Source organism: Panthera pardus, unplaced genomic scaffold, assembly GCF_024362965.1.
Source record: "Panthera pardus isolate Hobbes unplaced genomic scaffold, ASM2436296v1 HiC_scaffold_27, whole genome shotgun sequence".
NCBI lineage: Eukaryota > Metazoa > Chordata > Mammalia > Carnivora > Felidae > Panthera > Panthera pardus.
The window spans coordinates 111,971,498-112,236,241 of NW_026526843.1; the positions used below are offsets into that span (position 1 = coordinate 111,971,498).

The following is a 264,744-nucleotide window of genomic DNA, read 5'->3' on the forward strand; positions in this document are numbered from 1 at the left end:
CAGTTGGTTAAGCATCTGACTCGTGATTTCGGCTCATGTCATGATCTCACGGTTCGTGGGGGCCAGCCCCACGTGGGGCTCTGCGATGACAGTGCAGAGCCTACTTGGGATTCTCTCTCTCCCTCTCTCTCTGCCCTTCCCCCTACTTGTGCACACACTCTCTCTCTCTCAAATAAATAAACATTTTTTAAAATTCCATTTGGGAGGGATGGGAGATGGGCAAAAGGAGTGAAGGGGAGTGAGAGGTACAGGCTTTCAGTCGTGGAATGAATTAAGTCACAGGAATGAAAGGTACAGCATAGGAATATAGTCATTGGTATTGTAACAGCACTGTATGGTGACTTGTGGTGAGCATAGCATAAATGTATAGACTTGTCAAATCATTCTATTGTACACCTGAAACTAATATAACATTGTGTGTCAGTGATACTTCAATAAAAAAATCCATTTGTGTAGAATTGCCTGTATGTTTATAAACAGATATTTAGAAGGATATTGACCGAAATGTTAATAATGTGTTTCCCTGGGTGGTGAGATTTGGGAGTATTTTTACCTCATGGTTTTCCGTATCATTTGAGTATAAGTATGTATGGGGGGAAAGTCAGTAATTATCTTTGTTAAGAAAACAAGGGGCGCCTGGGTGGCTCAGTCAGTTAGGTGTCTGACCTCGGCTCAGGTCATGATCTCACAGTTCGGGAGTTCGAGCCCTACATCAGGTTCTCTGCTGTCAGCACAGAGCCTGCTGGGAATCTTCAGTCTCCCCCTCTCTGCCCCTCCCTGCCCCTCCCTCTCTCTCTCTCTCTCTCTTTCAAAAATAAATAAACATTAAAAAGAAAGAAAGAAAACAAAAGAACTAACTTACCTCAAGTCTTAAAAGATGAAAAATACTGTATTTATTTTATTTATACATGTTCTTATTTCAAAAGGGATTTAGGTTGCTTGTAAACATATACACCATATGCCACAACACACGTGTGTATGTAGATGTATAGATCTATATCATGTTATTCATTCATTCGTAAGTATAAAAGGGGGGGAGGGAAATGAGAGTGAAAGTAGGAAAGGAAAAAGAAGATGAAGTCATGGGTGACTTGAATCCATAGAACACATGCCTTGAGGTCTTGTACACAAGCTGGAGGTGAGCCAAATTTTTATTCTGAGCTTCTTGACAGCTGAAAAAAGAGGAAAACACAATTTACAGAGTGATTCACAACACTGTAACATAAAAACAAAGTGGTTGCTCAAGAGAAACATAGCTATTACTGCTCCTGAGAGAAATGTGAATTTTAGAGGACCTATAACATCTTTAATGTAGGCAATGGTGGTTTTTAAATCTGTTCACAGTTCTTTGATGCTCCTTTCTTCAAAAGGTGGAGTTTGATTCCCCTCCTCTTGGGTGTGGGCCAGGCTTAGTAAGTGGCTTCTAAGGAATATAGCATAGCAGAGGTGATGCATAGCTTTCAACACTGGTGAGACAAATAGCTTCTGCCTGGCCCTTTTGGTCTTGGATCGTTCTCATATTCCTTGGGTCAGACTAACCTGATTGTTTTTCATATACCCTTTCTTTGTTTTGATTTTTATCTTAAATGTCTTCCAAAGGGTCACTGGCAAGCCTTAGTCGAAAGCTCTATAAAGCACTTTGCTGGGATCCATTGTTGGGGTTATATTTTAGGTTTTCAGGGGCCATCATTTTTTTCTTTCTGAGTCTTAAAAAGATACCCCGTAGTCTGTCTTCATTAATTATTTTCACATTTGCTCAAGGAATTGTCATCTGTTAAGAATTGTGCCTACCTTTGGGCACCTGGGTGGCTCAGTCAGTTGGGTGTCCGACTTCAGCTCAGGTCGTGGTCTCACAGCTCACGAGTTCGAGCCCTGCATCGGGCTCTGTGCTGACAGCTCAGAGCCTATAGCCTTCTTCGGATTCTGTCTCTCTCTCTCTCTCTCTCTCTCTCTCTCTCCCCTCCTGCACTCATGCTCTGTCTCTCTCTGTCTCAAAAATAAATAAACATTAAAAAAATTATTTTAAAAGAATTGTGCCTACCTTGGAGCACCTAGGTGGCTCAGTTAAGCATCTAACTTCAGCTCAGGTCATGATCTCATGATTCATGAGCTCAAGCCCCTCATCGGGCTCACTGCTGTCAGCTCAGAGCCTGCTTCAGATCCTCTGTCCTCCTCTCTCTCTGCCCCTTCCTCCATGCATGCGCTCTCTCAAAAATAGCTAAACATTAAAAAAACAAAACAAAACTGTGCCTGCCAGGAAAGTGAAGGTCACAAGTCCCTCCTTGGTTAGGGGGTATTCTCCCCAGGTGCCCTAAGGGCTATGTATATAACTTAAATATGGGCCCATTTATTCAGATGTTTATGAAACAGCCATGATTCTGTGGCACAAAACAGTTTTTATGAATAGTAAGTTCAGTAATGCCCCAGCTCTCTGTTGTTTCACGTACTCTGATAACCGTGCAAGGCACTCAAGACAGACTCACCACTATTACAGAGCAGGGATTCTGTTGGCCTCATAGACATTATCAGGGAACTGGAACCCTTAGAATTCATAGCTGGACACAGGGCCATTTGGAGGTTTAGCCTATAGTATTATCCCTAAGGAAACAGGCTTCCAACTTGTTAGGTTCTCATACCCTGTCATTGCAATGTTGAGGACAGTCTCACATATTCTAAACAATACACATGTCTTCAATATCATTGATTTTGCCAATTCGAGTCCATCTCTCTCACCTGTTATACTAGCTAATAAACTACTAATTCCACCAATGAAAACCAATTTCTAACCTTCATTTTGCTACCTAGCAAAGCTGTTGGCTTGAGCTGTGGCTGACAGAAGCATCTGTAGGTGTAATATGGCATATGGACTCTCTGATTGATATAGCTGACCACCTGTGGTGTGTAAAGTCCTGAGCAGAGTCATTGGTAGCCCATAATTTAATGCAACACACACACACACACACACACACACACACACACACACACACACGCTACTAAGACCACACTTCTTGATGACAGTAAATTACAGACCTCATCATACTGTAAGGGCCAAGGCCAGACTGCCCCAAAATGTGCCACTTTAGTATGCAGATTATTTCAAGCTAAAAATAACCAAAGCCCAAAAATACTCAGGAAGAAACTTTGAACTTCCCCTAACTGCCTAAGAGAACATAGAGGGCCTGCTCCAGAAAGAGAGCTGGCACAGTAGGTAACTATATTATACTGTGGACTACGTATGGTAGACAAGAATGAACCCAGTAAGCCTGTTTGACCAATTTCCTCTTTGTGTCCCATTGTTTGAGTGGCCCAGCAAACATTCGTTTACCAAACATTTACTCTTTCATCTTTGGGTAAGTTGCTTTCCTTCCCTTTGTGGTCCCAGACCCCTACCCACTTCTCCTTAGTTCTGGAGGACCTTTACACTTCATTTTGCCTCTCATGTCTGTGTGGATTCCATGTACATACATAATTAAATATTATTTTCTCCTGTTAATCTGTCTTTTGTCAGTTTGATTCTTAGACTACCTAGAACAATGTTGAAGGATAGAGGGAAATTTTTCTTCCCCAACAATACCCTATAACATAATCAAAAGTATTGACAAATCTAGAGAAGCAGTGTGTCTATTAGAAGAATAGAAACCTAGGAGCACCTGGGTGGCTCAGTCCTTTAAGCTTCCAGCTTCGGCTTAGGTCATGATCTTACGGTTCAGTTCGTGAGTTTAAGCCCCGCGTCAGGCTCTGTGCTGACAGCTCAGAGCCTGGAGCCTGTTTTGGATTCTGTATCTGCCTCTCTCTCTGCCCCTCCCCTGTTTGTGCTCTCTCTCTCTCTCTCTCTCTCTCTCTCTCTCAAAAATAAATAAACATTAAAAAAGAGAAGAAGAAGAATAGAAACCTAGAAAAGGGAGAGTCAGGAAAGCCTGGCTCATAAAACCATCTAGGCAATGTTTGGGGGGGAGAGAGAATCCTAGTCAAAAAAGAAAAGAGAACTTCAAAAATAATGGCCCTATTCACAAGCCTAACTCCTAGTGTGGGGATGGTGGCCCCATCATCCAAATGTCTTTGAACAGGGAAAACTGTGTTGATGTCTTGCCAAACAACTTTACCATTAGAATCTGGCTCCCTCTGTGGATCTGACTACAGAGAGTGAATGTAAACATGTGTGCATTTCCATTCACTGAACCACTTCCCTTGCTTATTGTTAATAAAGGGACATTTTGACTTTGTAAATCAGGCCCAAGAGCTGTGTTCTGGAAAGAACGTATTGCGAGTGGTCCCTCCGGGAAGCCTCTCTGGTGCCCAGAGTGTCTTAGATGCACCACGTTATCCATCCCTATCAGGCTGTACTACTCATCCCGAGTCAGCCCCACTCTGCAGTATAAAGGCTTAATTGACTCTTTCCCGCAACCAGGTGATAAATGAAGTGAGGGTGAGGACTGTGCCCATCAAACTCCTGTATTACCAGTGCCCAGTAGAATGTCACACTGAGAGAAAGCTCCCATTACATACTTGAGAAAAAGAGCCTCTGAATAGATAAAATGTCCTGATCCCTCATTTTTCTGAACCTGTACAGATGAAGACCAAACCCTCAATCCCCCAAAGTGGTATTCCTTTGTGCAACCTCTTGGGGAGTCTCCTGGTAGCAACACTTCCCCCACCGCCCACCACTACACTGAGAAGACGTCAGCAAGCCACAGGACCAAGATCGGCCCAGAATAAACTTGGTGGCAATAGAAAGTTTTCATTCATCGAGTAAACATTTGAGCACCTACCACATTCTGAGCTCTTTATTAGACACTGGGCATACCACAGTTTAGGATAAGGGCTCCCAGGCCAATACTAGACAGTGACATACACAAATGATGTAATTCATAAGATACAGGTATTGCAAAGGAACTTCTTGAGGGTTATTTTCTACTGCTGGTGAAAAGATCTAAGGAAGGTTTAAGGTAACATCTAAGCTGTGTCTTAAAGGGTCAACGGGAGTTAAATTAACCATGCCAGTTTAACTAGTCCACCTCAGTATTTTCAGAGAAAGAAAAGCTCCTAGTAGCCTATAAAGCCACCAAGAGTATTACTTCATCAACAGTTAAATTTCTTGTGGCACCTGGGTGGCTCAGTTGGTTAAGCGTCCAACTTGGGCTCAGGTCATGATCTCATGGTTTGTGAGTTCGAGCCCCGCGTCGAGCTCTGTGCTGAGAGCTCAGAGCCTGGAGCCTGCTGTGGATTCTGTGTCTCCCTCTCTGTTCCTTCCCCGCTCACAGTCTGTCTGTCTCTCTCTCAAAAATAAAGATTAAAAAAAAAAAAAGAGTTAAATTTCATGTTTGTTGGATACTACTGGGGCTGGAGGCAGTGGAAGGAGTATCTGCCTTGTCATAGAACAGAGAGCTTATTGTTTAATTCGATTACCCAATAGCATCCTTGCGAGCTAACCCTGATTTTGGTGCTTATAGGAATTTGGCCAATTGCAGGATTTGCTATACACTTCCACATTGCTGGCAGACGCTAAAAGATTTAGGCAATGATTTTACTTTATACCCGGATTGCTCAAGCATATTGATGGCAGGTCACGGAGTGTACTATCAGACCGGCACACACTGGGGAGCCAGCTCCAGCAGGAGGTGGATACTTCCAAAATTCTTATCATGTCTGGAATATTGGGAGAGTACATGCGTTTCAAGAACTCAAATACGTATATTGCACATTTGAGTATAGGCATTCATGAATTTTTGTTCTGATTTCCCCAAGTCTGAGCTTTAATTATATACTTTCAAAGAAATGGAAACTATGTATATAAAGACAATAAAGAGCACAAAACATTCATGGGTTAGGCTCTATTAAAAGTCACCATATAGAGGAGCCTGCTGGCTCGGTCAGTGGAGCATGTGACTTTTGATCTCAGGATAGTAAGTTCAAGCCCCACATTGGGTATAGAGATTACTTAAAGACAAAATCTTTTTAAAAATCCCTGTATAAATATCAACTTTTCCTTGAGAAAATATTCTACCTGAAATATTATCTCTTTTCAATGTTTTCCAGAGTTGGTCTAAGAGCCCCAATTTAAAATTTTCCTTGGATGATAAATTACATATTCCAGGTCTCCCTCCAAGATCTAATTTGGAGAAGAGTGGCATCTTTAGGAATATTTGTCTTTCCATGCATGAATACAGTATATCTTCCCATTTATTTAAGTGTTCTTTAATATCTCTTTACATCCCATGTACGTCTTTTGTCAGATTTTTTCCTAGCTTCCTTATATTGTTTGTTGCTAAGTGGTAAAATAAAAGTAAATGAAATATTTCAGACATAACAACAAACTGTAAAGCAAATATCACTGTCTGCAGGTGATGCATGAGTCCTCTTTTGCCAAAAGAATGTAACAATGTAACCAAACCCAAGTTCACCTGCCGGATGCACAAAGAGTCACTGAGATATGGCGTGTGCAGCAAGGAAAGGGTTTGAGAGGTAGCCAAATGAGACAGGAGAGCAAGACTCAAATACACCTCCCTAAAGGAGAGTCAGGGGAATTTAAAGGGCAATGAAAAAGTTGCAGCTGTACTTTATTAAAAAAAACTTTTTAGTGTTCATTTAAGTAATCTCTACACCCAACATGGGGCTTGAACTTACAACCCAGAGATCAAGAGTCGCACGCTCCAGCAACTGAGCCAGCCAAGTGACCCTCGATTGATGTCTTCAGAGCAGCTCTCCTGAATAGTAGTTTCAGGTTTGTCAGAGCCTTGCTGGTCCAAGCAGTGTTCTTTTTGGTGCTCTCCTTGCTGAGGGTGGAGGGAACCTGCGTGAGGAAGCCACAGCTTAATTCCCTTTAGTGTCACTCAAGAATGGGTGGTCAGCAGCACCTCATAAGGTCCTATCTAACGAGGTTGGAGCCGGTCCTCTGGGCACTTTCTCTTCCAGGTTTTTAATAGCACCAAGTCTCCAGGATTCAGGCAGTACAAGGGCCCATATGCGGGGCTCATCGACCTGCTGGAAGCAAACCTATTGAACATATCTGATATATATATATATATATATTTTTTTTTTGTTTTTAGAGACAGAGAGTATGAGTGAGGAAGGGGGCAGAGGGAGAGAGAGAGAATCTTAAGCAGGCTGCATGCTCAGCACCGAGCCTGACACGGGGCTCAATCCCACAAGCCTGGGATCACAACCTGAGCCGGAATCAAGAGTCTGATGCTCAACTGACTGAGCCACCCAGGTGCTCCAGGATATATCTGATAGTATCCGATTCCCTAAGGTGAGCCCCATCGGGAACTCCTAAGTCACGAAAGGGGTGTAGAAACAGTCTTCTATGTAACATTTCAGGGGAGCTTAAACCAAGCCGACTTCTACAGGCCACTCTTAGCTGGAGCAGAGCAGTGGGCAAGGCTTTTTCCCAATTTGAGTTGGTGTCCTGGCATCTTGACCAAAGTTCATTTTTGTTTTATTTTGTTTTTCCAGTTGGTTGGGGTTTTTAGGAAGGATGTAATATCCACTGGGTGCCCCAGGCATTGGACATTGCTTGTGTGACTTGGGCCACAATTGCCACTCCATTGTCCCTCTCAACTATTAGCAGCAATCCAAACCTGGGAATGATTCTGCTTAACAGTGTTTGACAACTTCTGAGGCCTTCTCTGAACAGCAGCGAAAAGCTTTAACCCAACTTGTAAAGTTGTCTACAAACTCTAACAAATATAAAAATTACCTGTTTTGGGTGTGCCTGGCTGGCTCAGTCACTAGAACATGCAACTTGATCTCGGGGTCATGAGTTCAAGCCCCATGTTGGGCATAGAGTTTACTTTTAAACAAAATTACCTGTTTTTGGCATCATGGTCTAGTCTGTCAGTCTTCTCCAGGTTTGGTGCCTCTAAGTTATATACCTTTTAGAACTGGTGGGGGCCCAGTCTCAGGATTACTTTTAACATAAATGTCTTATTTCAGAATTGTTCTTTGAAGATTGGGACCCACCAAATACTTCTGGATCCACTGAAGAGTAGCATCTCACCCATGATGGGTTTTGGTGAATATGGCAACCAGGATAAGGATTCATTATATTTCCAGCTGTCTTTAGTGCCAGCATCGTATCCAAATCCCCATTCTTTAGCTCTCCTGAGATTCTCCCAGGAATATTGGGGCGGATACTTAATTAAGTCTCTGTCCAGCACTAACGCCATTATAGATGGTTTTGGAGTCTTTGTACAGACTGCCAGGTTGGCGCATTGGTCTCCCTGATTATTCCCTTGAGCAGTCAAACAATTTGGGGTGTCCTTGGCATTGGACCATAGCTGATGGGTCACCACTCCATCTAGCTCTTTGTTGTCCCTAATCCATAAAACTGCTCCCATCCATGATTATCTCAAGGTCTGGAATTTCCAGTGGCGGACCCATCAAATCAGGACACGGAATAAACTTGTTCCAGCGATCTGAGTGGCCCACGCAGCAACAGGCAAACATGGGCTAGTGTGGCCATTTTCTCTGAAGTTTACTTCAAGTTTTCTAGCCTCAGTTTGCAGGTCTTCTGGAAAAAAGGGCTAGCTTAGTTCTCAATGATTTCAAGACAATGGGAGAAAATTAGAAACCTCAGTTTAATCAGAGACCTAATAAAGACAACACATACAAATTTTGTTTTTCTAGACAGATTAAAGATAATGGCCTTGGCTTACAATTCAGACAAATAATCTCAAAAAACTGTCATTTTAACAGAGAAGAAAACCAAATCCCAATCTCGTACAGTGTACCGGATATTAAAACTCTTATTCCAAGACGAATTTTTAACGACTTTCTGCCATCTCTTTTTTCCCTCCGTGTCTCCTCCCATGTTGACACACAGTTACTTTGACGAGAATGTCCAGGGCACTGCATGGATCTGAGTTGTGGATGCTACGATATGGAGGCCTCTCAGCTGTGGGGAGACTGCTAACCATCCTCAACTCTCCGAGGCTGTCAGGGACTGCCTTGGCTGAAGACTGCTGCCTCATGAAGGCCATGCCCTCTTCCCAGGTGGTCACATCCAATGACTGGAAGGCCATGGCTTCTTCGCAGGTGGTCACATCCAATGACTGGAAGCCCAACCCTTTTGCCCCCATTTTGGATGGTTCTGAAGGGTAGTCCAACTTTTGCAACTGCTGAGAATCAGCTAAGCCTTCTGTTAATGTTTCATCACTGCTCAACTTTCACCTCATCTTGCCCTTTTACTCTCCCTTCTCTTCCCCAGGTGTTGATCACTCCCTAAGAAACTTTCCTCCATGCTCATTCTCTATAAGCTTAGTCCAAGCGGTGTACAAAATTCCTTGCCAAAGATTCCCTTCTCACAAGCCTTCTACAACTTTCCTTTTTTATGTTTAGATTTTGCTCTAAGTTTTCCCTCTTTAACCAGTCTCACTTTCCTTTCATACAGAGTTGTTTCCCTTACTACTTCGTCTTAGATGACCCAAAAAACTTCATGAAGCAGTAGACAAAGCTCTAAGTTTTTTTTTTTCCTTTTCTGACAAATTTTGCAATAGAGATAACATGAACTTTTACATTGATTTAAAATTTTTTTTCTTATTTTAGAGAGAGAGGGATAGAGAGGGCAAGTAGGGGAGAGGGGCAGAGGGGAAAACAGAGAGAATTTTAAGCAGGCTCCATGCTCAGTGAGGAGCCAGAGGTGGGGCTCTATCCAACAATCCTGGGATCATGACCTGAACCAAAATCAAGAGTTGGACGCTCAAACGACTGAGCCACCCAGGCACCCCATGAACTTTTACATTTAATGCTGATAATTCTAAATATATGTCCATTTTAATTAAACTAACAACCTTAAATTAGCTTTAATGCCAAGTGTTTCCCAAGATCATGTGAACTTGAAAACTATCTGAGTTTTAAAATTCCCAATTCTTGGGGTGCCTGGGTGGCTCAGTCGGTTGAGCATCTGACTTTGACTCAGGTCATGATCTCATGGTCCATGGGTTTGAGCCCCACATCAGGCTCTGTGCTGATAGCCCAGAGCCTGGAGCCTGCTTCAGATTCTGTGTCTCCCTCTCTCTCTCTGCCCCTCCCCTGCTCATGCTCACTCACACGTGCTCTCTCTCTCCTTCAAAAAATAAACATTAAAAAAAGTTTTTAAATTCCCAATACTTACAAGTATTTGCCTTTAAACCAACTAAATAGAGCTCTTTTACAAATTAATTTTAGCGATACCATCAGGAGGTAGAGAAAAAGATCTCACATTTACGATATACATGGACACATATACGGATACACAAGATGCAAACAAAATCTTAAAGGCCCAATTTCTCAGTATCTCTCTCTTCCAAAACAAATCTAGTTGCAAGATGGTATTATAATTTATGGATCTGTTAATTGGTCATTTTTCTCCAGAGTCTAGCAAATATCTAGCCAAGCAGCATTGCAAAAAAAACAAAAAAACAAAAAACAAAACAAAACAAAGCAAAACGGTTGCCCAATTTTGGAGAATGCAGCCCAAAGGGCTGCATGCAGGGATCAAATTGTCATTTCCCATTTTCCAATTACACCATGGCCAGTTTTATGCAAAGACACCAAAAGATGCAGCAAGAAACAAACCAAATAAAGTCCAGAGTAGCTCTATGAGCATTGGTTCCTCCCTGAAAAGTTGGCATGTCACTGAACCAAATGGCTTCCTCTCTAGCCTTAAAAAAATTTTTTTAATAAATGTTTATTTTTGAGAGTGAGAATGAGTTGGGGGGGGGGGTGTGGGAGGGGCAGAGAGAGAGAGAGGGAAGCAGGTTCTGAGCTGTCAGCGTGGGGCCGGAACTCATGAACTGGGAGGTCATGACCGGAACTCATGAACTGCGAGATCATGACCCGAGCCCAAGTCAGATGCTTAACCGATTGAGCCACCCAGGCGCCCCTCTAGCCTTTTTTTTAAGCATACAAGAAAAGGAGGCTAGGAGAATCAAACCCCTTATGTGGAGGCAAGCAAATGAGAGGAAGAAGACTGAGAGAGCCAAGCCAAACGGGAGGAAGAAGCTCCTGTCACACAAGGTACTCACCAAGAGAAGTCTGTCCAGACCAAACCTCAAAACCATTTCCAAACCGCAAGACTTAGATTAGGTGCTTCGGGTCAGCCGTGCTCAATCGGGGTGGGGCCCTGGGGACAGTCCCGAGGACAAAGATCTAGGCAGCTGCTGAGACTCTTCACCAGACTCCTGTTACCGGCGGGGGGCCCCGAGGAACCATGGGCACGGAACTCCCCACTGGCTTGCCAAATTTGTAACCAAACCCAAGCTCCTTTGCCTGACGCACAGCAAAGCCGATCAGAGACATTGAGTATGCAGCAGGAAAGGGGCTTATTCGAGAGCCGACCAAAGGACAAGAGAGTTAGCCTCAAATCCGCCTCCCTGACGGAGGAGACTCGGAAATTTAAAAGCAAAAGAGGGGTACAGTGGGTTAAGCGGCTGACTCTTGATTTTGGCTTGGGTCATGGTCTCGCAGTGAATTCGAGCCCCGGTCAGGCTCTGCGCTGGGATTCTCTCTCTCTCTCTGCCCCTCCCCTGCTCTCATGTGTGCCCACGCTCTCTCAGAAATAAATAAACTTAAAAAAAAATAAAGGCAAAGGAAAAAGTTCTGGGTAAAAAGCTGCACCTGTGCTTATTAGTCTGCAGCTGCGGTGCGTCCCATTAGCCACATTCGGTTACCAATTTCAACAAGACAGTTATGTCACAGATCAAATTTAATGTGAAGATGATTCATCCACATATTGGAGAGGGAAAAGGGAACCCTGAGGTCGCACTTGCCGGAAACAGCTATTGCTCCTAGGACTGGAGGAAACAGAGAAGTGGGAAGTACTGGGGTGACCAGCGTGGAGGGGGGTCCGCACCTCCGATGAGGGGGGCACTGTCGATACCGGGGTCTCTCAGGGAAAAGCTGCAAATGGGAATTAGCTGCTCCCGTTGAAACTAACGGCAGCCAGGTGAAATCGATGGGGACAAAGCTAGAAACAGGGCCTCTCTCCAGCACGTCCCATTGGCAGGGCCTAATGGAGAGCAGCTGGCCCAGGAGAACCAAGGCACCTGGAGGGGCGGGTGTGAAGTTCTGAGAGGGGAGCTTAAGGCTCAGCACAGGTCGTCAACTTCTGGCTGCCCGGGGTCCTGGAGGCCCTCGGCTCAAGGTGGCTATAGTGGTGTCAGTGGCCGGATCATGGGGAAGACTAGGGAGGGGAGTCCTGGCAGAGGGGTCTGAGTGACCCAAAGGGCAGAGGGACATATTCACAGTGTCATTATCAATGCTAAATTTCTTTTTTTTTTTTAAATTTTTTAATGTTTATGTATTTTTGAGAGGAGAGAGCGAGTGAGCAGGGGAGGGGCAGAGAGAGAGGAAGACACAGAATTCGAAGCAGGCTCCAGGCTCCAGCTGTCAGCACAGAGCCCGATGTGGGGTTTGAACTCGCAAACCGCGAGATCATGACCTGAAGTCAGATGCTTAACCGACTGAGCCACCCAGGCGCCCCATCAATGCTAAATTTCTAACAATTTTTCATCTAATCCAATGTCCAGTCCGTTTTCAAATTTACTGTCTCATTTTTTTTTAAATTTTTTTAACGTTTATTTTTTATTTTTGAGACAGAGAGAGACAGAGCATGAACGGGGGAGGGTCATAGAGAGGGAGACACAGAATCTGAAACGGGCTCCAGGCTCTGAGCTGTCAGCACAGAGCCCGACACGGGGCTCGAACTCACACTGTCTCATTTTAGATATATGATACACAATTAATATCTAATACACATATTAGATATAAAATACATACATAATGTATCTGCTATATATTTTTAAATTTATTGAGGTGAAATTTGTATAAAAGTAGCCATTTTATTATGATTTTTTTGTTTAAATTCAACTTAGTTAACATACAGTAGTCTTGGGTTTAGGAGTAGAACAAAAGTAGCCATTTTACAGTGAACAATTCAGTGGCATTTGATACATACACAACGTCATGTCACCACCACCTCTATCTAGTTCCAAAACATTCCCATCATCCCTGTAGTCATTAAGCAATTTCTCCCCATTCCCTCCCCCAATGAGCAATCCTTGTTCTGTCTCTATGGATTTACCTATTCTGAATATTTCATATAAATGCAATCACACATGGGGTGCCTAGTGGTCTCACTCAGTTAAGCATCTGACTCTTGATTTTGGCTCAGGTCATGATCTCACGGTTTGTGGGTTTGAGCCCCGCATTGGTCTCCGTGCTGAGCAGCGCCCGCTTGGGATTCTCTGTCTGCCTCTCTCTCTCTCTCTCTCAAAAATAAATGGATAAACATTAAAAATAAATAAATAAATAAATAAATAAATAAATGCAATCATACGTGACCTTTTGTCTGACTTCTTTTACTTAGCATGATGTTATATAGATATCTATACATCTATATATATCTCAATACCTTTAATACCCTGAAAGAAAATTTTTTCCCACCAAGAATCATATACCCAGCCAAAGCATAGATAGGGAATGAACTCAAGAGTGGCTATGTAACCTGCTTTGGCTATTGGAAAGTAGGTAGAATAGACAATATCACTTCTGAGCAGAAGCTTAAGGGTCATCTCTGGTTAGCTACATTGTCTTTTCCTCCAGTTTGACATTGATGTCCCAGCCAGGGGCCTCTCCATCCCCTTGGTCCTGGGAAGGAGAGGCACAGACCTACAGCCAACCCATGAGGGACACATAACACACCTGAGAAAGGTTTGTTGTTGAAGACCAGACAGGTGTTGGGATCATTTGTTACCAAAGTGTAACTTAACCTTGGGTAACATACAAAGGGGTAACTCAGAAAAAAGAAAAATATGAAATCCAGAAAAAGGGACTCAATCGAGCAAACGGGAGAAAGGAGGCCTTGACTGGAAAGAGTGAACAGTCCAGATCAGAACAGAAGGGAGTAGGTTTCCTGGAGGGATGTCTCCTGAATCAGATAAAATGACTCAATTACCTGAGGTGTTAGAATGTATTGAAAAGAGACTGCATTGAATGTATTCGTAGCAGAGACTCTAGAAGAGAACTGGGTCATAGAGGTATAGAAAATTAAGCACATAGGGGCGCCTGGGTGGCTCAGTCGGTTAAGCGTCCGACTTCGGCTCAGGTCACGATCTCGCGGTATGTGAGTTCGAGCCCCGCGTCGGGCTCTGTGCTGACTGCTCAGAGCCTGGAGCCTGTTTCAGATTCTGTGTCTCCCTCTCTCTCTGACCCTCCCCTGTTCATGCTCTGTCTCTCTCTGTCTCAAAAATAAATAAATGTTATGGATGGAACTGGAGAGTGTGATGCTAAGTGAAATAAGCCATACAGAGAAAGACAGATACCATATGGTTTCACTCTTATGTGGATCCTGAGAAACATAACAGAAACCCATGGGGGAGGGGAAGGGAAAAAAAAAAAAAAAAAAAAAAAAAGAGGTTAGAGTGGGAGAGAGCCAAAGCATTAGAGACTGTTAAAAAACTGAGAACAAACTGAGGGTTGATGGGGGGTGGGAGGGAGGGCAGGGTGGGAGGGAGGACAGGGTGGGTGATGGGTATTGAGGAGGGCACCTTTTGGGATGAGCACTGGGTGTTGTATGGAAACCAATTTGACAGTAAATTTCATATATTAAAAAATAAAAAAAATAAAAATAAATAAAAATAAAAAATAAATAAATAAATAAATAAATAAATGTTAAAAAAAAAATTAAAAAAAAAAAGAAAATTAAGCACATAAAAACATAAGGCAATAGTTAACTCAGACAAAAAAAGTTGAACAAGAAAACTACTATATTCATAGGGCACTATATGACTAAGTTGTAAATAATATTCACATGGAAATAATGTAAAAAGGAGATTAACAAAATTAAAACACAGTTAGGTTTTTATGGGGAAGTGCGTGTGCATGTGTGTGCTTCAAGTTTCTTTAATTGTTTCATAATCTCTCCATTTTGTTTTCTCTTTCTGGACTTCCTCAAGCTAGAGGTTGTACATTCTGGAATGATCCCCTAATTTTTACCTTTTCTCTTCTATTTTTCTGCCACTTATTTTGCTCTGCTTTCTAGAAGATCATCTCAACTTTGTTTTCTAATACTTTAGTGAAGTTTTGACCTATGCCATCATATTTTAATTCTCTAGACCTATTTCCTGCTCTCTGAATGCTCTTTTTCTATAGCATACTGTTATTTTTTCATGGATGCAATACTTTCTAATATCTCATTTAAGATATGAGAGTTTCTGTTTGTTTTAGGTTCATTATAGTTTCCCATCAACCTTTCTTCTAATGGTTTCAGCATCATTGGTGATTATTAACTAAACCCTTACTTCATTTGGCACCTTTTGTATTTGTTAGCTGGAGGGTTTTTTTTTGTTTTTTTTTTTTTATAGAAAAGAACTTTCCCTCAGCAATTCTTTGGGTCACTGACTCTTCTTCAAAACTCCATCTATGTCCTGAATATAGTAACCAAAGGGCAAAGAATAGCCAAGACAATTCTTGAAGAATAAATAGTTTGTCTAATCAAAAGAAACCTGGGCTCTTGGAGAATTGCCTGATTCTATATCTGAGTCAGGACATATAAAAGACGAGTATGAAACATCTTGTGTACGTGTGCGTGTGTGTGAGTGTGTGTATCCAGCAAAACAATGAAGCTATATCAAAAGCTACTAACTTGAGTCAAAAGGGCTCTGGGGCCTACTCGTAGAAGCACCTATTGAACTAAGATAAGAATTTACAAATCAGCGAAGAGAAAAACTGTAATGAATAGACACACATCAAATATATTTAAACCCATAAGTTCATACGGATACTTACCTGACCCCTGGTCTAGAACCTCAATTATCCAAGTTGAGGTTTTTGTAATTCTTTGACTTTTCTTTCTTGGTCTCAAGGAGGTACCTGTAGCACCAGCCATCACATACAGGTTCCAGGGAGCAAGAAGGAAGAAAGAAGGAGGTTGATTCAACTTTTCTGAGGATTCCCCTAAAGACTTTTACTTGCTTCTCATTGGCCACTCTCACTGGCTAGGAATGCTGTTCTCCCATTTCTTTCTTTCTTTCTTTCTTTCTTTCTTTCTTTCTTTCTTTCTTTCTTTTCCCCAAAGCTTATTTATTTATTTTTGAGGGGGCGGGGTAGGGGCAGAGAGAGAGAGAGGGAGACAGAGAATCCCAAGCAGGCTCCACACTGATGTGGGGTTCAAACTCACCAACTGTGAGATCATGACTTAAGCCAAATCAAGAGTCTAACTGACTGAGCCACCCAGGCATGCCCCTATCCCATTTCTAATTCCTAATATTATTTGTGCCTCCTTTTTCATCTTGATCAAGTCTTTCAAAAAAATCGTTTAGCTTCTCTGATTCTTTGTCTTGTGCTCCTGCTGCTTATTATTCTTCCCTTCTAATTTCTTTGTCTTCGCTTATTATGAAATCATTTTATTTTTCTATTTTGTCTTACTATGCCCAACACAGACATTTCTGAAAATATAGACAAAAACAGAGAGTTTTTAAAAAGGCACAACCAGCCTTAACATTTTGGTGTAAGAATCATTTTGGTGTAAGCATTTTTCTATGCACATACATGCGCAATGCACACATACACGTGCGTTTTGGGGGAAGAAAAAAATGTAACCTTATTAAATATATTTTTGTTATTTGCCTTTTATATTTCATCTAACATACTGTGAACATTCTTTCCTGTCAAATACAGACCTCCGACACCATTTTCTTAGGCAGTGAACAAAACGCTTTATCCCAGAGAAATCACACCCAGAGCCTCCATGAACAAACAGATGCAATAGGGTCTGGGCCGACTAGGGAGGGGGCCTTTCTCTGCCAAGCAGGCATCAGCCAATCTGGGGAGCGTTAATCTCCAGGGCGATGACTCAGCTTTGATTTGCATCACCATAGTGCACCGCAGGCAATATATTTTCCAGTTAAAAGCCAAAGGTTTCCTTTAAACCTATTATTTCAAAGAATGAGACTTTTCTTTACCCAAATGGCTGGAAGAGCTGCTGCGGGCTCTCGAGCTGGTTTTAACTTCACCCTCAGAGCACCAGGAGTGACAGCACCTGGCAATCCTCTCTCTAATGGTGCCGCTCTACTCCTGCTTCTCTTCCGATAGTACAAATCTTTTGACTTTCGTTAAATATCTCTGTGGATTGGAAACAAGCTTGAGTATCGATCTTTTTTGAGCCCTTGTACGTGCTGGGCTGATATTTGTGTATAATGGTCGATCTTGTAGCCACGTACTTTTTGCGCGGTTGTGATTTCCTATCTTTCTTTTTCTGTCTCTCCTAAATTGTGAGAGGGCCCTCATTTTTCTAGTTCTGTAGTATCTGATTTTCATGGTGGTTGTCTTTGTTGTTGTTTTTTACTGTTTACTGTGTTTCAAGATTATGCAGACGAAGTCATTCTGCTCTTTTGGGTCTTGCTTTTTCTGCTCAAACATTTTGAGATTCATGGATTCGTTCACATTCCCGGGTGTAGCTGTTATTTATTCATGTTCTTTGCTGTGGACTCTGGTGTATATTTCCATTCTGTGTTGATGGTCCTATGGGTTGAGGGCAGCCTGAGGCTCCTAGAACAAACAGTATTATGGGTATTTTGGCACATGTCACGTTGGATATATCCTGCCATTTATCTTCCATTTTACTAAGTAATGGTAACTTTCTTCATAAGTAGTTATATCATTTTATACTCCCCGGGAGGGGACTTGCTGGTCAAAGAGAAGTGCGTATTCAACTTTGCATTTAAGTAATGCCAAGTTTTGCTTTCCCTCAAAGAGATTGTACCAGTGGACACGCTCGCCAGCAGTATATCGACCGTCCAGTTGTTCGACACGCTCCCCAACTTGCTATTTTAAGACTTATACATTTTTGAGCATCTGGTGGGTGTGAAATCCATCACTTAAAATGTTTGCACATCGTTCCATTATATGGATGAGCCGTCACTTGTTCAAACGAAGATTCTGATGTAGAACATATAGGTAGTTTCCAATTTTCCTCTTTTATAGCCAAAGCAGCACTTGTCCAATTTGTCAGGATAAATTCCAAGAGTGAAAATGCTGGACTAAATGTTCTGCACTTTTAACATTTTGATCCATATCATCCAACTGCCATTCTGACGGATTTTACAATTTTGCATTCTCATCTACAGTATTTGCATTCCTTTCTCCCCATACCCTGGTCAAAAGTGGCTTTAAAAAAAAGATCAGGGGGGCCTGCGTGACTCAGTCCGTTGAGCGTCCAACTCCGGCTCAGGTCACGATCTCACGATCTCACAGTTCGTGAGTTCGAGCCCCCGCATCGAGCCCTGCACTGACAGCTCAGAGCCTGGAGCCTGCTTCAGGTTCTGTGTCTCCCACTCTCTCTGCCCCTCCCCCCGCTTACGCTCTGTTTCTCAAAAACAACTAAAACATTGAAAAAAAACTTCTCTTTATAATCTAATCTTAATTTTAGAAGTCAAATGATAAAGGCTTTCAGGACAGCAGACCCCTGACTTGCCCTTCCCTATCCCCACTTCCCAGGAGTCATCATTTTTTTTTTCCATTTATTTGTTTTCCCCCAGGGGCCATCATTTTAAACCCTTAGCAGTTTCATCTGTTTGCTTCTGTAGCTCATAATATGCTCATACCACCCTTTCTTGATTTTTCAGTTGTAAATTGTGGGAAAGGTCTCTCTAGTCGCCTATGCCGATACCAATTTTCCCTGTCTTTAGAGGGGGCACACCTTTGGGAATTCTGAGCCTTTCAGGGTTCTGAAACATCAGAATGTCTTCCTCATCATCTGGTTACTGTTGCCTGCTTTCCTGTTTTTGTTACTATGAATTTATACCTTTTCTTTTTACTGCGTTACTGTCATTTAGTGGGATTTGTGGATGGGGTGGAGCTAAACGCATATACTTAGTCTACCATATTCAATCTCAAAGCCCAAGATATCGTACATTTCAGAAAACTAAAAACCACTTTGAAAACAGAAATTAAAATCGTATCTATTTTACAAAGGGTAAAAATAGGGTAACATTTAGGACACGGGATGGACTTTGAAAACCATCCCATGGCTGGCTCTGTCAGTAGAGCATGTGACTCTTGATCTCAGGGTTGTTAAGTTTGAGCCCCACACTGGGTGCAGAGATTTCTTTAAAAAATGAGAAAACAAAAACCAAACAAAAACAGGAAACAGGCAATTCTACCCTTTCATTTTTCTAAGGAAGTAACTCAGCGCCCCCCTGGTTATTTTGCCCGAGCAAATCTTTTTATCCCAGGCCTCTTCCCCCTAGGCCCAGAGCTTTGCAAATCGGGCTGCTCATCGGAAAGACTCAGGGAGTTCATTAAAACAAAACAAAACAAAACAAAACAAAACAAAACAAAACAAAACAAAACAAAACACCTACGCCCAGGCTACATCCGGAACCAGTTAGTCTCTCTGGGGGTGGAGGTTGGGCATCAGCATTTTTCAAGCTCCCAGGTAGTTCTCAAGTTCAGGGTCACTGCCCTAGGCCAATAAATCTACTGGCTCAGCCGGTTCTAAAAGTGTGGTACTTCGGACTCTTAAGACGTGCATCCCAGGTTCTTGTTAGGAAATTACTTTGTGTGTTGTCAGATTTAATAGTGTCTCTTTTCATGCCTTAATTTCACAAGCACGTGTTCTGTTAGTTCAATTACCAAAGGACACTAATCTTTCTGGTGGCATTTTTTTTTTTTTTTTTTTTTAAGTAAACTCTACACCCAATGTGGGGCTTGAACTCACGATGCCGAGATCAAGGGCCACATGCTCCAACTGAGCCAGCCAGGCAGGTGCCCTAATGTATCTTCTGCCACACTCTTTCGGTAGTGGGGTACGCAGTTCTCACATCACATTTATAGCCTACAGTGTCTTCATGAAAGAGTTAATATTGTTGAATGATGTGGCCATTTTGCTGCATCTGGATTTTTGCACTAAGTGATGGCAGAGAATAATATTATGTTCTTAATGGCTATTTTCATGATTATCATGTGGATGCATCAGTAGTAGTCACCAAAATCCTCTATTACGTTGAACTGATCTGTTCTATTAGGTCACAGGCTTTTTTATTTTCTTTTTTAAGTAAGCTCTAGGGCCAAAGTGGGAAGCGAACTCATGACCCCAAGAGTCGCACGCTCTCCCCGACTGAGCCCGCTGGATGCCCCTGTTAGGTCACGGGCTTAATTTTTTCCCTCAGTTTTTTTTTTTTTTTTTTACTTTTTTTTTAACGTTTATTTATTTTTGAGACAGAGAGAGACAGAGCATGAACAGGGGAGGGGCAGAGAGAGAGGGAGACACAGAATCTGAAACAGGCTCCAGGCTCTGAGCTGTCAGCACAGAGCCCGACGCGGGGCTCGAACTCACGGACTGTGAGATCATGACCTGAGCCGAAGTCAGACACTCAACCGACCAAGCCACCCAGGCACCCCAAGATCTGAGTGGGTTAGAATGATTTTTTATTATGAAGGACAACCCACTGCACTTGAGTAGAAGTCTACAGTGAAAGCAAAATGTGTTCTTAAAACTCAGTACTTTCTCAAGGAAGTTTTAATTTTTTTTCCTAATGTTTATTTTGGAGAGGGAGATGAGGGCGAGCGGCAGAGAGGGAGGGAGACACAGAATCCAAAGCAGGCTCCAGGCTGTTGGCACAGAGCTTGATGCTGGGCTTGAACTCACGAACCATGAGATCATGACCTGAGCTGAAGTCGGACTTTTAACCGACTGAGGCACCCAGGCGCCCCGTAGCAGTTTTAATCCTAACACAAGCTTACATACCAGATAACTTTGAAATAACCGCATGTGATTAAAGCTTCATGAATATATATTTGTCATCTGTCATGACTCATTAGTTTTCTAAGCACCATCTTTTTCGGGTATTGTAACATGCATTTTGTAATTTTATTTTCCTATCAACATAGTCTGGAGATAATCATTTATTAAAAAGGACTGTTTCCCCCTCAATAAAACTGATTATATAAACGGTACCCAAATTTCTGCCACTTATATTTTTAAAAGCTGAAAAATAAATTTGCTAAAATTAAATGCACCTAATTTTCACAGGTGAAAAAGGTTTATCTTTACTTTAAAATGGAGGGAAAAATCTCACTATTACTGGAAAGAACTCCATAAAATTATTTAAATTATATTGGGGCACCTGGGTGGCTCAGTCGGTTGGGCGGCCGACTTCGGCTCAGGTCATGATCTCGCGGTCCGTGAGTTCCAGCCCTGCATTGGGCTCTGTGCTGACAGCTCAGAGCCTGGAGCCTGTTTCAGATTCTGTGTCTCCCTCTCTCTGACCCTCCCCCGTTCATGCTCTGTCTCTCCCTGTCTCAAAAATAAATAAACGTAAAAAAAAAAAATTAAAAAAAAAAATTATAGAAGCACATTCACAGTCCTGATTTTTATACCAAAGCTGTCAAGGAGGGAAATGAAATATTGCAAGGTAGATGTGATCATGAGGGGTTTTTGTTGTTGTTGTTTTGTAAACCTTTAAAATGTCCTAAAAATCCTATTTGTAATAGTTTGAGCATGAAAAACCATCTTGGTTACTGCAGGGCATCTGAAAGCACTGTGAGTCACAAGCATAATTGCTGCTTTATTTCCTAAAAGATAAGATTCTTTGGTTTAACTTTTCAAAAATTACAAATGGAGATTTCCCACTTTGTAGAAGTTACCACTCTTGCACAAATGGAGTTCCGACCTTGTAACTGAGTTGGCTGCGGCAACGGTTTTCACCCGCTTGCCATAAACTGCTGGGACTACAAATAAACACAGTGCAAATTTCTGCACAGTAACACTCATGTACCGAAAATTGGCTTTAAAGACATAGGTTGATACTCTACTACTCTTTCGACTATTTTTACTTGATTTCATGTGCGTAAACATGCCATACACGGCGCCACCCATCATCCTTTTTAGCCTTCAGGGGCCATGAGCCCTCTGATATCGCTCAAGAACCTCAGAGAAAACTCATCAACGTGTGAAGCAGTTCGCAGAGAGCCCGATCTCTGCACTTTGTAGTGTTGTCATTTTCCTCTGGAATGTGTGATATTAGAGATATCTGACTGGACAGGAGTAGTCCTGGTCCCCCTGGAAACCTGGAACAGCAGAGGGGTCTGTAACACCAGCTAGAAAGATACCATCATCCAAGGACGCTAGTGGAAAGGGAAAAGTAAAAAGCACCAACAACCTTGGCTGCCCTGAGTGCCTTAGTACGTTAGTCCAATGTGCCTCAAACTGTAAAGTTCATCCTTTTTCCCCCCAAAGACTTATTTTTAAGTAATCTCTACACTCAGTGTGGGGCTGGAACTCACAACCCTGAGATCAAGAGTCGCACGCCCCACTGACTGAAATAGCCAGGCGCCCCTGTAAAGCCCATTCTAATCCCTGAGGATCTTGGTAACGTGCAACCTGGGGCAGCAAATCTGTGGCCGGGCCCGAGACCCTGCAATCCTAGCAAACTCCCAGGGCAGGCCACTGCTGGCTCCTGAGCCGCACTCTGAGTAGTGAGGTATAATCCCCACGAAGAAGTAGGTTTCCATGTCAGCGTTCTAAGAAGCTTGCGTGTTCTTATGCTCAGTATGGCTTGTTGGCTACCCCCAAGGCATGTAATAAATACAAATCTTTCACTAAACACAGTTACAAATTATTTCTCCCTTTAAAAGAATACACTTCAGGGGCACCTGGGTGGCTCAGTCGGTTGAGCGTCCGACTTCAGCTCAGATCATGATCTCACGGTTCCTGAGTTCGAGCCCCACATCAGGCTCGCTGCTGTCAGCACAGAGCCTGCTTGGGATCCTCTCTCCCCCTCTCTCTGCTCCTCCCCCGCAAGCACTCTCTCAAAAATATTCAAAAAAAAAAAAAAAAAGGAATACACTTCAGTTACCTGTGTCATTTATAAAAGCATAAGTTTACTCCTATTTGAATCATAAAAATAGAGCATAACTGTATTTTTATGCTGTGTATAAAATCATTTTATCCTTTTATTTTCATAGAGTAGTGGTAGTTAGGTTGTTTTTAAATGCAATAAGAGTATAATGTAAAGTTGACAGTAATAACTGTAACATGTCTATTGTCATTTTAAGTTTTTTTTACTTTCTCTGAAAGCTTTTTTTCTGTTTATTCAACAATATGAATTCTAGTGCATATAAGAGCTGAGTGCTATCATATTCTGATCTGCTTACATCCAGGATTTTTAGCTACTTAAAGGCATTTTACATGTTTCTTGCCCTCCAGAAAACTTGATTAAAAACAAACAAACCAAATTTTCCCCTCAATAGGGTTATTTTAGAAGTTGCCAATCACAGTCTCTGAACCCGAACTCAGTAATCAGCAACTGTGACACCGCAGTGGAAATCCCTCGATAGTGGGGTCAGTGGTTTCGTAGAGTACATGCGTCTATTGCTATAATCCAAGGGATCCTACCGAGACAGTCTGGTTCACTCACAAGCGTGTACACCAAGCTCCAAACAAGAGCAAAGCTCTTGGACCCAGTTCTCTCATTGACTATATCTTTGCCAGAGGACCAGGGACTAATTTTTATGGTGTCCACAATATAAATATGTACATTTTTCCTATAAAGGATTGTCATAATCCTCTTCCCTTGTATGAAATAAAGGTTCCTTGCAAAATATAAAAGTTTCAGGAAGTAAATGCCTTGGAAGTGTTGTGACATTAAGCCACCTTGTTCTTTTAAAATAACCATATTCTATGAACACGGGCCTGCTGGTGTGCTGGGATTGAGCAGTGAAGTTCCCTAAGTTGTACTCAGAGGAACACACTTTTATGAAGACTGACAGTTTAATTAAGACAAACAAAGCTGAAACATTTATATGTGGTGATGATTTTCACAAAAACAAGAGACTGTAAGGTGAATGGGCTTCTTGAAGATCATTAATATAAAAAGAACAAAATGCCCCGCTTTCTACAAAAACCGTGATGTGAAATTTAGGAAAGCAAAAATATTAAGTGTGGTATAGTTAAACAAACAAACAAACAATACAATAAGAAAGAAAGAAAAGGCCCCAGAGGGGAAAAAAAAAATGTTTTTGCACAGTATTTCTCAATGTCAAATTGTGTGATGTTTATACCATTAAAATTAACAATTATCTTATCCTTAGGTTTCTAGATGGAATTTTAGAAAATATCTAGCAAGAAAATAGTCTTGAAAGTGCTTCTTTTTAAGTTCTTTGGTACAATTTGGTCATTTTGATAGTTATCAATCCGTTAAGTACTGTAACATACATGTAGCAATGAAAATGCAACAAGAAGTACAAATGTTTAGAAAACCACAATTGAAGAATAAATTATAATTCTGACCTCACGGAAAAGCGTTTCTGTGGCAAAGATACCATCCTGACTACATGAACATCTCTAACTAGATTTATATTAAAGAAATATTACATAAAACATCTTTTTGAATATTAGAATAACTGTCCTATGTTTTTTTTTAAAAGCAGAAAAGGCAAGTTTCAGCTTGAAAAAAGAATAATTTTGAATTTCATAAAGTTATACCAATCTTCTCTGCCTTCTAATTCAGCGAGCGTCATCATCTAGAATTTAATGTCAGTTACAGAATGTTAAGGATTATTCTTTTATTTCAGGAAAGAGCTAATTTTCCTCCTGCAGCATTTTCTCTATTTCCTTATCCCAGTTTTCATCTCGTTTCTCTGATTCTGTCACCACTTCATATTCTTGCAATTCCTGTTGTAGTTCTTTTTCCCAATCTGCAGACTCCTCTGAAAGAAACAATTGAGAAGGTAAAGATTCATAAGGCCAGTTTTAACAATTCGGTCGCGTATAATTACCTGTGGAAGTCCCTGCCATGGTAACGTTTAACGTCTCAGGTTTCCTCACTGCGTGTGCTCAGAAAAGTGGACCAAATTTTAACAATAACCAAAGGGAAATAGGATTAGAAAGATAAACTTGTTAAGAGCCCTAAGTTCAGGTGTTATTTTGCTTTACTAAAACCTCTGCTTTTCCTTATATTTAAGTGGATAATTGATAATTAATATGCGGTTGCAAATTGAGTTTTACTGCTATCAATGACGACGATGGCAGAAAAAACAGCTAATGTTTCTTGAGCACTCAGGGCCAGGCACTGTACTAACTGCTTTCTACATACCACTTTTTTTCTTTCACCCTGAGAACAATCCAGGGACTAGATATACTGCTGCACATTTTACATGGTGGAAAACAGAGGCTTAGAGAGGTTAAGTGGCTTGCCTAAGAACACACAGTTTGATAGCAACAGACATACAGACGGAGGCAGATCCGGAGGCTTCAGTCTCTGTGAAAGCACGTTAGCAGTGGTCTCCCTAGATGGGCAACAATTACCAGAACCTGAAGTCAGGAGGTCTCCTGCTGAAGCCTGGCCCCTCACACTGGGTTTATTCCTCTTCTGAGCCAACATTCAGAACTGCAACTTTCTGCTTGGACATTCAATATAGGTGTGTGTGTGTGTGTGTGTGTGTGTGTGTGTGTGTGTGTACGTACATGCATGTATGTATGTAGACGAGAAGGCATCTGCTATGTTGTGTTAAAAAACAGAAAACAAACAAACCAGCTATTTAAAAAACAAGGCTAGGTGCGCCTGGGTGGCTCAGTCGGTTAAGCGGCCGACTTCGGCTCAGGTCATGATCTCGCGGTCCGTGAGTTCGAGCCCCGCGTCGGGCTCTGTGCTGACAGCTCAGAGCCTGGAGCCTGTTTCAGATTCTGTGTCTCCCTCTCTCTGACCCTCCCCTGTTCATGCTCTGTCTCTCCCTCTCTCAAAAATAAATAAAACATTAAAAAAAAAATTAAAAAAAAAAAAAAAAACAAGGCTAAAATTGATTTCATTTTTAAGTGATCTCCTATGGCCAACATGGAGCTTGAACTCACAACCCTGAGATCAAGGGTCACATGCTCCAGTGACTGAGCCAGCCAGGTGCCTCCCATTTTTATTTTTTAAAAACCAACCTTAAACTTAGTAGCTATAGGGAAAAGAAAAACCAAAACCAAATTTTTAATTTTTTTGGCAGCAGGACCTCAAGGGAAAGGACACAGTATGCTGCTTACCGGGTGCCAGACTCCATGTTGGTGGGGTACCGTGGGGATAACAAGAACAAGGTGTAATTCCCTTGAAGAACTTACAGTTTAGGTGCGGGGGCAAGATAATGAATATGTATAAGAATATTACGTGGTCCAAATTAAAAGTCGGGCAGGAATTCAGTGAAAGAACAGATTGCTCACAGCAGCCAGCCAGCACCTAATGAATCCTGCTGCAGGGAGACTTCCAGTTTCCTGTGGGGCCTCTGCTACCAGCCATCGCCGGCAAAAAGGGAAGCGGTGCACAGCCTGCCCTGGGACTGCCTACAACACGCGGGGCTCGTGGGGCTCTTGCGCGCTGTCCTTGTGAGGGGTCCGGCAGCCAGCTTTATCAGAAAACAGATGGGGGTGGGAGGGGTCTGAGGCACCTAGTGAGCCCGAGTTTTCACTTCCCCTCTGGCCTTCTCTTTCCCCCAGAAGCTCTTCCCTCCTCCTCCCTTCCCAAGCCTCTCCCCCAGAGTCCCTCCGTGGTGCGCAAACAGGGTTCCAGTTCACCTCTGGGAGGCTACTTTTCTCACGGGTGCTCTCTGTACAACCGGGTGAATAGCTGACTCTCTGGGTGCATTTGAAACCTCAGAAGGCTTCATAAACACTCTTAATGTGATGATGATTAACCTGAGCCTTTGCTTTTCATCCAGTAGAAAGCCAGTCGTTCGCCCTGATGTGCCAAAGAAAGCAGCCTCCCCTCCTTCCACTTGTACTTTGTCTCGAAATTCTTTTTGTTTTTTTGAAAGCAGCCTGCTCCTTCCCAGAAGCAATGCTCTTGTGGCACACAGCAGTGAGGAAAAGAATCTTCTATATGTAAGTATAAGCCCAAGCAGAAGGCTGAAGGGCAGTGTCTCTAAGTGAAAGGGCATGCACTGTCGCCTGTTGCTGTCCCCATGTTCTTGGGGCTCAGGTGCCTTGGACCAATCATATAACCTCTCTGGGCTCAGTTTCTCCTCTCTACGCTCCGGTGCATGCTTCAGGCAGGGGAATGTGAGGTCTGGTCACACTTGCCAGAAGCTACCTTCTAACGGCAAACAGAGAAGCAATTCTGATGCAGAAGTTACAGTATGTCTGTAGATCTGCTTCAGAATGACATTTTCTACAACCAGCTTTGGAACTGGAAAAGAGCACAGCTATTTGCTTTGTTTGGTACCTTCTACTACGGCTGTCTCCTCCTCTTTTTTGTCAAGAACCAGTTGCTCCATTTCCTTCCTTAGATCCTCCTGATTTAAGTTACAGCTATCAAAGGCATCGCTGACAAACTCAGAAACCCCTGGGCTGGTAGAAATCTCCTCTTCATCCTGAAATGCAACAAACGAGCTTAGAATGGTTTTCTACGTGGCATTTAGCACAACATCACTTTCATGTCCTTCCTCCACTAGTCGGATGCTCGCTGTTCTCCGGCCTTCTACCCTACACGGCTGCGTGGGCACCAGATGAGCTACCACCTGAATCCACTGTGCTCTCCCTCAGTTCGGGCCACTCCAGTCATTAGGTCCAATTCCTGAGAGCACATCTAGAATGACCGATGCCAAGGAACCGCCTTAGGTCTCAGCTACATGTCCCTAACTGTACAACTGCTGGAACCCTCTTCAAAACAGCTAAGACCCGTATTCATAAGTAGTTTCAAATGGGATCTGAGACAGTTAACACAGAGTTACTTCACTTCCAGACATCAACTACTAGGTACAATGTAAAACTGTATTACCTCTTGAGTTTTAAGCTGAGATTTGATTACGACAGGCGGTGTTTTGGGCCGTACTGCCTCTAAGAAGTGAGAATAAAAGAGATAAAAATGGCTTGATTCAATTCTGAATACATATTATAGTAACAACTAAAGTAGCCACAAATATGACGATACTAAATAATTTTCATAAATGAGCTTTTATGTTATGCTTTTAAGAAAAAGCTAGGTGACACCATCTCAACCTCTTTCTTTTGGGGATATTTTTACAGGTCATCCTATTTGATGCACCTCTTTTAAGATTTCCAAGCAAGAAATAAATTTTGACCTCAGTGTTAGCCGAAGTCAAATTCAGGAAGAGTTATACTCCTTCTTTTAGGATAATGAGAATTCAGTTATTTATCAGATTTTCCTTTTGTCATGAATGCTAGAAAGCACAAAGCAAAGTGCAATGCTCAGTCACAGCATTTTCTACCTTGTGAACCTTACTAGGTGTATAGTCTTTATCGAACCCTGTCTTAAGCCTGTTTTGTTACACAGGCAGTATTTGGTTACATGGCATTTCCCAATAAAATTAGTGAAAACAAAAAGCAAAGAATAATACACAACTGGGATTCTTTATATGCAAAATGCCAAATTGTGCTGTGTAGAGCAACCTCATTCCATTTCCCTGACCCTAAATGCAGTGTCAAGTTCTTTTCTAGTGGTCTGTACAGCCTGTGCCTTAGGATACATGGTTTTGCTTAATTATTTAAAATTCTATGAACAGGTAAGTCTCTAGTTGTAATTAGCACCTATACACAGGTGTTCATTAAACGTGACAAATGTGACATAAAATACCATTCTTATTTTAATTGCTATTACAGATCTTCAATTGTTGCTAATATTTTAAAACACTTCCCCAGCAATGAGGGGTCAATTGTCCCAAGAGTGCAATGTGCAACGGGATGGTTCCTCGGTCTGAGTCAGACACTGGCAACCTGGAGTGGAATGGAGCTCTACAGATTACAGTACTAGGAGAACACCAGCTTGAACAGAAGGCAGAAAAACCAAGAAAAGCGATGGCCTGAATCGGTGGAGGACACAGGGTATGAAATGCTATGCGGTAAAGGGCCAAGAAAGAGATGGAAAGAGGACTAGTGACTAAGGGAGAAATAAAAAGGAAGAGATAAAAAACCCGAAGAACAAGAAAAAGAAAGCGAAGGAAAGGAGAGCTTGGGGGAAGACGTAGGAGCAGGGTCAGAGAGAGGGCAAGGAGAATGACTCTTTCCTCGGGAAAGGAAAGAATTTTCCAGAAGATGACAATGACATTTTTGGTATACACAAGATGACAAGCTCATGAGAGCCTCTGAGTTAAAAATATTTTTACAGTAACTCTTTGTTTTACACCGAGTCAAGTCTTCTCCCAGCATACCTGTCATTGGCAAGTCTTCGTCTCTGCCGTGGCTCTTCTCCTCCTTCCCGGCAGCCTGCTGCTGGGCGGCCAGGGCGGTGAGCTGGGCTGACTGCTTTATCAGGGAGACGCGGTAAAAGTAGTTCCTCCAAAACACTTCTTCCCTCACGCTTTTCAAGACAGACAATGACACATTTGAGAATGCACGCAACACATACAAACACATGCAGGGGATATTTGTTTCAGCAGAGGTGGGAAGAGATGTTTAGGGGCGTTACTTGTCTGCATGTGAAAATCACCTGGCAGGGGGTGCTGGTGACCAAGTCTTGTAAGGTAAGGGTCCACGTGGGGGTGGCGTGGAATGGAGAGTGACAGCCTGAGCTGGGAGAGGAGTATGTCTGAGCAGGGAAGGGGGTGGTGGTGAAAATGGAAGACTGGTTACACGCAGGGGGTTGATCAATTAAGTAAAAATATTAAGGATAGTCGGAACCAAGTTTCTCACAGTCAGGAAAGGGAATGAGAAACATTGAAAGAGAAAGTTCTAGAGTGATCCCTGTTGTGAGGTAGCACTATGAATAGTTTTCATTTAGTAGAGATGCAAATGAGTATATGTGTATATACATGAGCACACAAATATTCCCCAGCTCTGTCCACTGAGTGAACCAAGGAGTAGTGACACCTCAATAGAAATGAGCATGCCTAAGTGCTCAGATCTTGGTGTCTATACACCATTTTCCACTAAAATGAATCAGAGTTTTTTGGGTAAATAGCCAATTCCAGGGTTACAGCAGGGAAAGAACAAGATGAGCCTAGACTACTTCATACCAGAAAGTAAGAAAGCACTCAAAAAATGAGGATGAGTCAAAAAGACACAGAAACCAACTTGAATGGGCTCCCACTGGCCAAGTTGGTGATAATTTGAGCATCAAAATAAATAATGATAGCAACAGATTATATCCATTGCATAAAACAGGACCATGAGTCTATACAGATACAAATAAATACATGAATACATTCAAAGTCTGATGAGGAATGCAGTATTTTTAAAGAGTTTCAAAGTACCTCCCCAGAAAATACTTACTGATTTCAAAGAGGAAAGAAATAACTTTATAGTCAAGAAGTCTGGCAGAAACCACCTTCATCTAGTGACCAAAGTGTAGACAGTAATGGGACAAAATGGCAGCGTGCACCACTTGATAGGATGCAATAGATTGAAGGAGACCAATGAGACATGAAAACTAAATGCAACAAGTGAGCCTGTACTAGATCCTTTTGCTAGTACAGAGGACACTGGGACAAATGGTAAAACTTGAATGCAGTTGGGTGCCTGGCTGGCTCAGTCGGTAGAGCATGTGACTCTTGGTCTCGGGGCTGTGAGTCCGAGCCCCATGCTGGGTGTGGAAATTACTTAAAAAAAAAGAAAAGAAAAGAAAAGAAAAAGGTAGATGGTGCCTGGGTGGCTCAGTTGGTTAAGCACCCGAATCTTGATTTTGGCTCAGGTTGCTGTCTCACGGTTGTGGGATGGAGCCCCGCGTTGGGCTGTGCACTAGGCATGGAGCCTGCTTGGGATTCTCTCTCTCCCTCTCCCCCTTCCCTGCTCACTCTTTCTCTCAAAAAATACCCCCCAAAGCAAAAAAAAACAACCCCATGAAACTTGAAAGGGGTCTGAGAATCAGAAGGTAATAATGCATAAGTGACCATTTTCTGATTCAGGTGGTTACAAGGTGTTTATGCAGGAGAAGCCTTATTCGTAGGAAACAGACATTAAAGCATTCAGGAGTGATGGAGCATTAGGTCTCAAATGAGTGAGAAAAAAGTTTTCATGTTATACATCCAACCTTTCTATATAAAGGTGTGATTGTTTAAATAAAATAATAATAAACATTGATGAGTATGCTTATCTCAGAGCAATTAAAGATCTCGAGGGTGGAAGGCAGAACAAAACTCAACAAAAAAACATAAAAGGCACTCCCCTCCCCACCAGGTCACTGAACCAGCAACGGCTTTGGTGACCCGCGGAGTTGTGCAGGGGCACACGTACTGGAGGAGTCACGCATTTTGTGTTCCCAGAACATGTTGCTACAAGTCATAAAAGGGTGGGAGAATGTGTCTCTATCTCCCGGTTTACTAGAAGGGATGGATGCAGGGTCTTAGAATGGGGAGAAACCTGAGGAAGAAAGTATAACTGAAAAAGATTTTGAAGGAGGAGAAGAGTATCAATGAGAACTAAGAAAATTCTGAGACCCAGGCTTACGGATGAGGACAGGACCTGCCTTAGGGTTGCCACATCTGTGACTGGTGAAGCTGGGCCAGGAGACGAGCTTTTTCAGTGACTGGGGCAAAATACAAGATTAGCGACACGAGCTGGGCTAGATAAGAAGCTGACGTGCTGCTAGACGCAGCCCATCTTTTCTTTCATTAATTCCACCAACGTTCACCGAGTGCCACAGGCATCAGACCCCGTGCCAGGTGATTCAGGGACGAATAAGCCAGATTATCTGCCAACACAGATGGTCACAGGAATAATGACCTCTTACTTGTTAAGTTCCTACTCGATGCCAAGTTAGCATGTCCCAACCTCGTGTGGTCTCACAACTCTCTTTTTCTTAGAACATCTCCTGGAAGTAGTTTGGCGGGAGGGAGACCCAGCTTAACAGCAGTTGGCGCGGGGTTACAGTCAAGCACAAGTTTACCTGAGCAAACAACAGTACGCTGCAGCCGTGAGAATAGCTAACAGAACCTTAGGTGGCACTACAGAGCGACCCAAGGTACACTCTAGTGTGCTCTACTGCAGGCAGACAGCACTTTACATTCCTTTCGGAGGACTCACTTTTGGACCCTGCATGTTGCGGGGATACAGAGATGAAGACACCTGGGGAACAAAGAAAACAACTGGGGCTCTTTACCCAGTTAAGTTAAAAAATCCTCAACTGTTAACATCACGTTGAGACAGAAGGGAGCTTAGCTACCCAGGAGGTAGTGAGCTCCCTGAATATCTTCAAGGTCACTCTTAATTCTGACCTCTATGAAAAGTCCAAAATGAAACAGGTATGCCGGCAATCTACAACAGATTACGGGCAATCTTCGTTCTCTCAATAAAGCTAAGCATCTGGACTGTTTTCTTTCCCAGACCCTCTCCCTCTTGATGGACGAGGAAGTGGTCACGGAGGCACACTATAGAAACACTACGTGACCCTCTGGAGAGTCACAATGCAGATGACATATAAAGGTTCTGAGAAGCTCTGTGATAAACAAAACCACGGGAGTTAGCAACTCCCAAATGTCTACTATCTGATCACTTAGGCTTTCATGAACTATTTTCAGGCACTAGTATGCTGTGAATACCCTCTGGGAAACAATGAGCATAGGTCACAGTCCAAGGCCGGAAAGGACTTGTGATTTCTCTGCTTTGTCAGAGTAAAGACCTCAGAGGGCGTCTGTGATGCAAGAGCAGGGCCCGTCTCATGCCAGCCCTGCTGTCACAGGGAAGCGTTAACACACTAGGAGGCATTTTGAAATACAGAGCAAGTTTGTTTTGGTTTGTTTTCTAAATTGTTCCCCGGTTAGTGATGGCTTCTGCTTAGAAAAAGTGTCTCAAAGGACCAAAGCAGGAGTCCTAGATTTGTGTGTGATGGCTCATGTGTTTTATTATGGAAATTTCAACAAAAACAAAAGTGGAGAGACTAGGACAAAGAAGGCCCCTGTACCTGTGACCTAACCAGCAATCACCAGCATTTTGCCAATCACACTTCATGTCTGTCCCTCTCTTTTCCACGCATGCCCTTCTCTGGGTATGGGTTGGAATATTTTAAGGCAATGCCAGATATCACATCCTTCCATCCACAAATATTTCAGTAAGCATTTCTAACGGGTAAAGACTTATAAAAAATGATAACCCTAATTTCTAAATGATCCCTAACAGAATTAGCAATAGGAAACTGGAATTATATTACTCAATAGACCATTTAACTAGCTAGCAACAAACCAGAAATACTACTTGCCAAATACCAATTCTCCCAATCTTTTCAAGACTCTAAAATTACTGTCAGCAGTAAGAAGGCATCCAGAATTGTCACTAACCAACGCTGTGGACACCTAGCTACATGCCTGCCATGCGTAACCCTGGGCCACATGCCCCACTGCCTCAGGGTCTCGGGACCGTCCTGAGAGCATTGGCAGAGAGCCCGCTGTGTGACCTAAGGTGATTTGAATGGTCTTCAAGTTGATGGAGCCTTCAGGTACAAAGCCCACCCAAACCCCAGAGCTTTGCTACTCTTCTCTCAGAAAGAGGCAGTTATTCAGAATAGGTACAACCTCAAATTCCAAGATGAAAGAGCTTCTATCAGATATATACACATGAACTGTTCAAAAGCCAACTCTCAGGGTTTTGTGAGCATAATAGTGAAAAAAAGGTCAGTTGATAATTTTTTTTATATATTCTTCACTAAAAATAGCTACTTTATCTATCCACCTATCTACCTATTTATTTTTAAGTCATCTCTACACCCAACATGGGGCTTGAACTCACAACCCAGAGATTAAGAGTCATGCCAGCCAGGTGCCCCCAAAATAGCTATTTTGGACACAGTCTAAGGATTAGATTTGTAATGAGATTTGAACCATTCTAAAATAATAGAAAAGGAATTAAGTAAATCAAACCCCCCAGGACAGAGAGAACTGGCGAGGAAAGCACAGTGGAAGGGGAAAGGCTGATGGGCCAGCAGCAATCTACTCTGTAGACCGGAGAAAGCTGTGGTAAGCCGCCTGCAGGAAGGGCGGCTGGCGAGAACGGGCCGGTTCACCCGGGGTGCACTCGGACAGAGCCAGGGACGGGAGGCACAGGCATCTCTGAAGGCCGGGTGCAGGTCGGGCTCGAGACAGGAGGCATGGTGGTGAGGCCCCAGAGGAGCAGCGAGCTGGCTGACACCCTCACCGCCCCTTCCAGCTGGGGACTGTGCTTCCATGTGACAGAGAGCCACAGTTCACTGTGAGCTGAGCCACTCCACACTAAGGCAGCTGGCGTGGCTGAGACTGGTCAGGCAGGAGGTGGAGTCCTCTCAGGGAAGCCACCCTGCCCGAAAGGCCTGTGGGAACACACAGCTCTAAGTGCCCTTTCCGCAGGGTGCCTTCAGATACGAAGAAGGACGGATAAGGAAAGCCTGCAACATGAATCACAGAGCCCAAAACAAACACAAAAATTCAAGAAAAGCACCGAGACAAAAGGGTATTTCAAGAAAACTAGGTTCTCAGAGACCAGGAAGATACTGTACCCATCCAAAAAGAATAGAGTGCTATAATAATGGAAAGCTCACGGAGTAAGAAAGACCATGGACTAAAAATGCAATAGATTCAAAACAAAGAATTGGAATTAAAAAAGGTGAGCAAGAGCCCATGATGGCAGAGGGGAAGGGAGGAGACCCACCCACCGTGGGGGGCCTCTGCTGATCCCGGTCAGGGCTGTGTCCCTGAAGACATTATGCTTGCATGGGAACTGAAGGACAAGCAAGACTTTCGGAGGAGAACAAGGCCTGCGGGCAGAGGAAAACTTTGGGTGGGAAGGAGAACAAGAACACTGTTGCTAGAGAGCAGAGCCAGAGTGTAAAAAGGTGGTGGGCCAGGTCCTAATGAGCCCCGGGGACCTTAATTTTATTTGGAAGACACGGCACGTTGGTTGTTTCTATCGGAAACTGTGTTTTAGCTTCTAACTGGGGATAAAACAGCGCATCTTATCTCCACCCCAAATTTCCTGTTAGGCCCACTCTCAGTTTCGATTCTATGGCTGTGTGTGTGTGAGAAAGAGAGGGAGAGAGAGAGAGAGAGAGAGAGAGAGAGAGAGAGAGAGAGAGAGAGAGAGAAAGAGAGAAAAAGAGAGAAAGAAAGAGTCAGAGAGCGCATGCACACCAGCTGAAGGGCCACAGAGCCTATTTTCATGAAGACGGAACAGGAAACTGCTCTGGCCCCCACTCCAGGATTCTGCCCCGACACTCTGCATATGACCAAGGCCACTAGAAAATGCCAATATGTGCTGTGTGAGCAGCGTAGCTCTGGCTCAGGAACACACTGCTTACTTACAGTTTAGGAACAAGGGCAAATCTCATCCTACTCAGCAGCTCGTCCTCTTGGAGCATGATCAGGGCAACAGGGTACATCTGATCAAAGTCAAAATTAAACTGCACTCCAGCTGGAGGGTCACGAAGGAAATTCCTCTTGTCCTTTGATGAAAAGGGGAAAAACATGGGGAAAAATGTAGACAGCAATTAATATGTAACAGTGCATCACCAGTTTGACAAATATTCAATTCTCCTAAAGATTTCAGCCACAAAATCCACTGAAGTATCATTAACCTGTCTGCTTAAGAGAGAGTGGAGAATGACCAATCCTGTCATGTATTTATTATTTATTTTTTAAAGTTTATTTGAGAGAGCAGGTGCACACACAGGTGCACACATGCGCACAAGAGGGAGGAGGGGTAGAGAGAGAAGGAGAGAGAATCCCAAGCAGGCTCTGCCCTGTCAGCATGGAGCCCCTGAGATCACGACCTGACCTGAAACCAGGAGTGGGACACTTAACTGAGCCACCCAGGTGTCCCCTGTCATGTATTTTTTTAACAGTCTCCACTGAAGAGAGCCTTGTGGGAGGCCAGGAAGTTCAATCATGCAGTTAGTTGAAATTACAGAGTTTCAAATCATATGAATGTACATTTGTTCCAGTGAGTATCTTTATGTGAAAACTACTGTAAAATAATCTTAGAAAATTGGCTGCTTAAATAATCTTAGAAACTGGCTACTATAAGCATCAGTTTCATCATATCTTGCCCGTGTTAGATTTTAACCATATTTTTGGTTTTTGAGATGCCTACATCAATAAAGAACAAATCTGAACCTAAATAGGCTTTAGTTATTTTACCTTCTCATGTAAAAATTTCAAAGTCTAAAAAAATTGCCGTATCACGTTTCACCTGGATTTCTACAGCAGCCGCTGAAGGGGCAAGTATCTCCAGTCCCATTTCTCCCACCCAGAGCAAGCAACTTTCTACCCTGTCCCAAGGAAAACGTGTTTTACTGGTCACTAAAACCCTTAAATGACTCGTTTGTCGCCTTTGAGATGAAACCTAAACTTACCAGAATGGTACAGAAAGGTCTTCGTGATCTGGCTCCAAATCCACACCTCCACCTGCACCGTGCAGTCCAGTCATATCCGAATGCTTACAAAACCCCCTACCTGAATGTCAAGCCCTGCCCCACATCCCCCAAACATCCTCACACCCTCCTCCCAAGACTCATGACTCCACTCCAACGTCATCACTTCTGGGAAGCTGCCCTGAGATCATCCTCTTCCCTCTTCAAAATCAGGGACATGCCGCTTTCCTTGGTGCTTGGGTGGGTGTCCTGCACGACAGTGTTCAGCATGGGGGCGATGCTATGTGTGACTCCACTAGCAGATGTCCAGTAAGCCTTCGGGCTCTGGAGGGCAGGTCTCAGCCACCTCCAGGCCCAGGACTAGGCTGGCCCAGGGGAGGTTCTAAACACAATTTTCTGAATTGCATTCTCACAACTACCTAATGACAGCTGTACTATCAATTTCTTTTTTATGCATGATGCCCTGAGGGGTGCCCCAGCACGAGAAACTTAAAGGTCTACTCTGCTATAGGCTCTGAATTGTCCCAACTAGTGCTTGGCAAGTAGGAGAATGTAGCAACTCTGATGGAGAGATTGCTAGTCATCTCCCAGTATCCCTTCCTCCCTCCCTTCCAGGATCACAACTCTTGAGTTCCAGCTGGGCATGTGGCCACCCAGCCAGAGACTGGATTTCCCAGGCTCCCCAGCATTAGAAGTGGCCATGTGTCTAAGTTACCAAAGGGATGTAGGCCTGAGGGATAGGTGCAATTTCTGAGTCTCATCTTCCAAACGGTCTGGTGTACCCACCATCCTCTTTCCCATTTCCCACAGGCTGGAACACAGGCACGGTCATGAGAGCTGACTTAACCGCAGAGAAGGCAGACAACAGTCTAGGGGCTGGCATAGGATAAGATTAAGACAGGAAATACTTGGGTCTATAGATGAGTTCATGGGAAAAGCACACCTACGTGGACCATCTACCTCTAGACTCTTACATGAGGGGGGAAGAGGGAGGGAAAGTCACAGCTTGTTTAACCTACTGTATTTTTTTATTTCTTCACTATAGCAATTTAGTCTATCTCTTAAAACATTCAGAAGCCACCATAAAGGATGTACTGAAGATGGTTCAAAGCCTCTGGGTCATGCTGGTATCTTGAGTGCTCTCTTGCAGGCATGTCTGTGTGCAATGTTCACTGCATCATCCATTCAGCAGATGCCCACTGGGTACCTGCTGTGCCCCAGGCACCGTGCCACCTGCTCAGCAGGGCACAGCACAAATGGAGTCCCTCCCTGCCTGCACAGCGTTTCCATTCCACTTGTGGGGTGGGGGAGTGGGAAGAGACAGACAAGGGTTTAGACTGCTAAGGCTATGAGATGGGGTGACTAGTAGAGGGCTGAAAGGGTGGTGAGGGAGGTGACCTTTGAGATGAGATCTTGTGGAATGGTGTAGGGTGGGCTTCTAGGAAGAGTGGACAGCAAGCACCAGGCACTGAAGCAGGACAAAGCTTGGCTCACTTGTGTTCCAGAAAAAAACAGTGGCTGGAACACTGGGACGCAGGGCAGTGGGGCACGAGGGAGGTGAGGGATGCAAAGCCAAGGGCCTTCGAAGCCAGTGGAAGGGGTTTAGATCCTAGCCCACGCGAGACGAGATGCCATTAGAAGGCTCTATGTGGGAGAGTGACACGAAGGGATTTACATCATAAATGGGACCCCTGTGGCTACTGTGAGCTTGTAGGGAAAGGGGTAAGGATAGGACGGCGGCTGGGACGCTGAAGGCAGGAGATGATGGCATTGGGAGCACTGTGGTGGCAGCAGCAGTGGAGAAGTGGTGTAGAGGTATATCAGGAACATAGCGTTGTCAGGTTGCAGCAGGCCCAGGCGGGGTGGGGGTGGGGTGTGACTGAAGGAAGACTCTTGGGTTAGTGACTAGAACAAACTGGTGGATGACTGGAGTCTTATTTTGAGATGGAGAAGATGAGGACAGGAACAGGTCTGGGGGACAGAGGAGCTATGAGGACTTACTTGACTGTGAGTATCTGATGTCTGCCCTCAAATGACAGTCTCACTGTCCCAATTCTCTTCTGGAGATAAGCATTATGTGATGTCAGCATCAAGTTTGGCCATAACACAGTAAACAAAACACATGGTGTTCATGCTGAACTTGTAATGGATGCTCAGGCCTTTAAAGGGCTTACTAATGGAGGGGCACCTGGGTGGCTCGGTAGGTTAAGCATCTGACTCTTGGTTTCCGCTCAGGTCATGATCTCACAGTTCATGGGATCAAGCCCCATGTGAGGCTCTGTGCTGACAGCGTGGAGCCTGCTTGGAGTCTCTGTCTCTATCTCTCTCTCTGCCCCTCCCCTGCTTGCACTTGCTCTCTCTCTCTCAAAATAAATAAACAAACTTAAAAAAAATCTTTTAAGGGGTTTACTAATGAAAAAGAAAAAATCTTAAAAATGCCCTGGGGGAGGACAATGGAAGCAAAGTAAAGCCCAGCTCTATGTCTGTTTTCTAGACTGAAGTTCCATCTATGACTTTGGTTAAAAAAAAAAAAAAAAAAAAAAAAGAGTAGATTAAAAACAAAGCTTGAAAACCACTGATACAGTCAAAGCCCTATTTGCTGAGTCCCCTGCCAGGCAGGCTGCTAGGTGCTGAGGACAGAGATCAAAGCCAGTCTCTCCACCCACTAAGAATCCACAGCCCAGTGGAGACACATGTAAGGAGTGAGTGTCACATTTGGGAGTCACAGTCATCACGCCTGCACGACGGCAATAAAAGGCCCTACCTACCTCATAAACGTACAGTGAGGCTTAAAGGAGATAATGGGTAAGAAAGTTCTTTCTGAAAGTGTCAGGTACTGTACAACTGTTAACTGGTATCACTATGTTCCCTCTGAAATCCCAAGAGAAATCTTTGTAGGCCAGCAAAGAAAAGTTTATTTCTTTCAATTTCATTTTAAAATACATATGATAGTTAAGGAGAAAATTTAGAATACAATCTTTTCACTCAGATGAACTAGAATGATATCTAGAAACTTTGTATGATAGCATATCTCAAAAGATTATCTTAATAACATAAAAGAATCCTTTTAAGGCTGAAATAATTATTTTGTGTAACAGATCATACTTTTCTGTTAAGAAAAAAGAACTTAAGGAGAAGTTAAAACTTGGCGGGAGGGGGAACTTAGGGGGAAAAACCAGCAAAAGTTGATGTGTACAGTTCTAGTATCTCAAAACATTTTAAATACTATATAGAAGAAAAACATTCTATGGACAAAGTCATGATAGGAAGAAAGTATCTCTATACAGGGAATCACGAGGTACTTACAGCAGATAAGGCCAAGATTTGCTGTTGAATTGTTTCTTCATCATTACTATCAACCCATGGTGGCACTGCTGCTTCTAAAGGTTTTAATAATAAAGAAAAAAAGAGAAAAACATGTTACAAAGGTTACACTGCAATCGTGGTTTGAAAGAATAAGTTGCCACATAATCAATGTGGCAATTTATTAGTGAGCTCCAAGTATGAACATTCATCATAATTCCTAGACTTAAGATATGAATCTAAAGCATGTACTCATTTGGTAAAAAATTACTTGAATTATATGGTAGAGAAATTGGACAACACCTTGACCAAGTGACCCAAATGATCATCACCAATGAAAAAGAGATGGTCATCGTAGGCCTCCAGATGGGCTATCCTGAGAAGGACACAACATCATCTATGTAGTATTCTGGCCAAGAATGCATAATTTGAATCTAATCATGAGGAAATATCAGCCAAAGCCCAACTAGGAAAGGTCTATTTAAAAAAAAAAAAAGGAGGCCAAGGGGGCGGGGGCAGAATATCCTTTGAAAACATTAATGTCCTAAAAGACAAAGGTCCTGGATTGGTGCAGATTAAAAGAGGCTAAGACACATGAGGAAAGCTATGCTGCATGCTGTATTGAGGGGGAAAACATACAAAGGACATTACTGGGTCAATGGACAAAATTAGAATATGCACATCGTATCAGTGTTCTTTTCCTAAAGCTGGTAACTGTCTGGTCGGTGATTATGTAAGAGAATACCCCTAATTCTTAGGAAACACACATTGAGTGGAACAAAAAGACACACACAGAGGGAGAAAGGGTGTAAAGGACAAGGCAGTTGGACTAAAACCAACAATCTAGGGAGAGGGGGTATGGGTGTTCTCAGTACTCCCTTTTTTTTTTTTTTTTTTTTAATATATGAAATTTATTGTCAAATTGGTTTCCATACAACACCCAGTGCTCATCCCAAAAGGTGCCCTCCTCAATACCCATCACCCACCCTCCCCTCCCTCCCACCCCCCATCAACCCTCAGTTTGTTCTCAGTTTTTAACAGTCTCTTATGCTTTGGCTCTCTCCCACTCTAACCTCTTTTTTTTTTTTTTCCTTCCCCTCCCCCATGGGTTTCTGTTAAGTTTCTCAGGATCCACATAAGAGTGAAACCATATGGTATCTGTCTTTCTCTGTATGGCTTATTTCACTTAGCATCACACTCTCCAGTTCCATCCACATTGCTACAAAAGGCCAGATTTCATTCTTTCTCATTGCCACGTACTCAGTACTCCCTTTATACTCGCAACTGCTCTGTAAATTGAAATTATTTTCAAATAAAAAGTTCTTTTGAAAAAGTCACTGTACTTGATTCATGACAAAAGGTGATAAGCAGTTAGGAACTGAGAAGAGGGTTGTCAGGAGTGAAAGCAAATAAACGGGCAAATCGGGAAGTAAACAACAGGGCTGGGATCTACAACAGACATGTTGTCTTTGGTGCTCACAAGAAGAAGGGGATTACAACTCATCAGGCTTATACTGTTGGGTGACAAATGCAGCCACTGAGAGGTGAGTCCCAGGGGTCTTCTGCAGAGACCTGGGAGGTGATCTTGGTCTAGGAGGAGTTTAGTGCTGGGTGTGTGTAGGGGGTGTTCAGAGGGAGCAGCAAGTAGGAAATAGTGGAGACAAAGCCAGTGAGCATCCGAACTGGGGCTACCATCTGAGCTGGGGCTGTGGAGGTGGGAGGTCAGCACAAAAGATACATGCAGGGGGTCCTAGTATTTTCAACAAAACGCCCCTGCCCTTTTCTGTCATGTGGCAAAAGTCCAATGGAAGGGACATCCTATTGTGTACCAACTGATAGAAAAGTTATGTGTATGTGTGGATAGACATATGGACAGACAGACACCTGGCTCATTCTTAGGCTCATCTTAAACAAGCAAATGGTGGCAATTATAATCCAAACCCTGTTAAATATAAGATAAAATAAGCATATTTTCATACTTAAAAAAATTGGGGTAAAGCCCCTTGAAAACACTATTTGCTTTAATATTCTGGCCTCCAATTTAAGTCTATTCACCTTGGGTGGCCTCTCCTGGTACTACTTAACCCTCAGATGAGGTCCTCTCAAGGCTCAACCTACCGGTATGGATGAGACACTCCCTGCCTCCCTGTTCCTCTGAAACTGCTCTTTTTAGGGTGACCAGTAACCTCCTGGTTGTCCAACCCACGGACAGTGCTTAGTTCTTTTCTCTCTAGGCCCAGTTTCCTTCTTTGTGAAATGGAGATAAGAGTAAGTACTTCTGAGTTTCTGTGACCGTTAAATGAACAAATGCACAAGGAACACTCACATGGTGCCTTTCCTCATGGTCCTTGTAAATGGACTTCTTAGCCGACCTAACTCTCCTTGAAATTCTCCCCTCTCTGGGCTTCTATTGCTTCTCTCTCCTAGCTGTTGTTTCTTGGTAAGTAAACGGGCACTGGTTTTGATGGCAGATTTGTTTCATCACTTACCAGCTGAGCAACCTGCAGCGAATTAACCTTGTTGATCCTACCTTTTAGTAAAGAAGATGTTGCATGTAAACATCAGGCACTCAGGAACTGTCAATTTCTCCCATTCCTTCCTTCCTGCCAACACTGTTAGATCTCTGCTCAGCTCTCTTCATGCTCGACACACTTCTCACTGAGCTCACCTACTCTCATGGTTTTTACACAAATTGACTTCTAATCTGTATCAGTAGATGGAATTCTTCATGCATGCTTCACACAGGAATCAACTGCTCCTGTTGGACCCCGTTCAGTTAATTTAGAGCAGTGCCAACCAACAGAACTTTCTGCACTGATGGAAATGTTCTAGGTTTGCACTGTCCAATATGGAAGCCACTAGCCCCTTGTGGCTATTGGGCCTTTGAAATATGACTTGTGCAACCGAGGAATGGAATTTTCCTGCATTCCCTTCCCTGCCTTTGTACATGTTCCTCTCACCTGGGGTCTAATGGGTGTCTCAAAACTGAAAGTGCCTCTGAGCCTTTCCCCTGCTCACTCAAAGTTCCTATCTCAGAGGCCCTGACCAGCTCCTACCCCAAGTCTCCAAGCCAGGATCACTTTCTCTGCTATCCTAAGGTAGGCTAATTTGTATAGATTTTTTGTCCCCAAAGCTGCTTTCCACTTTGAGTTGCCTGACCCGCCACAGGACTAACTAGCTCTTTTTGAATTTGTGGCACTGCTCAAACTGATGGAATTGTTTTACCCTTTTGCCAAATTCAAAGACAAGAGGCCGGTTTTGTGTTTGAGTACATCCAAACAGTAAAAGTAGACATTTTGAGATCCTGTAACTGCAAACATTTAAACAAGCATTTGTCAGTAATGAAATGCACTAACTTCCTCAAACACTCCATGACTTTTCATGGCCCTCTGTCACTCCTCTAGAAAGCTCTTTCGTTTTTATCTCCTGAAGAGAATGGGAAGGGAGCCAACTTCTGCTAAGTGCCAATTATGTGTATATCACACAGTGTGTTGGCCATGTTATAAAATGAGAAATGAATGCTCACTCTGTCACAGCCAGCTCCCCAGAGGGGCTGTCACCAGTTCCGTGGGAACAATTTCCTCCCTTCCTTTAAACCCCAAAGGTTTATGAGCTTGACTTCCCCACTAGTCTTTGTGCTACCTGAAGGATGGGGGCTGTTACACATTTTTGTATTCTCAGCGCCTCAGTGTGGTGTCTGGCACATTAATAGGTGCTCAATAAAATTTGGTAGGTGAGTCATGTATAAAAACCGATATCATACCTGACTTTTTGGTATGCTGTTCCTCAACAAATTTTTTCTGTTCCTTCTGAAAATCTCCTATAATGGTCTGTTAAAAAATATATAAAGAGTCAAATTACTTCGAGAAGCTTATTACATGTAAGATTTGTGAAGTCATTTGAGACATTAATTTTATTCAAATAAAAAGGTTAAAAAAGTGATACTTCACCCTTTCTCCACCAAAAGGGAAAATCAATTCAATAGTTTTGAATTTTAAGTATACAACCTTTTTTATGATGGATTATCTTTTCAAATGCAAAGATAAAATGAGTTAAAAATTGAATTTTTGTTTTATCCCAAAAAACAATAAAAGCCAGGTCAAATCTCATTCTAACGTGTAGTACACACAGCAAAGCAGCTAAATAACAAGCTATCTGAAGTTTAATTGATGGCCTCCTTAGTTCAAATAATTACAAACATAAATGAAATTCCCCAGGCCTACACCCTACCACTGCAGGAAATGAACAAACTCATTCCTTAGAGTCTGAAAATGTAATTCCTAATGGGACTTTAAAAACTTAACTGAATGATGCAAAGGCATAAATATTTGGAAACAGTTACAGTTTAAAATTAAACTCACAATATAAAAAGTTCAGTATTATGCAAAAGTATCAGTGTATTTCAGAATATATTAAAATTAAAACCAAGGTTATTTAAATCATTGCTACTTCTTATACAAAAAGAAGAAAAAAACCTCCAAGAGTCTCAACAATTAATATTTTTATCAGAATATGATATCCTACTTGGATTAATGACGTTCATAAAAAAGGATAATTATATTTAGCTGCTAATCAATTTGAAAAGATGTTGAAATGTACCTTATCAATGATGTCATCTATCTTTCCTTCTTCTACTGATTTCTTTATTGTTTGTGCTGTTTCAGCAACTGATTCAGTTATCTTTTTTGTAGCAGCAGTTGCAAAGCTAAACAGATAGTCTGTAAAGAATAAAAGACAGTCTATGCTCCATTCAAGTACAATGGTTATTACATTTGTGATTTTTCCCTTAAAGAGCTCTCATGCAAATCTTCAACCATAGGTCATGTTTCTTGTTAACTAGGACGTGAAACGAGAAGCACTGACAGTACCCCACCTTCTGGGTGGACCCGCCGGCCATCCATACCCGGCCTTTAATTCATCTCTTGCAAAGAGCGTTAAGCATACGCCTCCCTTCTCCCCCAGTAGTCTCTTGTTCTAACTTATCTCAGCAAGTAACCTCCCTTCCAACTTCACAAATAAGATCAAGGCTCCTTTTCACTTTCCTTCCTTTCTAGACCCTAAATATCCTATTTTATTTTCTCCTTCCCTCTTGTTCAAAGAAAAAATGTCCCTCCCTCCCTAGATTAACCCATCTCGTGATAAATCTGGGGGAATTTTTAATAAATAGAAATCTTGGCAAGCCCTAATATAAATATAAGTCCTTCTTAACTAATAATAATGAGCAAATATGTAGAATAAAATTAAAACCGCAACATATAAACTTTCACCTTTACAAAAGCACAAAGTTAATGTTTCTAAAGACCCGAAAAGACATTATGTATCAAAGCTCTATTGCAACCGCAACATAAAGGCCTGTATGTAAACAAATATCATTTCGAAGTCCACAATGTATACAACATAGGCTGCGGGAAGCAACCTCAGGCAGGTCCTGAAGCTGGACCCGCTGGGGGATGCTCCTGGGCCACTGCCTTCCAATCTCATCTAGTGGGAGATACTCTCTAAGTTAGGGCACTCTTGCCTCTGCTACTTGCACGTGCTGAGGGGCAGGTGGGTTGACTCTTACAACACTCAGGGAGAAAACCCAGATAAGAATGGCAAAGGGAGCTTGGCACACCAGATTAAATCCTCACTGGTGGCTGGTATCACTTCCAGAGAATCAGGTAACTTGTACCACTACCTGGGAGCAGCAGTACTATCTCCCCATCTGAATGACCTTCTCTTCCACTTTCCATAGCCTTTACCATAAAGAGTCTACTTTCTCCCATTACGTCTGGTGGCATTCACCTGTCCATGATGTCAACACCCCATTGTGACTATAAAATGGGACACTACTTGCCTATGGTCTCCTTCTCACCATTCTTCCCCCTCCTATTCTACATTCATATGATCCCAAGAAATTCTTGAGTATCTCCAAGGAGGTTTCAGATACATTATTCCTAGGTTTGAACCACCTTTATCTTCCCTCCTTTTATCTGACTTAACTCTGCATATACTGTGCATCTCCACTTACATATCGCTTCTCAGGAAATGTTCCCTGGCTCCTTGACTGGAGTAGGAGCTCCTGAGATGTGTTCCCTCAGCACCTGTGTTGCCCAACCAACAATATTCATGACACTCTATTGATTACTTGGTGGATCTGTCTTCCCAGACAGACTCAGGGCCCATCCTAAGTTCCACCGGGGCAGGGACCAAGGCTGTCTGATTCACCACTGTATCCCCAGTGAGTGACCAATAAGTCCTTGTTGAATGGACAAATGGGGGGCAACATAGTAAGTTTTAGGGAAGGGTTTTAGGGAAGTCCCTCATTTCTGTTTGGTTATGATTAGTCTATTTACAATAAATTGGGTAGACAGCCAGATTATTTTGTAATAATATTCTTTGCAGAGAGTCAAAGAAATCTGAAGTTCTAAAAGAGCAGGGTTCCTTTTAAGATTTTCTCTCAGGAAAATGTTAAAAAAATTTTTTTGATGTTTATTTTGGAGAGAGAAATAGACAAAGCGCAAAGCGGGAGGGGCAGAGATAGAGGGAGACCAGAATCTGAAGCAGACTCCAGGCTCTGAGCTGTCAGCACAGAGACCAACACGGGGCTCGAACCTGTGAACCTCAAGATCGTGACCCGAACCGAAGTTGGACACTCAACCGACTGAGCCACTTAGGCGGCCCTGAGCCACCTAGGCAGCCCTCAGGAAAATGTTTTTAATTAGAATCATCATTTTTATGGGGCGCCTGGGTGGCTCAGTCAGTTGAGCTTTCAATTCTTGGTTTCGACTTAGGTCATGATCTCATGATTCATGAGTTTGAGCCCAACATCCCGGCATCAGGCTCTGCATTGACAGTGCAGAGACTGCTTTGGATTCTCCCTCCCTCTCTCTCTGCCCCTCTCCAACACAGACATTCTCTTGCTCTCTCTCTCAAAATAAATAAAACTTAAAAAAAAAAAAAAAGAATCATCATTTCTACTCCAAGGAGTACTGCCATTTAAAAACTGGTATTTTAGGGGCGCCTGGGTGGCTCAGTCGGTTAAGTGTCCAACTTCGGCGCCGGTCATGATCTCATGGTCCGTGAGTTCAAGCCCCACGTCAGGCACTGTGCTAACTGCTCAGAGCCTGGAGCCTGCTTTGGATTCTGTGTCTCCCTCTCTCTGACCCTTCCCCAGTCAGGCTTTGTCTCAAAAAATAAATCAACACTAAAAAAAAAAAAAAAAAAAAAAAAAAAAAAATTAAAAATAAATAAATAAATAAATAAAAACTGGTATTTTAGGGGCACCTGGGTGGCTCAGTCGGTTGAGTGTTTGACTTCGGCTCGGGTTGTGACCTTGTGGTTCGCGAGTTTTGAGGCCTGCATTGGGCTCGCTGCTGTCAGTGCAGAGCCTGCTTCAGATCCTCTCTCGCCTTCTCTCTGTTCCTCCCCTGCTTGCTCTTTCCAAAATAAACATTTAAAATACATAAATAAATAAAATCTGGTATTTTAGCATAAATATCTCAATTCTCAGATTTTAATGAGGTACAGTACACTGAACACAGAGAACACTGGAGAAAGTATAGTTCTCGCCCTCAAGGAATGCCCATTTCCAACCAAATAAAAGACTCAAAGACAAGAGGAGCAAGAATAATCATTAAACAGAAGCACTCAGAGAAGGGAGTAATTAGAGAGTGGTCTGGATTGTGAAGTCAGAGGGAGGGGGGGCATGGGAAAGCATGATAGGAGATTTTCAGGTAAGAAAGCTCATGAAGATGAGAAGTGGCTTATTAGTTTTGCAAATTAACATATCGGCTGACACCAAGTTAAAGGCAGTTTTAACTACATGGTTAGAAAAAGTTGAGACTAAGATAAGAGTTAACAGGAAGTAATAGGAGTACAATGTCCATTTCGAGAACACAGGCATAAAGAGAAGGTCTCAAGTGAAGCAGCAACCAAAGAAAAGGAAGACTAAATAAAATGTGTCCAGTGAGCAAGACTAAGCAACCTTATGAAAGGAGGGGGCAAATTTCAAACACTGAAAGCAGTCATTTTACCTTCATTTTAGACTCATAATCATCCTGGGAAGAATAGGTGTAATCTGCCCAGTTTACAGATAGGTAAGCCAAGGCTCACAGAGGATAAATGATTTGCCCATTAAGATAGTGGCAGACTCTGCTGATGGCCTAGCCAATGCCTATTCCCTTCCTCCTTGGCAAAACAACCCCAGTTTGGTGGGAGCTTATCAAAGCTGGGGGTGGTCCTGGGGACTTCCGACACAATCAAGGTGGTTTTATTAAGCCTCTGTTAGATTTTCCGTAATTTGCAGCTGACTTTTCTGTAATTTGCAACTGATATCACAATAAAGACAATAGTACAGAAAACTCAAACACAGGCTATCTGCTTCTAACTGGCAAGCTTGTGCCCCAAATCCCACACTGCCTCATGTCAGATGAGCAAGTGACAAGGGCTTGAAGAACTAAATGGAATGATAAAGTGGGGGGCGCGGAGTGGCTCAATTGGTTAAACGTCCAACTTTGGCTCAGGTCATGATCTCATAATTTGTGAGTTCAAGCCCCACATCAGGCTCTATGCTGATAGCTCAGAGCCTGGAGCCTTCTTCAGATTTGTGTCTCCCTCTCTCTCTGCCCCTCCCCTGCTCGCATTCTGTCTCTCCCTCTCAAAAATAAATAAACATAAAAAAAAAAAAAGATAAAGTGGGAAGGTTCTCAAAGGTTAGAAAAAGCATTAAAATTATCAGAAGAAAGAGAAGAAGGTAGAGTTTGCTTGCTGCTAGAACAGGAAAGAAAATGAGCAGATAGTGATTTCTAAGGCAAAGCTTTAGAAAATTAATATTCTTAAGGCGCAAAATACTGTATTTCATAAAATTTTAGAACCTTCATGTTGGAGGACTTTAGAGGTTACCTAATTGAACCTCTTATCCATGTAGCCCCACTTCTAGGGATAGGGAGCATGTGACTTCAACGGGTAGCCAATTATTACTGTTATCCCCTCTAATTAGGAAATCTTTTCATTTGCCTTGTCATTCCTACCTCTCAGATTTAGATCTGTCCTTTTAACTAACATAAAATGACTTTTCTATGAAAAAAAACTTTCAGAATTTTGAGCAATGCCCCTAAGTTTCTTCTTCAAGCCAAAATCCCCAGTTCTGTTTAGTATTGATCATAAGCCATGGGATCCAAGCTCTTGACCATTTGTACTGTCCTCTTCATGGTAAGCCAGAGTTTGTCATCAGCACTGAATTGGTTATTTTACTTCTGTATCAAAGCAGACGTATATTTTCCTATATACACACTAATTTTTGGAGCCCTTTTAGTCGTACACTAAGCAAGTTAGGCACCTAGAACTTGAAATGCACTTTCCCTACAGAAAAAGAGGATAGCCTAATTAACATAGTTCCACTGCAAATATTAATAGCATTTTTCTTTTTTTAAAAAAAATTTATTTACTTTTGAGAGAGAGAGAGAGAGAGAGAGAGATTGAGAACAGGGGAGGGGTGGAGAAAGAATCCCAAGCAGGCTCTGCGCTGTCAGTGCAGAGCCTAATGCAGGGCTCAAACTCACCAACTGAACCATGACATCATGACCTGAGCCAAAATGGAGTCAGACGCTTAACTGACTGAGCCACCCAGGCACCCCCTACTAATAGTACTTTTCAAAGGAGAAGAGATGATGGCCCTTCCTCCATTTCTGGGCATGGACTGACCTTAGGGATGGTTTTGAAAAAGCCAAAGCTCATTTTTGGCCACTCTCCCACTTGTTTAAACTATGCAAACGACTCACGTATTGAACGTTCTCAATAGAAACGTTCTCAAAGAAAAACGTTTTTTTTCTTAAAAAAAAAAAAAAAAAGTACAGGGGCGCCGGGGTGGCTCAGTCGGTTGGGCTTCCGACTTCGGTTCAGGTCATGATCTCATGGTTCGTGAGTTCGGGCCCCACGTCGGGCTCTGTGCTGACAGCTCGGAGCCTAGAGGCTGCTTCTGATTCTATCTCCTTCTCTCTCTGCCCTTCCCCTGCTCTCACTGTGTCTCTTTCTCAAAAATAAAATAAAAACATAAAAAAAATTTCTTAAAAAAAAAAAGTACAGATAAACCTTCAATTTGGTCGACTTCAACAAAAACCAAACAACCAGTTTGTACTGAATAATAAGTTACTTTGAGGCATGAGGCCTTCAGGGAGGTTGGGAGGCGCTTTTCAGTGAGTTCCCTTATCAACTGTCTCCTTCTGAAGCAGGTGATCCTAGGAGGCTGGAGTTTATCAGGAGGGAGGACCAAGGATGGGAACGTTTGGTTTTAGGTGACGGAATGGAATGTAGGCCTGGGTGTCCACCACTTGTAACTGGTGAGTTGCCTACATTTACAAATAGATCACCATGAACCAGAAGTATTTAGAGTCCAGCCCTGAAGGCAGGCACTCAACAAATGTTTACAGAACAAATGGGGCTCCCAGAAGAGTCCGTGTAGATTTTAAAAGGCTAAAGAAATGAATCTATTCAGTGGTTGTCAGGCTGAGAGGTGTTTAACTTCAGGTTTTTTAAATTTTATTTTATTTTATTTTATTTATTTTTAAAAATACTTTTATTTTATTTTTGAGAGACAGAGCACAAGTGGGGGAGGAACAGATAGAAAGGGAGACACAGAATCCAAAGCAGGCTCCAGGCTCTGAGCTGTCAGCACGGAGCCCGATGCGGGGCTTGAACCCACGAACCATGAGATCATGACCAGAGCCGAAGTCGGATGCTCAACCGACTGAGCCACCCAGCCGCCCCATAACTTCAGGTTTTTTTTTTTTTAAAGTTTATTTATTTGAGAGAGAAAGACAGAAGGAGAGAGTGGGAGAGGGGCAGAGAGAGGGAGAGAAAATCCCAAGCAGACTCTTCGCTGGATCCCATGAACCTGGAGATCATGACCTGAGCTGAAATAAAGAATCTGACACTTAATGGACTGAGCCACCCAGGTGCCCCTCATTTCAGTTTTTAAAAAATGAGTCTTTTTAAAGACAACATACCTTTTAGGATCAGTACGTAGAAATAAGAAAATATCTGATCATCTCTCTTATCTTTCTGAAGGTTTGTGTGTAAACAAGAACCTTTACATCTTTTTAAAATCACATAAATTTCAGAACCAAAAGAGCTCTCTTATTTGGAAACGACATTTGCAATGTGCCTGTGGGTGGGGAAGTTGGGATTCTCTGTCTTCCTCGTTCTCTGCCCCTCCCCTACTCTTTCCCTCTCAAAATAAATAAACTTAAAAAAAAACCAAACAAACATGAAATTAAAACATCTCTGAGCCTGACTCCCACTTGGGTAGATTCATGGTAGTACTTCCAGCTAACCTTAGCTTCCCCAAACACCAAGAGTCTGGTGAGGAAAGAAAGAGGTGGGAGCATTAGGCTCCAAAGTAGACATCCATATTGAAAATAAATCTATTTTAGAATATTCAGGACTTTGTTACTAAATACAAACATGAAGTTTCAAGTTGATGATAAAGTCCTCACTGTTTTTAATATAATTGATTGTCAAATTGACTTCCATACAACAGCCAGTGCTCATCCCAACAAGTGCCCTCCTCAACGCCCATCACCCATTTTCCCCTCTCCCCCGCTTCCCATCATTCCTGTTTGTTCTCTGTATTTCAGAGTCTCTTATGGTTTGCCTCCCTCCCTCTCTGATTGTAACTATTTTTTCCCCTTCCCCTCCCCCACAGTCTTAAGTTTCTCAAGATCCACATATGAGTGAAAACATATGGTATCTGTCTTTCTCTGTATGACTTACTTCACTTCGCATAACACTCTCCAGTTCCATCCACGTTGCTACAAAGGGCCAGATTCCATTCTTTTTCATTGCCACGTAGTATTGCATTGTGTATGTAAACCACAATTTCTTTATCCATTCATCAGTTGATGGACATTTAGGCTCTTTCCATCATTCGGCTATTGTTGAAAGTGCTGCTATAAACATTGGGGTACATGTGCCCCTATGCATCAGCATTCCTGTATCCCTTGGGTACAAGAGTCAGACGCTTAACCAACTGAACCACCCAGGCGCTCCCAGCATGTGACTCTTGATCTCAGAGTTGAGAGTTCAAGCCCCAAGTTGGGTGTAGAGATTACTTAAAAAAAAAAAAAAAAGTGACTTTTAAAAAAATGTTTATTTATTTTTGAGAGAGAGCATGTGGGGGAAGAGCAGAGAGAGAGGGAGACAGGATTCAAAGCTAGCTCTGCGCTGCAGCAGAGAACTCGATGTGGGGCTCGAACTCACAAACCATGAGATCATGACCTGAGCCCAAGTCGGAGGCTTAACCAACTGAGCCACCCAGACACCCCAGAAGCGACTTTTGCTAGTTCCCTGAAGATCAACGAAAATGGCTCTCTATGTTGTATGAAATGGAGTAAACACCCATACCCTGCTTTTCCTAACATGGTCCCACTTGTATCCATCTCAACTACCTAACATAGCCTTTCTAGTTCTAGTCCAATTCATCTGACATCTTTTGAAAATGGCAAGTTTGTTTCTCCTCAATTTTCTACACAGGAAACAGTTATTCCCTCTTTAGAGATTTTGTTGTACAGCACTTGGTTTTATTTCTTTTGTGCACTGTTTGGGGGCCTTGAGCTGAGGTTCTGTACTGCCATGATTTTACATTAGATCTATTTTCCCTGCCCCTTCCCCCAAACTTTTTGAATGTTACAGCCTTTCTTTCTTCTTTTAATGTTCATGTATTAATTTATGAGAAAGAAAGAGAGAGAACAAGAGAGGGTAAGCATGAGCCGGGGAAGGGGAGGGGGGGAGGGAGGGAGGGAGGGAGAGAGGGAGAGAGAGGGAGAGAGAGAGAGAGAGAGAGAGAGAGAGAGAGAGAGAGAGAGAATCCCAAGTAGGCTCCTTCCTGTCAGCAAAGAGCCTGACTCGGGGCTTGAACTCACAAACTATGAGGTCAGGACCTGAGCTGAAATCAAGACGCTTACCCAGGTGGCCGGTTTAGCGCCTTTCTTATTCTAACATGTGTTTCTCCACTTTCAGACTCCAGCCTCCCCTATGCTCTTCTTGCCTTTTAGCAGATTCTTTAAAAATGCTTGCTAAATTTACTATCTACCTTTGCCACAGTTCTCTCGCTTGTAGTGCCACCTGCTTTAGGACTCACCTTCTCAAGGATGTTTTCTTTGATCATTTAAGCCCGCCAAGGTCTCCAGAATCAGAATTACCAGAGTGATGTGTTTATTTTTCAAGCCTACTACTTTCACTGTCCTCCCTAACTAGACTGTGGCTCGCAAAGGGTACGGCCTTTCAAATGAGACAGACCTGGGTTCAAATTCCACTTCTACCATTTGCCATAGCTTTGAGCCAGTAACTGTAGGCTTGTTCTCCCAACTCACAGAGGTGTTTAACAGATTAAATGAGAAATCGTCCACAAGCCATCCGGTACTGAAACCTGCATCCCAGACAATAATCGACAAGTACTTTTCCGCCTTAAAAAAAAATTCCGCTGCACCTAAACCAGCCTGAGGGACGCCTTCGGTAACTCTTCCCGCAATTTACTTCAGACAACACACTCGGCGCTACAGACGCAAAAGGGCACTTTTCCAACCGACTTAAGCTCCCCAACGCCCCCCGTCCTGGGGGTGGGGGGTGTGGAGGTGAAAGCTCAAGAAATGAATAAAAAAGATTCCCTGTCAAACCTAAAGACGTCGAGCCACACCGCTTTGCGGAGGCCCTGGCTCCCAATGTTTACACACCTCGTAAGGCGGTGACCTGTCACCAGGAACTTGCCCACAATCTGACTGCTGGATGAAGCTCCAGCCTTGCCCAGATCCTCACCAACCTTTCCCGTCCCAAGAGGACCCACAGACACACCTTCCTCCCATTCCACCCGCTCCACACCCCCCCAAGCAGTCGGGCCTGCGCCCCGGGCGTCAAGAGGAGGGAGCGGGCATCCCCCTACACTCTCTGGTCCCGAGGGCTGGAAGAGACTCACTGCCGAGGCCTTTCGCCTGGTGAAGGAGCTCCTGGTCCCCCGCTTGCTGCGGCTCCCCCTCCACCGACTCGGTCACCGCTTCGGAGCAGTTCTGGGGTGGAGCGTCTCCCTCCAGCTGCCTGTCTCCCTCAGATTGCCGGCCACCCGCCGCCGGCTGCTCCAAGCCAAACCAACTGCTCAAACTCCGGAACATCCCGCCCGCGGTGCCGCTACCGCGGTCCGGGTCACCGGAGACCCTAACTAGCACCGCCGGCTAGCGACTCCACAACGCTTGTCTCCCGGGGAGATGGCCAGAAATGCGACCCGCGAGCAGCCTGTCTATCCGTCTCCCAGTCTCTATGGCAGCTCCGCCGCCGGCCGCGCGTGCGTCACTTCCACCAAAGGCCCCGCCCCCGTGGGCTGTTTATTTCAGTAACTTTATGACGTGCGTGGAAAGCGGACAAAGGTTTTTCCCAGCGTAGTCCCGCCCTGTCGTCTCTCCTCCTTCCCCAGCGTTTCTAGGTGACTGACCCTGCCGTGTAAACGGGTCTTTGTCACTCTAAGCAGCTTGGCTGCTGGCTCAGCCTCGCTTTGTCAGGCCACGCTGGGCCGTCCACGCAGAAATGGAGGTCTTTAGCCCCTTTCTGAGTCCGAATCAAAATTGGCCCCGGGCCTCTAGGTCCAACGACCAATTTACAGGGAATACAGCAGACTAAGGAAAGCGTTAGAGGACCCCATGGGATGCGGGCAGCAGAATCTAAGCTGTGAGAAACCACAGGACAAACGACCTTGTTTCTTCAAATAAATTGCAACAGAGGGGAAGGGGAAGCTATAGGTTAGAAATGAATTTAGAGACATAACCCATGACAACCAGTGGATTTTATTTGGATACTAATTCAAGCAAACATTGGGAGAAAAAGTATGACGTTTATAAGAATTGGAAATTTGAGCAATGGATAGTTGATGAAAGTAACGAATCGTCACATTAAAATTTTAATTGTAGAATACACATAAAATGTATCATCTTCACCATTTTTAAGTGTACAGTTTAGTAGCGTTAAGTGCATTCACATTGTTGTGCAACTATCTCCAGAGCTCTGTGAGTTGCAAAATGCATTAAACAACTCCCCATTCTTTCCTCCCACCAGCCCCTGGCACTCACCAATTTGTCTCTTATGAGTGTGACTACTCCAGGAACTTCATGTAAGTAGAATTATACCGTATTTGTCTTTTTTGTGACTGCCTTATTTCAGTTAGCGAATACCCTTGAGGTCATCCATGTTGTGGCATGTGTCAGAATTGTCTTAAAATTCTGCCTTAACAAAAGGCTGTGTTAAAAAAGGCTGAATATTTCTTTGAGAAAGAGAGGGAGAAAGAGAAAAAGAATCCCAAGCAGGCTCTGCATTGTCAGCATGGAGCCCGATGTGGGGCTCCAACCCATGAACCATAAGATCATGACCTGAGCAGAAATCAAGAGTCCGATGCTTAACTGACTGAGCCACCCAGGTGCCCCATACCACTGTTTGTTTATCCATTTATGTGTTGATGGACATAGGGATTGTTAATCTTTAAATTGTGGTGGTAGTATTGTGTGTATTTAAAGGAGTTCTTATATTTTAGAGAGTTGTACTGAGATATTTACCAACGAAATGATAGGATGTCTGGCATTTGCTTCAAATTAATACAGGATGGGGGGAAATGGGTAGGGATATAGGTGAAACAAGCCTGTCCAGGGGTTGACAGTTGTCCAAGCTGGTGGTTATACTTTATGTCTGCTGCTCTATACTTTTATTTTTTCCCATAATAACATGTAAATAAACAAAAAAATGAGTCAAGTAAACAACTACCCCTCCAAACAATTCATGAACATATTTCACAAGCACAGTCTCAAGCAATCCGTTGGCAAAGGACACCCATGATTCCTCCTCCCACCATTTTGAAAAGAGTAACTTAGTTCCAGTGACTTGTGTGAATACTTGGGGACAGATTGTGATAGATTATGATTCTGATTTCCCTGCTCTCCAGTTTTCCAGCCTGAGGTATATTTACAATTCAGGTCCAGGACTTTAGCTTAATAAACCCAAACAGCTTTATTGAGATATAATTCACATACTACGTAATTAATGTGTTTAAAGTGTACAATTCAATGGTTTTTGGTATATTACTCTTAATTTTTTAAATAGTAATAAAATATATATTAAAAAATCTGCCCTTTTAACTATTTTCAAAGGTACAATTCAGTGGCATTAATGACATTCCTGCCTGTTTTTAGAGTCAGACCTCTTAGGACCAATGTTTTCTAGGATTTGTGTCAGTGAGAACCTGAAGGTGGTCAACACTTTATTGAGAAGGGATATTTGGTTCAAGTATGATAGAAATGAGCCTAGAATTTCAGTCAGGAGCTTACAGGAATGAAGATTCTAACTTCACCATCTACTAAATGAATAACCTTGACTTGTTATTTGTCCTTTCTGCCCTTCAAGTTTCTTCACCTGCAAAAATATACAGCCAGGGGCGGGGGGGGGGGGGGGGGGGGGGGGTTGGGCTTTCAGTAAGCAGAGGTAGGGCCCAGCCTATTCCACTTTACTTTTGCTTTATCTCCAGGAGCACCCAAAACCACAGTGAAGGCTGTGTTTCCCAGGGAACAGACAGTTTTACAATTGTTCTGAAAGGTAGAATTCTTCAAAATAAAAAGACTGTAAAAGAGCATGAGCCATCTACTTAATGGCAGACTTCTTTATCATCTCTTTTTTATCCTTATTGCTATGCTGGTAGTAGGCCATTAATAAACACTTGTTGAATGAGGATATTCTTGTCCCACCCAAATCAGTCAATCTGAATCCTCTTATCAAATCTGTTTTTCTGCTAGATCCACTCCCCCCCCCAACAATTTTGGATTAATAATACAATAGTTATCATAGTAATCCCTTTGTATTCACAAAATATCTTTTATCTGTTAGCTACATAGATGAATAGACTAAGATAAGGATAAGACCCCACATCTTGTGGTGAAGAATCTGGCTTTGGGGGTAAATGTTTTACAGTGACTTTGCCACTCATATTAACTAATGTACCTTTGGTCAGGAAACTTCACATCTCTAAGCCTCAGGTTATTCATTATAGAAAGGGGATCATAGTAATTGTCCTGGTTATAAAAAGGGAATGAAGTATTGAAATGTGGAAGGAAGTCTTACATATGTGGCAGGTAAGTATCACCATTGATGTCAACCCATTTCATAAATGTTCTTTCCACAGGATCCTCTGGGAGACTTGTTTCATAACAAACCTCTCCATGCCTCCAGCCTTCAAAGGTGTTTCCTCCTTTTCAAAAAATGTATTTATTGGCTTTCATGAAGACTTCAGGCTTCCATACAGTTCCTACTGAGTGGAGCCTCTGTTTATTTTTCCAGAAGGTGACATCACCGTCCCTAGCTCCTTCCTGCTTCTTCCTTGACACTACTCTGTCATCCTTGGTGGAGAGAAACTCCCCTTTGCTTTGAAACTCATCTAATTTTTGCCATACAACCCTCCAACCATCCTTGTTGCTGTCATCTATTAGCTTTGGGATCACTCATCCACATTCGCTGAAGATTTGGTTTCTTGGCCTCCATTGGCTCATCCAAGTTCAAAGCCCTCACTGTCCCGCGCACCAGCCTGGTGGGTGCTAGGTCCAATTTCAGTGGTGCCCATCTCATTTGACTCTGTTTTAGCTGTCAGACCCTAAACTGTATCATCTCCTGGAATTACTTACCCTTTGAAGTCTCCAATGCCAACCCCACACTCTGGTGACAATGTGCCAGCTCCCTTATTCCCATAGTCCCTTTGTCTTTAGTTCTCTTTTCTTTCTTCTAGTCTGTCAGCTCCACATTGCTGTCAGTCCTTCCCTGCGTGGACTAGACTCTTAGTGCATTACCATAATCAGATTCTCTCAGGCCCTTAACTGCCTCACTCTTTTTCCCTCTACTCAGCCCACAAACTGCTTTAATCATAAATATCCATATTTATAGATCTACCTATATAGCTGGCAAAATCATAGCTGGCCACCGTTATGCAACAGTGGTTATGACTCCTCTAGGTCTTCAATGACACTTGTCTCACTTGGCACTCTAGTGACTCTCGCTGATTATTCACAATTTTCACCACTTTCCTAACTCTTCTATCTCAATTCCCATCCCTTCTATTGTCTAGTTAGATCCTTTCTCCTTCAGCGGTTTGTGTTCCTCCCTTTGCCTTAAAAACGTGTGTCCTCTCCCAGCCCCAGCCAGCCTCCAAACACTTTTTAAAAAATATTTTTTATGTTTATTTTTGAGAGAGAGAGAGAGAGAGCGAGAGAGCGCGAGCACAAGTGGGGGAGGGGCAGACAGAGAGGGAGACATAGAATCCAAAGCAGGATCCAGGCTCTGAGCTGTCAGCACAGAGCCTGATGCAGAGCTCGAACCCATGGACCTCGAGACCATGACCTGAGCCCAAGTCTGAAGCTCAACCGACTGAGCCACTCAGGCGCCAGAAATCCTCCAAATACTCTTAAACAGTCTGGAAGCCCTGATTGTCCTTTCCCAACCCAGCTTCGCCCCCTCTCCCCTTCACTAGTAGTGTTTGAGGAACTTTACTGATTTGTTTTATTAAATATTTTATTTAAAACTTTAAAAAATGTTTATTATTTTTGAGAGAGAGAGACCGAGGGCGAGTGGGGGTGGGGCAGAGAGAGTGATACTCAGAATCCCAACCAGGCTCCAGGCTCTGAGCAGTCAGCCCAGAGCCTTGTGCAGGGCTCGAACTCAGGATTGTGAGTTCATGACCTGAGCGGAAGTCCCACGCTTAACCACTGAGACACTCAGGAGTCCCCAAAATTGTATTCTTAAGTAATCGCAACACGCAACATGGGGCTGGGACCTACAATCCCCAGATCGGGAGTCGCAGGCTCCACCCAGCCTGGCGCCCCAAGGAACTTTAATGATTTCAATAGACGTGTCGAGCTGCCTCCAGACTGCAAGCCCCTCAAAGGCAGGAATCGAGTTTTATTTGCGTCCTCTTCTTAGCGTTCCTGCAGTTCCTGGAGTGCAGTAAGGGTTCCACAAACGTTTGTGACAGCGTGAAGCTCTTTACAGTGGTGAGAACTGGACGGGAGGACCCAAGCCAGGGTGTCGCCTTGCCTAGAGGCAGGGGCTCGCCGGGAACGTGGCGTTCACCCGCGCTTCCGAAGTGCCTCTGCTAAGTGAGCCACGGAGGGGAGGAGCAGTCCCCGGGCTGAACGAGGCCTGGGGCCAAGTGCATCCAGGGCGGAGGGTGGCGGGAAGCTGTCTGTGCCTGAGGAGTCACTTTTTAGGTGCTTGTTTTGGAACATTGCACAAACGCGGGTGCAAACCCCAAGCTCACCAGCGTGAGTCAGCGGGGCCGGCAGCAGCAGGAGAGGGAAAGGTGGGCGAGGAGGGCGCCGCGCACCCCGAGGCCCGCGCGGGCAGCGGGAAGGACCCGGTGGCTACAAGCGACACCCCTAGCGGCGGCCCCTTCCCCAGCCCTACAGGTGAGCGCGGGCCCGCCGCGGGGCGGAGCGCGCCGTCCCTACTGGCCACCCTCCCGGCGCCACCACCACCGCCGCAGGTAACCCCCCTCCCGGACCTTCCCCGGACCCCCAGGGCCTCCGAGCCCCCAGCCCCGGCGCGCACGTGGGGCCGGGCGCCTTTGTCCGCTCGCCGATGGCGCCCGCGCCGAGTCGAGAGGGGCCGGCAGCCGGGCGCGTCCCCGCACCCCGCGCGCGCAGACTGCCGGCGGACGGCGGACGGGCGGGGGCCGGGGCTGCCCTGCCCGCGCCCAGTGCCGTCGGAACCTGCCGTGCGGCGGCCCCGCGATCCGGCCTCCCGAGCGTCGCGTCCCCTGGGTGCGCTTCTCCCCGCACGGGCCTCGGAAGGGGGCGCAGGGGCAGGCTGCGCCCCGGGCTCCATTTCTCCCTGGCCTCGGGAGCCGGGAGAGACCCGAGATGGCGTTGGCGGAAGTGAAGCCCCGCGTGGAGTGAAATGGCCTTTCTGTCCCCTCCCCCGCCTGGTGCACTCCTTAAACAACGACCCTAGCATTTTCCCCAGAATAGCTGCTAAGGGCGCTCTGTGGCTAAGTACGCAGCTGTTAAAAAATAGCTTTCTTTTTGCAGCAGTTTTTACGGATTTGATGTGTAATTTACATGCAACGAAATGCACCCATTTTAAGGGTGCAGATCAGGGATTTGACAAATTATACACCCGTGTGATCGCTACCCCAACTTTGACGTAAACCATTTACATCACCCCGGAAAGTTCCCTCGTGCCCCTTTCCAGTCAATCCACCCCTCCCCAACCTGCCTGATTTCTATAATAGCTTAGTTTTGCCTGCTTTAGAACTTAATAAAATGGGATCATTCAGGAAGTACTCTTGTTTGTGACTAATACGTTTTAAATGGCTGTCACTGAGAAGGTGTGTCTTGGTGCTTCTGACATTTTTAATTGCTCAAGGCCCGCAGCTGTCCAGTGTGGCAGCCACTGGCCACGTGTGGCTCTTGAGCGTTGGAAATATGGCGAGTCTGAATTGAGATGTGCTCGAAGTACCAAATTTTGAAGACTAGTACAAAAAAAAAAAAAGGGTTGTAAAATACCTCACTAATGAATTCTGATATTGATTATATGTTAAAATGATACTATTTTGGATACATTGGGTTAAGTAAGATATTGTTAAATTAACTTCATCTATTTCTTTTACTTTTTAAATCGGCTACTACTACTAAATTTAAAGTTACACCGGTGGTTCCTGTAATGTTTTTATTGGACAGCAGACAGAGCAGCTCTACACACTCCTGTTTTACAAACAGTTCCGTTCACTGCATATTAAAAAAAAAAGAGTAAATGAAAACTTTAGTCTTCAAATGGGGAAGAACATATAGATTCAGGGAAGTAGCCTAAAGAGCCTGATTTTTCTTACAGTTTTAAAACTTTGCTTCAAACTTACTGCCTTGCTTACAAGTCGAAAGGAGTAGGTGTCTCTTCGATATTAAGTTACATTTTCAAGAACATTGTAAAATATCTGATGTGCTTAAAAAAGGTTATCTTGTGCCTTTGAAAATATAAAAAAGTAGTAATTGCCTACAGCCCAACCACCTAAGTATTAAAATTTAGCTTTTTGAGGTACTTTTGATAAGTTTTCATTAAAAAATATAATTGAGATCATGTATTCGATTTTATATCCTTGTATATAAGGGAATTTTTTATGAAAAATTCTTAGGCTTTTTGACAACCACATAATGAGACTTCACATGAATGCACTCTTGTTTTCAATGGCATTTTTTGATTTTGCTAACTTTCACAAATAGGAAGTCATTTATTTTTATTTTTATTTAAAAATATTTTAATGTTTATTTAGTTTTGAGAGAGAGCGCAAGCGGGGGAGGGGCAGACAGAGAGGGAGACACAGAGTCTGAAGCAGGCTCCAAGCTGTCAGCACAGAGCCCGACACGGGGCTGGAACCCAGGAACCACCAGTTCATGACCTGAGCCCTGAACTACAGAGGGACCCCAGGAAGTCATTTTAATAATGTCACAGTGCAAGTATAAGTTACAGTTACAGCAGTGCTCATTTTGTACCGGAACCAAATGAGACTTTGTTCAACCCATGCCCAGCAAGCCAATAAAAACTGACACTGAGCTTTTTGCAGTAAAGGAAGATAGGCTATTTATTGGTGTGATGCTACCTAGGAGAACAGGGAGCTAATCCTCTAAAGTTCCTAACTCCCTAATGGTTTGCAAGTGAGGGATTTTAAGGGCAAGATTTGGGGCAGGGATCTCCTGAGAAGGTGGATGCCATGAGATCATGCTAACAGGTGCTCGGGTGCTCCTTCCTCTGACTTTGTGTTTATGTTGGAGATTTCATTAGGTACACTTGGTAATTACGTCTTTACTTGTAAGCGAATGGAGTTGCAATCCTACAGGTTCCTTGGATTGCTGTTCCTAGTCCAGCTGCGGCTCGGGGCGATATGACCTCTAGTATTCATTCTTTCCTCTCAACTGACAAAACGCACGCTGGCTTCAATTTGCCCCTTAATCCCATAGGAAAGGTGAAGTCCAAGAGGGCAGGGGTCTTGCCTTTTTGTTCATCCCCATAGCCCCAGGACCTGGGAGCATGTCAAGCATAATAGACATTTAATAAACACTTGTGAGCTGATTGAATGGTGAGCAGAGTGCTGTGAAAAATGCTAACAGCTAACTTTCATTGAGCACTTGGGCACTCTCTTTGTAAATGCCCACATGCCCGTATACCGCGGGCACTATTATTATGTCTGTGGACTGCACAGGTAGGGAAATTCAAGGTTTAGAAAAGCTGAAAAAGTTGCCCAGGGTCAGAGTTGTAAATAACAGAGTGAACATTTGAACCCAGGCTGTCTGACTCTAGAGGAGGGGCACTTATCAAAACAGAAGAAATCAACAGAGGAGTGGGTAAGGGAGAGCTGTGAAGAAATTACCCCTATAATGACCACCTGGGCCAGTGGGAGTGGAAAGAGGCGAATATTCAGATGTATTGTGGATCCACAGGAGGACCATTCTGGGTTTGGACTGATTGTGAATCTTTTATGCTAAATTTAGCTGCAGTCAATGGAATGCCAGCTGGCTAGGGAAGGGGAACAATGGCACTGGATGTGATCACCTGTAGTGTGTAGACAAAGGTAGGTCCAGGGACTTAGGGAAGCCATTTGGGATGGGACATATGTGTATAAAAGTATATACTTATATGTATGTGTATATCTATATATCTATATCTGTATACTTTTTTAAAGTTTATTTATTTATTTGGGGCAGGGAAGGAGAAGTGGGGGAGGGAGAGAGAGAATCCCAAGCAGGCTCCACACCATCAGCACAGACTCTGATGCAGGGCTCCAACTCATGAACCGTGAGATCATGACCTGAGCCAAAATCAAGAGTCAGATGCTTAACCGACTGAGCCACCTGGGCTCAGTGTATTTTGTATGGCTTCATGTGTATTTTGGATGGCTTCAGTTTACTTGCCTTGACCATGGTCGACTAGTTTAAATTGAACTCAGAGCTCTGAAGTGAGGTACAACCTTATACACCTTCAAATCATGATAGTTTGTTTTGAAAGTAAATTACAAAATCAGAATGGGCATCAGCTGACCTCTAATCTATAGCTCATTCAATCCTCACAACCACCTATGAGATTTTTTAAAATGTTGGCTTATTTGAATATTGATTTTTTTTAAGAAAACAGACTTCGTGTTTTTGAGCAATTTTAGGTTCATAGCAAAACTGAGCGGTGAGCACTGAGTTCTCATATATCCCCTGCCCCCACAGGCACAGCCTTCCCCACTGTCAACATCTGGAACCAGAGTGGTTCATTTGTTACAACTGACGAACCTACATTGATACATTATTATCATCCAAAGTCCATTAGACTACATTGGCGTTTGCTTTTGGTGTTTTACATTCTGTGGGTTTGGACAAATGCATAATGATGTGTATCCACCATTAGAATATCACACAGAACAGTTTCACTGCCCTAAAGATCCTCTGTGCTCTGCTTATTCATCCTTCCCTCCCCCTAAACTCTGGCAACCACTGATATTTTTATTGTCTCCATAGTTTTGCCCTTTCCAGAATGTCAAATAGTTGGAATCATACAGGATGCATGTAACGTTTTCAGATTGGCTTCTTTCGCTTGGTAATATGCATGGCAGTTTCCCCCATGTGTTTTCATGGCATGATAGTTCATTCCTTTTTAGTGCTGAATAATGCTCCAAGGAACTGCTATTTTTTTTTAAGTTTATTTATTTATTTGTGGGGGTGGGGGGAGTGGAGAGAGAGGGAGAGAGCATCCCAAGCAGCCTCCATGCTGTCAGTGCAGAGCCTGATGTGGGGCTCGATCTCACGAAAACGTGAGATCATGACTTGAGCTGAAGCCAAGAATTGGATGCTTAACTGACTGAGCCACTCGGGCGCCCTGGGACTGGTATCTTTTATCCTATTTCACAGATAAAGAAACAGGCACAGAGGGGATTAGTAACTTGCCCAGATACAATCAGTACAGATCAGTTTGATTATAGGTCCTTGTCTCTTCTGGGGCAGGTGGGTGGCTCAGTTGGTTAATTGTCCGACTTCGGCTCAGGTCATGATCTCGTGGTTCATGAGCTTGAGCCCTGCGTCAGGCTGTGTGCTGACAGCTCAAGGCCTGGAACCTGCTTTGGATTCTGTGTCTCCCTCTCTTTGCTTTCCCCTCCCCCTCCCACTCCGTGTCTCTCTCTCTCTCTCTCTCTCTGAAAAATAAATAAACATTAAGCAAAAATTTTACCATGCCTCTGAATTCCATGAAAATTTGGTTTCTCGTGATGAAAAGCAAGAGTTTTTCACGTGACAGAGTTGGGGTAAATGGAAAATCGGGGCAATGGAGCCAGCCACTTTGCTTGCAGAAAGTTTCCACAGCTTCCTGCATATCGACGAAAATGGAAAACCTAGAAAATAAGATTTTGTTTCAAAAATTTACTTTATATGGAAAAATGCTGTCTGCTTTTGAAATTCTGGTTTAACCCCCTCCTGCTTCACTGGTTTGAGAATATGTTTCTCTTCCCTGACCCTTAATTTTATTATCTTTCAGATTATATCTGGGTGCTGGCACCTAGCCACTCCTCTCCCAATGAAGTACATTCTGGTCACTGGAGGGGTCATCTCAGGCATTGGTAAAGGGATCATCGCGAGCAGCATTGGAACGATTCTCAAATCATGTGGACTCCGAGTCACTGCCATCAAAATTGACCCTTATATTAACATCGATGCAGGCACTTTTTCACCTTATGAGCACGGTATGAGAGAATAATTTCCCCGTCTTATAAAGCATGGGGTTAAATTGCAGTTCTTTCTTGTATTTTGGGTAATTTCTTTAGGATAGAGTTCCAGAAGTAGAGTTGCTGGATCATACATTATGAACATGTGTATGAGGATACCATTTTGATTGTACCTTTTGCAGTACAAATTATGTTTTTTATTTTACAATAAAGGTAATATACTTCTCTTAACATTTCATTGTTAAGAGAAGTCAGACAATATAGATCATATTGACAGTTATATTGACAATATAGACTGTCATGAAGAAAATAAAAATCATCCATTTCCCACCACTTGGGGCAACTATTAGTAATGTTGACTTTTTTTTTTTTTTAATTTTTTTTTAATGTTTATTTGTTTTTGAGACAGAGAGAGAGCATGAACGGGGGAGGGGCAGAGAGAGAGGGAGACACAGAATCGGAAGCAGGCTCCAGGCTCTGAGCCATCAGCCCAGAGCCCGACGCGGGGCTCGAACTTATGGACCGCGAGATCATGACCTGAGCTGAAGTCGGACGCTTAACCGACTGAGCCACCCAGGCGCCCCAGTAATGTTGACATTTGAGTATATATGCCAATTACTTTTTAAAAGATATTAGCACTTACATACTTTCTTTTTTTTTACTATTTATTTTTGGGAGATAGCACACACGAGCAGGGGAGGGGCAGAGAGGGCGACAGGGGATCCAAAGTGGGCTCTGTGCTGACAGCAGAGAGCCCTATGTGGGGCTCAAACTCACAAACTGGGAGATCATGACCTGGGCCAAAGTCGGCTGCTTAACCGACTGAGCCACCCAGGAGCCTCTAGATACTTTCTTTTTAAACTTTTTACATGCAAGCAGGAAAGTGCATAGATCGTAAGTGTACCACTTGATAAGATGAACATACTGTGTAGCTGGCCCCCAGATCAAGAAACAGAAACCCCTCTTTGCTCCTTCCATCTTTCCCCACCAGAAACCACCAAGGTGACTGCTATCCTGTCTTCTAACACCATAGATTACTTTTGCTTATTCTTTTTAGCTTTATTCTTTTTTTACTTTTTCATCTTATTTTTATTACGTATTACATAATACACTGTGTGCTGCGTAACCTACTAGTAGGGATGAGCATTAACAGAGTTATTTTTCAACAATTAGGAAAATGCTTCCGTAATGTTCTCTAAACTTTTTGACACATCGTAAAGATTAACTCCAGACATTACTTTTGCTTTTTTTTTTGAACTTTAAATGAATTGGATCTTATAGTCACACTAGTTTTTAATCTAATTTTTACAACAATGTAATGTGGACATTTATATATATTTTATACTCTTAAAGGCTGCACACAATCTGTACAATAATAGGAAATAATTTCCAGTGTATCGATATTATAAATAACACTGTGATGGAAATCTTGAAGTCTTATTTTTTTAAACATAAATGCCTGTGTGCAGAATTTTTGATGTCACATATGCTTTTCAGGCTTTTGGCGTATGATGTATATTACCAAAGGTTTTTAGGCTCATGATCCCTTATCTATAACTCTAAAATCAAAAAAGTTCTGAAAACTTAGAATTCTTCATAAGTTTGTGGTTATTTATAGTCTTTTTTCAAAAGTTTTGAAAATTGAAAAATCTTCATAAAGGTGTGGCTATTTCTAGTCTTTATTCTACTTGGAATATGTTTTGATTCTTTTTTTAAAAAAATAAGGTTTATTTATTTATTTTGAGAGAGAGAGAGAGAGAGAGAGAATGAATCACAAGCAGGTTCCACGCTGTTAGCATAAAGCCTGATGCAGGGCTCGAACTCATGAACTGTAAGATCATGACCTGACCTGAAATCAAGGGTCAGATGCTTAACTGGCTGAGCCATCCAGGTGCCCCTGGAATGTGTTTGATTCTTTATTTCACTTGGAATGTGTTTGCATTTGAAGTGTTTTCTAATATATGGAGAGTTTTCTATAGTACCTTTCCATAATCTGAAAAACTTCAAATTTCAACTTCCATCTTGTTTCCAAGAATTTTCTGATAAAGGCTGTGTATCTGCACCAATTTATATACACATCAACTGCATAAGAAGACCTGTATTTTTATATCCCTGCTGAATATTATTCTTTTTAAACTTTACTAACCAGAGAGAAAACCAAAACACAAAACAAAACAAAAAGTATCTCATTGTTCTAATTTGGATTTCTTTGATTTTCATTTTGTCTGTGGAATGACTTATTGAAGTCAATGGTAGATTATATTTTTGTTTGAAACCATTACACAACTTCCTTCTGTGGAGTAAATTTCCTTGTCCCATTGACTTTGGACTTTGGTCATGTACAGTGTTTCAATCGTCCAGGTCTGTTTGGAATTTTCATGGTTTTGAAACTGAAAGTCCAAACCCTGGGAACCCTATTAGTCCTGGGTAAACCCGAGAGATTGGTCACCTTATTTGGCCACGTGATTAGTTTTTCCCTAGGAGACATTAGTGAATGTGACATCTGCCTTGTTGAAGCAGAAATTTTCGGTACCGTGGCATGATCTGGCTCTGTCTCTTTGGTGCTTCTGCTCTCCTCCCTGAGAACTGCCTGCCCCGTGTAGGTCTGGGTCCTGGAATGAGATGGAGTAGACACACAACTGCCCCACAGCCCCCATGTAACTCAAGGGAGAAATCAATAAGCATTTTGTAAGTCACTAAAATTTTAGGGTTGTTTGGTGTGCAGCAAAATTGGCTAATGCCATGTGCTATGCCAATTTTCCTTTGGATTTTTTAAAATGATTTTCAAGAATACTTTACGTAAAGTGTATTAACATATATATATATATATATATATATATATATATATATATATATATGGTTTTACTCTATTTGAAATTTGCTTTAACATTACCTCTGTTTGTCACTGATGAATTTCAACTTGCCATTTATGTGATTAAATATATCAACTGTTTCCTTTATGGTTTCTGCCTTTGATGTCACTTTAGGCTTCTCTGCCACAGGAATATTTAAATACTCATCTATATTTTCTTATGGATCTATATTTATAGTTTCATTTCCTTTTGCTTTAACATTGATAACACATCTGGAATGTATGAAGATGTAACATAATTTTTTTTCTTTTTTCTTTTTCTTTTTTTTTTTTTTGTTTTGATTAGCCAACTATTCCTTTTTTTTTTATTTTTTTTTATTTTTTTTATTTTTTAATATATGAAATTTACTGTCAAATTGGTTTCCATATAACACCCAGTGCTCATCCCAAAAGGTGCCCTCCTCAATCCCCATCACCCACCCTGCCCTCCCTCCCACCCTGCCCTCCCTCCCACCCCCCATCAACCCTCAGTTTGTTCTCAGTTTTTAACAGTCTCTTATGCTTTTAGCCAACTATTCCTAATGGCATTTCTCAAAGATTTCATCCTTTTTGTGCTGCCTGGAAATGCCACCTTTTATTATATACTACATTTTTGTCTCTACTTAGGTCTATCTTTGTCCTCTGTTCTGTTCTGGATTTCTGTGTTTATTCCTGCCTATCATTTTAATAGCTGCAGCTTTTTATTATCAAGTAGGTCAGAGCTCTCCATATTCCTTTCTTCTTCCTTTGTTTTTTTTTCTGAACTCCAAAATGTTTGTTGTGTACAGAATTAACTTGGGAACCATTGTGTTCAACTTTACAAGAAGTTGCGTCGGAGTTTTTGACAAAAAGTTCTTTAAATTTATGCATTAATTTGGGGAAGAATTGAACACCGAAAATATTGACTGACCCATTCAGGAGCTTTAGAAGCAGCTTTCCTTATTTTTATGCCTTCTTTATTTGTCTCTGAAGTAAGGTTTTTAAGTTTCCTAAATATAGACCCTGTGTTTCTTTGAAGTTTATTTCTGAGTGGTTTATTTACTTTGATTTTGTGATGCTGCTCTTAGGTTTTTTATTATTATTATTTTCAGGTCCTATATTAAATTCTTTTATGTAGTAGGGATCTTTTGGATATTTTGATTCTGTACATTTGTGGATGCTATCTTATTCCATCTTTATATATATTGGAATATAGGTATGCATATGTATTTCGATCTTCCTTTACTCGCTGTTATTCATTACAAGGGCTTTTTATTATTTTTTGTGTGCTTTGTTTTGGTGATCACCTGTTTTTCTTTTTTTTTTTTTTTAATTTTTTTTTTAACATTTATTTATTTTTGAGACAGGGAGAGACAGCATGAACGGGGGAGGGTCAGAGAGAGAGGGAGACACAGAATCTGAAACAGGTTCCAGGCTCTGAGCTGTCAGCACAGAGCCTGACGCGGGGCTCGAACTCACGGACCGCGAGATCATGACCTGAGCCGAAGTCGGATGCTTAACCGACTGAGCCACTCAGGCGCCCCAATCACCTGTTTTTCTAGCAAATTAACTTCAGGGTCACCCTCAAGTTGAAAAAATATGTTGGAATTTTTATTATAACTACACTAAATCTAAGAACCTGTTTTGTTTATTTATTTTTAAATCATTATTTTTTAATGTTTATTTATTTTTGAGAGAGACACAGACAGAGCACAAGCTGGGGAGAGGCAGAAAGAGAGGGAGACACAGAATCCGAAGCAGGCTCCAGGCTCTGAGCTGTCAGCACAGAGCCAGACTCAGGGCTTGAACTCACCAACTGTGAGATCATGACCTGAGCCAGAGTTGGATGCTCAACCAACTGAGCCACCCAGGCTCCCCAGAACCTGTTTTAAAGACTTGTCATTCACATTTTCTCTTTCTCTCCTAGGAATATAATGCGTATGTACTTTTAAATTTTTAGGAATTTAAAATTTCAGGACTTTAAAAATTCAACTGGGTTTGGCCTGAATCAACTAAAGAGATTTCAGAGATCTTCCCTTATGTGTCAGAAGTTAAGATGATCAAAGTAAAAAGACTCCTATAGATTGGTGATTCCTCATTAACATGAGACAGTGGAATTTGGAGTGGAAATGAAATCTGGGGAATGTGAAAATAGTGCTATTTCATTAGTTTGGTCTTTTGTTCTTTAAGTTAGAGATCTTCCTGACCTCACGTAGGTACTTTCTAAGGTAGACATGAATGAAGGTATAAAAGGTTTCTGAGGAGTGCCTGGGTGGCTCAGTCGGTTAAGCATCCGACTCTTGACTTCGGCTCAGGTCATGAGCTCACAGTTCGTGAGTTCGAGCCCCGCATACGGCTCTGCAGTGCAGAGCCTGCTTGGGATTCTTTTTCTCTCTCTGCTATTCCTCTGCTTGTGCACTATCTCTCTCTCAAATTAAATAAACTTAAAAAAAAAAAGGTTTCTGTTTATAAGCTAACCAACCTTCTTTTTTTGGTGTGAACATCTTGAAATCGGAGTAAATGATACAATTTCCTTGATCAGGGAGAGGTTCAATTCTTACAAGGTGGTTTTTGAACACTGGACTCCCAATCAGTGCCCTCAAGCAACAGCGGAGACCTGGAGACATGCGCAATAGTTAGCACAATCATCCTTGTGTGATTAAGTCTTTATCTCTGTCCTTTTTCAGGTGCCGTTGTGCAGGTGGCTGGTTGCACACACTGGCTTTTTTGCCTCACTTTAACTAAGTTGCCCTGTTGGCCTGCTGGGGCCCTGCTTTCCATGTATTGTCTGTTTAATTGTGGCTTAAGATTCCGGAGATGGGAATTAAAACGTTCTTGTGCCAATTCCAGAATCCAGGACACTCATGCTTTGAAGTAAATTGCTATTTACCTAATGTGGGGCTCGAAGTCACCACCCTGAGATCAAGAGTCACACGTTCCACCAACTGAGCCAGCCCGCCGCCCCGAAAGCAAATTTGTAATATTTACATTGCCTTTTTTTTTTTTTTTTTTTTAATCTTAGGTGAGGTATTTGTCTTAAATGATGGTGGAGAAGTTGATTTAGACCTTGGAAATTATGAACGGTTCTTGGATATTAACCTTTATAGAGACAACAACATCACCACTGGGAAGATATATCAGCATGTGATCAATAAAGAGAGGCGTGGTGATTACCTGGGGAAAACAGTACAAGGTATTCTTTTCCATAAAGGTTAGCGAGACCTGTGTGCTGAGCACCTGCTCAAAATAGATGTGAAGATGAGAAGGTCCCTGAACTCTACAAGTTCCAATCCTTTTCATATCTCTGCTTTCTTTTCCTCTTTGTTTTATTCAGAGGTGTCTACTTCACCCTCCATGTTCTTGATTGTATTTTCATCAGTCTTTTTGTTTATTACTAATGTCATTGTTTTTCCTAGTCCATATATCTGTCTTTAGCTTTTATGTATAAAATCCGTGGAGAACCATATTCATCACTTTTACCTGATTGAGATGCGGATTTTTTTGGTTTGTTTTTATTTTGTCTGTCTCCTTTGTTCTTGTATCTTTGCATGGATCATACTTACTCCACTTTGAAGGACAGCGTTGGGGATGCACTGGGGGATTGAACTGGAGTTCAATGGCTGGTTGGAGTGGCTGGTAGTATGGTCTGACCCTTTTTTCACCAAGCCTTTTCCTGAGTAGTAGGATTCTCTTTTGTCTTAAGAGATACACCCTGTCCTTCCTTCTCTCCCTCCCATCCCCACCAACTCTAGTACTCATACGTTCCCACATGGTAAAGGTGATAGTTCCCCATCTCCTTTAAATCACTTACACGTTGGAACCAGCTGAGAAGTAGACATGGGGGTTGGATGGATGGACATCAAAAGATCAGCCGTGTTATTACTGAAACTGGATGGTGTGGCTTAGGTGTCAGCTACGCTTGTGGTTTCTAAGTTTTCCCCCTGAGTGTAGATCTTGGGAGGACCCATGGGAGGGAGCGTTGCTGCACGTATGTGGGTTATTCCAGATGTACCGGTTGGTGACGACTTCCTGCCACCTCGAGGGAGCAGCGGGTGTGAGGTAGAGCAGGCAGCAGATCCTTCCTTGCCTCAGCTTCCCAGAGGGCGACGTTCCTGCTTCGTGTAGCGCATTAAGTTAGTTGGCTGTACCCGAGAGGATGTCGCCTTTCTGTCTCTTCAGCAGAGATCACTAGCTGCAGGCCTGCTCACCACCTAAGGGACCTCTGGGCCTCAAATCCTTGCTGGGCCGTCACCTTTTGGCCTCTTCACCTGACGTGAGCAGCCACAGGCCCCTGGTCAACATGAAGGTCTCATCTACACCCTGAGCAGACCCGTCCCCACTGGCTGGTGGGCTGTGGGGCCGGACCACTCTGTGTCTTTCTTCCCCGTGGGGTCCAGCATACAGTACCCTTGACAGCCCTCCCTGCAGGTTTTAGTTGACATTATGGATGTTTCTAGTTGAATCAAACACGGCATTTCTCTTTTCTGTTTCTTGTTCTCCGTGGTCGGTCAGTTTCAATAGAAATGACATACATTTAAGTGATTAAATCTATATTGTGCCTATAATATTCATTTCAGTGAGATGGATAATAACATGAGAAATGTAATTTGTCTCATTTGCCAAGTGGCTTTCAGGTTATTTGGGAGGTCTAAAGACACAAATACGTTCCTTTCTCCTTGATAACCATGAAATAAGCTTTTGTGCTAATTATTCCTTCTTTCTACAGTTGTCCCTCACATTACTGATGCTGTCCAGGAGTGGGTTATGAATCAAGCTATGGTGCCTGTGGATGGTCATAAGGAAGAGCCCCAAATATGCGTTATTGAGGCAAGCATAGAAATTTTTGTTTTGTAAACTTATATCCTGCTGGGTTTTTAAGCATCTAGCCTTCATTCATTCAGCACATATGTATAGACGGCCTCCCATGTGCTAGACACTGTGCTAGGAGGTGGGATTACAGCAGGGAATGACATGGATGGTCCCTGCCCTGGTGGTCTCAGATCAGTGGGCAAGATGAGCACTGAACACGGTGAGTACTCTTGGGATCGGTGCGCAGCCACCTGCATGTGGAGAGAAGTCAGTTGCATGATGCATTCTGGTGAGTGCTCTTTGAGTACCGTCGACTCTTGAACAACTTGGGGATTAAGGTCGCTGACTTCTCCCCTCACCCCCAGTTGAAAATATCCCTGTATATCCATGTGTAACTTTGACTTCCCCCAAACTTAACCACTAACAGTCTACTGTTGACCAGAAGCCTTACCAATAACATACACAGTCAATTAACGCATACTTCGTATATGTATTATGTACTATGTTCTTATAATAAAGTAAGCTAGAGAGAAGAAAATGTTATTAAGAAAATCACAAGGAAGAGAAAATGTGTTTACAGTACTCTGCTGTATTTATTTTAAAAAGCCATGTATCAGTGAACCCACACCATCCAAACCCATGTTGTTCAAAGGTCATCTGTATTTACAAAGTGCTCTGGAAGTAGAGAGAGACGGAGTTAGGGAAATCTGATGGTGGTGGCGATCTGGAAGTGAGAAGTGAGTATTAGCTGCTTAAAGAAAGAACACAGTATTTGAAACCTATTATTTGTTTACTGTTTCCCTTCCTCTCCCATCCAAGTACTAACCAGGCCCGACCCTGCTTAGCTTCTGAGATCAGACGAGATCGGGCGCGTTCAGGGTGGTATGGCTGTAGACTCCCTTCCTCTCAATGAATGGGAACGTGCATGTACTCCTTATCTAAACGTCAGTTGACCCAATTGCTAGGCAGGACAGCAGAATAATGAACCATTTAGTTCCTATGGACCGCCTGCACAAATTCAGATTTCTGTTGTGACTTCCAAGTAGTATATAGCTCAGTGGTTAAGAATCTGGACCCAGGTGGCTTGGGTTCATAGCCAAGCAGCGCCACTTACCAGCTGGATGACCTTGGACAAGTGTGCTTCTGTGTGCCTCAGTTTACTCATCTGCTAAATAGGGATAATGTTTTGAGGCTTAAATAAGACACTTAGTAGTTAGAATGGTGTCAGATCTATAGTACGTACTCAAAAATTACTGGCCACTATTAAGATGCCTGTGTGACTTTTGGCAAATTATTTCTCAAAGCTTCAATGTACTCATCTATAACATGATAATTATGTAATATTGTAATACAAACCAGATGATATTAACAGGGTTGTTGGGAGGATTAAGTGCAATTATATAAAACACTTGGCATGTCAGGCGTTCACATTTTGTTAACAGAGCTGATAAACTTAACATAAATGTGCCGTGCTATCATTTATTAACCATAGATCATACTACCGTAGTAGCATACGATTAAGTATGTTAAACTTCATATAAATGTATAAGTGTGCTATGCAAAAGTTTCTCTCCCTTGCTATTTCTTCCTTCACAATTGATGAGGAAAAGAGAGGGTGCTTTCTTTAGAATTTTTTTAAAATTGGAGTATCAGACACAGACACAGGAAAGTGCAGATATCATAGGAATATAGCTTGATGAAGTTGTATAAACTGAACATACCTGCATAACTAGGCTGGCTTCTCTTAAAACGTATTTCTTTTTTTTTTTTAATTTTTTTAAATTTACATTTATTTATTTTTGAAAGACAGAATGAGACAGAGCATGAGCAGAGGAGGGACAGGGACAGGAGACACAGAATCTGAAGCAGGCTCCGAGCTGTCAGCACAGAGCCTGATGTGGGGCTCGAACCCACAAACTATGAGATCGTGACCTGAGCCGAAGTCGGACACGTAACTGACTGAGCCATCCAGGCGCCCCAAAACATATTTCATATCTAATACAGTGAATAGTTTGCAAACAGATTGAGGCAATGATAAAGGCAGAGTGTAAGACAAGGGAAAGGCAGATAAAAGCTCCAGGAAGAATAGCATCTGATATGAGAACTGGGACATAGCGTGACTCTTCAGTGAAGGAGACTTACGCAGTCAGTCTGTTATATGAATTTTCAGGTTTTAGAATCGATCCCCATGATGCATCAGAGAAGGCTTCAAAGCAGGGATGTAAATGTCATCAGCTTTGAAAAGAGGATTTGTGAGGTGGAGACGTGGCGGGTGCTGGAGAGGGAGGGAGGGAGAGAGGGAGATAAGAACCTCATTTTCCATTGTGAGGCAGCTGCAGATAACTGGTAGTGGTTGGCAAAAAAAAAAAAAAAAAAATAGACGCAAAAGTGTCTCAGGTTAGGAAAGTAGCCAATAGAAGTAACGATTGAGATTGCCGCCTGGGGATGGGGCGGCAGAGAGCTTCGGCCTCATCCGTCACAGGAGGAAGTCGATTTGTGTTTTTATAGAAGGTGTCTGAAATGGGCAAGTTAAGAAAGAGTCAAGCGAGATGGTGTTTAGAGATGTGGAAGAAACCAGCAGAAGAAATCGTGAACGAAGGAGTTAAAGCGCTTGCCTTGGAGAATCTGGATTTGGGAGAGGAAGAGGTGGGGCACAGGACTCCTGCTTTTTATTGTATGCTCTTTCGAACAATTTGATTTTGTTGGGGCACAAGAATTCCTGTTCCCTTCGAGGTCCTTGTGGCTGAACTAAGAATCAAATTGGCATGAGACAGAAGAAAACCAAATTTAATAGCGTACACGTGGGCAATCCGCATAGACATGGCAATTCCAAGAGGAGTCCGACACAATGAAGTATATATGTCATCCTGAACTGAGGAGAAGGGGGTAGGTGTCTGGGTCTGCAAAGGAAAGGAATGTAACCTTCAAGAAGATGGAAAAGAGAAAATGCTGGGTTAACAAATGTTTACATTTGTTACACTCAGAAACAGCGAGACACAGAGAGGAATTTGATCAGACTTTGCTGAGTTCCTCCCTGTCTACCATAGTTCGTATCAGGATATAGTTATCTATGGTGATAGCTCTCTTCCTGGAGCAGGTCCTCTATCACAGTTCTACTTAGGGTTGGTAAGGTAGGGTTGTAGGGTAGGTAAAGAGCTTTTTCTGAATCTACTGGGTCTTGATTGCTTTTAACTTAAAATAATCTTTATGTCAGACTGGCCCATCTTGGGGTGGCCTGCCTTTGGCCCCTACAATTTTTTTTAAGTAATCTCTTTGACCAACATGGGGCTTGAAGTCACAACCCCTAGATCAAGAGTTGCATGCTCTACTGACTGAGCCAGCCATGCACCCCAGGCCCCTACAATTTTTAACCACGTGCATGACTTTTGACTTTTAAAAAACTACTTATTAATGTCAGCTTGAAGATGCCATTTAGCAATTTCAGTATCTTAAAGTTCAGCCCAAGGATGATTTCATTCAAGCCTGGAAGAAGGTAGGACAAGTCCTCACACCTCTGGTTTATGCAGGTTACCTCGTTGTCTCCAATATGGTAGCTGCTCGCCCCATGAGGCTGTTCAGCATGTGAAATGTGGCCCATCCTAATTGAGATGTGCTGTGAGTTTTAAATACACACTGAGCTTCAAAGACAGCATAAAAAGAAGAATGTAAAATACCTAATAACTTGGGGGTGCCTGGATGAGTCAGTTGGTTGAGTGTTTGCCTCTTGATTTTGGCTTGGGTCATGATCCTGGGGTTGTGGGATCGAACCCTACCTCGGGCTCCATGCTGAGCATGGAGCCTGCTTAAGATTCTCTCTCTCTCAGGGTGCCTGGGTGGCTCAGTCAGCTAAGCGTCTGATTTCAGCTCAGGTCATGACCTCATGGCTTGTGGATTCAAGCCCTGCATCAGGCTCACTGCTGTCAGCCCAAGAGCCCGCTTTGGATCCTCTGTCCCCCCCTCTCTCTCTGCCCCTCCACTGCTCATGCTCTCTGTCTCTCAAAAATAAATAAACATTAAAAACAAAAGAAAAAGAAAAATGTTGACCACGAGTCAGTGATCAGGATCAATACTTTCCCCCTCCATCACTTATACTGGACATGCTACACATCCCTCCCATTTTGTTCACTCCCAGAGATGCACAGCTTCCACTTTGGTAGTAGCTGCTGTTCGCTGCTGCTTGGCTGCCTATGCAATGCTTGATTGGAAATCACTGGAATTTTCCAGTAAAACTTGGTCATATCCAGTCATGTTGCTCTGGCCACCATGGCCACCTCCACAACCACCACTTAGCCACTGACTGGCCAGGCCACCGTAACTGGACTGGTTTGACAAGCCCATGCCTCCCATCGTTTGGCTACCATAAGCCCCCACCGCTTGCTCCCGCTGTAGAATTCAAGAAGAGTTCTACATATCTGTGTTGTGTATTTGCTTTGTCTTTTGACGTAGCTGCCACAGCATCTTCACGAGTTGCAAACTCGACACCTGCTTCACCAGCGACTCTGCCATCAGAACCAGCTTCAGTACGTACTCTCACAGGGTTGAGTGGTGAAAAACAATCATAAATGTCGTTCTCAGTAGCTGTGTAAGATAATCCCTGCGTGTGTACACAATGTCCCGTTGTGCTCTGGAAAGTAGAGCCACCCCTCCATTATCTCTGATCAGACATTCCTGAAAAACAATAATTGAGGTCTCTTCCAAATCCGTCTGACCCAAATCCATAGCCATCATTATAGCCATTATTTAAAAAAAAATTTTTTTATGTTTATTTACTTTTGAGAGTGAGAGAGAGCACAAGCAGGGGAGGGACAGAGAGAGAGGGAGACACAGAATCCGAAGCAGGCTCCAAGCTCTGACCTGTCAGCACAGAACCCGAAGTGGGCCTCAAATCCACGGACCGTGAGACCATGACCTGAGCCGAAGTCGGACACTTAACCGACTTGAGCCACCCAGCTGCCCCCATCATTATGGCCATTATAATCATCATAGCCTCCGCAGCGTCCACCGTAAGCCCCTCACCTCATCTGTTTACAGCCAGCTCCCCTGCCAATGCCGTGATAGCCTCTGCCAGCTCCAGGTCTGTGGTAGGGATCTGGCTGCTGCATGGCCACAAGCCTTTGTGGTGGGTCATAGTGAGTTCTAACTTCAGCTCGACTGCTCTTTAAGATTTTGATACACCTGTGCCCCATTCTTTCCTTATGTTTCTTTAGAGCCTTTTCAGCTATGAAATAACATTTTGGATATATTGGGCTACATAAAATATAATGTTAAAATTAATTTCTCCTGCTTACTTTTGTTTGCTCTTTTGAATGTGGCAGCTAAAAACGTTAAAACATTGGGTGCCTGGGTGGTTCAGTTGGTTAAGCTTCTGACTTCGGCTCAGGTCATGATTCACGGTTTGTGAGCTCGAGCCCTGCTTCGGGTGAACTCGAGCCCCACTTTAGGTAAAAACGTGAGCCCCTCCTCTTCGGGTGAGCCCTGCTTCTCTTTCTCTCTCTCTCTAGCTCTTTCTGCCTCATCCCTCGCTTGCACCCTCTCTCTCTCAAAAAATAAAAATAAAAAAACCAAATTTTAAATATTTTAATTTTTATTGGAGAGTGCTGGTCTAGCAGTTTCACTAGATTCTGCTGTTCTAGCAACAGGAAAGGCAAAAAATAGCCTTTTTTTTTTTTTTTAAGACTATTAACCTTAATCACAGGAAAATTTCCAAATGGTCATGTGTATGCATGTTTTTGCCTCTGCTCTTTTTTAAAAAATAATCATCACAGAAAAGGAGAAGGGGTAAATCTATTTTTTTAATGTAATTGAACTGCCTTTGAACATCATTAACATATAAGCCCAATTTGACCTTGAGAAGAGCCTTCTTAACCCTTCTTTTTCATTTTGTCTGTTTTTTAGCTATTGCTTAAGAACAATTTTTTTTAAATTTTTTAATGTTTATTTATTTTTGAGAGAGAGAGTCGGAGTGCAAGTGGGGAGGGTCAGAGAGAGGGAGACACAGAATCTGAAGCAGGCTTCAGGCTCTTGTCAGCTAGGAGCCTGACGTGGGGCTTGAACTCACGAACCACGAGATCATGACCCGAACCGAAGTCAGACGCCCAACAGACTGAGCCACTCGGGCGCCCCTAAAAAATTTTTTTTTAATGTTTATTTATTATTTTTGAGAGAGAGAGACAGAGTGCGAGTGGGGGAGGGGCAGAAAGAGAGGGAGACACAGAATCCGAAGCAGGCTCCAGGCTCTGAGCTGTCAGCACAGAGCCCAACACAGGGCTCAAACTCACAAACCGTGAGATCATGACCTGAGCTAAAGTCGGACTAAGCCACGCAGACGCCCCTTAGCTATTGTTTTTTGAGAATCATCCTTGAAGAAAGCTTTTATGTTTCCTTCTGGGGCCAGCACACCTGATTCTCTTTGTCATCATTTTACAAAGTTGCATACTACAGATTTAGACTCTAACTGTTGAAGATTCCACTTGTACAGTAAAATCAAGAATTCTCAATGACATCTCAAATTAAACTGAAATTTCCATCCCATCAAACAACAAGCAAACATTTTAGGCCTGTACTTGCATATTGTTCTTTTTTTATGCCTTTGTTCTTTATATTAATTTTTATCCTGTTCTTGAATTGATTGGTTTGGCTTAAAAAACATTAATTTGGCACTTAATGGGCACTGGTCCCAATGCTAGCTGCTAGCCATAGGAAGGCAAATATGACCTGAGCCCTGCTCTTCAGGACTCCTCGTCTTCGTTTTTAATTTCTGGGAAACAGAGAAACTGTGACAAGTTGTCCCCAGCAAAGCTCCTTCTTCATATAACCCTGACATTCATATATTTGCTTAATGGACACTAGATCAGGCAGCCTTTTGGGCTCGTTTTAAGTTGTGCTCAACATTTGTGTTTGTGCACTATTTAAGCTTTTGAAAAAAAGACCACCAGGCTGATTTTCAGTTTTAAGCGTGTAGAAGCTGTTGAAATGTCTCCAACGCCTTTTGGTGAGGCTCTTACTTCTCAGACCCGTGGAGCTGACAAGCTTTATTTGTATTAGTCCAGGTTATCTCCACATACACCTGAAATAATTTATGCCTGGCTTAAAGGAATAAAAGGCTTCTTTCTTTCTCTCTCTCTTTCTTTCAAAAAAGAAAATCCTTTCCTTAAAGGCAAAACAGACATTGCACATCTCATAAATTTGCTGTTGCTTTGATTTCAACTTTGGATAAGTCTTAAAACATTGTTATGGGTGATATTTTCCTTGTTGTGTGGGGGAAATAATGAACTTAGGAGTATTCTAGTAATAATACAGAAGGTTTCTGATGACAATGATGGTAATCGGGAGCCAGAGGAGTGGTCATGGGATCTTCCAAATTGGCTGAGACTGTGCAGTACCACTGTAAGCCATGTGAGGGCAGAAGTGGATAATGTTTAAAGCTTTTTGCCTCCGTTTTCAGATTGCCCTTAAATTACCAGAGTACACCTATGAAAAAACAGATGTCCCTATATGGTTTAGTTTCAGTGCAGACCTTTTTTTTCCCTAAAATATTTTCCCATTAGATTCTGGTACCTTGCAGTTGGTGAGCACTTAAACCCCTCACCCCCTGCCAATTTCCTGATTGCATGTGATATTTCCAGGATTTTCATAATTAAGTTTGTCATTCTCCTACAGAAAGGTCGTATATTTCTATCTGTGCCACACCCAGAAAGCTTGAATTTTAATTGTGTTTTGTTATCTGACTTAAAATTAATAAAGAATCATTTTCTTTTCTGTAACAATGTAGTCTCGAGATTTCTTAGTTTGATTCCATTGCAGTTATGGTAACAGGTACTAGAATGCTGTTACCTAGGGCTTATATTGAATTTTGAGACCCTTCTGCCCTGAGATGACTGCTAAGCTAAACCCTGTTGGAGAGGGAAAATTTTACTGTTCCCCTTCAATGTTCTTCCGGTTGGTCTAAGAATCCAATTGACATGAAACAGATTAACTGGAGAAAATCAAAGGCTGTATTACATACGTACAGAAAATCCATATAAACATGAGAGATTCCCAAGCAATCAGGCAAAATGAGGCTTATATGACACCCTGAACCAAGGAGAGGAGTAGAGGCCTAGGGGATACAAAGGGAGGAAGGCCATTTGCAGGGAGACAGAGAGGATGTTTGGAAAACGGACTTCCCTGTTATGCAGCTAAGTTTCTCAGGTAAAGGGGATCTCTGGGAATAACTTTCTTCCCGGTACAGGGATCCCGCACTACCCAATGTAAATTTAGGCAGTTGAGGGGGAGGTAAAGAACTTTTCCTGAATCTGCTGGGTTTTGATTGCTTTTAATTCAAAATAATCATGGCAAGGTGGCATATTTCTGGGAGACCTGTCCTGAACCCCTTCAACCCCAGTGCTGTGTGCAGGGAGCTGGGCTTATGCCAGAGATAGGGTAGGGAGCAGGGCAGGTATGTTCCTACTCTCCTGGGGCTTATAGCTAGTGGCAGGAAACAAGTGCGCACGCGAAATAACAGCACCTGGTGCTGGGTTAGTAGGAAGGGCACAGACAGTGCTATGACAGGGAGCAGTGGGAGGGAGGCTACTCTAGGTGGGTGACAAGGTCTGGCTTTCTGAGGAAGACATAGCCTTTCAGGCTGAAGGATAAAGAAGAGATAGGTGTAGATAAATAAAGAAGGAGGGTAAGAGAGCTTAAGGGGCAGGAAGGAAGAGAGCGGCCCATGTGAGGACCTGAGAAGCCAGTGGGGCTGATGCTCAGGCAGGGTGTGTGGGGAGTGGGGGGGCGGGGGGGAGGGCGGCGAGCAGGGACGTGAGATGAGATTAGAACCCTAAGCAAAGGCCAGATCATGTAGGGTTTTTGTTGGCTGCCTAAAGGAATTTAGATTTTATTTTTAGTGAAGCAGTGAGCTACTGAGGGTATAAGCACAAAAGAGATATATTGTGAGGTTTTGTTTTGTTTTAATATTCTGAGTTTTTATAAGGTCACTCTGCTGGTGTGTGACAGATGATTTAATTGTAGGATAGGAGAGGGGAGAAGCTAGGAGACCATTTGGAGGGGGAGGGGGGGCAGTCAGCCAACTTTTTCTATAAAGGGCCAGATAGTAGATATGTTTACCTTTGAGGGTCAGAGAGTCAACTCTGCCATTGTAGTGTGAAAGCAGCTACAGACAGTATATAAATAAATGGGCATACCTTTGGCCAATCAATAAAACTTTATATATAAAAGCAAGCAGTGGGGCTGTAGTTTACCACCCCCTAGTTTAGATTATTGCAATAATCCTGGCAAAAGGTGGTGTTGGCATGAGTGTCTAAGGTGGTAACAGTGGGCATAGAGAGCAGGGGAGAGATTTTCAAGAGGTTTTACAGGTATGACCCACTGGACTCAGTTGGATGAGGAAAAGTGGAGATCAAGGATGATTTCCAGACAGCTGGCTTGAACCAGTTAGTGGGAAGAGACGCTTTTGCTGAGATGAGGAGACACGCGGAGAAACAGGCCAAGGGGTGGGGGGAGTTCGGTTTGGGACACGGTAAGTTTGAGTAATTGTTGAGCCATCCGGGATGTCAAGGACTGTTGGCTCCAAAACCCAGTTGCGCTGGGAAGACAGGCCAGGGCTCGTAGTAGATTTCAGACCTAGTCAGGTAGCTGAAGCCAGACAAGATGGTGGGTTCTGGGACTGGGCCCACCATGATCTCTTTCCTCCTCAGCGTCCGGATCATTCCAGTTAGTGTCTAAGTGTTACTCTTGATTATTGTTCTTTACCTCTGCTAGATTTTTGTCGCTAAATTCTGAGCTCCTGAAGAGCACATTGTCTTAAATTCTTCTCAGCACCTCATTTATAGTGTTGAGCATGCAGTGGATTGTCACATGCTAAAGAAATAATTTTAAAATCCGGGTGATCTCTTTAAGTATTTAAATATGGTGAGGATGCGTAGGTTAAGGCAAATTTTATCCTAAAGTAAATGCTTACTTTAAAATGCCTTACTTGTTGGAAGCACATTGTAAATTAAGCTAACATTTATCAAAGGATTACACTGTCAGGAATATTCTTTCGGCACTACCTGATTCAGAAAGCCAGCATGTTTTAATAGCAGTTGTTTAATTCTAGTAATATCACCATCGCAAAAAGAAATGTTCAGCTGCATGCAGGGGTGTGTGTGTGTGTGTGCGTGTGTGTGCGCGCGCGCGCGCGTGTGTGTATACACATGAAAAGGGGGAGAGAGAGTGAGAGAGAAAGAGAGAGAGAGCACAAGGTATTTCACCCCTAGGAACTAGCTGATCTCACTCTTCAGTGGCCTATATTGTGGATCTTTTTATCTGCTTATGCATTCCCTTTTCTTAAAGCCTTCTTTTTTTTTTTTTTTTGTAACCATTTAAAAAAAATTTTAAACTTTTTTTTCAGTCTTGGTGAGATGAAGCGTTGACAGCTTTATAATGGTTCCCCATTTTTTTGAATGGGGGGATTTACTATCTGTAAAGTGAATCAGTAATAGCAGAATTCATTTACTTAACTTAGTCCCTGTCTCCGCACAACAGGATCTTATAACATGGGAATCAGGTCATTCTTTATTCTTTTACATGTTTTATTTTTTTATTTTTGAGAGAGAGCACATGAGCAGGGGAGGGGCAGAGAGAAGGGGACAGAGGATCTGAAGCAGTGATCTGTCTACGCTGTCTACGCTGACAGCAGTGAGTCTGATGTGGGGCTCAAACCCACGAACTGGGAGATCATGACCTGACCTGAAGTCGGATGCTCAACTGACTGAGCCACCTAGGCACCCCAGGAGTCAGTCAGTTCATTCTTAGAGCCCTCCTTGACCTCGCTTTCTTCCTCCCCCCTTCCTTTTTTTAATTTGAGAGAGAGAGAGGCGGGGGGAGAGAGAGAGAGAGAGCAAGCCTGGGCAAGGGACAGAGGGAGAGAGAGAATCTCAGGCAGGCTCCACACCTAGTGCAGAATGGGATGCGGGGATCGATCATGAACTGAACTGAAACCAATAGTTGGGTGCTCAACCAACTAAGCCACTCAGGCGCTCCGTTTTCTTTTCCCTTCGTGATGTTCTCTGCTTATTCTCTTACCTGTTTACCTGGTTATGTTACACTGTATCCTTTCTTCTTAGTTTACCTTCTAGTTTCCATTTTCTCTTTCCTTTGTTTCATCTCCTTAAATGTACGGTGCTTTTCCTTTTCATATCAAACAGTTTTAGTGAGGCTTAATTTATATATCATACATTTCACTTGCTTTAAGTATACAATTCAATGATTTTTGGTATGTGTATAAACCTCTGTTTTTGTGCTGTTTATTTTTTTAAGTTTATTTATTTATTTTGAGAGAGAGCGCCCGTGAGTGAGGGGGGGATAGGGGCAGAGAGAGAGAGAGAGAGAGAGAGAGAGAGAATCCTAAGCAGGCTCCATGCTGTCATCACAGAGCTCAACCCAGGGCTCAAACCCACGAACCATGAAATCATGACCTGAGCCAAAATCAAGAGTCGGATGCTTAACCGAGTGAGCCACCTTGGCGTGCCCTGTCTTGTGCTCTGTTTATTAATAATGTTTCTGTTAGTCTATATACTGTGGAAGATCACATGTGTTTTTGGTTTTTTTTTCCCATTCCTAGTTGGGTGGCACCATTGGAGACATTGAAGGGATGCCGTTTGTGGAAGCATTCAGACAATTCCAGTTTAAAGCAAAAAGAGAGAATTTCTGCAATATCCATGTTAGCCTAGTTCCACAGGTGAGCTTTCCAGATAAGTATATAGACAGCAAATTCTTTCTTTTTTCTTTCTTTCTTTCATCTTTTTTTTTTTTTTTTTTTTAATTTTCTGATAGAGAAAGAGAGCATGCACATGTGTGGGGCAGGAGCAGAGAGAGAGGGACAGAGAGAATCCCAGACAGGCTCCACGCTGCCAGCACAAAGCCTGCCTCCGGGCTCAATCTCACAGTTTGTGAGATCATGACTTGAGCTGAAATCAAGAGTTGGACGCTTAACCAACTGAGCCACCCAGGCAGCCCTGTGGACAGCAACTTCTAAAAGTCTTCCTATGATATTCTATTTGTTCCACATTTTTAAAAAGGAGATAGAAGTTTATTGAATACACTGCAAGGGAGCAGTGGGCAGGACAGCAAAAGAGAAACTCTCTGCCTATTTATTCCATATTTTAAGCTAGGGAGCCATTCATTATCCAGAAGAGCTAAATATCCAATATACTGACAGTGACCCATCTCTTTTCAGCCCAGTGCTACTGGAGAACAAAAAACCAAACCCACACAAAACAGTGTCCGTGCGCTGAGAGGGTTAGGCCTGTCTCCTGATCTGGTGAGTTAAGGAGAGTGAGTAAATTTCTTGGAATAGGACCTCCGTTTCTTGATCTGTAGCATCATCTAAGTCCTTTCTATCTCTCAAATGGTTCCTTCGACATTGAACTTCGTGTCTCTGGGGGCCAGGGGAGGGACAGTCCCATATCCTCGAGGGTAGCTTCACACATTTCTAAACTGGCGCTCTGTTCTCCTCAGGGTCCTCATGCGATTGGCCACATTGACAGCTGGGCAAATGCAACATCTTGTCATTTTTATGGTCCTTAGGTCTTTTAGAGTGAGGTGGGACCTTTGAGATTTTCCTGAGGCCCACTAGGGTGGGCTGTCACTGCTCTTACTTATAACAGGTCATCCAGTTATCACCAGAATAGTCTAGATCAGAGGTTAGCAAATAAGGGCCTGCAGGCCTCCTGCCCATAAATAAAGTTTTATTGGAACATGGTATCATCTGTTGCTTACATTTGTCCACAGCTGCCTTCGTACTGCACTGCTACAACTGAGTAGTCAGGACAGTCACTTCTTGACTTGCAAAACCTAAAATGTTTACTCTCTAGCCGTTTAGAGAAAAAGTTTGCCAACCCCTGGTCAAGCTCTGTTCTTATATCTAAAGAAGCAACATTTGTGAGCCTTCCCTCTTGTTTACTAGAGACGCCTGGACGTTTTGAGTTCTTACTGGTAGATTTGTGTTGAGTTTGATTATACTGGCTTATATCAGTGCTCAGGTGTTTCTACGAGTCCGGTGGAATACCCAGAATGAACAGGTACATACTTGGTCAGGTCTCTGGTTGAAAGAAGAGATTAATATAGCATCCTCCTGAAAACTAATGGTGGGACGAACAGCTGGGTTCCTGCTTGCTGACCTGCGCAAAACTGACTTTGACAGATTGTCTGCCGGAGTTCAACGCCTATCGAAATGGCCGTGAAGGAAAAGATTTCAATGTTTTGTCATGTGAACCCTGAACAGGTTAGTGCTGCTCTTTCGATTTTATTGCTTTGCAGGCACTTCTGCTGATGCTAATGTTTTGCATCTCTTCAATTATCATATTACTTTTCATGGCATTTATGAAAGCTTTGGGAGATTCATATCCGGCCACAGCTCCCTTGCCCTGAAGTGAACAATGTGAGAGACTCCTGATTCCTTAGGTAGATCACATGTTTCTTTGCATAATCACTCCTCAAGTTACAGGTACAAAGCCAGGTGGGCTTTTTAACTTACAGTCAAACCTCTGGAGAGAGAACCATGTGAAGCCTGCTTATTGTCTGTTTATCTTGTCTTTCCGGGACACTTATTGCTTTCACTGCGATTTCTCCTTTGTATGTGTTACAGCTCGCTCCGTCCAGACCACACGTTACATTGACATTCACACTATCACTTCTGATTACATCAGTGGACTCAGTTCAATTCATTGCTACAGAAACTGTACGGTGATTTGGGCTCACGTCCTCTGTCCTGCAGGACTTTCCATTTGGGTATCTGAGAGCTTTTTCTTTTTTCTTTCATTCTCTTATCTGTCTCTTGTTTGCAACGAGGCTTAGGTGTAAGGGATCAGAGTTGGCTATAGTTTACAAAGCGATATGAATGGCACTCAGGAAAAAGGTGAGGTTTGGCAGGAACCTTTTGTTTTCTTCAGATTAGCTCTGGGTTCTTTGAAGCCTAAAACCCTCTAATTGGATTTCTGTATCTCTGGAGGCAGTCTCGTGCACAGCCTCCTGTCTAATGCTTCAGGGTCAGCACACATGTCTGAACTATTTTGAAAAATGTGATGGCAGGTTTGAAGGACTCTCCTGTATTTGTATGTCATCAAGCCACTTTGGTTTTGTTCTGTTGTTTTTTGTATCCTTCCTACTGGTACATAGTACTTTGTGTCTGTGTTGTATAAATACAACTTGGTTACTGAAATGGAAGGAGGATACAGTTTTCAGAGTTGGGTTACTGAGAGCTTTGAGAACAGAAGAATGCAAATTTCTGACCACACAGAGCCTGTTTTCTACAGGACTATAGATTCTGAAGAATGCCCTATCCTATCAGTCCACAGGCTAGTTTATTAGCCATTTTTCAGCACGTTATTTTTTTCTGATGTGAGTTAACGCTCCCATTTCTTTGTTCCAAGTGAGGCCCAAAAGTCCTCTAAGTACCAAGTTGGTGATGTCCAAACAGCTTAGGAACCCTTGGGTGGATTTGGCAATGGATTTGGGGAGACTGAACACACAGAGTTAGAAGAACATTTCTTTGGCATTGACTTAGAATGTGGCAGACCCTTAAATGCCTGCCAGCAGCCCCTCACATGTACTTAAGAGGGGGATGAAAGTTCGTTAGGATAGATGTGAAAAACAACCATAGCACCTGACATCTAAAGGAGCCATTCTCCTCTAACAGGTGTAATTAATTTGACTGGGTTCAATATGTACTTGGAAATGTATCCAAATGAAGGGAGTAGACAAAAGCACTACACCAGCAGCAACAGCAACAAATGAATGCACAAGCGAACCACATACCCACATTTAGAAGACACAGTGTACGTGTTCAGTGTTACTGCTTTAGCCTAGACTTAGAAGGTGATACCTTGGGCCAGATGTCTTAGATATTGACACATAAAGCATCCGTGTTCCAACACCAATTCTCTGACACCATCAGCTGGGGTCCTGCACTTCAACTCTGATACTAACTACCTGGAGTGAGCATCAGACTCCACAGATTTGAGGGCTGAGGTTTTGTTTGTTTGTTTGTTTTTAAATTTTTTAATGTTTATTTTTGAGAGACAGAGCACAAGCAGGGAAGGGGCAGAGAGAGAGAGGGAGACACAGAAACAGAAGCAGGCTCCAGGCTCTGAGCTGTCAGCACAGAGCCCGAAGCGGGGCTCGAACTCACGAGCTGTGAGATCATGACCTGAACTAAAGTCAGACGCTTAACCGACTGAGCCATCCAGGTGCCCCAGGGGCTGAATTCTTTACAAGACTTCCCCCCCCCCCCGCCCCCCCGACTTCAGACACCAAAGTTTCCAGTGTCCCCAAGCCACCTCCACTCCTGCCTGGTTGACTGCTAATTTGGGGCTTTCCATAACCCCTTCAGGTTCGATAATTCTCTAGAACAATTCATGGAACTCAGGAAAATGCTATACTTACTATTGTCATTTTATTATAAAGAGTGCAAATGAACGGCCAGATGAAGAGATATGTAGGGCAAGGCCTAGGAGGATCCCAAGTGCAGAAACTTTTGTCCCCATGGAGTCAGGCTGTGCCACCATCCTGGTACATCTGTACGTGTACCAACCGGGACAGTCCCCTGAGTCTTGGTGCCCAGAATTTTTTTAATAGGGGTTTCACGATATAGGCTTGGTTTAGTAAACCATTGGTCACATGACTGAACTCATGCTCCAGCCCCCTTGCTGTCCTCGGAAGTCAAGTGGCTGAAAGTTCTAGCCTAACTTGGTTGGGTTTTCTGGTGACCAACTCCCATCCTGAAGCCATCTAGGGGCCACCAGGAGTCACTTCATTAGCATAACAAAGATAACCCTACCCCTGTCAGGAAATTCCAAAGGTTTTTAAAGCTTTGTGCCAGAAATTGACTTGTATACAATAGACTTGTATATATATATATATATATATATATACACTACCACAGCATCTATGTTTCCCAATTTAGAATAAGGAGTTCAAAGAGTTTTATGATTAGATCAAAGTAAGCTTGTATTAATTCTGCCTCTTGTTTGGGTCACTGGGCTCTTGCTTTTCCTCAATCAATATAAATGAACTACCATGTCTCTTGAGTTTTGGCTCATTCTTGAGGCATATTTGAGGTGTTCCATTTAAATATGGTGTTTTATCATCATTAATCAGGTCATATGTATCCATGATGTTTCTTCTACATATCGAGTACCTGTGCTTTTGGAGGAACAAGGCATTGTCAAATATTTTAAAGAGAGATTGGATCTGCCCATTGGTGATTCTGCAAGTAATTTGCTTTTCAAGTGGAGAAATATGGCTGACAGGTACGTGAAAGGAATTACTAATGTAATCTTGAATAATTCTTGGGTTTCGGGGTAGGACTGAGACATAGCTTGAAGGATATCTATGTCACATTCCGCTTTCTGTCTGTATATGTTTTGGTCTGGATTTATCTAAAGCTTCAACACATTGTTAGAGTGTTTTGCTATATTCTTTGAAGATTTCTGGGGCTTTTGATTTTTTTCTACTTAAATGAAAGTGAATTGAAAGAATTTGGATTCTGGAATGATTTTTTGTTGTTGTTGTTAATTCTGGAAGTATTTGGATTTATTAGTTTATTTCTTAGTTTTCTGAATACATATTTTATATTTTTAAACTTTTTTCCTTTTTTTTTTTTAATTTTTTTTTTTCAACGTTTTTTATTTATTTTTGGGACAGAGAGAGACAGAGCATGAACGGGGGAGGGACAGAGAGAGAGGGAGACACAGAATGGGAAACAGGCTCCAGGCCCCGAGCCATCAGCCCAGAGCCCGACGCGGGGCCCGAACTCACGGACCGCGAGATCGTGACCTGGCTGAAGTCGGACGCCCAACCGACTGCGCCACCCAGGCGCCCCCTTTTTTCCTTTTTTAAAAATTTATTTATTTTAAGAGAGAGAGAGCATGAGCAGGGGGGCAGAGAGAGGGAGAGAGAGAATCCCAAGCAGGCTCCATGCTGCCAGCACAGAGCCCAACATGGGGCACGAACTCACGAACCACGAGATCATGACCTGAGCCAAAATCAAGAGTCAGACATTTAACCTCTGAGCCACCCAGGCACTCAGTTTCTGAATATATATATTTTTTCATCCCTGCTGCCCCATTTCTGAATATTTTAAACAGGTTTAAATGTCACAGGTTTTTGTTATTGTTGTTTGTTTTGCTTTGTTTTTTAAGTTTATTTATTTTTTAGTAATCTCTACCCCCACTGTGGGCCTCGAACTTAGAGCCCCGAGATCAAGAATTGCATGCTCTTCTGACTGAGCCAGCGAGGCACCCCAAAAATCCCTTTGAATGAGAAGTTTAGGCTATATCATTATTGTTCCCTCCTGCAGTTATTAACTATCAGCATTGTTATCAAAACCTCAGATAGATAGGTTCTAGCTTTAAGACAACGGTATTCATTTCAGCAAGGTTTGTCTCATTTGAAGCCATATGGAAATTAAATCCCTATCACCTGTTTGTTTTACTAGATGTAGACAAGGCCTAACTCTGTGAAGTCCTGACTGCTGGATTTTTGTGCAACTTAGGTAGAGGCAACAGGTGCAACAGTGACAAACACACATACACAAATATTGAATCATTATGTTGTATACCTGAAACCAATATAATGTTATATGTCACTTATATCTCAATAAGAAAATGTAAGCTCTGGCATCAGGCACTCTGCATTCAGGCCCCAACTTTTCCTCTCACTAGCTGCGTGAGTTTGGGTGGATTACTCAACCTCTCTGGACCTGCTTTCGCATCCATATATAACAGGGGGATACTAGTACCCACATTGAGATAATTATGAGAGAAAACACATTAGACCTTAATCTTGCATTGGGCCCTGGGTATTGGTTCCTCGGTGTTACTGAGGTTGGTAACAATAACTAAAATGGTTTGATGGTGACAAAATGACTGCCTTTGGTACATGACCAGTAGTTTGAAGTTCTCTTGCCCTCTCACTTTAAAAAGAGTTTTAGAATTGCTGGGGCAAGTAAAATCAGGAATAAAGTGCAGTTTCGGAACTCAGGTGCTCTACTGAATGACGATACAGTTAAGGAATCAGTCGCTTTACAGGAATTTTCTGAGTAGCTTGGGGCTGATCCTCTTTAAGCACTAGAAATTTGAATGTTTAACTCTTTTTATTGGAAATAACTCTAAATTACTCTATGCTGCTGTGCTTTTTAAAGCCAAGGTTTGGTTTTCCTATTAGTTTCCTGTGGCTGCTGAAACAAATTACCACAAACTGGGCCGCATAAAATATGAGAAATTCATTCTCTCACAGTTGTGGAAGTCAGAAATTCACAATCAAGGCTTCAGCAGGGTTGGTTTCTTTTGGAGGCACTGAGGGAGAAACTGTTCCAGCTTCTGGGGCTGCCGGGAATCCCTGGTGTCCCTTGGCTCATGGCCACGTCACCCCAGTTTCCGGCTCTGTCATCGCATGGCCTTCTCTGTGTCTCTCCTCTCCTTCTCCACTTCCTCCTCTTCCTCTTCCTCCTCCTTCTTTTTCCCCTCCTCCTCTCTGCTTGCATAAGGATGCTTGTCTTTGGATTTAGGGCCCATCCTAATCCAGGATGATCTCATCTCGAGATCCTTGACGTAATTGTATCCATAAAGACCCTTCTTCCAAACATGGACACTTCCACAGGTTCTGGGGGACATATGTCTTTGGAGGCCACCATTCAGCTCACTGCGGTCTTTAAGCAAAAGGGATACTGAGCATCGGTCCCTTGTGGTGCTGTTGGTTTATTGGTAATGGTGGTATGTAGACAGCTATAAGAAAGCAAATAGAGGTCACAGGGCAGGCTCATTCATGGAAGTCCAGTGCTGCTCAGAGGCCAGGGGTCCCTGGCTGAACTGGATGGCAGAGTTCGCCTGGGACCTCCGCCCAAATTGGAGGTGGCTTCGCCTCCCCGGGGACCTGCCTGTGGGGTGAGCCTACAGACTGGCTCATGGCAGCCTCTGTGGCTGGCCTCTCACACCTAGTTAATGGCCGAGTGGAGAGCATGTGGGAGCTGGGCTGGTCTGGACAGGGCTCCGGGAGCCTCGTCTGCAGCCCCAAGAGGGAAAGAGTACGAGGGGAGTGGGCTCAGGATACATATCCTTTCCCAATGGCAGCCCTTCTCCCTGGGACGGGTGGCCCAGTGGACTTCCCTGTCTCACCCAGCTGCCGAGTGACTCCTCCTCCCCCGGATAGACCAGACTGAGTGACTAGAAGGAGGAGCTGGTAGTGTTGACCCCAGTCCTGCTTCCTTCCCGGGACGGGAGCCAACGTCCCTCCTTCAATAGAGGGGTGAGACCCAAGGGTAAGGGCTCAGCCCGGCCGCTGTGCTCTGATGGGGTCACGATCGCCAGTTCCCTGGGGCCAAATCTGGCGCGGGAAGCGCTTTCCTCTGACTTGGTATCGGAATCTTGCCTCGATGCCACTTGCTTTGTCACCTGTGTCCTTTCTGCAGCGATGGGGTGAAGCCCGGGCAGCCACGCAATCTCCAGAGTGACATAAAATTCAGGAGCGAGCTAAAGATTTAGTAGGCTTTTCCCAGGTGCTTCAGTCACCTTCCCAGAAAGCCACCTTTACTGTCAGTTTTGACTCCTTAGCTTCTTAGGCATTTTTCTCCTCCTCACCTGCCTGCGATCACATTTCTCTGGCACACTTAGCAGATGTTGGTAGGAAAGAGGGCTACTCCCGCTCATGGCAACCTTTCTCTTCTAAGGTGTTTGGGGATCACCCTAATCATCTTCAGCCCCTAGATGACATTTCTACGTACGTAGTACCAGACCAAACAATTTTCAGGTTCGTTGAACAGATTTTGTAACAAAAGCAACAGTAAACGTCGTGTCTTTAATGGTAAAATGTGATTGAGCATCTTATGTAGAATGGCATTTTCTCATAAAACTGATCTAAATGGCTTGTAATATTTTAAAGAGTTCTCTTAGTGCCATTCTTCAGGCATGCCACCAATAACCTGGCTTTTGTGGGCCAGCTGGGACTGTAACCATTTTTAACATTAGACAGTTTGAACGCATTTTCTTATATAATGTCACCTTACAAAGTTAATATTGAAATGTTTCCTGTTGACATTCACAACGCATTTTCTTATACAGTGTCACCTTATAAACGAATTTAAGGACAGCTCATGTTTATGAGATGGGGAGAGCTTTTTTATTTTTAATGCTTTTAGCTTTTTCTCTGATACTCTTTCCTTGGATTTATATCTGTGCCAGCTTATGTGGGCCAATATTGGGGTTTCTTATGATTTTGCAATCTGTTGGCACACAGATTTTCATTCATTGGGGGTGGGGTGGGGATTTGAGTCAAGTACATCCAGTTCGAGGCTCATCTGCCCTTAAGGTTTTTAAAAAGTGCCTTGGGGGGCGCCTGGGTGGCGCAGTCGGTTGGGCGTCCAACTTCAGCCAGGTCACGATCTCGCGGTCCGTGAGTTCGAGCCCCGCGTCAGGCTCTGGGCTGATGGCTCAGAGCCTGGAGCCTGTTTCCGATTCTGTGTCTCCCTCTCTCTCTGCCCCTCCCCCGTTCATGCTCTGTCTCTCTCTGTCCCAAAAATAAATAAATGTTGAAAAAAAAAAAAATTCTTTAAAAAGTGCCTTGGGAAAAGAACAGTGGCTGTCATTGTGTTTGTGATGTTATATTACATGCATATAACCTTTAAACTTGTCTTTCATCTCAGGTATGAACGATTGCAGAAAACGTGCTCCATAGCCCTGGTTGGCAAATACACCAAGCTCAGGGACTGCTATGCCTCTGTGTTCAAAGCCCTAGAACATTCTGCTTTGGCCATCAACCACAAGTTGAATCTGATGGTGAGCCCCAGCTGGTCTTCCATATATTTCAGTCATTCGCTGTGACATCTCGTGTTTCAGAGGCCCGTTGTGTCGAAGGATCCCCAAGACAGCCTCCAGGATTGATGTCACCAGGAGGACTCACAGTACTCAGCACATAGCTGGACTTGTGGCTAAGATTTAATACAGTGGAAGGAGAGAGAGCAAAGTCAGCAAAGGGAAAAGATGTATGGGAGGTCTGGGGGAATTCATATTGCAGCTTGAGTATATTCTTTGTCTTTGTTAGATATGGAAGTTGTACATGCTTAGTGTAGGAAATTTAAATAAAGCGTCGTATGAAAGGCAGAAAGTAGAAGGTCCTTCCTTCCTGAAATCCTACTTCTCTCTTGTACCTGTCATTACCAGTTTAATGCATATCTTTCTAGACAAATACACACATATGGGTATATTTTTCTAGATAAATACACACATACATATATATGCATATATATGTATGTATGTGTATATATCTATCTATATATATGTTATACTTAATGATATTCTATACAGTTATACTGTGGTTTAAGCAAGCATTATCTTGATTTAAATGGTGAACCTTTATATAATGACCAAAAAGATACATTTATACATCTGAGAAATTTCATAACTTCCAACTAAGGACCTATGTGACTTTTCTCTCACCTGTCTAGCCCCTTCCTTTCATGATCACTTTTGATTTGTGGTTTTCCAAGGAATACTTACTTCTCTTCTTGCTCTTCCTGCTCATCCAAGTCCCTCACCCCCTTGTAGAAAAAAGAAAACAGCAAGAGAAAAATTGTTAGACAGCAAACTTTATAAAGCCTTTAAAATTTTGTATGTTAAGATATATTCAGATAGTAATTTTTACAGAATAAATACTAGAATAGTATAGGTCTCTAGGGACTGTTATGTACCTAGGAGTAGTTTGTACGTGATTTCTCGGTTGACAGAATTTGTTGACATTCGCTTCTGCGAAGTACCGTTTGAATCATGGTCTTGCCATGTTCTTTTCAGACCACTTTGCTTCTGTGTTTACCTTGCCTGGCTTCCCGACGGGTTTGCCGTTTTCCCTCCATTTTCCACATTGTAGCACAGTGATCCTTCTAAAATCCCTCTCTGTTCTCTGTGTTCCTTAAGACCTTCCAATGGCTTCAAGTGTCAACTTCTCCTCTCCCTCAGTGCAGTGTCTTTTGAGGGCCCCAGAGTGACCACCCCTTTCTGTCTTTACTCTGAGGTTTCATACAAGCTGTTCCACCCCCACCCCACCTCCCCGTGTCTCCCACACACCTTCCTGATGGCCTCCCAAATTGTCTGCGCATGCTCATCCTCCAGGGCTGAGCTTCTTGGACATCAGCCCCCTAGAGACTTTCCCGATGGTGCTCCTTCCCATCTTTCCTGCAGTGTCTGGGTCTAGATTAAGTGCGGCTTCCAGTTATTTCCACAGCATTCTCTTTTGCATAAAAAGTAGTTATTGAATAATTGGGTCACAATGTTAGATGCCTCTAGTATTTTTGAGTATCACTTTCCTTAAATGTTCTTTTAATCTGTTGGATGTTTTTTAGTACATAGATTCCTTTGATCTGGAGCAGACCACCGAAACCGAGGACCCGGTGAAATTCCATGAAGCTTGGCAGAAGCTATGCAAAGCTGAGTGAGTGCTGAGGACTGTCCAGGACCAGTTAGCAGAATGCCATTGTGCTTTTTCCATAATGATTGGATTTACCTCAATTCCTAATTTTGGTGCAGTTTTTTAATTAAAAAAAAATTTGTTAATGTTTATTTTTGAGAGAGAGAGAGAGAGACAGAGGGAGCAGGGGAGGGGCAGAGAGAGAGGGAGACACAGAATCTGAAGCAGGCTCCAGACTCCGAGCTGTCAGCACAAAGCCCGATGTGGGGCTCGAACTCACGAACCCCGAGATCACGACCTGAGCTGAAGTCAGATGCTTAACCAGCTGAGCCACCCAGACGCCCCTAGATTTTATTTTATAAGTAATCAACAGAACTTTGGGGGGCAGCACTGTATTGTGAGGGTAGCATGACCGTCCCAACTATCTCTTGAATTCTTGTCTCCTCAAATGAGTGTTTGCCTAGAAGGTTTCTAAAATATCTCCTGGCCAGGAAATTTTCATGTGCCACTATTTAATTAGCAGTTGAAATCTTGAGCTGATTTTACCAGTTTAGCGGTAAAAGATGCAAGAGATCTTCACATTTTTATAATAGTACTTTTTTTTTTTAATTTTTTTTTAACGTTTTATTTATTTTTGAGACAGGGAGAGACAGAGCATGAACAGGGGAGGGTCGGAGGGTCAGAGAGAGGGAGACACAGAATCCGAAACAGGCTCCAGGCTCTGAGCTGTCAGCACAGAGCCCGACGTGGGGCTCGAACTCACGGACCACGAGATCATGACCTGAGCCGAAGTCGGCCGCTTAACCGACTGAGCCACCCAGGCGCCCCTATAATAGTACTTTTAAAAGAACCTTAACCTATTTTTATTCAGACAATTCTCTCAGTGGCATTTTAAAGCGAATTGAGTTTTCTCAGTCACTATGTATGCTCACAGACCACCAAGACCTATCAGAAAATATAGATTGAAGTCAGTTGTGAAAAGTTATTACATCTTCTTCATAACATTGGGAGGATTTCAAGAAGAAAGTTCAGGACATGATGAAATCATGTCATCAATTCTGAAAATAGACCTCAAGCATATTCTCTAGCAACCATGGCAAGTGTTGGACTTGGGATCAGTAAACACGAGCAGCTGAGAATAAGAGTTTTAAAAATAAAGACAACGTCAAATTCACCCTCGTCTTGTATCGATTGCAGTGGCGTTCTTGTGCCAGGAGGCTTCGGAATCCGAGGAACATTGGGAAAACTCCAGGCAATCTCTTGGGCACGGACAAAGAAGATCCCTTTCCTGGGTAAAACTCATGTTTATGGATCCTAACTACGAGTTTATTAAATTGTTGATATCTAGTAGGGCTAACATTTCGTAGGGTTTGTTCACGTGAAGGGTGTGAACTCAGATTTGAACATTCAAGTAGCAAATAGTTGGCCACAGGGCCCAAATCCGTGTTTTCACTGCTTGAAATTAGAAAAGATAATACAGTCAGACCATCCAACGTCACAGGAAGAGCTCTGCTAAAATTTGGTAGAGCGAGCGAGGTCTTTTTAATGCCTTTGCTCAAATTGCAAAGCGTGGCTTCTGGACCGGTGAACCCAGATGAATTGGCCCCTCGATGGGGTAATGGCAGCCGTGCAGCTGGGAAATCAAATCGGGCAGGGGCTGGGGGGTGTGGGAAGGAAAGTGGGGACAGGCTGTGTTTCACCCCGTGCTTGGCTGTACTGATGGGTTTGTGACCGTGTGGACTGGCTTCGGTGCCTTTTATATCAGCACATTGTTCATTTTCCCCACTGCCTCCTGTCCTTTGAGTGGCTTCCTAGATGCTCTCCACTTGCAATCCGTTTTCAAAAGAGAAGCCAGGAGTAGTCAGATACCCTGATACCTTGCTCTGTTGGCCCAGTCTGAGCTCATGTGGGCCACTGTTTTCTTCTGAAGTCATCTTGTTTGGTTTTTGTCCAAACGTGTTTAGTGTTATTCAGATTTCACTGCATAGAATAGTTTGCAACTCTTTAGCTTTCTCTTTACCACAGTGTCTCTTTATGTCTTAGCCATATGGAACTTTCTGAAGTCCCCCCCGCCCCCCATGCACCCAGCTGTTTTATGCCCACCAACTTTCATTCTGGTGTGCCAAGTATGTGGATTGCTCTTCTCTGATGAGTCCCTTGTATACCTTAGATGTGTCTATAATGACATCTGGAGTGTTCCTTGGCATTCGTTTAGCGGACAGAATTGGTGGATGCGGAGACGGGTGAAGGGCCCATCCATGTGACAGCTTGGAGCTACACAGGTGTCCGTTTTTCTCCTCATCGAGCTCTCTTGGCTTCCATTGTGGATCTCCCTTCCCTGCTCTCCACTATGTTCCAGCGCGCCTGGAGATGCCGGTGTTCGGCGGGGAGGTTATAGGGCTGTTCTGGGCCCAGCAGCCTGACACAGGCTTCCCACTCCTCAGATCCCTGCCCGCTGGCCAGCCTGAGGCTGCCCTCCAAGAAGAGGGAGTGTGAAGTCTCCCTCTTGAGTCGGGGTGTTGTTAGATATTCTCGGAAGGAATCAGGTGCTCTGGCACAGCTGTGCAGCCCACACCTATGCCTCTATTTAGAGGCCTCTGGAAGGAGGCAGATTTGCCTTTGGACCTTGCCCTGTCTTCCCTTGCCCTTTTCTGACCTTGAATTCCTTCTTCCTCAAGTCCAAGTCGTCTAATCCCCCTTCCTGCCTCTGCCACAGTTGTTCTGAGTGCCGAGGGTACAGTAGTGAACCCGTCAGGCAGTCTTGCTCTCTCGACCCTGCATTCTAGATGGAGGAGACTGACAGTAAGCAAATGAATGGGAAATATGAAGCAATACAAAATATGTTCATCCGTTTTATATATATGCTTTTTCAAATAGGGATTTGCCTCGGGATGCAACTAGCAGTGATAGAGTTTGCAAGAAACTGCCTTAACTTGAAAGGTAAGCCTGCTGTTTGCTAATCACCGTAAAAATTTTTTTTAGTGTTTATTTATTTTTGACAGAGAGACAGAGCGTGAGTGGGGGAGGGGCAGAGAGAGATAGAGACACAGAATCTGAAGCAGGCTCCAGGCTCTGAGCTGTCAGCACAGAGCCGGACTTGGGGCTTGAACCCACGGATTGCAAGATCATGACCTCAGCAGAAGTCGGACGCTTAACCGACCGAACTACCCAAGTGCCCTGCTAATAACTTTTATTAAAAAAAAAATCTTACTACTAAAACTGTTTTTCAGCAATATTAGTGAATTATTGAACTCATTTCTTAATCTTCAGATGCTGATTCCACAGAATTTGAGCCAAATGCCCGTGTTCCTGTGGTAAGTGCCTTGTTTATCTTTCTGGGTTGGGTCACTGTCATTTTGTTTCCAGCTCTGACCTAAATTCACAAGGGGCTATTATTATTATTTCTTCCTTACAACATCAGGACATTTTAAGTTAGATACGATTTTATTATTATTATTACTACTGCTACTATTATTTTTGTATCAACCTGCTTTGTTCTCAATAGTCCCTCTTGTCAGCTGTGCCTTGAAGAAAGACACAGTCCTGGACTGATCTCTCTTTGCGTCTGTTTTCAAGCTTAATGTTTAGGAAACGATGAAATCGACTGTGACAACAATTTATAACAGCTAATATAAATAAATGGGCTGTCCTGTCTCTGGACTCCTCGCCCGTCTGTCTAGTCTCCACATTGGCAGTCATCGGTCTTTCTGAGGCAAACGTGACAATGTTTTTGCACTGCTCCTCATCTTCCACGGATTCCTTTTCCTAGGAAATATTCAGTCCAAGGTTCTTGGCTGGGACTGAAGGCCACTGCGCTGTGTCTCCTGCGGCTTTGCTATAGCAGTCCCCCCTTATCTATGGGGGACACGTGCCACGGCCGCCAGGGGCTGCCTGAAACTGCGGACAGTCCCAGCCCTGTATATGCTTTATGTTTTCCTATCCATCCATACCTGTGATAGTTTATAAATTGGGCGCAATAAGAGATGAACAACAACAATAATAAAATGGAACGATGACAACAAGGTACCGTAATGAAAGTTATGCAAATGTAGTTTCTCTGGCTCTCAAAATGTCTTACTGTGCCGTACTCACCCTCCTTCCTGTGAGGATGTGAGCTGCTAAAATGTGTATGTGAGGTGATGAGGTTAGGTGACTGACGCAGGTGCTGCGATGTAGCTATACTGACCCCTGACAATACGAAACCATGGATAAGGGGGTGCTGTAATTCACGTCTGGTGTCCCCATCCCTTCTGCACTTGGGGGTTTATGTTTGGACAATCTAAATGATTTTTTTTAGATGTATTCCCTATACCTGAGATGTCCCCCTTCCTGCAACCTCCCTTCCCATGGGATCTCACTAAAACCAATGAAAAATTTAATTAGAAAAGTAAACCAAACCTGATGACTGACAACTTCCTATTCATCCTGGGAAGTGTATCCTGACCTCCTTTCTTTCCTTGCCTCTGCCTTCTGTGCCTCGTACCCACCTCTGTGAGAGTGCATACCTGACCATTGTGATCGCTTTTTTTTTTTAAGTTGATTTATTATTTATTTTTAGTAATCTCTACATCCAACATGGGGCTTGAACTGATGACCCTGAGATCAAGAGTTGCATACTCTTCCTACCGAGCCAGCCAGGTGCCCGTGATTGCTGTTTTCAACAGTGTTGCTGAGATACAGTTTATATACCGTAAAATTTAGCCGTTTGAAGTGTATGACTCAGTGGCTTTTATCATATGCACAGATCTGTGCAACCATCACCACAGTCAATTTTGGACCATTCTCATTACCTCACAAGAAACCTCATACCACTTAGCTGACACCCCCAGGCTACTATCACCCCTAGCCCTTGGCAGCCATTAATCTCTTTTCTGTCTCTATGGATTTGCCTCTTCTGGATACTTCATGTGAATGGAATCATACAATATGTGGCGTTTTGTGACTGGCTTCTTCCACTTAGTATAATGTTGTCAAGGTCTGTCTGTGTTATAGCATCTATCAGTACTTTGTTTCTTTTTAGTGCAGAATAATATTCCATTATATGGACATAACACATTTTATTAATCCATTCACTCATTGATGGCCGTTTGGGTTGTTTCTACTTTTTGACTATTGTGAGTAATGTTGCTATGACCATCGGTGTACAAGTTATTGTGTGGATGCATGTTTTCATTTCACTTGGGTATATACACGTAGGAGTGGAATTGTAGGTCATACGGTGACTATATGTTGAAGCTTTTTTTTTTTTTAATGTTTATTTATTTTTGAGAGAGACAGAGACAGAATGAGAGTGGGTTAGGCAGAGAGAGAGGGAGACAAAGACTCCGAAGCAGGCTCCAGGCTCTGAGCTGTCAGCACAGAGCCCGACGTGGGGCTCGAACTCTTGAACCATGAGATCATGACCTGAGCCAAAGTCAGACGCTCAACTGACTGAGCCACCCAGGCGCCCCAATATATGTTGAAGCTTTTGAGGAACTGTCCCACTGTTTTCTTTTTTTTTTTTTTTTTAAATTTTTTTTTTTTTCAACGTTTTTTTTTTTATTTATTTTTGGGACAGAGAGAGACAGAGCATGAACCGGGGAGGGGCAGAGAGAGAGGGAGACACAGAATCGGAAACAGGCTCCAGGCTCCGAGCCATCAGCCCAGAGCCTGACGCGGGGCTCGAACTCACGGACCGCGAGATCGTGACCTGGCTGAAGTCGGACGCTTAACCGACTGCGCCACCCAGGCGCCCCTGTCCCACTGTTTTCTAAAGTGGCTGCAACAATTTACATTCCCACCAGCAGTGTCTAAGGGTTCCAATTTCTTCACAGCCTCAACACTTGTTATTGTCTGTCTTTTTTTAAAAAAAGATTTTATTTTTAAGTAATTTCTACACCTCACATGGGGCTTAAACTTACAACCCAAGATAAAGAGTTGCATGCTACCAATTGAGCCAGCCAAGCACCCCATTACTATCTGTCTTTTTGATTATAACCATCCTGTGAGTGTAAAGTTGTATCTTGTGGCTTTGATTTGCATTTCCCTGATGGCTAAGGATATTGAGCATCTTTTCAGGTGCTTATTGGCCACTTGTATATCATCTTTGGAGAAACGTGTATTGAAGTCCTTTGCTTGTTTTCAAGTTGGGTTATTTGTCTTTGTATTATTATTATTAAAAAATTTTTTTTAATGTTTATTTCTGAGAGAGAGACAGACAGAGTGTGAGTGGGGGAGGGGCAGAGAGAGAGGGAGACACAGAATCCGAAGCAGGCTCCAGGCTCTGAGCTGTCAGCACAAAGCCCGATGCAGGGTTTGAACTTACGAACCGTGAGATCATGACCTGAGCCCAAGTCAGACGCTTAACTGACTGAGCCACCCAGGCACCCCTTGTCTTTGTATTATTAAGTTGTGAGAGTTCTTTATGTATTTTAAATACAAGTTCCTTATTAGATATATAATTTGCACTATTGACATTTTGGGCTGGGTTATGCTTTGTTGTGGCGACGGGGGGGTGGGGGGTGGGGGGGGGGGGGCGCTGTCCTGTGCACTGTAGGATGTTCAGGGGCATTCAGGGCCTGTACCCACTAGATGTCAGTACTACACTCCTCCCAACCCCCAACTGAGACACTAAAAATTCCTCCAGACCTTGCCAAACATCTCCTGGGGACATAGGCAAAATAGCCCCCATTGAGAACCACTGATTTTGAGAAATCCACTTCTGTTCCTCTCTCCTCCATCCCATTCCTTCCCTTCCTTTATGGTAGTCATTAATTTTTTTTAAACATGTTTTCTTTTCATTTACAAAATACAAGCAAACCTATATGTCTACTTGTAACCCCCTCTCCTTCTTGGATCAATGGTAGCATACTCTGCCCAATTTTTTGTATCTTGCGTTTTTCACTTAACGCTATATGCCAGAGATCACTCCACGGAAGGATATAGAGATATTCTTCACTCCTTTTTATAGCTTGCAATTCAGACCATAATGAACCATAACTTCCCAGCCAGATGGTACTTTTAAGTCTTATGCTCAGAAGACCTAATACTAGCGAAGAGTTCCTTATGAAGCTTTATTACAAACATATTTCCTGGCTAATGGCTGAAATGGCTGTGCAGGCAAATCATGGGTTTTCTTTCCTAAGGTAATACTTTGGGACAGGAAGTGATCTTACCAGTAGGTGCCACTATTACATAGCTTTGGCAAGGTTAATTCTTTGTGGACTATTCTTTGCACCGTGTGTGTGTGTGTGTGTGTGTGAGTGTGTGTGTGAGCACATATCCCCATATACCCACACACATATATGGTTATGTGCTTCCTTTTCAGCAAATCCATTGGCTAGCATGCTTGAGCCACTGTTCCCCCTTGCTTTTTGTACTGATCACTCCACATCAGTGCACAGGGAACTTCCACATGCTTGCCCTGTTATATGCGTCTTTTATTTAACCAGTCTCATATTGATGAATATTTAGGTTGTGTCCATTATTTTGCTACCCTAAATCATATTGCAAATTAGGATCCGTGTACATACGTCCTTGCACCACACATGCACACTTCTATGGGATGAGTTCCTAGAAGGAGAATTACTAAGTCTGACGATCTGTGCATTTTGCATTTTGATAGCTTCTATACTCATAAGTGAGATGGGAACAATAAAACCTAATTGCTACTGAACATCTTTACGGCCAGCAATCAGTTTGTTGGAGAAAAATAGCCTTAAGAGCCAGCATTTGTGATGATGGTGAGAAGTCCTATTAAAGAAAAAGGCTAGGGTAATAGAATCACCAGGCGGCAGACACCAGGAAGCCTGGGGAAATCACTGAAACTTGAACAAATAACAATGACTTACAGTGGGTAATGGTCATTCTGGCCCTTCTGGCTGAAAAAGTAAATAATTTGGAAGCCAGGAGCCTCCTCTGGGGTGTATTTGCTGCTAAAATCTGTTTCATAGGTGTGGAGGAGGAAAAATAATTTTTACTCCTCTCTTCTAGGTTCTTGGCTGAGGCCTCCCTGTAATAAAAGATTAACAGGACAAAAGCAAAGAAAGCTTCAGAACATGTATGCTTCCTGTATACATGGGAGAGACCCAGGAAAACTGAGTAACTCCCCCAAATGGCCCAAGCCATCATATTAAATAACTTCTCCAGCTAAAGACAGATGTTGGGAGTGGGAAGCCGGTAATGGGGGGTTACCCAGAAAAACACAGTAAACAAGAGCATGATTGTTATGCAGATTTAAATCCATGCTTTCTCCATTCATATGAGTTTCTGGAGATTTAGTCGTCCTCTTCCTGGTGTGGAGTGGAAGACACCCTTACAGATGGAGATTTCCCTTATGCATGTAAATGTCTCTTACCTAGTAGAGACACTGGCACCCGGGAGAGATATTTAAGAGGAGGTATCTGTTACACACATAAAAGGAGAAGTAGATTTTTCTCTAAGAACGAAGGTAGACTCTGAGAGTACCAGGAGAGAGCGGATAAAATTTATTTTATTGTGTCATCTCTCTGCTTAATCCACAAGGTAAGCCCGAAGGCTATGTGAATTTGCAGAATATTTAGGATTCTATAGCAAGTCTGATTTTTGGCTGCTTGCTGACACCCTTGACCTTGAATTTGGCTTCGGATCTCTCCAGTTCACGGCATTGTGTACTTTTTATATTTAGAATATTTTTGGTTTTTGAGACATATATGAGAAGAAGGATCTCATTCCAATATTTAGGTATGTGGATATGCTTACGTTTTAGCATTTCTTTTCTGTTTATTGAAAATAGTAACTAAAACAAACCTGAATTTACAGAAGATGTAACATTCTGAAAACAAATCCATGTTCCTCCTTCGAACGTATCAGTGAACATATGTACACCTGGACAATGGTATTGGTAAGGGAAAGGGAGAAATTTGAAGCATTTGAAGCAGATGCAAATAGACGTTTGCGACTGTGGTGTCTGATATATTTCAATTTTAGTTATCATGTATACGACCTATTTTACCCTTGTTTGATCCAAGGATTTTCAAAGTCGAAATGAATTTCACATCTGACACAGTGGATTTGTGGAATAGTTACACATAATTAAAAGTCGATTCAGGTGAAGGGTCGTTTGTGTTGTACATTAAGCATAATTAATGCATAACATTTTCCTACCTCTAGATGAAGCCCTCCCTGTTCGAGATATTTTTTTTTCTTCCATGTTATTTTTCAACAACTTTACATGGAAAGCAAATTAAGAAACATTAAAAAAAAAAAAAATCCAGCCAGCCACCGAGAGAAACCTTTCAGGCCACTTTTTATTACTTCGAAGACTGCTTGGCATTTAGAACACTGCGTGAGTGTCTCCCAGCTAACAAAATCGCCTTACAGAAGTCATTTGGAGCTTAGTTTGGGCTAACGAACTTTTCTTGCCATCAAAGCAGCTGTCAAGAAGGCAGCTATACTGTGGGTAAAATAGCCCTTTATGGACCAGTCTGATAGCCTAATAGTCATTTAATCCAGTCTCTGTGGGGGCAGTAGGTTCAGAGTTGATATTAGGCTGTTAGCCATAGAAACTGCTTTCTATTGGGAAAGAAAAATTCTTCTAGGCATGATGGCTGCCGTCCAATGGCAAGGGCATCTTCTTCACCCGACCCTCCCCCGTACTCGGGCCTATTTCCTGAAAGGAGACAGTGTGGGTGCTTGGAATGAGCCCCCATTTGTGAATCACCAGGTTAGTCTATAATTTTAACAATAAATGGCTAAATCAGTACTTCAAAGCTAATGCGTTTGAGAGCTTTTGTACGTTGAGCTCAATGGGAAATGCTTTAGGAATAAGTATTTCAACCACTTAAAAGATTTTTCTGCAGTAGAAATAACTGGATGCTAGTGGAAAGAGATTATTAAAAAGAAAAAAAGTCATTGTGCATTTGGAGCTTGTCCGCTGAAGTGCAGTCCCAAATATAGTGTATTGCAAGCTTAGCTGGGGCTTCAAGACAGATAACCAAACATACGGGCAGTGTGTGCGTTAATGCTAGCAAATGCTGTCGACTAGAACTTTCTGCCATGGTAGAATGCTCTGGGTTTGTGCCATCCAATATGATAGATGGCCACTAGCCACGTGGGGGCTATGGAGCACTTGAAATGTTGCTAGTGTGGCCCAGGAACTGAACTTTAAACTTCATTGAATTTTAATTGATTTAAATGTCCGTGGCCACGTGATCTAATTGTTACAGTATTGCACAGCACAGGTAGACCTTAGATACTTAAGAATTCAGAGTCAGGGGAAAAATACTGTGGGTTATAGTAAGAAGAGATGGTTGTCAAAGGCTTGGAGACTTTATAGAGAGGAGGGGAAGGTTAGGCTAGGCCGGAATGTCCAAGATTTGCCTATAAAATACCGAGTGGGTTGGCTGAAGCATATGGCTCCCATAGGGAAGTTGTGGGAAGTAGGGGAGATTGGTGCGGATTTGTGGGGGTCCTTGAGTATCAGTGTCAAAATTAATCCTGAAGGCAATAGGGAACCAGTAACATAATACCTGTCAACTTTGACATAGTATGCAAATACCGTACTCGTAGCTGAAGGCTTTCCAATAGAACGAGTGCTTGAGAAAGATTCAACTGTTGAGAGAGAGAGACAGACAGACAGACAGACAGACAGATAGACAGATATGAGAGGGGAGAGAAGACTCCAGACACAGTACCTGGTTGAATGTTAAGGCAGCCTCAGTCTGCGATCCAAGGAGCTGGGTTGGAGCAGGAGTTAGAGTAGAAAGGTCTGGCTGGCAGAGCAGCTTTATGGAATGAATCAATGGGATTTAGTGACTGGATACTCAGGAATCATTCATTCAGCAAATAGCTATTGAACCTGTCCCACATGCCAGGCTCTGAGCTAGACTTGGGGATACCTCAGTGAAAGATGAAAATCCTTGCCCTGGTAGAGCCTACAGTCTAGTGAAGATTGATGTTTTGTGGTTGACAAGCTGGTACTGTTGATTCAAGAGGAAATTCAGGGACACCTGGGTGGCTCAGTTGGTTAGGCGTCTGACTTTGGCCCAGGTTATGATCCTGTGCTTCATGGGTTCAAGCTCCGCATAGGGCTCTGTGCTGACAGCTCAGGGCCTGGAACCTGCTTCCGATTCTGTGTCTCCCTCTCTCTCTGCCCCTCCCCTGCTTGCACTTTGTCTCTCTGTCTCCCCAAAATAAATAAATATTTAAAAAAAAAAAAAAAAAAGAGGAAATTCAGGTGAATCCTGTTGGATGTGGGAGATGAGCTCACTGTTGGAAACCGGGCCAAGGAAGCCAATGAAATAGACATGTACACCCATGCTACATACAACCCTTCATGCTTTTTCACCCTTCTTGAAGACTGTCAGACGATAATTTGTCCAAGTCAGTAAATCTTAGCCAGGTAGAGAAGGTATCTCTACCTTGCGTTTCCTGTGCATTGCCACCGGGAGGCCTTCCCAGCTTGCCCCATCTGCCCTGGAGGCCTCCTGCCCAGCCCCAGCTTCCACCCTGCTGACACCCCCCCACCCCTTGCAACCTCTTTCTTGCTGCCACCTCATCTTCCTAAAGCACATTCACATCACTTTATGCCTCCTACACCCTTCCTCTCCCTTTCTTCTGACCTTAGTTTATCATGGCAACCAAGGACTCTCATGATCTAAAGCCCTCGTGTCCTCTAATTCCTCGTAGCTGGCTTTGCACCCAAAATGTAGTATGTGTGTTTCTGAAACTGCCTTGAACTTGCACATGATGTGTTTACTTGGGGTGTTTTCTCTCTTTTTGAAGCCCAGTGCTGCCGCTTCCCCTCAAGGCTCTTCCTGCAAATTCCAGCTGGAAATACTACCTTCTCGATTAAGCCTTTCCCTGACCTGATCCCAGACTTACGGACTTAGGATCTCAGAGGGCTAGAAGTTTATTTCTCTGGCATCTTGTGTAATGTCCTGTCCGTAGTAGTTGCTTTATATATGTTGGAGTTGAAAGAGATTACGTACATATATTCTGTGAGGGACAGATTGAGAGCCACAATTCAGGCTAAAATGGGAAGCTGGCATGACCTTGATATTAGAAGTCAACAAAGCACCGCTAACAAAAAATAAAACCCCGAACTATAGACTAATGTTGGCTATTAATAAAGATGTGAAAATCTGAAATAAAATACGAGAGTGCCCAATTTAACAGTATTACAGAATAATTGAGCATGTTTAACCTGGGGGTTGAATTGGTTAATGTATTATATTGATCAGACAAAACAGAGAACCCCCATGTCTCCATAGATGCTCGGTAGGCAATCTGTAGAACCCAAACCTTCCTGCTCACAATCTCTTAACAAACTAGGAAGAGAAGGGGACTTTTTTTTTTTTTTTTTTTTTAAGTAGGCTTCATGCCCAGCACAGAGCCCAATGTGGGGCTTGAACTCACAATCCTGAGATCAAGCAAGAGCTGAGCTGAGATCAAGAGTCGGATGCCACCCAGGCGAGCCACCCACTGTACTCTCCAGGGTGGCACCCTACTGAGCCACCCAGGCGTCCTGAGAAGGGGACTTCTTAAACAAGAGAAAGATTATCTTTTACAAACCCATATCCAGCAGTAAAGTCAATGGGGATCCCTCTGAAAACTAGAAATGAGTAGAAGATGTGCACTATGGTGACTAATGAAGTTGTTAAAATGAGACCAACTAATGCTGTCTGGAGATTGAAGCTGGCGTTCTCCTACCTGTTTGTAGATTTCCGAATCAATACAACCTTTTGGAAAATCAATTAAGTGGTCTATTTCACAAACCATAAAAATATTCATACGCTGTAACTCAGACATTTACTTCTCAGAAATTCTCCTAAGGAGGGAAATATGGTGTGTTGACAGAGGTATGAACAGTTACTCATTAGTATAGCATTGTTTAGAAGAATCAGAAATGACAACAGTCGAAGTGTCCCACAATGGGGAAATAGGTGAGACTATTATGGGGTATCCCTGCAGTGGAATGTAATTAGTCATTAGAAATGTTTGAAGTTTTTGGTGCAATGAGAGTGCTCTTGTATTGAATTAGAATGATACAAATTGTATTTAAACATTTCCTCACTGTGTATAAAAATCTGCCTTGTTTCTTGGTAAGGTTAGAAGTCATTTTTCTTTTCTTTGGTTAAATTCCCCAGCAACACTCCCCCCCCACCCCCCACCTCCACCGCCTTCCCCCAAGCTGTTTCTCAGATCCTGAGAGTCCCGGCAGCACGGGATGCCAGAGCTGGGAGGGCCCTCTGTCTTCCTGTGCCTTTTATTTTACACATTACATACCAGAACCAAGGCCGCCCCCTCGGTGATGGAGCAGAACTGACTCTTGGTCCTGTAATGCTTCTGCTCCCGGAGAGGGTCATTGATTCAAAAACCACAGCAAGCGCCAGAGGTGACTTTAAGACAAGTATGTGTTTTTTGAAGTCTGCTCCGCACTAGCTATTGACTAGAGTGAAATAGGGGTTGGAACTGGAAATGATGTGAGCCCTGAGTGGCTGGGGAGGGAGAGCAGGAAAAGGGTCCTTCTGGTGGAAGACTGGAGTAAGGGCCCTGGTTTGGCACGTCAGAGTTCTTTCCAAGCCTCCGATGCCATGTTTGTAGTCTTCGTGAAGATCGTGGAACTCTTCTCAGCCTTTAAAAAAAAATCTATATAATTATATGCATTAGACTAAGGTTATTTCAAATCTATTAAGCCATGGGGGTCAGGACTTGACAAGGAGAGACATGTGTAAGAATTTCTTTATTAACAGTAATTGGCCTTCACAGCCAAACCGTTATAATTGCAAAGAATTGACCAGAGACATTAGTGATTCCATATAGAATAGGGCCACATCCCAGGCGCTCTTCTTTTGGAATGATACATTGTCTTGTTTTTTTTTCCTTCACTGGGATATCTTCTTGACTAACACCTGGAATTCTTCAAAACTAACTTCTCCGTCTCCATTCTTGTCCAGTTCTTGAAACAGGTCATCTAGGGTGCTGGGGCCCTGGTTTTAGACAAGAAGGATGGGATAGGGAGAGGAGAGAAAATAAATCAGTTACTGCTACACATTTTCTGAAATGAGAGACACTGGGTCTGTGTCTCAAGAAGGCAGCTAAAGTTTCAATTACACGGTTGGAGGTGGAAAGACCAACTTTAGCTGCAGTCATGCTCCCTGTCACTGAACTGGCTATCTTTTTATTTTTTTTCTTATATCACACATTTATTATTTTAATATTGATAATGTGCATTTTAATATACAGTTGACCCTTGAACAATGCAGGGGTTGGGGCACCAACCCCCCACACAGTCGAAAATCTGAGGATAACTTTTGCCTCCCCGCAAGACTGAATTACTAATAGCCTACTGTTGCCTGGAATCCTTACTGATAACATATACAGTTGATTAACACATATTTTGTATGTTACATGTATTAAATACTGTATCTTACAATAAAGGAAGCTAGAGAAAAGAAAAGTGTTATTAAGGAAGTCACAAGGGAGAAAAAATACATTTATAGTACTGTACTGTAAAAAATCCTCGCAGTTTGTACCCATGTTGTACAAGGATCCACTGTAATTGGTTTTCTGTGCGATCTATTTTTCTTTCTGCCTCTAAAAACATTCCTTTGAGAAGGAATCTGCGGCTTCACTGGACTGCCAAGGAGCCCACGGCCCACAAACACTGGAGGGTTCGTGCCCCAAGTTTTCCTGGGAGCCAGTTCTGTGTCTGGCTCCCAGGGCTGGGCCAGCATATAACCTAGACAGCACTGTGCCGGGTCTTTCTGTAGCTTGTTAAGTGCTCCCCAACCGCCCCCTGGAGGAGATCCACTTTACAGATGAGGAAACTGGCGCTCTGAGACAGTTGCTGATTTGTTCTGCAGCTTGTAAGTAAAGAGAGGGCTTGAGGCTCAAACACTGACCCTAGAGCTTAACCTCTTAACTGCGAATCACACCAGTTTTTCCCAAGCCCTGGGCTGCGGCCCACCTCTACGCTGTGCAGGATGACTGGAGCCGTGGTTCTCGCACTTTGGCGTGCATCAGAGTCGCCAGATGGGCTTGCTGACCTTAGTAAACACAGATGGACAAGTTCCCACTCCCAGAATTTCTGATTCACTAGGCCTGGGGTGGGGCCTGAGAATCTGTACTTCCAACAGGCTCCCAGGTGATATTGATGCTGCTGGTCCAGGACCCACCACGTTTGGAGAACCACTGCTTGAGATGTTACAAGAGATCATGTTAAGCCTGACTCCTTTTTGACTACTGGCTCTGTAGTGTCTTCTTTTTTTTTTAATATTTTAAAAATATTCGTTTATTTATTTATTTAAAAAAAATTTTTTTTTTTAACGTTTATTTATTTTTGAGACAGAGAGAGACAGAGCATGAATGGGGGAGGGGCAGAGAGAGAGGGAGGCACAGAATCGGAAGCAGGCTCCAGGCTCTGAACCGTCAGCCCAGAGCCCGACGCGGGACTCGAACTCACGGACCGCGAGATCGTGACCTGAGCTGAAGTCGGACGCTCAACCGACTGAGCCACCCAGGCGCCCAAAAATATTCGTTTATTTTTGAGAGAGAGAGAGACAGAGTGTGAGCGGGGGAGGGGCAGAGAGAGGGAGACACAGAATCCAAAGCAGGTTCCTGGCTCTGAGCTGTCAGCACAGAACCCGATGCGGGGCTCAAACCCACAAACTGTGAGATCATGACCTGGGCTGAAGGCAGAAGCTCAACCGACTGAGCCACCCTGGTGCCCCCTGACTCTGAAGTGTCTTATGCAGACTTAATTTTTGTCTCTGCCCTAAAACTCCAATCTTAAAGCCATTATATTTCTGCCTTTCAGGTAGGAGTTTATCTGTGGCAAAATAGTACCAAGGAAACTCATTGAAATAACAGTTTAGTTTATAAATCAGCTTCAAAAAAATTTTTTTATGTTTTTTTTGAGGGAGAGAGAGAGACAGAGAAAGAGAGAGAATGGATGGATGCACACGGGGAAGAGGCAGAGAGAGAGAGAGAGGGACAGAAGATCTGAAGTGGGCTCTGTGCTGACAGCAGAGAGCCCAACGCGGGCCTTGGACTCATGAATTGTGAGATCATGACCTGAACCAAAGTCAGGCGCTTAACCGACTCAGCCACCCAGGCGACCCCCGTCCCCTCAATTTTTTTTAAATTGTGGTAAAAAACACACAACATTTACCATCTTAACTATTTTTTTTAATGTTTATTTATTTTTGAGAGAGAGAGCACCAGCAGGGTAGGAGCAGAGAAAAAGAGAGGGAGACACAGAATCCAGAGCAGGCTCCAGGTTCTGGTTCTGAGCTGTCAGCACAGAGCCTGACATGGTGCTTGAACTCACGGACCGTGAGATCATGACCTGAGCTGAAATCAAGAATTGGACGCTTAACCAACTAAGCCACCCAGGCACCCCTATCTTAACTTTTTTTTTTTAAATTTTTAAATGTTTATTTATTTTAGAGAGAGAGACCGAATGTGAGCAGGGGAGGGGCAGAGAGAGAGGGAGACACAGAATCCGAAGCAGGCTCCAGGCTCCGAGCTGTCAGCAGAGAACCCGATGCAGGGCTTGAACCCATGAACCGTGAGATCATGACCTGAGCTGAAGCCAGATGCTTAACTGACTGAGCCACCCAGCCGCCCCCCTATCTTAACTATTTTTAAGTGAACAGTTCACTACTCTTAAGTATGTTGACATTGTTGTACAACTGATCGCCACATCAAAATATGTTTTAACCCCTAAGATTCCTATAGGCATTTGGTACTTTGCTGCCATCAGAAGACTAAACTAAGTTAGTTACTCAGCATTTGTTGTATAAATACCAAACGCTTTTCCTGAGGCATTTACTAGATTCTAAACCATGCAAGGTGATGATGGAAAGACTGTAGCTTGGAAAACCTTAGTAATCGCTATGAAAATATAATCAGGTACATGACTTGGTAAGCAGATTCCTACCTTTATCAAAATTGTAAGTCATGTGCTTTTTGTAGTAAAAACATAAACCATAGGAAAATATAGAAAAATCCCCTGCTCTTACCTTTTATTTTTTTATAACTGTTTATTCATTTTTGAGAGAGAGAGAGAGTGAGCGAGTGGGGCAGAAGCAGAGAGGGGGACAGAGAACCCAAAACAGTCTCTGCTGACAGCAGAGACCCTGACACAGGGCTTGAACTCAGAAACCGTGAGATCATGACCTGAGCTGAAGGTGGACACAAAACCGACTGAGCCACCTGGGCATCTCCCTCCTCAGTCTTAACTTTTAAAACCACTTATTTGAGTAGGTTGCCTAGGCTTTCCTGATTATTATTTTTCTTTTATTATTATTCCTTCCTATTACAATTTTTCTTCCTTTTGGAAAAACTTCAGAGTGTTTTTTAGAATTTAGTCTTTCTCAGGGCGCCTGTGTGGCTCAGTCAGTTGAGCATCTGTCTTCAGCTCACGTCATGATTTCAAAGTTCATAATCTCCGGGTTCGTGAGTTCAAGGTGGGCGTTGGGCTCGTTGCTGACAGCTAGGAGCCTGGAGCCTGCTTCAGATTCTATGTCTCCCTTTCTCTCTGCTCCTCCCCCGCTCTCTCTCTCTCTCTCTCTCAAAAATAAATAAACATTAGAAAAAGGATTTTAATCTTTCTCAAAGACCTTTGTTTTATTTTTTTAAGGTTTATTTTTATTTTTGAGAGAGAGAGATCTTGAGAAGGGGAGTTGGAGAAAGAGGGAGACAGAGAATCTGAAGCAGCCTCCAGGCTCTGAGCTGTCAGCACGGGGCCCGACATGGGGCTCGAACCCATGAACCATGAGATCATGAGATCATGGCCTGAGCTGAAGTCGGACGCTTAACCAGCTGAGCCACCCAAGCGCCCCTGTTTTAATTTTTAATTAAAAAGTCTCCTTTACTGGGGCACCTGGCTGACTTGGTAGAGCATCTGACTCTGGATCTCAGGGTTGTGAATTCAAGGCCTGCGTTGGGCATAGAGCCTACTTAAAAATAAATAAATAAAATAAAAATCCAGAAAGTTAAAAAAAAATCCCCTTTTCTGCTAACACTTTTAACTGTTTCTGAAAGTTACTTTATATTTTAACTGTAAGAAAATGAGGCAAGATTGGATTATAAGGTCATTGAATTCAGCCACTCTTTAGTACTAAAAACAGAAACCTCGGCAACTACAGTGAGAACCTTCTCACACGTCATACTGGCAGAAGGGACAAAATCTGGGCAGCAAATGGTTTCTTCTGAAGTTACAGCTAAATAGTAACCAAGTCAGATGAAACAGTTGTGCTTCCATTTTGAAGATCCCTTTTAGTTGTGAAGGAAAGAAAGTATTTTGGAGCAATGAGAATCAGCCTGCCTCTCTTCTTTATTGCCCCAAGATGCACTTTGATTTTGACAACTCTGCAACAGTTTTGACAAGAAACTGTAGGGCTAAAGAGATTTAATCCCTTCCTGGAAGTTGTTTAGCAATGCATGGCTGCCTCATTAACACAGATTTAGGTGCTTAACACAAATTAACACAAATTTAAATGCTTTTGAAATATAAATGGGTGTCGCCAGATGGCAATTTGTCAGCGCAAAGTGGGTTTTCTTTTCAGATTGCCAAATAAGCATTGGTCTTCTTGACAGATCCTACCTATAACAATGAAGCACGTCCAAGGCCAACCAATGATGTTTTTGCAGACCTCTTTGTTTTCCTGAAGCCTGGCACAGAGGTGCTGAACCCAGGGTGACATGGGGGTCCTGTAGGTCTAACTTCATGAAAATGCGATTATTGCTTCCTTTTACTCTGGCTGGTCATGGAGAGTTCTGTGCCAGGCTGTGGGGCATAGAAGGCTTGGAACCTGCTTTCCAGGTACTTGCCTTCTGAAATGTGGTCTGCCATCAGGGAGGGAAACACGTTCAAGTGCCCTTGCTCAACAGATGCCCGCACCTTGTCTGCTGTGTGCTCTGGCCTAGACCCAGCTCGGATGGGTATTGCATTCCTCAGCCTCTCCCCTCCCCTGTCCTCCCTTGTCACCATCAGAGTCCCCGTTCATGGGCTCTGTGGTTGTGCACTCACTTTCAGCAAACTGGGGAATTCAGTCTGAATCAATAGCTTCAACTCCTCCTTCGACAGCTGGTCTGGATCACCTTCTTTGGCTGCGTATTTTGCAAAAATGCTCTTCAGTTCTTCAGGAGACTTTTTTGCACTCATTTTGGTGTCCTGTAAATCGGGAAAGGAATGAGCTCACCAGAAAGCTGAGCTGGAGTTTTATACCGATGATTGCCAACACTTCAGTGCCTTTGGGCTCTTTCCTTGGTGTAGTAAAAATAATCATCTTAGTATGTTCAGTGTGTATTCTTAGAGTACATCTGTTACGAGATAGTCCCTGGAGCCTTACACTTTGATTAGTAGTTGTGACATTCTCCACATTTTATGTACCTGGTCTGTGCTCTGTAGGCTGTGGCCTTGAAGAAACCTGACCACAGCTTTTAGCCTCTAAGTTACTGGTAATATCTTTAGATGGCACAAACCCACTTTCTCTCCTGACCTGTATCTTTGACAACCATTCTGAAAAGAAGCAGAAAGAGCTCCAGGAAGTACTAAAATCACACTTACCTGGTTGCCCAGCAGCAAGGCAGCTAGAAGAATCAAATAGGAGTGCGAAGAGTTGAGCAGGATCGTGACTTTTATAGTCTTTACGGACTCACCACCCTGATTATGAAATTTTCCTTTTGTTTGCCATTTAAGGGTAATTATTAATGGTTTTTGAAACCCAAGCTTGAGACTGCATGAACCTCATAATTAAGGGCAAGATCCAATAAATGGCCACCTTAACAGTTGCTTCATGGTTCAGAGTCCCAAGAGTAAACTTGGATTTTTTCCCCCCTTACATTGTATTTTCCCTCCAATGTGGCATTACTGTATTTGCTGAGTGTTCACATTTTGGAAAGCTTAACTATGGAGAGTTGTATATTTTTCAATTTGGCTGCATATTTAGGCTCGAAAAAGTAACTTTCTTCATATGCAGAAAAAAATGCTATCGTGGGTGGTCAATACTATATAGTCTAAGAAATTGCAGCGTTGCTGTGGAAGTCCCTGTGGTGTTTTGTACAGATTAGGTCCTTAAATACTTGAACAACTGAATGAATGAATGGACAGAAGTATCACTGAGAAGCAGACTTCAGAAACAAGGAGAAGATACACAGTAACTTGTGGTTTTATTTGGCAAAGCAAGGTTACCAAGTCGCATGATCATTTTTCAACTCTTCTATTATTTATTGGTCTCGTATCTGCTTTTTTTCTCATTACTTCTTTCCTTACCATATATACAAAGTTTTTTTTTTAATCGAAGCACAGTTGACACGCAATTTTACATTAGTTTCAGGTGAATAACTATTTTTCCCCCAATATATTTTGTTAATCATTCTAAAAACTTGTGAAAATACTTGACTTACTTTTATTCAGTTGGAAATACTTCAAACTTGTGGAACTGCCAGGATTTAAAATTGGAGACTAAATTTATTTCTACTGGAAAGAGTTCTATGAAAGAACAAGGACGTTTCCAAAGGGCATTAATCTAATACTGATTATAACTCGCAATACAGGGTTTCAGATTGACTTTAAGAGTCCTCATCAGGTTTTAAATACTTGCACACTTCCACGCTTGTATAATTTTCTCTGACCCTTCATTATATCATGTATAAATTGAGCATTGAGCTATTGGACTGTATTTTTCTCTGACACTTTTCAGTTCTAAACTTCTAGGGCCTTATTTACCTTGGAGAACAAATGTGAAATCTTACAGTTTCTTAAGAACTTCCCAGCAGTCCTGAGCATTTATCACTCTATGTGCCTTCACTGTCCTTGTAGATGTTATTCTTGTTTTTATTACAGATTCTTTGACTTTGGTACCCACTGGTATTGAATATATATGAACTCGCTTCTTGGAGTAAAGATAAGCATTTTGGTTTTAGTTGTAAGATTTTATGCAAAAATATTCTGATTTTGGCAATGCATTTTAATGAAGATTTTAGAGAATTTCTAGTGTTTTATGCTTATGCTCTGTTTTACTTGGGAGGAAGTCAGCTTTTGTTGAACAATCACAGCAAAAAAAAAATATCTTTTTCTTCCAATAACTTAAAAAAAAATTTCAAATCTACAGAAAAGTTGCAAGAGTGGTCAGTGAACACCCAACCTACCTTTTGCCCAGATTCATTTGAGAATCAGTTGCAGACCGATTTCTCCTCTAAATACTTCAGCAATCTTGTCTTGTAAGGACAAGGAGATTCTTCTACACAACCACAATGCCATTATCACAGGCCAAATTCAAATCTCTCCAAATGTGGTAAAGACATCTTAAATCATCGGTTTTCTTAAATTACCGCCTGTGAGCTAAAATCAACGTGGCGATTGTCATATTTCTTGAGTCCATATCAAAGAAATGATTTTAATAACTATATGATATACAACTATATAATTTTAATAACTGCATATTGTATGACAGATATATGTTATGTATAGCACATGGCATATGTTGTATATATAGGGTGTGTGCATATGAAATTAACCCTAAGAGAGACATTTGGAACAGTGTTGGTTAACAGTCTTTCAGGCTACGCATCTATAGTTTCAAGGGAGGATTTCTGATTAACAGAGGCCCAGTGCTGGGATGCCTGGCTGGCTCAGTCGGTAGAGCATGCAACTCTTGATCTCAGGGTTATGGGTTTGAGCCCCACGTTGGGTGTGGAGATTACTTAAAAATAAAATCTTTAAAAAAATAATAAGCAAGGCCCAATGCTGTTTGTTGTCAGAACTTATGCTTGTAGTAAACACTAACAGAACTTGAAAAACAACCCATAGGTCTGAAATGTTCACTTGTTCCGCTCTGCCAGGCCCATCTCTCGTCTCTTATGTTTCTCTTTACCTGTGTTCTCAAGTGTGAGGATAAACTCGCAGTGAGAAACATGAAATCCGCCACTAGATATTCTCATGAAACATTAACTAAAAATACATGGAGACGGGCGATAAACACAGGGTGTGTTCAAAAGAGTGCATTTTGAAACTAGAGAAGGGGAAAAAATGACAAGGCACAAGATTGGTAATGGAAAAATGGAGAGGCAAAGGTTATTTATCACCTCACCATTCAATTGCTTGATCTTTGGACAGACTTAAGTGTTTCCTAGGGATGCCAAGAGTAACTTATTTTAAAAGCCCCCGTACCATAGGCTTCCTTAGCTGTGTTATTCGACTCGAAGCCCACAGCAGGTAGTGCCTCGAAAAGCACCTCTGGGAGGAGAGTCAGTGTCGGGCCCTGCAAAACAAAATGGGCAGGCAGTGCTATCCTGGGTTCGTGTTGTCTTTGATCCTGAGGGTTTGGAAAGAGTCTGACCAGCAAAGCACAGCTTTGCCTCGCCAGCCTACTTGGTGCACTGCCGCAGAGTTCACGTTCTTTTCCACTTCCGACCTTTGCCTGGGCCCTGCGTCTCCCCGGTTTGGGGCCCGCCTGTGCTGAGGTCACAGAGGCCTCCTGATCACATAGCCCACGCTTAGCGAGGGCTGGTCCTTCCTGTGGCTGAGTGCTGCCCTTGGCCGACCCTGGCCCTTTACCTTGATCAATCCTCACAGCACCCCCGTGAACTGGATACCACTGTTACCTGCAGTCTCCAGAGACGTTCAAGGACCAGCTAAAGGTCGCAGCACTGGGCAGTACTAGAGCTGGGATTCTGGCCCAGGCCGAGGCTGCCCCCTCAGCCGCCGTGCTGCCTGCCCCCCTCAGGAGGAGGGCTTCTGTGAGGAGAGCTGGTCGACGTTAGCGTGAGGCCCAGAGGCAGGACTTATGTGTTATGTTCACACCTGAAGGTATAAGAATGTTTTCTTTCTGATGGAAGTAACACAGGTCTTCTTTTACTGGTGGAAAATGAGTTGAAAACACTGGAAAATATAAACGTACTTATGGGACTGCTCCGTGCCTTCACCCTGGTGGATTCCATCGTCCCGCTGCTGGTGATGAGGCAGGCTAGGGAGACAGACAGGGCAATGTAACAGTCCTGCATTGGGTAAGAGGTGTGCTTGGGCTCAGGGGTGCCCTGCTTCAGAGCGGGGCACTGTTCCTCCCCTCCCTATGCTGAAACCATCCATCTGCGGCTCAGGACCGAGACCCTTCCGTTGCTCTTAGGCTGCCCACTAGCCCCTTCGTCTGCTCTGCTCGTTTCTGATAGAAATCCAGGGAGATTTCACTGTGGAGCCATCAGTTGGAATCTGACACTGTGTCGGACTCTGCTGGAGACAGAGAAGAAGCTCCAGTCCTTGTGCTTGATGAGCCTACCCTTTAGCCTATGAGAGGAGGCAGGTAAGGAAATGATGGAGGAGGCTAAGGTTGTATACAACGAAGGACCGTATTAGTATCCTATGGCTTCTGTAACAAATTACTGCAAACTTAGTGGCTTAAAACAACACAATTAAAAAAAAACACCCCCCCAAAAGCCCCCACAGGTTGTTTTCTTACAGGTCTGGAGAAGTATAAAGTGGGTAGGCAGGCAGGGCTGCCATTCCTTCTGGAAACTCTAGGGGAGGATCTGTTTCTTTGCCTTTCCAGCTTCTAGAGGTTGCCCGCTCATGGTGCCTTCTTCCATCTTCAAAGCCGGCAGTGTAGCGTCTTCCAGCCTCTCTCTCTCTCTCTCTTTTCTGTCTGACTGCCATTGTCATCTATCTCCTTCTCTGATTCTGACCCTCCTGCCTCTCTTTTATAAAGACCCTGTTGTTACATCGAACCCACCCAGATAATCCAGGACAGCCTTGCCGTCTCAAGAGGCTTAATATACGCATGTCTGCAAAGTCTCTTTTGCCACGTATTATTTATTTGGTAGGGTTAGCATAATAACATGGCGTTAATCATGGGTCAGTGAGGAGAACTGGAGGGTGCCCGAAAGCATGGGCCCATGTGGAATGGGGGGGGCAAGGCATTTTAGGAAAAGTAATGAAGAGGTGATATAGGTGTAGAGCAGTGGTGGGGAGGGGAGCAGAGGAGCCATCAGCAATGGACCTGTCCATCCAAGGTAGAAACCACAGGTTAGGACGCTTTGGGAGAGCTTAGCCAGACTGGGTTCCCGAGTGAGGTGGGACCTGAGTGCCACGTGCAGAAGAGTATAGATTTGAACATCACTTTGTTCGTACTTTGTGCACAACTTGAACATGAGTCATCAAGAATCGAAATCAGAAGCAGGCTTGAAAAAAAAATGATCAGGAAAAACTAATGGACGGGAGGAAGGGAATGGGTTGGGGAAATCCTTGTAAAGAATACTTGCGGAATATAGTAGAAAGTCTGAGAAAAATCACTGTGTGTTGCCTGAGAGACTGGAAACGGCTGGCTTGGGAGAGTAGGCTCCTTCAGCGTCCCCAAATGAAATGTCCAAAGGCAAGGGACGTGAGGGAAACTGACCTAACCAGGGCTCTGTTGGGTCAGTCAGTGTGTACTACCTCGTATGCTGGAATTTCATCTTTGATAAGAGACCATAACTTCCCTAGACTCTGTTGTTAAGGCATCCGGGACGCATGAACCCAGTCTTGAACCCATTACACTTTTATCGTGGGCTGCGGAAACTTCGGTAAAGGTTAATCAGGGCTGTATTTATCCTTATGTGGTACTTTTACATCTAAAGCTTTATCACCACCGATATTCGTTACTTATTGATCCTTTTTTATTTTTCTTATGCTATGTGGCTGGCTCAGTTCCAAGAAAGGACAGCTCTGTAGTGGGGATCAGACAACAGCCAGTATTTCGGCAAAATCAGAGCAGGCCAAGGCAGTCCTTTTGCAGTGGAAGAGGCATTTTCCTCTTAGATGCAAATGTAGGGTATTTTGGAAATGTTGGGATTAAAACTAACGCATATTTGAGTTTTTTTTTTAACTACTCCAGTCACGATAAAGGATATGTTTTGAAACTGATGTCTCTCAGGCTTTTTGTGGAGGGAAATACCAGGCACAGAGACGTTTTCCCGAATTTTGTTGCTGAATCAGGCTGCTTATAACCCAAGAGGCAGTCCTACTGGCAACTTTCGAGCTCATCGGAGGCGACTGTAACTGAAGGCAGCTGGTTGGGCCTGGCTTGTCCAGAACTGCCGTGTATTCTCTACCCTCCCCAACCTTCCCCTTGGTGTGTTTGGATTCCACTGGCTTGTGCCTGGCTTCCATCAGAAGACTGAGTGTCTGATGAGAATCCCCAGATGTGGCCTTCTGAGCCAGCCCAGAGACAACAGCGACTCCCCTGTCAGTTCTTGCTGTGCTTTTCTCCTTTCACTGACGTTCGGGGCATCGTTCGCCATTGGAAAGCTACTTCCACCTGCACCCCCATCTTTTCTCTAACCTTTTCTGTGCCTTCTCCTCTGGTTTCTGTGCTAGCGTGTTTTAATCAGAGGATCACTGTGGCTGCTGTACCTTGGGATTTCTTTCTGTGCTATCATGTTCGGAGACGGTTGTAGTTATTGCTTCTGAAAACAGCAGGGATAATGTGAACTAACACCCTAGTGGAAGGTCTAAATGATAGATTGCACTGTTTGGGCTTTAAATTTGTGTTTTCATTAAAAATAATACTACGTACAAAGTTTTAAAAGCCAACTCGTTCCAAAAGGCCTGTAATGAAAATATTCAGTAATCCTTACCCCCTCTCTGCCACCCTCAAGTCTTCCAGCTGGTTCTCCTGATATTTACCTCCAAACTTTTATTATTTTATTATTTTTATGTATGTATGTACTTAAGTAAACTCTACCCCCAACGTGGGGCTCAAACTCAAGACCTCAAGATCAAGAGTCATGTGCTCTACCAACTGAGCCACCCGGGTGCCCCTACCCCCATGTTTTTAAATAATATTCTTATATTGCTCTGTTAGGGATTTCCAGACTTCCCTTTACGTTGGAGGAATATTTAACACCCTTAGGCAGCCCCTGTGCCCACTGTATTTTTCTTCTGGAGATATGATGTGGTCTTGTGTCTGTCAAGATCATCTCAAGTAAGCAGTAAGGCAGGTTTCCTGTTCTCAGGTGGGTCATTTGACTTTTCTCAGTGGTTCATAGCGGAACATTTCTTGAAAACCAAACATGCCAATAACTACACAAACTACGTTAAAACACTCTTCCTGGGCTGAAGAACCCAATACAGGAAGTAAGAGTGGATCGAACAACCAGAATACACCTCTAAGAAGCGGGGGTGGGGGGCGTTAGGGGGGTCATCGCTGTGCTCTTCCTACATGGTTCAGGTTGTCTTGAACTGCAGTGAAAATTGAGGCTGTGGTGGATAGCGCAATCTTATCTGCCTTTTCCTAGAAAATACATAAGGGGCTGGGCATTTATAAGCAGCTCAGCTTTGAGAACTGGAACCTAATGCCCTCTCTCACCTCACTCCAGTAATACTTAATCTAGCCATAATTAGCCAACCAGAGAAGATAGGAAAGAGATGTCAAGGTCTAGAGCACTTCAGAACTGAGCACTCCATCCAACAAGGGGAGTAATCAAGTTTTTTCTCCACCCCTTCCCCTCGGTGACTCTTGGAGTGCACTTGGGACGCAGGGTTCAGATGGCTCGGAAAGTTCTGGGGCGCTGATAAGATCATACAAGTTCTGGGAAAATTTTTACCTCAGGAAATTCTAGTTGTCCAGGTTTTCTATAGAGCACTACATGGCATTTAATGTGTGGGGGGAAAAACTGAAAGGTTTTATGAGAGGGAAACCTGAGCAGTTTCATGAGAACACGTTAACTTGCCCGACTGTAGTCTGTTCTAACAGCTTAACAAAACAATAGATGAAACAAAACCACGAGATCGTAGCAAACAGAACGGAAAAAACAGAGCAATGACTAACAAGAACAGTCTTTTCATAAAAATCATGTTTTGGAATTTCTATGAAGTAATCATAAAGATAAATCTGAAATTATTTGGTCTGAGTTCATTCATTTATTCATTCATTCATGCATGCATTCATTTAGTATATACCATGCGCCAGTCCCATATACGCAAGGGGCTGGGAATGCAATGTAAGGAGAGATAGCACTGCCCCAGCCCTCAAGGCTGTATAGTCTCACAGGCAAAGCACTCTACAGACATGAACAAGGGAAGTGCAGGGGTGGGGAGGGCAGAGATGGGGGTCCTCACTAGGCTATGGTGCCTGAGAATATAAACTCCTGTAGGAGTTCATGTTGGATAGTTGACCTAAGGTCTCAAGGTTGAGGATGGTTTCATTTAGGAAAAGAGGGTAGGGGAATGGGAGATGTTCTGGGCAGAGGAAACAGCATGTGCAGAGTTCTCATGGCAGGAGGGGAAAAGATGCACTGGAGGAAACGGAGGAAGGCCACCATGACCAGAGCTCAGGGTGTGAGGGGAAGGTCATGGGACATGGGGCTGGAGGGCGAGGCTGCACTGATATCATGCAGTCAAGGATTTCAAGCAGGAGAAATACCACAACTGCTTTGCCTGTAGTGTGCAGGGTGGACTGGGGTCACGTGAATGTGGAGCTCTGGCTATAGCCTGGGTTGAGGGGCTGTGGTTTGGGTGATGGTTGGAGCCATGGATGGATGCAGGAAGTCTGGAAGGGGTTAAATTGATAGGACTTGACAAATGAGAGATGAGGCATGAGGAAGAGGGAGAGATCCAGGGTGGTGCTCAAGTTTATGGCACAGAGAATGTGCTAGAATGGATAACGTTACCTTTTTTTTTTTTATTTTTTTAAAATTTTTTTTTTTTTCAATTTTTTTTATTTATTTTTTGGGACAGAGAGAGACAGAGCATGAACGGGGGAGGGGCAGAGAGAGAGGGAGACACAGAATCGGAAACAGGCTCCAGGCTCCGAGCCATCAGCCCAGAGCCTGACGCGGGGCTCGAACTCACAGACCGCGAGATCGTGACCTGGCTGAAGTCGGACGCTTAACCGACTGCGCCACCCAGGCGCCCCACCTTTTTTTTTTTTTTAAAGGAATCCTAAGGTTTTCTAGAAAAAAGTCTTTTTGGTGTACTTCTCCGTAAGGATGGACAGATTTGCTTATGGAGAATCTTTAGGGAATGAAATGGGCGGTAGGGGAGGGATGCAAATACCAAAGTGAGTGGCCCTAGAAGTCCAGAACTTGAAGTGTGAACATTGCTTGGAATTGACATCTTGAGTAATGACAGGTGGAAGGTCATAAAGACGGTCCTGACACATTTTGTACAAGTGATTTGAATGAAAGATTAGAACAGAGACGAAAAGGAAGCCTACTGTGAGGAGTGTGTAAAGCATGGCTGTATTTGAATAAGAAAATTGGAAGGAATTATCAGGTTTTATTGTCTAGGGAACATCCTTACCCAACCAACGATCGTTACTTTAAAAGTAAAGCTTGAAATTTGGGAAATTACATTTGTATAAATGGCAAAACCGGACTTGTTTTGTTTTCTAAGGTGATTGATATGCCCGAACACAACCCTGGCAATTTGGGAGGAACAATGAGACTGGGAATCAGAAGAACTGTTTTCAAAACTGAAAATTCAATATTAAGTAAGTGTCTACGATCGTTTATTCTCTCAGAGGTCGGGGCGGGTGGTTCGCGTGGCTCTGTGCAGACACAGCCGCAGTCAGAGTCCTCTGGAGCCCACGCCGCCCCTTCCACCTCTCCAGCTTCCTTTCCAGTAGCTCCAGGTGCTGTGACTCTTTATCCCACTGTCCCATTTGCCTTTGCTGCTCCTCCTGCTTTCCCCCTAGTCTCCCCGGAAGGCTTGGTAGAAAGCCTGTGAAGGCCCCTTCTTATTTGACCGCCACGACACCGGGCCCAGCGGGCTGCTCTGTGATTTACCGATGCTCCTGGAGATGACCTTGCACGGGGAGAGCCCTGATTCACCCACTTCTTTCCAAGCCACAGTTTTCTCCACTACAATGAAACCAGCTCCCTGTTTACTTCTTTGATGTCTGACTGGTGTCAGCTACTAATTTACAAACTTCTTAAGGAGTAGAGCAATTAAGTCTGAGAAGTATATTTCTCTGTTCCCCCAGCAGCTTTAGGTCGGGGAGAGGAAAATATGATGTGGCTTGCCATCTGATATTTGCTCATCTTTCACTCCCGATAAGGTTACTCTAATTTCTGTGGAACTTATTTTCATAGATTAACACATTATATAAGACTAACATAAAGCAAGAAAAACCCCAGAGCCCTGAATTCAGTTTAATAAAGACATCTTGAGTGCCTACTCTGTGCCATATGCACTGTGCTAGATTCTGCAGATACAGTAGTGCCCAGGACAAATATCAGCCCTGTCCTCCCTCCCCCAGGGCCTCAAAACAAGTGGAAGGAGTGTCATGAAAGGGAACATGAAAGGTGCTGAAAGGGCCGGAAGCAGGGGAAGGGAACCCAGGTATCTTGGGTGTCCAGCATCATTCCCATGAAGTTATAAGCATATCTTAGAAAAATGACTTCTTAACGAAGAATAAGACCAGAAATAGGAGTTCCTCCTTTATGGATGATAAACAGCTTCTTTTAATTTTTTTAAGTTTATTTTTTTTATAAAAAATTTTTTTTTCAACGTTTTTTATTTAGTTTTGGGACAGAGAGAGACATAGCATGAACGGGGGAGGGGCAGAGAGAGAGGGAGACACAGAATCGGAAACAGGCTTCAGGCTCCGAGCCATCAGCCCAGAGCCTGACACGGGGCTCGAACTCACGGACCGCGAGATCGTGACCTGGCTGAAGTCGGACGCTTAACCGACTGCGCCACCCAGGCGCCCCTAAGTTTATTTTTTTATTTGGGGGGGGAGGGGCACGGAGAGAGGGAGAGAGAGACTCCTAATCTGCACCGACACAGGACTTGATCCCATGAACCCGTGAGATCATGATCTGAGCCGAAATTAAGAGTCCCGCACTTAACCGACTGAGCCACCCAGGTGCCCCAGTGATAAACAGCTTCTAAGGAATATAAAGCTTCTTAGTAAGAATGAAATTTAAAAAAGAAAAGTTTCAAGGCACATTTCTTTACTCTCTCTGGATAAGAAACCATTGTTCTCTAAGTGACTTTTTTCTTTAAGAATATAAGAATTTTTTCTCTCTGTGGATATTAGTAGTGATTCTTCAGCTTTCAAATGTTTTCAAATACTTTGAAACTTTGTTCAAATAATTGCCTAAGAGACAAACAATGGTTAGTGAGAAAGTTAATGTTTTAGAATTGTATCTGTTTTATGTAAAAGATTCACTGCTAATTGTACTAAGCTTCTAAAAGAGAGCATTGTCTTCAAAATATTTTAAATTTTGATCTGTCTTGATAGAAATAAGACTGATTTAGGATTTGTTTTTCTTTACAGTAGGCATAAAAGTAATGTCGATGATTTTTATGAATCTTGAATACAACAAAGCTTTACAAAAGTAATGGGCTGACTAGAGAACAAAAATCCTTGCTTTTAATTAATATCTTTTGCCTACTTTGAAAAAAAATTGTAATAGCTTTATTGAGATATAATTTACATACCATACAATTCAACTACTAAAAGTATGTAGTTCACTGTTTTTTATTATATTCACAGAGTTGTACAACTACCACGACAGTCAATTTCTGAACATCTTTGTCACTTCAAAAAGAATCCCTGTTTCCTTTTAGCTATGGACCGGCCCCCCTCAGTCCTAAGCAACCATTAATCTACTGTCTCTACAGATTTGCCTGTTAGGAACACTTCATATAAGTGGAACCATATGACATATGACATTTTGTGTTTGGCTTATTTCATTTAGCATAATGTTTTAAGGTATATGTACATTGTAGCACGTATCAGCACTTCATTCCTTTTTAGGGCTGAACACTATTTCATTGTATGGTTAGACTACATTTTGTTGATATGTTCATCAGTTGATGGACATTTGGGTTGTTTCCGTGCCTGCCTTAATTTTTTTTTAAAAGTCTATTTTATTTATTTTGGAAGAGGGAGAGAGAGAGTGCAAGAGCAGGGGAGGGGCACAGAGAGAAAGGGAGAGAGAATCCCAGGGAGGCTTCTCGCTGTCAGCGCAGAGCTGGACGCAGGGCTCAAACTCATCAACCATGAGATCATGACCTGAGCCGAAATCAAGAGTCCAACGCTTAACTGACTGAGCCACCCAGGCGCCCCAGGCCTGCCCTTAAATTTAAACTGTGCTTCATAGTTTGCAAATGTCATATGAGTGTGTGAACCTGTGAGCCTCAGGATGCATAAGGTTTTGCCCTTGCACTTGTGTCGTGTTGGAGATGAGAGATACGAATACGACCACTGGCCATGGCTGTATTGAGTGTCATAAAAATATAAAAACAAATAGCACCATAGTATCTTGTGGATTTCTTCCCCCTAATTGGCATATTTCTTTTGCAGCATTTTTTCTCTAGTCAGCCCATTACTTTTGTAAGGCTCCCCCCACAGCCCCCTCATCAGCATATTTCTGCAAAATGGAACAAAATACATTTGCTTACATTGCTTCTGAAAATAATTTATAGTTTTGATGGAAAGCATTTGATGCTATTCATTCATTATTTAAATTTGATTTATGGGCCTGTGATTGCAGTGCTCTGGGTCGAATGGAAAAACAGAAAAGTAAAGGTTTATTTTTGTTGTTGTTGTTTTGTTTTGTTTTGTTTTGTTTTTTAGTAAAAGAGAATACTTTGGAATAGGACCAGAGCCTAAAGATATTGGTGGACACAAAGGCTGGATTACTAAAGTGATTCTGATTTTTATATTCATCAGGAACAAATTCCTTTTTTTTCTTAGAGTCCTTAGTTCCCTAAGGTTCATGAAAACTAGGAATTTGATTTTTCTTTTTTCTTTTTTTTAACCACTTTATTGAGGCATGATTGACATACAAACAGCCATACATATTTCATGTATGCAGCGAGATGAGTTGAATTTGAGTTTTTGGAAGTGGAGACTATAGGTATAAATTGATTTGGACCAAAGTACTACTAATCATCATTTGCTCTATTTGTAAGAATTGTGTTCCCAGAGGTTCACTCCTGTCCTGCGTTCTGTATGTGTGTGTTGTCCTTGTCTACAAAGGCTTTTGCTTATTAAAGGACTAATGACAGTGTGGGGGGAAATTATCAAAGCTGGTTCAAAGGTCTTCACAAACAAGATATTTTTCTAGACTGCATTTCTCTAACACTTCACCTAAGTATTAATTGCATATTCATGATCTTTTCTTTTCTTTAAATGTTTATTTATCTTGAGAGAGAGAGAGCACGTGCAAGCAGGGGAGGAACAGAGGGAGAGGGAGAGAGAGAGTCCTAAGCAGGCTCTATGCTGTCAGCACTGAGCCCGATGTGGAGATCGAACCCATGAACCGTGAGATGATGATCTGAGCTGAAATCAAGAGTCAGATGCTTAACTGACTGAGCCACCCAGGTGCCCCTACTGATTCATTTCTTATTTCTAAACACTTCAGGATGTTTCCAGCATTTTGTTAGAAAAAATGGTAATGTGTACATCTTGACACAGTGTTTATGTTCTTTTGATTGTTTCCTTAGAATAGATTTCCAGGACTCGGACTATTAGGTCAAAGGGTGTGAACACATTTATGACTGATAATTCTGCCAGATTGTTTGATGGAAGAGGTGAACCAGTTCATAATGATGTGAACTACACTGTACTGTTCTTGCTTTCTCTAATCGCTTTGCTAGTGTTTTTATCATTTGTCTTTTTGCTTTATTAGCAGAACAAAAAGGACCCTTTATTATTGTACTTTATGTTGCATTTCTTTTCATTACTACATTTCTTTTTCATTTTCTTTCCATTACTACATTACTGCATTTCTTTCCACTACAAAGTGGAAAGTTCCCCCACCCCAAAATGTTGGTTTATTTGTGTATATGCTGTCCGTGTTCCCATCAACACTTAAACATGGGAAGGGAGAGATCTACGAGCCCAAAGTCTATTACCTAAATGGTCTAAACCAGAGGTTAATAAACTTTTTCTGTTAAAGCCCAGAGAGTAAATATTTTCAGCTTTGGGGTCACACGATCTTTGATGTAACTGCTCAACTCTGCCATTGTAGTGTAAAAGCAGCCAGAGGCACATATGTAAAGGAACAAGTGTGGCTGTGTGCCAGCATACCTTTATTTATGGGGGCTGAAATGTGAATTTCATGTAATTTTAATGCATCATGAAATATTCTTTCGATTTTTTTCTTCCACGCATTTGAAAATGTAAAAACCATTCTTCATTCGAGGGTTGAACATAGTCAGGGGATTCCTGGTTTGCCTCGGAGTTGCCATGGCTTGCCAAATCCTAGTCTATACCAAGAAGCACAGGCCGAACGTGGTGTAAGGCCCAGGCAGTAAGGCTGTTACCCTCCTGGAAAGTACTCAGGGTATCTCCCCACTTGTCTGCTTGCCTGCCTAAATATACCACGTAGTGACAGGATAAGGCTCATGGTCAGTGGGTGGTCAGAACAGGCCTGGACCACTCTTCTCACATAGTTTCTAGTCTTCTACTGGAATGGGTGGCCCTGACCTCACAGCCCACCACTATAATCACTCTCCAAAATGCAACTCCTAAAGCACGCATTTTAGGGTGCCCGGGTGGCTCAGTCACTTGAGCGTTGGACTCTTGATTTGGGCTCAGATCATGATCTCACAGTTTGTGAGATTGAGCCCTGCGTCCGGCTCTGCGCTGACAGCTCGAAGCCTGCTTGGGATTCTCTCTCTCCCTCTTTCTCTGCTCCTCACTCACTCACTCTCTCTCTCTCTCTCTCTAAATAAATAAGTAAACTTAAAAAAATGTTAAAAAAAACATGCATCTTACCACTGGTGAATTCATTAAACAGCTCTACTTACCCTTCAGATCTGTAGATTTCATTGCATGTAAATTACATACCCTCAATTTTTCTTTTTTTTAAATTTTTTTAACGTTTATTTATTATTGAGAGACAGAGAGACACAGAGTGTGAGCAGGGGAGGGGTAGAGAGAGGGGGAGACACGGAATCCGAAGTGGGCTCCAGGCTTCAAGCTGTCAGCACAGAGCCCGACGCGGGGCTCGAACTCACAAACCACGACCCGAGCCGAAGTCGGACGCTTAGCCAACTGAGCCACCCAGGCGCCTCACACCCTCAATTTTTCAAAACCACATTTTGTCTCAATACATAGATGGCAGGACTTGTCTCACAGTGACATGCTTACTTGGTTGATTAACTCATTAGATGACACCTGAAAAGCAGGGCGAGATGGTGCAGAGCAGGTTAAGTATTAAGTGGAGTGCTTTGAAGAGTGAGAAATCAAAAATGAGGCATGACTGGAGATGGAGTGGGTCAGGCTCAGGTGAGAGAGGAACCAGGGAAAGCACCAGGGAACTTTTTTATGAGAGGGTTTTAAGACTCCAAAAATAAACTTTATCGTTTTGCTTGTGGCTCTCAACTGAGTGTGAGAGATGGGGACGTAGTAAAATACAAAGCAATTCAGACAAGGTTCAGAGCTCATTAAGGGGACGGCTGACAACTTGTTTGATGGTTATAGTTTCCAAAATATTACCGTCCCCAGGCTTCATTTTTTTAGCCAGGTCCCAGATATGTTGCTGAGGCATCCAGGAAAGGGAGCATGTCTTTGTGCTAAGTGTGTTCTTCAAACCAAACTGCCACCTACCAGAAAGAACGTGCTTTTTGGACCGTGCAGGTAGCATGTTTTAATACTGCACAATCTGGGGGGCGTCCGGGTGGCTCAATCCGTTGAGCATCCAACTCTTGGTTTCAGCTCAGGTCAGGCTCTCACAGTTCGTGGGATGGAGCCCCGCATCGGGCTCCGAGCTGACAAGGAGCCTGCTTGGGATTCTATCACCCCACCCCACCCCTCACTCTCTGTCCCCCTCCCCCACTCTCTCTCAAAATAAATAAATAAACTTTAAAAACTACTGCACAATCTGGTGTGTGTATGCACTGGTGGGGATGCTAGAGTAGACTCAGTTTAAAGCAATCCCGTATTTGATGTGCAATTTGAGAAACTCTGTTCTCCAAACCAACACCCAAATGGTCAGGGAGCCCTTGGTTTTAGAAACAGGAATGCTGTAGGAGTGGAAGGGTGCAGAGCAGACCTGAGCACTTGAGGTGGGGTGGGGGGTGCGGGCAGAGGAGGGAAAGGGCCACCCCATGAGCACAGTGCTGGTCGTTGGGGTCGTTAAAAGCAAGTGGATGATGGGATGCCTGGGTGGCTCAGTCGTTTAAGCGTCCGACTTCTGCTTAGGTCATGATCTCACAGTTCGTGGGTTCGAGCCCCACATCGGGCTGTGTGCTGACAGCTCAGAGCCTGGAGCCTGCTCAGATTGTGTCTCCCTCTCTCTCCGCTCCTCCCCCACTCACGCTCTGTCTCTCTTTCTCTCTCTCTCTCTCTCAAAAATAAATAAACATTAAAAAAGTTTTTTAAAAAGCCAGTGGCTGCCATTTTGCCCTGTAGGGGTGTCCAGTGCAGTGGAGAATGTGGCACATTTTGAGAGGAATTAGAAGCCCTCTGCAGTGCAGTCTATCCAGCTGGAGACCAGGTCCTGGTGATTTCCCATCACAATTCTGAGAAGATGACCCTCATCGTCAGGGCAGATGACAAGGGACGGTGAGACTTGACACAGCTGTGTCAAGCTCCTGAGCATGATGTTGGCAGCAAGTGGAAATTGAGTGCTTTAGGAACAGACTCACTTCCTTTTGGGGATCTTCTTTGCATTTCGTCAGGATGAGGAGGAGGGCTTGACTAAAATGCTTGGCCCTGCTTCACTCTAAGGGAAAAAAAGGTTTTGTTCGGAGAGAACAGGCAACAGGCCAACCAGGAAGTGTTGAGTGAGTGCCCGCATTAAGGATCTGGGCTAAATACGTGGCCTTGAAGATACAGAGTGGTCAATCTCCAATTTGAAAGCACTGAAAGGCAAGGGGATAAGGTGGAACAAATTTTCACCGGCTAGACAAATTGCTTTTGCTTTCTTATCTCTTATCAAGGCATTGATAGAGAAAAACAGCTTCTAGTTCCTGGTGTGGTTAGATTGTTAGGAGGTTTAGGAAAATAATCACGCCATACAAAAAGCTTTGGCTCGGTTAATGAGGTGATTTACAAAACAATCTAAAAGAAGTCACCCGGGATTTAGGGACGTTGCAAGTCCATGGCACGGTAATTTGTCGTGCTGAGACCAATGGGAGCATGCCAGCTGGCGAGCCTCGCTGCCTCCCTGCTGGTGGTCCACGCTGCCGGGTAGCTCTCTCCCCTGCTCCTTCCTGCCTTTTGCTGGGGAAACCATTCGCTAGCGTGTTTGTGGATATGGGGACTCACAGGTCTGGGACACAACAACAGAAGGCATTTATGTGACCCTTACTGGACTGGCTCTGTGCCCAGCACTTCACCCATGGGAACCAGTGGAGAGGCTAACAGCCCCGCTGCAGGAGCCACACTGCCCCATCGGAGGCCCCCCCAGCCCCAGCTCTCAGTACCTGGCTGTGTAGGTGCTTACACTACAGTTTCTGCATCTGCAAAACGGACATCAGAATGCCTCCTGCCTCAGGGGGTTCTTCTGAGGGTTAAATCAGTTATGCATGTGGGTCCTTCAGTGCCCGGCACAGAAAAGGCGCTATTTCAGTGTGGCTGTTAGGATCGTTAACGTGAAGGGGGTATTGTCAATATAAGACCTGCATGTCTCTCAAAGTTCTGGATATGACCTAATATATATTTTTTAATGTTTATTTATTTTGAGAGGAGGGGACAGAAAGAGAGAGAGAGACAGAGAGACAGAGAGACAGTGTGATTGGGGGAAGGGCAGAGAGAGACACACACACAGAATCCGAAGCAGGCTGCAGGCTCTGAGCTGTCAGCTGAGAGTCAGAGGCTTAACCGACTGAGCCACCCAGGCACCCCTGGGTATGACCCAGTATTAAGAATGGGGGGCCCCACTACTGGTATAGCCACTGTGGGAAACAGTATGGACGTTCCTCAAAAAAAATTAAAAATAGAAATACTATATGATCTAGTAATTCCACTACTGGGAATTTACCCAAGGAAAATGAAAACACTAATTCAAAAAAATATATATACACCCCTATGTTTCTTGCAGCATTATTTACAATAGCCAAGATATGGAAGCAACCTAAGTGTCCATCAACGGATGAATGCCGAAAGAAGCTGTGGTACATTTACACAGTGGAATATTACTCAGCCGTAAAAAGGATGAGATCTTGTCGTTTGCAGCAATATGGATGGACCTAGAGGGCATTATGCTAAGTGAGATAAGTCAGACTGAAAAAGACAAATACCATATGATTTCACTCACAATGTGGAATCTAAAAAAACCCAAAACAAATGAATAAACAAATGAAAAGCAGAATCCAGACCTATAAATACAGAGAACAAACTGATGGTTGCCAGAGAGGATGGGGTGAGGGGTTGGGGAAAATGGGTGAAGGGGAGTGGGAGATACTGGCTTCCAGTTATGGAGTAAGTAAGTTATGGGAATAAAAAGTATAGGGCATATATATATAGTCAATGGTGAGTGAGTCAATGTGGTGAGCACAGCATAACATAGAGATACTGAATCATTATGTTGTACACCTGAAACGAATATAACATCGTATTTCAACTATACTCCAATTAAAAAAAATTTTTAATGAATATACAAAAAAAAAAAAAAAAAAGAATGGGGTCCCGCGATGGCAGTGGGAGGGGAGAAGCAGTGAGCCTAGGGTGAGGACGAGCAGACCTCCCCGTCGTTCTAGTCTCTCTGCTTCCCACCTGCTAATATGGACTAGCAGAAGCATAAAGAAAAATCTAAGAAAAGAGATGTTAAAAATAGGATAAGAATACTAAGTCGGGTGGAGGGGAAGAGATTCGAGCAAGGAAAAAACTGTAGAGTTAAAGGCAAGGAATCACATTTCAAAAATAGAAAATTAGCATTTTTATAGTAGCAAATTGAGGTAAAAGATCATGAAAAACAAAACTAGGGAAAGAGGAGGAGTTTAGATACTTAAAAGAAATGAGATGTTTTATAAAAACTAAGGAAGCGGTGTAGTAAAATCTAAAAGTAATAAGTAAAGAAGGACAAAGATAGTAGCTGGCCCTAACTGCACACTTTCTAAGCATCAGTAATTAGGACGTCATGCGCATGATTTCAGTTATTTGTTTCAACACCCCTAGGACCCAGGCGAATTTTGCACGAGAGAGAAAGGCATCTTAGCCAGGTTATTTGTTAGAAAGTCACTCAGCTGATTTCTGAGCCTGAGCTCTTGACCACCTCACTATACCAAATGGCTGGACCTTAATTAAAGGGGGAATAGAAACACCCAAACAGCTTGCGGAGCTGAAAGCTGCCTTGTGCTGAGAGACCCAGGACAGGATTCCACAGCTTTCCGGAGTGTCTTGTGAAAGGAGAGCAGGGAGAGCAGGAAATGTAGACCCCACTCTGGCTTCTGAAAGCCAGTCTGAAACCACACGCTTGGCTTGAGGAGGGACACACACACTGAATCAACATAGGGCTGAGCAGCTGGGCCAGTAGAACTGGGCTGGGAATGTAAATGAGTCAAACAGCCAGGTATAAGAGATGCCACAGCTTAAGCTCAACAATCAGTGGCAGCTAAATCAGGCCTTAGAGTCAGAGAGGCAGTAGGGAGTGGTGGGGACTGGGGCAAATTGACAAGGACTTGATCCATCAAAGGAGTAACTGCTAAAACTGATAGTCACATGAAGGACTGTGCATTCACTGTTGCCAGTCGTCTAAATTTTCAACAGAATCTGGAAATCTGGAGTTTCATGAGAAATCTCATGGTTTCTAAATGTTGGCAACGTATTTAAAGTTTTAAAACACCGTGTGTCCGCCAACACTATGCAAGCCAAACACACCACATATCCACACCCTGAACAACCTCTTCGTTGGACAAATACCAGCAAACACTTGCACGTACACAGAGAGTTCTAGCTCCTGGTAGTGCCTAATTAGCACAGGGCATGGTTCTGGGCAGTCTTCGAAGTGACTCCAATTAAGACACTCGTGCAGCAGTTAAAAGCTATTTGTGCAAAGGCAAGGCAGTACTGTCAAGAGGAAAGAGGTAACAAAACCCATCAGGTAGCGATTTTACCTTTTGTCCATGCCATGGGTGATTTCCTCTAGCCCCCTGGAAATAGGAGCTGTGGAGCCCAGGTGAAAGGGAAGGATCAGAAGGTACAGAATGCGGGTCAACAGCATATGGGTGATGGCTTTTAGGAGTGAAAGTGGGGGAAGAAGGGAGGGTACAGCTCTGGGCAGGTGTCTCCAGTTGAGGATAAACAGCTAGTAAACGGGGCCAGCAGAAGGCACAGAAGAACAGAGGTCACAGATGGGGAAAGGGGGAGTTACTGTGGTCCCAACTGAAGACAGATCTGCTGGGTTTTTGAGAGCAGTTCAGTAAGATAGGTTGCAAACAATGCGGATGGGAGGTTTGGATAAAGGGGAAGTTAGGGGAAGAGGGAATGGTGGGGGCAAGAATGGGGCTGTATAAATTTCAGTTTTAAAAATTTTAATTGTGGGGGTACCTGGGTGGCTCAGTCAGTTAAGCGTCCGAGTCTTGATTTTGGCTCAGGTCACGGTCTCGAGGTTCCTGGGATCGAGCCCCAAGTTGGGCTCTGCTCTGACAATGTGGAACCTGCTTGGGAATCTCTCCCTCTGTCTCCTTCCCCTGCTTGTGATCCCTCTGTCCCTCTTGCTCTGTCTCAAAATAAAGAAATAAACTTAAAAAATACTTTAATTGTGGTAAAATACGTGTAACATAAAATTTACCATCTTAACATTTTTACGTGTGCAGTTCAATAGTATTAAGGATATTTACATTACTGTGCATCCAATCTCCAGAACTTTTTTATCTTGCAAAACTGAAACTCTGTACCCATTTAACAACTTCCTATTCCCCCTGCCTGCAGCCCTTAGCAACCACGGTTCTACTTTCTGTCTCCATGAATTTGACTACTCTAGGGACCTCGTACAAGTGGAATCATCCAGAATTTGTCTTTCTGTGGCTGGCTTATTTCACTTGGTGTAATAGCCTCAAGGTTTATCCATGTTGTAGCATGGTCAGAAATTCCTTCCTATTTAAGGCTGAATGATATTGCATTGTATGTATGGACCGTTTTTGTGTATCCATTTTTCTGGCCATAGACATTTGGTTTCCTTCACCTTTTGGCTTTATATAGCTTTTTGGAAGGGGGAAATTTTGGCTCTGAAAAGGAGCGAAAAATAACTCAGGTTCAGTTGCTAGGATTACTAACACGAGAGCGGGAGTGGGCAGGATCATGCATAGATTAAGAATATATTTTGGGGGCACCTGGATGGCTCAGTTGGTTAAGCCACTGACTTTAGCTCAGGTCATGATCTCGCGGTTTGTGAGTTTGAGCCCCACGTCGGGCTCTGTGCTGACAGATTGGAGCCTGGAGCCTGCTTCGAGTTCTGTGTCTCCCTCTCTCTCTGCCCCTCCCCTGCTCACACTCTGTCTCTGTCTCTGTCTCTCTCTCAAAAATAAATAAACATTTTAAAAAATTAAAAAAAAAAAAAAGAATATATTATGTATCGGGGCGCCTGGGTGGCTCAGTCACTTAAGCGTCGGACTGTTGGTTTTGGCTCAGGTCATGATCTCAATGTTTGTGAGTTTGAGGGCAGAGACTGCTTGGGATTTTCTCTCTCCCTGTCTCACTGTCTCTCCCCTGCTCGTGCACCCTCTCTCTCTCAAGAAAGAAGGGAAGAAAGAGGGAAAAAATAATATGTATGAGACAGAATTTACCCAGTAGCTAATTAGAGAAGGAGATGGTGTAAATTGGCAAAGTGTTTTTGTTTCTGAGAAACCTATTGTACTTATTATTGGTGTCTTGCTGCCTATGTTGGGAGCATTTTATGGGTTTTAAGACTTTTATCAGTTGCTTTTCTCTAAAGCTTTGCTGGCACTTGGTTCTTTAAAAAAATTTTTTTTAATGTTTATTTTTGAGAGAGAGACAGACAGAGCATGAGTGGGGGATGGGCAGAGTGAGAGGGGGTACCCAGAATCAGGCTCCAGGCTCTGAACTGTCAGCACAGAGCCCGACATGGGGCTCGGACTCAAGAGCCACAAGATCATGACCTGAGCCGAAGTTGGACGCTCAACAGACTGAGCCACCCAGGCGCCTAACTTCTTAAGTGAACCTTAACCTTATGTGCACTTAATCTCTGTTGCATTTGATTTTTTTAATGTGTATGTTATTTTTGAGAGAGCGAGAGCGAGCATGAGCTGGGGAGGGGCAGAGAGGAGACAGAGGGTCCAAAGCAGGCTCTGCACTGACAGCACAGAGCCCAATGTGGGGCCCGAACACATGAACCACAAGACCATGACCTCAGGTCAAGTCAGATGCTTAACCGACTGAGCCACCCAGGTGCTCCTGTGTTGCATTTGATTTTGTCTCCAGAAAGACTAGAATTGAAAGGAAGGCTGTTGTTTTGTGGAGGGTTTCCCCTGTGGCCAAGATCATGCCATGGTGTGTGTGCGCTTGATAAATCCATCTGGAGAACCGCTCTTCATAACATGGTGTCTCTACCCCTCAGTCTTTTCACTCCACACCTAGATACCCTCCACATTCAGCAGCAGCTAGCATCTTGCCTTGTCATTGACTGTCCTCCTACAGCACTTTCAGTGACAGTGTGGATCAGTGGTTCCTAGCCCGGAACGCACAGGGAGGAGGCACTTTGTAAAAACCCATATGCCCAGGCACTCTCCTGAGAGTAACCAAATCAGAATCCCTGGGGCGGGGCCCCAGAATGAGCATTCTTGGTTTGATTTTGTTTTTAAGGTGTTTTCTTTTTCTTTCTTTCTTTCTTTCTTTCTTTCTTTCTTTCTTTCTTTCTTTCTTTCTTTCAAGATTTTATGTTAAGTAATCTCTACACCCAATGTGGGGCTGGAACTCACAACCCAGAGATCAAGAGTCCTATGCTCCACTGACTGAGTCAGCCTGTGCCCTGTAAGGTTTCAAATAGAATTGGACTGCTAAGATCCTGAGCTGATTCTCAACATATAGTTTTAAAGGAAATTTTAATTTTTTTCATGGATATGGCAAAGGATTAGTTTTGTTAATTCGTTCTTGACAGATTTGTAAGCCACTGGGAAAGAATTTGAATGCAAAAAACAGTATTTCCAAAGTTCTGAAACCATATTTCATCATATCGCCTGTATATATATTTCTCCCCTATATATATACATATATATATACACACATATATATATATACACATATATATATATATACACATGTACATATATACACATGTATATATATACACATGTATATATATACACATATATATATATATATATATATATGAGAGAGAAAGAATGCTTCATTCATTAAACAAATATTTATTGGTTACCTGCTTATGTGCTAGACACTGGTTATAAGAATTGAAGGGACAAGTCCCCATCATGTCCATCATCTTCCTGCTTGGATTTCCTAGTCTAGAGATAACAATAGCAATCACATGATTTACTTACAACAGCCCTATGAAATAGGACTATTGTAATTCCCATTTTACAGATGAGGAAGCTGGGGCAGAGAGGTGAAATAATTTGCCCAAGCCACACATTACGCATTAAATGGCATAGAGGACTGGTGCAGTCTCTGTTGCAACTATTCCACGCTGCCATTCTAGAGGGAGAGCAAGCCTAGACAATACATAAATGAAGGGGCGTGGCTTTCCCAATAAAACTTTATTTATAAAAGCATATATATAAATATATATAATGCCTTATATCGTAATGTGGAGATTTTTGCCATTTTCCTCACCATCTGTCAACATTGGCAGGCTCTGTTATTGGATTTCTAGGTCATCTGTTGTAATGGAGAAAGCAGAGAGGAAATTTTGGCCCACAGGAGGAAAAGATCGATCACAAAGTCAGAGGTCATAAGGGAATCAGGATCCTTTCAAAGTTAGGTCCAGAGCATTCAAATGGTTTCTCTTGTAACTTCACAATGATACATACGCTTCTTCTTCTTTTTTTTCCCCCCCAACTGGGCATTATTGTGCTATTAGTTTCCATTTTTCGTTTCATTTTTATGAACCGATAGTTTGAGTACAAAGGCTCTGTCGTGAACGAGCCCCCTCTCGGTGGCATGTTGGAGCTCTCTCAAAGTAGCACCCTGTGCGCACCTATTTCCGATTTTTCTAAAACACATGTGGTAAATATTCACTATCATTAACATCATCACCAGGGAGCTGCATCTATAGGGACAAAATCGCAAATAGAAGTTCAGTCGTGATAAATGATCATATATCAGTCATGCGAGAATACAACTGATGTGCGCTTTATCTGAGTCAAAAATCTCAAAGGAGGCACGAGGCATTTGGTCTGTCTTGGTGGGGACACCCTGCCCGCAGCCTCGTGACGTCTTGGAGAGTCTGGTGACCCCCTGCCTGTTGAACTGAGCACTGCCGGCCATTCTGTTGTAGTTGCACGATGTGCTCCAGCACCATTGGCGGGTCTTCTCTGTGTGCCGGGGGTCTGCGTCATGATGGCTGGCGCTGAGGGGGTGGCTCTTGGCCTCTCCCGCTGCTCCAGTGTTAAAACCCGCTTGGTGCCAGTGCCGTCCTGCTTCTGCACATGATCCACGGGGGCCCGTTCTTGAGAGGGGTCTGGTGACGGATGCCACTGCTATCCGCCTGACACTGCCGTCACTGGGCATCCCCCCGGTCACTGTGACCATTGCCAGATTGGTCATGCCCCACATGCTGCCCTGGGCTGCAGCACCTGCAGTGACATGGGCATGTTTTAGCAGCCCCACATGTGATCGTGAGCCATGCACTCCTGGTTAAGAATTGTTGACTCTTGGTTTCAGCTCACGTCATGATCTCTCCGTTCATGAGTTCCAGCCCCGTGATGGGCTCCACGCTGACAGTGAGGAGCCTGTTTGTGATTCTCTCTCCCTCTCCCTGTCTCTCTGCCCCTCACCTGCTTGGGCTCTCTCTCTCAAAATAATAAATAAATAAATTCTTTAAAAAACTTAAAAAAACCCAGAATTGTTGGTATAGATGTGCTCTCATTTAATCCAGCAGTCCTCTATTCCTGACTCTGGGCTTGTTTCCAATTGTCCGCTGGTAAATAATGAAGCAGTGCACATCTTCATGGTGAACTCTCTTTGTTTCTATTTTCCGGGGTAAATTCTTACAGGTCAAATGTTAGAGTCGAAGGACAGGCTTATTTTTAAGGCAGAGTGCAAACCAATTTGGCCACTACACTGAGGTGGCTGGTGTGGTGGAGAAAGCATGGACCAGGTGCGGGGGGGCCTGGGCTCAAGGCAGAACTGTGCTGCCAGCGGGGTGGGGCCTTGGGCAAGTCCTTCAGTTTCATTTCCGTTCCTTTGGTTTTGTTTTGTTCTTTTGTAAAATGAGCCCTGTTATGAATCTGCACAGGAGGGATGGTGCAGACGTTACTCCCCCTCTCAGTACTGCAGGTAGGTGTATAAAAGGAGGGCACATCTCTTGGACTCCACGGTGAACTTGTCTAACAGAGAGCTTCCCTTTATGCAATGGTGATGGCGTACTTGAGAATTGTTTTAGGGTTTTGAAGCTATTCCTATTCTGTACTGTAAGAGAAGAAAATCTAGATTACTATCTGGAGTCCAGTTAATTCTTGGGCCTCTAACCTATGGATAGAGATCAAAGAGATGTCCCCCATACATATGCTATCGATGTGATTCCAAAACTGATTACTTTGATTTTAATTTCATTCTTGTATCTTTATAGGGAAACTTTATGGTGATGTTCCTTTTATAGAAGAAAGGCACAGACATCGGTATGAGGTATGGCCCACACACTAAATTACTATGGAATGTAGATGCTTAGTTAAAGGAACTCCGGTGATTACAAGCAGACCTCTGGAAAAGGTGTCCAGCTCTGTGGTATCCATTGGGCTCAGCCCTTCTTGGCTTTTCAAAGTCAAAATCTTTAAGTATCTGCACAAGGGACATTATCAGGGTTCTATGTTGCCCTAACTTTTGTCTCCTAGACCAAGGTAAGGTCATCATCTTTATCCTTAACCTCCTGCCCTTTATTTTGGAAGGTTTGGGTAAAGGGAACTTACATCTTCTGAACCGTATGTCTCTCAGGTTAGGGTTGCATCTCTGGGTATCACATAATGAGTTCTTGGTTTGGGAACCTCTTTGGAAATCTACATTGAGCAAGAGCCTTAGTGTCACATGATTACTAAGAGTGACTGTTGAGATTGTCCCATGAGAAGCATAGGTTCCCCAAGATGCAGACTATCTATACCAGGATTAATTGGTATATCAATTGTGATGCTTTTGGCTGGGAAGAATCAAAATCCCTGCTTGTTATTTACTCAAACCAACCTCAACAGTAAAGAAACTAGTTATATCAGATAATAGGTAGTTCAGAGGCTGGGCAGGCTCCAGGCATGGTATAATCAGGGCTTCTACTATCCCTGGGATTCTCTTGGCCTTACCCTTTTCTGGGTGTTTACCTTGTCCTAGGCTGGTTTCCCTCATAGGTGCAAGATGGCTACCAGCTGCAGCTGAGGCAACACACATCTCTCCTAGACATGGAAGTTTTTCTTCAGTCTGATTGGATCAATACAGATCACTTGCCCACCTCTGAACTAGTAACCATTCCAAAGGCAAAGCTAAACCAGGTTTAAACCTGAGTTCTTGGATCATTCATTAGCCAAGAGGGATAGGCTTATCATGTTGGCTTAGACCAGTCAGGACCAACTTTTAGAATGGGGGAGATGGAATCCCATGGGTCATGTGGGGGTAGAGTAGATGCCAGGACAAGTCCACGGTTCTGTTTTGAGGGAAGACCGCTGGGAATCGATGCCGGGTAGGCTATCAACAGTGTCACTACGATTAGGGAACACTTTGCTGAGTATAGGCCATTTTTGGTCTTATTTCCATTGGGAACTGGCCTAACTGGTGGGACAAAAACTATTGAGCTGCTTTGCCTAAGTGGTAGCTAGAAGGTGTGAGAATTACTGTGCACACAATACTGTGGCCATCCATTCCTCCATTCTTCTTGTGCCTCTGATATGCACTGGAGATGGGAGGGGGAAGCACACACACGGTCTCTCTCCTGATAGGGAGCTTACATTCCAATGGACAGGATTAAAAAAAGATAACAGAAAATATATATCAGACAAGGTCCTTATATCTAGAATATATAAAGGATTCTTAGAACTGGATAATAAATAATGGCAAGGATTCTGATTAGATATTTCTCCAAAACAGATATACTAATGGCCAATAAGCAAATGAAAAGATGTTCAACATCATTAATCATCAGGGAAGTGCAAATCAAAACCACAAAGAAATACCACTAGGTATGGCTATAGTCAAAAAAGATGGATAATAACAAGTGGTGGTGAGGAGACACTGTTGGTAGGAATGTAAAATGGTGCAGCCACTTTGGAAAATCATCAGGCAGTTCCTCAAAAAGTTAAATGCAGAGTTACCATATGACCCGGTAATTCCATCCTTAGATATATAACCCAAGAGAAATGAAAACATACATGCACAAAACTCATATACAAATGCTCAAAGCAGCATTATCCATAAGAGCTAAAAAAAAAAAAAAAAAGGAACAACCAACATCCACCAACTGATGAATGGATAAGTAAGACGTGGTATATCCATACAATGGAATTATTTGACAATGAAAAGAAATGAAATATTGATGCATGCTACTACCTAGACGAATCTAAAAATGTTATGCTAAGGAAAGAAGCCAAGAAGCCAGTCACAAAAGACTACATACTGTATGGTTCCATTAACATGACAAATCTAAAGAGACAATATGGATCAGTGGTTGCCTAGGGCTGGTGGGGAGGTGATGAGGGTATTAGGGGATGATGGTTAGAGGGGATAAGGTATATTCTTGAATCAATTGTGGTCATAGCTGAAATCCTCTGTGAATATGTTAAAAATCATTGAATTGTACACTTTTAGTGGGTGAATTGTATGGTATGTGGATCGTATGTCAATAAAGCTGTTAGAAAAAGGAAAAATAATTACAAATTATGAGAACTAACCTAATGTTAGAAAAATAACATAAAAGCCTATGGGGTTAAGATTGAGGACGATAGGTGGGACCCCACTTTGATTTTAGGTGAGCAAGTGCTTTCTGTGGAGAGGCTGAAAAGTTTCGGGAAGGACTAGGGATGAGATGAACGAGGAAAGGGGCTGTGTGCGCCAGGTCATCAACCTGTCATCTGTAACCAAAATTCTAGCAGAAAAATTGCTCTAAGCTTCTCCTTAGAGTTTTTATGTAACTATACGTAGAGAAAGCATTGGGGTGAGTCTCAAGGGAAATAAGATAGTTTTAATCTTCAAGCAGATTTGTGATTTGAGGAGAGATACTTAATTACACATAACTCGAAGAAGCAAATATGGTGACAGCTATAAATAGCTAATCTCAAGGCTCCAAGTCAGAAATCTGCATCACAGTCCTTTTTGAATCTCGTCTTTGAGCAACAGAAGGTGGGCTTCTCAGATTTAGGGGCTATGATTAGCCTGTTTCTCAGGTTCATCATGAGTTTAAAAATAGGCTTTGGGAGCTGGGTATAGAAATGAGCTACTAGTTAAGAGCATCACTGAAATGGATGGACATTTTCATAAGCTGATACTTCTGTATGGCCCTGCTGCCCAAAGACACTTAATTTCTTGTTTTTCCAGGTGAACCCAAGCCTGATCAGTCAGTTTGAGCAGAAGGACTTAAGTTTTGTAGGTCAGGATGTCGATGGGGAGAGGATGGAAATCATTGAACTGGCAAGTAAGTGGGCTTTTTGTTTTTAAAAATTCTCATGGTAAACTAATGTCTATTTGTTGTTATATAGGAAGATACAATTTGATGTTGTATGTGAAGATATAAGTTGAGATTTATTTTCTTTGCTGTCCTTCTTTTCCCCTCTCCTTGGAAATAAATACACAGCTAAGCATAAATAATATGACTAAATATAAATTACATGAGAAAACAGACCATGTATAGTCCTAATCATTTTGGGGCCCAGTAGTCTGAATCGACCATAAAATGATACATTGTTCTGAGTCTACCAGTTCCACTAGCAGTATGCTTCCTTAACCATCCCTGCCCCCTTTCTGGGCCTTCTCCGGTTGCTAGCCTCTAGGTCAGTTGCTCTGGGAAAGGCAGGCAGCTTGTTATTGAGTAACACTTTGCTTTCTTCCTCCTTTGAGGAAGAATGACCCAGCGCCCTCCTCACTACTGGTGACTGGTGTTGACGTCTGTTGTGTTTGGGACGTGGGCCCCTCGTTGTACCTGGAGTCTGCCTTTCTATATTGCTCTCTGTGGTCAAGTGTGGGCCAGTCATTTGACTTTTGAACACTAGTCGCTGTATCCACGGAAGTTCTTAGTAAGACCAAACAGCACAGAGGGATTAGACTTTCGTTGAGGGAGATCACTGAAGAAGTTGTTTGTGTGTGGCCTGGGACACCCTCGAGAGCATAGGCACAAACCATACACCATTAATGGTGAGACAGAGGACAGTGTTCTCATTCAGAGCTGCAAAGATATAGTAAGCCCATGCTTACAGCTGATCCCTACTCTTTCTCTAAGGTTACTTACTACCTGGCCCTTTACAGAAATGTTTGCCAACCCCTGTTCGGGACTCACACGTATATACTTCATTTAACTAACTTGAACCTAACATGTTCAGTTGCCTGCTTGGCCTGTTTATCTATCTGGATATTCTCCTAGGACTTCTAATTCAACTTATTTAAAATTAACTTTACATGCTTCCAAACTAGTTCTTCCTCCTGACTATTTCTGTTATCATCAATCTCCTTGTCCAGTGTTTCTCTCCCTTGCCACCATTGACATTGGGAGTGGGATCGTTCTTTGTGGTGGGGGCCATCCTGTGCACTCTATGATATGTGGCAGCATCCCTAGCCTCTACCCACTGGCTGCCAGCAGTATCATCCTCACCTCCGAAAGTTGCAACACCCCAAACCATCTGCAGACATTGCCAAATGTCCCTGAGGGACACACCCGCCCCGATTGGGAACCACTGTCCTAGACTATCAGGCTTAAAATTGGATGCATTTAGTTTTTCTTCCCTTTTATACTCCCAACTTGTAATCAGCTATCAAGTCCTGTAGATTGCGTCTCGAGAAAGAAAGACCGAGTTTGGGATTTCATTCCCATCCCTCCCACCCTGGGCCCAGTGCGTGGTGACTCCAACCCAGAGTGGTCCTAAAGCTTCTCCCTGCCTCCAGGCTCTTCCCTCTGCAACACCTCCTACCGAGGACAGGGCTGTGACTGTGCAGTGCGTGTGACACTAATTTGTTGGATAAACCAGTCTCATTTATCAAATGCTTAGTTGGTACAGGATACTCTGAAAATGGTAACATGACATTCTAGAACCTATCGTTTCAACCTATCAACTTAAAAAAAATATTTTTTATGTTTATTTATTTCTGAGACAGAGAGAGACAGAGCATGAGTGGGGGAGGGGCAGAGAGCGAGGGAGACACAGACTCCGAAGCAGGCTCCAGGCTCCCAGCTGTCAGCACAGAGCCCGACTCGGGGCTCGAGCTCACAAACCGTGAGATCATGACCTGAGCTGAAGTCGGTCGCTCAACCGACTGAGCCGCCCAGGCGCCCCCCAACCTATCTACTTTAGGCTACAAATATTCGGGACTACTTACTCTTCTAAATGTCCTACTTCTTTTAGCATCTTAGCCCACGTCACATTCCTCTATTTCAAATTCCTTCTCTCTCTCCCTTTCCTTTTCTGTCTCTAATCTGTTCAGGTATTTCAGGAGTCCTGGGCAGGGAGGAGAATTAAAGTTGGCGAAGGCTTCTTTGAATACAGTAACATGTTACCTGGACCTCAAAGAGGGAAAGCAGCGGACACTGCATGCACACTCACTAGACGCTTCTCACTCGACCCCTTGCTGGGGACTCTGCGTGCCTTATTTAAGTGACAAGGCAGGTGATGTTATTCCCACTTTTCAGAGAAGGAGATTGGAGTGCAGAGAGGATAAATAACTTGCCCAGGGCCATCCAGCTAGTCACAGGCAAGGCTGGAGCCCAACCATGGCCTGTGACCACCTCTGTGGATTTTATTGTTCCTCTTGTTTTCATTGGACATTCCACTTAAGATTATCAGTCCGTGCCTGAAGTTTTGAATTAGGGTATGGGGATGTATTTCCTGTAGTCTTTCTGATGGAAATGCCTATCATTTAGAATTTTTATAGGGTGGATCACTCTTTGGGGTTGAATTCTCTTAAATCTTTCTGGCATGTGAGAGGGCAGAGGATTTCTTAAGCAGATAACTATTTGTTTACTTCATTCAAGTACGTACTTTCTTTTAATTCTCCTGGCTCTCATTATTGTCAGCAAATTCTTAGATGCCTCTTTTATCGCCTGGATTTAGATTCCCGTTGATACTTGCAAATCTCGTGCGTGTTGGAAAGGAAATGAGAGACGCTGTGAAATCTTGCAATTTTTAAAAGTTGATTGCAAAGAAATTTATCTTATTAAGGAAAATTCCCCCCAAAGATTCTGATCTTAGCTACCCCTTAGAATCATATCCATGAATCTCAACGTTCCTAAAGGGGTTCTAAAAGGAAAAACAAAGCTTGAGATTAGTATAACGTCAGAATGTGATTCAAAGCAATTACGAGCACTATTTAACAGATATTTTACCTGACTGATATAGAGCATCATGAAAATAAAAACTTTTTAGGTTCTTTCCTCATTTTGGCATAGGGGATTTTTTTTTTTTTTTTTTTTTTTTTTTTTTTTTTTTTTTTGAGAAAGTGATTCAGAACAGTGGTCCATTCATTCAAATATTTTGTCCCTGGCTATGACAGACTCATTGCTTGGCTTCTGTATGTAGTTGTACAAAAAGCACAATTACTGTCTGCTTCTTTCAAAGACATCCCTACATGCTGTGCTGTAAGAGTCATTGCATATTAAATTTAAAGCTACATTGCTTAGTTTCTTTTCTAAGAATGGATGGTTTCTTCTTTTCTTGAGGGGACACATTCCTGGGAGAAGGTAGCATTCTCCTCACCAAGCTTTCTTACCTGAATGTCCCTGTAATTCAAGGAGGCTTCTTCCTAGATGTGATGTAGAGGATTTCTACACTGGATTTTTCTGGACTCAGAGCTGTCCAATTAAACTTGCTGCCATGGTGGCCTATTCTGCCCTGTTCAGTATGGTAGCCACTAGCCACGTGTGGCTATTGAACATTTGAGATGTGCTCAATTAATTTGAATGGGTTTAAATAGCCACATGTGGCTGGGAGCTGCCATGTTGTATAGCAAAGCTTTAAATGATAACCTTACAAGAGTGGGCATTTCTGTTCCATCATCATTCCTCACTGTTGTAACTTTGGGTCTCCGGTGGTAAGTGATGGAGATTTGTGATTTTGAATTCCATACTAGATTTTTATTTATTTTTTATTTAAAAATTTTTTTTAATGTTTGTTTATTGATTGATTGAGAGAGAGAGAGGCAGAGAGAGGCAGAGAGGCAGAGAGAAAGGGAGACACAGAATCTAAAGCAGGCTCCAGGCTCCAAGCTGTCAGTGCAGAGCCTGATGCAGGGCTCAAACTCACGAACTGTGAGATCATGACCTGAGCCGACTGAGCCACCCAGGTGCTCCTAATGTTTATTTATTTTTGAGAGAGAACGCGACAGAGCATGAGCAGGGGAAAGTCACAGAGAGAGGGAGACACAGAATCCCAAGCAGGGTCCAGGCTCTGAGCTGTCAGCACATAGCCTGATGTGGGGCTCAAACTCATGGACCATGAGATCACTACCTGAGCTGAAGTCGGACGCTTAACTGACTGATCCACCCAGGCGTCCCAGATTTGCATACTAGAATTTTAGTTCATTTGATAAAGCATCTTGTTGAAAGCTTTAAAGTTATATTTACTTCCCCCTATAAAACTTATATTCTGGCATCTTCGGTTTGATATATATAGCAATTAAAATAATTAAAAATTATTTTTAATGTTTATTTATTTTTTTTGAGAGAGAGAGAGTGTGAGCAGGGGACGTGCAGAGAGGGAGACACATAATCTGAAGCAGGCTCCAGGCTCCAAGCTGTCAGCACAGAGCCTGATGTGCGGCTTGAACTCAAGTGCTGTGAAATCATGACCTGAGCCAAAGTCAGGTGTTCAACTGACTGAGCCACCCAGTTGCCCAAGTTAAAATAATTTTTAAAGTAGGGAATATAGCACTGACCATGTTCTGTACTCTAGTGATTATGGGATCAGAGGGTTGCTGGATTTCTAGAGAGTTGCTTGATTAGGAACTGCTTCCTAATCGGGGGAAAAAACATAGTTTTTGAGAATTCTGATAGGGGAAGGAATTTGCAATTCTGTACAATTTCTACCGAGATTTGGAAATGTTGCCCATTTAATTTTTTCCATTCTAAAACAAGATTCGTGTATTTAAAAGTAGCTGGTAAAGCTACTTTTCTCTTCCTATTACATCTAAGAGAACTTGAATTGTTCGTGTAGGAGATTTGACAACCCTTGATATGAAAATCGCTTAATTTCCCCTCCACCCCCCCCCCCAATGATGTAAGGAACATATGCTCATGGAAAAGTTTCACATGATAGGGAAAAGTATAAGGAAGAAAATAAAAATATCTTGACCTCTTACCACCTTGAGCCGTTACCACCATTAACACGTTGAAAGGCCATCCTTTTATCACTCTGAGACTCATAGTCGCAGGAGATAAGTTGGCATAGGCTAAAGTAGGAGTGTCAGTTCAGTTTCATGCTGCCATCTCTGATTAATACCCGCAAGTACTTGCTGCATTCCCTCCCCCCCCCCACTCTTCCCTTGGGAACGGTAAAGACCTTGTAGGAAATGGCCTGAAGCCAGCTAAGAGACAGAATGACCTACAATTAGCCTAGAGCGAGAGGGATTCCATTGAAATGGAGCCAAGGTAAGTCTATGAAGTGCCTTCAAAAAGCAAGCGGACTTTGGGCAAGCAGGATTCATCATTCAAAAGTTTGGCTTGATTTTGCTCATGCTAGCACCTTGCACAGATAAAATGCCAGATCTCTTATTAAGTGAGATGTGTTTTGCCGTGTGAAATTCTGCTGTGAAGATGACTCATGAAAGTCACTGGCAATGATAGCAGGTTAATTGTCTCACTGTTTGATGTGTTTTCTTGTGAAAAGATAAGACCTTGAAAGCAGCTCTCGTGTTTTTCTGCTTCAATTGCATCATGATTATTCTCATTTCAGATCACCCCTATTTTGTTGGTGTCCAATTCCATCCTGAGTTTTCTTCTAGGCCGATGAAGCCTTCCCCTCCATACCTGGGACTATTACTTGCGGCAACTGGGAACCTGCATACCTACCTGCAAGAGGGCTGCAAACTGTCTCCTAGGTAACCAGCTTACTACTCCTAGCCCCATCCCAAGCTGTGCTTACCAATGTCTTGGGCTTCTTCTTCGTCTTTTTTTTTTTTTTTTTTTTTTTCAGGTTTCTCATGAAATTTAATATCATTACAGGATTTTTTTTTAAAGTGACGAGTAATTTTTTCTTTCTTAACGATCATAATTTTTTTCTCTGAATGAAAATGATTTCTTCACATCTACAATGGTAGCATGTCAGCTTTCCAAATCATGCTGATGCTGGGTATTATTTTAGAAATTTGTGTCATTTTGATAAGTGAAAAATGGGGTTTTCTTGTGTTGACTCTTTGATTAATGAATATATAAAAATGTTTTGTGTTTATTTGCTTTTTTAGGAATAGCCTGTTCATATCCTCTGCTCTATTTTTTCCTTTTGCTATTATATCCTTTTTCTTACTGATTGGTAAGCTCATTATATATAAAGGACATTAATCCTTTCTTAGGTTGCAAATATTTTTTCAAAGTGGGTTTGTTTGACTTTTAAATTGTTAATGGTAGTTTTCATTTTCCCTAAAGAGTATTCAATTAGGACTTTATATAGTCTTTATTTGTGTGTGTTTTTTTTTAAGATCCTATTTTTCGGGGTGCCTGGGTGGCTCAGTTGGTTAAGCGTCTGACTCTTGATTTTTGGTCAGATCATGGTGTCATGGTTCATGGGATTGAGCCCCATGTTAGGCTCTGTGCTGACAGCATGGAACCTGCTTAGAATTCTCTCTCTCTTTCTCTCTCTCTCTCTCTCTCTCTCTGTCGCTCTCTCTACCCCTCCCCTGCTCATATGCTTGTGCATGGGCTCTCTTCCTCTCTCAAAATTTAAAAAAAAAAAAAAAAGATTTTATTTTTCAGTAAGCTCTACACCCAACATAGGGCTGGAACTTATAACCTTGAGATCAAGAATCACAGGCTCTACCGACTGAGCCAGCCAGGTGCCCTTACTTACATATTTTTAAAATTTATGTAATCAAATCTTTAACTTTTATGGATTCTGCCTTTAGTATCATGCCTAAAATCTTCCTTTCCCTATCAAAAATATTATATAAATAATGGCCCATTTGTTTTCCACTGGTATTCTTATGCTTTCAATTTTATAGTTTAAATCTATAATCTATATGTACTTTATTATTGGTGTATTACTTAAGGTAGTATCTGCACCCCACCCCCATGGTTAGTAAGCTGAGTAGTTCAGATTTGTTGCAGAGATTTCTGTTTTGTTCCATTGATGATTTCATCTCTTATTTCTGAACCCTTACCACCCTCTTCATTATCATAGCATTATTGTAAATCAAGCCCTTATCTACCCTACACCCGTTATTCTTTAACATTTTAAAAAATATATTTTGCCATTCTCCCAGATGAATTATACAATGATTTTGAAAATGAGGTTCAAATAAAAAAAAATACCTTAGGGATTTTCATGAAAATTTCTTTACATGTAAATATTAGTTTGGGGACAATTCATATCTTTACTCCTTCTCATGCAAGAATATTGGATACAATAACTTTATGGACCTGGCCAGAATCAGAGAGCGGTTAGGTAGAGTTAGTACCACAGTAGCTGGATATGTGTTGTTTAGAAGATTACTGTCACTGACCCTCATCGTGGCAAATAACCCTCGTGATGTTGCAGTTTAGAGTGCCAGGATCAGTGTCCAACGTGTGTGTGTGTGCCCGTGTTACCCAAGCCTGCTTCTTTGGGACATCACCTACTAGGAGAAGCTCACGGCTCTCTATCATTTCTTTTACCCACATTTTGAAATGGGAACAGCTTTACGTATTTCCATGTTGGGTGTCTTACTGACTTAATGATCATTCCTCATACTCTGGAGCCGGCACACTGGTTTTCATACTGTGCCCTGTGGAGCTGGATATGGGCTGCTGCGAGGAGCAGGCTGAGGGGGCTCCAGAAGCTTCCCTGCTCCAGCTGAGCAGCTGCACTTGATCAGGCTCATGTGATATGGTTCCGTGTGAGATCGTGCATGGAGAGAGCGTCCTGTGTTCTGATACCGCATGGCTTATGTAGCAGATTGGAAATGCCAGTGTGGTCCCATGTCACATGTGCGCTGTGACCCTTCTCAGCCACTTTATAGTCTCCATTATTTCAGGTGCCCACATGTAAAAGGAGAGTGACAGTGGAGGAAGTTACATGGCTGAGAGAAATAATTCACGCAAAACTGGTTGTTTGCAAGCAGTGGCTAGAAATAAATGCTACCTAATTTGTGGGGACTGCCCACCTATGTGTTGGATGGCCTGCCGATTCCCGCATGGGGGATGGTGGTCTCTGAGTAAAGCTTACCAGCAGTTTCTGAGAAAAATGGTTCCTTGCTAGCAACTTCTGAGCAAGATTCAGTATGTCTCAAGGAGAAGGAAAGACTTCTTAATATAACTCTGATGCTGGTGTTGGAATTACAGCTGACCAGCGTGCTTCCATGGTGGTCAGACAATTCCTACATATCAGCCATAAATCGGTACGTTTCTCTCTCTCTCTTTTAGTTTGTTTGTTTTGAGAGAGAGAGAGAGCGCGGGATAGGGGCAGAGAAAGAGGGAGAGAGAATCTCAAGCAGCCTCCACACTGTCAGTGCAGAGCCCAGTGTGGGACTCGAACTCATGGACTGCGAGACCATGACCTGAGCCGAAATCAAGAGTTAGTCCCTTAACCGACTGAGCCGCCCAGGCTCCCCAACCAGTGCATTTCTTAAGGGCGGCGAGCATCTTATTTATCTTTACCTCCCTGGCTTCCCAGCAGGGGAGGTTGTTTAGTACAACCTTGTTTGCTAAAGTAACAATTCTAGGTAGCACCGGAGGATGGATACAGTGTAGTCTAATTCTGACACCTAAGGGGGTTTTCTGACTAAGAATGGCACCCGTGAGTTAACCCAGTGACAGACACCAGGATTCCAGAAGAACCTTCAACTTCAACTTCTCTCTGCCCAGCTCCATGGTGTCAGTGAACATTGAAAAGCAGACAGCTGCTTTGACGGCCAGGCTCTAATGTGAGCTGAGTTGGGACTGTATTTCTGTCAAACAAGATTACCGACTGTAATCAACCATAAACAACCATAACAAGGAATATGAACACTGGAATAATGACTTCCTTTCCCAGAAATTGGCTGACGGTATGTAATTACATGGCACATGTGCAGCTGACATCTTTAAAGCCCAGAATGTAAAAAAATTTTTGGCTTTGTGCACGTACACCTGAGCTATAACCTCTGCATTCTGCCCTGTGGAGAAGAGTTCTCTTTTAGTGCCTAGGAAGTTGCAGTGAGAATATTATTTGGGGATCTAGAGCTAGTGTGCTAAGTTTTTGGCCACTCTGTTATCTGTAGAGTGGCAGCAGTTATGAGGACCAGTTCCACCTGGTTTTCAACTTGGAGTCTTTTGTTCAAGAGGCATAACAACTGTAGGATAGTGTTTTTTCAGGTTTCTTAAATTTAAGTTTGATTTTTATTTATTTTGAGAGAGAGAGCAGTCAGCAGAGGGGCAGAGAGAGAGGGAGACAGAATCCCAAGAAGGCTCCACACGGTCAGTGCAGAGCCCCATGTGGGACTCAAACTCACGAATTGTGAGATCATGACCTGAGCCGAAATCAAGAGTTGGAAGCTTAATTGACTGAGCCATCCAGGTGCCCCTTTTCAAGTTTTTATAAGCTACTCAAAAGTACATGCAAAATCAAACTCAAAGTCTTTGTTTTAGCCCCAAGACAACCCACAGGTGTGATGATTCACTAGAAGGAAATCTGAGTACAGTTGTACTCATGGTTGAAATTCACTACAGTGACAGAGTAAGTTTGCACAGCTGGATCAGTAAGAGGAAAAGATATAAGTGGAGTCTGGAGAAATCGATTTGTAGGTTTCCTGTGCCCTGTCCCTCCCGTGAAAGGTCACACACAGCTCACCTTCCCCCTGCAGCAATGTGTGTGGTGTTTATGCCCATTTGAGACTCAGAGTTTAGGGTTTTTATTGGGGCTGGTCACATAGGCATTCTCTACCTAGTAGCCACTCAGATTCCAGACTCTCAGAAGGAAAGCAAGCATTCACCGTAAATCACATTGCTTGTACGTACAGCCTGCACCAAGTGAAACTGGCATTATCAGTTAGTAACGGATAAAACATTCTGAAAGCCAAGTTCCTGAGTTCCCTGGCAAGCAGGACCCTCCTCTTTTTTTTTAATGTTTATTTATTTTTGACAGACACAGAGAGAGAGAGAAAGAGAGAGAGAGAGAGTGGGGGAGGGGCAGAGAGGGAGAGGGAGAAAAAAAATCTGAAACAGGCTCCAGGCTCTGAGCTGTCAGCACAGAGCTCGATGCAGGTCTCGAATGCCACTGATCATGACCTCAGCCGAAGTCGGACGCTGAACCGACTGAGCCACCCAGGCTAAATGTAAAGCACTTAACACAGTGTCTGGTCTATGGTGGGAAATTAAATGGGATTTTTTTTTTTTTTTTTAAGTAAGCTCTATGCCCAACATGGGGCTTGAGCTCACAAACCCCGAGATTAAGAGTCACACACTCTACCGACTGAGCTAGCTAGATGCCCCTAAATGAGAATTATTAATTTTACCTTAGTTCTGCTCTCCTTCATCTCTTGCCTACTACAACGCTTCCTACCTGGTGTCTATACCTCCAGCTTTCCTCTTTTCAGTCCATCTTCCTACATTATGTTGGAGTTTAAAACTCTCAGTGGCTTCTCGACTTCTAGAATAAAATGCACACAAATCCTTAGGGAACAGCTTGCAGTCCCTCGATCTCCCCAGAAGATTTCAATGCTTTTGCTTCAGCTCACACCACTTTTGTGGCTCTTGATATACATTCCTAAACCGCTTAGTGAGAGGTGAGTCTGTATCCTGCCAATCTGTATCCTGTTAGGATGCTAGTTGGAGGAAAATCATTGCTGACCGGTGGTGGGGGCATTGGAGGTGGGTGTGGCCTCTCTGATGTACATTTTCTAGCACTATTTTAAACTTGGAATCGTCTTGCCTATTTTTTTTTTAAATTTCGGGCTGCACGGTTAGTGTGGCCAAGGGCCATTCTTACAATATATGGTGTGTAGGAGCCAAGGGCAGGCCACCGCAAGATGGGCCACTTTGGCATAAAGATTATTTCGAGTTTGAAGGGGTTTGGGACAAGTTCCCTCAAAATATGCCACTTTGGCACATGGACTATTTTTTGTTTAATGTTTATTTATTTATTTATTTATTTTTAAATTAAATCTATTTATCTATTAAAATTTTCATTTATTTATTTATTTGTGTGTGAGAGAGAGAGAGAGCACGAGAATGAGTGAGGGACAGAGAGAGAATCCCAGGAGGTGTAGAGAGACAGGGAGAGAGACTGTGGAGCTCCGAGCAGGGCTCGAGTTTACCAGTCGGGGCTCAAACTCACCAACCATGAAATCGTGACCTGAGCCTAAGTTGGATGCTTAACTGACTGAGCCACCCAGGCACCGCATTAAGTGTTTATTTTTGAGAGAGAGAGAGAGAAAGAGAGCAAGTGTGGGAGAGGCACAGAGAGAGGGGCGGACAGAGGATCCGAGGCGGGCTCTGTGCAGACAGCAGAGAGCCCAATGTGGGGCTTAAACTCACAAACGGTGACATCAAGACCTGAGCTGAAGTCTGTCGCTTAAACGATTGAGCCACCCAGGCGCCCCTGGCGCATGGACTGTTTTTGAGCTGAACGCGATCAAGACCCTGCAGGCTCAAGAGAAACTTTTGCCTCTTCAATTTTCCCCTATTAATCTGTCTAATGTCACTTTGATTCTTAGTCCAGCTAAAAATACCTTAGAGGGGACAGGTGCAAATAGTTTGTTTCTTTGGGGACAATGTGGATGCATAGAGCAGGTGCTATGGATTTGACTTCTGGGTTTGCTACCTACGGGGTACTTTTTTCCAAGCCTACTCCTAAATCTCAGGGTCTACATCCTTTCCGGCTACTGCTATCAAGAGGTACTTTTTCCCCTTTATTACATTTCAAGGAAAAGTGACCTGGAAAAAAAATGATTCTTTTTAAGCAGTTTTTAAAACACCTTTTAAAACAGCGCCCCCTTCCCTGCCCCGCAGTTTGTCACCAACTCCATACCTTGAGACTTTTTTTGGTAAAGTACTGTGAATAAACCACATTTGAGTACACCTTCCCTTAGGGATTGAATGTTGATTGAAAGGTGCTCTTTTATTGATGGTGGTTCACTGCAGTGCTGATGGTACGGGTGCCACCAGGAATGGAGTTCCTAGTACTAGAGACTACTGTGCTTTTAATGCCCTGCCTGGCTTGTAGTCCACCATTTACTATTCAATGCAAAAGTCATTCACAGCATACCAAGTTTTCATTCCATTGCTCTTATATTTTATGGCTTCCAGGGGCTCTCTGAAAAGGAAGTAAGTGTAGCAGTAACAATGCTTTGGAGAAAACCGTGTGCCTGGCAACCTGTTTTAAAACATGCTTGTTCCACACAGAATGGATTTTGATCTAAAGTATTGTGGGAACTCATGTAGGCTGGGAATCCTCAGTATGCCGTCAAAAAAAAAAGGTTTTTTAAAATTCCAACCACCTCTTTCTATTAATGGAGAAGAAATGGTTTAACGGCTGCCCCTGGGGTAGCATAAAAGGTGGGATATATGAGGCATCGTATATCTTGTCCTGGTGCCTTGGAATATATGTTTTCTTACATTGGGAATTTATTAGGAACCAGGAATCTTTGACAAATGATTATGACAAGGCTTTTATTTGTCAAAAAACCACACATAGACTGCTGCAGTCAAGTCTGGTAAGTCAAGCCAGTGTTGTTAGGATAGAGACTCCCATGAGTCGTTGCTGGTGATTTTCATTTTGTCTTGTAAAAAATAACATAGGGGCACCTGGCCAGCTCAGTCGGTAGATCATGTGACTCTTGACCTCAGGGTTGTGGGTTCAGGCCTCACCCTGGGCTTGGAGCCTACTTAAAAAGAATATAGTAAAAAACTTTTTTGAAAAAAAGAGTGCTTCCGTTATTTGGGGGCATATGCATGCACGAGAGACATTTGCCATGATTTTCATTAACTGTAGATAGCCAGGTCTTAAAAAACATTTTTTTTTTTTAGGGAGTGACAAGGAGATGATCATATTTTTTTAAATCATTATTCATTTGTTTTAAAATAAGTGCTATCCAATAGAACTTTCTGCAATGCAATGATGGAAATGATGGAAATGTTCTATAATCTGCACTGCCCAATATGACAGCCACCAGTCACACATGACTTTTTGTTAGGTAGTTAGTTAAGCGAGAGGGAGGAGGCATAAAGCCGATGCTGGCCACACCCTCAGAGCCATCCCCCAGGGTTAACGGCCACACTTTCAGAGCCACCTCTGAGAGCTAAGGGAACAGGAAAGGCCTAGCCCCACAGCTGGCTCAAAAGCCACAAGGCGACTTCCACGAGCTGAGCATGTGCCCACAAGGTGCAGCTTGCCCTTAAGGTCACAGCAAAAGCTCATTAGAAACTCATAAATATATAATACACAAATAAATACAATTATAACAGGTGCATCATGGGTAGGCACTTGCGCAGAAGCCAAAATGCACTATAACCACCAGCTGTCAATCAAAGCCAAATTTGCATATGCAGAAAACAGGTTTAAAAGGGTGCAGCTAGAGCTTCTTGGGGCCATTACCACTTTTGCTCCAGCAGTGGCCCCCTTTCTTTCTTGAAAGTGTACTATACTTATCTAGTTAATAAACTCTATCTCCCCATTCTGGTCTCAGGTCTCCAATTCTTTGGTGCGTCTGGGATAAGAACCAAGTGACCCGGTAACATAGTGAACACTTGAAGTGAGTGAGGAATGGAATTTTCAGTTCAATTTGATTTTAATTGATTGAAATTTAGATAGTTTCTGTGGCTTGTGGCTTCTATATTGGGCAGTACAGTTTTAAAATTTCCCCTCCACAAGTGGCGCCTGGGTGGCTCAGGCCGTTAAACCTCCAACTCTTGATTTTATCTCAGGTAATGATCTCAGGATTCATGAGTTAGAGCCCCCAGTTGGGCTTTGTGCTGGCAGCACTGAGGAGCCTACTGTGGATTCTCTCTCTCTCTCTCTCTCTCTCTCTCTCTCTCTCTCTCGTCCCTTCCCCTGCTTGCTTGTGCGTGCTCACTCTCTCTCAAAATAAATAAACTTAAAAAAAAAAACAAACTTCCCCTCATCAAATATATCAAGATACACACAAATGAGTCCATATTCTGTGACATTTCGTAGAATTTAACATGTAAGACCTGAATGTCTAATAATTTTCCCTCCTGAGAAACATGTGCATGGGTACAGAGAAGATTATTTAAAAAGATGGGTTAGCCTTAAGATAGAGCTGTGATGTCTCGAATTAAGTGCAAATGTACCCAAATAAGTATATCTTATGACTTCTTTAAGTTTGTTCTGTGTGAAAGCAAAAAGAACCCCTAAGTCATATACGGCACAGAGTAGCACCCGCATTTTATGGAATGTGCGGGAGCCATTGCTATTCTGCGTGTGGTGATGATCTACGTTTTATTTCTAGCACTTGCTTTTTGCTGGCACGTGAATGCCCTAAAATCAGCACGTTTCACAGCAATGCCCATTTTGATGATTCTGTTCTTGAGGGCCATGGCTTATTTCATCGTCCTACTTCTGGCCAGCGACACAGGTGAAAGAAAATGAGTGAACCCACTCATTTGCCTGGGACGTGAATAAACTCAAGCTGAGTCTCGCTTTGTTAGGCTCAGCCTATGCCATTTTGTTGTGTGGTCAGAGTTTGGTGTAGCCAGCCATCAGATAGAAATGAGAGCCATTAGCTTACAAACAGATCCACCCAAGTCTGCTGGCTAACGTGAGCAGGGAATTACTCGGTACAAGAAACAATTCTGAAAATCATGCACTCGGCAGTTTTTATGACCTTATATTTCCACGACTTGTTGAGAGCTATCATGTTATAAATATGTAAATCCCATAAACAGCAATCACTTATATTTTTATACAGTCTCCAGAGCACATGTATGCATTCTCTTTCGGCCCTCATAACATTTTGGTGAGGTTGTAGGTATTGTTACTACTTTTTCCCAGACTCTCAGGAGTCAAGTGGTCAGTCCAAAAGTATGTGGCTAATAAATATTACAACCAGGGGTGTGAGGGGGAAGATGTGGGCCCACCTTACTCTTCCCTGGGCTCAGAAGTAGGGAAGGAAGCAGGTATAAAATCTGATGCCTTCTCACTTGTGGAGTTAGAGGACATGTGACTGCTGGCACATTGTAGCACAGTTTAAAATTTTTTTTTTTTCAACGTTTTTTATTTATTTTTGGGACAGAGAGAGACAGAGCATGAACAGGGGAGGGGCAGAGAGAGAGGGAGACAGAATCGGAAACAGGCTCCAGGCTCCGAGCCATCAGCCCAGAGCCCGACGTGGGGCTCGAACTCACGGACCGCGAGATCGTGACCTGGCTGAAGTCGGACGCTTAACCGACTGCGCCACCCAGGCGCCCCTGTAGCACAGTTTAGACTTGAGCTTGTGGCCTGGGTTAGCATGATGGGGATTCTGGCCCCACCTTGAATGAGCTGTGTGCCAGATGAATCACTGCAACACCCTGACCTTCATTTCTTCTCCCAGAGAAAGTCGAGTGCAACTTCCAAATCCCTTTTTGTTGCACAGAACCAGGAAAGAGCCTACATTTGTGTAGTGAGATTGCATAGATAAGGAAGGGGCAGTTTCTGAAAAAACGTTCTTCAGTTATTCCTGTGTTTTCTTTACTGGAAACCCTCTTGTAACAGTAGAACTGATTTTCCTGATTTAAAATCTAAGTAGGAGTTTTCTTCTATTTGGTTAAGGATATGTTCATTAAATGTTTCTCTAACATGTCTTGTATCCAATTCTTTTTTTTTTTTAAGTTTATTTATTTTCAAAGACAGAGAGAGTGAGGGAAGGACAGAGAGAGAGGGAGAGAGAATCCCAAGTAGGCTCCACACTGTCAGCGCAGAGCCCATCTCAGGACTCCATCTCATGAACTGTGAGATCGTAACCTGAGCTGAAATTGAGAATTGGAAGCTTAAGCGACTGAGCCACCCAGGCTACTCTCTTCTGCCGGTTCTTAATCTTTTATCTCCCATCCATACTCTAGCCCCGCCCCTGCAGCCTTTCCAGTATTTTGTTCAAAAGTCATGGAGGAGAGTGGGCTTGTCTTTCACATTTTTGTTTATGTATTTATTGATACTTGCTCAATATATTTAGAGTAAATCTTTGTTTCCTAACCTGTCAGCATAGGGTTTCTTCAGTTGTTCCCTTTCCTCCTTAAACAAACAAACAAAAAGTGGATTTTCACCTGTTATGGAATTGAGATTTCTATTGCTATAAGTCAGCAAAAAAAGTTGGTCAAGGTCAGGATTGGGTCACACATAAAATACTTCCTGGCAACGTCATCTCCATAGATCAGTAGAACTCTTGTGGAGTTGATCTACTTGCTGACTTATTTGGAACCGAACAAGAGGAACCCCACCCTGAGCTCATGGCTCAAAACAGAACTACAATTTCAGGGCTATCTCCTGGAGAAGGTGCACTTCTGAGGGAACCCAACACGGCAACATCTATGTCAGTAATTGGTCCTGTTTTGAATCCTACATGTGATTCGAGGGAGTAGGAACATGCCATAAAGTTTCTAATATGAAAATAGCATAATTGTGCAAATTATTTCTCAAATCCTTGGATGTCTGAGAATGTTGGAATGGAAAACTTTCATGCTACTGATCTTTATTAGCAGTCTTCAGAAGGTTATGAATGGTAATCTAAGTTGAAATGATTTTATCAATTTTCTGAATAAGTTACCTCCAACTTAAGATGAAAGCAGGTGATCAGCTCATCTGACAAAAGGAGATCACCGTGTGCAGTTGAACTAACCTCTTTCTGTAGTGCCTAGAAAGTGACGGTAGAATATTTCTTAGCATTTTCTCTGAATGGGGATTAATTATGGAAAGTGTTCAGAATTGGAAGTAGAATAATGGTCCAGGGTTGTTTTTTGTTTTGTTTTGTTTTGTTTTGTTTTTTTTACACCTTGCTAAATTAGTTCCTCTTTTGATCTAGTGATAGATACAGCGATGCCAGTGATGACAGCTTTTCAGAGCCAAGAATAGCTGAGTTGGAAATAAGCTGAAACTAATACATGACCTGGAATGATCAGGACTTCCTGAGAGGGTAAGATGGAATCCTCAAGTATTATCTGTTGGTCTTACAGATAAGCTGTTGTCCCGTGGAGAAAGTAGCATCGTAGGACTTGCCTTGTAGGATTTTGCTCTCTCAGGATGCTCTTATTTGACTAACATAGGTAGCAAACAGGAGCATCTCAGGGCATAGTTAGGATAGGCCTAACAGCCGATCATGCTTTGGGGAAACTGGGATGCACCAGAGAAAGCTCTGGTGAAAATGGTTAGCAGGGAGAAAACGGAATGCACCTGGGGCCAGGAACAAATATGTAAGTGCACTTACAAATGTGTGTCTGGGGGCGATAGTGGTTAGAGTAGTAATAAGTCAGCAAACTTGTTCTGTAAAAGGCCAGATAGTAAATATTTTAGGATTTGCGGCCCGTGCAGTCTCTGTTGCAACTATTCCACGCTGCCATTCTAGAGGGAGAGCAAGCCTAGACAATACATAAATGAAGGGGTGTGGCTTTCCCAATAAAACTTTATTTATAAAAACAGTTTGCTGATCCCTCGTTTAGGTCCTTCAGGGAAAAGCAGATTTCCTTGGATTTGTATAAAATAAAATTGTATTTTATTTCTTTGTAGGAAGATGCCAGAGACCGGGTTGGCTTCTGAGGACAGCTTATTTTCTCCATGGCTCTTTTAGGCTTTATTAGGGAGGATCGCAGTCTGGATAGCTTTATTAAACTCAAGCTCAGAGGCAGATATTGCCTGGGACAAGTCTAGTGTTATGGCAGGCCTTGAAGTGAATGAGCAGCTTTCCTTAGCAGGACAGAAGCTTCTGAAAAGATTATAAAGAGTTAATTGCTCTAGTATGAGCTCTCTTCATATTTCACTTTGGGGTGGAATATTCATGTTCACTAGGGAAAGCATATCTCTCTCTGTTTAGGTTTACCTCAAACATGGAGACCTTTAGTAGCAAACCAAAATGGTACAAAGGCTAGTTGGAGGTATTTTAAGACTTACATTATTCAGTTTCTGATGTTGCTAATACTTATTTTCTTTCTTTCTTTCTTTCTTTCTTTCTTTCTTTCTTTCTTTCTTTCTTTCTTTCTTTCTTTCTTTTTTAGGCTCTGATGTAATTGAAGCCAGGATGAACGAACTCTCTGAGGAAATCACCATACTCTTAAAGATTTGCTCTGTTTTCCACCAAACATGGATGTAAAGCCTCAAAGGGGATCTAATTATAGATGAACCAGAACCAAAGGGCTAGTTTCCATTTCACTCCAGAGGCAGCCTTTGGTTCTCACAAATTTCTGTAAGCCAATTAAACTTTTCCCAATGACCTCATGGGGGAGAAAGTGTGTTTGTGTTTTGTCTGGCGAGTGGTGCTGTTCTGGCAGGGAGCAAGGATCCAGGTAACCCGGCCTTCACTGTGATGTATGAGAAGGCTGACAGGGCACATGCGATAGTGATTTTCGAGTAAAAATGGAGTCATTCTGTGAGCTGGAACTCAACCACAAGTTTGGGTGCGGCCCAAGTTTCTTTCAGTTTGTCACCCTGCTTATTTTTAGTTACAAATAAAATTAAACAAGTCCAAGACTAGGGATGGCAAGTAAGGCAGGTGGGCAGAATTTAAGGGGGAATAAAAAATATATATGTATAGATTAATTGAGCTGAAATTCACATAACCTAGAATTTACCAATTTAAAGTGAACAGTTGAAGGGTATCAAGTATGCTCCTGTTCGATGTCCTTGAGAGGACAGCTGTTGCGCACTGGAGCTTTCTGATACTGATTTAAATATTTTAACTGCTCAGTTAACTTTCCTTGTGTGTGGTTGTCTTTGGCCCTTTAACTTTTTCCTCTTAGTGCTGTGAGGTGTTACAGCGTTATTTTGTAAGACACTACAGAAAATTCATCCTGCAAACACAGGCAGAAGTGAAAGGAGTAATTCTGGTAAATAAAAATATTAAAGAGCTTTAGGGCTCCACTTGTGAAAATTACAGCTTGAAGATCACAAGAGGCTCCAAATGAAAAGCCCACAAGGTAGGTTTAAAAGCCGGAATGGGCCTCATAGAAAGCGGGACTTAAGCACGGGGGTGGGGGGCAGACTTTAACATCACAAAGGGGCGGGTAGTCTGGCTTAAATGGAAGTTTTCAATTGTGATGATTATGATTTCTAAAGTCACTTATCACTGAGTGCTCTCACTGGGGGTTAATGATGCATGTAAATAGGACCGGAAGAAGGGCGCTTAAAAACCATAAACTAGTCTTTCTGTCGTTGCTCCGTGAGGTTTTTCTCTTTTGGAGACACTCCTTGAACCTGGAATCCGTTGAAGGCTTGGTGGTAGGTAGTAGTAGCGGAGCAGTTGTGGGACCTGAACACATAGGAAGTTATTATAAATCGTTCATTTAAGAAATCTGTCTTGAACCCCCAGCATGAGCCACACATGGTGTCAGGTGCTGGGGGAAATGAAGGCGAGCAGAATTTGCCCCTGTAGGGGCCCAGGGCAGGCTGCCCCAAGATGGGCCACTTTGGCATAAAGATTATTTCTAGTGGAAAGTAATCCAAACCCAGCAGATGTGGGAAAAGCTCTCTGCTTCCCCTCAACTGCCAAAATTCACATTGGACAGAAGAGCGCTGTTAACAGAGACCCCCTTTTACCTAAAAACCTTATCTGCATAATAGGGCAACCTTGTTTTTCAAAACATCTCCTTTTCCTTCCCGCTAATGGTCTTTCTCCCCTTTGTGTCCTCAGGCCCCTCCTCCTTTCCTTAGCTAAACTTCAAGTTGCCTCCTTATCTTTGGAATTTCCATGTCTGTGTGGATTCTTCTTACGTATGCCATTAAATTTGATTTATTCCTGTCAGTCTGTCTCATGTCAGTTCGATTGTTAGTCTGGCTAGAAGGACCTTGAAGGGCACAGGAAGGTCTTCCTCCCCAACACCCCCAAAATATGTCTCATTGGTATAAGGATTATTTTAGGCTGATTTTAAAGAAACAGCAGACATAGGAAAAGCTCTGAAAACTGAGTAGTAGTTATCTTTTGTGTACTGGAGGTATACAATGTTAGTAAACTGTTTTTCTCCTATTAATCTGTCTTTTATTACAGGGGCTGTCTTCCAAACCAGGCCTTGATGGAAATAGAACTTGAACTGGGTGAATTGCTTTTTGCCACCCAGCTTTAGTTTTTAAGGTTCATGTCCACGAAGACCTCTAAAACATGGTGGCAAATCTATGGATGCCATTCCGTTTTCTCTCTTCCGAATGGGGCTCCCTTTCCATCCTGGTAGCTTCCTTGGTACTACCTTCTCCTCTGAGAAGAATACTGGTGACAAGTTGGGGAATCCAGGTGGCACTGTGTGGTGATGTAGTGCCTTATTGTCAAGTTTGAAACTTCTTATCTTTTCCTTGAACAAGAAATTGTCTTGAAAATAGATGTATTGCTTTGATTCGTTTTCCCTGGGAGGGACTATGCTTTCAGTTAATACTCTGGGAGCATTTCGATATTGAGAGTTAGGTAAAAACCTAGAACATGGGAGCCCCTGGGTGGCTCAGTCGGTTAAGCATCTGACTCTTGGTCCCAGCTCAGGTCACGAACTCGCAGTTTGTGAGTTTAAGTCGCACTTTGGGCTCTGCGCTGACAGCACAGAGCCTGCTTGGATTTCTCTCGCTCCCTCTCTCTGCCGCTCCTCTGCTCACTCTCTCTTTCTCTCTCAAAATAAGTAAATAAACTCAAAAAAATTTTTTTTAATTAAAAAAAAAAGAATGAAGAAGGAAAAAGCATGATGGCACTTTCTTTGTTGTTCAAAGGAAGCACTATCTAAAGCAGGGGGTGGCAAACTATAGGTGTAGGCTAAATCCCAATCTATTTTTGTCAATAAAGTTTTATTGGCACATAGCTGCGCACACTTTTTTTTTTTAACTGTTGTCTGTGGCTGTTTTCCTGCTACAGTGACAGAGCTGAGTAGTTGTCGGAGACCCGTAAAGCCTAAAACATTTACTATCTGCTGCTTCACAGAACCAATTTGTTGACTGTTATCTAAAAGGAGTGCTGCGAGAAAACTTCTTTACAAGTCTCTGATGGAGTCGCAGCTTTCAAAATCTTTTTTCTGTATAGTGAAGATACGTTCTTTCAAACATTTTAAAAGAATTCCTGACATGAAGTTCCACGTTGAAACACTACAGAAAAATCTCTTAAACTTCCGTCTTCAGCCACCTTGTTCCCTTCCCTAGAGGCTATTGTATCAAATGGTTCTGGGTCCTTCCTGCTACATACCATGCAGAGAGGATTGTTTCACCATAATGTTTAAACAGCATTCTTATTTCAGAGGAAACTATATTTCTCTATTCAGTGGAGAAAGAATAATTATGAAATACCAAGAAACGTACAAGGGAAAGGTCCGTACTCGGTTCAGCTTGTGACAGGTATTGTGCACGCACTGTGGGCCCAGCCCTGAACTGATGCAGCAGACAATATGGAAGACCTATAAGATGTGGTCCAGCTGGGCAAGGGCCTAATACAGTGCTTGAACCGAATCCTGAAGGGAGAGTAGGAGTTGACCAGGTGCATCTTTGTTATCAACATTAGCGGGACCAATCATTGGCTACCCCAAACATTTCCTAAGGATGCTCCTGAGACACAGTGTGAGCCCACTTCCTCAAATAACACTGCTCAGATTTGGGGCATCCCGAAAATTGTGAGTCATTGTGAGGCCACTAACAGGGCAGAGATGCTTTGGTGGTGAGAAACCCAGCTTCCCACCCCAGGTTTTAGAAGAACTCCACGACCTTTTTTCTCTTCCCTTCTCTACTCCAGCTGCCTATAGACCAGCGCTATCCCAAAAATAAAACATGAAAAAATAAAATAAAATAAAATGTGAGCCACATGTATTATTTGAAATTTCCTAGTAGCCATATTCAAAAGTAGAAGCAAGTGAAATTAATTTTAGTTGCATAATATTATATAAACTTTAGTAGTATATTATATTATACTACTAAATATATTAATTACACAGCACAGCTCTAGATTCTATATAAAGAGGATGTACAGATCTACCACTCGCTCATGGCAGAATCCCTGGGTATATGTCACAGAGCACAAGTATATATATTAATATCTCAATGCATCTCGTGTTGGGTTATGCATATTTTTGTTTGGGGTGCAAAGGGGTTCAGGAAGGCTCCCCCAGAATGTGCCACTTTGGCCCGTGGATTATTTTGAACTGAAGTCACTTGAGACCCTACAGACTCCAGAGGAACGTTTGTCCCTCCCTTAACTACACAGAATAATCTAAATTGGGGGGGAGGTCTTTCCCAGAATAAGGGTTATTAACAGAGATAAGTTTTATCTGAGTGACCCAGGTGTCTGGCAGGGCAAACATCTAATTAGCAAACATCTGCTCTTATTGCCCTGTGAAGTGCATTCCTTTCCTCTGAAGTCTCAGAACCCTACCCCTTCTCCTTAGTTTAGGGTCACATACAGACCTCATTTTGTTTGACTGTCTTTAGCAATTTCCATGTCTATGTGGGTTCCCTGAATGTATGTCTATTAAGTTTGGTTTTCTCCTGTTAATTTGACTTATGTCAATTTGATTCTTAGTCCAGCCAGAAGGACCTTTGAGGGGACAGGAATTCCTGCTCCCCAACAAGGTGAAATCAGTATAGTGCAGTCATGTGTGAGACTCACTGTAGGATTTGCTATTCTGCCTTCTCGCTGTGTTTTTTGTTGTTGTTGTTGTTGTTTGTTTGTTTTGGGGTTTTTTTGTGGCTCCCCAGGTGCTCTAGCCCCCCTACCTTTGCCTCTGGATTTTGAGAAAGTGCTTCCTTCTCTCTTCCTTAGAATTCTCCAGATGCCATATAGAGTTCTTTTTCTTTTCTTTTTTCTTTAAAATTAGGTAGCTAACAGTGCTGCAATATTGGATTTCAGGAGTGGAATTCAGTGACTCATCACTTACATACAACACCCAGTGCTCATCACAAGTGCCCTCCTTACTACCTGTCACCCATCTAGTCCATCCTCCACCTGCCTCCCTCCATCTATTCTCAGTTTGCTCTTTATCATTTAGAGTCTCTTGTGGTTCAAGGGCTCAGTTGGTTAAGCATCTGACTCTTGGTTTGGCTCAGGTCACAATCTCACAGTTTGAGAGTTTGAGCCCCACATCAGGCTCTGTGCTAACATTGCAATGTTAGCGCAGAGCCCGCTTGGGATTCTTTCTCCCCCTCTCTCTCTACCCCTCCTGCTCGCTCTCTCTCTCAAAATAAATTAAATAAATAAGAGTCTCTTGTGGTGTGTTTCCCTCTTTCCTCTCTGCTTCCCATATGTTTATCTGTTTTGTTTCTTAAATTCTGCATATGAATGAAATCATATGGAATTTGTCTTTCTCTGATTGACTTATTTTGCTTAGCATAATACCTTCTAGCTCCATCCACATCACTGCAAGTGGCAAGATTTCATTCTTTTTGATGGCTAAGTAATATTCCATTGTGTATAGACACCACATCTTCTATATCCATTTGTCAGTTGATGAACATTTAGGCTCTCTCCATAGTTTGGCTACTGTTGATAATGCTGCTATAAACATTGGGGTGCATGTACCCCTTCGAATCTGTATTTTTTTATCCTTTGGGTAAATACCTACTAGTGCAATTGCTGGATTGTAGGGTAGTTTTATTTTCAGGTGTTTTTTTTTTTTTAGGAACCTCCATACTCTTCTCCAGAGTGGCTGCACCAGTTTTCATTTATACCAACAGCTCAAGGGGGTTCCCCTTTCTCTGCATCCTCACCAACACTTGTTGTTTCTTGTGTTGTTGATTTTAGCCATTCTGACAGGTGTGAGGTGCTATCTCATCATGGTTTTGATTTGCATTTCCCTGATGCTGAGTGATGTTGAGCGTCTTTTCATGTGTCTGTTAGCTATCTGGATGTCTTTTTTGGAAAAGTATCTCTTCATATCATCTGCCCACTTCTTAACTGGGTTGTTTGTTTTTTGGGTGTTGAATTTGAGAACTTCTTTGTAGATTTTGGATGCTAACCCTCTATCAGATATGTCGTTTGCAAATATCTTCTACCGTTCCCTAGGTTGCCTTTTAGTTTAGTTGATTGTTTCCTTCACCGTGGAGAAGATTTTATCATTATAAAGTCCCAATAGTTCGTGTTTGCTTTTGTTTCCCTTGCCTTCAGCGACGTGTCTAGTAAGAAGTTGCTGTGGCTGAGGTCAAAAAGGTTGTTGCCTATATTCTCTGGTAGGATTTTGATGGTTTCCTGTCCCACATTTAGTCTTTCAGCCATTTTGAATTTATTTTCCACGTAGAGTTCTTGAAGAGAGAAAAGACACAGGTTAGTTGGGTTTGCTGTTCTAGCATTTGTCACTCCACCCAGAACCACTGTAGGGGAAATTTACTTGGTATGTTCTTTCAGATCCCCTTAAGAACATTTGCAAGTAATGGATATTTTTTTGCATTCAAAGGTGAATAACACTGACAGTAAAATCTACTAATTGCCAATATAGTGCTTCTACATTCTTTTTTTTTAAGTTTATTTATTTATTTTGAGAGAGAAAACAAGCAGGGGAGGGGCAGAGAGGGAGGGAGAGAGAGAATCACAAGCAGGCTCTGCACTGCCAGCACAGAGCCCAATGCGGGGCTCGAACTCACGAACCATGAGATCCTGACCAGGGCTGAATTCAAGAGTCAGATGCTTAGCTGACTGAGCGACTCAGGTGCCCCTGCATTCTGTCTTTGAAAAAAGTTATCTGAATATAGTTGTCACACAATGTTATATTAGCTTCAGATGTATAATACAGTGATTCAAACATTTTTGTCCTTGATATGGATATAGTTTAGAAAATAGCAGACCCCCTTGCAAACTTAAGGTAGAAGCTACTGGTGACAAGCAAATTTGGTCTTTCTAATCATTAGGATGAGAGAAAATGGAACTTTTAAAGAAAGAATGCTGAGACATATGGATAATTCAATTCCTCAAACATTAAAAAAAATTTTTATGTGTATTTATTTTGAGAGAGAGAGAGAGAGAGAGAGAGCACGAGCAAGGGGCAGAGAGAGAGAGGGAGACACAGAATCTGAAGCAGGCTCCAGGCTCTGAGCTATCAGCACAGAGCCTGACGCAGTGCCCGAACTCATGAAACGTGAGACCATGACCTGAGCCGAAGTCGGGCACTTAACCGATTGAGCCCCCATCAAACCCCATCAAACATTTTTTTGAGTCAACTTTGCCAGTAGGGGGCTAGGCAGTGACTTGGAGCCTGGTATGCAGGGAATTCAGTCTGATGTCAAGGGCAGTTAGGAAGAGATTCGTAGTTGCGTAACATCTGATTCTTTCAAGTGCTTCAATGGAGAGATAGAATAATGTCATGGCATCTTATTGGGGAGGTGATGACATGCATGTAAGGCTTTCTATGTTACTGAGACAAGCTGGCCACACATGTGGATGTGTACAAGAATGATTTGCTCTAACCTAGAATAGAGTTGGGAAGATTTATGGAATTGTGACATGTTTTATGAAGGGATTCCATAATAGCAATAATGGGACTTTCAGCTGTTGGATGAACAGCAGGAAATGCAATCATGCTGTGCAGATGGGAATTTAGTAAATTCGCAAATTGCACTAGACTCCCTTTCCACAGCTCTCCTGATTCCTGCCTGCTTCCGGCTTGATAATAAATAATTGTGGGGCACCTGGGCGGCTCAGTTGGTTAAGCGTCCGACTTGGGCTCAGGTTGTGATCTTATAGTTCATGAGTTTGAGCCCCATATCAAGCTCTCTGCTGACAGTGCACAGCCTGCTTCGGATCCTCTGTCTCCCTCTTTTTCTGTCCCTCCCCCAATTGCGCTCCTTCTCTCTCCCCCCAAATAAATAAGCATTAAAAAAATAAATAATTTTATATTAGTACAGTTCTTTTCTAATCTAAAAGCCATCATGAAAAATGGCTTGTAGCCGGTGGGGAGCCCCTAATGCTAATGACAAATCAAAGTGGTTTTAAAATGTCAGTTAACAAAGGCAAACCATAACAGTACGGGAGAAAATCCTTTAAGTGGCTATGTAAAGGATGCCTTTCTAATGGCTATGTAAATGATGTTTTTCTTAATTTGGAAGTGAGATTTAATGTTTATTGGACGTTTGTTTCAAATCTAGCATTTCGTCTAGTCTGTTGATCTCAACAAGTCCATTTCAATTCAGACTAACCCCGTTTTAAGTGCTCAGTAGTGGTTCTCTCTGGCATGCCAGACTCTGTGGGTGGGGGCACAGAAGTAGGAAGCTTGGTGTCCAGAATACATCCTTAGTAAAAGTGTATATATGTTACTTCTGTCTTTAGCAATGAGAGGAATATGAGGACAAGACTAACCTTAACTTACTATTTGTATCTTGCAAAACTAGGACTCGCCAAAGAGTCAAAGTCCCCTTCATGGATAAGGCACACCTTTTTATTCAAGAGAAAATGGAGCTGAATTCTCAGAGTAAACTGCCTGGCCAGGGGTGGTCTCCCTGAAAAACTACTGAGCTGAATTAGAAGGCAGCTTCCACTATCACAGCAACTTCTTGATCAGAGTGTGGTAGGGTTTTTCTGAATCCATTTTCTCTCTGTTTAATCTGGAGCCAGACAGTATGGACTGGCTAGTTTTGGAATAGCAGTTATTTGCTCTTGGCATCTTTCCAGTCTTGTAGAAAAAGGCCAGCTTAAACTCAATTCAACTCAGGCAGAAAGAATTCAGAAAACAAAGGAAAAATAACATATAGCCTAGAACATCACATGGAAATACAGCACAAGTCAGGTAAATGCTTGAAGTATTTTTATTTTGTTTTATCTTGTTTTCTTTGTTTTGAATTTTTAAAAAATATTTATTTATTTTTGAGAGAGGGAGAGACAGAGTGTGAGCAGGGAGGGTTAGAGAGACCTGGAGACACAGAATCTGAAGCAGGTTCCAGGCTCTGAGCTGTCAGGACAGAGCCCAACGCAGGGCTCGAACTCATAACTGTGAGATCATGACCTGAGCTGAAGTCGGATGCTTAACCAACTGAGCCACCCAGGCGCCCCTAATTTCTTTTATTTTTTTAAGAGTTGTCCATAACAAGTCAGTACAACATTTCATTTTTGTTATTTATGTAATTAAAAAAATTTCTGACACTGAGATCTGTGTCATTATGCACCTCCACTGGTGGCTCACTATCTTCCATGTCATCAAGGCACCTGATTTTTTTAGACCTCACTCCAAAAATGTTCTTAAAAAGGTATAACAAATCCCTGAAACATTGGCAGTGCTGTTTTGTGCGTGTGTTTGTGCCAAATGTATACAATTGGCATTGTACTGCAATTCTTTAAAAAAAAAATTTTTTTTTTTAATGTTTATTTTGAGAGAGAGAGAGAGACAGACAGAACATGAGCAGGGGAGGGGCAGAGAGAGAGGGAGACACACAGTCTGAGGCAGGCTCCAGGCCCTGAGCTGTCAGCACAGAGCTGGACGCGGGGCTCGAACTCACCAACCATGAGATCATGACCTGAGCCGAAGTCGGACGCTTAACCGACTGAGCCACCCAGACGTCTCTCTGCAATTCTTATTCTATAGTTTACTGGTTTTGTTCAACACCATGTTTTTAAAAGTCTATCCCCACTGCTGTATGTACATTTAGTTCATTGCTTTGGGTTTCTGAGTAGTATTCTTTCCTCTGCATCCTTCACATTTACTTATGTATTTCTTTGGTTGCATCCACCTTCCGGCTACCACAAACAATGCTGCACAGAATGCCCTTGAACATGTACCCTAATGGAGCTATATGGACGTTTTTCTGGAACGCACATATCCAGGCGTGGAATTGCTGGGCATTAGTGAATAGGCACGCTTAATTTAGCCAAAACTGGCCAGGTTGCTTTTCTGGAAAGTGGCTGTAGCAGCGTGTCCACATTCCCATGGGCAGGTGAGGATTGTGCTAGGTCCCACTGTATTTGTCAAGTATTATTCACTTTTCTACGTTTTGCCCATTTGCTGGGTGCAAAGTGGTATCTCATTGTTCTTTTGACATTTTCCTGATTATTTGTGATGGTAAACCGTTCTGATTTCCACCTTTGTGGATTGTCTCTTTTTAATCTGTTTTTTTTTCCTTTGATATATATATATATTTGAGATAACATTTGTATACCATAAACTTTACCCAATTAAAAGCATTCATTGGCTTTTAGTATAGTCACAGTATTGTGCAACCATTACCACAATCCTTTTTAGAACTTTTTCATTGGCCCGAAAAGTGGCTATTCCTTTAGCTCAAGGAGAACGTTTAGGTTGGGCACTCCCTGTGACCTTGCTGGTTGTACAGGCCTGGACAAGAGGTCCGTGGACTCTGACTGTGCCAAGGCCCTGGTTTCTGCCTTATACAGCATGGCTCAACTTCCTTTGAAGTATGTGAACTTCCTCAGTGTCCTTCCCACGAATTCTTCTACAGCCCACGCCCTCACTTCATGCTCGTTGTCAACATTGGCTTCTGTTTGCTTGCAATCAAAAGAACCTAAACTAAGTCAGAAATTTAGGGTTTGCAAGCAACAGACCCTAGAATGTGGAACTGATTGAGTTGTAGTGAATGGCAGAGCCCTTCATCTTTTCTATAATAAAGGGCAGCATGGGGCACCTGGGTGGCTCAGTCAGTTAAGGATCTGACCTTTGGCTCAGGTCATGATCTCGTAGTCCATGAGTTCGAGCCCTGCGTCGGGCTCTGTGCTGACAGCTCGGAGCCTGGAGCCTGCTTCGGATTCTGTGTCTCCCTCTCTCTCTGCCCCTCCCCCACTTGTGCTCTGTCTCTTTCTCTCTCAAAAAGAAAGAAACATTAAAAAAATATAATAAAGGGCAGCAAAACTGTTGATCAGATTATGATTCGTTTCCTCCTGGGACTGTGTATCTACTTGTAAAATGTCTAGATGTTTCCCAGGGTGAGCTACTTTTCTGCTTTCTTGAGGTACTTTGAGAGGGAGAGCTAAGCTTTGCTTCAAGATGATCCAGCTGAAAGTAGAGAACAGAGCTGGTGCACAGCTTCATGAAGAAAGCGTACGCCCTGGCCAATGATCTGATACGTCACAGGTCTGTCTGCCAGGCTCCCCTAGGAAGTGGGCCGCTATGATGGTATTGTGCTCAGCAGGGGAATCCTCTTACTGCCCTTTCTTGCATGGGGTCTGGAAGACACTGGGCAAAGGAAATCCAAAGGGCACCACCTCAGTTATTCAAGGACCTCTTTTCACTGCTGGAGAAGCAAATCAACAAGTGGACATTTACAAAAGATGATCCAGGAAGATCATGTCCATGCTTGAGATGTTGCTTTTCTTTTTTCCTTTTTATTAAATATTTTTGGTCTCTCTCTTCTCATGTAGTATATCAGATATCATGCAGGCCACAGATTGCAAGACCATAAGACACCACATCTCATCTTGCCTGAGCCATGGACATCACCAAGAGATACTTGACTTGGTAGCTCAGGGGGAAGACTAGCTTTAATTTTTAATTGTCTTCTAATGGGGAAGGGGGGTTTCAGTTCATTTTTGGTTTTATGTGGAGTAACTGTATTAAGTTAGGTGGTACCATTTAAAAAATGTGTGTACAAGAATAAAGGTGTGTGTGTGTGTGTGTGTGTGTGTGTGTGTGTGTGCATATAAACTACCAAAGATAGACTGTGGTATACATTTATTATTTTGTCTTCCCAGAGCAGGGAAGAAGACTGCATCAGTCAGGTTTCTGCTATGATAATGCTACATAACAACTACCCGCCCCATCCCAACGGCTTATAAAAACATGTACTTATTTCTTACTCACGGGGCAGCCCTTGGCTTCTAGCTGCGGGTTGGTTTCTGGCCTGCTCCATGTATCACCAGTGGCTACTCAAGGCACGTTCTTGCCATTGCCAGTTGCAAAAGTGCAAAAGAGGCCAAGCCAAACCCTGTGAGCACAATGAAAGCCTCTGTTTCAATTCCATTAGCTAAATCATTGAGGGTTGCAATTTATTCTCTGCCCACAGTAAAACCCTAGTAGAGGAGGGGAAGACAGGAAGAATTGAGGACAAATAATTCATTCTACCACATTCCCTTTTTTTCTGAGAAGTCAACCGTGTGGCCTAAATGTGTTTTTGCTCTCATCCAAAAATAATGGATACGTTTATTTTCTATTCAGTTGCTCATGTTAGAAGCCTGAGCCATAAGAGAAGGTCCAGATTGGGAAGGGAGGAGCATTTGCTTAACTTCAGATATATTGAGTTTGAGGTGATTATGGGATAGTCAGAGAAATGACAAGACTGTTGGCTATATAGATCCAGAGCCAAACCATTCTGGTTGTCTACATTCCTACTCAAACTCCTCCAGGTTTTATAAGTGGGGCTGCTGATGAGTGTTAAGAGTTTCTTAGAGTCCTCTCCACTAAGGTGTCCTTATGATGTAACTCTCATGGAGTTATTCTGGATTTTGAGCCAAGATTGGTCCCATTGCCTTTCATAAATAACTCTGTGAGTTACTAAATAGCAACATCAGGGTCCTCTCTGTGAAATTCCCGTGCAGATTTTTATTACTTCAGAGAAGTTTTATGACTGAAGGGTTTGGCAAGTAATATTTTTCAATCTAGACCTGCTTTAGTCCACCATTTGTAAAGATGCTCCGGAAAAAGAAGTTTCAGTCATCATATCTTGTTCAAATTGTCTGTATTGATTAATGGTCTCTTGTTTGCTTCCTTTTGCTTGTTGTATTTATAGCTCACATTACTTATAATTGTTGGACAACATAATATGGACCAGATGGCTTCATTATTCTATGTTTCACATTTTGAATTTTAAATGTTGTGTTGAACTGCCTGTCTGTGGCCAGCTGTGTCCTGGAGGAGATATGGGGCCAAACCATAGTTCAAAGATCCCAGGCCGGATATCATGGACAATAAGTGCTGTTGAGGTGTTAGCATTTGAGGTTTCCTCTGATCCCTCTGCCCTTGGAAATTCAGACTGGAAGGCCAGGGGGAGAGAGAGACTGCATCAAAGGCCTTCTGAATCACTCAGCCGGCCTATGATTGCATTGTGTTTGAAAAGGCTCTTGGGGCACCTGGGTGGCTCAGGTTCAGCATTTGACTTCAGCTCGGGTCATGATCTCACAGTTCGTGAGTTCGAGCCCTGTGTCAGGCTGTCTGTTGTCAGCACAGAGCCTGGTTCAGATCCTCTGTCCCCCCTCTCTCGGCACCTCCTCTGTTTATGCTCTCTCTCAAAAATAAATAAACATTAAAAAAAAAAAAGAAAAGAAAAGGCTCTTTACCAGTAAGCTCACAAAATTTATTATGCGTTAGGAATTTTAAGTATAGTTACTAATATTTTAAGATAAGAATATCAGTCAGGGACTGAGCAGGAAACAGATGATACACTCAAATAGGATAACTGAAGAATGGTTCCATAAAGGACTATCTACAATAGTATGGGTTAAGGAAAAGAAGGTACAGTGAAGTAACAACAGTCTTTTCTGGCCTCAAATTCAGGCTAAAACATTGGCTCTTCTTGGGTTATGAGCCTACTGGCTTTTGTAGTGGAACTTACCTCATCAGCTCTCCTGGATCTCAGGTCTTCAGACTCAGACTAGAGCTATACATTAGCTTTCCTGGGTCTCCACCTTCTCCAGCTTGTTGACTCATCCTGCGAATCTTAGGACTTAGTCTCCATAATTGTATGAGCCAATTCCTTATAATAAAGTGCTCTCTCTCTTTCTCTCTCTCACTTGGTCTCTTCCTCCCCCCCCCCCCCCCACGCATGCACGTGTGCACGTGCACATGCACACAAAGTTTGGGGGCACACACACAAAACAAAAACCTGGTATTTTTCAACAGTACGCTCAGTCTACAACACAAATTCAGAATGATTTTACAATGCTTCCTTTCTTAATACAAAAGATGCCTATCTTGGGGCGCCTGGGTGGCTCAGTCAGTTAAGTGTCTGATTTTGGCTTAGGTCATAACCGGTCATGACCTCACAGTTGGAGCTCTTGGGCTCTGTGCTGACAGCTCCAGATTCTGTGTCTGGAATCTGCTTGGATTCTGTGTCTTCCTCTCTCCCTCTCTGCCCCTCCCCCCACTCACTGTGTGTGTGTGTGTGTGTGTGTGTGTGTGTGTGTGTGTGTGTCTCAAAAAATAAAATGTTCAAAAAAAACCCACAAAAGATGCCCATCTTGGGTGTGTATATATATATATATATATATATTTATTTATTTCATTGGTTTACTGTTGACTTATTTTTAAATATGTTAGTGTTACTACATTCAACTGTTTCCTGTGTTTAACAGCCTTTCCTTTTATTCATCTTCATGTGTCTAGCTTCCACCCACCAAAGTTTCAGGTCCGCAGGCAGATGGGTGACTTTATTCTATGTGAAACTGAATGCAGTGGTTTTAAATGCTGTCCAGAAAATGTTTGATTGCCATTTCAACACATGAAAATAGTTACATTGATGCCTAAATTGTCATTTTCTGCAAAAAGCTGTGCAGTGCTGGTGTTAAAGACTAGGCAGTCGCTCTTCCCAATGGCTGTTGCAATTTTCTCATCAATAGATCTCAGAGTCGCTTCCCAAGCCAATCGCCGCCTATCACCATTTAGTTCAAATCTATAAGCAAAATTTTCAGCTTGCTTGCGTGTTCCTATCAGCTGTGCGATTGCAAAGAACTGCTGGTGACCGTCGTAGTTTTCCTCTTTCTCCAAGACCAACAAGAAGTGAAAACCAAAACAGGACTGCAGCATCACCCAGTCAACAGCACCAGGAAGATTAATTTGTGTAGCAAGGAAAACGACTTCTTCTCCCTCTAGGGTTATAATGGTCTCATGGTGATGCATCAGATGGGGCGTTACAGTATCCAGAGAGCCTTGCCATTTACAGGAAGTACCAGGGCACGGGCACGGATAAGGCCTATACTTACAGAGGTCTTCGTGGTCTGCTTTTGCAGTGTGTCTCAGAGTTTCCTCACATCCAGAAGAGGCATATTTACAAGGGAATAGCAAGGAATCGCCCATTTTCTCCAGAGCCAAGTTGCGAAAGGATCCCAACTGGCTCAGGCAGATTGGACAACGTGTGAGCTTTGGGCGACAACTGCCACAAACAAGATGGCCACCCTGACACTGAAGAATGGGTGGTAACACAACGTCAAAGCATTCCTCACACTCAAAAAGACTCATCAACTCATTATTGGTTGCGGTTGTGCCAGCCAGGGCAGGCACCTTCTTGGGCGGCGAAGAAGGCGAGGCTCCAGGAGGCGTAGGTGCAGCCCTGCGGCTCATTTCCGTCGGCAGAGAGCGCGCCTCGGACCCCGGTCCTGGCTCAAACGCGCTCCATCGCCGCCGCGAACTCCCGCCACCGCGGGCAGCGCCACCGCCTCTTCCCAGTGCCGGCACCGACGGGACGCCCGGGGCCGCCGCTCAAGAGCGCGCCCCGCAACGACTGGCTCTCCACGGGCCGCCGCAGCCGTCGTCGTCGAGGCGCGTTCTCGAGCACGCCGCCGCGTTCAGGCGCGTTCTCGAACCTGCCGCATTCTCTAACCACCACGCACTGCGGTGGCCGCCGCGAGGAGGCGCGGCCCCGCGCCCGCAGCCCGGGAGGGGGGAGGGGGGCTGTTTTTGGAAGAATTGACCCTTGTCTTCCATCCCAGAAACATGTTCTAACTTTCCATACATTCAGGACACCTTCCCCCGCCCCCCCATAAGTATAGATAACAAAAGCCCCCTGCAGTTATGTTCAGTATTCTATGCCTTTTATTTGAATATCTGGAAGTAATATTCACTTTATTATGCGACTTAAGCAGCAAATAGTGCTCATTTAATCATTTAGTAGTCTAAACGTTTGCAACATTCCAAATGTGTGGTTTTGAATACGGAAATTCTTTTTGCTCTGCTCTGAGAATTACTGAAAACCTCTGATTCATAATTAGGTTGAAGAGAAGGAAAAGTATTAAAATTAGATTAATCAATTTTATATATAACTTACATAACAGACAGTCATGTGTAACTTTTGCATTTGATATGTACCATTGTCGCTTTGACAGAAGCCCCCTCCCAGCTTTTGATTTCATCATGTAGCAAAGACTTGGAGGGGATGGGTTTGCGATTTGAATCAAATTGTCTTCATAATTTCTGGGTGAGTCAGGATTATATGTTCAATCCAGAGTTACTCAACAATCAGTAATGAAGCTGCTTGGATATCTAATATCCTCCAGCACCATTCCCCCACAACCACCACCTCAATGCTTAGAGAGGAAGAAGACTACTTTCAAATAGTAAGACTCCCAATGAATAAGAATGATGGAAAGATGTTATCAACATTCTTTGTTGTTGTTGTTTTTCATGTTTTAATGAGATTTTGGTCCAGTGGCGTAAGATAGCATATGCCATTCCAATTTATTACTTGGGTTCCCCTACAGAAATGGTTCTGGAAACACCAACAGGTTTGTACCGTTACATGAGGCAGAGGATGTTTGGAGATGAATCTTGCAAGTGAGAGACAGGGAAGGAGAGAGCACTGATTAGTTTTCTGTCTTCAGTCTGGGTCAGCAGTCACCTGCTCCTTTGCTTTGTTTTAACCTCTCCTCTCTCTTGCCAAGGGCAAATCTGGTTTTATTTAGAGAAGCCGTGTCCAAACCAGAAACTACATAACTGCGAAAGATGCCTATTTGGGGGAATTATTTTTCTTGATACCTTTATCTAAAATGAAGCAGATGTGAGAATGTGAAGAGAAAGTCTCAATGTGATATGTTTGGGGGAAGGGATGACAGGGTTAATTTTCAGTATATTTTAATTTAAGCAAGATGTGAGTTGGCTCTAGTCACATAGGTGGAATGGGGCTCCTTTGTGGCAGTGGATATCAACCCAGGCTACACATTAGAATCACCTGGGATGGTGTGGAAAATGCTAGTGCTTCAGCCCAACCCTCAAGAAGTTCTTACTCAATTGGTTTGGGACTGAGCCTGGGCTTTTTTTTTTTTTTTTTTTTTTTTTTTTTTTAATTTGAGAGAGAGAGAGAGAGACAGAGAGAGAGAGACAGAGAGTATGAGCAGGGGAGAGGGGCAGAGGGAGAAAAAGAGAGAATCTTAAGTGGGCTCCACACTCAGCACAGAGCCTGATGTGGGGCTCAATCCCACGATCCTGGGATCATGACCTAAGTGGAAATCAAGAGTTGGATGCTCAACCGCCTGCGCCACCCAGGCGCCCCAGGCCTGGGTCTTTTTAAAAGCTTCTTAGTGATTCCTTAGGGCAGCCAGTGTTGTGAACACTGTTTGGGGGAGATCACCAAGGGTCTAGGGGGATCAGATTTTTTAACGACGTGTGAAGCAAAATCAGCAAGATTTGGCAAGGGATTGCAAAATTGTGTGTCACTAGTAGACATTTATTTTAATATTTTTTTAATTAAAAAAATTTTTTTAATGTTTATTTATTTTTTAAGAGACAGAGAGACAGCATGTGAGTGGGGAAGGGGCAGAGAGAGAGAGGGAGATACAGAATCCAAAGCGGGCTCCAGGCTCTGAGCTGTCAGCACAGAGCCTGATGCGGGGCTCGAACCCATCAGCGGTGAGATCATGAGCTAAACTGAAGTCAGACGCTTAACCGACTGAGCCACCCAGGCGCCTCAGTAGACGTTTATTTTAAATCATCTTGTTAGGTAACACCCAGTGTCCAACTAGTTAAGTTTGTGGGGTTAGTTTTTTTCTAAACTGACTTTTTCATCCTGAAATAATGTTTCCATTAAGTGAAGTAGAGTGTCATTATCTCGCATGTGTTTTATTTAAAGTCCCGTCTTGACCTTCCGAAATACAACTGTTTAGAAAGACCTGACACAGCACGGTCAGCTTTCAGATTGTGCAGCTATGCATGCCTGCCACTGTTATCAGGTGATTACTGCAAAACGTGATCTGAAAAATAGTCATTTTTGGGCCTTCTTTCCTTCCTAAAACATACATGACCATGTTAGTTGTTTCATGAAAAAATTGTTGGTTCTTGGGGCGCCTGGGTGGCTCAGTCGGTTGAGCGCCGACTTCGGCTCAGGTCACGATCTCGCGGTCCGTGAGTTTGAGCCCCGCATGGGGCCCCTGTGCTGACAGCTCAGAGCCCGGAGCCTGTTTCAGATTCTGTGTCTCCCTCTCTCTGACCCTCCCCCATTCATGCTCTGTCTCTCTCTGTCTCAAAAATAAATAAACGTTAAAAAAAAATTAAAAAAAAAAAAAAAAAGAAAAAATTGTTGGTTCTTATTTCAGCCTTAAAGTTATAATTTATGTTGGAAAACAAAGGTCATTAAACCTTTTGGGACTTATTCAGTTGTTCATTCATAGGGTACAGGGGATTACAGATATTTCCAGGGCCTGCTAGGCCTCTCATTTTCCCCAGCTTCCAAAACAGTTCTGCTTAAACATGTGCAGATTAAGCCAAGATTAAACTCATGCTTCTGATTATTCTTTATTATTGTTTTTTAACTGACAAGTATTACATTGGCTATGTTTTTGTCACTTTCCTCTGATGTTCCAATTACCCAGTCATCAAAGATCATAAATAAAAAGAAAGGACAACGTTAAAAAATGATTTCTATCACACTAGGGTGTTGACATATGGTGATAAAACTAGTGTTCCAACCTGGGAATGAGCCTACGTGATTCATAGGTCCTTCTTTCCTATGAGAATTGAGTCAAATTAAAAAAAAAAAAAAAAAAAAAAAAAAAAGGAAGGGGTTGTGCCCAGCTGGCTCAGTCAGTAGAATGTGCAACTCTTGATCTTGGGGTTGTAAATTCGAGCCCCATGTTGGATGTAGAGAGTACTTAAAAATAAAATCTAAAAAAAAAAAAGGATGATGCATCAGTTGGGATTAGTTTGACTGTAACAGAAGCTCCCAATAGAGCTTTGTGCTTCTCACTTTAAAGCCCTAGAGGTGGTCCTTCCAGGGCTTATGTGGTGATTCTGTTCCACAAAGTCCTCAGAGGCCCAGGCTATCTCCAACTCTCTCCTCTACTATCTTTGAGGTCTGACCCTTATCCTAATGGTTCAAGATGGAACTAGAGCCATCACATCAACATGTTAAGCAGCAGAGTGAAGGAAGAGGTGATGGGAGGCAGGGTAGGGGAAAGAAGGAGCAAAGGTGAGCTCTTGCTCTTAGGAAAGATCCTCAGATAAGATCATACAATGAGATCACATTTATAACTCATTGGCTAGAACTTAGTCATATGGCCAACCTAGCTGAACAGGAGTCTGGGAAATGGAGACTTTAACTGATGACTGTGCGCTCAGGTGAAAATCAGCAGTTATAAGACTCAGAGAATGGACATTAGAATTGGATCAACAGTCTATGCCTTAGGTGGCTTAAGTTGGATTGGATCGTCTCTAGGAAGTTATTTTCTGAGGTTGAATTCTGCTCTACAAACTTTTAGTTTTTCTCGGAGACTCCCCTGTACACACAATTACTATTCAATAACTTTTCAGGATTTCTTCTCTATCTGCTTTCCTGTGGGACCACCATGGAATAAACAAATAGAAGTTCATAGAAATCAAATTTAGAAGACACCATCCTGCAGAGAAGTGTATTTTCATTCCAACCTATCTTTTCTTCACATAGACAGTTTATTCAGTTGTCTCATGATATGTATTTTTTAAAGATTTATTTAATTTTGACAGGGAGAGCACAAGCAGGGAAAGGGCAGAGAGAGAAGGGGACAGAAGATCCGAAGCAGGCCCTGTGCTGACAGCAGTGAGCATGATGCAGGGATCGAACTCAGAAGCTGTGAGAGCCGAAGTTGGACGCCCAACAGACTAAGCCACCCAGGTGGCCCCTGTCTCATGATATTTTTATGAGAATCTTTCTGGGACTGATATCACAAGATGGACAAGGTGGTAACCCAAATGGAGGGATTTGAGAAATGTCACTAAAGGCCTTCCTACAAAAAAATAATCCTACAGCTTTCCCAACACATCACCTAAGATCACACCATTAATAACACATTGCTTTCTAAAATACAAAGTCTTTTGGGGGAATTATAAAGCATTAAGCTTTTTAGCTATTGATACTTTAATATGAATTAGTTCATTATATACATGAGATCCAGCTGGAATAGGAAATTTGAGACGTGATACGGAGGGAGATATAAATTAGGAACATGACAGGAAGACCTGGGTGAGGCCACAAATCTCTTCATATCTCCTAAGTATCCCCCATTCCAATGTATACCATTGCTTTCTACTGAAATACAAGGACACTGGTGGGAATGTTAAAGGGGATTGCCAAAAGAATGGGAGATGGCAGAGCAAAAAAGACAAATATCACCACTTCAGGCTCCAGTTGAAAAAGATGTTGCATACTTAGTTTTACTTGGTGGAAATCATGATTTCATGATCTAACACTCATATACACTTAAATAAGAGTAAATCACGTTTTGAGACCAAGATTTTGTGAAAAAAAAAATCATACTGCATTACTGGAGACTCTCACTTTGCCTGAAGCCAAGGTATCTGAATTCAATATCACTTTCACAGACATTTCCTTTCCCGATATTGGATTTTTCCTTTACTTCTGTTGATCAATGGGAATTTGTTTGTTAGCCCAGACTGAAAGTGATAAAGTTCATTGAGATAAGTAAGCTGTCAAAATGGAGGGAAGAAGCATTGGAATTAAATGTCATCTACTATGTCAGCAAGTAGTGATACATATCACTTGCATTTCACTGGCATGTTTATTCTTTGCCTTCTCTGCTTATGTTCATTAGGTTATAAGGATCCTTCTGAAACCGTTCCCAGAGAACAGAAGAAGCCAAATCAACCATGCTGGGTGATTTGAGAGCAAGTTAGTTGTCCTATGCCAGGTGGATATTATAGAGGACTAGCACCACCAGGGGCTAGTGCAGAACAGTGTGGGCTGGAGAGGTCTACGTTATTTGTCATAGCAGATGAAGTTAGTGCACCCCCTACACCCCTAGGCACTCCCCATTCCGGTACCCACCAGTGCTAATGACTTCTTAGCGGGAGCAGGTTTGTGCTTTAGCCCTGTGCAAGGCAGGTCAGAAGTGGCAGGGACCGAAGGCTCCTGTGAGCTACCCGCAACCAGTGATGAATGGGGTTGATGGATACATGTCTCAGCTTCCCCATCTGTTAAGAGGCCTGTTCAATATCATCTCCCTGAGATCCTCAGTAGGATTAAGCCTTTTTTGCTCACAGTAATAAGCTGCTCATGAAGGCATTCTATTTTGTTTTCCTTCCCTTTTCCCTTTTATGTTCCCACTACCCCACCCGAGCTTCCTAGGATCACCTCCCAAATTAGCTACTCGCATTCAAATCCCTGTCTCAGTGCTTCCTTCTGCTGGATCCCCACCTGAGGCTTAGGCAAGATAAGTAAGTGATAGAAAGCTGAAGAAGACATACAGCATATCAGTGGTAGAAGCTTGACTTTAGCATGTAGAAACCAGGCGATGCTTTACATAACTTACTCCTCAGGAACTTCAGTGAAGGATTGTGAGAACAGTAGTAGGAGACATGTACTCTAAGTTCAGTTAGATCGATGGACTTAGAGATAATTTTAGGCATCAAAGTTCTTCACAAGAGCACTATGGTTGTTTGGAAGTCTTGCTTGTGGTAGTCACTGAGACTACTGTCCATGGAGATTACTGTACATGGGAGAAGGAGATAGAGAGAAAGAGAGAGAATGTTCTACATGACTAGGTTGAAATTCGGAGCCAGAGAGTGGGGAGATGATCCATTCAGGATGAAGAAGAGACAATCACACATGTGCACAGGAGAGAGAGGAAGAGATTGGGGAGATGGGAGAAGCCTTTGCATTCTCATGTATGACCTCTTCTTGCAAGCTCTTCAACCTTGAAAACATTATATTAATCCCCCAAAGTGCTCAGGATGAGTGGATGCCTTGTAGGAAGTGGTGACGGGACTATGCATCCAGGGAGACTTGGGACAGACCAGAAGTGGTACAGCTGAACATTGCAGCCTGAACGTAGAAATGCCAACTCTGGGAATAAGCAGAGACCACGGGGAGAATTTAGGACTGTTCAGGCAATGACATTGGCTGGGGTTCGTGCTCCTCTCTCTCTGGCCTCCTAGGTGCCAGGGGGCCACAGCTGACATCTTTGAGATGAGTTGAGCATCAGAAAGGGGAACTCGGGAGGTGGCAGGAGTTCCTCCAAAAACCTTCAGCATTTTTCTTTTGAGTCAGTTAACTATTGTTCCTTCCTGGAACAGATAATCGGTTTAAATGGTTTTTGGAATTTCCTCTGGCTTGATTTATGACTCTGTGAAAGGAACCTGAAGTTGTACAGTTTTTGGTGACTTGGAAGTTTTTATTGAAAAATTCTAAAGAAATAGGTTTTAGCTGACTTGGGGTTCTGTTTTTAGCATTTCATCCAACAACTGTCTAATTCTATTTTATCTTCCGTATAATTGTTAAATATTCATTTTCTTCCTGTATCTGAAATTCACGCGTCATATTCTTTTCTGCATTTTCCAAGATTGATTCTTATTTTCAGCCTGAAGCGTCTTTTTCTTTCCTGTTTTTCCTTTCCCAAGAGCCTTCTTAGCACTCAAGTTTTCTCCACCCCTGAGATCCCAACAATCTGCGTGGGTCCTCTAAGACCATGGCTATAGGACTCTGCGGTGTTCCCGGTGGGCACGGTCGCTGTCCCAGAGCCCGGTTTTTTCCGCTCGCGCTGTCAATCAGACGCCGCCCACCACGTGGTCAGTAGGCAGATGCTCCTCCTTCTGACGCATCCTCCGAGGGGCGGGGCCGTATAGCCTGACGCTGCGTCGCGTCGCCCACCGTCCCTCACCGCGCGTCGTTTCATCACGCAGGCGCATTGCAGCACCTCACCTCATCGTAAGAGGCGGAAGAAGGGTGAGTACGGTACAGTAACACATTTTGAGAGAGAGCGAGAGCAACAGACCATAGTCGCATAACTTTTGTTACAGTACATTGTTGTAATTGTTCGATTTTATCATTAATTACTGTTGTTCATCTCTTACTGGGCCTCATTTATAAATTAAACTCTATCATAGGTATGTATGGATAGGAAAATCATAGTATATATAGGGTTGGGTGCTGTCCACGGTTTCAGACGTCCCCTGGGGGTCTTGACACGTATCCCCCACGGATAAAGGGGAGACTGCTGTATTGTTTCTACTTGATTTGATTCTGGACTCCAAAAAAAAAGCATTTCTGTTCAGAAATGTGGAGATTTCCTGATGCCGCCTCCTCGCTGGTTTTCTTCTGACACAGAGTCCGGAAAGTCTCAGGTGCTCCGTCCTGGGGACGCTGTGCCCCTCACCTCCCTCATGGTTGCAGAGAGCAAGCTTTTCCCAGAGCTCCCTCCGTCTCATAACCCTAACCCTTTCTCAGTCCTGGCTGTGGGCTGCCTCAGAAATTGAGCTGGGATGTATAGTGGGGGTAAAAAAGGAAAAACCTGCGAGCTCACTTCCAGGTCATCCCTTAAGACCTGGGTTCCTTACCCAGTCCCCTTGCTCTTTATTCACTGTAGTAAGTGAAATAATGTCTCCTCCGCACCCCCCCCCCCCCCCCGCCAAGATGTCCACCTTCAAAGACTTGGAATCTGTGAATACGTTACCTCACATGGCAGAAACGACTTTGCAAACCTGATTAAGTTAATGATCTTGTGATGGGGAGATTATCCTGTCTTATCTGGGTGGGTCTAATGTAATCACAAGGGTCCTTGTCTGAGGGAGGCAGGAGAGTTGGAGTCAGAGGGGATGTGATGACAAAAGCAGAAGTCAGAGTGATGTGAGGAAGAGACCATGAGCCAAGGGATTCAGGCAGCCCCTAGAAGCTGGAAAGGGAAGGAAAAAGATTCTCCTCCAGAGCCTCCAGAAGGAACACAGCTTTGCAGACCCATTTTAGGTTTCTGACCTCTAGGACTATAAGATAATATGTTTGTGTTGTTCTGAACCACTAAATTTATGATAATTCATTTCAGCAGCAGAAGACAGCTTGCTGAATCTTGCAGAATCCACCTTGCAGAATCTTCTGGTAGTTGCTTTATGTATCATGTCTAGAGTTTTTTTTTTTTTTTTTTTTTTTTTTTTTTTGTTATAATCAAAGAGAGAGATAGACTGGAGTGTCCTTCATCTTGAGTGGAACCAGAGGCTGTTATTCTTTTTTTTTTTTTTAATTTGTTTAATGTTTATTTATTTTTGAGACAGAGAGAGACAGAGCATGAACAGGGGAGGGTCAGAGAGAGGGAGACACAGAATCTGAAACAGGCTCCAGGCTCTGAGCTGTCAGCACAGAGCCCGACGCGGGGCTCGAACTCACGGACCGCGAGATCATGACCTGAGCTGAAGTCGGCCGCTTAACTGCCTGAGCCACCCAGGCACCCCCAGAGGCTGTTATTCTTAATTTTCAAAATTTTATGTCTGTGGACAATAGGAGCTAACTTCTGTGTCTTGTGGACCCCACCTATTAATCTTTGAAAACTTCCCTGCTTTTTGATTTGCCATGTTGTCTTGTCACTTTCCTGCTTCAGACCTGGAACAGCCATTTCTCTGAGGAAAGGTTTAAATTAGTGAAAAAAGTATTAAGATGTGTTATTGAATTCTTAAAAAATCTTCATTGAAGCCCAGCGCTGTCCTGGTTCCCTTCTTACAACCACAGGGCAACATGGGGTTCCACCATTCACATCGCCGAGCCACCTGCTTCGAGGGACCTCCCTCCCTCCCTCTATTTACATACCAGCTGAGGGACTTCTGGGGTTTTTCCCTCAACAGCCACCGCCACCCTAGGTGGATGCCTACCTACTCCGTGAGGCTCAGTGAAAGCTCAGTTGGGTAGAAGTACCCAGCGTGGGAGACAGGGACAAAGCCTGTCCCCAGTCGCCCAGCATCCCTCTGACTCAGCACAATGTTTTGCCCACAGAAAGGGCTAAATGCACAGGTATCTAATCAAAGCTGACTGATGTTCACAACCAGCTATTCAAAAATACACAGATGTTGCAGAGTGGAGTCTGAGGATGAATACATTTAAGTAAACAGAAAGACTTTGGTTTTTTTTAATTTTTTTAAAAAATATTTATTTATTTTTGAGAGAGACAGAGACAGAATGCGAGTGGGTTAGGGGCAGAGAGAGAGGGAGACACAGAATCCAAAGCAGGCTCCAGGCTCTGAGTTGTCAGCACAGAGCCCGACACGGGACTCAAACTCAGGAGCCTTGAGATCATGACCTAAGCCCAAGTCAGACGCTCAACCGACTGAACCACCCAAGCGCCCCTAAACAGAAAGACTTTGAAAGAACAAGCCCCAGTCAACAATCATGGTAGACACACAGCTCTTACAACACATCACTTCTGCAGACCCTGCCCAGCGAGGTATTATCAAGCCTGTGTACTGGGAGATGCAAGGAATGTTGGCAACTGGTTTAGCGAAGGCAGGCAGCCTTTTTCACATTCTGTGGCATGGGGTGTGGAGTTTGTCTTGGGGAAAGACTACTTTTGTTTGGGAGAACATTTTGAGGGGCTTTTTGGTTATGCAAATGAAAAGACCTAGAGGTGGGTCTGGTGAGAGAGTTTGAGAAAATGGGGAGCTAGATTGCTCCTTAGAAGTCTGTCTCCTTAAGGAAAGGCATGTGTCCGTGAAAAACATTTTTTTGTTTTCGTTTGAAAGAATTTTTTGTGAAACATGGAATACTTAGGGGGCTGAAACTAGGGATGAGGAGACATGGGGAAAGATGTTATGTCCCGAGCGGGTAGGAGTATGAAGGCAGTTCAGAGTGACGGCCAGGACATATACACATTCCCTGAGAATAGTTAGAAGTATTCTGGAGATACCTGGATCTCCTTTGCCGGAAGGAAAAGTGCTAAATTCTCCAGCTCCGGCATGCCCTCAATGTAAAGGTGGAGAAGGAAAATGGTGATGGAGGAGTAATGGCAGCACTTATCTGAGTGCTGACGAAGAGAAATAGAATGTGAGCTACATACGTATTTTTATATTTTCTATCACTCTCACTAAAAAAAGTAAAAGGAAACAGGTGAAATAAAATTTAGTACTATATTTTATTTAACCCAATCTATCCAAATGGTTATTTCAACATTTAATGAACATAAAATATTATTAATAAGACATTTTACATTTGTCTGATATTACATCTTTGAAATCCAGTCTGTGTGTTACATTTAAAGCACATCTCAACCCAGACTAGCCCCATTTAAAGTACTAACTAGCCTTGTGTGGTGAGTACTATAGTGGACAGTGCAGTTCTAACTCTTTATACTCTGTGATTACTAAAGTAATTTCAAAGCCTTTAAAAAAAACCAAACAAGCAGAACTTGCTGTAAGAGCCTGCTTATCTCAGTGACTACATTTACCTTTGCCATAAAAACAAAAACAAAAATCTATTATAGCAAACACAGTCTCTTTATTTCAGAACACGGTCTTTACAAAAGGCTCATGAATTGCTTATGACCATGGGTGACTTCTGAGTGGGTGGACAGAATTAAGCCCATAGAGGGATGAAAAATGGATTGATGTAATCACAAGTGCATTGAAAAATAAAAATATTACAGCCACGTCAGTATAATGGTTACTTAGGTGATAAGTCTCTGTAGGAGCTAGCTTAAAAAATGCACCTCCTACTTAATTCATTTTCAGAAGTCTTCTGAGAAAATGCCATGTTGTAAGAAAGGAGGTATTAATTTATTGGAATGAAAGCAAAAAGTACTTTTTTCGTTGAGGAGAATGGCTATATGACTCACCAGCCTCTTTGTCTCTGCTGTTTATATAACTCAAGCATCTCAGCCACATTAACCTGGAGTTTGAATAGGTCAGGGCAACAGCGACAAAACTCATACACCTTGTATAATTCAAAACCTATGTAATTCAGGTGAATATTCTAATAGGAACATTATTCTGTTTTTAAGTTTATTTATTTTTGAGAGAGAGATTGAGCACGAGCAGGGGAAGGGCAGAAGGAGGCGGAGAGACAGAATCCTAAGCAGGCTCTGCACTGTCAGTGCAGAGCCCAACTCGGGGCTCGAACTCACCAACCATGAGATCATGACCTGAGCTGAAACCAAGAGTCGGACGCTTAACCTACTGAACCACCCAGGCGCCCCATTATTTCTGTTTAATAGCTAACATGGCTGTGCCATGTGAAAATAGGATCAACTCAATATGAAATTCACTTGGTCATGCAGCTTTGGAATTATGAGATTCTTGAATTAAAATCATGGTTGAATTATTCACATTTCACATATAAAGTTAGACTTCATTAATCTTTTCACACTGTAACATTACAAATCTGCTTAATACAAATTGACAGAAAATGAGAACACACTTATAGTCCCAGGCTCTGCTTACACCTTCAGCACTCTGTAGGAACTCAGGTCTCTCAAATTTTTTCCAGATAGTCTTGACAGGCTCAAAGAAGTATCTCATGAAGACTCCAGAAACTAATTCCCTTGACTTCCCTGTGACACCGTGTTATTTATTTGTTTATTTGTTTGCTTGTTTGTTTATAGTTATCTCTGCACCTAACGTGGGGCTCGAACTCACAACCCTGAGATCAAGAGTCACATGCTGTCCTCAGCCAGCCAGGTACCCCATGTGACATCCATGTTTATCTCCTCCTCTGCTCTTTACCTTTATAGGAAAGTCTCTTTACATTGCTAATGCCCAAGATGGCAGCTGGTTCTCTATTGATGGTGTCCAGAGGTGAAGGCCAAAGCTGATGTTTGTCCTGAAGCTGCACAAGTCCCATGCTGAGGGCACTGATGTCTGCTTGGAAGGCACAGTTTCCCTTTGCTGCAAGAGCTGTGGGCAGTGGGTTCTGTTGCCCATGAATGGAACTGCCACAGTTGACACCTGGGGGTTCAGTTCTTGTGGGTTTTGCTTGCTTTTTTGCTTCAGGTCCCTGGTTCTAGGACTGTATCATCAATCCAGACAATCTGAAGACCAATCTCTTTCTTTGACCTTGTCCACTGTTCTGGTGCTGAAATTATTCCTTATGATTCTCTTCCCTTAAAATGAGTTTCTTTGAAAAGTACATTTCCATAAATGATCGGAGATTTTTTAGTCTGCTGTCCAAGCCCCTAACTAAACCTGATTTCTGTGGTGAACCAAATTTACATTCAAGCTCAGTTCCCTGCTATACTGAAGGAGAATATTCAAAATTACATTTTCCCCTCTATTTTGTCCTCCGTAATAGAGTGGTAAGTTACCCAATGAATAGCATCAATTTTAATTTAATAATGAGCTCCTTGAAGAAGGTCTGGCACAGAATAGGTATTCAGTGAATATTTGTTGAGTGAATAAGAGTTTTTATTTGCAAGGAAATCTTCATTTTGAGAACAAGGCTGAGTCTTTTTTCTTGGTTTCCTAATCAAGGTCAAATTTGAACCTTTGTTCCTTTTGGTATTTGTGTCAGATGTCTAAACAGGGACAAGGAGAAGCTAACATAGCAGAATAGTTACAGTTAGGCAGACCTAAAGCTGCATAATGATTGGAGAAGTTAGTTAATCTTTCTAATTCTCTTTCCTTACCATGTAAAGGGAATAATATCTAAGCATAGTATTGTGTGAGGATTAAATGAAACAGCACGGCTTTAGCATTATACCTGTCACATAATATTTGCCAACAGATGGTAGCTATTAAAAGTATTATTGATAGTTTTAGACAAGGAAAAAGAATCCCAAGAGTTTAAATATCATTTGAGTTTGTCACTGCTGTCTCTGAAACCGTGAAACTTCAAATCTTATGCAAAGGCAGTGAAAACGTTCCCCAAATTGAGCACCCTTCATATATTTGGATAGGAATAATATTGCAGCAAAATAGTTCGTAGCTCATTGTATAAGAGGGGTTGGTGTTTTCTTTGAGTCCTCAGTGTTTCTGTTTATGTTATTATTATCTATCTGTCTTCCTGGGGGCAGAAGCTATTTAGTTTTCTTGATCTCTATACCATGTGTATGTATATAGTGCCAGGAACTTAATAAATATCCGAGCAATGATGACAGCAAGGAACTCCATTTCTGAGATCCTGTTTTGCCTATTAATTGTAGATGAGGAACAAATAGAAGTCACTGCAAAATTATTGTTCAGGAGAAACAATAGTTTGGCAGTTGTACTATATAAAAACTGCTCAGCAATAAAGTCTGTAATTTTTTTGAAAGTATTTACACTAATATTTGAGTGTCAAAAAACTACATTTTTAAAAACACTTTATTTTTAAGTAATTTCTACTCCCAATGTGGGGCTTGAACTCAACAACTCTGAGATCAAGGGTCGCATGCTGCACCAACTGAGCCAGCCAGGTGCCCCTGAAAAGCTACATTTAAAAAAAATTTATGTATTTTGAGAGAAAGAGTGCACACATGCAAACGGGGAGGGGGCAAAAAGAGAGGGGGAGAGAGAATCCCAAGCCGGCTCTACAGTGACAGTGCAGAACCTGATGTGGGGCTTGAATACATGAACTGTGAGATCATGACCTGAGCTGAAATTAAGAGGGCTCAACCGACTGAACCATCCAGGCGCCCCCCAAGAGCTACATTTGTAAGTACATTGTATGTAGAGTTAAAATAACCAGAAGAACTGACGTTATTGTTGTACCAGATTAATGAGTTGGTTCAATAAATTTTCCAGATTGCCAATCTCTCATATAATTGACTGTGCAACCCAGTACCTACTCTTGACTTTCCCTTAGATGCACAGCTATTTTGAAGGTAGAGAAATATTGTTTGGACCAAACCCAGTGTGAGTAAGTTTTGTTTTATTCTTCAGACAAATATTACAATTGAAGAAAGTGTAGAAATAGTATGGAATAGAAAGCACAGAATAACAGGTCAGAAATAAACTCAAATAATGGTGTTTCTGCCGTAATATATGTGCATGAAATATCTTACCTTCTGTGAAAGCAGACATTAGAAATTAGATAGTTTAAGGGGAAAATAAGGCAAAGAAAGATTATAATATTTAGCCATGGACTACAATAGCCTATAATACCCAACCAGAGAAAATTATGGAGGGACGTGAAAAGATCGCATAAACATATAATTGCTTAAATTCGCGTGGCACGCTATCTTTAATAAAACTAGCTTGGTCTTAATCAAATATCTGATGGCTTGTTGTTCATGCCATTCCACTTACCTCTATTAATATATATAATGACAGCATTATATATATTCACAGCATTGTAGCCAACGTGGCATGGGCAGGGTGGAGGGAGGAGTAAGAACTCAGAGAACCAAATTACTCATGAGTCTTCCCCCAATCCCCACCGTGAGTGTGTGTGTGTGTGTGTGTGTGTGTGTGTGTGTGTGTGTGTTCAGCTTTATTGTGATATAATTGACAGCCAAAATGATAATATACTTTTTTTTTTTTTTTTCTTTTTGATGGGGGCACATCCCCAAGTTCATCTTATTTGAAATGCAAGCATAGGGAAGAACTTCAGGGAGATTGGAAGCAATTTCAGATGTTTCTGTGAGATCGGCCATTTCAGAAAGTTCGTGTGCACTTTTCATGTTGAGACAAGGGAATGAGGATGCGTGTTTGCTTCAGGAAAACAGACAGAATGGTGTTACATTTAATAAAAAAGAAACATTTTGGAGAAAATACAAGAGTGAGCATGGTTTTGATCTGAGGTGGTGTTCAAAAAAACCTTTTTGGTACCTTGCTGTTTTATTAGGTGGCCGTGCAGGGGCAACTCCAAGGGAGTACGAGCCTGTGATGATGGGCCACAGCCTCAGGGACCAGATGGGCACTGGGCATTTGTCCACTGGGTGGCAATACTGCCCAATGGAGTGGCATCTTCCCAGCTGAGGACTGGGCCTTCTCTGGCTGGGAGGACACATAAAGATGGACACTGGTACATGGGGGTTGTTGGTGGGCCAGCTGGAAGGCCACTGGGCACCGAGTGTCTGGGCAACACCCACTTGGGACTCTCCAGACCTGGGGTGCTTCAGTCAGTGTGAGAGGGAGGACTCAATGGGCTTGGGGAAGCAGGTATTTGCCAGTTGGCATGGGAACATCTCTGAATTTAACAACCCGGTTTCAATATCTTGGTAGTAAAATTTTTTTTTTGGTGAAATTCCTAATTTCTGTAGGGAGAAATCTATAACAACGAACAAAGAAATTGATGAATAGGAGGGCAAGGGGATTATAAGTCAGGAGCTAATACATGGAGTTAATCACAGAGGTAGAGCCCAAAGCACTTCCTGCAGATGGCAACTTCCTCCAGCGCTTCTCATAGTCCCTTTGTCCTTGAATTACTTTACATTGGTTTCTTTGGTTCTTTTCATTTCTTTTCTTTGTTGACAGTTTGACATACCTCCTCACTCTCAAGTTGCTTTGCTCCTACAGAAGATTAAAATGCTTTCCCAGAGAGCAAAAATGCCCACTAACCAGGATGAATTGTAGTTGCAAGCCTAAGTGTGTCTCATTTAGTGTTAGCCTTCAAGGTGGGGGTAGTGGTGTGCATGAAAAATCGTCTGCAAAATTAATTTATGTAAAGAGATAAATTCCTTGCGGCTGATTATGTTTTCAGAGATAACACTTTGGAAAATGAGATCATGATTTTGTGAATGCTCAGTAAAAGATATTTTACTCCCAACAAAATGTATTGCTGCAAAAGAGTTCCTACTTCAGACAGGCAATGAAAAGTAGTGCTTCTTATCATATACTGTGAAATTGGCTAATTTATATGGTAGAATGGATTTGGATTTGAGATTTCCAAGTCTTTTTTTTTTTTTTTTTTTGACATGGAATTGTCTGCCCCCTGAAGTTTCTGTCAGCTGAGCAATTATTTATGTTGGCAAGACATCACAGTTGAACTTAGCTCCAAGATTCGTGCCATAATGTGGGACACACAAATGAGCCCTAGACTGAGAGCCATAACCCTCGGCTTCTAGGCCCAGCTCAGCCACTAGGTAAATGTGGGTGTTTGTGACCTTTGTGTTTCGGTAAGAATTCAGATGACCTTGTACACCTAGTACACATGCTCTCTTGACCTGCCTGGGCTTTTCTGATTGATATAGCATGGGATTTCCAAGTTAAAAGTCTACAAAATATTTGATGTAGGAAATCACCACATACATGTCTTCAGAATTCATGGGGGAGATTAGCATGTGTCAAACTTGCCAGCCTTGTCAAATTATAATTTCCTCTCAGTATGTACAGAGATACCAGGTGGTAGGGAATCATAAAATTCAGTGGATTGCATTTAAATGTCCATTTTTAAAATGTTTATTTATTTATTTAGAGGGGTGGGGAGGGGCAGAGAGAGAGAGAGAGAGAGAGAGAGAGAGGATCCCAAGCAGGCTCTGCACTGTCAGCACAGAGCCTGATATGGGGCTTGGTCTCATGAACTGTGAGATCATGACCTGACCCAGGTGCCCCTAAATGTCTATTTATTGGAACATTATGGGCCCCAATACCATGTCTGTAAAAGATTTCACTGCCCAGTGCAGAGTTATCCAAACAATTGTTTTCAAAATAAATTGATGTTGATGAATCTAAATAGTAATTTGTAACTCTAGAGCAAGAACACAGCAATAAAAAACTCTCACCAGCCTTGAGACACTCTGATAATATACCAAAACAAAGTATCCTTCCTCAAAACTGGGGGGATGTCATCAGCCTGTACATGTGTGCAAAGGGATTTGCTGTGTTCCTGGGGGTGAAGACAAGGCCTTTGCAGGAGAGATTACAAGTTGCCACGAAACTCAGGTAAAGGAGGAGGATTAGGGTATGAACACCAGATTTTAGTAACCTTATCAAGGTTGCCAGTAAACAAATAGCCTTTCATTTAAATGAAAGAATGAAGTCTTTGGAGTCACTCTTTCTTCTTCTTTGTTTTTTAATGTTTATTTATTTTTGAGAGAGAGAGAGACAGAGCATGAGCAGGGAAGGAGCAGAGAGAGAGGGAGACACAGAATCCGAAGCAGGTTCCAGGCTCTGAGCTGTCAGCACAGAGCCCGATGTGGGGCTCGAACCCACGAACCACGAGATCATGACCTGAGCCAAAGTAGGATGCGTAACTGGCTGAGCCACCCAGGTGCCCCTCTCTTCTTTAAGAATGGAATAAATGATTGCATTTCTGCAGCAGTGCTTTTCTCATCTCTGGGTTTTTCTAATCATTTATATGTGAAGCTCAGAAAACCATTTTACATGTATTGCCTCTTTACCCCTCATAGCCACCCAGTGAAGTAGATGCCACTCACATCCCTATTTTAGAAACGAGGAAATGGAGGCTCAGAGGTGTTAAATAACTTGTCCAAGGTAAACATATCAGGGAAGGATGCTTCTCAGGCAGTCTCATTCCCAAGCTCATGTTTCTGACTTCTAGGCAACACAGCCTTCAGAGGCTCCTGGGCCACACTTTGATAACCACTGGCTTCAGTAAAATTTGTAGGGATGACTGTAAGGGTTGGAAATGGTTGACCTGAGTCTGGAAGACTGGATGGTAGGTGAGGGATCTGAAGCACCATCTGCTGGGATCAAATCCCAGCAGGCTCTGCCCACTTTCCTCCTAAGTAAGCCACTTCCATGGTCTTGACACCATCTGGAAGCAATCTTTTTTTAAAGGCTTAAGCTTCATTATCCCTCCTGTGAACACAATCTCCTGGCCTGCCTAATCTTACACTCCTTTTTTCCTAGAACGTATGCTCTGCCGTCTCATTGGCCACATCCCTTTACCGTTCCTTTTCCTGGACTCCCTTCCTTTCCTCTCCAGTGTAGACTTCATAGCACATCACTTCAACATCTTCCTACCACTATCTTCAATGCCATCTTCCCCTTGTCTTTCTATCTTGGCCTGCCCTACAAAGCCCAGACTAGGATAAATGCAGCCCTTGTTCTCCATCTGTCCACCTCAGTTGTTGAGGGCTCCTGAAGAAAATCCTCTAACTCTGCAGATTTGCACCATGAAGGAACCACTAGAATACCAGCAGTAAGGCCTCAAGGCTCATCCCACCTCGCTACGGTATTGGTTAAAAAGGCATAATTTCAGAACTGAACTGGAAATAAGAAAGGGAAGTTACCAGATGTCAGAAAGAAAGAAAGAAAGAAAGCAAGAAAGAAAAGAAAAGAAAGAAAGGAAGGGAACTCAAAGCATCCAAGCTTTTGTTCTGGTGGCCCAAAAGACTGGATATAAACCCAGCTCTAGGGGTTAAAGTTTAACATCCACAACATAGGAAAAGATTCAGGTTCCTAAGCCCTTGTTGCCATCACAAAGAATGTAGACAACCCTACGCTAGGGCCACAGAAGGCTAGGACTGTCCACCAAAAAGAGGTGTCCTTGGGTCTGTGTGAGGTGGGGAGCTGGAATTAGAATCCTAGACTACATCTGTCCCCTAGGAAAGGCTGCGCCTGTGTGTAAACTAGAAGCTTCTGCCCATGGGTCTAGGAAAGAAGCAGTCTTGTCCCAGGTGTGGTCTAGGGTGAGGAAAAATAAATCTCCTGGAGAAATTAAAACCCCAAACCTGTATCAGAAAGGTGTGGAGCCTGAATTTATAGTCTCTGCATGGTGTAGGAATGCCTGGCCAAAGAATTAATGTAAGCCCAGCAGTAGCCAATGGTGTAAGGCAAATAAATGAGAGGCACAACTTTTTTTTTTTTTTTTTTTTTTAAATTTTTTTTTTTTTTCAACGTTTTTTATTTATTTTTGGACAGAGAGAGACAGAGCATGAACGGGGGAGGGGCAGAGAGAGAGGGAGACACAGAATCGGAAACAGGCTCCAGGCTCCGAGCCATCAGCCCAGAGCCTGACGCGGGGCTCGAACTCACGGACCGCGAGATCGTGACCTGGCTGAAGTCGGACGCCCAACCGACTGCGCCGCCCAGGCGCCCCGAGGCACAACTTTTATAAAGGAAGAAATGAAACTTATTACTTACAGGTTCCATGATTGTGGATCTAGAAAATCCAAAAGAATCCCCAAACTATTAGGATTAATAAATGAGTTTAGTGAGATCACTGTATATGTATATGCAAAAACAAAAAATGGAAACAAAACTAAAATCTTTGACTCATGCCTCAAACCCACTGTCCACCCCATCACTCAGCAATGATCTTGTCTTGTACTACATAGAGAAAAATGAGGCTCTGAGGTTTGAGCTTCAACAGTTGCCCAATCTTGTGACCTCAAACTTTCCTGTCAGTCCCACACTTGTCTCCTTTCTATATTCATAGGGAGCACCCCTTTCCTTTCTCATTTTACAAACACTTTTCTCTGCTTTTATAAGTACCATCCCTCATATCTCCCCTGGAATAAAGATAAGCCTTTCTCCAATATTTCTTTGTCTTAGGGCATCAGCCTGGCTCTTTCCCTGTAGCCTTTAAAGATACTCAGATTGCTGTCATCTTAAAAAAACAAGCTTGGGCAGAGCCTCAACCCCCCAAACCATCTCTAGGCTATCACGTTTTCAAAAGAACAGACTAAACTTCTGTATCCCTTTCCCACTTCTTAAAAGACTGTTGTTTCGATCAGATTTCCCTTTCTATTACTGCTCTGAAATGTTTTTTAAGTTTATTTATTTATTTTGAGAGAAAGAGAGAGAGCAGAGAGAGAGGGAGAGAGGATCCCAAGCAGGCTCTGCACTACTAGTGCAGAGCCTGATGCGGGGCTCGAACTCATGAACCGTGAGACCATGACCTGAGCTGAAACCAAGAGTCAGATGCTTAACCTACTGAGCCACCTAGGCCCTGAAATGTTTTTCTTTTATCAAAATGACCAAATGGACTTCCTAACTGCTCAATCCAATGGATACTTTCTAGTCTTCTGGCAGCCACCACTGGATTGCTCATTTACCCTACCTGCACTTTGGCTATGAACTTCTGGGTGCTGGTATAGATCTGATTGGTTCCTTGACTCTGTCCTTTATACTCACACAGTCTTGCTTCAGCTCTTGTGGTCCTAGTCTAGGGTTGTTGTCTACATTCCTCATGGTGGCAACAAGGGCTTAGGAATTTAGATATTTTACTAGGTGAAAGTGTGGAGTCAGAGCAGGCAAAGGTCTGAGATGTCACATTGAAATCAGAACAAGACTATGGCACTGTCATTGAGACAGCCTCTAGGGGCAAGGGAGTTTTTTCTGGCTCTTATTATTCACTGATGAATAGGAGGCAGGAAGTAATTGTAACTCATAGGTCATTGGACTTTTCAGCTGTAACCACTGCAGACAAGTGATTGATGACTGATTTGGTTGTAAAATGTCCCAACCCACGAGGAAGGGAGGGGAGATGGGCACAAATGATTAAGACTGGATTTACTGCCAGCCAGGAGGAACTAGGGCTCAGAGTCCTATTTAGGTTGACTTAAAGACAATAAAGAAATGGGAGTTTTCTTGCACAGTTAAATTTGTTAGCTGAGATCCACACCTGTTTCCTATTAAAAATGTCTAGTAATTGGTAGCTTTTAGTGTAGGGAATATCCATAATTCTAGTGTAGGAACTAATTCTAGTTCCCTGAATTTGGCACACTGTGGGACTCAGCTGTTGAAGCAGAAATGGTCTGATGCACAGATTTCCAGGATCGATATGGCTACTTCCTGCTGCAGAGCAAGCAGAGAAATAAAGATAGTTGTGTTGAAGAGGTGCACTTGTAGGGTTATTTTACCTAAAGAAGGGCACTTGAGGGACTTGTGATTTTGTGATGGGTAGAGGCTGAGAAAGACATTTGGCTGTTAGAAGCCCTGAAATTTATTTATTTATTCTAAGCAGCATTTCTGCCCAAGTGCATTAACTAATGCAAGGACAAAATTTGAAATTTCACCTCATTATCATTCCAGTTTTGGGAGCATAATTTTCCCTGAGGCTTTTAATTCTTTCCTTGGAGTCTTCTATATTAACTTTGAATCTTCGATGTGTTTTCAAATGTTGACTTAAAGCATCACAGGTTGTTATTTTATTTAAGTGAATAAATTGGCCATCTAGATGTATCCTATTTAATATACGAATGCACACTTTCATGCAAGTAAAACAACTTCCATAGGAAACTGTTTTTGTTACCAGGTGTCATAGGAAAGTCATGCATATTTATTTACTCTCAGAGTCCTGGCTTTTTGATTATGTTATTGTTAAATCATTTATTTATACTATACTATTACCTTGTTAGTAGTGGGACTAGATGTCCTGAAGCATTTCTTTTCTTATTTTCCTTATACCCTGTATCACACACAAACAAATCTTTAAAAGAAAATCCTGGGGCGCCTGGGTGGCTCAGTTGGTTAAGCGTCTGACTTTGGCTCAGGTCATGATCTCACGGTTCGTGAGTTCGAGCCCCGCATCGGGCTCTGTGCTGACAGCTCAGAGCCTGGAGCCTGTTTGGGATTCTGTGTCTCCCTTTCTCTCTCTGACCCTCCCCCATTCATGCTCTGTCTGTCTCAAAAGTAAATAAACGTTAAAAAAAAAAAAAATTAAAAAAAAAAAAAGAAAATCCTGTTGATGTACAGACAGGAAGCATTTTTCTAGCCCTAATGATCCCAGTGGCAAAGTATCCTCTTCTATACTTTTATTCCACCCATCTCAGTCTTGTGACTTCTGAATTTCTTAGCACTGGACCATTGAACCTTTATTATATTGTAAACAACCTTCCTCTGTTTTCAGGCAATGACAAAATTGAAAGTCTAGAAGGTACTTTTAGAGCATTACTACTCCAAGTGTGGATCACTTTGCCCCGTGTCTGTTAATGTTCAATCTCCGTCTCTAGTGGGAATCAGCTGTGCCCTAAGTGTGCTGGGTATGAGTTTGCAGTAGCTTTTTGGATATCTCTGTAGATGTCAGCTAGTCTATGAGAGTCAACATGCTTAAAACCCAAATACATGCAGACACATGACCACAGTCAACTCACGATTACCCCCTTCATGTGCAACCTTTTCTTTACTGTTCTTTTCATTAATGACATTACCATTTCCCTGGTCATCTCAACTGGACATGGAAAGAGCCTTATAACATTTCTGTCTCTTTCTCAATATTACCCCTCAATTTAATTAGCCCATAAATGCTGTTGATTTAATTCCTATCAGGCTGTGGGCATAGATCCTTTCTTCCCCAGTCATCATTACTGTTCTAATTTACATTTTCATGGTCTCTTGCCTTGCCTAAGGCCAATTCTCACTTATCTCTCTGCCTTCTCCAGTCTCTCTTCCTTCTAAGCCATTTGCATTATCTATTTGTGCATAACATATTACCTCAAAATTTAAGGGCTTAAAATGATTAACTCACAGTTTCTACAGGTCACAAGCCCGGGAGCCGATTCGTTGAGTGGTTCTAGGTCAGAAGCTCTCTTGAAGCTGCGGTCAAGGTGTTATTCAGGGCTGCAGTCAACCGAGATTCGGCTGCCTCCACGCTCCCTTCACAGGATTTTATAGCATGCTGTTTCTCACCACTTGGGCCTCTCCACCAGGCTGCCTGAGCAAGAAGAAGCTGGCTTCTCCCACAGAGATTGATCTGAGAATGAGAGAGACTGAATGCTCTGCCCAGATGGAAGTTGCAGTCTTTTTATAGCCTAACCTTGAAAGCAACATCCATAACTTCTGCCATATTTAATTCATTAGAGGAGAGTCACTAAGAGCAGTACACAGTCAAGGGAAGAGGAATTGAGTTCCATCTCTTGAGAGGAGGAATATCAAAGAATTTGTGGTTGGATCTTTAAAGCCGCCACAATTTGTCCTCTGGCCACAAATTATTTCTCTTTCTCCCACATGCAAAATCCATATCAAAGACTTTGTAGACATATCTTTAAAATTACCACCCCAGGGGCACCTGGGTGGCTCAGTCAGTTAAGCGTCTGACTTCCGCTCAGGTCATGATCTCACAGTTCCTGGGTTCGCGCCCCGCGTCGGGCTCTGTGCTGACAGCTGGGAGCCTGGAGCCTGCTTCGGATTCTGTCTCCCTCTCACTCTGCCCTTCCCCTGCTGACACACTGTCTCTCTGTCTCTCTCATAAATAAAATAAGCATTAAAAAAAATTAAAAAAAATTAAATTACCACACCACCTTACACTTCGCAGAAACCGGGATCTTGAGACACGTCCTTGTTCTGAATATTTTTATGGACTCCACTTTACATATACAGGAGCACCTATGCTTCCCAGGTCTTCCACCATCTGGTCCTAATTACATATTTTCCATCACTTGCTTATGAATCCTGCATGTAGTCAAGCCAAATGATTCACCATTTCCTAATCACACCCTACATCTATCATTCTCTGTACCTTTATGAATGCTGTTGCCTTGGCTGGAAGGTACTCCCTTACCTCTTTCTTTTCAAATTCTCTGCAAAAGCCCTAGTCTTACTTTCATACATTACTTCTTTCATAGAGTGTGACAGCTGCCCCCAGATAGAATATATCCACTCTATTTGATTGTAAATCCCTAGAAGACAAAAACTGTACCTTGTTTGTTTCTAGATCCCTCAAAACAGGAAGATTTCATTTGCATCCAACAGATGTTCTACAAAGGATGAGTTAAATTATACGAAGATAGCACTTCTGCAACTTAGGCAGAGCAAATACTTTGAGCTGTTTGTGTCCACGTGGTACACTGTCACCATGATAGCATTTTCTTTGTTGCATACAATCTGTCTTTGAAAGACACAATGCCAAAATTGCTCTGTGCGGTTGCACCGCAACAGAATTGGTAGAATTTCCAAATTATATCAACATCTTCAAAGTGATGGGGTTTTGGGGTGCTGGTGGGGTTCGGAGCCAATGGCCAAGAAAGAATTCTTGAAGATGTCTTTGGTGCAAAAAGGTGATTTTATTAAAGCACAGGGACAGGACCCGTGGGCAGAAGGAGCTGCACTGGGGTTGTGAAGAGTGAATGATTATATATATACCTTCAGGTTGGGAGGTGGTTAGGGACAGCGTAAGTCTCTAAGGAGTTTTGGAAGCAAGGTTTCCAGGACCTGGAGGGGCTAGCTGTTGTTAGGAAAACGTCATTTATTACTGTCTAGTAAAACCTCAGTTATGACACCCTTCAGATGTGTATCAGGGGCCATATACTTGGAGTTTAATTGCCAACATATACTTGGTGGTTAAAGATAAAGAAGGTTTGGAAAGGAGTTTTTATGTGTTTAAGGAAACTCACAGGATCCTGGCGTGGGGGGGGGGGGGTCAGGATAATGTTAAGCCAAGATTCCCTTTTGCCCCTAGCAAAGTGTCATCATCGAGGCAGCTGAGCTCCTAGAGGGAAGTCACTCTGCCTGTTTCAAGGACTCGTCACTGGGCTGTAGGCAGTCAGGGAATTTCATTTTTCATTTGCCTTTGTTTCCCACATCACCATGGCAAGCACTTAAAAACCCCTCCCATCTTGATGAGGGTGATATTAATGATGAGGTTTTGGGGGTGAGGGGGGGTGTTCGGAGCTGACAGCCAAGAAAGAATTCTTGAAGATGTCTTTGGTGCAAAGGGGTGATTTTTTGTTTTTGTTTTTGATTTAACTTTAGTTTTTATTTTTTAAAATTTGCATCCAAATTAGTTAGTATATAATGAAGCAATGATTTCAGTAGATTCCTTAAAGCCCCTTACCCATTTAGCCCATCCCCCCTCCCACACCCCCTCCAGCAACCCTCAGTTCTCCATATTTATGAGTCTCTTCTGTTTTGTCTTCCTCCCTGTTTTTATATTGTTTCCCTTCCCTTATGTTCATCTGTTTTGTCTCTTCAAGTCCTCATATGAGTGAAGTCCTAGGATTTTTGTCTTTCTCTGACTGACTAATTTCACTTAGCATAATAGCCTCCAGTTCCATCCACGTAGTTGCAAATGGCAAGATTTCATTCTTTTTGATTGCCAAGTAATACTCCATTGTACATATATATACACCACATCTTCTTTATCTATTCATCCATCGATGGACATTTGGGCTCTTTCCATACTTTGGCTATTGCTGATAGTGCTGCTATAAACATGGGGGTGCATGTGTCCCTTCGAAACAGCACACCTGTATCCCGTGGGTAGATGCCTAGTAGTGCAATTGCTGGGTCATAGGGTAGTTCTGTTTACTTTTTTGAGGAACCTCCATGTTGTTTTCCAGAGCGGCTGCACCAGCTTGCATTCCCACCAACAATGCAAAAGAGATCGTCTTTGTCCGCATCCTTGCCAACATCTGTTGTTGCCTGAGTTGTTAACAGGTGTGAGGTGGTATTTCATTGTGGTTTTGATTTGTATTTCCCTGATGATCAGTGATGTTGAGCATTTTTTCATGTGTCGGTTGACCATCTGGATGTCTTCTTTGGAGAAGTGTCTATTCATGTCTTTTGCTCATTTCTTCCCTGGATTATTTGTTTTTTGGGTGTTGAGTTTAATAAGTTCTTTGTAGATTTTGGATACTAACCCTTTATCTGAGATGTCATTTGCAAATATCTTCTCCCATTCTGTTGGTTGCCTTTTAGTTTTGCTGATTGTTTCCTTCGCTGTGCAGAAGATTTTTATTTTGATGAGGTCCCAGTAGTTCATTTTTGCTTTTGTTTCCCTTGCCTCTGGAGGTAAGAAGTTGCTGTGGCTGAGGTCAAAGAGGTTTTTGCCTGCTTTCTCCTCGAGGATTTTGATGGCTTCCTGTCTTACATTGAGGTCTTTCATCCACTTTGAGTTTATTTTTGTGTATGGTATAAGGAAGTGGTCCAGGTTCATTCTTCTGCATGTCGCTGTCCAGTTTTCCCAGCACCACTTGCTGAAGAGACTGTCTTTATTCCTTTGGATATTCTTTCAAGCTTTGTCAAAGATAAGTTGGCCATACGTTTGTGGGTCCAATTCCGGGTTCTCTATTCTGTTCCATTGATCTGAGTGTCTGTTCTTATGCCAATACCGTACTGTCTTGATGATTACAGCTTTGTAGTATAGCTTGAAGTCTGGGATTGTGATGCCTCCTGCTTTGGTTTTCTTTTTCAAGGTTGCTTTGGCTATTCGGGGTCTTTTCTGGTTCCATACAAATTTTAGGATTATTTGTTCTAGCACTGTGAAGAATGCTGGTGTTACTTTGATAGGGATTGCATTGAATATGTAGATTGCTTTGGGTAGTATTGACATTTTAACAATATTTGTTCTTCCTGTCCAGGAGCATGGAATCTTTTTCTATTTCTTTGTGTCTTAAAAAGGTGATTTTATTAAAGCACGGGGACAGGACCTGTGGGCAGGAAGAGCTGCCCAGGACCCTGAAGAGAGACTGATTGTATACTTGGGGGTCAGGGGAGGTAAAGTCAAGAGGAAGTTTCCAAAGAGATTTTCATATGCTAAAGAAGACTCACAGGATACTGGAGGCCTAGTCAAGGTTGTTTTTCGCTCTGGTAAAGCATTACTATTAAGACAGTGGGCAGTTCCTGGAGAAATGTTTTACTCTGTCTGCCTCAAGTATCTGTCAATGGGATGCAGGTTATAAGAAAATTTAATTCTGCCATTTCCTTCTACCTTTGTTTCCCACATCACTGGGGCTCTAGGAAACAGAGTCCATAGGTTTGTGGAGATTAGGCTATGGATACGATTACCTTTTTCTTACAGTTTACAAAGTGATCCCTAAACTCAAGGAGACTCCTGTCCTGCATGACTGTGATCTCTATCAGTCAACCATTTGTTTTCTTTCCTTTCCTTTGTTCTCGGGCAGCCAGGAGTGTCCGAGGAATATCACCTGTATCCCCGCGGTGGTGGTGGTGTAAGCCTGTACTTTGCCCTCAGCTTACCCTGTTACAGCAAATACTTGGCGCCTAAGAAGAGACAAGCGACAAGCACTCTAGGGATCAGAAAAGACTGTTTATTTCGCCCCAGTGCGGGCCCAGCGGAGTCACCTCCAAAGGCTGAGCATTTGGCTCAGGTTTTACTGGTCTTTTATACCTATGTGCTTCTGGGTGGGTGGGACTAGTATAGTCAAGCTTCTGGTTCCTGGCTGCTGGCCAATGCAAGAGGCAAGCAAGATTGCAGAAGCCAAAAGCATGCAAGGGGAGTATTTGGCCTTGGACATCTGGCTGGTGTTTACCAGCTTTCTTTCTCAGTCCCACTCTTCCCCATCCAAAGTACCAGCCTTCTGCTGCTGTTTGGAAGGCCAAGAAAAGTTCACTTACCAACATGTTGCTGTGCCGTGTGGATCCCACAACATGGGGATTGTGTTGCTGTGCAGCTTGGCTGCCTTTAGCTATGCTATAGGAGGACATCTCCTGGTTCCTTCCTTTCTTTCTTTCTTTCTTAAATTCTTTTTTAATATTTATTTGAGAGAGAGAGAGAGAGAGAGAGCGAGCGAGCATGAGTGGGGGAGGGGCAGAGAGAGAGAGGGAGATACAGAATCTGAAGCAGTTCCAGGCTCTGAGTTGTCAGCACCGAGCCTCACACGGGCCTTGAACTCATGAACCGCGAGATCATGTCCTGAGCCGAAGTCAGTCTTAACTGACTGAGCCACCCAGGTGCTCAGTCTCTTGTTTAATTTCTGAGCTCTTGTCTCCCTCCCCCTCCTTTCTCCCCTCCTTCCTTCCCTTGCTTCACTCTTTCCTTTCTTCTGTTCTTCCTGCTTTTCTGCCTTTATTTCTTCCTTTCGTTGTCCACATCACTTTCTCATCTGACCTGTCCTTGTTATTTTCTCCCAACACTCTGGGGGTGGGATGGGATTACTGTCCTTGAAATTTAGTCAAATGGAAGTGCTCTCTTTGTTAACAGCTTTATTGAGGCATAATTTACACACCATTAAAGTCACTCATTTTGGGTGTACAAGTGAATGATTTTTAGTAAATTTACAGAGTTGTGCAACATCACCACAATCCAGTTTTAGAACATTTCCATCACCCCAAGAAGATCTCCTGTGCTAACTGAATTAAAAACAATTTTTGTGCCTTTTTTCTCTTCATAAAAACAATACAAAATCACTTCAGACAATTTAGAAAATATATCAAAGCAAAAAGCAGAAAATAAAGATTATGTTCAGTCCACAACCACAGTAATCATTGCTATTTAATCCCTGTTTCTATTTACATATTTATTCATATCTTAGAAAAGAAGGTGTTATTTAGGGGATGCTGAGAGGTTGATTAGCTCTGGGGACACAGCAGCTACATATGAATAATTTAAAAATAGCAGGGAAGATCTCTTCTTATCTTACTGATTTTAAAGAACTTCACTGAATTTTTGACTTTTGAACTACCACATTACATATCTGTCTACGTGTGAGGGTGAGAAGCCAATTAAGGCAATGCTCAGGCCAGCCTGTGGTGGGATTGCAATGCGGTTTTCCTTTCCCTGTGTGTGTCGGGGCGTGGGGATGGTGAAGGGAGAAGGGGATACAGTGATTATGTCACTGGCTGGACCCCAAGACCTGGCCTTTACTGCCAATTGTTTGTACTCGTTAATCTTTGTCTTACATTTTCCCCCTAAGCTCTTCCAGCTTTCCTCCTGACTCAGGCAAATGAAACCCTAAACCACCCCCAGGTGACTACCTCCTGCAGGCCCAGACCACCCAGACCTTTTGAGCTAAACCCATATTTTGCACTTGTGCAGATAGACTGTGGAATGACCGCTGGAATGACTTACAAGCACCTTTATCTCATAATAATACTAGAATTTCCGCTCAAGGATGAGCCTCAGCCTCATTTCATACCTTCCAACCTATGTATAGACATGTTTCCTTAGGTACACATGTGACATTATGTCCGCCTCTACATCTGATGACAGGGCTTCCCTACCTAATATTCATCCTAACCCTAAACAAAAGGAACCCTCTCTCAGAGCCTTGGCTTTGGAAGCCATTCCCTGCCATCTCCTTATTTGCTGCAAATAAGTTTTCTTTCTGTGACAGCTCCACCTGGTGCAGTTTCTGACTCACCAAGAGTGAACTTGTGTTGATTGGGTTACACTTACAGCGCAGAGGTATCATGGAAGACCCGAAATGCCGCAGTCGTGAGGTGGGGTGGTGGGAGGCTTGTTAGCATGAGAAAATTGGAAGAAATTTTGTAAGGAAAACATAAGTTGGCCTTCAAGGGTCTGCTCCCAAACTAAGGGTTCTTGGGGAGTCCCCAAAATTCCTTTGAAATGGGAAAATGGGGAGAAAGTTGAATTTAAACAGGAACTATCTGTGATGATGCAGTAGGGAATTAGCATGTCAAGGGGTTTCTGATTAGCTTAGTTTAGTGCCTTTCCCCGAGTAAGTGTCAAGGAGCTTAGCAGTAAATGAGGACTGTGAGTAACAGTGCCCATGATGAAGTTTGAGAGGTGAGGGTGGGGTTCGGAGCCAACATCCAAGAAAATTCTTGAAGGTAGCTTTGGTACGAAAAGGATGATTTTATTAAAGCACAGGGACAGGACCCGTGGGCAGAAGGAACTGCACTGGGGTTGTGACGGGTAACTGGCTATATACTCTCAGGTTGGGAGAGGGACAGGGACAGTGTAAGTCTCTAAAGAATTTTGGAAGCAAGGTTTCCAGGACCTTGAGGGGCTAGATGTTGTTAGGAAAATGTCATTTATTACCGTTTAGTAACACCTCAGTCATGAGACTCTTCAGATGTATATCAGGGGCCATATGCTTGGAGTTTAATTGCCAACATATACTTCGTGGTTAAAGATAAAGAAGGTTTGGAAAGGAGTTTTTATGTGTTTAAGGAAACTCACAGGATCCTGGCGTGGGGGGGGGGGGGTCAGGATAATGTTAAGCCAAGATTCCCTTTTGCCCCTAGCAAAGTGTCATCATCGAGGCAGCTGAGCTCCTAGAGGGAAGTCACTCTGCCTGTTTCAAGGACTCGTCACTGGGCTGTAGGCAGTCAGGGAATTTCATTTTTCATTTGCCTTTGTTTCCCACGTCACCATGGCAAGCACTTAAACCCCCTTCCATCTTGATGAGGGTGATTATTAGGGCTCCAGGAAACGGAGTCTATAGGTTTCTGGACATTAGGCTTTGGGTAAGATTTACCTTTTTCTTGCAGTTTACTAAGTGATCCGTACACTGAAGGAGACTCCTGTCCTGCAGGACTGTGATCCCTATCAGTCAACCATTTGCTTTCTTTCCTTTCCTCTGTTCTTGGGCAGCCAGGAGTGTCCAAGGAATATCACACATGTCCCACCTGGTGGGGGTGGATATCACACATACCCCACCTGGGAGGGGAGAATATCATACATACCCCACCTGAGTGGGGGGTTGCTTTTAGCCTGTACTTTGCCCTCAGCTTGCCCCATGCTCCCTCATGACTAAGATGTGGAATTGGATGATCAAGATGGGTGTAGGGCTGTGGGGATTCTTTAGTCCTGGCTGGGGAAATTGGTAGTTTGTTTTGTGTTAGCAAAGAAGTTGGTTAAATTGTTGTCCATGGCATCTTGGTGATGAGGCACCTACCATAAGGCAAGCAGAGGGCCAAGCATAAGCTAGCACACCCATCCCCAAGGTGGGATATGTGTGATATTCCTTAAGCACTCCTGACTGCCCAAGAACAAAGGAAAGGAAAGAAAACCAATGGTTAACTGAGAGAGATCACAGTCATGCAGGACATGAGTCTCCATCAGTTTACAAATGTCTTAGTAAATTACAAGAAAAAGGCAATCCTACCAATAGCCTAATCTCCAGAACCCTATAAGACTCTGTTTCCTGGAGCCCCAACATCACCCTCCCCTCCATAGTGAAGTGGGGAACTAAGGCAACAAGGGAATGGCAGGTAAAATTAAATTTCTTTCTTTTTTTTTTTAAATTTAAATTTAAAATTTTTTAAATTTACATCCAAATTAGTTAACATATAGTGAAACAATGATTTCAGGAGTAGATTCCTTAATGCCCCTTCCCCATTTAGCCCATCCCCCCTCCCGCACCCCCTCCAGTAACCCTCAGTTTGTTCTCCATATTTATGAGTCTCTTCTGTTTTGTCTCCCTCCCTGTTTTTATATTATTTTTGTTTCCCTTCCCTTATGTTCATCTGTTTTGTCTCTTCAAGTCCTCATATAAGTGAAGTCCTAGGATTTTTGTCTTTCTCTGACTGACTAATTTCACTTAGCATAATAGCCTCCAGTTCCATCTGCGTAGTTGCAAATGGCAAGATTTCATTCTTTTTGATTGCCGAGTCATACTCCATTGTATATATATACCCCATCTTCTTTATGCATTCATCCATCGATGGACATTTGGGCTCTTTCCATACTCTGGCTATTGTTGATAGTGCTGCTATAAACATGGGGGTGCCTGTGACCCTTCGAAACAGCACACCTGTATCCCGTGGATAGATGCCTAGTAGTGCAATTGCTGGGTTGTAGAGTAGTTCTATTTTTAGTTTTTTGAGGAACCTCCATGTTGTTTTCCAGAGTGGCTGCACCAGCTTACATTCCCAAAATTAAATTTCTTTATAACCTGCAGCCCATTGACAAATACTTGAGGCAAATACAGAGTATAACCTTTCTCCAGGAATTCCCAACTGTCCTTTGTTAATGCCTTACTAGAGGGAAAACAACTTTAACTTGACAATAGCAAAGTCTCTGGTATCTTTGAGTCCTCTTTAGCATATCAAAGTCCTTCTAGAGGCCTCCCATTTGGCTTTGCCTCCCCCAACTCCACAGTATATAATCAGTCACTCTTCACAACCCCAGTACAGTTCTTTCTGCCCATAGGTCCTGCCCCCCTGCTTTAAAAAAATACCTTTGTGCACCAAAGACTTCCTCAAGAATTCTTTCTTGGCCTTTGGCTCCAGACCCCCACAGCCCCCACTCCAAAACCTCATCATTGGGACTTAGACCTTATAGGTACTGAGGCTAAAGCTTTGGGGGAATTGATAAGAAAACAAGTCAGGGTGTTAGAATATGCTGGTGACGTTCTGTGGCCTCCAATAGTTCTTACAAGAAAGAGAAAAGAATCTCAATTTGGGGCTATTTCAAGACTTTACTAGCTTTCTGCTAGTAATCCACATTGTCTGAGAAGATATCATGACCCATGCAGGATTGGAAAAGGCGAATTCTTTATTAGAGGCTAAAAAATAAGAGAGGCAGGAAACACGGAAGGTAGTGAAATTGAGTCTGGGAAATTCTCCATGTTGCTGCTCCTTCTGGCCACCTTCTGCAGTGTGTTTCCTGCCTGATAAAGATTTAGAACATGCAGCCCGGAGTACCTGTGCCTCCTAATTCTGCTACTGTTTCGCATTTCTCTGAATCAGATGTCAAGATGGACACCATGAAACTGAAGGCTGGAGGCTAGGCAGAGCACTAAGACAGCAATTTTTAGGTTAGGGTCTAAATTCATGGAGTGTGACTTGACAGGATCTCTGACTTTGGTTGTTAGCTCAGAAAATTGACCAAATGCATATAAGCAAAAGACTTCTTAAGCTTTTAAGAAGGCTGTGTTGCAAGAGAAACCCTACATCTGGTGGGCAAAGGTTTGTGGTCTCCTGTTTAACCGAGAAGGTTATTTTCAGTCTCCCAAACCTGCAACAATGGGAGCCAAGCTGCTAAAAGGTACAGCCCCCTAAGAGGGGATTGATTCTCCCACCAGTGCCCATCTCAGATGCAGATGCACACAAGACAGCGATTAAGGGGGCTTCTGTCAGAGAACAAAACAAGAGGCAGCTGGGTTTCTACAGCAGGGTGTTGTTGATATTCCTCTCAAGTAGGATATACTGCTCATGATCATTGTGTTTTTTTCCTCTTTCCTGTTTTTTCTTCAAATGGGAATTGTTTTTCTAATAGTGTCCTGTTTTCCACTCTCTTCTCCCCCCAGCTTTTGTATACTGGGCCTGTTGGGGTGGTTAAATATTCTATCCATAGATGTCCAGGCAACAAGGAACTGTACACTTGTCTGGGAGATAGCACACAGATATCTTAAGTAGAATAACATCATGAGAGTTAGTATTGGAGTATATCCTTTTGGGAAGCAGGCAAGTGCAATTTTGGTGGTATACTGAATAGTTGCATAATGTTGGGAAGATACAGTTTTATTTATTAATTCTTTTTTTAATAATTCTTTTTAACGTTATTTATTTTGAGAGACACAGAGACAGCGTGGGTGGAGTGGGCACAGAGAGGGGGAGAGAGAGAATCCCAGGCAGGCTCCGCACTGTCAGCGCAGAGCCCAGTGTGGGGCTGAAACTTACAAACCATGAGATCATGACCTGAGCCAAAACTGAGAGACTAAGAGAAAAATTACCAGGTGTACTCACAACTGCAAAGAAAAGACCCCCCCCCCCCCCCATTCCCGGAACCAGCCAGGGCGTGCCCAGTTGTGGTCTGACCTAAAGGCGGGAACCAATCAAGTTCTGCTGAGTGGTTTGAAAAAAAAAGGCGGGAACCAATCAAGTTCTGCTGAGTGGTTTGAAAAAAAAGGCGGGAACCAATCAAGTTCTGCTGAGTGTTCAAATTTAAATGTCAACCAATAACAGCTCTGTAACCGCAAAAAATCCCTAACTTGTTTGTGCCTGTCTATAAAAGAAGCTGTAAGATCCTCACTCAGGGCCTCTTAGCGTCACCGGCAATGAGTGCGCGGAGGACCGGGTTCGAACCTGCAATAAACGACCCTTGCCGCTTGGCTTTGACTCTGGACTCTGGTGGTTTGTTTTCGGGGGGTCTCTCGAATCGGGGCATATCAAAACCAAGAGTCAGACACGTAACCGACTGAGCCACCCAGGTGCCCCAGGAGGATGCATTTTTAAAACTATACCTAAAGAAAGGTTTAGGGGGCGCTTGACTGGCTCAATCAGGAAACCATATGACTCTTGATCTTGGGGTTGTGAGTTCTAGCCCGAGGTTGGGCACAGAGCCTACTCAAAAAAAAAAAAAAAAAAAAAAAAAAATCAAGAAAGGTTTATAGATGTTTGGAAGTCAAGGCATGGACTGTAGTGAGCCCTGATGCCATTGTTTGACACAACCGTGACTGAAACTAGTTTTCAATTAATGAAACCAATAATTTCTCTTTTTATTATAAATGAGTTTGAGTTGGTTTTATTATCACTTGCAACCAGAAATGTCCTGACGGAAAACATATATATTGAATACATATTGTCTTATAGGGAAGAAAAAAATGATTTTTCCTCTGCCCTCTAGGTTCTTGGCTGAGACGCCCTGCAATAAAAGACAAATTAACAGGAGAAAAACAAATAAGTTTAATAACCATGTATACCTTGTATACTTGGGAAAGACTCCAGAAAACTGAGTACCTCCTGGAGATGGCCCAGGTCAGCATGTTAAATAAATACCATCTTCATCTAAATACAAAAGAAAATGTTGGGGTTGGGGAGTTAGTTATGAGAGGTTACTGGGTGAAGCACAGTAAACAGGGGTAAGGTTGTGATGCAGATTTGAGTCCTGCCTTCTCCATTGGTAGGAGTTTCTAGAGAATTAGGGTCATCTCCTCCTTTCAGGTACTGAAGGAGATACCCCTACAAATGCAGATTTCCCTTATAGATGTAAATGTCTTTTTATAGAAGGATTAACTTCTACTCAGTTTTTGGAGCTTCATCTTCGGTTTTCAAAGTCTGCTGTTTCTTAAAAATAAGCAGACCCAGGGGCGCCTGGGTGGCTCAGTCGGTTAAGCGGCCGACTTCGGCTCAGGTCATGATCTCACAGTCTGTGGGTTCGAGCCCCGCGTCGGGCTCTGTGCTGACAGCTCAGAGCCTGGAGCCTGCTTCTGATTCTGTGTCTCCCCCTCTCTCTGACCCTCCCCCGTTCATGCTCTGTCTCTCTCTGTCTCAAAAATAAATAAATGTTAAAAAAAATTAAAAAAAAAAAAAAAAGCAGACCCAAATGATCCTTATGCCAAAGAGACATATTTAAAAAAAATTTTTTTAACGGTTATTTATTATTGAGAGACAGAGAGAAACAGAGCATGAGCATGGGAGGGGCAGAGAGAAGGGGAGACACAGAATCTGAAGCAGGCTCCAGGTTCTGAGCTGTTGTCAGCAAAGAGCCCCATGGAGGCTCGAACCCACGAACCACGAGGTCATGACCTGAGCCAAGGTCGGACGCTTAACTGACTGAGCCACCCAGGTGCCCCCAAAGAGGCATATTTTGAGGTGGCAAATACTCCCCTTCAGCCTCAAAGTCTTCTATGTAGACAATTTACAAGGAAAAATGGTATTAGCAACTAAGAAAGTAGACATATAAATACATCAACTTATTTTTTCAAAGATAAACTACTTTTTTACAAATTTGTCCTTTGAAGGGAGGGAATATTTTTCCTCATGTTTGCATCCAAGCATCTGATTAAGTTAATTCATGGGTAATATATTTCTCAGATTTTAGTTTATTGCCAAATCCACATGTGGGTTTTAAACATAAGGGGATCAGATAATTTGTTATGGTATTTAAAAAATTGTGTTTCAGTACTGGTAAATACATTTGGGGGTTATAATCTAATCTTCATGATCATTTAAAGATCCTTGGCCAAAAAAATTTTACAAATAGTTTCCTAAGCTGTGAAACTTGCCTATGCAATTCACAGATGTCTAAAGGTATTTGAATGATGTATTAATGCTGACAGAAAGATAATTGCTTTCACTTGTAATTAAATTAACATTTTCTGATAATACATTAAATATTACTTCTCTCTTCAGACATTGAAGACTTTGTTCCACACCATAGACCATTTCAAGTGAAATCTAAATGGAAAAATTGAGGTTTCCTAGCCTATTCATTAAAAATCACTATTAATAGTATTATTTTCAAAGAGCTTCTCCAGTAACTTGGTTGTTATTTTCCCCAACTTCCAAAATTTTTATGTTGTTTTCTCCTCTCCTTTACCTCAACTTAAAAAAATGCTTCTTAAAAACAAAAAAAATCCCAGGGGCGCCTGGGTGGCTCAGTCGGTTAAGCGTCTGACTTCGGCTCAGGTCATGATCTCGCCGTCCGTGAGTTCGAGCCCTGCGTCGGGCTCTGTGCTGACAGCTCAGAGCCTGGAGCCTGTTTCAGATTCTGTGTCTCCCTTTCTCTGACCCTCCCCCGTTCATGCTTTGTCTCTCTCTGTCTCAAAAATAAATAAACGTTTAAAAAAAAAAAATTGAAAAAAAAAATCCCTTCTTGGGGTGGCTGAGTGGCTCAGTCAGTTAAGCATCGGACTCTTGGCTTTGGTTCAGATCACTATCTCATGGTTCGTGAGTTCCAGGCTTGTGTCAGGGTCTCTGCTGTCAGCTCAGAGCCTGCTTTGGATCCTCTGTCCCCGCCTCTCTCTGCCTCTCTCCTGCTTATTCTCTCTCTCTCTCTCTCTCTCTCTCAGAAATAAATTAAAAAAAACATTTAAAAAATCCCTTCTTGATAGTTTTAGTGTAGTTTGGGGAAGAACAAAATTGGATATGTTTTTTATCTGTCATTTTAACTTGGAAGGTCCTACTAGATATTTGTCTGGCCCAGAATGGGTAGACACAAAATGGTAGCTATTATTGTGGTAGGTGGCAGGGGTGGGGTTCTTGGAATCAATAGATATGTTACCTTTATTCCTATATATGAAATTGAGCTTTTCATAAATTTGGATGAGCCTATTCTACCTGGTACATACCAAATGCACATATTTCGGGGCGCCTGGGTGGCTCAGTCGGTTAAGCCTCTGACTTCAGCTCGGGTCATGATCTCACAGCTTGTGAGTTCCAGCCCCGCATTGGGCTCTGGGCTGACAGCTCGGAGCTCGGAGCCTGGAGCCTGCTTTGGTTTCTGTGTCTCCCTCTCTCTCTCTGCCCTTCCCCCGCTCACACTCTGTCTCTCTCTCTCTCTCTCTCTCTCAAAAAATAAACATTAAAAAAAATTTTTTTTAAATTAAAAAAAAACAAAATGCACATATTTCTTATGCTTTCGTGGATTTTTGTGTTCTTTGTTTCCTCTTAGTTTTGTCAGAAGTATTCAATTTAAATTCATTTTGTGAGAAACACAAGGAAATAACATCTCCTTAAGCATGTTGGTATTTTTGGTGGGGGTCTTTGTGGCCTGAGACTTGGCCCCTACCATTTCTTCTGTTTGGTATCAGTAGATCCCTTAGTTGCGTATTTACATATTCTTTCAAATTCCTTTCTTTATACTTTTATTGAATTAATTTCATCATTGTGGTGATAAAAATATGGGGCTGGTGGAGGCCTCAGCTTTGGTCCACACTAAATCATATCAAATTCTGTAAACATTTACTGTTAAGCATCTTGCAAATGCAAAGACTTATAGGAGAAATATCAGTATGAACGTGTGATTTCTGACCTATGGTGTCTAAAATTCAGTAGAAATGATAAGATAAAATGCACAGGTTACTAAAATAAGACAGAAGATAGCGTGGGATGCCTGGGGGGCTCAGTCTATTAAACATCTGACTTTGACTCAGGTTATGATCTCACAGTTCATGAGTTCAAGCCCTGTGTCGGGCTCTGTGCTGACAGCCCGGAGCCTGGAGCTACTTTGGCTTCTGTGCCTCCCTCTCTCTCTGCTCCTCCCTGGCTTGTGCTCTGTTTCTCTCTCTCTCGCTCTCTCTCTCTCTCTTTCTCAAAAAATAAATAAACATTAAAAAAAAAAAAAAGAAGATAGCAAAGTACATACCGTTATATAAAGTACTTATTCTGTGAGTCACTCTTTTAAGCACTTTAAAAATAGTTAATCATACAAACTGGTGCAGCCACTCTGGAAAACAGTATGGAGGTTCCTCAAAAAATTAAAAATAGAACTACTCTATGACCCAGCAATTGCACTACTAGGTATTTATCCAAAGAATACAGAAATGCTGATTCGGAGGGGCACATGTGCCCCAATGTTTATAGCAGTGTTATTGACAATAGCCAAAGTATGGAAAGAGCCCAAATGTCCATCAACTGATGAGTGGATAAAGAAGAAGTGGTATATATATTCAATGGAATATTACTCGGTGATGAAAAAGAATGGAATTTTGCCATTTGTAACAATGTGGATGGAACTAGAGCATATTATGGTAAGCAAAATAAGTCAGTCAGAGAAAGACAAATATCATATGATTTCACTCATGTGGAATTTAAGATACAAAACAGATGAACATAAGGGAAGGGAAGCAAAAATAATAAAAAACATGGAGATAAACCATAAGAGACTCCTAAATACAGAGAGCAAACTGAGGGTTGCTGGTGGGGTGTTGGGTGGGGCAAAGGGCTAAAGGGGTGAGAGGCATTAAAGAGGTCACTGGTCGGGATGAGCACTGGGTGTTATATGTAAGTGATGCATCACTAAATTCTATTCCTGAAAAAAAAAATTTTGATTAAAAAAAATAAAAATAGTTAATCATTAGAACTTTAAGCAATTATTATTACTTTCATTTTCACATGGAGATACTGAGACACATAGCAGTTAAAGTAACTTGTGTAAGTTACAAAAGTGACACAAAAGTGTCAGATCTGGGATTTGATCCCAGATAGTCCAATTCTAGAATCAGCATTTCTGTGTTAAGCCAAGTGCTATGTACCTATTAAGTGAGTGATCCTGTGTGTGTATGCATGAGTGTACATGTGTGTATGTGTGTTGTGTACACGTTTGTGCAGGGAGCAGAATGGGATTTAAAGAGGCTGTGGAGGGGCATCTGGCTGGCTTAATCAGTGGAGCCTGCGACTCTTGATATTGGGGTCGTGAGTTCGAGCCCCACCTTGGGGATAGAGGTTATTAAAAAAAAAAAAAAAGATGTGGCATTTGAACTATATCTGTTTTCATGTGCTTCTATGTTCAATTTGCCACATCTTGATCTTTTCTTAACTTTCCAGTTATACTCTGCTTGAAACCCTTCAAAACTCCTGGACCTCTGATTTCTCCCAATAACTACCTCAATCTAATCAGGTCAGAACTTTATGACTTTGGACCAAAGCCTTTGTAAAAGTTCTAGGGCAAAGTAAAAGTACATTATGTTCTTTAGAAAAGGTTATAAAATTTCAGACAGAACAGAATGGGAGTCACTGAGTTTATGACCACACGTTATAGAGCTGGTTTTATGATGGGAATTAGCAGACCAACTCATCACCGTATCCAGTTGATTTCAGTTCTGATTTTTGAGGTCAGCTGAATAAAGATAGGAAGTGTGGATGATGTGTATATGTTTATGTTGGATAATAAGTGAAGCAAGGATCCCTGCTTGGGCCTAAGCTATGACCAGTCCTGTAATTCACATATACTTGGGAAGAGATTATTAATGGGGCATCAAGGGTCGTTAGACAGGAAGGTTTGAGGAGGGATAAGAACAAGAGCTTAGGGATGATTATGAGAGAAGACTTCGGGAAGGAAAGCATGGTGTCTGTCTTGGAGATGCTCTCCACAATGGCCCCATGGGCTCATGGTTGAGGTTTGTGGTTGGAGGGGTTGCAGGCAGCAGATTCCAGAGGAGCTTTTCCACAGAGGGTATATGTACCTCAAGAACACAAAAAATGCTGTGTGGTTGCCCATGTGACAAAGTATGACCAAGGTAGGGAAGGGGACATTCTTCTCCCTTCCTGGGGAGCCCAGGGCACCTCAGTGTGTCAACAACCCTGGGGAAGAGATGGTGACCCTTAGTGGGGCAGGGGGCAGTGGTAGGGACCTGATTGAGTGGTTTACAGCGTATGGGAGACACATTTGGGAGTTCCTGAAAATAACTTAGAGGGGTCTGGAATGCAGGGATAGGAGACAGTGATATGTGGCTCACATTCTGCAGAGTACCCACTAGCTAGTGCAGCCCAGAAAATGGATGATATAGTAACTTATCTTTTACAGACTAGTTCTTGAATGAGTTCTATTCCGTGAATTCATTGGAGTTAGATGAATCCAATACAGTTTTGCCACTGTTCTAAATTCATAGGACAGGCTGTTTTCGTAGTGTGGGTTCCCCTAAGAAGGCCTTGAGACAAAGATTCTATGCAAATAGTTCATTGGTGAGTTAGTCCCAAGAAACACTGATGGGACTGGGGAAGTGAGACAGAGAAGAGAAGCTGCCAGTAAAAGGTGGGTTATTAAGCCAGTTACTACTGTGGGCAACCGGGGACATTCTCACTGGGGAAACCCTGGAAAACAATGTAGAACACACATCTCAGAGTTAGCTCTCCTGAGAGGCAAGGGGACTGGGGTATTTATCCACCCACTCTTGTCAGTCATTGGTAGAGGGTTGGTCCCAGGGGATGTCAGTCCCCCAGTACTTCCACCAGAGAAAGCTGCTCTAGCAGCCAGAGCATAGGCAGAAAGTGGCAGGTGCTGGCAGTTGGAAGTCAGATTAGTGTGCATGGAAATTGTAAGTGGGGGGTGTGGGTGGGATGCAAACAGCGCCTACTACTGCTATGGCATGGAAGGTCTTCTAGCTTGTTAGTTGTGCTATTTGACATTGTTTTGGTTGTCTAATGGATTTCTCTGCTGACCCACTGTCTCCTCTGTTCCTACTTCCATTTGGCATGACTCTTCCTCTTTGTCTTTCCACTTTACTCTGTTCATCACTATTTGGCCTGGGTTTTGGCAGTAGAGAGCTGTGGAAAGTTATTTCTTTTTCTGAGTCTCACTTTTTCTAATGTTTAATATAAGAATAATTCTTTTTAGAACTGTTGTGTATATCGAGGAATGATTTAACATACAAAAAAGCACATGTCATAATATGATTGAGAAGGGCAATTTCTCTTTCTATGGCCATACTTGTTTTTCCCTTGGCAAAGCCAAAATTTGGGGACCTTATCTTTCTGGTACCTTCAAAAGCAGACATATATGGATAAAGGCTGGATTTGTCCTCTAAAAGAAAACTGTGGGTTTTGTTATTTTTCTAATTTTTTATCTGAGTTAATTTGATTGCATTTAAAATTTTGGTATTTAGTGGAATAATGCAAAGCATACTTCACTGATATCTGAGCAAATTGCCTTTGTTTTGTTGTCTTTCATCACTTAGCTTATCCCACAAATAGTTGGGATAGGAAATGGGGACTCAGTTTTATGAAGCCATAGCCATGGCTCTGCCCTGATCTTAGGCCAGTGTCAGAGCTATTTATTGCCTCAGGAGACTGTGGTCTTTTATATTTCTTGCATTTTGTGTCCTGTGGTATCTATGTTGGCTGTTGATTTGATGGATTACTTACTGCCTTTTGCTTTGAATTGTTTAGTATGGAAGGAGAGAGAGGGAAAAGGAAAGAGAGAGTGGGGAAGAGGAAGGAAGGCTGGTCTTGTTGGCTTCTGAGTAAGTGGTAATTATTACCGTGATACTTTCATACATATATTTGTGCTGTACATGATTACAAAGTCCTTTTACAAACATTGAACGTCTAATCCTCATAGCTATTCCATAGAATGAGCAGGAACATAAAGGACCTGTCAATAACAGGTTTGCACTAATCTTTTGGAGGAGGCAACCATGAAGAAAAGGGGACTTAGAAAAAAATAGGATGCATGTATCAAGGCAATGAAGTCACACCTTTTGTTTGCATAGACAAGAAAGAACGTGCCCAGTGGGGTTTACGTGAAGGTCTTTATTGCTTTATAGGTGTGGGTGTGGGGAAGGATGGCAGTACTGAAATTTGAATGGGTTGTGGCCCTAGAATTTCTGAGATGAGTCGTTTTGAGAAAGACCTTTGATCACCATGAGCCTTGATTTCCTCATCTGCAAAATGGAGATAAAAATACTTGTATGATATACCACCACATGAGGTACTTGTAAGAATTTAACAAAATGCATGGAAGAGGACTATGCAAGCTGTAACAACTGTGCTGATATTTCCCTGATGATGGAGATGTGATCCTGCAGGGTCAGAGGAGTACAAAACACTAAAACTAAGAGTTGACTTTTTTCTTTTTTTCATTTTATTTAAATCCAAGTTAGTTAACATATAGTGTTATAACGGTTTCACTGTTACAGCAATACTCGGCACACAGGAAGAGACCAGTGACACGCATTCGGAGAATCAGAAAAGACTGTTTATTTCCCACTGGTGCCGGTCCAGCAGAGTCACCTCCAAAGGCTGAGCCTGGGTTCTGGCACTGGCCTTTGTTTATGGCTAGCTTTTGGGTACTTTGAAACTTGCTATCGGCTGCACAGGTGGGTGGGATTGCAGGGGCTCAAGGGAAAAAAGGAGGGGGGCACTATCGGTTGTGTTACATGGGCAGTTGGCTGATGCGAGAGGCAAGCAAGATTACAGAAGCCAAAAGCATGCAAGGTGGGGTATCCTGCCTTGGACATCTGGCTGACCTTCTTTATGTTCTCTTGTTGGCTTCACTTCTCATCAGGAGTAGAACTTAGTGATTCATCACTTACACATCACACCCATTGCTCATTCCAACAAGTGCCCTCCTTAATGCCCATCACCCATTTCCCCCAACCCCCAACCCAACACCCCTCCAGCAATCCTGTTTGTTCTCTGTATTTAAGAGTCTCTAATGGTTTGCCTTCAAGAGTTGACTTATTAAAAGCATTGTTAGAGAGATCCAAAGTTTACTTATTTGGAGGTTTAAGATTTGTCTTATAGAAAGTTTTTTGGTATTTGTTTATATTTTGTTTGTTTGTTTATTTATTTATTTAGAGAGGGCACAAGTGAGCGAGGGGCAGAGAGAGAGAGAGAGAATCCCAGGAGGGGCAGAGAGAGAAAGAGAGAGAAGCAGGGCTCACCCGAAGTAGGGATCAAGCTCACCTAATGTGGGGTTTAAATTCAGAACTGTGAGATCATGGCCTGAGTTGAAGTCAGATGCTTAACAACTGAGCCACCCAAGCACCCTGTTGTTTTTAGAAGATGACAACACCAGTTTCTTTGCCCAATACCTTTATTGAAAGTGGAGGGGTAATATTAGAACAGCATTTTGGAGGCACTTTATCCAGATATTTTGGATAAAGTAATGCTTATGCAATATAAAATTGTTACAGATTTTCCAGGTAATGGCAGAAACCTCCACTGTGCTGGGTTATTGGAGTTTGAAAGATCTAGGTTCAAATCCGTATTCAGCTACCTAGTAGTTGTATGACCCAGGATGATCTATTCTGTTTTTTTTCATTCATCAGAAAAGCTAAACGTTCTCCTAGGGATCATTGTGGGGATCAACTGAGACACTAGGTTAGAAAATTCTCTGAAAACGATAAACGACTCCATAAATATAAGGTGATATAATTATTATCATTACTCATGTTTAAAGAAATGAAACCAATAAGCAAATATTTAATAATACAAGTTAAAGAGAATCAAGCCAGAAATTAATGAGGTATGGTCAATATGGAGACACAGATTGCTCTCTGATGATTTCTTTCCATATGGTTTTAGTATGGGATGCTTACTGGTGATAAATGGGGAACTGTGCAGATGTGATGCATGTGCACAGTTCATTTCAAGATTCATAAGTTACCTTGCTGGCAAGCTATGAACTTCTGAGAGCTTAATTTGAACCTGTTCAGTCTATTGCCTGTTTGAAATTTAGTAGATTGTTAATAAGTTTGACTCAGGCTGCAATAACTCTGTAAGAAAGCCATAGGGATAACTGAACTCCAGGTGTCAGAGGGTAGTTCTAACTCTGCATAAGGGGGTCACCTGGGCAGAGCTGGGTGGCTGTTCAGGCCAGGTCTCCATAGGATGCCCTTAATGTGGTGAATTTGCCAGAACTCACCTTCTGGGTGTCAGCATTGTAGGATATGAAATCCATGTTTGTCATCTTTTGGAGTAGATCTTTTTTTTTTTTTTTAATTAATTTATTTATTTTGAGAGAGAGAGAGGAAGAGGGGCAGAGAGAGAGGGAGAGAGAGAGAATCCTGAGCAGGCACTCTCTGTGCAGAGCCCAATGTGGGGCTGAAACTCATGAACCACCAGATCACAACCTGAGCTGAAATCAGGAGTCGGACACTTAACCGACTGAGCCACCCAGGCATCCCGATCTTTCTTTTTGAAGTGGACTCACATTATCCCTACTCATCACCTGAAATTTAAAACCTAAATTCCAATTAATTTTCAGTGGGAAATATAGTTACCAAGAGGCCCCAAGCTTTCTAGTTAACATGTGAGAAGCCAAATTACAATGAGAAAATTGCTTGGTGAGCTTAGTATGGAAACAGGCATCATCATTCACTTGATTGGAATGTGAAAGGGTTTATCAGTCAAGTTTCCTGGGTGTAGGCAACAAAATTCTCTGTTGACTCACTTCACCAGAAAAGGAATTCATTGAAAGTTCTTGAGTAGCTCCCAGAAATGATAGGCAGCCTGGAGAACCAGGCTCAGAAAACAACGGGAACCAAGAGAGGCTACGAATGGAGAACGTGGTGGGGCATGCTGTAGTCTGTTTAGTGTACCACTGCTGTCCCACGTCAGAGCACGTGATGTTGCTGCTAGCTATGGATTCCCAATGCTGAAACTACTGCAGGTCTTTTGAAAATGTTCACACGACCGTGCATACCTTCTCAACTGTCCCTGCATCTTTGTTGCTCTCCTTCAGGACTCAAAGGCCCAGATAGGAGCATCTGGTTGTTGAATTTAGGTCATGTGCATCTACACAGCTAGCAGTGTGCTGGGAGAGGAAATACATGGTCCCAGACTGTGCTTCTCAAAGTGTAGTCTACAGACTTGGTGCCAGGCTGTGGACTAATTGTTTTTATTTTGTGATGAGGCAAAGAACTTGTGCTAGAATGTAAACCACTTTAGTGCGCTCTCTATTGAGAAAAAGTATCTATGGAAAAAGTGTCAGCTTTATTAAACAGTGTGCTACCAAGTAGAGCAGTACTTCTCTAGACTTCATGGTTGGAGGCCAGGACCTGTCAATCAGAGGGCTACCCACAAAAGGCAGGGTGTTTGGAAGCTGTGTAGTCAAAAAAACACAAATGTTCACTACAAATGAGATCAGGACTCACTACTCTGCCACAGAGACATACGTGCCATCGGGAACGGTGACCTATGTGGATCTGGACACACTCTAAGCTGTCTGGTGCTTGGTTAGGCATGATATTAACTCTGTTGCTGCTGCCTTCTTTTCCACAGGCTGTGTATCTGGCTACCCTCTTGGGAACATTATAGGTACATTCTGTGGTCTGAGAGCATTTCTGTGCCACTAAGTTGAACTATAATGTTTTGATATTATAGATTAATCTGAGCTGCTTATCAGGTACCCCACCTAATGAAAGATTATTTCTGTATCTTTTCCAATTTTATGTAGAGGGTAGGTTAAAATAATTGAAAATTTCTGGTGTGATTACTTGCAAAAACATGGTTAATATTCTGCATCTGTTAATGGACTCATGCCATAATTATTCATTTTTCCTATGATGAAAAGAACTGGAGATCTTTTAACTTTAGTCATGTTAGTGCAGCCTTCTTCCAAAGAGATTTGCGTTGGTGAAGGAAAGAAATTTTTTCCTGAGGCTATCTGAAGACACATGTGTTTTAGGCATTCATTGGTTCCATTAAAAAGTGATCTTCTTTAGCTTCTATATCCCATAGCTCCAGATTCAGTGGACTTGATTTCACCAGTTTGATCTGTTTTCGTGTTATGAAAATGAAAGTGTAGTAAGTGGCTAGAGGTGAAAGGGAAAGTAAAGGAGAGCAGGGGTGAAGGAGGAAAGAAATAGTGCATGAGAGGAGGTGAGCAGACTATGCACCATCATCACATCTGAAGATGGAAAGGGGGCAGGTAGGTCTCCATCTTCACGTGGTGTAAAAATTCTCTGAGGTTTCACATGTATGGGACAAAAATGAATGTGTCAGCAAACATTTCAATGAATATTGTGCGTAGAGCAACGTGGAGTGGGGAGATTGGAGATGTTAAAATATAAACACGTGCGAAACTAAACCAAAATATCCCGTAGGGCAAATGCTCCAGGCCGAGTGGAAACAAGAAGTGTTGAGAGCTCTTAGAGGTTAATAAAGTTACCTTGGAGATATTGAAGGATGGGACGGTATTGTCAAATTCAGGCTCTGACATTTTACCCTTCTTGCAAGTTAATGAACTAGCTTGCCACAGTTTCATAGAGGCTGCCAGAAGACATAAGATCAGAGACAGAGGACTTCATTGCTCATAGCATAGCAAGCAGAATGAGTGAGAAATTATTTTCTTATTTTAAAAGAGAAATTTATAGAAGGAATAACAGGGGAAAATAAAGTAATCAGGAAGTACGATTTGTTCTGACACAGTAGAATGTACGAATCCATGTTGGGTTTTAACAGACCAGATGTGGCCCAGATAGTAGGGCTGGGTAAATACAATTATCTTTAAGATAAGGGCTGGCTTCCGGCTGGCTTTAAGATGATTTCTCTCTCATGGCTCACTCCTGCTAGCCTCAGTCTCTGATTTCTATAGAGTCCTAGTTCTGCCACTAAATGGAACACAGTGAATGAGAGGTTATTATACAACGGTCCTTTCTCTTTCACAGTCACGTTGTCCAATATTGTAGCCAGGAGCCACGTGTGGCTATTGAGCACTGGAGCTGTGGCTAGTCTGGATTCAAATGTGCTATAAGTGCAAAATACACACTGGATTTCAAAGATTTAGTTTAAAAAAGGGAAAGTATCTCATTAATAATTTTTATATTGATTACATGTTGAAATAATATTTTGGATATATTATTGAAATAAAATACATTATCATGCAAGTGCTCATCAGGAAATTTCACATTGACTTTTTAAAAGATCACATTCCTGGGATAGGTTGAAACTGTAATAGGCTTGATTTGCTGTCATGGAGGAAAATTTGACCAAATTTTGACCAAATTTTCTTTTTAACACAAGTGACTGGTGCAGGCAGACATTAGATGAAGATCTGTAAGGACTTGTTAGGACAAAGCAAACTTATACTTGGGAGCTTCAATTAATAAGGAATTCTAAATAGAATTTAGGCTGGGTTAATAAATTAGCTAAAGTAACAAGGTTTTTGGGGTGCCTGGGTGGCTCCGTCGGTTAAGTGTCCCATTTTGGCTCAGGTCATGATCTCACGGTGCATGAATTTGAGCCCCGTGTTGGGCTCTGTGTTGACAGCACAGAGCCTGCTGCAGATCCTATGTCTCCCTTTCTCTCTGCCCCTCCCCCCACCTCTCAAAAAATAAACATTAAAAAAATAAAGTGACGAGGTTTGTTTATATAAGCTTCTTTGGCTCTGAATTCCCATCTCTGATGATAAGGATGTCTCTTTATCTCCTTGGTCCAGGAAGGGTACCTTTCACATGAGACATTCTTTCCTCCTTTCTGGAGGGACAGGAGGGTCAGAGTGTTCTTGCACTGGCTGTTTCTGAAATAACTTTAACTCAATCAACATGCCGCTGTGGCATTTCTTGGGGCAGCCTGCACTGAGCCCCAAGACTTCCAAGAATTTAGGAAAAGATGTGTTACGGAAACTGGTCTGGACCACCCGGCAGAAGAACCAAGTGGCACTCAGAGATCTTGAAAAGCAGGAGGTTTATTTTACACCAGTGAGCTCAGAGATCATTCTCCAGAGGTCTGAGTCCCGAGCATAAGCAGAGGGGACAATTTATAGTCTGTTACTTCTGCATTCCTCATTAGTAGTAATTTGGCATGAGCGGCAAGCAGGGTGGGAAGAAGAACCCCGGAGGGGAGTCTTCAGACAAGGACTGGGATTCCCCTATCAGTCCTGTCGGCCATCATATAACAGATTTTTCCCTATCAGATGCAAAACTGGTCAGCATCCACAGGCAATAATCCATTCCATCCACTAAACTATTCATTTGCATTTTGATGGATGTGAATCACTTACATCATTATCATTTTTCAACAATTTACAGAGTTGTAAAATAGCTCAAAGACCTTAAAAGGCCTGAGCTCCCATGGAATCAGATAACCTGGAAGGGTGCACCAGATGGGACACCCAGAAAATAATTTTGTTTGGTCCATTTCGAAGTTTTTTACAAATTTTCCCGATAGAAGTAAAGAAATACTCTCTGGGCAGTCTATTAGGAAGCAGAATGTAGATTGCAGACTGGCCAGGTCTTCCGAAACAAAGGAACAATGGTTTCTTGTGGCAAAACTGCTTGCTGCCCAGGAGATAAGTGATGAGTCATTTGGGAATTGCATCTTTTAAGTACAAAAATACTGGTCTTTATTGGGGAAAGAACAATCGAAGGGAAATTCGATGAAATTTGCCTTGGGGAGAGAAATAGGATTAATTTAGCAGGCATTTCAGTTACAAAATGTTCAGCTACAGATCAAAACTATTGAGGGGGAAAAAAGGCAGTTCATAAAACTTTCTTAATTCAGGCTCCCCAATTCAGGTTTCATAATGAATTTTGACATGAGGTGGGATGATTACTTTTATTTTTTAATTTTTTGACAGCTATATTGAGATATAATTCACATACCATAGAATTCACCTACGTAAAGTGTATAATTTTTTTTGTTATATTCACAAGATGTGCAACCATAATCACAATCTAATTTTCATTCTGCCTAAAAGAAACCTGGAACCTATTAACAGTCAGTCCCCACTCCTACCCCAGTCTGTCTCTCACCCCCCACCCTCACACCAGCCCTAAGGAACCACTAATCTACTTTCTGTCCCTATGGATTTGCCTATTCTGGACATTTCAGATCAATGGAATCATATAGTATGTGTTTTGTGACTGAATTGTATCATTTATCACTTGGCATAATGTTTTCAAAGTTTACCTATCAGTACTTTATTCTTTTTATTGCCAAATAATATTCCATTGTATGGAAATGATATTGTGATTTGTAATAGATAAATATTTGGTCTTCATCCCCCATTTCTGGCACAGAGCTCCTAAAACTTTGGAATTTCCTAAGTGAAGAGAATGATAAAGGTAGCTGTCCTTTGTTATGTTAATGAGGTGGATTTTGGAAAACCTTTAAGGATGAGGGCTGGTTGCCAGGGAAGCTAACCATGTGATTGGAGGGTTGGAACTTTCAGTCCCACCCATTGATCTCTGGGGAGAGGAGAGGCCATGGAGGTTGAATCAATTGGCAATAGCCAGTGACTTAATTGTTCATGCCTGTATAATGAAGCCTTCATGAAAATCTGAAAGGAGGTACAGGGTTCAAAGAGTTTTTGGGTTGGTGAATAAGCAGGGGTGCTGTGAGAGTGGTAAGCTTGGAGAGAGCATGGTCACTCTGCACCCTTTCCCCATGCATCTCTTCCATCTGGCTGCACTTGAGTTACATCCTTTTATAATGAACTGGCTATCTAGTAAAAAAAAATATTTTGCTCTGTTCTATGTGCTGCTCTAGCAAATTAATTAAACCTCTTTCAGTTAACTTCTGAGGAAGTCATGGAAACCTCTAATTTATAGCCAGTTGGTCAGATGTACCTGGAACAACTCAGACTTGGCGATTGGCATCCTGAGTTGGAGGGGATTGTTAGAGCCTCCAATCTGTAGCCATCGGTCAGAAGCATAGATAACGACCTGGGGTTGCAAATGCTGTCTGAAGTGGGTGGGGAGGCAGGACTGAACACTTAACCTGTGGAATCTGAAGCTATCTTGGGGTAGATAGTGTTAAGGAAAAATCTGTTATAAGATGGCCGACAGGACTGATAAGGGAATTCCAGTCCTTGTCAGAAGACACCCCTTCTGGGATTTTCTTCCTACCCTGCTTGCCACAGGTGCCAAGTTACTACTAATGAGGGATTCGGAAGTAACAGACTATAAATGGTCCCCTCTGTTGATGCTCTGGGCTCAGATCTCTGGAGAATGATCTCCTCTGAACCAACTGGTGTAAAATAAACCTCCTGCCTTCCAAGATCTCTGAGTGCCATTTGGTTCTTCTGCAGGGTGATCCAGATCAGTTTCCATAACATTAGAACTGAGTTGAGTACCAGCAGGGTGTCTAAGAATTGCTTAGTGTTCTGTGGGAACCCTCCTCCCTCCCCCCCCCCCCCCCCCCCCCCCCCCCCCCGCAATGCACATATTGGAATTGGGCCCAAGAACGCTAAAGAGTGGATGTACCAAATCTTAATTCATTTATCAGTTGATGGGCATTTAGGTTGTTTCCACTTTTTGGTTATCTTAAAAAAAAAATTTTTTTATTTTTTATTCGGCGGGGGGGGGGGGGGGGGGGGCGCAGAGGGCAAGAGAGAATCTTAAGCAGGCTCCATGCCCAGTGCAGAGCCAGATGCAGGGCTTGATGCAGGGCCCGATGCAGGGCTCCATCTCACAACCGTGAGATCATGACCTGAGCCGAAATCAGGAGTCTGATGCTCAACTGACTGAGCCACCCAGGTGTCCCACTTTTTGGTCATTTTGATATAGGGCTGTGAACATTTGTGTGCAAGTTTTTATGTGGACTTATGTTTTCATTTCTCTTGGAAATATACCTTGGAGTAAAATTTCTGGATCATATGACAATACAATTTTTAGCTTTTTGAAGAATAAGGATTTTATGTTAAGCATTTTATATTAACATCAGCAGTGTATGAGGGTTCCAATTTTTTCCATATCCTTTACACCACTTGTTATTGTCCATCTTTTTGATTTTAGCTATCCTTGTGGTATGAAGTGATATCTCATAGTGGTTTTGATTTGTATTTCCCTGATGACTAATGATCTTGAGCATCTTGTCATGTGTTTATTGGTCATTTGTATATCTTTTTTGGAAAAATGTCTATTCAAATCCTTTGCCCATGTTTTTAGTTATTAGTCTTTTTATTATCGAGTAGTAAGAGTTTTTTTACATATTCTGGATACCAGTCAGATATGTCTTTTCCAAATGTTTTATTTTGTGGGTTGTCTTTTTGCTATTTTGATGGTGTCCTTTAAAATACACAATTTTTAATCTTGATGATGTCTGATTTGTTTTTTCTTTTGTCCCTTGTGTTTTTGGTGTTCTATCTGAGAAATCATTCCTAACCAGAGGGCATGAAGATGTATTCTTATGATTGCTTCTAAGTGTTTTGTAGGTTTAGCTTTTACATTTAGGTCTATGATCCATTTTAAGTTAATTTTCCATAGAGTGTAGGGATCCAGCATCACTCTTTTGCATGTTGTCCCAGCACCAGTTGTTGAGAAGACTATCTTTCTCCACGGAATTGTCTTGCTATTTCTTGTAAAAAAATCACTTGACCATGTGGCACCTGCGTGGCTCAGTCAGTTAGGTGTCCAACTTAGGCTCGGGTTATGATCTCACGGTTTGTGAGTTTGAGCCCCACATTGGGCTCTCTGCTGTCAGCACAGAGCCTGCTTTGGATCCTTTGTCCCTCTCTCTCTGCGCCTCCTCCCCCCTTCAGAATAAATAAACATTAAAAACATTATCTATCTATCTGTCTATCTATCTATCTATCTATTTATCTATCTATCGATCTCCATATGCCAGTTCTGTCCTGATTATTATAACTTTGCAGTAAATTTTGAAATTGGGAAGTGTGAATTCTCCAGATTTGTTCTTTTTATCCAGATTGTTTTGGTTATTATGGTTTTGAATTTTAGTATCAGTTTATTAACTTCTGCAAAAAAAAAAGGCAGTTGGGATTTTGATAGGAAGTGCATTAAATTTATAGATCTAAAGATTACTTTTAACATTTAATAAAAAGATTTGCTAAACTCAGTTGTTATTTGCTGATACTTGAGCTTTATCCATTCTCATGTAAACTGCTAATATGTTTAGTTCAGTTTACAATTGCATAGTTTTGTAGACTACGTATGGAAAGGCAAAGGATGAGGAGAGGGTGATAAGATTTGTTATAGAAGTTGTCTAACAGTCTGATAATGAAAGGACCTGTCTTTTGACTGTGTATTCATGTTCCAATGTATTGTGTTTCATGTTCTAATGTGCTTCATCAAACTCAAGATGTTAAATAGATTGGTAGTTTTTGCTGAGTTTTCCCCATAATTATGTAAATGAATATAATGAATTTTAATGCTAACATTGTTTTCAAGGAGATTAAATTTCCTTTTTTTATTCAAATTTTATAAAATTGGGAAGTGCTGTTTTAATAAAGAGTATTTTTTTTATTTTGGTTTGAACATAACCTCAAGATCTTATTGTCTTCATAATAAAGTGAAATATGAAGCTTAGAAATGGATCATGTGGCCCTTTCTTTTCTTATGTCCTCTCAATTCCAAATGCTTGCATCTTTTAATAGCCAGCATTTTCATACATCTGTAGTTGGGTTCAATACAGTCAATCCTCAGCATAACCCTCTTTGTTGTTTTTGTTTTTTTCCAGAAAATCGGCTTAATCTGCTCACTGTAGCCATTCTGCTTCCTGTCATAATGCTGCTTTCTCTGGGCATACAGAGAATCATTGCCCTTCTTGTATTGTGTCACTTTGTGTTGTTGGTACTTGCCACACTTCTTACAGAGAGTCCAGCAGGTTTTAGGAATGTTCACCATGTTTTGAGAGCACTATCAGCATGGAAAAGCAAGAATGAATATTTTGAATGAACCCATTATAATCACCCAAAACTCCAGAAAAGCAAATGTATTTGAATGAAAAATAGAGTTACTTTTTAAGAGTCTAGAATTATAAACCCAGCAGATATCTCATGTATATGTGAGGATGTGCTTGATTTCATAAAGAAATTGCCAGATCAAATAACTTATTAAGATGCTATAAATTAATCTGAAATATAAAAGCAGTTATCATAGACATAAATCTTAAAAATATTGACTACAGGGGCACCTGGGTTACTCAGTCAGTTAAGCGTCCAACTTAGGCTCAGGTCATGATCTCAGTTTGTGATTTCAAGCCCCCTGTCGGGCTCTGTGCTGACAGCTCAGAGCCTGGAGCTTGCTTTGCATTCTGTGTCTCCCTCTCTCTCTATCCCTCCACTCCTTGCACTCTGTGTCACTCTCTCAAAAATAAATAAACATTAAAAAAAATACACTGACCACAAAGCTGTCACTCATGACCATACCAAGAGAATGAAAGACATTTAGGCTACAAAGACACACTCAAAATGCGTATGACCCAGAGTGGTTTGGCTTTGAAGCAGGTTGGACTTACAGAGCTACACAGAGAGAAAGGGGGACATAATGAGCCAGGCTGGATTTGGGTTTGCATACATGACCCAACAACAAAGAGCACTTAATGTCTACAACACAGTGCCTTAAAGATGGGGTGCCTGGGTGGCTCAGTTGGTTAAGTGTCCGACTTCAGCTCAGGTCATGTTCTTGTGGTTCGTGAGTTTAAGCCCCACACTGGGCTCTGTGCTGACAGCTCAGAGCCTGGAGCCTGCTTCGGATTCTGTGTCTTCCTGTCTCTCTGCCCCTCCCCTGCTTGTGCTCTGTCTCTCTCTTTCTCTCAAAAATAAATAAATGTTAAAAAAAAAATGAAAAAGAAACCATAGATTTGGAGCCCCTGGGTGGCCTAGTTGGTTGAGTGTTCGACTCTTGATTTCAACTCAGGTCATCATCTCACTGTTCATGGGATTGAGCCCCACATCGGGCTTCATACCGTCAGCACACAGCCTACTTGGGATTCTCTCTCTCCTCTTTCTGCAAGTCCCCCCCCCCCCCCAAATAAATAAATAAACAAACTTAAAGAAAAAAAAAAAGAAACCATAGATTTGAACTGAGTTGACATTGAGTTCTTGGAACTGGCTCAAATTTTCAACCAGAAACAGAATCAAGTTAAAAGCTTGTTTTTCAAAAGGTAGACCCATTTGATATTGTGAAGCTGTGAAGCACAAGAATACATTGGGGACATGGCAGCATGAATGACCAGGAAAAGATCTCTCATTCCTGTAATTAAGAAGGTGATATGCTTTGCTTAGACCAGAGTTCCAGTCCACTAGGGGCTTGGGAATTGAGGCAATGGGTCCATCATGTAACCTGTTCAAATGAACTTTGTTAGTCCTGGTAAAAAAGGCTGTACATCATGGGCATATTGAGGCTAAGATTTTCCCAAGCATATGTGGCCTATGGTGGCTCACTTCGTTTTCACTCTTTATGCTGGTGGTGATAAGGTCCTTCACAAAGTCTTGCCTTGGACGCAACTAGATGGTGCTGTAAGTATTGACACATTTAGTTGGGTTAGACAAGGGCCAATCTTTCTTATTGGGGTAACCAGAACCATAATGAACCAGTTTTTATTTAATTATTAATTGAAAAAAATGCTTAGCAAGTGCTATAATATACTAGGTCCTGTGCTAGGATTTGGAGATACGGAGATGAATGGGACCTAGGGCTGGCTCTTGGTCTGGTGGGGAGACCCATATACCAGATTTCTGGAAGAATGTTGGTGTCTTTCAGTGACTGAAGGATTAAGGAAGAATAAGTTTTGGGGCGCCAGGGTGGCTTAGTCGTTTAAACGTCTGACTCATGATTTTGGCTTAGGTCATGATAAGGTGTTTTGAGTTCGAGCCTGTGTTGGGCTCTGGGCTGATAGTGCAGAGCCGGGTTGAGATTCATTCTCTACCCACCCCTCCTGCCTCCTGCCTCTCTGCCCCTCCCTTGCTTGTGCTCTCTCTCAAATAAACATTAAAAAAAAAAAAAGGAATAAGTTTTGAGGGTCAGTGAATTTCATTTGGAGCTACTGAGGTTTTAAAGCCTGTGGAGCATCCAAGTGGAGATAGCTGGTGGGCATTTGGAACTGTATCTGAATCTCAGGAGAGAAGTCCGAAGGGGAAGTCTAGCTTTGTGAGTCATCATTTTACATATGCTAATTGAAGTCACTGGCACTGATTAAGTCTCAGATTCTGTAGAGTAAGGAAGAGAAGGATTAGAGCTGAATATTTTGAAAATCCTTTCATTTCAGTGGTGACATCTGATGAATACTATTGTCTGAATACACATTGCTCTCACATTGAATTTACATTTGAAAAGCATGAGTAAACCTGCAAAACACATTCAAAGGGAAACTATCACAGCAGATACAGACACTGGACATTTTGAAAGTAAAATTTAAAATTCGGGCCAATAACAAAATGCAGAGTATCTTCAGAATCAAAGAGGAAGTTAGAACATTAACTATATTAAGGAAATAATATAGATAAAGTGGCCAGAGTTTCTGAACTCAAAGTAAGCCCTAATAACTTCAACTATTCTTATGGGAACTATGGGGTATAATATTTGAAATCAGAACTGTCTGGAATTCATGGTTGAGATTAATATAGAAGACTCAAGTAACAAAAGGACAGTTCATACATAAAAACTGGACAAATTAAGAGGTTATCTGGGATCTGGATTTGTTGATAACTTTGAGATGGGTTGAATTGTTAAACAGATCCCAGTTATCTGTATTACGGTGTAACAAACTCCCTCAAAACTTAGTGGCTTAAGACAATCACAACTTCTTATTTATTTTTTTAAATTTATTTTGTTTAAGTTTATTTATTTCTTTTGACAGAGGGCTAGCGAATGCACATGAGCACAAAAGGGCAGAGACAGAGCCTGACGAGGGGCTTGAACTCATGAATCGTGAGATCATGACCCGAGCTGAGATCAAGAGTTGGATGCTTAACCGACTGAGCCTGCCGGGTGCCCCACAACTTCCTATTTCTGATGGATTTTGTGAGTGGGCTGGGCTCCACTAGGTAGTTCTTCTCCTAGATGTGGTGCTGGCTGCATTCAGCTGGGAGCTCAGCTGGGGTGAGAAGGTCTAACATGGTATCAAATACATGTCTGGCCTCAGCTGGAATGGTTGGGGGCTGGCCAGGCCTCTCTCTTCTTATTTAGTGATTTAGCTTGAGCTTTTTTAACCTGTCAGGTGATTCCCAAAAACACAAAAGCAGAAACTATAACTCTTCTTAAGGCCTTGAAGTTCTTGTAGTTCTTAGGAGTACTAGAATGTCACTTTTGTGTCATTCTGCTGACCCAAGTAAGTTATAAAACCGGTCCAGGGGAAAGTACGCTCCACCTCTTGATGGGAGGAGTGGTATGTGTGTTCAGGGATGGAGGGGATTTCTGGTGGTCATCTTTGGAAATGATCCACCACAAGAGTTGAGTTCCCTTTTCAACTTGGCTGCAAGTACTACAGTCTTCTGCAGGACACTCTACTCTGTCCTCACTTCTAGGTGAATACTAAGAGTTCCTGATGACATTGTAGTTCCTATAACTATCTAACATGTTTTGCTGAAAAAGTCCACTGAAGGGAAGTTCATAAAAACTTAGAGGGCCTTTTCTGAACAGACCTTTGCCACCAAGTTACCTAAGTTTCTCTCTTATTTCCTTCTTCTCAATGTTTGCCAGCTTTCTTTCAGCTAATTCCTAAAGTTAAGGAATTGTTATGTTGTGGAATTCTATGATAATATCTTTTCCACGTACATGGTAGAAGTGCTGGGAGGAGAGGAAGAAGACTATGTTGAGCGGGTTATTTCAGAGATGGCAGAGCAGGTGGCTTTGGGGACATGACCTGTATCATTCACTGTGTGTTCGAGGGTTGCAGTCACCACTGCCCTTCTTCATGTGTGAAGTAGGTATGTACTTCCATCAGGGATTTGGAGCTTGGCCATAAGCCTCAAGCAGATAAGGGAGGTTTGAAAAAGAATAAGGTTGGATTTGTGAACATTGGCATTTTTTCCTGGGTGCTGAAGAGTAGGCAGAGCTTGGTGACCACATAGCTTAGAGTCAGATGAAGAACTGGAAAGAGTGACTCTCAGGTGAAAGTATGACATTCACAGCTTTTGGTCTTTTCTTTCTTGCAACAGAGTTTTCAAAAAAAAGTGCAGGTTGAAAAGGGAAAGGAGAGAGAGAGACAGAATGAGAATGAGAGGGAGACCGAAGTGTATTGGTATAGTGGTTTGTAGCACAGACTTTGTGATATTTAAGGAGGTGATGTGTGTGTTGGTTTGTGGAAAGGATAAATAGTCAAGGGGGAAGGATAGTGGGACTGGACAGCATGGATGAGAGAGTGGCTTCTCAGGTAGGACAGGGAAAAGCTCCTGGGAATTTTGGGTTGCCTAAAAATTGGAGAGCAAAGAGGCTTTTAGTAAAAGTTGTAAGCTCCATGTAGTCGCATCCTTTTATGTAGAGATTGGGGTTCCTGGTTGGAAGATGCTTCTTGAACAGCAGAACCTCTCAGGCTCACTGCTTTGATGACCTTACCTATCTTAGGGAACTTTGGACCCCAAATCTTTATTTGGGAAATTTTGACTCATTTTGTGCTATTCTTATCTTCTTGTTTTATTTCTCCTAGTAGTTTCTAATGTAATTTTGGAAAATGTCAATCTGTCTCCACTGAGCCATGGAAATACAAAGAAAAAGATTTTCTGAGTTGTTGTTCAGCTAAAGAGAATGAAGGAGAAGAGTATGTTGGCCCGGGGGCGTGGGGGTGGGGGAGTCCCGAGGCTGTCAAAATTGAATAACAAAGAGGTGAATAAGAAGCTAAAGAGTGAGAGTGTTGCTTTCTTATAGTTACCACTTTGCTTCTGTTAAATCCCAGTGGAGCTTTTCTCTGCCTTTAAGGGTATATCTGAGTGCTGTTGTCTTATAGCAATGGTTCTCACCTGTAGAATGGGAGAGCATAATTAGTTTGGAGGAGTTCCATCTATGATGCTGATATTCTGTTCTCTTCCTTCTCCCCTTCCATCCAATTGAGGATTGCACCACGGATTCTTGACCAACTGCAGAATAACATTTAAACTCGTGCATCAAACATTTAAGAACCTTTTTAATGTGGCTCCCCACACTGTACCTTGCACTTCCTCCCAGCTGAACCTATTATTATGGCCAGTTCAGCATCTTCTGGACCTCATACTACTTCTCAGCTCCATTGCTTAGCACTAATGTGCTTGACTCTTCTTCTTATACCTGTTCTGCTGAAGGATTTCCCATTCTTCAAGACCCCTCTCAGGGCCTTCTTATTTCATGAAGCCTTCCATAGATTCTCCAGCCATACTGATTAGACCTTGTTTCTGAATGATAGTTAAGTGGGGCCAGCAGTGGGAAGAGAAGGCTATGAATGCAGAGAAATAAACAGATTATTTACATGGGAACCTGTTGACAACCTCTTGTAGTTGAGTTAATCTAATGACCCTAATGCTTTTGACACAGATTTTTAGGGGTATGAATAATTTTCTCCTCAAATGGCTTCTGAAGTCCCCCCTGCCCTCTCACCACAACTTATGAGTTTCTTGATGAAGGAAATGTTCTGTAAATTGATCACATGACTACTACAACCAACAATTGATTTATCACTGCGCACTTCAGTAATTATCTGTAAGTCCATGATGGGGTGGTCATACTTAACCAAACTTATGATCACCAGTTCTCAACCTTATCTTGTAATGAATGACACCACTGTCCATTTGATTCCACAAGACAGAAACCTAGGAGTCATCCCAGCCACTTCTTTCCTTTATTCTTTATTGTGGTCTGTCATCAAGCCTTACTAACTGTATCATTTAAATACCTCTTAGATCTGTGTCCTTTTTCTCTGTTTCTACAGCCAGCTCCCCAGGTCAAGCTAGAACTCTCACCCAGACCAGTGTGGTAGGCTCCTAATTGTTCTCCCTGTGTCCACCCTGGTCTCTTTCCAATCCAGGCTCCACACTGAAGCCATTATCATCTTTTCAAAATGCAAGTTGGATCACATCACCCCTCCATGTCTTGACCTTAAAATTCTTCAGTGATTTCCACTGTCCTATGTTAAAAACTCCAGTCTTACATAGTCACAATCTTACCTCTCCACCTCTTCTCAAAGTACTTCCTCATCATTTCCCTGTGTCGCAGCCAAACTGGCCTTTTTTCAATTCTCTGAAAAAAACCATGCATTTTCTGTAACAGGGTCATAGCACATGTTGCCCGCCCCCCCTCCCCCCAGTGCTTCGTCTTGTATTTTTGATTCCAGTTCAGGTGTCACTTCTACAGGGAAGCTGTCCCTGGATTACTCTCTTTTATAACTATTTACTTGACAGTCCTCATTCCATTTGTAATCATATACTTACTAGTGTGATTATTTGACCCTGAGCCCCACGAGGGCAGGTGCCAACGGGCAAGGTACACAACAAGTGCTTGTTAAATAAATGTTTGTTGATAAACGTGTAGCATTTGGATTTGAAGTCATGGAGATTGGTTTGGGGCAGGGAGAGGAGAGAAAAAGTATCTCATACAGGTCACAAAGGATCATTAACGATCCAGAGACAGGAAAGTGAGCGGGATCATATATGTAAAAGCAAGTAATGTTAAAAGGCTATTCCTGGTAACTATTTGCTCAAATGACATCACAATTAGTATTCAAATAACTGCATGATATTTCACTGATTAGATATATATATATATATATATATATATATATATATATATATATATATCTAATTCCCCTCACCATTCCCTTATTAGATATTTAGGTTGTTTTCGCTGTTTTCATTAGCATAAAGAGCAATGTAGTGAACTCAAATATATTCTTATGCTATAATTCACACTTTTTTTTTTCTCACTGCTTGACTGCATGAGTAAAAGCAAGCTATTTAGGACTTCTTTAGGTCCACACTTGCTTAAAAAATTCCCTATAATAGTTCCATAAATCCAAAAATACAGTGGTTGATCAGTAAAAATTGTTAACTTTACTGATTGATAACGAGTTACCACACTTAAACAGCATCTCGTTATAAATCTACTAAACGTTATAGCATTTTGAAAGTGTGCCAGGCTTATTTCAAGAAGTCAACTTGGAACTACTGGGCTAAAGCAGAAGAATATGTGGGAAGGACAAGAAATAGCTGAGTAGGTGGAAAGAATCAGAATGAGAGAATGAAGTAGACAAAGGGCAGTGGTTAATAGTAATTAGTAAATATCAAAAGCAAATAAGGATAAGACATGCTTAATGATTGTGCTAGAAGTAGGGTGGGCAAAGCGCAAGGTAAAGGATCCAATTATTCTTCAAGAGCTATTTGGTCAAGTTAACTGGAAGATATGACAATAGTTTGCTCTATGAACTAAATCATAAAGACAAAGGTCAAAGATGAAAGCTGTGTTTAAAATTCCCATCAATTGCATGGCCAGCAGAGGATGTGTGATCAAGTGAGCCACCTTGGGCATTTGAACAGCTTTACTTGTCAAAACCATTAGCCATGAACCTTACTTAACAATGAGGCAGTCACCTTTAGCAAGCTGCTTTTCCAAAAGTAAAATCAACCCTAGATGGTCATTAATTTGAGCAATACTTGACTCTCTTTTTTTTAATACTTGATTCTTCTCACAGTTGTAAGATGAAATTCATGGAAAATGGATGAAAGCTTACTCCACAGTTTATCACTCCAATAGCCAGTGGTTCTGGAATATGTGATATGAAAAGCCCTGGACTCCTGTTTTAGTTTTTAAGACATCAAGAGATCATACGGGAATTGTTAGACATACCTTTTAGTACAATCTTGTTTCAGAATTTCTGGAGCCATCAGATAAGTGCAACTTCTTTACATACTATAAACAGTATATATTTTTTCTAACTATAAAAATATTACATGATTATTGAAAAAATGAAGGATATAACTTCAAAGAAGCCAGGATCATCCTCTACCCTACCATAATCAATCCAGTTATCTAGGGGCCATTTTTGAGTGTTTTCTTCCTGTCTTTTAAAGTGCGTTTTTAGGGGCGCCGGGGTGGCTCAGTCGGTTAAGCGTCCAACTTTGCCTCAGGTCATGATCTCACAGTCCCTGAGTTTCAGCCCTGCTTCGGGCTCTGTGCTGACAGCTCAGAGCCTGGAGCCTGCTTTGGATTCTGTGTCTCTCTCTCTCTCTCTCTCTGCCCTTCCCCTGCTCACGCTCTGTCTGTCTCTCTCTTTCTCAAAAATAAATAAATATTAAAAAAAAATTCAAAGTGCGTTTTTAGAACAGTGTTGAGATCATACAACATATAAAATACAAGATCTATTTTCATTCTAAAGCTATTTTATTTTATTTACCAAAGAGCAACCATATATTATGAAAACCATGATCTGAACCAAATAAATAGAGTCTGATAAAATCAGGCCAGTGACTTTCTGTTTTGTCTAAGCTCTAACTTACACGTTTCCTTCCTCATCCTGTTTATTAAGCTTTGGATATCCTTGGCTCCTTTCTTCCCTTCTCCTTGACTATGCCTATCTGTATTGATTATTCATTTGTGTGTTGTCCACTGAATTTAAGAATTTATTTATTTGATGTCTTGTTTTCTAAATTTATAAGGATTATATGTCTTATCTTATCTTATTCTTTGATGGCAGGGGACATCCATTACGCAGTTATATACCTGTCCTAGTAAATAGTGAACACCCAGGCATATAGTAGGTGCTGAAGAAATATCTAGGATTAACACCAAAAATGTTCTGGCAAATACTTGCATGAGCAGATGTAGTGGTTGAACCATCCAGACCGATGCAAACAAAGACTATACAGCTGCACCATCCAGTATGGTAGCCACTAATCATATGTGGCTATTGAGCACTGAATTATGGCCAATATGATTTGAGATGTGCTGTAAATGTAAAATACACATTGAATTTTGGAGATTTAGTGTACAAAAAAAGAATATAAAACATCTCAATACTTTAAAAGTTGATTACTTGTTGAAATGACAATATTTTGGATATATTAAGTTAAAATCTATTATTTAAATGAATTTCATTTCTTAACTTTTTACCTTTTTTAACATGGTGCTAAGAAATGTAAAATTACATGGGGCGCCTGGGTGGCTTGGTCAGTTAAGCGTCCGACTTTGGCTCAGGTCATGATCTCACGGTCCGTGAGTTTGAGCCCTGCGTCGGGCTCTGTGCTGACCGCTCAGAGCCTGGAGCCTGTTTCAGATTCTTTGTCTCCCTCTCTCTCTGCCCCTCCCCGTTCATGCTCTGTCTCTCTCTGTCTCAAAAATAAATAAACGTTAAAAAAATTTTAAAAAAAATGTAAAATTACATATGTGGCATGTGATATATCTATATATTTATATATGGCATTATGACATATATATGTCTTTTATAGGTACTATATGTATGTCTATATGACAGTGCTGTTCTGTATGCTATAAAATGTAATATTTGAGGTCATCCTTTCTATAGGGCAGAAATTAATTATAGTTCTACCCAACAAAATTAATTTGCATTTCAATCAATGGCAGTTATTTGCATTACTGATAGTTTTCTACAAATTGACTTCTAAACTTACAAAGTTGTAAAATAGCCTAGTCACTGGAACCATAGTCAGTCAAAGGTGTGTACCCCTGTAGAATTAAATAATCCTGGCGGGGTCAGCTGGAAATGTTAAATGCACACACATTTTTTTTTTTTTGTGAAATTCCAGAAAACAATGCTTTAGGAATTATGAAGGTCCTGGGGTACCTGGGTGGCTCAGTCGGTTGAGAGTCAGACTTTGGCTCAGGTCGTGATCTCACAATTCACGATTTTGAGCCCTGTGTCTGGCTCTGTGCTGACAGCTCAGAGCCTGGAGCCGGCTTCAGATTTTGTGTCTCCCTTTCTCTCTGCCCCACTCACGCTCTCTCCCTCTATCTCTCTCTCTCTCTCTCTCTCTCAGAAATAAATAAACATTAAAAAAAAAGGAATTACGAAGGTCCTGATAATGAGGTAAAAATGTTGAGAGTAATGCAGATATATTTTTTAAAAGTTTTATTTATTTATTTTGAGAGAGAGAGAGAGAGAGAGAGAGCGAGCAGGAGCAGGGGAGGGGCAGAGAGAGAGGATCCCAAGCAGGCTCCGTGTGGTCAGTGAGGAGCCCGATGTGGGGCTCGAACTCATGACCTGTGAGATCATGACCTGAGCTGAAATCAAGAGTTGGACGTTTAACCAACTGAGCCACCCGGGTGCTCTGAGAGTAATGCAAGTATTTTAGGAAACATATAGAATAGAATCAAACACAATTGGAATTATTGAAAATATTAGATTAAGTAATTGCATTTTGTCATAATTCCTTAGCTTATCACACTGTTGTTAAAAGGAACACAATTATAATGGAATGGAAACCAGGTTCTTTTCTACTTTTTAATTAGCTGGAAACAAAGCCTGGCTGTTGGTTCACTGGATCTAGTATGACTTTTTCATCCCCTATTTTTGATTAACAAAAGTACTATTCTTTTAAAGGAAACACATTCTTTTTCTGTTTAAATAAAAAGACTCTGGAGACAGACTTGCAAAAAACAATGGAGTGCTCTTTTTGCAATTCTTTGCCTGTTTACTTTGCTATGAAGATCGTCAAAAATTAATTAGTGGATGTCTGTTGTGAAACAGAACTGTTAAAGAATGAAACTCAACAGAGTAAATGTGAAGATGTAATTGTCTTTATTAAATGATTCATGAATTGGGTAGCATCCTATGTAGCAAGGAGAGGGGAGCTCCAAAGGGCTCCAAAAAGGGAAAGGTTTCTAGAGGCAAGACAGGGAAATCATAAATAGAAAAAAGAATTATTTCAGGTGAGGTCACCTTCATTTGGGGACAGTGGGGTTTTAGGGGGTGGATTATCTCATCTTCCTTTGGGAGATGGAGAGGACCATGTGACAAATTGTCTCATTGGTGTTTACCAGAAAATTCCTGACCAGTTAAGACTACATTTCTGTAGGAGGCTGCAAGTGTAATTAGGTTAGATATTAGGCGTTGGTTTGGTGACTTGGCCTAAGTGATGCCATTTTGGACCTGTGGTTTTGTTTTCTTTTTATTTTTTTTTTTTTAATTTTTTTTTCAACGTTTTTTATTTATTTTTGGGACAGAGAGAGACAGAGCATGAACGGGGGAGGGGCAGAGAGAGACGGAGACACAGAATCGGAAACAGGCTCCAGGCTCCGAGCCATCAGCCCAGAGCCTGACGCGGGGCTCGAACTCACAGACCGCGAGATCGTGACCTGGCTGAAGTCGGACGCTTAACCGACTGTGCCACCCAGGCGCCCCGGTTTTGTTTTCTTTTTAAAGAACTCACAACCAATGAAGTAGGTAAGAAAAGTTGACATTGCCATTAAAAAAAAAAATTCTGTTTGCTTTTCTTTTTTTTTAAATGTTTATTTTTCAGAGAGAGAGCGAGAGAGAGAGAGAGAGAGTGCATGCCTGCGTGCTCACACACACACGCACTTAGTAAGGTGGCAGAGAGAGAGGGAGACACAGGATCTGAAGCAGGCTCTGTGCTGACAGCAGCGAGCCCGATGCAGGGCTTGAACTCACGAACCACGAGATCATGACTTGAGCTGAAGTCTGACGCTTAACCTATTGAGCCACCCGGGCGCCCCGGCAATGTCGTTTTTAACACTTAAAAAATATGTATATACAATTTAAAACATAGAAATGCGGTTTATTTTTATACATTTAAATACCTGTCTTAGTCCAAAAAGGATTGAAAATGTCCAAAAAAGATTACAACGATAACTTTTATTTCAAGTATTTTTAAAACATTCAAAATCGTAAGTAGATGACTACCCCTCAGAGTTGATTCCTCCGAGCTTTATTTGGTACATGTTGTCCTACTGTGGCTCAGCTCAGGCAGTTCCCAGAAGTTTGGTGGTAGTGGTCTGAGATGAATCCAGGATGCACCAAAAGGGGAATTTGGGGTAAGGGATGGGCAAGGCCTTTTGGTGCATCCTTAAAGCGTATTTTGCTTAATGTTATGACTGAGTGTACACTGAAACACTTTACAGAAATTAGAATTATATATAATTATTAAAATTGTACAATATTACAAGAAACAAGTGTTGCTGAGTATGTGGAGAAAAAAGTCTTTGTGCATGGTTGGTGGGAATTCAAAGTGGTTTAGCCACTGTGGAAAACATGGAGGTTCCTCAAAAAATTAAAAACAGAATTACCATAGGATCCAGTAATTCCACTACTGGGTATTTACCCCCAAAATATGAAACACTAATTCAAAAAGATATATGCACCCCTGTGTTTATTGCAGCACTATTTACCATAGCCAAGATAAGGAAGCAACCCAAATGTCTGCCAATAGATGAATGGATAAAGAAGAAGTGGGATGGAGATATATATATACACACACACATATACATACACATATATACACATATACATATATATAATGGAATATAACTCAGCCCATAAAAAGAATGAAATCTTGCCATTTGCAACAACATGGATGGATCTAGAGGATATAATGCTAAGTGAAATAAGTCAGTCAGAGAAAGACAAATAATATATGATTTCACTCATGTGGAATTTAAGAAACACAATAAACGAGCAAAGGGAAAAAAAAGAGAGACAAACCAAGAAATAGGCTCTTAACTAAAGAGAACAAACTGATGGTTAAAAATAAATAAAAGAAATTGTACAACATTGGTGGGGATAAAAGGCTTTTCCTAAATGTATCTGCCTAATGAACTCTCTCTTAGTAGAATGTTTTATTGCGAATCTCTTTCCCTATTTAATTATTTGAAAGATTTTAATAATTGCTTTTTAAACATAAAATGAATAGTATTATAATCATAATTATTATTACTGCACTAAGAAATATATATTTGTACATCTTTGGAGAAATGTCTATTTAAATCCTTTGCCCATTTAAAATCAGTATATTTGTCTTTTTATTACTGCATTATAAAAGTTCTTTGCATATTCCAGATGCCAGTCCCTTATTAGATACATGATTTATAAAAAATATTCTCCCATTTTGTGGGTTGTTTTTTTACTTGATGGTAACATTTGTGGCAAAAAAGTTTTTAATTTTGATGACGTTCTATTTATTTTTTCTTTTGCCACTTGTGCTTTTGATGTCAGATCTGTGAAACCATTGCCTGATCAGGTAATTAGCTTTTAATGTCTCCTAAAGGCTGTAGAAAAGGCTGAGTGAGTATTTACAATAATGATGTGAGTGTGTGTGTGTGTGTGTGTGTGTGTGTAGACTTAATGTTTTAGAGCACTTTTAGGTTTGCAGCAAAATTGAGCAGAAAGTACAGAGATTTCTCAAACACTCCTTGCCCACACATGCCTAGCTCCCTCCACTATCAACATTCCCCACCAGAGTGGTATATTTGTTGTTGTTGTTGTTGTTGTTGTTGTTGTTGAGAGAGAGAGAGAGAGAGAGGGCGCAAGTGAACAAGGGGCAGAGAGAGAGAGAGAGAGAGAGAAGCAGGGCTCACCCAAAGTGGGGCTTGTGCTCACCCAAAGCAGGGCTCAAGTTCACCTGATGCGGGGCAATTTGTTATAATAAATGACCTACATTGACACATCATTATCACCTGAAGTCCATAGTGTACATTAGGGTTCACTCTTGGTGTTGTGCATTTTAGGGATTTTGACAAATGTGAAATGACATGTATCCATCATTATAATATCACATAGAGTGTTTTTACTGCCCTAAAAATCCTCTGTGCTCTACCTATTCATCTCTCCCCCTTGCCCCTAACTCCTGGTAACCACTAATTTTTTTACTGTCTCCATAGTTTTTGCCTTTTTCAGAATGTCATGTCGTCAGAATCGTACAGTATGTTGTTTTTTCAGACTTGCTTCCTTCACTTAGTAGTATGCATTTAAGTTTCTTCCATGTCTTTTCATAGCTTGATAGATTTTTTTTTTTTTTTTAGCATGAATTAATACTCCTTTGTCTGGATATATGACAATTTATCTACTCACCTACTGAAAGACATCTTGGTTGCTTCTATGTTTTGGGAATTATAAATAAAGCTGCTATAGATATCTGTAGGTAGGTTTTTGTGTAGACATATGTTTTTAATTACTTTGGGTAAATAATACTAAGGGACACAATTGCTGGATGGTATAAAAGAGCATGTGTAGTTTTGTATGGAACTGCCAAATTATCTTCCAAAGTAGCTCTCCCATTTTGCAATATCCCAGCACTGAATGAGAGTTCCTGTTGCTCCACATCCTTGCCAGTATTTGGTATTGTCAGTGTTCTAGATTTTGGCCATTCTGATAGGTGTGTGTGATATCCTACTGTTTTAATTTGCATGTCCCTGATGACATAAGACATTGAGTCTTTTCATATGCTTATTTGCCTCTCTAGTCTTCTTTGCTGAGGTGTTTGTGCAGATACCTTGCCCATTTTTTAGTTGGGTTGTTCATATTCTTATTGTTGGGTTTTAAGAGTTCTTTGTATATTTTGGATAATAGTCCTTTATCAGAGATGTCATTTGCAAATATTTTCTCCCAGTCTGTGGCTTGTCGCCTCTTGACATTATTGTGTTTTGCATAATCACTCACTTCACATTCGTTTGTTGAGAATCTATTATGGTTCAGGCTCTCCCCAAGGCTCTGGGGATATAAAAGTGATTAGGACATAATCTTGCTGTTAGCCTAATGGAGGAGAAGTACAAGTAAACAGGTGGTTAGAACATACTTCTAAGGTAAGCAGCTCAGGGTTCTTGAAGAGGAGGATGAGACATAAAGAAGGAAAAGGATTTGACAGCAGGCAAAGGTATAGAGGGACTGTCAGGTGCAGAAAACACGTCATCACTCTGGCATAAGTAAGTTATTGCCAATGCGATCATAAGCTGTTGCTGCTTTGGCACCAATTTGTCTAGTCCAGAGGAAGGCACACTATGGCTGTAGGCCAAATCTGGCCTGCCACCTGCTATTATAAATAAAGTTTTACTGAAACATATTCATGTCCATTTATTCACAGATTGTCTATGGCTACTCTTGTGCTACAATGGCAGAGTAGTTGTAGCAGAGACAGTCTGGCTTGCAAAGCCTCAAATACTTATCATCAGGCTCTTTATAGAAAAAATTTGTTGACCCTGCTCTAGGCAAAAGTTTATTAGAAAATGCTTGTATCTTGTCCTTTTTACAAAAAGCATTGCAAATTTGCATGCACCTGGCAACTATTTATATGTCTGCAAGTGATTTTGTTGTTTTTCAGAATTGTCTCCTGATTTCTGCTTTTTAAATTTCAGCTAATTAATTTTCATCCAACAGTTATGCATAATTGACTTAACTACAAATGATAACCTGCTCAACCCCTGAAAATAAACTTAAATGTTTGCTCTTTCTTTGAAAGTTTTACTGTTTCTTTCATGTTTTTATGTTTCTCTCTTTTGGAAATTACAAATACATTCATGTTCAGTTCAGGAAAGTCAGGAATCATGGACAAGCAAAAGAACATTAACCCATAATCTTACCTATCCTCGTAGGAAAAAACCTTTTTGGATCTTCAGTACGTAACCTTTGAGGTCCTTTTCCATGCACATGTGCATGTTTTATTATAAATTTTTACATAGACCATCCTTTGCTACCACCAAGTATCTTTAATAGGCATATGCTTTCCTTATTCTTTCAGTATCTTCATGATTCATGTGGTTAGGACTGGTCCTCTGATGAAAGATGTCAAGGAAGGTTACCATAGAGTTACCCATATGTTTGCATCCTTTAGGGAAGAAAGGGAAAATGCTGCAGGAAGTGCATTGGTTGGCTGCCCCACGAAACTGTTGAGTAGTCAGGTATAATAAAGCTGTCTTTGGCTTTCCAGATATTCCAAGCACAAGAGTGGAGCCCCAAAACTCGCACTTGATACCAGTTACCTATTGCCCCGGTTAAGCTGCATGATAAACAACCACAAAGCCTTAGTCTTAAATAACAATAAGATCTATTGCTGGTGCACCTGGGGTGGTTAGCTAGGTGGCTCTGCTGCTCTCTGCTGGGCTCACACCTCTGGGGCTTGGCTGCCTGTAGGTTCCTATAGGCTGGTTTTGCCTGATCGTGGCTTGGCTCATTCATGTGTCTGACAGTCTGGTGGGCTTGCTCTTTTATCTGGGGGTCAGCTGGCTATTGGCTGAGTTAGGCTGACCTCAGCCACATTGACTGTGGCTCTGTTCCATATGTCTTTCATCCTCCAGCAGGCCATCCTGGGCATGTTTTTGTGGCAATTTCAGAGGTATATGAGAGGGCAAGTGGGAACGTGCAAGGCCTTTTGTGGTCTAGGCCTCACCTACTGGACAAAGTGCGTGGGTGACATCAGATTGAAGGGGTGAGGAAATAGACCCTGTGTCTTTAGTGAGATGAACGACAGAATCACATGGCAAAGTCAGGGAGACAGAGACACGTGGAGAATTGGTGCAGTCAGTCTTCCACAGACTCATGTGGCTGAGGGCACTACAGGTGATACATACCTTTTGGGAGGAGCAGGAGTTTCATTTGTGTCTGGTCTCAGCCAATGTTTGTCAGATGACAGTAACTTTCTTCCTGTTTGTCATTTCTAAGAAGAACTACTCTGTAAAGGACTTCTGGCAACTATGCTGACATTTCTTTCTTTTGATTTTCTTTATGTTTTTAGAAGTTATCAGGTACAGATTTGTTTTTTTCTGCTTGTTCTGGAGTGATGTGAGATGAGAGAGGACATGGCTTGTGCCACTTAAAGACAGATCCGTTTTCACTAATAAAGCCAGAAAACCTTTTCAGCCCTGCTACTTTGTAAGATTATTATAACTGGAAAGACTTTTCTTTCAGATAATCTTCAAGAAGATGTCTCAATTTTTTTGTGAGAAATTATTAGCCTTCTGAAAGGCTACAATGCTCACATTGTGATGTCTACTTTTTTTAAGTTACCTATTTATATCATATTTTTTCATTTCTCCTTTAATCTTAATATCTGTATGCTAGATGTGTGTCTGCATTTTTTTTTTTTTTTGTCCTGAGACTGGGCCAGGTTATGAGGTTGTGAAATCTGAGGTTGGTAGGAATTGTCTTTGAAGGGACTTTCAGTTTGCCTTTGGTTTATCTTTGAACCTGCCCCACCATCCTGCTTTCTGTTCCCGAACTCATTTCTCCAACTTCCTACTCCTTTCCTGGGCCTAGAGGCCTTTTGGGCTTGTCATATCCTATCAGGAAAGTACACCATATGATAAGCATGTTTGTATTGACATGTTAGCAAATTTATATGTTATTCTTTTTAAGGTTATTGACTTTTAAAGTGGGACATAGGAAGAGGGGCAGTGCTTAATTCAAAGGAAAAACTCTCTGATGATTGAACTGTAGACATCAGCATAGAAGAGGTATTACATTTATATTGTGAATTTTCACAGCACTTCTCCCTTTATTTATGTCCTATAAATCATTACCCACTATGCTGAAGGTAAAACTTGCCCTTGTTTTATTGTTATTATTATTAATTAAAGTTTATTTATTTTGAGAGAGAGAGAGCATGGGAGGGGCAGAGAGAGAGGTAGAGAGAGAGAATCCCAAGCAGGCTCCGTGCTGTTGCTCTCAGTGTGGAGCCTAATGCAGAGCTCAAACCCACGAACCATGAGCTCATGATATGAACCAAAGTCAGGCACTTAACCGACTGAGCCACAGGCACCCCTTTGTTTTATTACTATTTCAGTATTTATATAAAATATTAACTAATTGATTATATAACAATATTATTATTATTATTATCATATAAGTTTGAATTTATTAGGCTTAGAGGGTAAGCCATTCTAAGACTCTAACTCTTTGGGGCACCTGGGTGGCTCAGTCAGTTAGGCATCTGGCTCTTGCTTTCAGTTCAGGTCATGATCTCACGGTTTTGGTTTCGTGAGTTTGAGCCCCATGTCAGGCTCTATGCTGGTGGTGTGGAGGCTGCTTGGGATTTTCTTTCTCCCTCTCCCTCCACTCCTCCCCAACCCAAGCTGTCTCTGTCTCTCTCAAAAATAAATAAACTTTAAAAAACTAAAAAAAAAAACCCAAAACCCTCTAACTCTTTGGAGGGAGTTCTGTTTAATGACAGCCACAAAATGTCATTACCTAGCAAACACAGTGGATGGTGTATGAGCAGAGCAGAAAACTAGTATTTCTAGTTTACACTTGGACATCCGATCCTGAGAGCAACCCTATATAAGTATACTGCATAGACATTATGATTTATTATTCCCATTTTACAGAAGAGGAAATTGAGGCTCAGAGAATTTATTTATTTTATTTTTTTTAAATTTTTTTTTTTTTTAACGTTTATTTATTTTTGAGACAGAGGCAGAGCATGAACGGGGGAGGGTCAGAGAGAGGGAGACACAGAATCTGAAACAGGCTCCAGGCTCCGAGCTGTCAGCACAGAGCCCGACGCGGGGCTTGAACTCACGGACCGCGAGATCATGACCTGAGCCGAAGTCGGCAGCTTAACCGACTGAGCCACCCAGGCGCCCCGAGGCTCAGAGAATTTAAAGGCCTTGGCCAGTTCATAGGGTTAAGCGAGGTAGGATATGGCTCATCCTGGTCTTGTCACTTTGAGCCTGGATCTCTTTCCAATATTGGGATCTCAAAACTGCTCACACCTTCTTTGTGCTGGCTCTCTGAACTTCCTGCCCCCACTGAAGTGTTTCAAGTGGAACAGGTGTCTTGCCATTCTCTTTCTCTGAAGAGCCTGGTGGATTGGCCAGTGGTGGTTCAGTGAGTGGGATCAGACTTGCCTCAGTAACCACCTCTTCCCCTAGTGGTGAGATGAGTGTGGGCTGCCTTTTCCGCACAGTGGGGACTGTTGTAGGAATTGTACCTCCCTCCAGGGCTTATAATGGAATGTGAGTTCTATTAAACAAATGCATCACAACCTGGCATCAGTGTTGCCCTTAGATCAGGGCATTGTTGGGCGGGGGCGCTCCTGCTCTGGGCCCTTAACCTTAGAGGACCCCAGCACATCACAAATAATAAAAGGCAATGACTTTCACAATTTTTTTGAACTCATACAATTTTAGAGTTTAAAAAGTTTTATGAGTTTTTAAAGTTTTAAAATCATTTAAAAAAGTATGACAACTAAATTATGTTATTGGGAATTATGGGAGAGAGATGCACTGGCTGACCCAGGCTCTCCAGGCCAGAAAGCAAGTCCCGCAAACCGCACCCCCCCCCCCCCCCCGGCCCCCATCTTACCACTTTGACCAGAGAAGATGATGATAGACTGGGAATCTGTAAATGTATTATGTGTGGGTGAGTGTGTCAGGAAAGCCCTACTTCTGCCCCAGGAAACCAGAGAAAGAGTGGCTGCTTTTGTTTCAAGTTGACCATCCTAAATCACTCCTAAGTGGGTAATTAAGCAAATGGCATTACCAGATAACTGTGTTCCCTCCTTCCCTTCTGCTCAGCTGGTGTAGTTTTGAGAAGTTCTTAGTGCCTGAAAATCTTGAGTTGATAAAGTGCCTTCACAGGCTTCTTGGGGAACTTGACCTGGTTGATTTGGGGCAGATCCAGTTAGACCTGGGACTGGTTTTCATTGTGCCTGACCCCACAAGAAAGAACTATTCTGTCATTTAGACACACAGTAGGGCTGGCTACTGGAGGAAGCCTCAGCAACTTTAGCCTGCCCGGAGGAATGGTGGCCCCCAGGCTGTGGGGTGTTGGCTGGGAACATGGGCTAGGCTATTGCTATAGCTTGGTTTGTAAACTCTCTATCATTACACTTCTGCAATGTGAACCTCATTTGTATTCTTGCTTTCAGACTCTGCAAATGTTACTTTGCAAAGTAGCTTTGAGGGCTTTATGATCTTTGCAACGTTGCTTTGAATCCCTTCTCTGGGTTACTTTCTATTATGAGTTGAATTGTGTTCCCCCCCCCCCCCCCCCCCCCGCCCCCCGAAGGTAGATAGAAGTCTTAACCCTTGGTACCTGTGAATGTGAGAAATCGGTCTGGAATGTGTGGATATAATGCAGATGTAATCGAGTTAAGATGAGGTCATTAGAGCAGGCCGAAATCCAGTAAGACTAGTGTCTATAAGAAGAGGAAAGCATCAAGTGAAGACAGAGAAGACATAGGGAGAAGATGGCCATGTGAAGATGGCGGCGGAGACTGGAGTGATGCCAAGATAAGCCAAGAAACCCCTGAGGCTTCCCAAAACTGGAAGAGGCAAGGAAGGATTCTCTTCTATAGACTTTGGAGGGAGGATGGCCCTGCCACCGTCTTGATTTTGGACTTCTAGCCTCCAGAACTGGAAGAGAATAAAATTTCTGTTGTTTAAACAGGGTTTGTGGTACTTGATAACTACAGCCCTAGAAAACTAATACACCTTCAAAGATGGTCCTGGAGACACCTAAAGAAAATCAGCCTCATTCTTTAGAGATAATCCCCTGGACTGACCCAAGTTGCAAACAGTTGTAGGGATGGGAAAATTTTACCTTTTTCTGTTCTAGAGTCTTTGGCTGTTCTAATAATTAAGTCAATATTAGATTAACGGAGAAAAACAAATTTAGATTTGTACATAAAGAAGCCCCATAAAAATATGAGATCCAAAGGCAGTCAGGCAGTTGAAGCTTATATGACATTCTGAGCCTAGAAGACAGGTAGGGGTCTGGGGATCCAAAGGGGAGAAAGGCCATTCACAGGAAGGAAAAGGAGAAATTTGGGAAACAAAGGCTGCCCAGTTACACAGATAAGTTTCTTAGGTAAAAAGATATCTCTGGTAATAGTTCTCTTCCTGGTACAGACCCCTTTTTTGATGTAAATTTAGGTAGTTGAGAGGGAGATAAAGAATTTCTCCTGAATCTTCTGAATTTTGATTGCCTTTAGCTCAAAATAATCCTCATACCAAAGTGATATATTTCCGGTGGTAGATTCTGCTTCTTTCCACTGTTTTCCAATGAGGAACCCTCACATGGCTTTAAGAAACATCTTTAGGATGAGAGTAATGTCCTCACACAATGTCTGACTCTAATGTCATAGACAGAAACACAAAGACCAGCATGTATATTAGTGTCTCCAGGGTTAAAATGACTGCAACATTCTGTCTGTGTAGTGACATTTTGCACATTCAGTTTCAAAGACAGAACTGGAACAGATGTGATTGCTAATAAAAACCCAGGGTGTTTTTTTTTTTTTTTTTTTATTTTATTCTTGTGGCCTAGCAAATTAATTCACTTTTATGGAAATATGCTGAGAATTTGCCTTTCCAAGAGGAAGTTGGTAAATTGTTTTGAGTGAACAAATTTCTTTAGCATAGAAGGTTACAGGTTGATGTTAGAGACTCTGAAACTGTCAACCAAGGCAGTGTGTTTCTGCATTTGCATCTATTGCTTCCAGAACATATGAATGTTTAAAGAATATTTTAAAATTCCAATTTAGCTCCTCTGAAGTCATTTTCAGTCCTAGGAAGTGGAAATGGAGCTTACACCTGTATTTCCCAAGGGACTGATGTAATGCAATTTGTATAAAATAATCATAGGGAGTGAGAAGAAAAAGTGGATCTTTGCATTAAAATAAAATCAGCCTTGAAATCACTCTTTTCAGTGTCTGCCTTTCAGAACCCCATTTAGCTTTTTAAATAGACTCATCTTTCCTGACTTGCTTTGATGAACCACTTTCATCTCAGTTATTACTCCTGACATTAGCTACGTGTGCAATTAAGTGGGGCCATTCTTTTCTCTTTGAGAATGACTGTGTGCAGCTAATGTGCATTTGTAAAGTGTTCCCTTGACTTGGGAGAGTAGCTGTGGATAAGCAGGTAAGATGATGCCTGGAGTAATTTAAAGTTGTGATGGAGAACCCAACCACTCACTCTTAGCAAAGCTGTGAGTGGTTATCAGCACATGCCCGCTCTGCCTCCCTTTTATTCTCTCATTAAGAGTCATGGAGTTACCAGCTAAACTGGTTTTTCTTACTCCAGGGAATGAAAAAAAAAAAATCTGATAAGCTTCTTTAAGGATTGGGGGAGAACTCCATATGCCACCATTACAGGTGACTGCATTTTTAGCAAGCTGTTAAAAAATAGGGAAATGACTCAGATAAAGGATTGAGTTTCTTGTGATGGGATTTTATTATTTTATTCTTATTTATTTATTTTATTTATTTTTAAAGGTTATTTATTTATTTTTTTAGTAATCTCTACCCCTAGCGTGGGGCTTGAACTCACGACTCTGGGATCAAGAGTTGCATGCTCTACTAACTGAGCCAGCCAGGTGCCCTGTGATGGGACTTTAGATATCAAGGCAGGAGGCATTTTTCTCCCGGCATGAGTGTGCCTGAGCTTAAGTCTGCCCCAGCAGGTAGAACAGGCAGAGCTGGAATAGATCAATGAGGCTGTAACAGAGAAAATTTGCCACCCGCCAAAGATTTGACTCCCCTTTGTGGCATAGAGCTATTGGTTGGGGCTACATTTCCCAGATTGCTTTGCATCTGGGTGGGGCCATGTAACATTTTGTTATAGTTTGTGAGCAGAAGGATGTGTGTCACTCCTGGTTGGAGGCGATTGAGAAGCAGGTCTGCCTTCTTGTCCTTCACTTTCCTCATCTGCTAGGCATCTTCACAGGACTCTGAGACTGAGAATGTAGAGCCAGAAGATGGAAGGAGTCTGTCTCCGAATCACCACATGGAGGGAGACTGCCCTGAACTCTTTTGAGAGCCAGAAGTGAAGTTTGATCGATGTCTAAGTCACTGCTTTGTTTTACCTCATTAGCTTTTATCACTACCTAACATCCTATATATTATTGTTCGTTTCTCTTTAACTAGTATGTGAGGACCATGAGGACAGAGATTTTTGTCTTGCTTGCTGCTTTATCCTTGGGATTTAGAACATTGCCAGGCACATATTAAGTGCTTGATGACATTTGTTGAGTGAATGAATGTAGGAATAAATTCAAGGAATGTCGTTGTGATATAATAGAATTTGAAGATCTCAATCCTGGTTTCATCAGGTATCATGACCAGAGAATTTTATTCAAGACTTTTTTTTTTTTTTTTGGTGGAGAAATGAGGTAGAATCCCAGAGTTCAGAATGATTTATTCAGAATTACATTTGGAGAATCTGTATTAGTTATCTATTTCTGTGTAAAAAATTACGCCAAAATTTAGTGACTTAAAACAACAAAAAGTTATTATCAACCAGTTTCTGAGGGTTAGTAATATGGGAGTAGTTTGGCTGGTGGTTCTGGCTCAGAGTCTCTCATGAGGTTGTAGCCAAGCTGTCATCTGGGGTTGCAGTCAGCTAAAGACCTGACTGAGGCTGGAGGATTTGATCCCAAGATGGCCCACTCACATGGCTGTTGTCAGGAGGTCTTAGATATTCATGACTATTGGTCGGAGGCCTCCCTCAGTTCCTGACCACATGGGTCTTTCCGTAGGCATGCTTACAGTATACCAGCTGGCTTCCCCCAGAGCAAATGAGCAGAGAGGGCTGGAATTCTCTACCTTCCAGATAGGTAATTTGAATCTTTCCGGTAGCTTGGATTGCTACTTACATGTCCTTTTTAATGGAGAAGACACTGGCTTAAATCTGCATAACAAACCTTACTCTTGTTCCCTGTACTTTTCCTGGTCACTTCCCCATAATTGTCCTCCCTCACACCTCTCTCTCTCTCTCTCTCTCTTCTCTCTCTCTTTGTCTCTTTTGTTTTTAGCTGAAGATGGTATTTAAGCCTGAATTCTAAGCTAACTCTGTGAGTTACTCAGTTTTTCCAGGGTATCTCCCATATGTACATGAGGTATACATGTTAATAGCCTACAGTTTGCTTCTCTTGTTAATCTGTCTTCAGCTGCAAGGGTCCCAGCTGGGAATTTGGAAGGATAGCCGAAAATAATTTTTTCCTCCCCTACCTTGCCAGTTGTGGGATAGAACTGGATTTTGATCCCAAGACTGAATGATGTAGGGACTTTCTCCCCACATAGCTCACCTATGCTCACCCTTTCCTTTGCTGGATTCTGCCCTTTTCAGTGGACATATGATAAACACTGTTTTGTTTTTTTGTTTTTTTTATGTTTTTTTTTGTTTTTTAAATTTTTGAGAGAGAGAGGCAGAGTGGGAGCAGGGGAGGGGCAGAGAGAGAGGGAGACACAGAATCTGAAACAGGCTTCAGGCTCTGAGCCGTCAGCACAGAGCCTGATGTGGGGCTCGAACCTACGAACCGTGAGATCACGACCTGAGCCAAAGTTGGACGCTTAACCAACTGAGCCACCCAGGCTCCCCAATAAAACACTGCTTTGATTCTTATCCATTATTTTTTGTCCTCCTAGTTTACTCAGGAACCCCCCAAAGGGAAAATGGAGTGATTGGCCAGGCAGGATTATGGTATTCTAAGGCCCGTGACCCTAATACCATCAATTCTGGTTTTTAAATTCCATCCTCTTTCCATTGTATCATCAAGGGGTAATTTAGAGCAAGAACTGGGCAAACAGGAGGAGTTGAGAAATGTAGCAATGGCCAAATGCCATTCAGGGGATATTTTTAGTTACCTAAATAAACTGTATTTCCACAATGTCTGCAGAACTTATGGTTTGTGTGCAGTAAATAAAATGATGGAAATGCCATGAAGGAGCCCAGCCAGATGACTTCATTTGTGTGCATTCTGTTCCGCAGGAGTCCCTTAAACAGCAGACGGGCTCCATGTGACTCAGTGAAGGCACACAAGCTGCTGTCCAACACCATTGCTTCTCTCTTGTGTTTATTGTATGCCAGTCTCGCCACACTGTGCTCGGAGCAGTTTCCCAGGGAGTGTTCTGTGGGGTGCTCATCAGAAGAAGAAACAGAGTTTTGTGATCAAGTAAGAAATGCTACTGTGAGCAGAGTCAGTGGGATTCTTTCCCAAGGGATGTCTTAGCCGCTAAAGCACTAATGTGCATTATGAGGGTGGTATGTTAAGTAGTGTTTTCCAAACTTTATGTGAGCACAAACTTTTTATTTGAAGAACAGCTGTTAGTATCTGTGTCCATTATCAATTTCTTGTCTTTAAGCTCAAATATGCTCTTTGTGGCCCTGATTGTGATACTGGAATGGTTTTCCATTGCCAGCCAGCGCAAAGTTATGTTTAATAGGTCGAGGGTGCTGGAGAAACTCTGGAGGAGGAAGGGGCTTCTTTTCCTGCTTTCGGTGTGTTTCACTTCTTCCTCCTGTGGCATTGGGCTGGTGAAGCTCCCCCCAGTGCGTTTCAGTAGCACCCCTGCAGGCAGTTTCATGGCAACTTTTGCAGGTGCCCCTGCTGGGTGGGCCCAGAAACAACACCTTTCTTAGGTGCCCTGGCTGGCTTCCCTGTGAGTTCAACAGCCCCCCGCCCTGGGTGGCACCCTTGTGGCTTTCTGTAGAGTCTGGCCAATACCCTTGCCAGCTTCCCAGCAAATTCAACAGTACCTCTAAGGGCAGCTTCCTGGTGAATTTCATCGGCACTGGAGGGGCATTTTCCTTCCCACCACCTTCCCCTGCTGGCTCCCAATAGGGGGATTTCCAGGTTGCCAGCCCTGGCCTGTAGCTCCCAGTCATGGCTCTTGGCTTGTTTCTGGCCCAGGGCAATCGGACAAACTTCTCTGCTATCGAGTGCTCCCCAGCTCCACCTTCCCCAGTGAGGGCTGAATGCCAACCCCGGGGAGCCCTCTCTCCCCCTCCATTCCAAGTTTGTTTCTTCCTGGAGTCTTCTCTCTCTCTCCTTTTTTTTTTTTTTTTAATTAAAAAAAATTTTTTTTAACATTTATTGTTGAGAGAGGGAGACAGAGCACGAGTAGAGGAGGTGCAGAGAGAGAGAGAGGAGACACAAAATCCAAGTAGGCTCCAGGCTCTGAGTTGTCAGCACAGAGCCTGATGTGGGGCTTGAACTCACAAATCGCGAGATCATGACATGAGCAGAAGTCAGACACTTAACCAACTGAGCCACCCAGGTACCTGAGTCCTCTCTCTTAGTGCTGGGTTTCCTTTCTCCCTTCCTTTTCCCTCCCTCCCTCCTTCCCTTCTTCATTCTCTTTCTCTCTCCCTCCCTTATTTCCTTCATTTCTTTTTAAAATTTGAGATATAATTCACATACCATAAAATTCAGAGTTTCAAAGTTTATGATTCAGTGGTTTTTAGAATATTCACAGGGTTATGCAACTATCACCACAGTCTAATCCAGAAGATTTTATCACCCCCAAAAGAAACTCTGTACCTGTTAGCGGTCACTCCCAATTTCCCACTCTCATCTCCCCAGCTGTCGACAGCCACTAACCTCCCTTTTGTCTCTATAGATTCACCTCTTATGGAAATTTCATATAAATATAGTCATATGTATGTGGATTTTGTGTGAGTCTCCTTTCACTCAGTGTGGTATTTTCAGAGTTCATCCATGTTGTAGCAGGTGTCAGAATGTCATTCCTTTTTATGGCTGAATAATATTCCATTGTGTGGAAATGCCACATTTTGTTTATCCACTTATCGGTGATGGTAATTTGGGCTGTTTCCATTGTTTGGCTGTTGTGAATAATGCTGCGGTGAGCATTCATGTACAAGTTTTTGTGTGAACATATGTTTTCACATTTTTTGAAATGAATTCGACCCGGGAGTAGCATTGCTGGGTCATATAACGACTGTGTTAACTTTGAATTTGACCAACAGAGAGTATCAGGTGACAAATTGCTTTATTAAAATATTTACCCCAGCCTTATTTTAATGAGCAAGCTGCCTTCGTACTGCATTTAAAGCATAATCTAACGTCTTATCGTGAAGTGTAGATAACGTGGGCTTTACAGCCAGTCTGGCCGGTGTCAGATCCCACCTTTACCATTTTTTACTTGAGATGTGGGACACTGAGAGGGAGAAAAAAACAGAATGCGATCTTCCCTGCTCAGAGGTTGTGGGTTGAGGTCAAATCCCCTCTCTACTGGGATGTGGAACATTCTGATAGGGGAAAGAACAAAGTATGATTTTCCCCGCTCAGGGGTGGATTCAGAACAATTATTTCTCTGTGACTTGATGTACTCAACTGTGTACCACTACATGTGAAACTGAGGTCTTCCGGTTAATTAAACATTCTGTCTGAGAGAAATAAAGCACAAACCCGCCACAGATAGAGTGCTTTTGAAAAGAATTCGATCATAAAAACCACGCACTCAACACTAAAAGTACAATAGCCCTTTGCAGCCATTTGAAGTGGATTTCCAGAAATCGGCAGTGATGTGTAGACTGTCACAACTTGAGGGACCAGGAAGCAGGGCTAGCCAGCACTGAGTAATAAGATGGCAGTTCAGCTGAAGTGGAGCTGAGAGACATTTTCTTGGCCATTCCAGGACCAGGTGCATGTGCCATTGGGTATTTTCAATATTTGTGTCTTTAAGGTAATCCAAATGGGTTCCTGTATCTTCTTGTCAAAGTATACATGAATAAATTGTGTATATTGGTGGTGGGGTATGCCGTACAGCCTTTCATTACTTCTGATTTGAATCAAACCAGTGAAAGGTTTAGGAGTAGCTCCAAAGATCATTTAGCCTTTGTAAATTCCCAGCAATTCCCCCCCCAGCCCCCAATCAAATGGCTTTCTAGTGGTGAAAGCATTTCATATAGTAAATGCATTAAAATGCTTTTTTAGATTCCACTATTCCAGTTAATGATTCCATTTTCTTTACAAGCTTATTGACTGAGACGAAAGTGATTTTCATGCAGGAGGCATGATTACACATTTAATTTCTGAGGACTGCCAGCATCCTGGCTCAGCATCATGTCCTCTGAACTTGCAAGCTGTTAGGACCAGAGCAAGTCTGTGATTGAAGCAGGTCCGTGCTCTGATGCAGTTTCTCTGGCTGTGGCAATTTCTGGGACTTATCAATGTCCAATGGGAAACAAGGCTCTAAGAAAGCCCACATTAACTGTGCAGGTGATAGAGAAAAATACCACTAATTCTGATGATTCACCTGGGGTAGAGTACATATGCAAAAATTATATATAATTACAAATGCTCAGACCACGCTGCCAGAAGACCATGCTGAATGATACCAGAAATCCAGATTATTGTGCAATATGGGAATAATCTAAAGAAAGTCGGGTGGGGTAGATATTCTTACAAGTCTCAGTGTCTTCCCTTGTATTCTTCATGCCTAAAGTTTCAGTGAAACACATTTATGTTAGGGCTCATTTCCCATGGAGCATTGATCATAAGCTTTAGAAACGCCTGCAAGGCAGAATCCACAATGCCTGAGAGAGAGTGTGACAGCAATGATACCTGCCTCACAGACATAACTTGCCTGTCAGATATCATATGGTATATATTACACAGTAAATATTATATATCAAGTATTATGTGTTATGTATACTATAATCTTAGGTTTCAATAGCTTGCGGGTTCAGACAATGGCATAGGACACTCGGCTGCACCACAGTATGTGGAATGCTCAGATAGGAAGTGTAAGTAAACACTTACAAAAGGCACACACATTCTGGTCAATACTCTCATGTACATGACAGTTATTAAATGCAGTCAAAGGCGACCTTGAAAGAGTTTCTACTATATACATTCATACATCATAATAAAATCTATTACTTCTAATATTTATAGAGTTGTGATATATGATATTGCCAGTCTCTCAAGAAATCATGGATAGTAGGAGTGGGTCCAGGAGAATAATAGGTTGGAAGTTCCAAATATTAAGAACAAACAAATAAACAACAGCGCCTTGATCTTTGAAAAGAGAAAGCCTATGAATTCCCCAAACTATAGGCTGGTGAACTTGATATTGATTTTAAGCCAGAGGTCGGCAGACTTTTTCTCTAAAGGGCCAGATAGTAAATATTTTAGGTTTTGAGGGCCACATGGTCTTCATCACAAGTATTCTCCTCTGCTGTTGAAGCATGAAAGTAACCAGATGATATGTACATGGATGCACATGGCTGTGTTCCAATAAAATTTCACTTTCAAAACCAGGTGGAAGGCCAGATGCAATATTCTAGAACGAGCTTAAAAAAAAGATTGTGAGCCCATTAAAAGAGATGGGTTGATTCTCAGGAGTCCGCATGAATATAGATAGTGGTCCTCAGCCCTGGCTACACATTAGAGTCACTCAGAGGAAGCTTTGAAAAGTCCTGGTGCTCAGCCTACACCCCAGAGCAATTAAATCAGAATCTCTCAGATGAGGTCCTAGGAGTCTTTTATGGAGACTTCCTAAGTGATTCCAAAGTGAAGCCAAGGTTGAGAACCACTGCATGAAGTCATGAAGTAGTGCTAAATTAACCTCATTTCTTTTTCCTCTTCCTCCTCTTCCTGCTCCTCTCCTCCTTCCCCTGGTGGATGAGGTAGCCAGATAGCTCTATTGGGACAAAGTAGTAGACGCAGTTCATCTGGATTTATGCTAGCCATTTGCCAAAGTCTTTTATAATTGTCCTGATGGACAAATTAGAACAATTGGGGTGGATGACAGAGTCAGTTTCTGATGGAATAGATATTATTTATAATTCTTTGAGGGCCCCACCCTTCCCCAGTGGTGACTGTACAATAGGCATCTAGTAAATCTTGTTGGGAGCGGGGATTGGCGTCCTACCCTATAAGAAATGATTGTAAATGAACAGAGATGTTAAACTTGGAAAATAAAAAATTTGCAGTGGGGGTTGGGAAGGGGCAAACATGATAGTTGATAGTTGTCTTAAAATATTTGCTGGGCTGTTACAGTGAAGAAAAATAGCTGCCTTTTGGATTTTCTTTTCTTTCTTTTTTTTTTTTTTTAAATTTTTTTTTTTTTAACGTTTATTTATTTTTGACACAGAGAGAGACACAGCGTGAATGGGGGAGGGTCAGAGAGAGGGAGACACAGAATCTGAAACAGGCTCCAGGCTCTGAGCTGTCAGCACAGAGCCCGACGCGGGACTTGAACTCACGGACCTCGAGATCATGACCTGAGCCGAAGTCGGCCGCTTAACCAACTGAGCCACCCAGGCGCCCCTGGATTTTCTTTTCTTTCTTAAAAAAGTTTATTTCTTTTGAGGGAGGGGGAGGGGCCGAGAGAGAGAGGGAGAGAGAGAATCCCAAGCAGGCTCCATGCTGTCAGTGATTACTACCTGAGCTGAAATGAAGAGCCGGATGCCTAACCTACTGAGCCACCCAGGTGCCTTCTTCTTTTGGATTTTCCAGGGTAGAAATAGAATCATGGGAAGCCACTGGGAGACACTCTTTCATTTAACAACTATTTTATGACTGACTGCTCTGTGCCAGGCACTATTTGGGTACCCATATCAACGAACATATCAACGAACCCAGCACAGGCTAAGATCTGTGCTCTGTGGAGCTTACAGTCAAGATTTATTTTAATGTGTCTGGTTATTAGCAGTCAGAAAATAGAATGGGCAGCTTCAGGAGGCATTACTTACAGGTTGGATAACCACTTATTTCAGGTCATTGTGAAGCCACGAAACTCAAATAAGAACCTTCAACTTCGAAGTTCTGTGAGTCTAGGAAAGGACCTTACTTCCTTCTCTTTGGAGTCATCCTTCCTTTTCCTGCCACCCCCCTAATCCCGGCACTCACTTTCAAGGTGATGCTGTCAGAAGCTTACAGTGTGACCTGTAATGCTGAGGTTTCTGGGACTCTTTGCATGCATATGCCACCCTACACATTCCATACAATGGAAAAATGACACCCTAGTGTCTGGGGGTGTAAGAATTTGAAATATGTGTCTTTGCATCTTGAGGTCTCAAAGATCGATGGCTGGTTGGTTGATACATGGTACTGGAGTGAGGTGTCCTGTTTCATTTGTGCTCATATGCTTGTTCTTTTTAGCTCTTTGTCACAACCATAAACTAGGAGTGGGTAGAGATAGGGAGGCTGTGAGGGGTGGAGGAGGAAAAGATCCTCTATTTTCTTTCACTTATCACACTGATGCACATACACATACACACCTGTATATATCATTTGCTGGGAGGCTGGTGGGCAAGAGAATGAGCACAGTGAGAGAGTAGAGGTGACAGAGTGGTCTGATGGGGCATGGCTCACACCTATGTCGGATGTCCAAAGCACATCTCCTAAGAAAAACATTCACCATTTTGGGAGGCTGGAGTTACATTTGAGGTCTGGAGCCTAGGGACAACATGGAAGGCAGGCTCAGCTCCAGGCTGGACTCCAGGCTGAGGGGGAGGACAGGCTGGCATGAGGGTGTGTGGGGGACATGGTTTGGGTGGTTGGGGGGAGCAGGAGAGAAATAAGATTGAGGGTCTTGTGACCCTGAATTTTAAGGACAAGGAGGGCAACAGGTTTTGCTTTTCTCTCTTAGGCATGGAGCCTAGGAAGCTTACTTACATTGCACAGTTACTTTTTATTTTATGTAACGGAGGAAACATAATTTTTTGTCCGTGTAATATTTGTCAATTTGAGGATTCACTTCCCTCAAGAATGTAAAGCCTCTGTTAATACTTTGTCAACAACTGAATTCACGTTTTGGAAATATCTAGAAGCTGTAAAAATGATATAAATGTAAAAAAGAGCATTTACCGTAGCAGGATTGAAAGACAATCTTATCTGAAGGTTGTAATTGATTTTAATTATCAGAGCTGAGTCATGACTGGCCTCTGGCTTACTGTGTCATCTGTGGTATCAAGCTAAAGCAAGCCTGATGAACAGTTTCAGTTGTACCATTTGAGGTCATATTTGTTCACTGAACTTTACCCAGAGTCTTCCTGAAAATTTAGTCTGGGAGCTTGGCCCCAAAGACAGGAGTGGTTGATATAAAAATCAATGTCAATACATAGCCATTCAACAACATCTTTACTGCTTTTGTTTTTCTTTTTAAAGTAAACTCCACACCCGATGTGGGGCTTGAACTCATGACCCCAAGATCAAGAGTCACATGCTCTACTCACTGAGCCAGCTGGATGTCCCCATCTTTACTGTTTTTAATGTCAGTTGAGAAGAAGTAATTTAATGGTGGTTTAAATGAGATCAGAGGACATAGGACTTCCCTGCAGAATTACAGATCATATAGATTTTTCTCTAGAAGCAAGAGAGTGTTGTAGGAAAGTTTAACCAATTCTTCTTACTGCTACATGAGTCTCTTGATATCAGAACAATTCTGTGTGTCTAGCTCACTTTAGAAACATGGCAGGTTCCTCAAGGAGGCAGTGTGTGTGGCTGGGGTGCCCTCCCCCTCTTGGATGTGCTCTGCCTCATTTCTGCATGGTGCCCAGGTTATCCAAAGCTGGCATCCTTTTTGGCTCTTGCCAGCCCTCTCAGGAATTGGTGTGCTTATAGGGCTTATGAACTCCCTCTGTCAGACCTACATATGCACCCCCCCCCCCCCCCCACTTCTACTAAGATAGCAGCAGGTAACTCCTCTAATACAGTGGCTCCCAACACTGGTCACACATGAGAATCTGATACCGATGTCCAGGCCCATCTCTGGAGATTCTGAATTAATGGCCTGGAGGGAGCACTAAGGATTCTGACGCACAGCCAGGGATGAAAACGTTGCTTTAATCAGTTGAAATTTTGGTTCCAGACTCTTGAACATTCTCAAAGTTAGGATAAACTTTCAGGAAAACCATGTAGTGGGGACAGTGTGACTGGACTGGGATTTTTTTTTTTTTTTTTTTTTTAAGAGAGAGAGAGTAGGGGAGGGGCAGAGAGAGAGGGGGGCAGAGAGAGATTCCCAAGCAGGCTTCACAATGTCAGCACAGGGCCCCATGCGGGGCTTCATCTCACAAACCGTGAGATCATGACCTGAGCTGAAATCCAGAGTCTGTCACTTAACCGTCTGAACACCCAGGCATCCCTGGATTGGAAATATTTAAATAGCAGTTACAGTGGTCCAACAATGAAAGTTTTAGAATGATTCCTTCCAAAGGGGGTATTTAGAATCCTTTTAATAACATTTACATATTTCTGTGGAAGATGCAGTGAGTAAATCTTTGATTGTTAGGCCATGCTAGGCTTTGAAATACATTAGTATATTGCCTTAAGTTTTGTACATTGTGGTTCTGGATTTTCAGAAGCTGTATTGATTTGGCATGTAGATGAGCAGGACAGGATCTAAATTGTGAAATAGTATGAGAAAGGAATGGAATATGACAGATTGCTGTATTCACTCAGGCTCTGGGAAAATGCTTGTATGAGAGAGGTACTAAGCTGATACCTGTAGAATAAATTTTTCCTGGTCATAAAGGACTGATTTCCTTCAATTTTTAAAAAGTCCTGTTGCCAGAGAGAAGCCAGTAAATTTTTTTGTAAAGATGTGATGTGATGAAAGCTGTGGTTAAGGATTACTTCCATAATAACATATTGGATAGATGGCAGGATTCAAAGACAGCAGCTCAACAATACGAATTATATCTATAAGTTGAGAGAAGGGAAGAGTTGATGGCCAGAACGTTTGAGGAGGCCTCATGGAGGGAATGGAAATTGATCTGAGCCTTGAACGATGCAAAGGATATTTGGAGGGAGGGGAGAAAGTGGTTTTAGGGTGGGGGACGTTTACAAATTGTTATTCAGTCATGTTAAAAAAGACATAAAATTTTGACATCGTATTTCAGAATATTCTCTTCTGTCACCCTAATGGAGGCCTTCACCATTCACGCTTGGGCAATTGTCATTACTTCTGCTGTCATTACTCCTTCATTGCATGTAAAGCCTGCACTCTATGCTAGGTACTGATGCATATCGTACAACACACTCATGTCTCTCAAAGAATCTCTGTAGTATCTCTTGCTAGGTCCTCGCAGCCATTAAACTCTCTGGTTTTAGCCCCAACATCACCACCCACCCCACCTATCCCTCCAGGCTACTCCCCTTTCTTCATTTCTTTCCTTTCTCCTCCTGTCCTGGCTTCTTTCTCCAGTCTTGTGTATTCCCAGTCAACAGTATTCCTCATGCATGGAAAAGTCATTTTACTGAGGATAAGGCATTCAGGGGTATCTCCAGCTCTCCATAACTGCTTATCCCCAGCCTGCTGCTGGGGAAAGAATAGAGATTTATTTATTTATTTTATTTTAATCTTTTTAATATACTTTAAAGTTTTTAAATTTATTTTGAGAGAGAGCAAGAGAGCGAGTACACGTGTGTGAGCAGGGGAGGGGCAGAGAGAGAGAGAGGGAGAGAGAGAATCCTAAGTAGGCTCTGTGTACAGAGCCCAACATGGGGGCTTAATCTCAGGAACCATGAGGTCATGATCTGAGCCCAAATCAGGAATTGGACGTCTAACTGACTGAGCCACCCAGGTGCCCTGAATGGAAAATTTTAAAAATGAAAGTGTTTTTTGTTGTGCCATGGAAGTATGAAACACAATTCTTGACTTCAGGAAGCTTACAACCTCACTCTTGGGTGGGGATACACAAGACTGAAGGTGAGAAGCCAGGAAAAGGCTAAAATGTTCCACGTAAGTGGAGAGGATGGTGGTGTCTGAGATGGAGGAAAAAGGGAATTGCACAGCTCAGAGAAGAGACTTGGGGAGAGAGATCGATAGGAAATTTTTTGAGACATGTGTGCTGTGCAATGTAACTTCCTCCTTCACCTCCTCAGAAGACAACCAGTAACATTTTCATGGTGCAAATGGATCCTTCATGGTGTCTGAAAAGATTTACTCAGTCCTACTTGTGGTGAGTGGACAGAGGCTGTGATCTATGAGGGTGGGCACAGGGACTTTCTTGCCCTTCTGCTTCGTTTGAGCTAGCACAAGGTGGGGGCACAGGCTAGCCCAATAAACGCTTCTTTTTAAAAAAAAATTTTTTTTTTGACATTTATTTATTTTTGAGAGACAGAGAGAGACAGGGCACGAGTGGGGGAGGGGCAGAGAGAGAAGTTGACACAGAATCCGAAGCAGGCTCCAGGCTCCGAGCTGTCAGCACAGAGCCTGATGTGGGGCTCGAACGCACAAACCATGAGTTTATGACCTGAGCCGAAGTCAGACGCTTCACCGACTGAGCCACCCAGGTGTCCCATCAATAAATACTTCTGATGTGAATGTAGTTTTATTTTTGCAACTTCCTTTGAAGCCCACAGTTTGATCCACTTTTCCACATAAGAAAAAGCGGAGCCTGGAGTACCACACCATCTGCTTCCTGGATTCTTGTGTGCCACATGAGGGGTATCGTAGGGTTTATGCCAGGTCCTGTGTTCTACTTTGTTATATCTGAATGCAGGAGTGATGTTTCAACCACAGAGAAAGCCTCCACCTTTGTGTCTCGTTTTCACTTTTCAGCCTGAAGATTATAATATCATGTTTGAGTGATAAAGCTGGGGGTGATATTTGCCTTCAAAGAAAGCAAGCTTCAGTCTACATATATTGAAATTTTATCCCTTTTTCACTGTGTTTCAAGAGCAGAAGATGAATGCCTAAAAATGTAGTGCTAAATAAAAGGAGCATATATCATAAGCTTGTATAAGGACACAAATGAACAGATGCTCAAGGACTTTTGAAATATTTGAATCCATCAGGAATTGTATTGGTATGCTATCAGTGTTTGCTGGAGTGAATGGTTAGTGATGGTTCTCGCTGCTCTTTGAAGTACAGTGGACATTCGGAAAGGGGGCCCCCTCTACAACAGAAGACAATGTTTAGATGTTGTAACCACTTATGGAGTCCAGGATCTTGTTTCTTGAAGCATTGCAGAATGTTAAGGGTAGAGACGAGGAAGCTGAAACCCCTATTAGAGACTGAGTTTGGTTCAGAACCCAGATCTCTTGAGATCCAGCTTGATGTTCTTTTTATCAGATATTTTCCTGGCATTTGATGAGACAAAAAGTGTAGTTGACAGAGAGAATTTAACATTTCATCTGGAAGTATAGATTAAATGGTCTCTAAGAACCTATGAGGTCGATATTCCATGAAAGACTGTATTCCATATTCCATGAAAAAAAATGAGGATGTTTGTTCCCCTTTAACTGAATTTCTTGAAATTTTGTATCCTCTTATCTCTCTATCAGCAAATATTTTTTGAAAGTCATGGAGAAAATGACTGACAAATTTATTATTTTTTTTTAATGTTTATTTTTGAGACAGAGAGAGACAGAGCATGAATGGGGGAGGATCAGAGAGAGGGAGACACAGAATCTGAAACAGGCTCCAGGCTCTGAGCTGTCAGCACAGAGCCTGACGCGGGGCTCGAACTCACGAACTGCGAGATCATGACCTGAGCCGAAGTCGGACGCTTAACCGACTGAGCCACCCAGGTGCCCCCTGACAAATTTATTTTTGACTTATTTACTTGAAGTTGCTGTTCTTCAGGGTAGAAATAAACATACTTATCACCCTTTCCAGGATGGAAAAGGAAGAATTTTCTGGGAGGTGCGAAGGCTGCCCTGAAGACTACCTATACCTTGGTTGGATCATCAGAGAACAGGAGAAGGTAGAGACATCCGCGTAGCAGTTTGAAGAGGGGAATATCTTGATCCTGGGTGCTGTGGATCCTTGGGATCAGGAAGAGCAACCAAGATTGCAAGTCTCACAACTGGAAGAGAGTGGAGCTCCAAGGACTGTCACACTTTAGATGTGGTGTAGGACACAGAGGATGCCCTGTGGATGGTCATGAGGATCCTGGTTAGCAGCCTGCCCAGATCGTTTGTGCTCAACCAGTAATGGCAGACCAGTTTTCGCCAGAGGCCTCAAGGCACAGGAAGGTGAGATAGCTCAGTACTGCTTCAGTGGTGGGAGTCTCAGAAGGGGCACCAAGAGTCCGACGCTTTACTTTCTGCCAATGTCAATTCAGGTCAGTGGATGCTCAAGTCAGAGCGAGAGTTCTTTTGTTTTAGACTAAGCCATGCCATTGTAGCTGTTTTCTGAGTGTTGATACCTGTCTTGTTAATAACATAATATAAATAATAATTGTAATAGTAATAATAGCTACTGCTTACGTAATGCCTAAATTATGGACTGA

At 42.5% G+C, this 264,744-nt stretch overlaps 5 protein-coding genes and 1 pseudogene across 8 annotated transcripts; 1 reads left to right on the plus strand and 5 right to left on the minus strand.

Moving 5' to 3' along the window:
• Positions 1-22,840: 22,840 nt before the first annotated feature.
• SYAP1 (synapse associated protein 1) lies at positions 22,841-53,837 on the minus strand. Its single transcript, XM_019417991.2, has 9 exons — positions 53,491-53,837; positions 44,142-44,260; positions 43,306-43,372; positions 39,546-39,619; positions 35,173-35,312; positions 29,122-29,270; positions 27,732-27,790; positions 27,177-27,324; positions 22,841-24,687 (listed from the first exon to the last, which is right to left on the minus strand). Exons 1-9 carry the CDS (start codon positions 53,681-53,683, stop codon positions 24,560-24,562), a joined length of 1,077 nt encoding a protein of 358 aa, XP_019273536.1. The 5' UTR covers positions 53,684-53,837; the 3' UTR covers positions 22,841-24,559.
• A 165-nt stretch (positions 53,838-54,002) lies between these two features.
• On the plus strand, positions 54,003-160,088 carry CTPS2 (CTP synthase 2). Of its 4 annotated transcripts, XM_019417989.2 has the most exons (20): positions 54,003-54,438; positions 54,618-54,672; positions 64,089-64,293; positions 70,128-70,298; positions 71,832-71,932; positions 83,514-83,630; positions 84,129-84,212; positions 85,095-85,175; positions 88,049-88,200; positions 92,589-92,721; positions 94,281-94,369; positions 95,543-95,637; positions 97,223-97,285; positions 97,616-97,659; positions 122,682-122,778; positions 138,959-139,014; positions 141,898-141,994; positions 147,453-147,597; positions 158,683-158,793; positions 159,869-160,088. In XM_019417989.2, the coding sequence occupies exons 3-19, from the start codon at positions 64,128-64,130 to the stop codon at positions 158,750-158,752; spliced, it is 1,761 nt and encodes a 586-aa protein (XP_019273534.1). In that variant the 5' UTR covers positions 54,003-54,438; positions 54,618-54,672; positions 64,089-64,127; the 3' UTR covers positions 158,753-158,793; positions 159,869-160,088. The 4 variants fall into 4 exon arrangements, with proteins under 4 accessions (XP_019273534.1, XP_019273535.1, XP_019273532.1 ...); XM_019417990.2 differs by lacking the exons at positions 54,003-54,438; positions 54,618-54,672 and adding an exon at positions 58,454-58,579; XM_019417987.2 differs by lacking the exons at positions 54,003-54,438; positions 54,618-54,672 and adding an exon at positions 58,726-59,070.
• On the minus strand, positions 76,041-77,130 carry LOC109248337 (heterogeneous nuclear ribonucleoprotein H-like; annotated as a pseudogene).
• On the minus strand, positions 108,029-114,013 carry S100G (S100 calcium binding protein G). The gene is made up of 3 exons (XM_019417992.2): positions 113,883-114,013; positions 113,343-113,486; positions 108,029-108,294 (listed from the first exon to the last, which is right to left on the minus strand). The coding sequence occupies exons 2-3, from the start codon at positions 113,475-113,477 to the stop codon at positions 108,190-108,192; spliced, it is 240 nt and encodes a 79-aa protein (XP_019273537.1). The 5' UTR covers positions 113,478-113,486; positions 113,883-114,013; the 3' UTR covers positions 108,029-108,189.
• Positions 160,089-173,962: 13,874 nt separating the features above from the next.
• Positions 173,963-175,138, minus strand: LOC109248333 (E3 ubiquitin-protein ligase SIAH1-like). The gene has a single exon (XM_019417986.2). The coding sequence runs from the start codon at positions 175,019-175,021 to the stop codon at positions 174,176-174,178; it is 846 nt and encodes a 281-aa protein (XP_019273531.1). The 5' UTR covers positions 175,022-175,138; the 3' UTR covers positions 173,963-174,175.
• Positions 175,139-227,472: 52,334 nt separating this feature from the next.
• Positions 227,473-227,793, minus strand: LOC109248369 (60S ribosomal protein L36a-like). The gene has a single exon (XM_053891276.1). It carries the CDS (start codon positions 227,791-227,793, stop codon positions 227,473-227,475), a length of 321 nt encoding a protein of 106 aa, XP_053747251.1.
• Positions 227,794-264,744: the final 36,951 nt, after the last annotated feature.

Excerpts from the sequence above, each read along its gene's own strand:
- SYAP1 (XM_019417991.2), bottom strand. The coding sequence starts at position 53,683 with ATGTTCCGGAGTTTGAGCAGTTGGTTTGGCTTGGAGCAGCCGGCGGCG. Across the intron at positions 35,313-39,545 it reads AAATCTTGGCCTTATCTGCT|GACAAGAGGAATTTCCTTCG; the intron begins GTAAGTACCTCG and ends TTTTCATCAAAG. Across the intron at positions 27,325-27,731 it reads CTCAGCTTAAAACTCAAGAG|GATGAAGAGGAGATTTCTAC; the intron begins GTAATACAGTTT and ends GTTGCATTTCAG.
- LOC109248333 (XM_019417986.2), bottom strand. The coding sequence starts at position 175,021 with ATGAGCCGCAGGGCTGCACCTACGCCTCCTGGAGCCTCGCCTTCTTCG.
- LOC109248369 (XM_053891276.1), bottom strand. The coding sequence starts at position 227,793 with ATGGTGAACATTCCTAAAACCTGCTGGACTCTCTGTAAGAAGTGTGGC.
- S100G (XM_019417992.2), bottom strand. The coding sequence starts at position 113,477 with ATGAGTGCAAAAAAGTCTCCTGAAGAACTGAAGAGCATTTTTGCAAAA. Across the intron at positions 108,295-113,342 it reads AATTCCCCAGTTTGCTGAAA|GGCCCCAGCACCCTAGATGA; the intron begins GTGAGTGCACAA and ends GTCTAAAACCAG.
- CTPS2 (XM_019417989.2), top strand. The coding sequence starts at position 64,128 with ATGAAGTACATTCTGGTCACTGGAGGGGTCATCTCAGGCATTGGTAAA. Across the intron at positions 71,933-83,513 it reads CCCAAATATGCGTTATTGAG|TTGGGTGGCACCATTGGAGA; the intron begins GCAAGCATAGAA and ends TCCCATTCCTAG. Across the intron at positions 95,638-97,222 it reads AAAGAAGATCCCTTTCCTGG|GGATTTGCCTCGGGATGCAA; the intron begins GTAAAACTCATG and ends TTTTTCAAATAG.